The sequence below is a fragment of the Schistocerca cancellata genome, chromosome 4 (assembly GCF_023864275.1).
Source record: "Schistocerca cancellata isolate TAMUIC-IGC-003103 chromosome 4, iqSchCanc2.1, whole genome shotgun sequence".
Lineage (NCBI taxonomy): Eukaryota > Metazoa > Arthropoda > Insecta > Orthoptera > Acrididae > Schistocerca > Schistocerca cancellata.
The window spans coordinates 877,554,028-877,842,385 of NC_064629.1; the positions used below are offsets into that span (position 1 = coordinate 877,554,028).

General features: G+C 43.7%; 1 long non-coding RNA gene across 2 annotated transcripts; it reads left to right on the forward strand.

The window, feature by feature from the left end:
* Nucleotides 1-26,749: 26,749 nt before the first annotated feature.
* LOC126184741 (uncharacterized) lies at nt 26,750-205,289 on the forward strand. Of its 2 annotated transcripts, XR_007536868.1 has the most exons (6): nt 26,750-26,886; nt 27,003-27,089; nt 83,902-83,979; nt 125,787-125,960; nt 130,891-131,017; nt 205,080-205,289. It is a non-coding gene; the product is annotated as an uncharacterized LOC126184741 (long non-coding RNA). The 2 variants fall into 2 exon arrangements; XR_007536867.1 differs by lacking the exon at nt 83,902-83,979.
* Nucleotides 205,290-288,358: the final 83,069 nt, after the last annotated feature.

The following is a 288,358-nucleotide window of genomic DNA, read 5'->3' on the forward strand; positions in this document are numbered from 1 at the left end:
TAATTGCAGATAGAATCTCTATGGTGCATTGTTAGGTATAGGAGAGACCAAAATGCCCTTTCCAGGTAAAATATGTTCGTAAATAAATATAAATAAATAAACAAATAACGTCATTGAGAAATTAAGTATTTCAGTATAAATGTAGTTCTATTGGCATAATGTGCATTTGACAAGTTCAGCTATTTTTCTCATTATTTATTTTAATCCATAACCCACTTCTCTCTGGATTATAACTAAGCACGACAGCTGAAATCAGTGAAAAGATCCAAGAGGTAAACAGGGAAAGAAAACATTTGAATTTCAAAACATGAGAAAAGCCAAAGAATAGATATAATTTAGTCCACAAACTGCAGTTACAAAATTTTGATTTCACTGCAAAGTTGTTTCTGTTGCATAACAGATTGCTGTGTTCTGAACGTTTTTTATACATGTAATAGCTGTAATCTGTTAGGATAGACGCGTTGATCAAACTTCTTCAGTGTTGGATGCCGCCGATACCGTACTGTATCTCATCATCGACGGAGTGAAGTGCTTGGTTGAGTTTCGTATCGTTTTGTTTTGTTTCCTGGTAAATCCCACTCTTTATTATTTAGTTATTGTTTGTTTGACAACTTGCGCCATTTTGCAGTAGCACTATATACATGTGCTGGCCGCTGGCCGCTGCACATCATCATAAAACTGTATAGCGCCCATATATTTTGCCCGTTTTTCACTTATCTAGGTCCATGGAGGTAACTCGGTGAATATTGTCTGAGATGCAGTTTCAGTAATTCAGTTAAGTATTCTGGTTATGTCATAACATTGCTGTCTCATAACAGCATATGACATTACCATTTGTGTCAGTATGGAGGTGCAGTCTGCCAATTTTTTGGAATAGTAAGATTCACGGGACGATTGGATAATTCTGATATGTTACTCGTTCGCCTCTTTGTTCAAAGGTAAAAGACAAAGCTGTCACTTACGAGATGAATTACCTTCAGGAAGAACATCTGTACGTGCTGAATAATTTCCAATAAAGCTCAGTTTTTTGTGCTCACATTAAAGCGTTTGATTTGAGGCCATATGCACATGTGTTACACCTTGATAGATTTTAAAGCACTTTTATAAAGAATCGAGCAACGAATTTGTCGCCATAAACGTTGGAGGAAGCTTAACGTCTTTAACGGTTAGAGCTTTACCGTGTCATTTTGTTCTGACCCCCGTGCTATATCATAACAGTGTTCTGTTCTTTCGTTCCCCTTGTCACACTGGCTTTTTCTCAGTGTCTTGCTTCCTCCTATTCGTCACCGGATCAATTTTTATTTCTGTTCTAGACATTGAATGAAAGTAACTCCTACATCACGGGCGATTTTCTTACGTCGATACTAGTGAATTTTTTTTCAATTCGTGCAATTGTGCTTCATTTGACTTATTTATTATTTGCTGGACGATGTGTATTTTTTCTGTGTATCACGTTCAATTAATAGGTGGAGGCTACTAATTGTAGGATATATTTTTCTTCGTACTGTACTAACCGCTGTAAATTTCCCGGAGGGTGAGACAATAGTTATAGGACTGTAAAATATAAATAAACACAGTTTGCTGCTAGTCGTTTTCTTCTAGATACTCATCGGGTGTCCGTATTGTTCCATCATTGCATATTCTGCCAGCTAATGTACGGCGTTCTTGTTCAGACGTCTTCTGATCGCTATCATTTTGATTTTAGAGTTTTGTTTGTGCTTTGAGTTTCTTCTTTTCTTCGTCTGTCTCGCAAGTTCATATCGTTATATCATACATACTGTATATTGTGCTACTAAACAAAACCAAAAATAACTTTTATGTTCGGTTTTAAGCTGTGTACCAACTTAGTTGTCATATATTTACCTCTTATTCATTTTTTTCAGTCACTTTAATGTGTGTGCATGAGGTGCGTATAATCACATTATGTACTCAAACTGAGAAGACCAGTTTCTCTTGGAAATTATTCACTAGGAACTGACACGATTGTGAAAATTAGCACGCTAGTATAGTTCTGTGACTCACTGTGTAAGTTCCAGACACGGACTGTAAAGTTCCACAGTTCGATCCCCTGTCATTGCTCGGATATATTCCGTCACTTTCGCTACTTTACCCTCTGGCAACGATTTTTTAACGTCAAAAATACCAAATTGTGCTTTGGTTCGGAGCATGATGTAAGCTGTTACGTCCTATAACTGGCTGAATAAGTCGTAGGTAGGAGGGAGGCCAGGAACGTGCTTAATAATGCACTATGATGTTGAAACAAACCTTTGTTAGTCAAATTTGAGCCCTACTGCACAGCAAGAGGCATTTTCAGGGTTTCTTTAAGGTTTTCTTTGTGCGCATATTGCTTTCATTACCTCAGAATTAAACTCTTATTTCTTGCTTAAGAAGTTGAGTTATTTCTGCTTCCATCAGGTTCTTTTTAACTATACATATCCGTTTAATTTTTAACTTCACACTTTCTTCTTAATCTGGTGGGTTCCATACTTTAAATAAACCCATAGAACTGTAGCCCGTCTGTTTTCACACACACACACACACACACACACACACACACACACACACACACATATATATATATATATATATGAGGGGGGGAGGGGAGAGAGAGAGAGAGAGAGAGACTGAAAAAATCTTAAACACAGAATAATCAAGGAAGTTGTAGATCGAAAGTTTGCTGAAGAAGCAACATACAGACTAAGAGCAATTAAACAAATTATATGAATCGTAATTGGATCTGCTACCTCACATGGTTGCTGTCTTGATATCTGCTTCCTCATACGGGTTGTATCTTCATTCTCCAGTCTTCTGTGTCCCAGAAGTCTCACAATATATTTCGTTCGTCTTCCTCTATATCTTACTCAAGATGGTACACATAAGACTGTATTTGTGACTATCGAAATGTGTCAATTTCTGCAATTCTTGGATATACTCGCGTTCGTTTGTGTTATTTTCTCCTCCAACAAGACATTATTTATACTGTTATTTGATTGTATAGCAAAGTTCTAGTAACTGAGTGTGTGAATCAGCTGTTTTAAGACAGCTGTGCTGTTACACGTCTGTACATTTGATTGAAACCGAATAGCGAGGATTTCCATTCTCGTGAGGCAGTCTGTTACTATAAAGCTTGTAGACACGTCTCTGGAGGCGAGTCAGAGTTGTCACTTTCTTTCCACGATGTTCGACTAGTTCTCTAGTTGTCTTCGTCGGATACGGAGCGCAGATTCCGCTGCTCGCTGTTTGGACTCCAGCCAACTTGTGAACAGGACAAGATCCGTACCGCCCTAACTATTGTTCCGCTGCGCCGTCAAAGAATAAAACATCCTCAAAGGAATGTAAGACAAACGAGAAAGCTATTCCTCACGTGTGAACATGAAATGAAGTACGAAGATACCAGGATGGTGCTGTCACTGAACCTGTGGGACAGTGTAATAAAGGATGCAATCGAGAATATAGTTGTGGATAATTTAATTAATGGCAATAGAATTTTCAGCTTAAGTAAATCGTGGGATCTGGCACTGAGTTTACAGACATCACGTCGACGAATATATCGATTATCTTTCTCTACTCCTGGATAAGTGGCTACTGACGTGTTTCGTCGTGAGCATATCGTCTTATGACATTTATGAATGAGAAGGGGGTGTCAAAGAAAGGTTGGAGCCGCACAACGAAACCGCAGAAGAGCATAGTCGCTCTATGGCGCACTGACGACTGAGAAACGCCGCCGTGGCGACGTCTCCCAGAATTTCGCTACGCCACCACAGTCGATGGTCGACTGAGCAGAGGAATTCTGGGCCCAGTTCGTAATCACCGATCAAGACGACAATAACTTCTTAGATAGGCCGCCAGTGTTAGGAAGAACTGTGTTGTGAACATTACGTCAGTTATATGATGTTCAAGTGGACTGTATAAAGTTATGTGAGTCTTCATATATTGTTGTTGTTGTTGTTGTTGTTGTGGTCTTCAGTCCTGAGACTGGTTTGATGCAGCTCTCCATGCTACTCTATCCGGTGCAAGCTTCTTCATCTCCCAGTACGTACTGCATCCTACATCCTTCTGAATCTGCTTAGTGCATTCATCTCTTGGTCTCCCCCTACGATTTTTACCCTCCACGCTGGCCTCCAATGCTAAATTGGTGATCCCTTGATGCCTCAGAACATGTCCTAACAACCGATCCCTTCTTCTGGTCAAGTTGTGCCACAAGCTTCTCTTCTCCCCAATCCTATTCAATACTTCCTCATTAGTTACGTGATCTACCCATCTAATCTTCAGCATTCTTCTGTAGCACCACATTTCGAAAGCTTCTATTCTCTTCTTGTCCAAACTATTTATCGTCCATGTTTCGCTTCCATACATGGCTACACTCCATACAAATACTTTCAGAAATGACTTCCTGACACTTAAATCTATACTCGATGTTAACAAATTTCTCTTCTTCAGAAACGCTTTCCTTGCCATTGCCAGTCTACATTTTATATCCTCTCTACTTCGACCATCATCAGTTATTTTGCTCCCCAAATAGCAAAACTCCTTTACTACTTTAAGTGTCTCATTTCCTAATGTAATACCCTCAACATCACCCGACTTAATTCGACTACATTCCATTATCCTCGTTTTGCTTTTGTTGATGTTCATCTTATATCCTCCTTTCAAGACACTGTCCATTCTGTTCAACTGCTCTTCCAAGTCCTTTGCTGTCTCTGACAGAATTACAATGTCATCGGCGAACCTCAAAGTTTTTATTTCTTCTCCATGGATTTTAATACCTACTCCGAATTTTTCTTTTGTTTCCTTTACTGCTTGCTCAATATACAGATTGAATAACATCGGGGAGAGGCTACAACCCTGTCTTACTCCCTTCCCAACCACTGCTTCCCTTTCATGTCCCTCGACTCTTATAACTGCCATCTGGTTTCTGTACAAATTGTAAATAGCCTTTCGCTCCCTGTATTTTACCCCTGCCACCTTTAGAATTTGAAAGAGAGTATTCCAGTCAACATTGTCAAAAGCTTTCTCTAAGTCTACAAATGCTAGAAACGTAGGTTTGCCTTTCCTTAATCTTTCTTCTAAGATAAGTCGTAAGGTCAGCATTGCCTCACGTGTTCCAGTATTTCTACGGAATCCAAACTGATCTTCCCCGAGGTCGGCTTCTACTAGTTTTTCCATTCGTCTGTAAAGAATTCGTGTTAGTATTTTGCAGCTGTGGCTTATTAAACTGATTGTTCGGTAATTTTCACATCTGTCAACACCGGCTTTCTTTGGGATTGGAATTATTATATTCTTCTTGAAGTCTGAGGGTATTTCGCCTGTTTCATACATCTTGCTCACCAGATGGTAGAGTTTTGTCAGGACTGGCTCTCCCAAGGCCGTCAGTAGTTCCAATGGAATGTTGTCTACTCCGGGGGCCTTCGTATATAATGGTGTCCAAAATTAAAGCAGCAGACCGCTATTTCCCCGTCTTGTATCTAATTCTCCGTATAATCATACGAACTATCAACAGATGGCCACACAGTCGTGTTCTGCACGGAAAATGGCATTACTCAACGGACAACCACGTCAACGAGACATTGCGCCATCTTTCAAACTGGGTAGTGTTTGCCGGGCAGTCCCACATCCACAATCGCTGTGTATACAGTCACCGATGGCGCAGTATGGCACAAAGAAGACGCCTACCAGACTCTCTGCGGTGGAGGGCCAAAAGAGGAATAGAGGCAGGACAGTCGCAAACTGATGTGACCTGAAGGCTTAATGTGAATCGTTCTGTTATTTTCCAGATGTGGCAAGCATTTATACAGACCGAAACAGTACCCTAAAGACCAGGGCAGGGCCGATCACGTGTGATATCACAAAGAGAGGACCGTCATTTGGATGTAACGGCGCGACAGTACCGTCTTAGTACTGCACGGAACCTGGCATCTGACCTCGCAGCATCCAATGGACGTGTTGTATCGAGACAAACGGAGTACAGAAGTCTTCGGCAGAGTGGCCTTTATTTTTGGAGACCTACTGTATGTGTACCTCTGTTGCGTCTTCACAGAAGGGAATGATGGGTCAAATGGCTCTGAGCACTATGTTACTTAACATCTTAGGTCATCAGTCCCCTAGAACTTAGAACTACTTAAACCTAACTAACCTAAGGACATCACACACAGCCATGCCCGAGGCAGGATTCGAACCTGCGACCGTAGCAGTCGCGCGGCTCCGGACTGAAGGGAACGTTTAGACTTTAGAGTGGAGTCGTCAACATGCCACCTGGACGGTCGAACAGTGGGCCAACGTTCTTTTCACAGATGAGTCCCGATTTGGTCTGGAGAGTGATTCTCGACGCATTCGCATTTGGAGGGAACGTGGAACACGATTTCAGGACCCAAACATTATGCAAAGAGACGGATATCCGGAGGTTCTCTAATGTTGTGGGCAGGGATTATGTTGTCCACATGAACACTTCTTCATGGAATTGTATGATTGAATCGGCAATGTTTAACTGCTGTCAAGTATCGTGACGAGATCTTGGGACCCCATGTGCTGTTGTTGCGTGGTGGTGCGGGCCCAGACTTGGCACTGATGGACGATAATGATCTATCTCATAGAGCAAGAGCTGTTGATGTTTTCTTGGAAACGGGAGATATTGCAGCCATTGCCGCCTGCTCACAGTGGCGATCTGAATCCCGTAGAGCATGTCTTGTGTGCTTGGGAGACAGGTTGCATCATGTCGGCATCCATCAACCACTCTCCAAGACTTGGAGAGTAGTTCTCCAGGAAGAATGGGCATTACTGCGTCAACATCAGATTGATGATATCTTTCACAGCATGTCCCGCCGTTGTCAGGCCTGTATTGCTGCCAGAGGTGGCCAGTGAATTCCATACTGAGAAAATTAACCAGTTGTCGGCATGTGTGTGCAAATTCGTTTAGTTGGAAAAAACGAAGAACATCTATGTATACCGTTACACATATTGCAGTTGTTTACGTTCTGTGTTCTTTACATTGTTTCTACTTAACTATCACCTATTTATGCTGTTTTGTTGCTTTAATTTTGGACACCACTGTATATATTATAATAAAGTGAACTAATATTTTATGTGTCGTAGTTCCACTCAATCTCCTCCAAGAGCAGACCACAGACTCCACTGTTGCATCGGCGAGTGTATTCTCGTCCGGCTCAACAATGATTACAAACGTTTTAATGGTTTGCTATAACCTTTTTGTTGGCGCAAAATTTGTATGAGACTCTTTTATTCTTATTTTGGAGGTAACCGAAAAATTTTATTAAAGCCTCGAAAAAATATTAACCCTTCACTGCGACACGTTATTCCCAACCATGAATGACCTAGCGTACACCTTCGTTGTAGAAGTTTGCATTTTGGTCGTCCAGGAAACATTCTAGGTCGAAAATCACCTCGTCGTCAGTTCTCAAATGTCTACCCCACAGTTGTTTCATCATCCGAAGAAACAGATGGAAGTCACTGGGCGCTATCTCAGAAGAATTGGGGCATGAGGCCAACGATGGAACGTGTTTGACTGTGTCCTGTGATGCATTATCTCTTATCATCGCCCCGTAGCAGTCTCTAAAAGCACAAAGCGTCGCCTATCCCGATGATGGTTTTCACCCATTTTCTGCCCGTGGTAAACCAACATGTTTCACCGACTGCTTTGCTCCGTCTCGGAACCACAGTGAGACACCCAGCACTCGATCATGGTGATTAGGCGGCAAAGAAATCATCTGCTTTTCCCTGACATACAACTGCAACATTCTCGCTGGTGCCTCGGTTCAACGGGTTTTTTGAACGTGTGTCAGCACTCGCGAAACCCAGCGGGCGGCGGCGTCTCCCATGCTCGCAGTGTGGCGCAACATACTGGAAACTGATTTTTCGAGAACCAGGTCGTCCAGTTCTCCTCGGATTCCCGGTTCTTCATAAAGATATGGGCCTTCATTCCGTTCTTCGTCATTCGGGCTTACACTGGAAGCGTCTCGTGCCGCCTGACCATCGTGCATTTTAAGTTGCTGCGTTCTGTGCGTACACATGCACCGACTCAATATGGACTGTTCCAGCGTTGTTCCCAATCAAGAGCAGAAAACGAATTTACACACTACACTGCACTTTTCCAACGGGCTCCGCCATTTTATTTCGGCTCTTCTAGAGGTCTGCTACGGTGCTATAGACCGGAGATTTCAATGTTGACCAGGACAGTACACATGTACCTGCAAATAAACGAAATATATATTATTTAGGTATGTCTTTTCGATGCGATAATTGAAACTTTATGATTAATTAGACGCCGGTAAATAATCACTAGGACCACTCGCAACGTGTCCCATCCACACTTTGGCTGGAGTCGGAATCTGCGATCGCTACCTGACGAAGACAACTACGGAAGTAGTTAAAATTTGAAGAAGTTAAAAATACATAAAGTAGTTATAAAAAATACAGTCAAACACAGCAGTCTCGATCTCATAGCATAATGTATAGAGTCCGTATATGACATATACGACGCAGCGGGCTCAGCTGACTAAAACAAAACTATGAAAGTGGTCGAAACACCGTGTAAATAACTCGTCTGCGAAACAGAGAACCGTCGAAAGCCTGGAAGAGGACTTATAAGCGCTGACTGTACTAATCACGTTTTGCACATCCATAGTACATCCGCAGCTACCTTTACTGGGCGCACCTACACTGCCGAGTGACCTACCCAAACGAGAACAATAAGCAGATTCCCATTCGCGCGCGCTCGGTCTTTGATATATGGCGGGTAGCGAATGGAAATTCTCTTAATGCGGCAAGTTTTGAGATTGTTCCGCGAGATTAAGTAGCGCCGTTCTTTCCTTCTCTGCTTGCACCGGCTGCGCGGCATTTGTCTACGGCCGTGATGGAATACTTAATTGTATCATCCGGCACTCCTGGCAATGTACAGTATTTTTCAATTAGAATTATATGGTGCTTTATAACGGAATGTTTGCGAGCTCCTCGGATCTCGACAAGGCGAAATACGAAACGCCAAGTGCGGCGCTCTTGCTAGCTTTTCTGGGTTTAATTAAAATATAAGGTCCCCCCACCCAAAGCGGTGCTGCGAGGGCGCACGGCTCCCAAACACTGATGCATTTCTGTCGTTGCTCATTGTCTGCGAGTGTTTTAATTAGCGAGCGCCATCTGACATCAGCCACACTCTTTCAGCGTCGACGAGGAACTAGTGTACCGTTCTTCCAGCTGCGAACGGAACATTTTTTGCCCAGGAACCTCCTTTTGCTGTCGCAATATGAATTGCTTCAATTAAACTTCCAAAGCAACATTTGGAATACACGTGGCAGCTGTTTCTGAAAACTGGAGATGATGTTGGCCAGACGCGGCGACACTGCTGCCCATTAAAACGGCAACACCAGTAAAGATAGCAACTAACGAAATTTTACTTATTGTGCATATAGAGCACAGTAAGAGAATTGCACGATGTAAATTGTAAGTGGTTTGGGAATATACAGTGAGCGAAATATAATACACGGAGATGCCACCACTGGGACAGTAGACGAGTCTAATGCTGGTGTACATCAGGTCGAATTCTGCTTTGATGACAGACACGGATACGTCATTCCATGCTGCTTCAGCTCTACAGGGTGGTTAGGAATAGTCTGAAAAGCGTGTAAGGGTGTTGCAGGATAGCCGGCCGGTGTGGCCGTGCGGTTAAAGGCGCTTCAGTCTGGAACCGCGTGACCGCTACGGTCGCAGGTTCGAATCCTGCCTCGGGCATGGATGTGTGTGATGTCCTTAGGTTAGTTAGGTTTAAGTAGTTCTAAGTTCTAGGGGACTTATGACCACAGATGTTGAGTCCCATAGTGCTCAGAGCCATTTTTTTGTTGCAGGATAGGTTGTGCTAGGAAATAACTCTTAAGAAAAAAATCCATTACGTTGTCCCGTTTCCGAGTTAATTTGCATTGAAGTTACCAAATCAGGTCGGGAACTGTCACCATCGCAACAAGGTCGCATTAACCTGTCCGATCTCGTGCGTGCCGGCCGGCCCCACGCAGCTGTGACTCGTGCAAGGGTGTTGGAACGTGCGGACACTCTCATTCGAGTTGATTGGCTGACAGACTGACTGATCACAATCAAACACCTCACTGTCTCTGTTGGTAGTGCTGACACACTTGTCCACCAGTTGAGGTACTCGAAGGTACGTGACCGCTAGATTTGTCGCCGCCTAACAGGAGACCATAAATAGCAACGAAGGCTGATTCGTGAGGAACTGCTTGCACTTTACGAGGCTGATCGTGACAATATTTTGTCGAACATCATCACAGGTGATGAAACACTTCGAACCGGAAAAAGTTCGGCAATCCATGGAGTGGCGCCACACTACCTCTCATCCGAATAAAACGTTCCAAGTCTTACCCATAGCCGGTAAAGTCATGGCGACGGTCTACTGGGTCTCTGAAATGGTCATTATTCTGCTAGATATCCTCCATCGTGGTGCAGTGTATTGTAGTACCCTCAATAAATTGAAGATATGGTGTCTAGGAACCTTGCGTACTTGGTTCGCTAGACAAACATTCAAACAAATCGTATTAATGAGTGTTATTACAAAAAGAAAATACGCAGTATTTTACTGTGCAATTAGACAGATGTGTCGCAAGCAAAGGGTGACATACAGAATAATCGATCTTCTTCAGTATAAACAATTCCAAGTTTGTACTACATAGAAAAATGGTTCAAATGGCTCTGAGCACTATGGGACTCAACTGCTGTGGTCATCAGTCCCCTAGAACTTAGAACTACTTAAACCTAACTAACCTAAGGACATCACACACATCCATGCCCGAGGCAGGATTCGAACCTGTGCTACATAGAGTGTACAAGCGAAGTGACTAGAGTTGACACTTCTATCCAAGTGGCTAGTCTTGAAGCTGCTGTTCAACTGGGTCATTACCAGCCGGTCGCGTCGCTTATGCCCTCTTCACATAGGGGCCGCTGCTGTTGCGTTGTCGTACTGGAGAGGGTTCGGTCAGCTTGCGACTAGCTGACGTCTTCTCTCAGCCATCTCTTCTCTATGGTTCCCTTTCTGGCGTGCCGGCGCTTGACTTCACGCAGTAATAGAAGAAACGGCTTCAGTGCGTTCGCGCCACAAAAATGGCAAAAAACTTCTGCTTCTCCATGACAAGGCTAGGCCTCATACACGTCTACGCACTAAGCTTCATTGGACCGTTCTTCCTCATGCACCCTACAGCCCGGATCGCGGACCTTCCGACTTCCATACGTTTGGCCCAATGAAGGATGCACTCCGTGGGAAACAGTACGTGGATGACCCGTTATTCGTGCAGCCCGACGTTGGCTCCGACATCGACCAGTAGAATGGTACAATCTACCCTACAACACCTTTACAGGCTCTTTGTTTCTGACCAACCTGTACATCAAAGTTCATCAATCGCAGTGACTGGTGAGTGATGGGATGCCAGTCTCTCGGCAACACATCACAAATGTTTTCAGTGTGTTCAAAAATGGTTCAAATGGCTCTGAGCACTATGGGACTCAACTGCTGTGGTCATAAGTCCCCTAGAACTTAGAACTACTTAAACCTAACTAACCTAAGGACATCACACACATCCATGCCCGAGGCAGGATTCGAACCTGCGACCGTAGCGGTCGTGCGGTTCCAGACTGTAGCGCCTTTAACCGCTCGGTTTTCAGTGTGTGAGACATGTGAAGAATACGCTGACCAGGACAACGGTGATACACTCTTTATATCGAGATAGGTCAGGACAGAACTGGTAACATGCCCCCCTTGCGTTATCCTTCTGAAAAGAAACATCACTGAGGCCTTGAACATAGAACACAGCAGCCGGCCTAACAGGTCAGAAGTATAACGCCTGCTGTCCAAATTGCAGGCTATGCGAACCAGAGGTAACCGTGTTGTGTACCCACTCCACAACAGCGCGCCAAGTTCTGCGCCCTACGACGATGACGAACGCAATCAGGCAACGTTCGTTCCCGTCACACACGGATACGTCCTATTTGACCCTGCCCGTAGAAGCGGGTCATGCCTGTCTCCTGTGTCGTGTTGTCGCTGGGCGAACCACTCTGGGAGCGTCTCTGTTGTGCGTCAAGAGGTGCTGCATCAGAAGTCGCAGTGCTGAGTCCTCCTCACACTGTCCGTTTGATACTTGTCTCTTTCTGCAGACAGTCATTTACGTGACACAAGGCACGTGTCGTGGCTCTGTGATCGTACCCGTCTGAGCCGAAAATATGCCTGTCCTCAAGGGCTTTGGTCGGAGAACTCACTAGTCAAAAGAGCCCAACAACATCAACAGAACGATTGAGACTCTTTTGAGATACAATTTTTTAAACTTAAGCTTTATAGGTAGGTACATTGTTATTAACTTAATTAAGACATTTCTAAGCTGGCCTTTGCTAAAACATCCTAAATCCGACTAAGGTACTTTGGCTCTTCCGACTCTCCTATCCACACTCGTCTTGTATACTTGTTTCGTGTGTCTCTTTCTCGTCATTCCCTTTGTATGCCCACACCATCTCAACATATCTCACGCAATACTCGATATTACATCTTTTTTCAGTCCACATCGCTCCCCAAAACTAACATAATAAATTTTAAGTAAAGTTGTACGTTTTATTAAAGTGTAGCTGCGTTGAATAAAACTTGGTGTCATAGTTAATAACGGTATTATTTATCGATAAAATTGAACTGTAAGGTATCCATAGAATTAAATCGTGACAGTGACTGACGAACTCTAATGTGATAAACGGCCTTGCGCCTCCTTCGAAAGTTTGTCTACGTCAAGTATGTACGTAGCTGTTTTTAATTTTAGGCACAATCCCAGGTTTTCATCAATAAGATTACTTCCAGTTTACTGTTCATAAGGGTAACGCTTGAAAATGATTGTTCGCACGAATATATGGACCCGAATAAGGAAAGAACGGCATACGCAATTTTTTCACCTGATTGTGTAAGTCAGAAATACTATTCCAGGAGCTAAAAGTCAACATATCTTCCTCCTATAGGTCTTCATAAGCAGACCACTTACACTGTGAACCAAGAAGTAAGCTCACTTCTGTTTTTCAAAATGACTCAAATGGCTCTGAGCACTATGGGACTCAACACCTGTGGTCATCAGTCCCCTAGAACTTAGAACTACGTAAACCTAACTAACCTAAGGACATTACACACATCCATGCCCGAGGCAGGATTCGAACCTGCGACCGTAGCGACTTCTGTTTCTCTCCAGTACACATGCACTAATTCGTTTGACTTTCAACCTCCAAAATTCGTTGTTTTTTTTTAAATCCAACAATCTTCGAAAGTGAATCGAAGTTTCTCTTTCAGAATTTACAACAAAAAATGTTGAGTTTTTTCGAATTAAATAACTTGTTCTAACATCGAAAAAATTGTGTTTCATTCCCCTATAGTTTACAATTAATCTGATTAGATGAGACATAACGTCTACCATGAAATAAATTTTTTGGTTTCACCGATCTTTCGTTAGTTCTGGATACTGAAAACTCTTCCCAAGGAGAAATGCTGTAATTACTTTTAATGAGGAAGCGAAACGTTTCAAAACACTTCCTGTAAATAACCAACATACCTTTTATGTCGCAGAGGATCTGCATACTCATTCTGCATTTCAAATAATGATTCTGTAAATTGGCGATGTTGAAGGACTTTAATAACCCTGTACATGCGCACCCGCACGTGGTCTTCCTTGAAAGAACAACATTCAAGGGGCAGAAGCGCTGGCTAGCCGCGGTTTGCCGACCACTGTCCTAGGGCATTAGTTGCGTGGGGCTGCTCCGTTGAGTAGTCTCTCGATTATGACCCTCCTGAACCTGTCGATTCCATATTTACATGAAATTGTGGGATTCCGCGAGACGATAAACAGCAGTATTCATAGGCCACGTTCCTACCGTTGTAGAATTTCGACAGGTGCTGTTAGACGTTCCTCCTGCTTACACGAGTCATACAAAGCTTTCTTTGCAAAGAAACAACATTCAGTGCGATTCCTGAGTGAGAAACCCTCTGTGTAATCGCACATTATGTGCGTAATGTAGATGCTGTTACTCGTACTTACTTTGTAGCTTTGCGTTGCAATGCTACTCATTTGTTTATCCAGGCATGTAGTACATTTCACTCTAATTCGAAGTTTGTTCCAAGTTAAACGTTTAGTCTCATGGTACGTCTTGGGAGCTTTGTTTCCTGTTCTGGGCAAGGAAAGCTGGTATTATTGCCAGTACAGCTGTAGGCAAAAATTCATAGTAGACTTCTAATTAACCCTCCCTCCGATGGCTGCTTCAGTTAAATTTTTGTTTATACTAAACTGCTAACAGATGCCAGAATGAAATACAGAGGGTTGCAAACATCTTTATTCAATTACGCAAAACTATCTTCTACATGAATGTAGGTAGATACTTCGGTTATACTTTAATGTACGCATCGAAACTAAAAGTTTACCTTGGCACCAGTTGAATGTTACCAGTTCATTGGTGGCCACAACTGCAAGAACATAACGAAAATTCCATTTTTCAGCAGGAAAGAGCACACTGCACTGACACTTGCATGTAACAACATTACTTAGCAACATCTGACACCATAAGGGACATGCTGATCTTGCATTGCGCCGTCGATTTCTAAGATCTCCAGATCCCATTTATTTTATTTTATTTTATTTTTTTGCCTTCCCCTCCAACAACTTTGAGTAAACTGCTACGCCGCATAGCACAAGTATTGAATGCAGTAAGTAAGGTAGCCAGGTAGAAAAATAGAAACGCCCGACTCGGCTCTATATTTGGCAGGACAGTTTTCTCTAAATACTGAATTACCAGTATTAAATAGAAAGAGGGCCAGCTGGGTATTTTCAAGCGTCTATAAATAATCAATGACAGTTTTTTTCGCGAGGTCTGTCTTAAACGTGACTAAACTAAAAAGTAATGAGTAGACAGCCTTATGAATTGGCAATTACGATAGCAGCTAAGTGCTTAGTGTGCTTCCTAATCGTATTTCAAAATAAACTATAATTTCTTCATTAAAGAAAATAGACAATCATCTATTTTTACGTGACGGAAGACGAAAAAATATTCAGTAACTTTGATCATGTAAATTAGATATATAAAGAAATAACAATAATCGGTAGTTAAGTATTAATATATCTCATTTGAATCCACTTTATCAAGAACGATTTTTTTCCTTGGAAGTCATTTCGAGAATCTCTTTACAGTATAATTTCAAATTACACAACCATAACATTATCTTTGTGATTGTGACGGTTTGCAGTTTATTGCGGTTTTTCGTCCTCTGGGCGTTTACGAAAGAGAACACCTTTTCGACGTTGGCATCGTGGCATGGAACTGCAAAGTAATATTCTGCCAGTTTCAACAACTGCGAATAAAAGTCTTCATTACGATGTGATCTGAAATAAGCTGCCCACGATTTAAGAGCCAAAAGCTTTTTAAAGGCAAAGTCGTCTTTATTTCGTTCCACAAATTTCGTGAAATTTTACCACTGATCAAAGAATTTACTGTCATCCGACTACATGGTTTTTTTTCTAGGTTAGCACTGGTTGGTATGTTTGTATATCCTCATACTATACCTCCTTTTCCCTCCTTATTTTTATTTCTCGCGCTTACGTCATTAGTTTGGAACGGGCTTTAGTTGTAGGTTCGCCACTGCATCGCTCAAAAATTTAAGAAAAGCCGTACAAGCCGTACTCTAATATATTTGAGCGATCACGACCATAAAAATCCGAGCACTTGGTAAGCCTAGCAATAACTCAAGACATGCTCGGAAAAGTGTGACGAGTTTGATTATCGTCTGTCCTTTTTTATTTCTGCGTCCGGTGGAAGGCACGTTGAACATTTATCAGAGCTCATTGAAAACTTTCACCCGAAACGAAACTGTAAGAAGTACCCAAAATTTGCTGTACTTGCATGTGAAAGATGTAATCTTGTTACATAGGGTGGTTCTTTTGAAAATAAGAACTTTTAAGTCCTATGTGTGAGTTAAAATTCACCTCAAGTTTTTATCTTCATTCACGTACAAGATATAATATTGTACTGTCGAATGAATCTTTCTGAAACATCCTGTATTTTGTTTATTTGAAGGTGCGTACCTGCTTAGCCACGCTGTAATTATATAGTAAGAAACGCTAGTTGTGTTAAGCTATTGTAGTCATTAGTTTTCAGGAGCTGTATTTTTATGTATAGCTCTGATACTTGTAACAGTCTTCCATCTGCTAGTGTTCGTGTTCCAGGCGCAGTCAGGCTGCTGTAAACCTCACCAACGACATCATGCAATTGCAGTGGATCCCATGCACCGGTGTATCCATCTTCAGAAAATAAGTTTCCTCGGAAAACAGGTACGATGCGTTTGGATGTGTTTGTAACGTGTTTTTAAGTGCAGACTACGTATTAAAAATGTGTAGCACATGAAGAAGGTTATTACTCAAGACCTGCTATACCACTATCCCACTCACCAGAACTGGGTTAGTGAGCTGATGGACTGTCATCTAGTGAGAGGAAGGCACGATGTTCCATCTCTAATAGGGCCATCGCTCGTGAAGATCTGGCAACCTGTCAGCCTCAGTGACAACATATAAACCGACAGATTTTCTGCTAGGTAAGATTTATGAAACCTGTAATCAACATCAGTCACTGTTCGATAACAGTAATAACATTCATAAACATAATACTGAGCGTATGCGTGGCCCCCCCCCCAAAAAAAAAAAAAAATGGTTCAAATGGCTCTGAGCACTATGGGACTTAACATCAGAGGTCATCAGTCCCCTAGAACTTAGAACTACTTAAACCTAACTAACCTAAGGACATCACACACATCCATGCCCGAGGCAGGATTCGAACCTGCGACCGTAGCAGTCATGCGGTTCCGGACTGAAGTGCCTAGAACCGCACGGCCACCTCGGCCGGCTGTGGCCCAAAAGAAGTGTCTTACTCAACCATAAAAATCTTTGATCACCCACTCGGTTATGTGAAAAATCACGTCCAATACTGAACACTGCCTGCTCACAGGTGACTAGTCTCATGCACATTTGTTGTTTGCAGTTGTTAGTTCGAACTGACATCGTAGTTATGCTTACAAGTAATCACCACATATAAAAAGTAAAAAAGATAACGGTAACGCAAGACTAGGAGACAGCTATGTGAATGATCAATACATTATGATATTCTTCACTGAGGAAGTGTATTATGGTAGTTTGATGATGGATAATCCACAGCCTTTATATAGTCTAGTTGTGAAGCATAGTAATTACCGCTGATGATTGCCAAAGCATTTTATTTATTTATAAATAAAACTGTTCTACGTTTTTACAATAACTGACATTGTCCATGTCATAGTGAGAGATTACAATTACGATCCAAAGGTCGTACAAACAGATAACTAGAAGCGTAAAGCTTTCTGAGTATGAAATATAATTGCACAAAAACTTAAATTTTTACAGTACTGTTGAAAAACATTTACATGGGCCTGCCTTAACCTCGTTACATGTTTGATGCCTTTGTAACGACGACCGCTTACCTCTGTCCAGCATGACGAGATTCTGTTTCTTACCGTGAAACGCGTCACTGATGGGGTAAGCAGCTTAGCGCCGGTGACAAATGGAGTATTGTGCAGCACACTCTTGACACGCTGCCACAGAAAAAAGAATCAGGGGAACTCAGGTTACTCTCAGCTTGGGGAAAATTGGGCAGGTGAAGTAGGAGTTGGTATATCCACGACATTTCACGCCGCCTGATATTTTTCTTTCGTACCATGACAAGAGCCTGTTGTACCATATTTCAGATGTCGAGATGATTACGAGAATCAAGTTTACGTTTCACGGCAGGAAATAAAATACTACCATGCTTGATGAGATTGAACGACTATTGGTGCGAAAGTACCAAGCGATGAGGCTCAGAACAAACTGTTTCAATACCTGCAGTAAAGTTACTCGAATACGCCTCTAACAAAATATGATTAATATAAAGTTTTTGTTGTTCTTTCCCAGTACTTTACGAACGACTAATGTGTGTACGAAATTAACGACTCTGAATGAGATGGATTCCTGGATCACTCAGTAGAGACAGAAAATAATCCTTACTATGAATGTGACGACGTAACAGTAGGAGATAAATCGCATTTTTCTTTTACACGTCGGATGTATGTAATAAAGAAACTGGAATTCCCACTACAGTTAATCAGATACAGTCATTGATTACCCACTAATATGGCAAAATGATATATTTATTTTAAAACAACAATAAATGTAATTGCCCCTAATATCATCCTAGATAATCCTTAAAAAATTGACAGTTGGCAAAATACTCTACACGCCAAATACCAGTAAAACGGGAAAAGTCATGAACTATTTTTATAAGTACAAAGTCCCTTAACAAGAGATAATCAGCTGTGTCTTACTTATCGTGCCTCGAAGCTAGTCGCTAATACCTGGAAACGCACTAATGGCCTCGGAATGATGCATATTCTCTCTGTACCCTATGCCTCATTTTCTGAACGTTCTACACTATTTTACAAAGCTACGAACCGCTTCTCTACCTCATAAGCAATCGTTGAAAATACACTCCTGGAAATTGAAATAAGAACACCGTGAATTCATTGTCCCAGGAAGGGGAAACTTTATTGACACATTCCTGGGGTCAGATACATCACATGATCACACTGACAGAACCACAGGCACATAGACACAGGCAACAGAGCATGCACAATGTCGGCACTAGTACAGTGTATATCCACCTTTCGCAGCAATGCAGGCTGCTATTCTCCCATGGAGACGATTGTAGAGATGCTGGATGTAGTCCTGTGGAACGGCTTGCCATGCCATTTCCACCTGGCGCCTCAGTTGGACCAGCGTTCGTGCTGGACGTGCAGACCGCGTGAGACGACGCTTCATCCAGTCCCAAACATGCTCAATGGGGGACAGATCCGGAGATCTTGCTGGCCAGGGTAGTTGACTTACACCTTCTAGAACACGTTGGGTGGCACGGGATACATGTGGACGTGCATTGTCCTGTTGGAACAGCAAGTTCCCTTGCCGGTCTAGGAATGGTAGAACGATGGGTTCGATGACGGTTTGGATGTACCGTGCACTATTCAGTGTCCCCTCGACGATCACCAGTGGTGTACGGCCAGTGTAGGAGATCGCTCCCCACACCATGATGCCGGGTGTTGGCCCTGTGTGCCTCGGTCGTATGCAGTCCTGATTGTGGCGCTCACCTGCACGGCGCCAAACACGCATACGACCATCATTGGCACCAAGGCAGAAGCGACTCTCATCGCTGAAGACGACACGTCTCCATTCGTCCCTCCATTCACGCCTGTCGCGACACCACTGGAGGCGGGCTGCACGATATTGGGGCGTGAGCGGAAGACGGCCTAACGGTGTGCGGGACCGTAGCCCAGCTTCACGGAGACGGTTGCGAATGGTCCTCGCCGATACCCCAGGAGCAACAGTGTCCCTAATTTGCTGGGAAGTGGCGGTGCGGTCCCCTACGGCACTGCGTAGGATCCTACGGTCTCGGCGTGCATCCGTGCGTCGCTGCGGTCCGGTCCCAGGTCGACGGGCACGTGCACCTTCCGCCGACCACTGGCGACAACATCGATGTACTGTGGAGACCTCACGCCCCACGTGTTGAGCAATTCGGCGGTACGTCCACCCGGCCTCCCGCATGCCCACTATACGCCCTCGCTCAAAGTCCGTCAACTGCACATACGGTTCACGTCCACGCTGTCGCGGCATGCTACCAGTGTTAAAGACTGCGATGGAGCTCCGTATGCCACGGCAAACTGGCTGACACTGACGGCGGCGGTGCACAAATGCTGCGCAGCTAGCGCCATTCGACTGCCAACACCGCGGTTCCTGGTGTGTCCGCTGTGCCGTGCGTGCGATCATTGCTTGTACAGCCCTCTCGCAGTGTCTGGAGCAAGTATGGTGGGTCTGACACACCGGTGTCAATGTGTTCTTTTTTCCATTTCCAGGAGTGTATATAGTAACTCAGTTTCACTAAAAAGGTCAGAATCCAATTCGTAGCCGGTCGGAGTGGCCGAGCAGTTCTAGGCGCTACATTCATGGAACCGAGCGACCGCTGCGGTCGCAGGTTCGAATCCTGCCTCGGGCATGGATGTGTGCGATGTCCTTAGGTTAGTTAGGTTTAAGTAGTTCTAAGTTATAGGGGACTGATGACCTCAGAAGTTAAGTCCCATAGTGCTCAGAGCCATTTTTTTCCAATTCGTAATTCGATAGTTTACTGGTTAACATTAATAAAATGAGTATTTCATTTGCGTGTGTATGTGTAACCGTAACATTCAGGTAATGCTGTATGTGAGCTTATTTTATTTTATTTTATTTTTATACAGCTTTCAACCTCTAAGCGATTCTGATGCATCTGGGTACGATAAAGCTAAGTTTTCCAATGAAGACATCTTAGGTGCACAATTCTTAAATGTGAGATAGAACCGATGAATCGTATTAGTTACTTAATTCTTCGATTTCGTGCAGTACTGTTACCTTGTGTCGAGGGAAAACTTTTTGCGACAAAATCAGCATCTGTGACCTCGAAAGGCGGTGAACGGCAGGCGCGCAGAGCGCGGCGGATGTCGCCAAATGAGCTTTAATAAGGAAGGGAAGGACGGAGGGGGGATGCGGGTCGCTCGCATCCGCCAGCACGCCTCCATTCACGGACAGACGCGCGCCGTCCGCCAAACGAGCAAGTACCACTAGCCTCTACCTCCACTGTATTGGCCTAAACCACAGGTCGTAAACTCAGTGGCGCTCCATAAAATGTGTGCCCATATTCTAATTCCGCCTACGAAAAATTCTACAAATATTTTCTGAGAAACATCATTCCACGCTTCGCGTGTTCCTGGTATTAAAGCGTCGTATCATATCTCTTTCATCCAGGGGTTGTAGGACCTGGACGCCATGCTTTTTGCCTTAAGGAGTTGTCTACATCATCATCAATCTATTTGCAGTTTCTTGAATCACTCGAATGCGCTTTTAGAAAAATTGGTCTTCGCACACCATCCAAAGAGCGCAATTTAGAACGTGTCACGCAGATGCGCGACCAAGGTGGGGCCGGCACTTTCACGTCAGTTCATTTAGAGGTACGCGACGCAAATTGGCGGATTCCCGTTGCTGGACCAAGCACTTGTGAGTCAAAAATGGTTCAAATGGCTCTGAGCACTATGAGACTTAACATCTGAAGTCATCAGTCCCCTAGAACTTAGAACTACTTAAACCTAACCAACCGAAGGACATCACACACATCCATGCCCCAGGCAGGATTCGAACCTGCGACGTAGCGGTCCCGCGGTTCCAGACTGAAGCGCCTAGAACCGCTCGGCCACCCCGGCCGGCGATTATATCACACGGCGAGAATGCGGGAACTCCTGTGACAAATTTTAAATACGTTTTCGAGGAGGCGACCTGTTTCTAAATATCTGAGAGAAGGTGTAACACGTTCCCCTGCAAAGATTCTGTTCCTCGTGAGTGCGTCGCTCCGGCTGATTCTGATCCTGATGATGTCCAATACTATATCATATGCATTACCGTCCATTTTTAAATATTTTCCATAGTCATCTGAGTTGTTTAACCAAAGGATTATGATGATACCTGTACTTCTTCACCCACGTTCTTTTTTTGTTATGTTCATGTTGATAGTCGCAGTACCTACTGCTGCACAAACGATGATAATACGTGTTCGATTCGTTTTCACACGGAACATCGCTACAAATGGCGCTCAGTATTTTCGAAATGATTTAACTCCATACGAAACTGAGTGCTTGCGCTCGGTTTTCACCATTTACATGTAAAGTCTTGCATGTGTCGATCCTCAACACCAATCTGCACCCGGGTAGAAACGTATCCCCAAACTTCTCTCCACGTATCTAGGCACAATGATACTGACGGTTTACAGGTACGCCATGTTCAGGATCGCAGTTAGAACCGAACGTGTGAGGCGAAGGCTCCCATACAGTAGATTGTAGAGGAGGGATGTATGATAGAGTTGTAATATTTTGTGAGAGGAACGGCGAAATTGTTAATAGCCATAACAATTTTCGTATATGACCATGTTAAAAACCTGTGTAATACTAATTTTTAAATCGTTTCCTTGAAATGAAAACACTTGAATACTCTATATTTTTGTCCTTTCCCTGAGAGCTAGGCCGGGGGGAGGTCGGGGCAAGGACCGCGGTCCCTTCATGCCCATACGTGTGGGCACCGTCGGTATGAAGATCTCTAACGTGAAGAGAGCCGACAAGAAGAGCTTCTGTACTCGAAAAAGAGAACGTGCTAAAATTTTATTTATAGGTACTACACATTAACACCGAACTGATGTACTTCAATACTAACAATGAACTATTCTACATGTAGAAAGTAGGTACACCTAAAAAACAAGATATCGTAAATATACAACTCGTGAAGTGTAGTAGCTAAACAAAATTGTTATTTTGCCTATAGCAGATGAAGCATCCAGTTTTCTGTAGATGTTGTAACTATGAAGTGACTGAAGACTCAGATATGTATTACGCTAACTGAAGATAGGTGAAAGGCCAAAACGCATTATTAGCTTAAATAAAAATATAGTACCGAAAAAATAGTACATCGTTTTAGAGGATTCTAATTCAGTCAAGATTTATTGTTGAAACAGTGCGTATGGAGTGCTTGAAATGGTTATATTTACAGATCAATAGCAGAAGCGGTTGTGACGTACCAGGTATCGGTCCGTGCTGAAACGCCCATATTAGTACATGGTGTAGCCTCCACGGGCGGCAATGCAAGCGCCGACTCTGGTATCCAGTCGATCGTACAGCCTGCGAATACTGTCCTGGGATACATTACGCTAAGCCTGCTCGATCTGTTTACGTACTTCTGTAAGAGCTGTTGGTTGACGAGTCGCACGAGTCACCCAAGCATACCGCACACGTGCTTGATTGGAGACAAGTCTGGAGATGGTGGTGGCAAGGGAAGTTGTTGCACCTCTTGCAGAGCACATTTATTTTCACTGGCAATGTGTGGACGAGCGTTACCCTGTTGGATTAACGCATCACCTTCCTGTTCCAAGATCGGCAGAAGAACGGCCCTAACAACATTCTGCATGTACCGAGCGCTGGTTGCATTCCCCCTCCACCCCCTCCTCCCAGAAACGCCAAAGGTGAATGGGAGTGGTAGCTTATCGCACATCAGACCATAAGGCCTGGCGTGGAGCCAGTACGTCTTGAACGAATACACTCAGCGAGACAGTGCTCACGACGTCTACATCGTACACGCAAACGACCACCAATTGCGTCCAAGGGGGAACTGCTTTCGTCGCTGAAGGCCACGGCGAGCTACACTCCTGGAAATGGAAAAAAGAACACATTGACACCGGTGTGTCAGACCCACCATACTTGCTCCGGACACTGCGAGAGGGCTGTACAAGCAATGATCACACGCACGGCACAGCGGACACACCAGGAACCGCGGTGTTGGCCGTCGAATGGCGCTAGCTGCGCAGCATTTGTGCACCGCCGCCGTCAGTGTCAGCCAGTTTGCCGTGACATACGGAGCTTCATCGCAGTCTTTAACACTGGTAGCATGCCGCGACAGCGTGGACGTGAACCGTATGTGCAGTTGACGGACTTTGAGCGAGTGCGTATAGTGGGCATGCGGGAGGCCGGGTGGACGTACCGCCGAATTGCTCAATACGTGGGGCTTGAGGTCTCCACAGTACATCGATGTTGTCGCCAGTGGTCGGCGGAAGGTGCACGTGCCCGTCGACCTGGGACCGGACCGCAGCGACGCACGGATGCACGCCAAGACCGTAGGATCCTACGCAGTGCCGTAGGGGACCGCACCGCCACTTCCCAGCAAATTAGGGACACTGTTGCTCCTGGGGTATCGGCGAGGACCATTCGCAACCGTCTCCATGAAGCTGGGCTACGGTCCCGCACACCGTTAGGCCGTCTTCTGCTCACGCCCCAACATCGTGCAGCCCGCCTCCAGTGGTGTCGCGACAGGCGTGAATGGAGGGACGAATGGAGACGTGTCGTCTTCAGCGATGAGAGTCGCTTCTGCCTTGGTGCCAATGATGGTCGTATGCGTGTTTGGCGCCGTGCAGGTGAGCGCCACAATCAGGACTGCATACGACCGAGGCACACAGGGCCAACACCCGGCATCATGGTGTGGGGAGCGATCTCCTACACTGGCCGTACACCACTGGTGATCGTCGAGGGGACACTGAATAGTGCACGGTACATCCAAACCGTCATCGAACCCATCGTTCTAGCATTCCTAGACCGGCAAGGGAACTTGCTGTTCCAACAGGACAATGCACGTCCGCATGTATCCCGTGCCATCCAACGTGCTCTAGAAGGTGTAAGTCAACTACCCTGGCCAGCAAGATCTCCGGATCTGTCCCCCATTGAGCATGTTTGGGACTGGATGAAGCGTCGTCTCACGCGGTGTGCACGTCCAGCACGAACGCTGGTCCAACTGAGGCGCCAGGTGGAAATGGCATGGCAAGCCGTTCCACAGGACTACATCCAGCATCTCTACGATCGTCTCCATGGGAGAATAGCAGCCTGCATTGCTGCGAAAGGTGTATATACACTGTATTAGTGCCGACATTGTGCATGCTCTGTTGCCTGTGTCTATGTGCCTGTGGTTCTGTCAGCGTGATCATGTGATGTATCTGACCCCAGGAATGTGTCAATAAAGTTTCCCCTTCCTGGGACAATGAATTCACGGTGTTCTTATTTCAATTTCCAGGAGTGTATTTCATCTTCTAAGTGGTCCTCTGACGGCAACAGTCGAGCCGCGTACGTCGATGCTGTGGCGTGAGTGGCAGACGGGCTAGAGGTGTGCGTGTCCGTAGTACCACTATTAATAACCTGGTCGCAACAGTTCTTCTCCACACGCCTGGCCTCACAAACCCTCATCTCTGTGCTGTGGTAGCTGTACGATCTGCCACGCTGCCCTTACAATACAACGATGCTGGCGGGTTTATGTGCTGTGAGGATGTCCGGAACCTCGTCTACGGATGTGAGAAAGTTCACGTGACCACGGATACCAACATCGTTGCATAATTGACGCATCATGTCTAACTTGAGTGACAGTTACTAGAATGAAATTTTCAGTCTACAGCGGAGTGTGCGCCGATATGAAACTTCCTGGCAGATTAAAACTGTGTGCCGGGCCGAGACTCGAACTCGGGACCTTTGCCTTTCGCGGGCAAGTGCTCTGACAACTGAGCTACCCAAGCACGACTCACGCCCCGTCCTCACAGCTTTAATTCCGCCAGTACCTCGTCTCCTACCTTCCAAACTTCACAGAAGCTCTCCTGCGAACCTTGCAGAACTAGTACTCCTGGAAGAAAGGATATTGCGGAGACATGGCTTAGCCACAGCCTGGGGGATGTTTCTAGAATGAAATTTTCACTCTACAGCGGAGTGTGCGCTGATATGAAACTTCCTGGCAGATTAAAACTGTGTGCCGGACCGAGACTCGAACTCGGGATCTTTGCCTTCCGCGGGCAAGTGCTCTGCCAACTGAGCTATCCAAGCACGAGTTTGGAAGGTAGGAGACGAGGTACTGGCGGAATTGAAGCTGTGAGGACGGGGCGCGAGTCGTGCTTGGGTAGCTCAGTTGGAAGAGCACTATTCGCGAAAGGCAAAGGTCCCGAGTTCGAGTCTCGGCCCGGCACACAGTTTTAATTTGCCAGGAAGTTTCTTGAGTGATAGTTTACCGGAACGACCATCCCGCCACTCGGAAAGTCACAAATTGACGCCTTTAAAACTCGCTCATTTGGCTGTAGGAAGCACGAGTGCGTCTCTGTGGTACGGTTGGCTGCTTGCTTCAGACGTCTGCATCACACTGAGCCTTCTGGCTGTAAGCATTCCCTATTAAAGGGCAGACAGAGATGGCACACTGGTAGCTATACCACTACGCTATTTGTTGACGGACGACGTTGAAAGCATTATCAGCACATCTACTATCTCCCAGGTGGCATATGACATCATCGGATCAAGATGGACGTCGTCTTTCCAGGTGTACTAGCGCTTTTCCGGCACCGTACATAAGAAAGTCGTCGGTTGCTGTAACTATTGAAATACGTAATATGATCTACAGCCACGGAGCTCAGCAGCCAGTAAAGTGGATAAATTATTGTTGGAAACTTGGTTATTAGATTTAAAGAACATACAGATATTGCTAATTCCAGTTAGGCTTTGATTGATAATCAGCACGAGTTAGAATAGGTTAACAACAATTTGTTAATCTTGCATTAAAAATGGCTCTGAACAGTATCGGACTTAACTGCTGAGATCATCAGTCCCGTAGAACTTAGAACTACTTAAACCTAACTAACCTAAGGACATCACACACATCCATGGCCGAGGCAGGATTCGAACCTGCGACCGTAGCGGTCGCGCGGTTCCAGACTGTAGCGCCTAGAACCGCTCGGCCACCCCGGCCGGCCAATCTTGCATACTTCAGGTGTAAGCCGTATACAGGATGTACCTGAAAAAATAAAAATTCTAAAAAGTCTTCACTCACAAACTAACTATGGCATACCTCAGGTTAACGCTTAAGTGGTTTTAGTATTTTGTATGTTCGGAGCATTTCCTCTTTTAAAAATAATTTCGTTAATTGATCTGATTTTTCTTTTTTAAATTGCTTAATGTGGTGGCTACACACCTATCTAGATGTCCACGTTCTCTTCCTCGCTAGTGTTTATAATATTCACACTCTTATTTGGTTTTCCAGCTCGCGGTGCAGACCTCCATCTACCATAGCTGCACAGAACAAGTGTGCTGCGTTCACTCGCACCGTCTGTCCCTTCAGCTATTTGCCGTTTACCTGTCAGTACGGCCACACGAGCAAGGAGGTGCTGCTCTACCTTTCATACGTAAGTGTCAGTCACATGTTGTGTTCCGTCTCCTCTTTTTAGTATTTCTTAGGTGTTTTGTGTTTCTGCTGATGGTGATTTTTTAACAGATTTTTTTCGTTTCTCTATCTTCTTAGGTTCCCTACTTTATAAACTGCGACACGAAACTTTTGTTCCTCAGATGACATAGACTGGAAGACAACCTTATTCCGTCAACGCTTTATGTAAGTACTATCCAATCATCAGCTTCCTGTTAAATTTTCTTTTATTTTTATTTAGGGCTTCTTACGAAGTATTGTTTCCTTTATAACAGGGTATACCGGTAGATGGAATTATATTGTTCCGCAACTAGATGGAATTATATTATTCCGCAACTGATTATAAACAATGAAATGTTATTTATGCGACAACTGTTTGTTTTTTTTTTTTCATTTTGTGAAAATGGATATATACAGTTGCGGTTGCCCTATGAAAAGAACTCTTTCTGATTTCGGAAGACTATATATCTTCTACGTGTATGAAGACATAAGCTTGAGGTAAATTTTAACTTACGCACAGAACCTCAAAATCTTTATTTTCAAAAGTACCATCCGATTTCACATGGGCATATCATTTACAGGCATTTTACAATTTCGTTGAAGTTTCGCCTCTCAAAATAAAATTTTCAGCATTTTTTCGCAATTGTGGAAGGAGTCAGGTGTTGTGGGTTGGCAGGAGACCAACACCGTAATATTAGAGGAAGCCGAAAGGCACGCGTTTTAGCTCATGCAGGCTGGCGTGAGGTCTGGAACAGGACAAGGAAATTAGACTTTAGCAAAAAACGTACGTTGCTGCTGGAATACTTAACTTTAATCCATAAATGGTGAACATCGCTCTTGATGGTACATTATTCATAATCTCAATAGTAACTGGCAATTGCGCCTTGCTAGGTCGTAGCAAATGACGTAACTGAAGGCTATGCTAAACTGTCGTCTCTGAAAATGAGAGCGTATGTAGGCAGTGAACCATCGCTAGCAAAGTCGGCTGTACAACTGGGGCGAGTGCTAGGAAGTCTCTAGACCTGCCGTGTGGCGGCGCTCGGTCTGTAATCACTGATAGTGGCGACACGCGGGTCCGACGTATACTAATGGACTGCGGCCGATTTAAAGGCTACCACCTATCAAGTGTGGTGTCTGGCGGTGACACCACATCAGGTCTCCAGCATATTCTGGTAGATGATTCATGTAAGCCAGAGAGTTAGCTGCGCGAAGAACTCTCTCGACACCAACCTCAACCGGCACCATACAACTAGTACCAGGATGGACCTATCATTTCGATGGATATGCTAAAATTGAGCCCAAGTTTTAATTTCATTCTTGTAGCAGGTATAGCATTGTGAGGTCTAATGAATCTTACGGTACACTCTGTGGAATAAAAAGATATAACAGCAACAGTGACTATATTAGTTGCTGTGTACCAGCAAACAACGCGTTGTTATTTTAACAATTTAATTCTCGATTTTTAGGAGGGTGAGTAACCCATCTAGAGAGTAGTGGGCTGCATTGGGCCTCAGAAACTATCTACTTTTTTTCTGTTTTGGTACAATATATTTAATGTGGTAGTGGGGGCAGTTATTTTCTTTCAGTCTGACTCAGTTGTTAATTAACCAGAAGAAACTAATGGAGACTGTTGGGATATTTATATTATGACCGAGAGACACCAACGAAATTTTCTCTGGAAATGCTGCGACAATTTTTGCGGTGAGGAATCGGAGATGTCCCGACTATGGTGCCTAGTCCATGTACGTATCATCTGAGCTTTGTCCATACAGCAGCTGATGCAGCTTGTCGTTTTTTTCCGGTTCCACGTACCCTCCTCAGGCCACACCGCGGGAGGCCGACTCAACGAGACGTGGTGACGAAGAGGCGTTCGGCGCTGAAATGGCAGCGCCACCTCTACGTGGGTTGTACAGTAGGTAACGCGACCAAATATAGCAGTTTGTCGGGCGTGGTATTCTGATAGACGGGGGTGAGCTACGCCAGTCATATGTTCGCTGTTTCAGAATTCGGTGGCCTTACACATATTAAATGAAACCAATGTAGATAAAATGGCTAAAATGGTTGTCTCACAGTGAGGGGGAAACCTACAAAATGACACTCATGCACCCACTCCCACCTCACTCACAATACAGCTGAGAAAGGTGATAGGTGCTAGACTTGGGATTAAAACAGAAATAAAACCACAGAAGATCTAAAAGGAAGGCACAGGGAAATGTGACTGGCTGACCACTTGGAAGAAACATGGATGAGCCAGTCACCCTGTTAACATATTAAGAAATTCCCCTATAATTTCAGGAAACATCTTGGTCATATCACAAAACCTTAAAACTCTCACCACATTCACGCGAATGTTACCTAAAACAGATGGCAGATCTGTCGACACGTCTGCTGCCGCCCTCCGGTCAGAAAATAAAACACAGTTTAATGAAATATGGAACACAATGATCTGTACGCCACAGGCCACACATTGGAATGTCCTCTCGCCGCAGCAAGAAGCCATGTGTCGTAGGACTGTGGCCTATGCGAACGCGAGTGAGAGGAACCTCATACCGTCTGAGTTTCTGGAAGGAGGTACATCACTGTTGCGTTGTAGGCTGTACTAGAAGGAGCTTCTTGTCTGTCACTTCCAGCCTATTGATGAACTTCTTGTAGGCGAGGATATCCACCACATGGTCTGGCCAAATCTGAATCCTACATAGAATATTTAGCGAAAGAAACTTCAGCCTGTCAGTCGCCATATAGAATGGAAAACATACAGAAAATATATTGTGATGTTCGCTCGACGTGGTACAGAGCGGTTCATAAAAATATTACAACAAGTACTTTGAAACAAGTCTTAAACTCTTTTACCTGTGTGTCGGTCATGTAACGTATAAGACACAACAGAACACCGACTGGTAAACTGCGAAACGTGGATACGGAAATGGACGAGAGACGAATTAGCTGTTATGATGACGACACAATAACCAAAGAAGATGTCCTGCTTCTGGGCAAGACATCTTCCCAGAAAATGGAAAAGAACGCGTATTTCTGGTTATTGGACAACTGTACACGCTGCGAGATATCGAGGAGAAAAGAGGAAAACCTGGAGGATTATTGATGCTGCATTAATAAGGAGCGTAACAAAACAAAACTAGGAACTCGACAGTATGCTTTATATTATGGCGCAGTAAGTTGTCAAATATGAAAACAGATGCAGGAAAAAACAAAGACACGGCCGAAAGAAGACGATATAAAAAACACAAAAGGTGCTACAAATGAACCATATTGGTAGACTCCGATCCAAAAGAAGACAAACAACCTACGTAAAATTCGGAGGACTGTGAATGTGTTACTAGGTTAATAATTATTTATAAATTGAGTTTGTTTTCTGTTATTTTCATGTAACTTTGTGAAATTGTGTGGTTTGTGAAATGCAATTTTATAAAAAAAATCGATAAGAGCATTACACGCGAAAGGCAAGGTTCCGGGTTTGGATCCCGGTCCGCCACACAATTTTGATCTGCTAGAAGAAGTTATTTTGTGCAGTCTCTCTGTTGTCTAACTATGTATTTTGGAGACCCTTTTATGCAAAGAAGCACTGTCCATTTATCCTGTTGAGGAAGTATGATCTCAAATCATCATCAGGTTAACTGCTGCTCACTAGCGTGTATTTTTCCACTCGGCTGTCACGCTCAGTGTACCGTACACTCTTGCAGCAGTTCAGGTTGTTTGTTTGATGAAATTATAGAAAAGATACTTGTATGTATTTTTAGGGACATCCACGATCGAGTTTGCTAAATTGCAGTGACACACAGTTTTCCGTCCCGCCAAAGGAAGAATCTTCACCCCACAAAGAAGGTACCTTCCAAAACCCTCGTTCGACCGATGCTTGAGTACTGCTTGTCAGTCTGGGACGCTTACTGGATAGGATTCACAGACGAATAATGATAGGTACTAAGAAGAGCGCCGCGTTTCGTCACAGGTTTGTTTAGTATGTCACAGAGACGTTCATCAAATTTTAACTGCAGACGCTACAAGAAAGGCGTTGTTTTAAAGAGTGGCGTACTTTAAAAATTCCAAAGCGTACGTTCCTAGAAGAGACAACCAATATATTACTTCCTCCTATATATATCTCTCGGGATAATCATGAAGGTATATTTAGAGAGATTCGAGCCCGCGCGGAGACTAATCAACAAACGAGCTATCCGCGCATATTTCGCGACTGGATCAGAAAAGGGGGAAGTGTCAGCGATGTACTCGCGGCGGTTCTTCTGTTATTGTGAACCATTTGGTTCCATTGAGGGACTCCAACCATCAGTCCCAGAAGGTATTATCGTAAGTTGTTTTGTTCGGATGATTCAGCCTCTTAGCGACGTAAAAAAAAATCTCAGTTTTTTGTAAGAGTTCCAGCACAAACGTCATACTGGGACCCCTAAATATGCTATCTGACTGCCTTTTAATGGTCCAAGTTCCTACGATAAAGTTCAGCCGCTCCGGGCGTGCAAAGTTCCATGGAGTACTATTCCAAGAACTCATTACTCTCCCAACTTAATGAAGCAATCATTGAATAAAAAAATCCGTGATGCACTTTAATCAATTGAAAATAAATCATCACGCTTTCACTCAAGTCCTCTTAAAATGTAAAAGAAAAACATGAATTGTTGAACGTATATATTCTTCGTATATTCTCCCAATAACAACACACTCACTGCACCTTGTCACAATATAACTAACGTTTTCTGAATGACAAGTAATCGACGTTAACTTGAAATATTCACAATTATCCTGGTCTGCCAGTAGTAAAAGAATTACCTCAGCCAGTAACGAACACAAGACATGCACAAAGCTTTAATCGCGTCTTCTTTTGGCATGGTAACAGCGTCTGTCGACTCCACACTGTCTGGCTCTTAATTTGGCGCCTGCGTTGCTCATGCAAGTATGTAGACACTGGATGTTAGAGCGCTCGCTGCACTGTTGCCAGGTTTCCCCTCCCCTCTGTCACTAGTATAATGTCATGCACTGCTGCCAGATTTCTTCCCTCACCCTTCCAGTAAATTCAGAGTGGACAAAATGTGGTACAGGTTTCCTCTCTCCTTTCACCCCCACTCCTATGGTGTAATTGTTGGAAATAGGGCAGTGGTCCCAAGTACAAATTGGTGCAAAATCCAAGATGGTGGCGCAGTGGCTAGCACACTGGACTCGCATTCGGGAGGACGACGGTTCACTCCCGCGTCCGGCCATCCTCATTTAGCTTTTCCGTGATTTCCCTAAATCTTCCCAGGCAAATTCCAGGATGGTTCCTTTGAAAGGGCACAGCCGACTTCCTTCCCCATCCTTCCCTAATCCGATGAGACTGATGACCTCGCTGTCTGGTCTCCTCCCCCAAAACAACCCAAGCCTCCAAGATGGTGCATTGTCTTGTTAGTGAAACTGGGAGACTTGTGCTAAGTATAGAATCCAAAATCAATTACTTGGCAACCAAGGGCCAGCCTGCATTGTACGACACTGCAGTGCCTATGTTATTCTGATTATGATAAAAAGTTCCTTTTTGCATGCATGCATGTCCAAGGGAACAGGCACTGTGACGACTACAGCCGTCATGAAATACATTAAATGTGTTCGCGTTGCGTATAAGGACAACCATCAGCTGTAGAATGGAATGAGAACAACGAAAATTTGTGCTGGGTCGGGACTCGAACCCGGATTTCCCGCTATTCGCGAACGGTCGCCTTATCTTTTTTCCTCATTTTGTTCTTTCTCGTTTGTTGTATTTGGTCGTAGCCGACGTCATATGACATCTGTTGAAGTTCGTTGTTGATCTCCTCAGTCAGTTTTTTTTTTTTTTTTTTTTTTTTTTTTTTTTTTTTTTTACAGAGAACCATTTGGCTATCTGTGCACAACTCATGGCCAGCCCCAGTCTCCCATATGTCGTCAACCATACATTGTTGTCAAATTTCCTGATTTTTCCCAGCTTTCATGCCAGTCAGAGCCTACAGGGGATGCTTTTCACTGCTAGGACAAAACCTGTTTGTTCCCCTCGCAGGTCCAAGCCTGTATGTTAGATGAAAGTTATTTTTCTCCTCTTGGTCTAAGCCTTTTGGCTATATGTAAACATGTTTCCCTCCTATAACTAGTCACCAGTATGAACTTGCCTACTGTCCTACTTTCAGTGACATGAAAAATCACTTGACATGGTATTCCCAAGCTATTATTCACTGATATGTGTAGGTCACTTGTTCAAAATGTAGACTTCAAGATGACCACTGCGGTTTTCTGCCTTGATGTCATAAATACTGCTTGTCCTAAGTTAAATCACATTAGTGCTATGTTTAAACAGTTCGCCGGCCGGGGTGGTCGAGCAGTTCTAGGTGCTACAGTCTGGAACCGTGCGACCGCTACGGTCGCAGGTTCGAATCCTGCCTCGGTCATTGATGTGTATGATGTCCTTAGGTTCGTTAGGTTTAAGTAGTTCTAAGTTCTAGGGGACTGATGACCTCAGAAGTTAAGCCCCATAGTGCTCAGAGCCATTTTTAAACAGTTCCTCTCTGATGTCGTAGTTTAGGCAGTAATTACCCTAAATTTGGGGCCGACCTGTCTTAATTCCACTCACCATGCTGCTACAGCCTCACAGGCCTCACCAGACATTTTGGTCCATCCCACCACCAGCCAGATATCCATGGGTCACGCCACCCGCAGATGCTGTCAGGCGGTCACTTCCCACTCACCCTGGAATCACACTACAATCTGGCTGTGACAACTCAGTGCACAGAGGCACTGCACGCACACTGCCAATGGAAATGAGCGTTTGGCGCCATTGGCCGGGAGGCCCCTTGCGGTGCAGTTCCGGCCGTCTTGGTGCAGGTCTTACTACAGTCGACGCCACCACCTCCTGAGGCCCACACCCAGATGTAGAAGGCGTCGGCTGCTGCGGCGTGGGCGGGTCAAGCTCCATCGTTAGGACGAGAAGAGGCGGAGAAGCCGAAGGCTCCGTCTCCATGTGGTCGTCCCACAGTGTCGTGATGACACCTTCTGGCGGCTGCTGTGGCCGCACTGTCCTCTGGATCCGTGAATCTGGCGGGAGAGATCCAGAAGGATCACTGTGCACATGACAGTGGCAAATTCGATTGTGATGTCGGCGCTGCAAACCGTCTGGTTCTCAAATGAGATGGCCGCGCGGGATTAGCCGAGCGGTCTTGGGCGCTGCAGTCATGGACTGTGCGGCTGATCCCGGCGGTGGTTCGAGTCCTCCGTCGGGCATGGGTGTGTGTGTTTGTCTTTAGGATAATTTAGGTTAAGTAGTGTGTAAGCTTAGGGACTGATGACCTTCGCAGTTACGTCCCATACGATTTCACACACATTTGAACATTTTTTGAAATGGGATACATGCGTGCGCCAAGACGACGAAGGATCTCGCCTCTCGCCCACAGTCTGCTGCCGCTAAAAACCCTCAAAAACACAATATCGTGCTTCGCGAAGCGGCCTTCCTTCGGCGTCGGATGCTGAGGAGGGTGGACCAGGCGGAGCAGTGTGCGATGGCGGCGGCTGTGAAGCAATTCCGCCGGCGATGGTCCATCTCGTGGATGCGAACGATGGGAGGCGAGAAACAGTTGCAATGCATGACCCGTGGTGAGTGCGGAGCGAAGTTTGGCCACCTGCTGCTTGAATGTTCTGACATCCCTCATCCCTCATCGCCGTCTGACTGTGGACGGAACGGTGCACCAGTTAGATGCTGTATGCCATTGCGTTCACAGATTGTTTCAAATTCATTTGACGTGAACCGAGGGCCGTTGTCAGACGCTATGACTTCAGGCAAACCTTCGAGGCAAAAACTAGGGGACAACGCCTGAACTTTGCTACGTGACGTCACAGCAAAAGGAAACTTGCTATAAGAGTCTACCACAGTCAACGAGCGAGAGTTCCAAAAAGGTCCCGCAAGTCCGTGTGCGCACGTTGCCATGGTGATTGCGACTTAGGCCAAGGAGAGAATTTTTGGAGCGGAGCGGACCGATTTTCCGCACATGCGTGACACTGTCACGTCATCTGTTTTATTTGGGTGTCCATACCCTGCCAAGTACAGTGTCGACGCGCTAAGTGTTTCGTTCGAACAATCCCCCAGCGTCCTCGGTGAAGTATCTGCAACACTTCTTTTTGCAGAGCTTTGGGGATCAACACACGTGACTGTCCACTGTCATTTTGAACAAGCATCACACTTTGCTGTATAGCGAGGCTATGCCGACAAGCAAAGTATCTGCGCACTACAGAGTTCTTTACGCTATGCAATGAGTAAGGCCAAGACGTGCGAATGTATTTTAGCAAAAAGTTCAAATCTACATGAGCTTCCGTGGCCTGTGGCCTATATTTCAGAGGAAAGGATTGAAGCAATTCAGAATCCTGAGCATTCATGCGACAACATGATGCAGCCGAAGTGTCGAAGACTGTATCGGTGCCAATCGGAAGACGCGAAAGTGCGTCCGCATTACCCTGTTGGGCTGTCGGTCGATACAAAATCTCGCACTGGTATTGAGACAGCAACAAAGCCCATCTCTGCAGTGTTTGGGCATTTCGTACAGGAACCAGCTTCATCGGATGAAACAAGGACTGCAGTAGCTTGTGGTCCGTTACTAAGTAGAATTTTCTGCTATACAAATAATGGCGGAATTTGGTGACTCCATACACAATAGCCAATGCCTCTTTCTCCATTTATGAATAGTTACATTGAGCTTTGGGCAACACTTTTGATGCAAAAGCAATAAGCCTGTCTTTATCACCAATTGTATGCGAAAGCACTGCATCGATTCCGTAAGAGGAAGCGTCAACTTGCAACACAACTGTTTTGTCTGGATCAAAGTGAACCAAGCATCGATCACTGAGCGCTGAATTTTTAAATTTTTTAAAAGCTTCTTGGCACACATCTGGCCAAACAAAAGAGACGCAAGCGATGCAATGGAGCTACGATTTTTGCAGCATTCGGTATGAACCGAAAATAATAGTTCATTTTCCCTAAGACTGACCGCAATTCTGTGACATTGCGAGGAACTGGCTAACAAATGTTACCGAAGAGGGTGTACACCTTGACTGTTCATGACATAACCAAGATACTGCATCTCAGGTTTAAAAAAAATCACACTTGTCCAGTCTACACTTTAGTCCTGCATCAGATAACACACGAAACAAAGCACACAAATTTGCAATGTGCTCTTCAGGTGTACGACTTGCAATGACAGTATCGTCCAAATACACTCCTGGAAATGGAAAAAAGAACACATTGACACCGGTATGTCAGACCCACCATACTTGCTCCGGACACTGCGAGAGGGCTGTACAAGCAATGATCACACGCACGGCACAGCGGACACACCAGGAACCGCGGTGTTGGCCGTCGAATGGCGCTAGCTGCGCAGCATTTGTGCACCGCCGCCGTCAGTGTCAGCCAGTTTGCCGTGGCATACGGAGCTCCATCGCAGTCTTTAACACTGGTAGCATGCCGCGACAGCGTGGACGTGAACTGTATGTACAGTTGACGGACTTTGAGCGAGGGCGTATAGTGGGCATGCGGGAGGCCGGGTGGACGTACCGCCGAAATGCTCAACACGTGGGGCATGAGGTCTCCACAGTATATCGATGTTGTCGCCAGTGGTCGGCGGAAGGTGCACGTGCCCGTCGACCTGGGACCGGACCGCAGCGACGCACGGATGCACGCCAAGACCGTAGGATCCTACGCAGTGCCGTAGGGGACCGCACCGCCACTTTCCAGCAAATTAGGGACACTGTTGCTCCTGGGGTATCGGCGAGGACCATTCGCAGCTGTCTCCATGAAGCTGGGCTACGGTCCCGCACACAGTTAGGCCGTCTTCCGCTCACGCCCCAACATCGTGCAGCCCGCCTCCAGTGGTGTCGCGACAGGCGTGAATGGAAGGACGAATGGAGACGTGTCGTCTTCAGCGATGAGAGTCGCTTCTGCCTTGGTGCCAATGATGGTCGTATGCGTGTTTGGCGCCGTGCAGGTGAGCGCCACAATCAGGACTGCATACGACCGAGGCACACAGGGCCAACACCCGGCATCATGGTGTGGGGAGCGATCTCCTACACTGGCCGTACACCACTGGTGATCGTCGAGGGGACACTGAATAGTGCACGGTACATCCAAACCGTCATCGAACCCATCGTTCTACCATTCCTAGACCGGCAAGGGAACTTGCTGTTCCAACAGGACAATGCACGTCCGCATGTATCTCGTGCCACCCAACGTGCTCTAGAAGGTGTAAGTCAACTACCCTGGCCAGCAAGATCTCCGGATCTGTCCCCCATTGAGCATGTTTGGGACTGGATGAAGCGTCGTCTCACGCGGTCTGCACGTCCAGCACGAACGCTGGTCCAACTGAGGCGCCAGGTGGAAATGGCATGGCAAGCCGTTCCACAGGACTACATCCAGCATCTCTACGATCGTCTCCATGGGCGAATAGCAGCCTGCATTGCTGCGAAAGGTGGATATACACTGTACTAGTGCCGACATTGTGCATGCTCTGTTGCCTGTGTGTATGTGCCTGTGGTTCTGTCAGTGTGATCATGTGATGTATCTGACCCCAGGAATGTGTCAATAAAGTTTCCCCTTCCTGGGACAATGAATTCACGGTGTTCTTATTTCAATTTCCAGGAGTGTAGTTTTAACAGTTTGGTGCTTGAGCAGTCAGCTGTTCCAAATACCATTGGCAAAAGGTGGTGTGGAAGCGCTGCCAAAAGGCACACGCAAATATTTAAACAAGCCCAAAAGAGTGTTCACAACACACACTGTTTGAGGTTCTTCATCTAATGTTATTTGAAGATATGCGTCACGCTAATGAATTTTTGGAAAGTAGCGACCAGCGCCTAATCTGCCCATGAGATCCTCTGGGGGTGGCAATGGATAACTATCAATGGCAATTCGTGGGTTGACTGTAGACTTTAAGTGAACACAGAGGCGAATGCGACCTGAAGATTTGGGGAGCAAAACCAGTGGACTTGTCTACTGACATGGGTGTAATAGCTCCTCTACCTTGCAATTCTTGAAGTTCAGCAGCCACTTTGTCCCGTGATGCAATGGGAACAGTTCTGGCCGGTCAAAATTTCGGCTGGGCATTTTCTTTCATAGTAATATGTGCAACAAAATTGTTAGCCTTGCCTAAACCTTCAGCAAGCTACACTGTTATGGCATTGAATGCAGTCACTGAAAACGTATTGTCCTGAATGTGAAAACGAAACAAATCAATCGAATGAAGGCCAAATATGTTCTCACAATCGCGTGATTCTAGCACTGCGAAAGTCGCAGTTCGCGTATGCGAGCGGTACATGGCATGCAAAGGACATTTTCCGAGAACGGTAATGTCTTGTCCATTATAAGCCATCAGGTGCGCCCTAGTTATAGACAGGCGTGAGGAGCCTAACAGTTCATATATGTTACAATTCAACAATGTAACACAGGCACCTTTGTCCAACTGAAATTTCACAAATTTTCCACTAAGAAGCAAATTAACAAAAAATTTGTTGGACTGGCGTAGCACTGAAGAAACTGTTTGCTTGCTAGTTTTGCTAATGCCTGCAGCAGGCTTTGAATACACTGCATTGATGCCATGGGCCTTGTGACCAGGTCTTTGTAAGTAGGCAGAATTCATATGTTTGTTCCGTTGCAAACATACGGATTGTACGTGACCTTTCGTGCCACAAGAGTAACAGAATAGCAATGAGTGCATGTCCGAAAGAACAGACACCATTTTGATCATGCAGCCTGTATAAATCAAGACACAGAGGAATTAATCACATTAGCCGCCAGTGGCCTTTAATTTAAATTAATGGGCAAAGATGAAAATTTGTGCCAGACCGTGATTCGAACCTGGGCTTCCTGCTTATAGGCAGATGCACTGATCACTACGCCACTCGGACACAGTGACCATCGCAACTACACACACTACCCTAGCACACCTGCCGTCAGACGCAAATTTCCTACCTATCCACCCTTCTTGGAATGTGCAGTTATTGTGTATGTTGGCAATCCACGCATCTGACATACTAATCCGTGCATGTGGCTTCATAAAGGCTTCTGGAACACTTATAGCCACACTACTTGCAGACACAGAATCTGAGCATTGTGATAGAGGCAAGTGTGTAGTGAACATTGTTGGAATTCTTGAGCTAACCTACTTTGAATGGTTTATGACAATCGGTTCAAAATAGATGGGTCATAGCATATAGGATACCACGTGAGACCTCGTTTCTGAGGTCAACAGTGTTTAGGGTGTATCTACAGCATCACGAACACAAGATTTGCACACGTAAACCGCCGCGCAGGACGACAACAAGTGTTTTAAGAATGGACCTCACGCCGCCTACGCTGAGACATACGAAGTGATTGACGGTCTACTGTGAATTAGACTGTCATTGATTTGAGTGCTGAATGACAGGAAACCCCTTCTAACCATGACTGTACGAAGAACAATATACTGCACAATCTTCAGCAGCCATAAGACTGGCTCGTGACAAACAGCTTTTCCATGACATTTGGCCATTCACTGGTGTGCAAGAATGTTGTATGGAAGGTAAAGGACTAAACTTATTATGTATAAAAGCTCACTTCCATTTCTCTTCTTCTTTGCCCTATCGTTTATCCAATTTTTTTAGAATTTGTGCAATTTGCTTATTTAACTTCGTGGCCACATGCACTTCCTGAAGCCACAGTCGTGAAGGTAACTTAATGTTCTGTGTGTTATCCTATGTTAACTGTTTGTACATAGTATTCTCTGAGACAGAATTTGGGGACCAGCCCAGCATTCTCCTACACGATAGTGGAAAACCACCTAAGACCATGCTTAGGCTGGCTGGTGTACAAACCCGCCAAGCGGATTCGATCTGTTTCTGATTCACCTCCCTGCCTCGCAAGCTTGTGCGTTGCGTGTTATGCTATAAAAAATCACTATAATAGAATTTTAACGAAGTTGATAATCTTGCCAAACAAACTGTCATAGACAGTATCACCATTCACATTCCACTGCCGTACAGCGACTTCGCGACAGTACTAAGGAAAAGATCCCGTAGAAAATTATAAGACAAGTGCTCATCTACTCGACTGTTAGGCGCTACAAATAGGTACTGTGTACCACGTAGAGGTTTATCGTCGAAATTCTGAGAGCGTACCTTCCAAGAAGAGTCAGGTAACATATTACTTCCTCCCTCATACGTGTCACGAAATGAAGATGAAAGGAAAATCGTAAAAATTAGAGCTCTTACGGAGGCTTACAAACAGTCGTCTCTCCCGTGGACGATATGCCAATGTAAAAAGAAAAGGAATGCTACCATATGTGCTCTCCGCCACACACCGTAAGGTTGCTTGCAACGTATAAGGAGTGTTCAGAGGAAGCAGTGAGACATCTGAGGACGCGAATGTAGTGTCGTCACCTTCCCCTAAAAAATTCAAAGCTGTGCCTGCTGTTAAGGTGGTGCTCACCGTCTTTTTTGTCGTCCAAAGTCCAATACCCATCGAATTCGTGTAGCACGAACAACCCATTAACGGTGACGTGTACGGTGAGACAATTCGGAGCCTACGCAAGTCCGTCAAGAGCAAACGGCCTGGGCTTCTGGCGGAGGCAGTGATTCCGCTTCACGATAACGCGCGTCCACTCACACCCAAGGTCACACGAAGTCTAATGGCCAAGTTCCAGTGAGGGCTGCTCGAGCATCCGCCCTACACCGGAATATGACGCCCTGCGACTTCCATTGCTTGGTCTGCTAAAAAAACATCTCAAATGGAAGCGCTTCAACTCGGAGGACGAACTAGAGTACAGAGCGGAAGAATGGCCCCTGTTTCAGATACAGGAATTCTGGGAACAAGGAATCCTTCCACGCGTGAAACAGTGTGATAGTTGCTCTGAGGCTTCTGGAGATCACTTTTGAATAAAGACTTCATTAGTACCCACAGTGTTTTTTCGTACCTTTTCATTTGAACACCTCTCATATATACACTGTTGGCCAAAAGATTATGACAGCCTGCTTAACAGTGACGGTCCATCTTTGGAACGCAGTACAGCAGCGATCTGCGTGGCCGCTGATTCGATAAGTCCGTGTTAGGTTTCCGTAGGTATGTGACTCCAGATGTCTATGCACAGGTCACGCAAAACCCGTCAATTACGGGCCGGTTGTTTGTGAGCGCGGAACTGATGCCCGAAAGCAACGTACACGTGGTTGATCAAGTTCAAATGAGGCCAATTTGGTGGACAAGACATCCACGTGAGTTCACTGCCATGCTACCCAAAGCACTGTAGCACGATTCGGGCCTAGTGACACGGACAGTTTTCTGCTGGAAAATGCCATCATTGTCGGTTAACGTATCAAGCGTGAATGGATGCAGGTGATCCGCAACAGTGTTCACGTACTCCATAACTGTCAGGTTGCCTTCGATTACCACCATAGGTCCCGTGGAAGCCCAGGTGAATGTTCCCCATAGCGTAACTCTACCCACACCAGCCTGCGGCCCTTTCGTGGTGCATATTTTGAGCATCCGTTCGTCTGGGTGACGCCGTAATCGGAAACGTGGTTCATCTGACAAGGTGACATTACGAAGCCGCTGGTTGAGCATGGGAACATGTAGTGGTCGTCTGCTTCTGAGATTCATGTTCAACAAAGTGTCCTGAATGGTATGCCCTGAAACTTTACGTTGTCGTTAGGTTACGCTTGGTCTCACCGTCCTTCAACCACTTTCCATAGATGCTAGCGACAGTGGCACATCAACATTCGACAAACTTCCCCATTTCCGAGATGCTCATTCCCAGGTGCTGGGCCATAACAGTCTATCCCTTCTCAGAGTCACTCATATCAGTGAATTTCCCCATTCGTGGCATGTATTCAGTTCAGTAATTCCCACTGCATTTAACTTCATCTTACCCATGCCCCTTATCAAATTTTCTCACTCACCTACGCTCCGATCTGTAGAAAGCCAGTTTATATGACAACTAGCTCTGCAGAGGAAGAAGATATTAAAATAATCTATGATGAGGTAAAGGAAATTATTCAGATATTTAAGGACGAAAATTTAATTGTGATAGGTCACTATAATTCGATAGTAGGAAATAAAAGGGAAGGAAAAATAGTGGGAGAACCTGGAATTGGGGAAAGTAAAGAAAATGGTAGCTGCCAGGTAATCTTTTTCACAGAGTATAATTTAACAATCGCTAACACTTTGTTTAAGAAACATGAAAGAAAGCTGTATATGTGGTAGACGCCATGGAACACTAAGATTTCAGACTGATTATACAAGGTGTTACAAAAAGGTACGGCCAAACTTTCAGGAAACATTCCTCACACACAAAGAAAGAAAATATGTTATGTGGACATGTGTCCGGAAACGCTTACTTTCCATGTTAGAGCTCATTTTACTACTTCTCTTCAAATCACATTAATCATGGAATGGAAACACACAGCAACAGAACGTACGAGCGTGACTTCAAACACTTTGTTACAGGAAATGTTCAAAATGTCCTCCGTTAGCGAGGATACATGCATCCACCCTCCGTCGCATGGAATCCCTGATGCCAGTGTCGGTTGGTCACAGTCAGTGTGCTCCCTGCCGCCGTTGGATAAGCAGCTGCAGCAGCAAGTCGTATACTCCTAGCTCACTCATTTGTTACATAGTTTAATTCTTAATTTCTTTGCGTGTTTTTGGTACTTGCATTGTTTAATTCATAAATTTCGGGCGTATTATAGTATTTGAGAGTTGTAGCATCGCGTTTTAGTACCTGAATAGTGTAAATTCGCGTAGTCGTCTGTCAACTGTTTTTGTTTTGAACGGCCAGTGTCGGTTGGTCACAGTCAGTGTGCTCCCTGCCGCCGTTGGATAAGCAGCTGCAGCAGCAAGTCGTATACTCCTAGCTCACTCATTTGTTACATAGTTTAATTCTTAATTTCTTTGCGTGTTTTTGGTACTTGCATTGTTTAATTCATAAATTTCGGGCGTATTATAGTATTTGAGAGTTGTAGCATCACGTTTTAGTACTCAAATAGTGTTAAATCGCGTAGTCTCCTTCCGCAGCCGAGCAGTGTGTCAGCAGTGCACAAGTGGCAGCATTACTGCATTTACTAGGCAATCTTGTATTTTAATAACCGCTTCAATTTTGTGTCGTTTTGTTTGCGCTCTCTGTAGATTAGTTCAGACGTTCTTTGCACAAGTTTTTAGCATGGATAGGGACTGCAACTGCTGTGTTCGGATGCAGGCTGAGTTGGCATCCCTTCGCTCCCAGCTTCAGGCAGTGTTGGCTTCGGTCACACAGCTTGAGGCTGTTGCCAATGGGCATCACTGTGGGGGTCCGGATGGGGGTTTGTCGGGGACGGCCAGCTCGTCCCACGCATCCCCCGATCGGACTACGACTGTGGTTGCCCGGGATACTGCCCGCATTGAGGCTGATCCCTCACCTGTGGTAGAGTGGGAGGTCGTCTCAAGGTGTGGCAGGGGGCGAAAGACATTCCGGAGGGCTGAACGGAAGGCCTCTCCAGTTTGTCTGACGAACCGGTTTCAGGCTCTGTCTCAGGCTGATACTGATCTTCAGCCTGACATGGCTGCTTGTCCTGTTTCAGAGGTTGCCCCTCAGTCTGCAAGATCCGGGCAGTCGCAGAGGGTGGGCTTACTGGTAGTTGGGAGCTCCAACGTCAGGCGCGTAATGGGGCCCCTTAGGGATATGGCAGCAAGGGAGGGGAAGAAAACCAAAGTGCACTCCGTGTGCATACCGGGGGGAGTCATTCCAGATGTGGAAAGGGTCCTTCCGGATGCCATGAAGGGTACAGGGTGCACCCATCTGCAGGTGGTCGCTCATGTCGGCACCAATGATGTGTGTCGCTATGGATCGGAGGAAATCCTCTCTGGCTTCCGGCGGCTATCTGATTTGGTGAAGACTGCCAGTCTCGCTAGCGGGATGAAAGCAGAGCTCACCATCTGCAGCATCGTCGACAGGACTGACTGCGGACCTTTGGTACAGAGCCGAGTGGAGGGTCTGAATCAGAGGTTGAGACGGTTCTGCGACCGTGTGGGCTGCAGATTCCTCGACTTGCGCCATAGGGTGGTGGGGTTTCGGGTTCCGCTGGATAGGTCAGGAGTCCACTACACGCAACAAGCGGCTACACGGGTAGCAGGGGTTGTGTGGCGTGGGCTGGGCGGTTTTTTAGGTTAGATGGCCTCGGGCAAGTGCAGAAAGGGCAACAGCCTCAACGGGTGCGGGGCAAAGTCAGGACATGCGGGGACCAAGCAGCAATCGGTATTGTAATTGTAAACTGTCGAAGCTGCGTTGGTAAAGTACCGGAACTTCAAGCGCTGATAGAAAGCACCGAAGCTGAAATCGTTATAGGTACAGAAAGCTGGCTGAAGCCAGAGATAAATTCTGCCGAAATTTTTACAAAGGCACAGACGGTGTTTAGAAAGGATAGATTGCATGCAACCGGTGGCGGAGTGTTCGTCGCTGTTAGTAGTAGTTTATCCTGTAGTGAAGTAGAAGTGGATAGTTCCTGTGAATTATTATGGGTGGAGGTTACACTCAACAACCGAGCAAGGTTAATAATTGGCTCCTTTTACCGACCCCCCGACTCAGCAGCATTAGTGGCAGAACAACTGAGAGAAAATTTGGAATACATTTCACATAAATTTTCTCAGCATGTTATGGTCTTAGGTGGAGATTTCAATTTACCAGATATAGACTGGGACACTCAGATGTTTAGGACGGGTGGTAGGGACAGAGCATCGAGTGACATTATACTGAGTGCACTATCCGAAAATTACCTCGAGCAATTAAACAGAGAACCGACTCGTGGAGATAACATCTTGGACCTACTGATAACAAACAGACCCGAACTTTTCGACTCTGTAAGTGCAGAACAGGGAATCAGTGATCATAAGGCCGTTGCAGCATCCCTGAATATGGAAGTTAATAGGAATATAAAAAAAGGGAGGAAGGTTTATCTGTTTAGCAAGAGTAATAGAAGGCAGATTTCAGACTACCTAACAGATCAAAACGAAAATTTCTGTTCAGATACTGACAATGTTGAGTGTTTATGGAAAAAGTTCAAGGCAATCGTAAAATGCGTTTTAGACAGGTACGTGCCGAGCAAAACTGTGAGGGACGGGAAAAACCCACCGTGGTACAACAACAAAGTTAGGAAACTACTGCGAAAGCAAAGAGAGCTTCACTCCAAGTTTAAACGCAGCCAAAACCTCTCAGACAAACAGAAGCTAAACGATGTCAAAGTTAGCGTAAGGAGGGCTATGCGTGAAGCGTTCAGTGAATTCGAAAGTAAAATACTAGGTACCGACTTGACAGAAAATCCTAGGAAGTTCTGGTCTTACGTTAAATCAGTAAGTGGCTCGAAACATCATGTCCAGACACTCCGGGATGATGATGGCATTGAAACAGAGGATGACAAGCGTAAAGCTGAAATACTAAACACCTTTTTCCAAAGCTGTTTCACAGAGGAAGACCGCACTGCAGTTCCTTCTCTAAATCCTCGCACCAACGAAAAAATGGCTGACATTGAAATAAGTGTCCAAGGAATAGAAAAGCAACTGGAATCACTCAACAGAGGAAAGTCCACTGGACCTGACGGGATACCAATTCGATTCTACACAGAGTACGCGAAAGAACTTGCCCCCCTTCTAACAGCTGTGTACCGCAAGTCTCTAGAGGAACAGAAGGTTCCAAATGATTGGAAAAGAGCACAGGTAGTCCCAGTCTTCAAGAAGGGTCGTCGAGCAGATGCGCAAAACTATAGACCTATCTCTCTGACGTCGATCTGTTGTAGAATTTTAGAACATGTCTTTTGCTCGAGTATCATGTCGTTTTTGGAAACTCAGAATCTACTATGTAGGAATCAACATGGATTCCGGAAACAGCGATCGTGTGAAACCCAACTCGCATTATTTGTTCATGAAACCCAGAAAATATTAGATACAGGCTCCCAGGTAGATGCCATTTTCCTTGACTTCCGGAAGGCGTTCGATACAGTTCCGCACTGTCGCCTGATAAACAAAGTAAGAGCCTACGGAATATCAGACCAGCTGTGTGGCTGGATTGAAGAGTTTTTAGCAAACAGAACACAGCATGTTGTTCTCAATGGAGAGACATCTACAGACGTTAAAGTAACCTCTGGCGTGCCACAGGGGAGTGTTATGGGACCATTGCTTTTCACAATATATATAAATGACCTAGTAGATAGTGTCGGAAGTTCCATGCGGCTTTTCGCGGATGATGCTGTAGTATATAGAGAAGTTGCAGCATTAGAAAATTGTAGCGAAATGCAGGAAGATCTGCAGCGGATAGGCACTTGGTGCAGGGAGTGGCAACTGACCCTTAACATAGACAAATGTAATGTATTGCGAATACATAGAAAGAAGGATCCTTTATTGTATGATTATATGATAGCGGAACAAACACTGGTAGCAGTTACTTCTGTAAAATATCTGGGAGTATGCGTGCGGAACGATTTGAAGTGGAATGATCATATAAAATTAATTGTTGGTAAGGCGGGTACCAGGTTGAGATTCATTGGGAGAGTCCTTAGAAAATGTAGTCCATCAACAAAGGAGGTGGCTTACAAAACACTCGTTCGACCTATACTTGAGTATTGCTCATCAGTGTGGGATCCGTACCAGATCGGGTTGACGGAGGAGATAGAGAAGATCCAAAGAAGAGCGGCGCGTTTCGTCACAGGGTTATTTGGTAACCGTGATAGCGTTACGGAGATGTTTAACAAACTCAAGTGGCAGACTCTGCAAGAGAGGCGCTCTGCATCGCGGTGTAGCTTGCTCGCCAGGTTTCGAGAGGGTGCGTTTCTGGATGAGGTATCGAATATATTGCTTCCCCCTACTTATACCTCCCGAGGAGATCACGAATGTAAAATTAGAGAGATTAGAGCGCGCACAGAGGCTTTCAGACAGTCGTTCTTCCCGCGAACCATACGCGACTGGAACAGGAAAGGGAGATAATGACAGTGGCACGTAAAGTGCCCTCCGCCACACACCGTTGGGTGGCTTGCGGAGTATAAATGTAGATGTAGATGTAGATGCGCTGATGCAGCCCTGGAGAATGGCGTATTGTATCACAGCCGTCCACAATACGAGCACGAAGAGTCTCTACATTTGGTACCGGGGTTGCGTAGACAAGAGCTTTCAAATGCCCCCATAAATAAAGTCAAGAGGGTTGAGGTCAGGAGAGCGTGGACGCCATGGAATTGGTCCGCCTCTATCACTCCATCGGTCACCGAATCTGTTGTTGAGAAGCGTACGAACACTTCGACTGAAATGTGCAGGAGCTCCATCGTGCATGAACCACATGTTGTGTCGTACTTGTAAAGGCACATGTTCTAGCAGCACAGGTAGAGTATCCCGTATGAAATCATGGCGGTAAATCGAGGAAGTACAGTACGTACTGACGAAACTAAAATGAGCTCTAACATGGAAATTAAGCGTTTCCGGACACATGTCCACATAGCATCTTTTCCTTATTTGTGTGTGAGGAACGTTTCCTGAAAGTTTGGCCGTACCTTTTTGTAACACCCTGTATACTGCGTTGATGGTACTGCCGCACATGCGTTGCAGTCGCGGAGACAGAAGGACCACACCGCCCAGCCACAGCGCCCTCGCTGGTGGAACTGCAAGACTCAGCTGCCGTCGGTATTGTCCATGGAGGTAAGAATAGAGGGAGACGCCGTGACGTCACACATGTTCTAGCAGCATAGGTAGAGTATCCCGTATGAAATCACGATAACGTGCTCCATTGAGCGTAGGTGGAAGAACATGGGGCCCAATCAAGACATCACCATCAATGCCTGCCCAAACGTTCACAGAAAATCTGTGTTGATGACGTGATTGCACAATTGCGTGCGGATTCTCGTCAGCTCACACATGTTGATTGTGAAAATTTACAATTTGATCACGTTGGAGTGAAGCCTCATCCGTAAAGAGGACATTTGCACTGAAATGAGGATTGACACATTGTTGGATGAACCATTCGCAGAAGTCTACCCGTGGAGGCCAATCAGCTGCTGAGAGTGCCTGCACACGCTGTACATGGTACGGAAACAATTGGTTCTCCCGTAGCACTCTCCATACAGTGACGTGGTCAACGTTACCTTGTACAGCAGCAACTTCTCTGACGCTGACATTAGGGTTATCGTCAACTGCACGAAGAATTGCCTCGTCCATTGCAGGTGTCCTCGTCGTTCTAGGTCTTCCCCAGTCGCGCTGAAATGTTCCGTGCTCCGTAAGACGCCGATCAATTGCTTCGAACGTCTTCCTGCCGGACACCTTCGTTCTGGAAATCTGTCTGGATACAAACGTACCGCGCCACGGCTATTGCCCCGTGCTAATCCATACATCAAATGGGCATCTGCCAACACTAACCTGTTGATGCTACGTACTGATGTGCTTGATGCTAATACTGAAGAGCAATGAGTCGCATGTCAACACAATCACCGAAGTCAACATTACCTTCCTTCAATTATGCCAACTGGCGGTGAATCGAGGAAGTACAGTACATACTGACGAAACTAAAATGAGCTCTAACATGGAAATTAAGCGTTTCCGGACACATGTCCACATAACATCTTTTCTTTATTTGTGTGTGAGGAATGTTTCCTGAAAGTTTGGCCGTACCTTTTTGTAACACCCTGTATAATGATAAGAGAGAGTTTCTGAAGCAAGATTTGAAACTGTAAGACATTTCCAGGAGCAAATCTGATCATAATTTGTCGGTTATGTACTGCAGATTAAAACTGAAGAAATTGCAAAAAGATAGGAAGTTAAGGAGATGGGACCGACACAAATTGAAAGAACCAGAGGTCATTGTGAGTCTCAGAGGGAAAATTAGGCAACAGTTTATTCAAGGACGATAAAAGAGTACAATGGAAGACGAATGGGAAGATTCCAGCAGTGAAATAGTGAAGGCAGCAAAATGGTTCAAATGGCTCTGAGCACTATGCGACTTAACTTCTGAGGTCATCAGTCGCCTAGAACTTAGAACTAATTAAACCTAACTAACCTAAGGACAGCACATACATCCATGCCCGAGGCAGGATTCGAACCTGCGACCGTAGCGGTCACGCGGTTCCAGACTGAAGTGCCTTTAACCGCACGGCCACACCGGCCGGCTAGTGAAGGCAGCAGACGATCGCATTGGTAAAAAGACAAGGCCTAGTAGAAATTCTTAGCTAACACAGGAGATATAAAATTTAAATAATGAAAACAGAAAACATAAAAATGCAGCAATGAAGCAGGCAAAAGGGAGTACAGACGTCTAAAAAGTGAGACTGAGAGAAACCGCAAAACAGCTAAGCAGGAATGACTAGAGAACAAATGTAGGTCTGTAGAAGCATGCATAACTGGGGAAAAATAGATACCATCTACAGAAAAGCTGAAGAGTCCTTTTTGGTGAGAAGACAAGCAGTTGTATGAGTATTAAGCGGCCAGATAAATAACCAGTACTAAACCGATAGCTCACTGTAATGGAGTGTAACCTAGGCCATTAGTATGAAGTCTGGGGTCAAAAGTGAATAGCCGTCTGCTTGCCATCGAAACACAGTAGGTGAAATAGTTTTCACTTCGAGGTCCTAAATGAAAGTGAAACAGTAATATTTGCTAAGTGAGCAGGTTTTCGGTGTATGTAGTGCAACAAGTTTGTTTGTAGGACAACAGCTTCATCTCGCACTTTTAATCAGTTTTTTCAGGTGTGATTGCCCTTCTTTTCTCATCTGTTGTATTTGCAACTACTTTTCCATCCTGTTGGTAAAAATAGCACGTTGGCGAGCATTGTCCTATCTATTGCTGTTGTTTCGGTTGTCAAACCTGTAGTTGGTTTAATGCAGTTTTCCAGTGCTGTCGCGTGATATCCTTAGCATAACCGCTACCTCTACATATCGGTGATCTGCCTGAGATAGGCCTGGTCCTGTTGTCTTCCCTTCCACCATCACTTCAACAGTGATTCATGTCGTAAAATGTATACGAGGCGATCAAAAAATTTCCATTTGAAAGCCAAAGTAACCTCTTATCTGTGTGTCAGTGCTTAATATACCCACATCGGATCCATCTAATCTTCAACTGTCTACTGTACTACCATATTTCAGACACTTTTAATACCTCCCCCAGTATCCATACACCACACCTGTACAGAGCAGTGCTCTACTCGTAGCCTTTCATGTATCTTTTTCTGCTCTCAAGATTACATTTTTGCCGTTTCTTTCAATAAAAAACCGTCTTTCATTGTGTAAATGTTGCTACTATGTCTTCCTTGCTTCTTCTCTTGGTGTATTTTGCTTCCGAGATAGTAAAATTCGTCCACAGTCTCTTGCCCAGTTTAACATTTGGTCATGAACCTACTGAGAACGCTAATATATTAGTTTTCTTTTTCTTTATAGGAAGACAGCTATATAAATAACAGCGAGTGTGATGTCCTATTGTTACTATTAACGTGCTTAAATGACGTAATTATCTTCTAAACACCATGCAACATTTCTTGATACGTAACACAGGAGCACTGTAATGCTAATACGCCTACTTCCAAATGCTGCGACAGCACTTGCTGTTTCAGTTTTAAAAAGTGTACAGCCCTTTCGCCATCGATCGATATCTAAGTTGTACTAAAAGTAGATTTTTTATGATATTTCTGGCCAATGGTGATATATATATATATATATATATATATATATATATATATATATATATATATATATATATATGGTCCATTGATCGTGACCGGGCCAAATATCTCACGCGAAATAAGCGTCAAACGAATAAACTACAAAGACCGAAACTCGTCTAGCTTGAAGGGGGAAACCCGATGGCGCTATGGTTGGCCCGCTAGATAGCGCTGCCATCGGTCAAACGGATATCAACTGCGTTTTTTAAATAGGAACCCCCATTTTTTATTACATATTCGTGTAATACGTAAAGAAATATGGATGTTTTAGTTGAACCACTTTTTTCGCCCTGTGATATGGCTCACAGTTTTAGGCGAACAGTTGGTAACAGGTAGGTGTTTTAAATTAAAATACAGAACGTAAGTACGTTTGAATATTTTATTTCGGTTGTTCCAATGTGATACATGTACCTTTGTGAACTTATCATTTCTGACAACGAATGCTGTTACAGCGTGATTACCTGTAAATTCCACATTAATGCAATAAATGCTCAAAATGATGTCAGTCAACTTCAATGCATTTGGAAATACGTATGACGACATTCCTCTCAACAGCGAGTAGTTCGCCTTCCGTAATTTCGCACATGCATTGACAATGTGCTGACGCATGTTGTCAGGCGTTGTCGGTGGATCACGATAGCAAATATCCTTCAACTTTCCCCACAGAAAGAAATCCGGGGACATCAGATCCGGTGAACGTGCGGGTCATGGTATGGTGCTTCGACGACCAATCCACCTGTCATGAGATATGCTATTCAATACCGCTTCAACCGCACGCGAGCTATGTGCCGCACATCCATCATGTTGGAAGTACGTCGCCATTCTGTCATGCACTGAAACATCTTGTAGTAACATCGGTAGAACATTACGTAGGTAATCAGCATATATTGCACCATTTAGATTGCCGTCGATAAAATGAGGGCCAATTATCCTTCCTCCCATAATGCCGCATCATACATTAACCCGCCAAGGTCACTGATGTTCCACTAGTGGCGGCCATCGTGGATTTTCCGTTGCCCAATAGTGCATATTATGCCGGTTGACGTTACCGCTGTTGGGGAATGACGCTTCGTCGCTAAATAGAACGCGTGCAAAAAATCTGTCATCGTCCCGTTTCTCTTGTGCTCAGTGACAGAACTGTACACGACGTTCAAAGTCGTCGCCATGCAATTCCTGGTGCACAGAAGTATGGTACGGGTGCAATCGCTGTTGATGTAGCATTCCCAACACCGACGTTTTTGAGATTCCCGATTCTCGCGCAGTTTGTCTGCTACTGATGTGCGGATTAGCCGCGACCGCAGCTAAAACACCTACTTGGGCATCATCATTTGTTGCAGGTCGTGGTTGACGTTTCACATGTGGGTTAACACTTCCTGTTTCCTTAAATAACGTAACTATCAGGCGAACGGTCCGAGACATGGATGATGGCGTCCTGGATACCGAGCAGCATACATAGCACACGTCCGTTGGGCATTTTGATCATAATAGCCATACATCAACACGATATCTACCTTTTCCGCAATTGGTAAACGGTCCATTTTAACACGGGTAATGTATCACTAAGCAAATACCTTCCGCACTGGCGAAATGTTACGAGATACCACGTACTTATACGTTTGTGATATTACAGCGCCATCTATCACAAAGCGAAAAACGTGGTCCAACTAAAACATTCATATTTCTTTACGTACTACACGAATATGTAATAAAAATGGGGTTCCTATTCAAAAAAAACCGCAGTTGATATCCGTTTGACCTATGGTAGCGCCATCTAGCGGGCCAACCATAGCGCCATGTGGTTTCCCCCTTCAAGCTAGACGAATTTCGTTCTTTGTAGTTTTTTCGTTTGATGTTTATTTCGTGAGATATTTAGCCCGGTCAATATCAATGGACCATCTTATATATAGCGCGATGGGGGAGATATTGATTGATCTGTCACGCCGCCGATGTTCTATTTCAACCGAAAGTGTCCACTTCGGTACTTTGAGTAGCTCAGTCTAGCAGACAGATATAATTTCCTTTTAGCCATCCCGCAATAGCAGTTTCGTTGAAAATGGGAGCACTGTCACGCAATTATAAAAGTTCGATCCCACTTTGCTACCACAGAGTTGGATGTTTTCATAAAAACCTGTGTTCATTGAAACACGGACACTTTAGATTAGTTGTTACCTAAAGCTCTGAATACAAGCTAACAAGTGGATAGACAGTCACTTGAAGGCAGGGAACATCTCGAATTTTTGATATTTTTTTGGAATTATCTTCAGTTTGTGCCACAGTCGCATCGTTAAACGAAGCCTACAACAGTCACGATAAATTTGTATGTGAGACTTCCTGAGGCTGCGTCACCGCTGTCATGGACAAGCCCTTCTGGCCCAGTTGGTGCACGCACCCCTGGCCTAAAACGACAGCACGCAGATATTTGGTCACGGTAAGGAACATGTGGCGACGGCAGCTGGGAGCTAGGCTCCGGCCACCCGCAGGCCAGCAGTTCGCCTTGAAAGCGGGGCGGACGCTTGCGCAACTCTCAATTCTTTCTCATCCCCTTCAGTTTCTTACTTACTTCGATTTTCAAGAAGCGCCATCTTTTTGTCCCTCTCTTCTCCTTCGTCGTCCTCGCCGCCGCCGCCGCCGCCGCCGCCTGCAGCCCCTCCTTAGCTCCCCTTGGCGGGGTCCCCCCCCCTCCCCTAGCCCCTCTCCCCCCCAGAGCGAGGCCCGTGCGCCGGATCAAGCCCACGGGACGAAGATGGATATAGCCTTTCCAGCGCGAAATACAAGCCCCAGCTCCCTCTCTGCGCTCGCTCCGAGGGAAGAAGAATTTCCATAAAATCTGGCTGTCTGTGCTCAGCTCGGCGCTGGGAAGAACAACGGCTTCTTCCGTCTCTTTCTTCGGTCCTCCTCTCGCCGCCAAGCCCGCGGTCGTATTGACGACCTGGCAAACTCCTTGCGAGCGGGAGCGCACCGAAAAGATTTATGTCTAGGGAAAAGGAAACGCTTTAGCAAAGCGTTATAATTTACGTTCACTGCTAAAATATAGCGCCCTGCCGTTGGTATATAGTATAAAGGGGTTGAATATTACGTAACATGACAGGGGTGGAAAATATTATCTGCGCTCTTTCTCCTGCATCTCTAAACTTCCAAAAATAATGAGAATACTTCTTAGCGGGAACGATGTGAAAGATACACGTTCTTTGTCCAATCTTGCCTTCGTGTCGGCGGCGTTCTGTTGATAAGACACTTCATCTTCCCGTGTTTGCTCGAAAGACCGCCTTGGTTTTGATTACATTCAAAGGCCTCAGAACTGTCCTCGTGAGATAGTCTCAGTGACAAATGGGCAATACACGACATTCCAAATGCGGGGCACGTTCCAGTTCTCGAATTCGCTTCCCTGATTTCGGTTTTCAGTAGGCTCAAAATCACCCCATAGAGAAGGAATCATCATCAGCAGGCCCGGTTGTTCTGCCTTATGGGCGACGGCTTCTTTGTGCTTCCATTGGAAAGCTGATTCTCAAAATCTAAAAGGAGTGCTTTACGTGATGCGCTGTGTCTTTCGTGTAGACAGGGGAAGATACGGACCTCACTAGTACCAGAGCATAAGGTTAGACTCGAAGTCGGTCGTGTCACTGTTTTAACGTAAAATTTCAGCATTCGTCACATTCGGTTCAGGGAAGACTCCGTAAGCGTAAATGTGGGATTTCCTGAATGCCAGTGCGCGCCATCTCGCTCGGTTTAAAATATCGACTGGAGGTTATTGAGAATGTCTCTGTTAGTTTGTCTCTGAATAAGCAAAATTGTTCCGAATCTTGCAACTTACTCTTTTACGTTCCACACGTCTTCAGTTAATCGCATTTGATAGGAATTCCAAACAGACGAACAATATTCAGCACTGGGACATACGTTAGCTCAGTAAACGGCCTCTTGGTAGACTTTTCTCAGACTTTTTCTAATGACTATGACTCCCAAGACATTTTGTCTTACGCTTTGTGAGTGTGACTGTCGTCAGAGGAATTTTGATGAAAGTTTTGAGTCATCTCACTCGAGTTAGCACTATCGTGTGAGGGGGCGTATTGGATATACTTCCAATCACAAGGAGTGGGATTGAAACCCCTACCGGCCATCCAGATTTAGGTTTTCGTGCTTTCCCTAAGTCGATAATTCGAATGTTGCGGTGGTCACCTTGGAAAATACACGACCTGTTTTCTTTCCCACCCTTCTGCAATCCCAGATGGTGCTTCATTTCTGATCTAAATCTATACGCCGCAAGCCACCTTATGGAATGTAGCGGAGGGTACTTTGCGTACTACAGTTACCTCTCTCTTGCAGCCGGTCGCGGTGGCCGAGCAGTTCTAGGCGCTTCAGTCCGGAACCGCGCGACTGCTATGGTCGCAGGTTCGAATCCTGCCTCGGGCATGGATGTGTGTCATGTCCTTAGGTTATATAGGTTTAAGTAGTTCTAAGTTCTAGGGGACTGATGACCTCAGATGTTAAGTCCCATAGTGCTCAGAGCCATTTGAACCATTTTTCTCCCTTGCATGTTCCAGTCGCAAATGGTGTGTGGGAAGAACGATTGTTAGTAAGCCTCGGTATGAGCCTAAATCTCTCTATTTTACCTTTAGGGTCTTTCCACAAGCTATATGTAGGAGGGAGCAATACTAGGTGTAACTAGTATAAGTGCAGATATTTCTGTTGGTGACTGAGGACGGCGTACTGTACAACGTTATATCAGTATTTACGTTATTTGAAGACTGATAATCATATCTATTACATGGAGATGTTTTTAAGTTGGGTAGTACCTCCAATTACATGTGACAACAGCAAGCCATTTATGCTTATTTTCCCCTCGGCAGAAGGACATCTTTAGCACTGTGGATATGTGGACGCTAAAATTCCTAGTCTGTACTGACAGGTGCAGTCCACTTAGTGGTGCAATTAGGACCATGCAAAAAACATCAAATCATGAAGTTTGTTACATGTTTGTGGGAAGACTGTTCAACACAGAGAAAAAACAGCCACCACACTGATTTGTGTGCATACTCATATCAAGGTATCACATAATAAATGTCTGCATTTATATTCCTTACACTCCGTACATCTCTGACTCTTCACAGAACTTTAACAGTAAACAAGCCCTTGACGTACAACTCCTCTAAAAATGGTTCAAATGGCTCTGAGCACTATGGGACTTAACATCTATGGTCATCAGTCCCCTAGAACTTAGAACTACTTAAGCCTAACTAACCTAAGGACATCACACAACACCCAGTCATCACGAGGCAGAGAAAATCGCTGACCCCGCCGGGAATCGAACCCGTACAACTCCTCTCTTGCAGTGTCTGACACTAAAGTTGTATGAACGCTTCTGTGACGCTTCAGCTCCTATTAAACGAACCTATGACGAATGGCACTACTCTTCTTTGCATATTCTGAATTTCCTCTATGACTCCTCTGTAGTAAAGGTATCAGACTGGCGAGCAGTTCGCAAGTATCGGCGGATCAAACGTTATGTAAGCTATCTCATTCCTAGGTGGACTACCTTACCTGACAATTGTTCTACTGAATCTCAGTCTGGCATCTGCCTTTCCTATGATTGGTTTTGTGTGGTTGTTCCATTTCAGCTCGCTATTGAAGCTTACTCCCAGATATTTAACGAACGTGTTCGGCAATTGCGTAATCGTACAGTATGAAGACTTTCGCCTTTTTATGCGCAGAGCGATACATTCGCTTACGTTGTGTATCACCTGCCAATTCCTACACCAAAGTTCGACCCTCGGCGGGTCTCCCTTCATTTTGCTACAGTTTTCTAGCATTTCGACTTGACTTCTCCATTTATAACAACATTATCAGCGAACAATCTCATGGAGCTTCCAGTCTTATTCACTGCGTCATTTATATGCATCTTACGAACACTTCCTTGGGGTACACCCGAAGTTACTTTTATGTCTGAAGATTTCTCTCCGTCAAGAATGATATGCTGTGTTCTGCGAGGGGCTTTCAATAAGTAATGCATCAGGTTTTTTTCTCATCCAGTTTCGGTTGAAAAAATGCATACTGTATTGTGGGACATCTGGGAATATTTTTGCTTCAGCTCCTATAGTTTCATGAAGTTCCGATAGGTGACGAAGCAGTAGGTAGCCTTCAAAATGAAGTCTCAAAATGGTGTCTGTGACGGATGTGTGTTCCAACCGGAGAGCTGTCATTGAGTTTCTTTTCGCGGAAAAGCAGAGTATCACAAATATTCAAGGTGCTTACAGAATGTCTACGGAGACGTGACAGTAAACAAAAGCACGGTAAGTCGTTGCGCGAGGCGTCTGTCATCATCGCAATCAGGTCGAGCAAACTTGTCCGATCTCCTACGTGCCGGCCGGCGCATTACAATGGTTCAAATGGCTCTGAGCACTATGCGACTTAACTTCTGAGGTCATCAGTCGCCTAGAACTTAGAACTAATTAAACCTAACTAACCTAAGGACATCACACACATCCATGCCCGAGGCAGGATTCGAACCTCCGACCGGAGCGGTCACGCGGTTCCAGATTGAAGCGCCTTTAACCGCACGGTCACACCGGCCGGCTGGCGCATTACAGCTGACTCCTGCAATGTCAGAACGTGCGGACACACTCATTCGAAGTGACCGACGGATCACAATCAAACACCTCGCTGCACAACTGCACGTTTCTGTTGGTAGTGCTGACACACTAGTGAACAGGCTGGGGTACTCAAAAAGTGTGTGCCGGCTGTATTCCCCGCCGCCCAACAGAAGGCCATAAAAATCAACGACGGACCATCTGTGCAGAATTGTTTGTGCGTTACGAGGCTGATCGTGACAATTTTTTGGCGAACATTGTCACAGGCGATGAAACACGGTTTCATCACTTCGAACCATAGAGTGGCGCCACACCACCTCTCCTCTGGAAAAAAAGTTCAAAGCCGCAACCTCAGCCGCTAAAGTCATGACGTCGGTCGGTTTCTGGGACACGAAGGGGTTGTTGTTCTGTTTGATGTCCTCCCTCACGAGGAATGATCAACTCTGAAGTGTATTGTGCTATCCTCGGGAAATTGAACAAAGGACTTACGAGTGTTCGTCACCATAAAAATACAAAAGAACTTCTCCTTCTCCATGACAGCACAAGGCTTTGCACATGTCAGCGCACCCGAGACGAGCTGACAGAAGTTCATTGGACTGGTCTTCCTCATCCACACGAACCTTTCGACTTCCATCTGTGCGGCGCAACGAAGAATGCACTCCGCGGGAAGCAGTACGTGGATAATAGGGAGGTCACTGACGCAGCAAGCAAGCCCTCGCAGTAAGGTAGTGTGAAGCCATCGCACTGAACGGAGATTAACATGAAAAACGAAGTTTTGCAGCCAAACGAGTAGAGATAATAAGATGTATTGCACTCCCCAATAAAACGAACCTGCTTTCAGAAAAAGAAATGTATTGCATTGCTTATTGAACGCCCCTCGTATTTGCTTGGAACTCATCAATCGAGTAACAAAGCTGGCCTGATATTCGGTAAACTCGTACTTTGTTCATTAGGCTAGAGTACGGAACTGTATGAGTGCCTTCAGAAAATCGAGGAACACGGCCGTCTGGATCTCGTGGACGAACCGAGCGAGCTGGATTTTAGGTGATCGTTGGTTGCTAAATACATGTTGATTTCTACAGAGGAGATTTTCGGCCTCCAGATATGTCATAATGCGCTAGTACGAAACGTGTTCCAAAATTGTACATTTTGACGACAGAGATTGAAGCCTCTAGTTTTGTTCCCCTGTTTAAGGCCATTCTTGCAAACTGGAATGACCTGCATATTTTTTCCAGTCTCTCTTCATCACCGACTGAGGTGGCGGAGTAGTAAGACATTGGATACTCATTCGGAAGGACAGCAGTTCAAACCCCGTCCGGCTCAACCACACGTAGGTTTTACATGATTTGCCTAAATTGCTTAACACAAATTCCAGGTCAGTAACTCTGAAAAGATCACGGCTAATTTCCTTCCCAATCTTTCCCCATTTCGAACTTGTAACCTACCTCTAACGACCTCGTCGTCGACGGTACGATAAACCTTAATCTACCTTCCTTCCTTTTTCTTTCGCCGACAAGATGTTAAACCATTAGAGCGTTACAGGCTAATATTCCGAGGTCATTGTTGCGAATTAGCTTTGTCGCTAGGAACAGCTTTACAAACAATATGGTACATTTACTGCCACATAACACTGTTTCAAGAAAAATTATGTACACTAATTCTATTAAATACTGCACACATTGATAAATATAATGTACAGATTTCCAACGCGCATCATTTCTTTCCTCGCGACTGACGTGCCGAACGACGAAATTAGCCTTGTTAATGGCTACAGCTGGACCAGTATTGGATGCGGCTGCTGCGAAATTCAAGGAAGCTGTGAGCATCATTAACGGATCTAAATTTGGAGTCGTATCAAATGCGGTCGCAAGAACCGCGCTGTTACCAATGCGTCGAACGAATGAATTTGTATAAATTTAGTTTGCTGAATGAACGACCTTGTCTTCGAGTATCAGTCGACGACTGTGCGAAGAAGTGAAACTAATAAACTCATGCATCCCAAATTATTTTTTTATGTTTTTTTGCAGTAAATGAAAAACATTTGCGGAGAAGGAGTCCATTTATGGAGACTCCACGGGTCTCCTTGCAATTTTCACACAAAATAAAAATTTCGGGGCGAAAACGATGAGAATCGATGGCGGACGTTACTGCTACTATTCTGATAATTGAGAGTTGGGAGGAAGCACAGCACAGCAAAAATATTATGAATGTGAAACGCATTCATGGACGGCATAAAAAAATGAACTACTTTTGTATTCACGAGCGACTTGTTAGGGTCTGTTACACCAAATGACGGGAATATCTCGTTTACTCACATGTAACAAGCGTCTTGTGTGAGGAGCTTCTATAGAACATTCATAAGTCTCAAAGTCAGAAACACTACTGTCCCAGAGGGCGTACCGAGGTTGTTAAACTGCAACTGACAAGATCGAATCTGTGTGTCTCCGGGAAGCCTGCTGGCTCAGGTACGTAACGAGACGCAGCATGTGGGAAGCAGCGCTACACTCAGAGGAAAGCTGTGAATATCAACATCTAATTCCTTATTTTCTATAGTTTAAGTTTCTCTTTATTGCGGTGAACATTGCATCTCACTGCCACACTGACAGAACGTGATGCCGTGTGTAGTACATTCATTCATATTTGGACCATATCAGGAATACATATTCGATAAAAGTATCCCTAAACATGCATTTCAGAAAGATTTCCAATAAAAAATGAAGCTGTGCTGTTATTAGATCACATTTTCACGCTGTGCGAGATGCGGTATGGACAAAGATGTGCGCTTTAAGATCTGTTTCTCCTAACACTGAAACAGTCTGTTTATAGTTTCGTAAAAATCCAGCACAGACATAACAGTAGAATACTAGAGCCAAGCTAATACAAGCGACTTCTAAGATAACAATACTGACCAAAATATCAGCGACATTCATTCATTCTACAAAAGACTGACAATAGGCATAGTTACACATGCAATTTAAATGATGACCGGGAAACTCGAGCACACCACTAAATTAAAACAATCGTATGTATATATTGAAACTGCTATGGACGCAGATGTAAGATTAATACTAGACGCACAGAAATTAATCAGTAAGAGAAGGAAAGTTCAAGACTGGATTCCATATCAACAGAAACTTCAACAGAAAACTTCATATGCCATCGTTAGGATGGTATAAATCAGCCGCAAAATGGAGTCACGAAAGTAAGTGAGCACAATAACTAAAATAATTGACCATTAACGACATCAAGAAGATACAGATACTCCATAAAATGCAATTTTTATCAGACTACTCAAATAAGCTATACGTCTTAATGATCAATCAAGAGGCAAGCAACATATGTTGGAGTCACAAGTCTGTCATTTGCATCTTAATCACACAAAAATCGGTTATAGCGCACATGCACTTAACAGGGTATTTAGAAACTCAAATCTTACAGCTGTGTATCACGTAAACAAACGCCTCAAAGTGGGCTTGCTGGAAGCTGAAATTAATTTACTTTCATATAAGCAACCCCCCCCCCCCCCACCTGAACCTTGGACCTTGCCGATGGTGGGGAGGCTTGTGTGCCTCAACGATACAGATAGCCGTACCGTAGGTGCAACCACAACGGAGGGGTATCTGTTGAGAGGCCAGACAAACGTGTGGTTCCTGAAAAGGGGCAGCAGCCTTTTCAGTAGTTGCAGGGGCAATAGTCTGGATGATTGACTGATCTGGCCTTGTAACATTAACCAAAACGTCCTTTCTGTTGTGGTACTGCGAACGGCTGAAAGCAAGGGGAAACTACAGCCGTAATTTTTTCCGAGGGCATGCAGCTTTACTGTATGGTTAAATGATGATGGCGTCCTCTTGGGTAAAATATTCCGGAGGTAAAATAGTTCCCCATTCGGATCTCCGGGCGGGGACTACTCAGGAGGACGTCGTTATCACGAGAAAGAAAACTGGCATTCTACGGATCGGAGCGTGGAATGTCAGATCCCTTAATCGGGCAGGTAGGTTAGAAAATTTAAAAAGGCAAATGGATAGGTTAAAGTTAGATATAGTGGGAATTAGTGAAGTTCGGTGGCAGGAGGAACAAGACTTCTGGTCAGGTGAATACAGGGTTATAAATACAAAATCAAATAGGGGTTATGAAGGAGTAGGTTTAATAATGAATAAAAAATAAGAGTGCGGGTAAGCTACTACAAACAGCATAGTGAACGTATTATAGTGGCCAAGATAGACACGAAGCCCATGCCTACTACAGAAGTACAAGTCTATATGCCAACTAGCTCTGCAGATGACGAAGAAATTGAAGAAATGTATGATGAGATAAAAGAAATTATGCAGGTAGTGAAGGGAGACGAAAATTTAATAGTCATGGGCGACTGGAATTCGACAGTAGGAAAAGGGAGAGAAGGAAACATAGTAGGTGAATATGGATTGGGGCTAAGAAATGAAAGAGGAAGTCGTCTGTTATAATTTTGCACAGAGCATAACTTAATCATAGCTAACACTTGGTTCAAGAATCATAAAAGAAGGTTGTATACATGGAAGAATCCTGGAGATACTAAAAGGTATCAGATAGATTATATAATGGTAAGACAGAGATTTAGGAACCAGGTTTTAAATTGTAGGACATTTCCAGGGGCAGATGTGGACTCTGGCCACAATCTATTGGTTATGAACTGTAGATTAAAACTGAAGAAATTGCAAAAAGGTGGGAATTTAAGGAGATGAGACCTGGATAAACTGACTAAACCAGAGGTTGTACAGAGTTTCAGGGAGAGCATAAGGGAACAATTGACAGGAATGGGGGAAAGAAATACAGTAGAAGAAGAATGGGTGGCTCTGAGGGATTGAGTAGTGAAGGCAGCAGAGGATCAAGTAGGTAAAAAGACGAGGGCTAGTAGAAATCCTTGGGTAACAGAAGAAATATTGAATTTAATTGATGAAAGGAGAAAATATAAAAATGCAGTAAATGAAGCAGGCAAAAAGGAATACAAACGTCTCAAAAATGAGATCGACAGGAAGTGCGAAATGGCTAAGCAGGCATGGCTAGAGGACAAATGTAAGGATGTGGAGGCTTATCTCACTAGGAGTAAGATAGATACTGCCTACAGGAAAATTAAAGAGACCTTTGGAGGAAAGAGAGCCACTTGCATGAATATCAAGAGCTCAGATGAAAACCCAGTTCTAAGCAAAGAGGGGAAGCTGAAAGGTGGAAGGAGTATATAGAGGGTCTATACAAGGGCGATGTACTTGAGGACATTATTATGGAAATGGAAGAGGATGTAGATCAAGATGAAATGGGAGATACGATACTGCGTGAAGAGTTTGACAGAGCACTGAAAGACCTGAGTCGAAACATGGCCCCGGGAGTAGACAACATTCCATTAGAACTACTGACGGCCTTCGAAGAGCCAGTCCTGACAAAACTCTACCATCTGGTGAGCAAGATGTACGAGACAGGCGAAATACCCTCAGACTTCAAGAAGAATATAATAATTCCAATCCCAAAGAAAGCAGGAGTTGACAGATGTGAAAATTACCGAACTATCAGTTTAATAAGTCACAGCTGCAAAATACTAACACGAATTCTTTTCACACGAATGGAAAAATTGGTAGAAGCCGACCTCGGGGAAGATCAGTTTGGATTCCGTAGAAATGTTGGAACACGTGAGGCAATACTGATCTTACGACTTATCTTAGAAGAAAGACTAAGCAAAGGCAAATCTACGTTTCTAGCATTTGTAGACTTAGAGAAAGCTTTTGACAATGTTGACTGGAATACTCTCTTTCAAATTCTGGGGATGGCAGGGGTAAAACACAGGGAGCGAAAGGCTATTTACAATTTGTACGGAAACCAGATGGCAATTATAAGAGTCGAGGGGCATGAAAGGGAAGCAGTGGTTGGGAAGGGAGTGAGACAGGGTTGTACCCTCTCCCCAATGTTATTCAATCTGTATATTGAGCAAGCAGTAAAGGAAACAAAAGAAAAATTTGGAGTAGGTATTAAAATCCAGGGAGAAGAAATAAAAACTTTGAGGTTCGCCGATGACATTGTAATTCTGTCAGAGACAGCAAAGGACTTGGAAGAGCAGTTGAACGGAATGGACAGTGTCTTGAAAGGAGGATATAAGATGAACATCAACAAAAGCAAAACAAGGATAATGGAATGTAGTCGAATTAAGTCGGGTGATGCTGAGGAAATTAGATTAGGAAATGAGACACTTAAAGTAGTAAAGGAGTTTTGCTATTTGGGGAGCAAAATAACTGATGATGGTCGAAATAGAGAGGATATAAAATGAAGACTGGCAATGGCAAGGAAAGCGTTTCTGAAGAAGAGAAATTTGTTAACATCGAGTATAGATTTAAGTGTCAGGAAGTCGTTTCTGAAAGTATTTGTATGGAGTGTAGCCATGTATGGAAGTGAAACATGGACAATAAATAGTTTTGACTAGAAGAGAATAGAAGCTTTCGAAATGTGGTGCTACAGAAGAATGTTGAAGTTTAGGTGGGTAGATCACGTAATTAATGAGGAGGTATTGAATAGGATTGGGGAGAAGAGAAGTTTGTGGCACAACTTGACTAGAAGAAGGGATCGGTTGATAGGACATGTCCTGAGGCATCAAGGTGTCACAAATTTAGCATTGGAGGGCAGCGTGGAGGGTAAAAATCGTAGAGGGAGACCAAGAGATGAATACACTAAGCAGATTCAGAAGGATGTAGGTTGCAGTAGGTACTGGGAAGTGAAGGAGCTTGCACAGGATAGATTAGCATGGAGAGCTGCATCAAACCAGTCTCAGGACTGAAGACCACAACAACAACAACAACAAGCAAATGAACGCAAATTATGAAGTAGCTGAGCTTAAAGGAGAAAGCCTGTTACTGGAATCGTTGTGTAGTTATTAACGGAACAAATTCTCTTGCTCGTCTACAAACTTAAGATATCTGACAGAAATTTTGCGCAAAATATTGATATTTAACGCTCCGAACCATCGTTCGTCAACTGCTGAAGACATAAAGCGTTATGTCATCAACAGTTTTCAGAATATCCTACAAATAGCTAACTGAGAAGCTGAATGAAGCTAGGATTGTATATTCCATTGACATCACTACACAGACATCTGAAGTGATTAGAGGGAGCCAAATAAAACAGAAGTCATGGTGCTCTTTGAGATTTTGGGCTCGGTCATTGCAAATACATTGTCTGGACAACGGCACTCTTTCGCTTTCGTCAATATGACCTAGAAATGTTAATGCTTGGTTTCACGCTAGCGCACTCAGTGTAGCTGGGAAATATTTTAAGATGATGAGAATTGACTTTATGTCGCTGTCTGACATCAGATGTATGTGCTTAGATGGAAAGGTTAGGGTATGACGTCGTGTCGACAACGAGGTCATTAGGGACAGAGCACGATATCGCAGCGGAGACATAGACTACGTCCATTTAGGATGAGTAAGTTCGACATGATTAAGATAAAGCACGGAAACCTTATTCTTGATGGCCAGAGCATGCTTTGGACCCTGCTCTTTCCAAACACCAATCCAGTATCCGCGCCGGCTTGCATATGTGATTACAGCATTTCTCTCTAAACAGAAATGGTTTGCAACCACCACTTCCACTCAGCGAAGCTGTTCGCATTGGAAAATACAGTTTTTTTTTCAATTTCATGGAAAATACACTTTATCAATCCACTTCTTAACGCTCTCGAATCGTATTATTGCTTGTTTGGAGGATGAAAATCTTCTCTATGAAAACCAACATGGATTCTGCAAACATGGATAGTGCAAATCTGAGCTCTCACGATTCATTCATGAGACCGGGAGCGCCGTAGACAGCGACACCCACGTTGATACCGCGTTCCTTCACTTCCGAAAGTCATTCGATCCAGCTCTGCACTGTCGTTTAGTGAACAAATAGTAGACTACCCAGTATCTGGCCAGATTTGCTATTGCAGGTCTTCCTTGAAGACGCTTTACACAGCGTTCTTAGCGAAACAAAATTTACTAATGTAAAGGTAATTTCAGGAGCATCCGAAGGAAGAATGACAGGTGTTTTACTATTTTATGTATAAAGGGTGATTCAGTTGCAGCTACCGATCGGTTTTATGCAACCTGCGACACCTTCAAATATCACTCTCACGATTTTCATATTCTCTCACTCGCTACATACAAACTAAAGGTCCTACAAAAAAAAATGTACTGGAGCTTTATGTAGGAAATTTAATTTAGTTAAGTTTTGTACTGGCATACCGTTTTACGTAAGCCAATAGTTTTCGAATTATATTGGAAAACGTACAAAAATGATACTCAAAAGCGTTTTTATTGAATAACTCGAAAACCGTGGCCTCCAGCGATAACTTGTCACAGTACAAAATTAAATATATTAAATTTCCTACAAAAAGTCATGTTCATTTTTTCTGTATGATTAATAGTTTGCATATAGTGAGCGAGAGAATACAAAAATTTTGCTCCATCTTTTTGAAAGCATTGCACGTTGCATAAACCCTTCGGTAGTAGCAGCTGAATCCCCCTGTACATCAATAATTTAGTGTATAACGTTGCAGAAACAGTCCTGCTGTCTACGCAAAGGCTGCACTGAACACGGCTAGAGGAAAATACGGGAACACTTGCAGAAGATCGGCGGTTGTTGCAGCGACTGGCAGTTAACCTGAACTTAAATAAATATAACACATTGCGTATGAATACGCACAGAAATCCACTACTGTGCGACCACGATATTGGCGATACGTCACTGGAAACCGCAAATACCTCGGAGCAAACATCCGCAGTGAGCTAAAGTGGAATGAGTACATAAATTGTACGGAAAGCAGATGCCAGGCTGAGATTCATTCCAAGGATTGTAAAGAACTGTAATTTATAGTCGAAAGAAGTAGCTTACAGAATACGTGTAAGATCAAATAGGGACTATTGCTAATCAACCTGGGACCCTTACCATGTTGGCTTAGTAGAAGAAATACAGAAGATCTGATGGAGAATGGCGCGATTTGTCACCGATGTTTAGTCGGCGCGATATCCTTACAGCGTAGCTCAACAACTCCGATGACAGACACAAGAGAAACGTTGTGTATTATGGAGAAGTTCTCTACCTAAATTTCCAGAGAGCACGCTCTAGGAAAAGTCGGGGTGAACATGAAGTCCTGAAATATGCTAGATACAGCTGTACGGTTTGCTGCAAATTGTAGCGCCACTCGTGAATTTTCTTATGGATACCGCATAACCTTATCTAGCATAGCTCATTAGACATAATTTTTTGTAATCTGGGAAAGACTTTATTCTCAGCCTGCATTAATTCCTCCAAATACGTTTCGGGAAATCATAACTACGACAAAATTAGAGAAACTATAGCTCATATGGAGGCTTACCGTGAGGCCATTGGCTAGTTCAACAAGGAACGGGGAAAAAGATATTGGTACTAGACGTACCCTATACCACACAACGTAAGGTGGCTTGCGGAGTATAGATGTGGATCTACATGTAATGGATTCGGCAAGCTGAAGATCTGTCTATGCATTATTTCATGTCGTTGCTACCAGTCCGTTCTTCTGTTTCAACACTAGAGGAACGGATATTGTCTAATCAGTTTGTGACATTTTGCTTTCGTAAAGGTGAAAACTGATCATATTTGTAAGAATTTACCACTGCGTTAAAGGTACAATGTACGGGGGCGTGCTGAAAAGAAACGCCTCCGAACTTTTATGTTAAAACTCTTGTTGTTGTTGTGGTGTTCAGTCCAGAGACTGGTTTGATGCAGCCCTCCATGCTACTCTGCCCAGTGCAAGCCTCTACATCTCCGAGTAGCTACTGCAACTACATCCCTCTGAATCTGCTTACTGTATTCATCTCTTGGTCTCCCTCCACGATATTTACCTCCCATGCTTCCCTCCAGTACCAAATTGGAGATCCTTTGGTGACCCAGAACGTGTCGTACCAACCGATCCCTTCCTTTAGTCACTTTCTACAACAACTTTCTCTTCACCCCAGTTCTATTCAGTACCTCCTCATTAGTTACGTGATCTAACCATCTAATTTTCAGCATTCCTCTGTAGCAGCACGCCTCAAAACTTCTATTGTCTTCTTGTCTAAATCGTTTATCGTCCATATTTCACTTCCATATATGGCAATACACCATACAATCGCTTTCCGAAAGGACTACCTGACACTTAAATCTATACTCGATGTTAACAAATTTCTCTTCTTGAGAAATGCTTTTCCTGTCATTGCCTGTCTGCATTTTGTATTCTCCGTACTTCGACCATCATCAGTTATTTTGCTTCCCAAATAGCAAAACTTATTTACTTTTTTAAGTGTCTCATTTCCTTATCTAATTCCTTCAGCATTACCTGAATTAATTCAGCTTCATTCCATTATCCTCGTTTTGATTTTGTTGATGTTTACCTTATTTCCTCCCTTCAAGATACTCTCCAGTTCGTTCAACTGTTCTTCCAAGTCCTTTGCTGTAGGATACAGAATTACAATGTCATCGGCAACCTTAAAGTTTTTATTTCTTCTCCCCGGACTTTAATTCCTGCTCCAATTTTTTCTTTTGTTTCTTTTACTGCTTGTTCAGTATACAGATTGAATAACATTGGGGATAGGCTACAACCCTGTCTCATTACCTTCTCAGAGACTGCTTCCCTTTCGTGCCACCCGACTTTTGTAACTGCCATCTGGTTTCTGTACAAATTGTAAACAGCCTTTCCCTCCCTGTATTTTACCTCTCCCACCTATAGAATTTGAAAGACAGTATTCCAGCCAACATTGTCAAAAGCTTTATCTAAGTCTACAAATGCTATAAACGTAGGTTGTCTTTTCTTAACCTATCTCCTATGAGAAATCGTAGGTTCAGTATTGCCTCGCGTTTTCCTACATTGTTCCAGGATCCAAACTGATCCTCCCCGAGGTCGGCCTCTACCAGTGTCTCCATTCTTCTGTAAATGATTCGTGTTAGTGTTTTGCAGCCGTGACTTATTGAACTGATAGTTCGGTAATTTTCGGACCTCTCAGCACTTGCTTTATTTGAAATTAGGATTATTATATTCTTCTTGAAGTCTGAGGGTATTTCGCCTGTCTCATACATCTTGCTCACCAGGTGGAAGAGTTTTGTCATGGATTGCTCTTCCAAGGCTATCAGGAGATCTAACAGAATGTTGTCTACTCCGGGGGCCTTGTTTCGACGTAAATCTTTCAGTGCTTTCTCAAATTTTTCACGTAGTATCACATCTTCCTTCTCATCTTCCTCTGCGTCCTCTTCCCTTTCCATAATATTGCCCTCAAGTAGATTTCCCTTGTGCAGACCCTCTATATACTCCTTCCACCTCTCAGCTTTCCTTTGGTCTTAAAGCAATCCAAGGCTTTTTAAATGAAACAAATTTCAGTTAAAGCCTACATCTCCATTCTTCATTTCTACATATTTATGTCTCAAAGTGGTCACCTGGGCGACGAACACATTTCTCCCATCGAGAGACCAGTTTATCGATTCCGTCACTGTAATATATTTGACTTCGTTGAACTGTAACCTCAACTTTGCTTGCACAGCTTCATCACTGTCAAATTGAAGTCCTCGTAGGTGTTCTTCAAGTTTTGGAAACAGATGAAAACCAGATGGGGCCTGTCGGGACTGCTTGGAGGATGAATGATAACAGGGAACCCAATGCGTCTCATTGTTACAGATGTCGCCGCGCTCGTGTGTGGTACGGCATTGTCATGCTGAAAGAGAGCATTCTCCGTCTGTGGGCGAACTGGCGAATTCGCGCATTCAGTTTTCTGAGGGTCGTGGAGTACCTTGCAGAATTTATGTTAGTGTTTTTAGGCATGATTCCCAAATGCACCAAATCTTGAACATTTCGTGAGCATTCCGATGAGTCTCGTCGGTTGCCGTAGCGGTCGCCCATTCTGGGCTCTGTCACACACGTTGAGGTTAACACTACCTTTTCCTCCATTGCGAGCAGGAACAACCCAACATCGGACATTAATGACGTCGATACAATCATCACCGTACACAGCTTTTATAATTCTATGGATTTCAGTTGGAGGCACTTTTTTGTGGTTAGAATCTCGATTACAGCACTCTGTTTGTCACGTATCGATAGAGTTAAGCTACATACCGCCATGTTACACGCTATAATTTGGAGCCCTCTAGCGGCGGGGGGTTGCAACCTTTGTCAGCGAAACGGTAAACTCGACAGAGTAATATGCATGACGCGTAATCCCTCAACCGACATTGACAACAGAGCGAAAAAATTGGGAGGCATTACTTTGGAGCACGTCCTCGTAATTAATTGGCGCTCAATGAAGATGCGCGTCATGGAACAGTGATTAAGAAAATAAACCGTTACGTCTAAGGAACAGGATTCTGATTCATTTACGTGAATCCAAATTTAGGTTTCATGTGGTTTCCTTAAGTTACTGCAGGGGAATAACTATTGTTGCAGCACTATACCTAGTTTGTCGCCGAAACAGATTCGACATACGATTCGCTGCCCACTTTCGGATTTCTAACCTCGTTGATTTTGATGAGGAAGGAAAAAGTGTTATACTTTTACGTCTCGTCGAATTTGGGATGACTGGAGACTATTTTTGTAATGAAAACTGGCGTCGTGATGTGCTCTAGTGTTTCTTGTGCATTGGTGGTAGAGACCCAAGTTTGTGCCTGAGTAACGAATCAGGAAAGATAGTCAGCATCCTCATCTTGACTAACTGGAATAGCCGACCGAGGTGACCGAGCGGTTCTAGGCGTTACAGTCTGGAACCGCGCGACCGCTACGGTCGCAGGTTCGAATCCTGCCTCGGGCATGGATGTGTGTGCTGTCCTTAAGTTAGTTAGGTTTAAGTAGTTCTAAGTTCTAGGGGACTGATGACCTCAGAAATTAAGTCCCATACTGCTCAGAGCCATTTGAACCATTTTTTAACTATCTGGAATAGTTATTTGAAAAGTGGTAGTAGGTGACCAACACCGTATTATTCGAGCCCAGTAAAAATGTTGAGTGTCCAGAAACATGCATACGCTTCTGTTATACGTTTTCAATACCAAACTCGCCGGGAGGATTCAGAGCCAGAAACGTATTACATCGAAGTTTCATCTTTCATCTTAAGAAACTAATATGGCTAGTTTATAAGTGAGATATGGGTTTCTGCCGTAGCATACATCACAGTAGTACTTATAACAGTTATTTTATTTGGCAATTTTGTACATCAGCTTCCTCTTCTCCGTTATCGAGATCGCTAAGGCACGCTTTCGTCGTCGACATTGGAGCGGCAATGGGATCTTCAGATTATGTGCGAATATCTTGGACTAAATCTTGAACACGTCTTTAAAGTGTCATGGAGAGAGACCATGTGACAATATTCGTTTGTCAGTTGTGAACTTCAAAGCCGGTATTCCCTTTAGTGCTATTCGAAAGGAGTAAGCTATATGGCGAGACCATAATGCACGTTCTCCTTGCTATCTCATTGCCATGAACAAGACAAACACTAAACTGTACACCACACGAGCTCATCACATTCAGATGAGAGAAGCAGAAACACCTGAATTTCACAGAGAAACAGCTGAGCCAATAACACTACACGACGATCGCATCTTGGTTGGCGTTACGAAGATTTACAGCTTTTTTGGCTGTAGAGCTCGCCGTATTCCAAACGATTACCGACATTCCGGAGGCTATGAGAAAGCGCAGCACGAAATCTCGTCTGACATGGTGGCTGCTTGAGGCGCGGTACGGTTCCTGCGAGCATCGTGAATGGCATTAATGAGGACAAACGACAGACAGCGCGGCCCCAGTCATTAGCGCCTCTCGTAGTACGGGACCCCTTTTATAATTTGGCCAATTACGTCCAATGGACGGCGTGTACGTCTTGACAACACCAGGTACAACTCGACCCGAAGATAAGACGCCAACTCGTTTCTTACTTGCGCACACACTGAATTCTTCTCTTCCGGAACTCCGCTGCAGTAATTCCCTTTTCAGTGGTGATCATGATGTCCCTTCGTCAAGTTGCTTTGCTTCTTTTCTTTGCTAATGTAAGGCACTCCGGGTAGAATGTGGCAGTTGCTCTTTCTCCCGATCCTGTGCTGCTTGCCTCCACAGTGAGATCCAAGGAACAAGGAAGGAACTTCAGGGTTTAACGTCCCTTCGACATCGAGGTCATTAGAGACAGAGCACAAACTCAAATTCAAGAATGGAGAAAGAAATCGTCTGTGCTCTTTCAAAGGAACCACCTCGGCATTTGCCTGCAGTGATTTAGGGGAATCACGGAAAGTTCAACTAGGGGCGGCCGGACGTGGGTTTGAAGAGTCGTCCTCCGGAATGCAAGTCCAGTGCGCTAACCACCGCTCCACCTCGTTCGGTGACAGTGAGATCCATGAGCTGCGGGACCTACACTGAGTGCTAATGGAAGAGATATCGGTTGTCAGCTGCTCAAGCGCTACATTTATCTCAGTATACTTCTGGTACAAATGAGTTTCTAACCCTTCGTATTCAAATCGGCGGCCATCTAACTCAGAGTAGATCGTCGATCGCTCCATTTTGGTCGGAGCCGATTTGACATCCGTTCGTCAAACAACTGTGGTACTTCCGTGCGGTTGTTTAGGGGACGTCCGTTAATTAATTGAGCTAAAAATAGGGAGGGGGGAGTAGTCCGGCAAAATCTCACTAAATATCATTTAAAGAGGAGGAGGGGGGCACAATGAAAACTTTTTAATTCAGGGAATGTGCATTATTATAACGGATAACGTTTTGGTATATAAAATTAATCGCAACCATAACCATTATTAAAATGCCCACCAACCTTAATTGCCTCTCTGAACTGAACTGAGTGTATGCCTGGAATTCCCCGATTTGAAACAAGTGCTGCACAAGTGTCAGACTGCATTCTGGGTGTTCCTAGTTGCGCCTTTCGAAATCACTGTTTATCCGTCAATGAGTCAGTCGTGATATTTTTGCGACGCATATAAAGTCAATATTACTGTGTTCAACATGAATTCGTATCAAAACTTTTCAAATGTGTATTTTAAGCAGCACGCTGACATATCGAAACAAACGTGTCAGCAAGAAGTTAATCGTTTGTGGAAGAAAGCTAAGCTGAAGTTCAGCGACAGGGGTTCTCTTAGTGATCATATAAATCAAGAGACTAGGAAGCTACGTAATCATACAGTATAAAGGGAGGTACAAACAATGTTGTCACTCATCTGCAAAGTAAGTTAAAGTTCAGTGACATTTAATATATATTATATATCAATAAAAGGTCAAGTTTTTAGAAATCCGTCTAAACGGTTAATGCTGTTTTCGCGGCGCCTTTTTGTCCAGTAAACAGTTTTATGCAGACCATGTCGCAGAAAGCCAGCATTTTCTGCAGGTATTACAATCAATTAATGGTGAAATGGCTATTAAATGTGCCTCTACAAATCTCTAATTCATACTCAAATTTTAATTTGTATTTGCAGGCGGTCTAATGTAAAAATCGCAACTGCTGCAGGCCATTGAGGAGTGCACAGAATACTGTGGTTCCCAAAAGTTTCATGCCTCCACCATTTTCCGATCCTCCAAGTGACCCGAGAACCGAGTGTGCCGGAGCCTGGAGAACAGGCTGGCAAGTCGTTCACACGCTTCCTACCTCAGCAGACTCCCACGGTGTATCCCAACCGTGCGGGCTATTCCCAGATGCCGTACGATTACTACTGCCCAACTCTTTTGATGAATGATTAAACTATCCATAACAGATGCTGCAAGACTTGCGTCATCTACTTTGCTTCGTGTGTGAATCTGCAGAAACACAGGTCGGCGCTGCATGCAACCCCGCGAACACCTGTAGTCAGCGTCAACTGGAGCTACCGCACGCCGTGGGCGATAGGCTGGAATGGCTTGTGTCCAATGTTAAGGAAGGTGGTGTCGCAGCCTATTTTGTATTTGCGAAATTATTTGAAAAAACCACTACACATACGGAGCCATTTGGCAGCTACAAGACAACTCGTTACAGTGTACCTTAAACATTGTTATCATTTTCACCTATAATTTGACAGAAAAAATTCAGTTCATAAGATAGGTTTTAGGTATTTTTAGTAGTATGAAGCAGAAACATGAATATAACAGATGAACTTTATATTTAAACGTTGTCGAGTAATTAAGAGGGCACTGGGCGGTCCCACCACATATCAACAAATCCCATCAAGGGGGGAGGGAGTCCAGTTTTAGAAAAAGAGCACGTAAATAACGTACGACTCCTTACGCGTGTGGGAACATTGTCTCTGACGTATTGAAGATGCTCGCTAGACACTGCTGTCGTCGGAAACCCGAATTCTTGTGTGATCCCCGATATGCTGTGACCCATGCGTCTTGCAGCAGTTATCGTTGCACCCTAAAAGTAGGATAACTCGCGACGTGCTCCCTGACTGGTGGATATTGTTGATGGTGGTGCTGATGACACCACTGAAACACACAAGGCTATCCCAGGTTAACCACATGTGTCGGGTATGAAGTTCAACCAAGCATGTGAAAAAGGTGGCGGATAAAAATTTTTAAAGAATGCCAGGTTTACTGAATCACTGCAATTATTTCATAGCTTTGATAGAGACGTATTAGGTAATAATCATGGGGATAGTTGTTCAAGAGCTTAACACACCAGCACGGAAGACATTTCAACGTAAGCGTGCTATAATTTGGACCACTTACGACGTATGGATGCATGAATATGATGCAATATTCATGCAAGATGAAATGTTTCAAATACATTTCAATGGTCATTGTGACAATTCACTCGATTATAGATATTAAGAGCCATAACATTACCATAAAATGATTATGTAATTAAATGTATTTAAATTCTTTTTGGTAATGGGTATGATATTGTTGACATAGTTTGTCATACAAATCTCAGTAACAAGATTACCCGAGTCTGTCTTGTCTTCATCCCAAGAAGTCACGACAGAACTTGCTGACGTTTTGAACTATCACAGAGTTAATGTTATCGCGTGAGGCAGGTAATAAGAACAGCCTGTGCTCACTGCATGAATGGGTCAACTCAAAAATTAATGCGTGGACAGGTGAACCATACCTCAGATAGTATTGTGTGTTTCAGTGGTACCATCATCATCATCATCATCTTCTTCCTAATCATAATCACCTTCTTGGTCTTCTCCTGCTCCTACTGTTCATTTACGACACAACATTATAACTTTGTTCCCACAGAAAAACGACTGTCACAAATTTTGCCAATTTGGTGAGATTTATTTTGCAAATTTTCTTAAAATCCAAATAATTATAGGCTTATATTTATTTGAACAAAATAAAAATGAAAAAATAATTGACCTGAAGTGAGCAAGGTAATTAAACAAAACTGTTACACACTTATTTACGGCCGGCCGGGGTGGCCGAGCGGTTCTAGGCGCTAGAGTCTGGAACCGCGCGACCGTTATGGTCGCAGGTTCGAATCCTGCCTCGGGCAGGGATGTGTGTGATGTCCTTAGGTTAGTTAGGCTTAAGTAGTTCTAAGTTCTAGGGGACTGATGACCACAGATGTTAAGTCCCATAGCGCTCAGAGCCATTTGAACCATTTTTGAACCTGCTATTACTTTGATCTCTGCTTTACTATGTGATTCATTTGGTGTTATGCGTCTTCTTTTTATAATTCCTCATTCTGACTTCACAATCAAAATACAAGATAAGAACCGCACACTGGTAGGTTACACGTTAATACCTTGTAAAAGAAAATAACAAATTCTCCACACGCCATCCTTTGATATTCGACTGCAGATATACATAAAATGAAATTATATTAAATTTCCTGATTTTCTCACCATTGTTACAGCGAAAGTGCAACAAATTACCCCATGTTACAGTGTAAGTGTAACTACTCACTCCACTTACATGAAAGACACTGAGGTAATGAAAGTCATGGGATTGCGATATCACATATGCAAATAGTGGTAGCATCACGTACACAAGGTATAAATGGACAGAACTGTCATTTGTACTCAGATGATTCATGTGAAACGGTTATGGCTGCATGGCGGGAATTAACAGACTTTGAATGTGAAATGGTAGTTGGAGCTAACGCATGGGGCATTCTGTGGTGTCACCGCCAGACACCACACTTGCTAAGTGGTAGCCTTTAAATCGGCCGCGGTCCGCTAGTATACGTCGGACCCGCGTGTCGCCACTGTCAGTGATTGCAGACCGAGCGCCGCCACACGGCAGGTCTAGAGCGACGTCCTAGCACTCGCCCCAGTTGTACAGCCGACTTTGCTAGCCATGCTACACTGACAACTACGCTCTCATTTGCCGAGACGATAGTTAGCATAGCCTTCAGCTACGTCATTTGCTACGACCTAGCAAGGCGCCATTACCAGTTAATATTGAGATTGTAAAACCTGTACAGTCAAGAGCGATGTACACCAATTATGGATTAAAGTTAAGTATTCCAGCAGCAACGTACCTTATTGGCTATATTAATTACATTGTCATTTTCCAGACCTCACGCCAGCCTGCGTGAGCTTAAAAGCGTGCATTTCAGCCTCCTCTAGCAACACGGTGTTGGCTCTTCTGCCAACACAATACATTCCATTTCGGAAATCGTTAGGAAATTCAATACTCCGAGACCTGCAGCGTCAAGGTGTGCCGAGATTACGAAATTTAAGGCATTACCTCTTACCACAGGCAACGCAGTGGCCGACGGCCTGTACGTAACGACCGAGGGCAGTAGCATTTGCGTAGAGTTTTCAGTGCTAAAAGACAAGCAACATTGCGTGAAATAACCGTAGAAATCAGTGTGGGATGTTCGACAAATGTATTCATTAGGACAGAGTGGCTAAATCTGGCCTTAATGGGCTATGGTAGCAAACGACTGACGCGATTGCCTTTGCTAACAGCAGGACATCGTCAGCAGCTCCTCTCGTGGGCTCATGAACATTTTGGTTGGACCCTAGAAAATCGTGGCCTGAACAGAAGAGTCGTGAATTCAGTTGGTAACAACTGATGGTAGGCTTTGAGTGTGGCGCAAATCCCATGAAGTCACTTACCCAACTTGTCAATAAGGCACTGTGCAAGTAGATGGTGGTGTCCGCCGCTCGTGGTCTCGCGGTAGCGTTCTCGCTTCCCGAGCACGGGGTCCCGGGTTCGATTCCCGGCGGGGTCAGGGATTTTCACCTGCCTCGAGATGACTGGGTGTTTGTGTTGTCCTCATCATTTCATCATCATCCAGGAAAGTGGCGAAATTGGACTGAGCAAAGGTTGGGAAATTGTACGGGCGCTGATAACCACGCAGTTGAGCGCCCCACAAACCAAACATCATCATCATCATCAAGTAGATGGTGACTCCTTAATGGTGTGGGCTATGTTTACATGGAATGGCTGGGTCCGCTGTTGCAACTAACCGACTGCAAATAGTTACCTTCGGCTACTTGGAGATCATTTTAGCCATTCGTGGACTTCATGCTCCCAAACTACGATGGAATTTTTGTGGATGACGGTACCCATGTCAGCGGGCCACCATTGTTCACGAATGGTTTGAAGAACATTCTGCACAATTCGTGCAATTGATTTGGCCACTCAGATCACCCAACATGAATCTCATGAAACATTTATGGGGCATAATCGAGAAATCAATTTATGCACAAAGTCCTGCACCAGCAATACTTTCCCAATTATGTAGAGAGAGCATGGCTCGGTATTTCTGAAGGGGAATTTCAAAGACTTGTTGAGTCCATACGACGTCGAGCTGCTACACTACACCGGGCAAAATTAGGTCCAACACGATATTATGAGATATCCCGTGATTTTTGTCACCTCAGTGTATGTTCGACCTCAACATGCAGTAACATCTCATAGACTTTAGGTAGCAGCATTAGCAGCGGAGGGTATATAGAGACTGTCGGGGAATGTGGAAAACATAGCAGTCATTGTGGCAATGAAGAAACAGAGCAGGATCATTGGCTTTGAGGTTAAGGGCAGATGCGTTTCCGAAATGGCTACGTTTGTGAACTGCCCATGTGTCACCATGGTTAAAGTAAACTATGCATGGTAAAGTGGCGCTACTAAGGCCAGCACTGAGGCAAGTGTGATTCACCACAGGCCAACCATGACAGGTAGCAATGGCTGCACAGATGTGTACGGGTAAATATCACAGAGGGAGTTTGAGCACTTCCTCTGAAGATGGCAGAGATTTGCTTTAGAGCATCACATAGACAAATCTACTCATACAAGGATAATGACCGAGCGAGGTGGCCCAGTGGTTATCACTCTAGAGTCGCATTCGGGAGGACGACGGTTCAAACCCACGTCCGGCCATCCTGGTTGGGCAAGATCCTGTCGGCAGTTTGATAGCAGCTTCCTCCTCTACGGTATCTGTAATGGTAGCGGTGCACGATTCTTCGTCGATGGCAGTAATATGTCCTTCATGGCCGCTGTCTTTAAGTACGCACGTTTATCGATGAGTTGTGGCTCCTCGTGACAATTGGTGATGCAAAATTCTACTTGACCACATAACATGCTTATGATCGTCGCTAGCATGTAGATTTCTGTTGCGTACCAGAGTAACTTTCTGCAATCGACAAAAGTTTCACCGTTCATATGAGGATCTAGATTGACGACCCAAATGCATCTCTTTGATGACTAAGAGATAATAACCTATCTAACAGCAGACAGACGCCATGAGGAATCTTTCATCTGTGTGCTTGTTGGAATAGCTTCTTCAGTCTGGAACTCTTTTCTTCCACAATCTAAGACTGCTTGTGATGCTTGCAAATATGCCCCAAACCGAAAATAACATAACGACTACATTCTGTTAAAACGATAAATTCGAAGTGCTGTTTCCTGTCACTGATAGATATTCGTGCAACACATGTTCCTGTAGGCTGTACGTGTTTCCCTTTCGCAACTTTCAACACAATGCCTTTCGTACCACGGAACGTAGTCTTCTTAGGCTGACAGCAACAAGGATTTGACGTCACAGAAAACAGGCCCCTGAGTCGACTAGTGGCCGGTGAGGATGGCTGTCGATGATGACGCCGACGAGACTTCCTGACAGTAACTTTCGTCCTTGAAGTATTTTTACACGCGGCGGCCTCACCTCCATAGATGGTCGGCTTGCTTAGTTTTCCTGAATTCAGCAACTAGGCGAGCGGCTGGTACTTCTGTAAGACGGCGAGGAACGGCTACGGCATGTTGAGGGGTGATCTCCAGGATACAGCAATGAGCTTCGTCCCACAGGTCAACTATTATCGTCTGCAGTTGGTTGGCGCGAATAGGACTCTTGTGATGGTTAACATCTGGCGTCGTAGTTGGCATCGAACACCTGTCTACTTTCTGTGCAGTAGCGAACAACGTGTGCAGGGCGTCCACAGTGGAAATACACGGGCGTGTTGTTCTCTGCCCTCCAAATGTCTGTTCTATTGCAGGGCGTTATGTTTGACTTCGGATTAAGGTTTACCTGCGTTTTTCGGGTGCTGGGTTGTCTTTTGATGACTGCGGTGTACGTCCGAGTTGACCAGGTCCATTCTTTCTGGCAAATTTGTCTGGTGGTGGAGACTGGTGCTGTAGATCGACACACCTCTTCCTCAACATTCTCTATTACCTGCTTCCGACATATCGGGTTGACATTCGTGACCCCTGTCTCTTGTGTACTAAATCCGACAGTGCTGTCGGCCATAAAATGCTATACCTCTTCTCTTAATACTGGTTGTCTCCTCCAGTGCCACGCCGTAACCAGCACGAAGTCCAAATCCGAAAGCAAAGTCATCAGTGAAGTACAACTCTTTGCACCGAAAGCATGTTCATTCAGAGCGCCAATGTGCAGCAGAATAGATTTGAGCTCCTGGACGGAGAGTGTTGCTATATCTCAGGTTATACAAACATTACAGACATAAAAATTTAGAGAACTCGCCAGAAATGACAAATACTAAAGACAAATAACTGATGATGATCGAGGTTGAACTGGCGACCTGCAGCACGCCATTCAGCGACACTAACTGCTACGCCTTAATGCATGCAGCACAGTCCGAGTCAGTACTGTTATGCACGCAAGGGTGTCAGTCAAATTGGCTTCAAAGTTTTCGAAAAATTTTCCCTGTACAATGATGCAAAATCATCCACATGTATCAAACACATAATCATTCATCAATAAGAAGTGATCGTGTGACCCTGCAACACTGGCGTTAAGTCTGGACCGTGAAGGGTGAGTATGTGCCAATCGTTTGTGTGGATTCAGCGCGGTAAGATGGGTCGACGTGGAGACCTGACAGAGTGACAGAAAGTAGTGAGTGTGTTTGGAAGTGCCCACGAGAACACCGACAGGAACTACTGATTTCGGTGAATAAATGTCTATCTTAACCGGTTCACGACAGAACGTTGCGAAGGAAAGTGCCTGCAATAGACTTTTGGAGTCGGATACCTTGCAAAGGGCCGTTACTCACAGTGGCAATGACATCTACACCACATTAATGGACTAAACATCAGAGAGACCGAGCAGCAGCTGACTGTATGGGTGTAGTGTGGCCTGACAAGTCGTGGGTTTGCCTCTTTTCTAATGAACCAAGCAGTAATGTGCACCAGCGGCCCAATGAAACGTTTAACCAGCATTGTTTGGAGGGTGTATGTGCTTCAGACCGGAGAGTGTGTTTTTGATACCGCGAATTGGACCCACTCATTCAGGTTATCATGAACACGAACGATGATATTGATTTAAACGTTCTCGCTCACCAACTGTCGCTCTTCCTTTCACATCTGCATGATGAGTATGCTGTGGATACTCTCATCTCCCAAGATGACAGCAACCACATTCACACTGCTGCGTTGTTCTAAATCCAATAGAAAATGTCTGGAACTATTTGGAACCGTAGGTGAAACGAAGCAAAATTTCTGAGCTCTACAGGATCTAATTATTAGTCAGAACCTTCATTTGGAAACGGCATAAAAGAAGAAACTTGTGAACGTCCGTTCTCTCCGAATTCAGGCCATTAGTAAGGCTATAAGTGATGTTATACGGTATTTTTAGCGTGATTCCTTCTGGGGTTACTAGTATTTCATCCGGTGATCTTACCATAGCATACCGGAGAGAAGGGCAACACTTGAAAACCGATAATGTTAAAATAAACAAATTGATTCAGTCTCACGATAATCTGCATGTTTAGGCCCAAGTGGTGATGCGAAAAACACCCCAAAAACATGATAGAACCAAGCCCAGCCTGAACTGCACCCTCCGCGCACTGCATATTAACTACATCATTGGGCTGTCGGTTCACTCGATGCCTTGCATAAGTTGAAAAGAAGCGTTATTGCGATTCGTCGGATTCACTGACAGCATCATTTGCCGTCGGGTTAGAAACCGATTGTCATTTGCACGGCATGACACTCGTCTTCAGTCCGTCTCAGTTATGATCTATTTATGGCCACGGTTATTCTTACGTGATGTTACATGGCTGCGAGTGGTAGACCACTGCTGGTAGACACGCGGGACAGTCCGCGTTGGTACATTAACAAACGGAGGAACTCAGTTTATGTTATGGTTACGGGCACGACCATGCATGATAACTCCTTTCTAATATTCTGCTACGTTTACACATCGACCCGCCTTATTGCGTTAATTCCATACAAACGACTGGCACATGCACACCAGTTCACTAACATGATTTACGTCAGCGTCGGAGGGTCACATGATGTGGTAGCAATTCCGCACCATCTCCAGTGATGCAATGCGACCAGCGTGCTCTTATATTGGAGTTACTAATATTTTGTCCAACGAATTTATACGAGTGCCGTTCAGTAAGTAATGCAACACTTTTTTCTGTGAAAGCAAGCTGGCTTTTCTTTTTCAGGCTTCCAATACTTCGTATTATTCCTCATTCTTACTGCTACAAAAGCCCATTTTCACCATAGTCTCTTCAGTGCAACAGCCTAACACCACCTTACTGCGAGGGCCTGTATACCTGCATGGTACCACTCTACTGGTCGACGTTGATGCGGAGTGCATCCTTCATTGGGCCAAATAGATGGAAGTCGGAAGGTGCGAGATCCGGGCTGTGGGACTGACGAGGAAGAACATTCCAGTGAAGTTTTGTGAGCTCCTATCGGATGCGGAGACTTGTGTTAGGCCTGGCGTTCTCATGGAGAAGCTGAAGATAGTTTACACTTTTGTGGTGACGAACACGCTTGAGTCAAATGGGCTCTGAGCACTATGGGACTTAACATCTATGGTCATCAGTCCCCTAGAACTTAAAACTACTTAAACCTAACTAACCTAAGGACATCACACAACACCCAGTCATCACGAGGCAGAGAAAATCCCTGACCCCGCCGGGAATCGAACCCGGGAACCCGGGCGTGGGAAGCGAGAACGCTACCGCACGACCACGAGCTGCGGACACACGCTTGAGTCGTTCGTTCTATTTCCTGAGGGTAGCACAATACACTTCAGAGCTGAGCGTTGCACCACGAGGGAGGACATCAAATAGAATAAGCCCAGAAAACCATCCTCATGACATCAGCGGCTGAGGCTGGGCCTTTGAACTTTTTCTTCGGAGGAGAGGTGGTGTGGCGCCACTGTGTGGATTTTCGTTTTATTTCTGACTCGAAGTGATGAAACCACACACCTTAGAGCACCCCAACTGGTGGACGAGTGTGTCGGCATTACCAACCAACAAAAAAAAAAAAATGTTCAAATGTGTGTGAAATCTGATGGGACTTAACTGCTAAGGTCATCAGTCCCTAAGCTTACACACTACTTAACCTAAACTATCCTAAGGACAAACACACACACCCATGCCCGAGGGAGGACTCGAACCTTCGCCGGGACCAGCCGCACAGTCCATGACTGCAGCGCCTGAGACCGCTCGGCTAATCCCGCGAGACACTACCAACAATGACGACCAGTTGAGCACGAGTTGTTTGGTTGTGATCAGTCGATTACCTAGAGTGAGAGTGTCCGCACGTTCCAACATTGCAGGAGTCACAGTCGTGTGTGCTGCCGGCCGGAAGGCGGAAGATCGGATATGTTTGCGCGACCTTGGTAAGATGATGACAGACGCCTCGCCCAACGATTCACCGTGCTCTTGTTCACTGCCTTGTCTCCGAAGACATTCTGCAAGCGCCTATTAATATTTGCGGTGCTCTGGTTTTCCGCCAATAGAAGCTCAGTGACAGCTCTCTGGTTAGAACGCACCTCCGTTACAGATGCCATTTTGAAGGATACGTGTGGCACCGTCATCTATCGGAATTTCGTGGAACTGTTGGGGCTGAAGCGAGACACGATGCCACACGCCCCTCGTAATATCTACAAAAGGAATCGCCAGCCCGGCTGGACATCCGAAAGCGTACCGGCAGGAACACAGCTTGTATCTCCAGAAGGCTAGCGTAGCGAACGCCGGATACAACAGCAGGGGGCAAAGCGAAGGCGGAAGGCTGTTTTTGCAGGTGTGAGAAGTGGAACGAAAAGCGCGCCATACGCGGCGCGAGCCCGCATGCCGATCGGCAGATGCGTCTCAGCTGGGCAGCGCGCGCGCACGCATACACACGCGTGCACGCGCACACACTGGCTGCGCGCCACAAGCGTTCGCTTTTAAGAAGCGCCGCGAGCTTAAGGTTTTAATTAAAAGGGAGCCACCGTTGCGGAATCAATAATGACCGGCCCGTCGTTGTTATCCGGCGTACAAAGTGCACGTCTTTTGCTCATTATAAAGATGAAATTAATTGACTACAGACCCTAAACTTTACTTTGGTCTCTAGCAGCCTCAGATTGTATATAAGAGGGATGATTATATATAAGGGCGATAATTATATACCCTTCTAATCTTACTTGTTTGTGATACTTGCGTAATGAAAGAGGAAGACCCGACACCGCCAAAGTTGCCTGTCGAGTTTTAGAAGTATTTACGGAGCTGGCGCGTAAAGGCGGGCAATGCTCCTTTATCAGAAGGAAAAAAGGGGGAACATTTTGCGCTTCTTCCTTGGGGCTCAAGCTGCCTCTCTCTTTGCGCTTCAGTGATGACTACCATATTTCGTGCGCAGTGTTTCTTCGACCTGCGACATACGACCCATATCGCGCATATGACATCGACATGTGCCACATCACACTTTTAACCCCAATAACACGTTTATTTGGCAAACTTTGACCCGAATCGCGACCTCTGTAACTTTCTTTGAATGAACTCATCTTTACTGCCGACTTACAATTGATATGCTCTTTGAATCGACGTTTCTATCGATTCCCAGAGTAAGAAAAGCTTTTTTCTTATACTTCTTTGACACAGTTATACGTATGCGTGAGAGTGTGTATGGATGTGTATGTCTGAGTGTGTTTGTGAGTGTGTGTGTGTGAGTGTGTGTGTGACAGAGTGTGTTTGACAGAGAGGGAGGGGAAGCCAATAAAGACTAGGGCAGCAGCGTTTTAAGTACAAAAGAAAGGAACAAAATATCTTCCAGTATCGTAGTTTCCAAGGCTTAGAATTTTGAAGGTGAATGTTTCTACTCTTTGTAGTAAAAAAATGCATTGAAGTTTATTTACGAACGTATACCATTCAATAAATTCATAGGTTGAGTTGTTTTAACTATGACTAGTATTCTGTGTAGAATATTTGTTAGAAGGAAGCTGTTTTACATGCTAACAGTGTCTGACTCCAGATTTTCGAGCTGTTTCGGTATGACGTCTTGGACTGTTAGCCGTACAGTTAAATTGAAATTCCTGGTACTATTACTCTTCTTGTTCTTGAAAATGTGATGAGCCAGCAAAAGAAAAAATTAGGATTATTTGCTTTCAGACTAACGAAAGGCGTCATTCTTCTGGAGGAGTGCAACCGTAAGCCCAGCAAAGAACGAGAACGCACGTTTGAAACAAAGTGAGTCGGCCTACATATACGCCTTCATACAAGGGGCAATCAAAAAGTTTCCGTTCGAAGGCCAAAGTAACCACTTGCCTATATGTCGGTGTTTATACACCTGCACTGGAGTCGCACTGGGTTGCATATACGCTGCAGCAACATTCTCAAACGGAAACTTTTGTGACTGCCTCTTATAACAGATAGGCGATAAGCTTTTCAACAACATTATGAACCGTGTTCGGTAAATAATTTACTTGTTCACATTTGATTCCTGCACGCTATTGAATATTATGGAGTAACATCGCATAGAACTCGTGAAGAGAGCGATCACATACGTCCAATTGTATCAGGCGGCAGGCTTCTGCTCTCTGGTGGTATCCACATCTGGTTACAAACTGATCTTATGATGCATCGTACATGTTGCTTCCTTTAAAAGAGTTCCTCGATCCCATCTGTTACACCGTCGTGTGTTATGCCAACCTGCTGCTATTCTAGCAACTGGCTTTTGAATTCGATCGACGCCTTTTGTAATTGTCAACGACATAGCCGCCGTGGTAACATCGATTCCCCGCCATATCACCGGAGTCGAGGGTTGTGGGGCTGGGCTAGCACTTGGATGGGTGACCGTTCGGGTATGTCGAGAGCTGTCAGCAAACGGGGTGCCCTCAGCCTTTGTGAGGCCAATTGAGGAGCTACCTGACTGAGAAGTAGCGGCTCCAGTCACGAAAACGGAAAAACGGGCGGGAGAGCGATGTTCTGACCTCTCCATGTCCGTATCCAGTGATGCCTATCGCCAGAGGATGACAAGGCGTTCGATCGGTACCGTTGGGCCTTCCGAGGCTTGTTCGGACATTCTTTCGGAATCACTGTTTGATGAACACTCTTAAGCACTACCCTAAAATTGGTCGTTCTAACATCCTGTACACGGTTTCCTTTGCAAATACGGGGAACTTTCGCAGAATCCTCCATCCAGTCCAAGTCTTCCCTGCTCTTGTTGTGTAGTATATCATCACGTTTTTTAGTATTACGCCTATTCACCCGGTGGTTACAATTAAAATGATGCTCACCAAGGTCCAACATGAGCTGTAATTATCCTATGACAGTGGAACTCGGTAGACATGCTATTGCGTTAATTCGGAACTGATTTACGGCAGAAACAAATTAGTACCAATTTTGGCTACCAGGTGCAAATCTGGCGCCGAACAGCATCTCGTGGACGTCTCCGGGGCTCACATTGAACAAATTGTGTATGTGGTAGTTAATAATAAAATTAACATTGTCTTTCTCACTTGTTTGACCTATTCTGATCGCGTCCCGTTTCTAATCCATTAGATACGGAAAAATTTATATACGATTTCTTGCATTCACAGCGCCAGTTTGGCACCTGGTGGTCAAAATTGGAACTAATTTCTTTTTTTTTCAGTGTAAATTGGTTCTGCATTAACGCATTAGACTGTCAACGAAGTTTCGCTGCTATACGATATTTACATCCCACACTGGACCTCTGTAAATAGCTGCTCAATAATTATAGCCACCCGGTATTTTAATCATGTGACGGGTTGTAGAAATTTTCGCGTGCGTGTACTACCGGGATCTTCCACTTATTTTGACCTTTATCTTTAAATTATACCAGCTTGAAATTCTGTTTATAACATTCTGCATTTCCTTACGAACGTCCAACGGCAACACTATCCTCTAGAGAATAGCATCGTCAGCGAATGATCTGATAGTGTCACGGACCTATCTCATAAATCGTTTACATACATTAAGAACATAATGTATGTTACGGTTTCTTGGGATAACTCGATGATAATATCGTTTCTGGTAAAGTCCAGAGAGAGAGAGAGAGAGAGAGAGAGAGAGAGAGAGAGAGAGAGAGAGAGTACGTCTACTCATTACTCGTAGCACACGGCGACGTGCACTAGATATGTCATGGATATATCGTGCAGAAATTGGAATTCCAAACCATGCTGCAAATCTTGGAATGTCGTACTCCAAAAAGGACAATGTTACGCCAGGCTCTAGATAAAGAGCAGTCAAACGAAGTGGGAACGTGGAACTTGGTGCTTCTATGATTCGTCGCTGTCAAAAGACCAAATATCAGCATGTGAGTGAGTTCTAAAGCAGTGTCCGCAGATTTGAGAGCAGCAGGTTTCAGATTGCAGTCTGGACATTGTCATTTTGTTTTTCTGAAGTTTCTTTGAATACTTCAGGGTTACACGATGTACAGTTCGTTCAACAGAGCAATAAACTTTCCTGTTTTCAATTCTCATCCTACCGAGCGAACGTTACGTCCGTAATGCAGTCCATATCGCCCTATACCGAACTGTAACGGAAGCTGCCATTAAAACTGCAGCCCCAGCGAGGATAGTATACGGGGTGTGACGGGTATATGTGCAGGTATATCTACTGGTGACTGAGGTCAATGTACTGAACAACACTGCATCGATATTTACTTCATTTGCAGACTGATAATTATAGCAATGAGGATTTTTGTGTTTTTCGGTTGGTTAGTTAGCCACGAACGCTTATTTTCCCCTAGGTCAGATGTTGAAATGTGGATGCGTGGACAGAAAACACTTAGTTTATACTGACACGCCTAGTCCACTTAGAGGTGCAGTTACGGTCATGCAGAACACATCAGCTCGTAGAGTTTGTGACATGTTTGTGGGCAGACTGCTTAAAAACAACCAATACAATGATGTGTGCACATATCAAGGTGCCACATATGAAACTTTCTGCACTTATACTCATTACACCCTGTATAAGGAATTTTTTCTTATTGTGTATGTACAGTGCAGTAGGCAGAATACATGATTAAGTCTGTTGGTGACCGAAGAGAGGGATTATACATTCTCACACAAGGCAAAACACAATCTTCTTACAGATAAACAACATTCAGTGCTGATTTCTGAAAGGAAACTTCGCTGCTTAATGGTTCCTTACATACATTATTTAGATGGCGTTACTATCAGCTACTTTGTACGGTTGCGGTGTATAATGATTATTCGCGTAGCCAAGTACGTAGTACACTCCATACCATTTTGACTTGTTGCGCGCCGCGCTCATGCTGTTGCAGTTTTGATCGCCAGCAGGGTAATACAGCCTGGACATAAAGTCTCAATCTATTTTCAAAGAATAATTGATACATTTACATAATACATTTCTGTGATAATACAAGCTTATTGTACCTTTTTCAGGACAGTCGATAAGACTGCTTACGATAGAAGAACTTGTGGCTGTGGTTAGTGCGCGATTGTGTGGTCTATCGTATCCGGAGGTGCAACTGGAATCCACTCGGAAATTTCATAAGCGAGCACCATCTAGTGTAAAGATTCGGTTACTTGGGACTGTTCAGCGAGTCAGAGAAGCAATCGAAAGATGTCCGAATGAATCAACTCCTCGTTTAACCGACGAGTTAATCGTGACAAAATCAACGATTTTGGAAGTTTTGCGATTTACGCTAAAGAAAATACCGTGGCGCACATATAGCTTCACAAATCATACCACGACGATTACGCAGCTCGCCAAGTTGGGCGTTACGATTTGATATAAGCTGCACTCATGGGTCACATATTATTTTCAGATGAGGTCACATTCCACACCTGTGTAAAAGTTAACAAGCATAACTGTCGCGTAATGGGGTAACGAACCACCTCACGTTGCCACTGAGTGGTAAATAGGCACTCCGAAAGTGAATGTGTGGTATGTTCGCGAAGACTACCGTTTATGGATCCTTCATTTTTTACACATGAGATAAATACAGGAAACGTTTAACTTGATGTGCTGGAGAAATTCCTGGAACCACTGCTACAGTAAAAAGGCATCTCTGACACAGTTTTGTTCCAACAGAATGGAGCAACCCCTCATTTTGTTGCCATATTAAGGGAGTACCTAAAGCGAATATTCGCCAGCAGATGGCTAGGCAGAAGTTCAACAGTACTGTAGCCACAATATTCGCGTTATTTTACACACCTGAATTTCTTCGACTGGGGATAAATGAGTTCAAGGACGTAAAAAACAAAGGTAAGGGATCTGCAGTATCTATGTGTTGGGGTCCGGAATGCAATGTCGTCCATTTCACAAGATACGCTTCAGAATGTAGTTAGGTATGCCCTGCAACGACGGGAGGAATTCTTCGAAATTTACGGAGGCCATGTTGACGTGCGATGAAAACGTATACGTGGGTTGACAATAAACTTGTACGCATATTATGTCAATTCATCCATTATTTCTCAGAAATGAGACTTTATGACAGTCGTGTGTTGAGCAGTCGACAGAAGTTAGCTGTCTTTCGGCCAGTTAGCAGCAGTGAGATGAGGAGCACGGATAGACGCAGGAGACGGGTCCGGGCTGTAATGAAGCGGCGCAGGCGGCTAAGAGTGCCGGCTTGCTGATAAGCCGCTTACGCCGGCCACACGCCCTGTGGCCGCTCCTTCTTATTTAATCGGCTTGTTTTTTCCAGCCGTCTAATTATTTCTTCTGTTTCTCGTTATTTCATTAAACGAACTTGCCAACTCAATTTGGGCTGTATTAATGTTTGATCGTTAAATTTGCTTTAATTTGTTTCCCATTCGTTAAATTAAAAAAGTATTATTACTGTGACTTTCGAGACTTCCTAACTTCAAAAAATAACCTTCACTGCGAAACACAGTTTCTTTCATTAGTCACATCCTTTTGATCTTGTGAAGCAGGATTCTCGAATGTTGAAATACTTCAAGTAGGCCTATATCCATTTATTATATACAGTGTTGTGAAACAGATAAAATATGAAAAATTTCTGCACTACGGCACTAATACTTAATATAATTTAACCTGCATCACTAGTTTTGCATGTTTCTGCGAAGATTTTCGTAAACAGAAATTTGTGGAATTCAGTCTTAAGTTCCATCACATCATTCGTAAGTACATTCTACGATAAAAAAAAGCGACCTACCACGAAGAAATTACCTTAATGGAACGAAAATTGGTAGATGTGACAAACACGTCCAAACAAACAAATGATTACAATTACAGGAAAAGTAGGTGATTTATGTAAGAGTAATAGCTTCAGAAACTGAAAAACTCAATAACGCGTTGGTCCACCTCTATCCCTTATGCAAGCAGTTACCTCGCATGCCATTGATTGTCTGAGTTGTTGGATGTCCTTCAGAGGGATATCGTGCCAAATTGTCCAATTGACGCGTCAGATCGTCAAAATTGCCAACTGGTTGGAGGGCCCCGCCGTAATGCTCCAACGTTCTCAGATGGTGGGATCCGGCCACCTTGCTGGCCAAAGTAGTATTTGGCGGGCTCAAAGACAAGCAGTAGTAACACTCGGCATGTACGGGCCTGCTTTATCTTGCTGAAATGTAAGCCCAGGATGACTTGCCGTGAAGGGCAACAGAACGGTGCGTGGAATACCGTCGATGTACCGCTGCGCTGCAAGGCTCCTGCGGATGACAACCAAAGGGGTCCTGCTATGAAAAGAAATGTCGTCCCAGACCATCACTCCTGGTTGTCTGGCCGTATGGCGGGCGACAGTTAGGTTCGTATCCGACCGCTGTCTTAGGCGTCTCCAGACACGTCTTCACTGCTCATCGGAACTTGCTTAGAAGCGGGCACATCACTGAAGACAATACCGCTCCAGTCAATGAGATTCTAGGCCGAAGACGTGTCTGGTTAAGCCCCGGATGCCGGTGGGATACCAACTTGACTGTCGCCCAAATGCTTCAAATGGCTCTGAGTACTATGGTACTTAACATCTGAGATCATCAGTCTCCTAGAACTTAGAACTACTTAAACCTAACTAACCTAAGGACATCACTCACATCCATGCCCGAGGGAGGATACCAACCTGCGACCGTAGCGGTCGCGCGGTTCCAGACTGAAGTGCCTAGAACTGCTCGGCCACGGCAGCCGGTAACTGTCGCCTGCCATACCGTCTGACAACCTGGAGTGATGGTCAGGGGTGCCATTTCTTTTCATAGCAGGACCCATTTGGTTGTCATTCGCGGCATACTTATAGCACAGCGGTACGTCGACGATATTTTACGCCCTTTTTTTTCATGTCAAGCCATCCTGGGCTTACATTTCAGCAAGAAAATGCCCGCCCGCATATGACGAGAGATTCTACTGCTTGCCTTCGTGCTTGCCATGCCCTATCTTGGCCAGCAAGGATGCCTGGCTCTCCAATTGACAATGTTTGGTGCATTATGCTACTTCGGGATTTTGACGATATAAAGCTCCAGAATTCGGCACGATATCCCTCGGGAGGACTTCCAAGAACTCTGTCAATCAATACCAAGCCGAATAACTTTTTGCACAAGGGGGAGAAGTGGACCAGCGCATTATTGACTTTCTCAGTTTGTGATGCTCTTTCTCTCGAATAAATCATCCAATTACTCTGAAATTGTAGTCATTTGTTTGTCTGTACATGTAAATCACATCTACCGATTTTCGTCCAATTCAAATACTTCGTTCATGGAGCGACGTTTTTTTATGTTAGAGTATAGTTTAATATACACACATCAAAAAACGTTTTGCATCACCTCGGTTCCGAGAGTTCAGAAACCTGTACAGAAAATTGGAATAGAGATCAACATTAACATCATTTCCGCCCTTTTCATCGCTCACGAAAACCACACATTGCATTTTGTACCACCATACAGCGAGACCTTCAGGGGTGATGGTCCAGATTGCTGTACACATCGGTACCTCTAATACCCAGTCGCACGTCCTCTTGCATTGATGCATGTCTGTATTCGTCGTGGCATACTATCCACATGTTCATTAAGGCATTGTTGGTCCAGATTGTCCCACTCTTCAAGGGCGATTCGGCGTAGATCCCTCAGAGTGGTTGGCGGGTCAGGTCGTCCATAAACAGCCCTTTTCAATCTATCCCAGGCATGTCGTTAGGGTTCATGTCTGGAGAACATGCTGCCCACTCTAGTCGAGCGATGTCGTCATCCTGAAGGAAGTCATTCACAAGATGTGCACGACAGGGGCGCAAATTGTCGTCCACGAAGACGAATGCCTCGCCAATATGCTGCTGATATTGTTCCACTATCGGTCGGAGTATGGCATTCACATATCGTACGGCCGTTACGGCGCCTTCCATAACCAGCAGCGGCGTACACCGGCCCCACATAATGCCTCCCCAAAACAGCAGGGAACCTCCACCTTGCTCACTCACTGGACAGTGTGTCTAAGGCTTTCAGCCTGACCGGATTGCTTCCAACGATTGTTTGGTTGAAGGCATAAGCGGCACTCATCGGTGAAGATAACGTGATGCCGATCCTGAGCGGTCCATTTGGCGTATTGTTGGGCACACCAGTACCGCGCTGCATGGTGTCGTGGTTGCAAAGATGGACATCGCCATTGACGTCGGGAGTGAAGTTGCGCATCATGCAGCCTATTGCGTACAGTTTGAGTCGAACATGGTGGCGTTGCTGTCAGGGTTCCTTCGAGCCATAATCCGTAGGTAGCGGTCACCCACTTCCATAGTAGCCTTTGGGCGGCCTGAGTGAGGCATGAGTCCTATCGTATTGGAGATTACACAGTCATTCGAGTTTCCGAGATCAATAGTATCTAGCGTGATATCGCAGAGACAATGCGTCCACTCGCATAAACTGCCGTAGAGGACGACCACAAGCGTTTGACGCACGGACGTCGCGTTGCCTCCGCAGAGCCGCACATGGCATTCTAGGAGTCTGTTGTCGATTTGAATGTGGGACCTCGGAAAACAATTCTATCAAGACATCCAGTGCATTTCCATGAGTTTTGACCAACCGGAATATACTTTTTAGAATAGCGGAATATTGGTATCGAAAAAGGAAATTAATGAAAATATGTTTCGTGTAGCAGCTGTAGGCAAAATGCAACAGGGAATAACAATATTAATGTGCTAATAGTAAACTGCAGGAGCGTCTATAGAAAGGTCCCAGAATTGCTCTCATTAATAAACGATCACAACGCCCATATAGTACTTGGGACAGAAAGTTGGCTGAAACCAGACGTAAACAGTAACGAAATCCTAAACTCAGATTGGAATGTATACCGCAGAGACAGGCTGAACAGTGAAGGGGGAGGCGTGTTTATAGCGGTAAGAAGTGCAATAGTATCGAAGGAAATTGACGGAGATCCGAAATGTGAAATGATTTGGGTGAAGGTCGCGGTTAAAGCAGGCTCAGACATGGTAATTGGATGTCTCTATAGGCCCCCTGGCTCAGCAGCTGTTGTGGCTGAGCACCTGAAGGATAATTTGGAAAATATTTCGAGTAGATTTCCCCACCATGTTATAGTTCTGGGTGGAGATTTTAATTTGCCGGATATAGACTGGGAGACTCAGACGTTCATAACGGGTGGCAGGGACAAAGAATCCAGTGAAATTTTTTTAAGTGCTTTATCTGAAAACTACCTTGAGCAGTTAAACAGAGAACCGACTCGTGGCGATAACATATTAGACCTTCTGGTGACAAACAGACCCGAACTATTTGAAAAAGTTAACGCAGAACAGGGAATCAGTGATCATAAAGCGGTTACGGCATCGATGATTTCAGCCGTAAATAGGAATATTAAAAAGGGTAGGAAGATTTTTCTGTTTAGAAAAAGTGACAAAAAGCAGATTTCAGAGTACCTGTTGGCTCAACACAAAAGTTTTGTCTCAAGTACTGATAGTGTTGAGGATCAGTGGACAAAGTTCAAAACCATCGTACAATATGCGTTAGATGAGTATGTGCCAAGCAAGATCGTAAGAGATGGAAAAGAGCCACCGTGGTTCAACAACCGAGTTAGAAAACTGCTGCGGAAGCAAAGGGAACTTCACAGCAAACATAAACATAGCCAAAGCCTTGCAGACAAACAAAAATTACGCGAAGCGAAATGTAGTGTGAAGAGAGCTATGCGAGAGGCGTTCAATGAATTCGAAAGTAAAGTTCTATGTACTGCCTTGGCAGAAAATCCTAAGAAACTTTGGTCTTATGTCAAAGCGGTAGGTGGATCAAAACAAAATGTCCAGACACTCTTTGACCAAAATAGTACTGAAACAGAGGATGACAGACTAAAGGCCGAAATACTAAATGTCTTTTTCCAAAGTTGTTTCACAGAGGAAGATTGCACTGTAGTTCCTTCTCTAGATTGTCGCACAGATGACAAAATGGTAGATATCGAAATAGACGACAGAGGGATAGAGAAACAATTAAAATCGCTCAAAAGAGGAAAGGCCTCTGGACCTGATGGGATACCAGTTCGATTTTACACAGAGTACGCGAAGGAACTTGCCCCCCTTCTTGCAGTGGTGTACCGTAGGTCTCTAGAAGAGCGTAGCGTTCCAAAGGATTGGAAAAGGGCACAGGTCATCCCCGTTTTCAAGAAGGGACGTCGAACAGATGTGCAGAACTATAGACCTATATCTCTAACGTCGATCAGTTGTAGAATTTTGGAACACGTATTGTGTTCGAGTATAATGACTTTTCTGGAGACTAGAAATCTACTCTGTAGGAATCAGCATGGGTTTCGAAAAAGACGGTCATGTGAAACCCAGCTCGCGCTATTCGTCCACGAGACTCAGAGGGCCATAGACACGGGTTCACAGGTAGATGCCGTGTTTCTTGACTTCCGCAAGGCGTTCGATACAGTTCCCCACAGTCGTTTATTGAACAAAGTAAGAGCATATGGACTATCAGACCAATTGTGTGATTGGATTGAGGAGTTCCTAGATAACAGGACGCAGCATGTTATTCTCAATGGAGAGAAGTCTTCCGAAGTAAGAGTAATTTCAGGTGTGCCGCAGGGGAGTGTCATAGGACCGTTGCTATTCACAGTATACATAAATGACCTGGTGGATGACATCGGAAGTTCACTGAGGCTTTTTGCAGATGATGCTGTGGTGTATCGAGAGGTTGTAACAATGGAAAATTGTACTGAAATGCAGGAGGATCTGCAGCGAATTGACGCATGGTGCAGGGAATGGCAACTGACTCTCAATGTAGACAAGTGTAATGTGCTGCGAATACACAGAAAGATAGATCCTTTATCATTTATCTACAAAATAGCAGGTCAGCAACTGGAAGCAGTTAATACCATAAATTATCTGGGAGTACGCATTAGGAGTGATTTAAAATGGAATGATCATATAATATTGATTGTCGGTAAAGCAGATGCCAGACTGAGATTCATTGGACGAATCCTAAGGAAATGCAATCCGAAAACAAAGGAAGTAGGTTACAGTACGCTTGTTCGCCCACTGCTTGAATACTGCTCAGCAGTGTGGGATCCGTACCAGATAGGGTTGATACAAGACATAGAGAAGATCCAACGGAGAGCAGCGCGCTTCGTTACAGGATCATTTAGTAATCGCGAAAGCGTTACGGAGATGATAGATAAACTCCAGTGGAAGACTCTGCAGGAGAGACGCTCAGTAGCTCGGTACGGGCTTTTGTCAAAGTTTCGAGAACATACCTTCACCGAAGAGTCAAGCAGTATATTGCTCCCTCCTACGTATATCTCGCGAAGAGACCATGAGGATAAAATCAGAGAGATTAGAGCCCACACAGAGGCATACCGACAATCCTTCTTTCCACGAACAATACGAGACTGGAATAGAAGGGAGAACCGATAGAGGTACTGAAGGTACCCTCCGCCACACACCGTCAGGTGGCTTGCGGAGTATGGATGTAGATGTAGATGTAGATGTAGCTGTAAAAGTACCATTTTTAAAGGATCACTACAGTATGTTCTGTAATTAATATCAGATTATATGACGCTTCTTTAGTCTGGAAATATTCTTTCTGTAAGATGATTTACGCCAAAAATAGATTCCGTGAGTAATTAGTGAATGAAAAGATGCAGAATAAACTAATTTCTTCAATGTTGAATCACTTGTGGCAGTACAGGCGAACTGAAATGTTGTTGTTCTAAGGCGCTTAATTAATTATAGGGTGTGAGTTTTTAATAAAGGTTGTAATCTAGTTGTAGTCCAAAATTTTAACCCTGTCTACTTATTGTATTTCATGGTCTTGGCAGACTATTTTGTAGTTTTTGGAGTTCAGTGAGAAGTACTGAACTGTACACTATAAAATCAAAAGTATCCGGATACCCTCATGTAATGCGGAATCGACCAATAGGTGTCACGTGACACGGACCCGCCAATATGAAGAATATTGTGTTGTCAATAGAGAAACAGTAACAACAGAGTAGGTTGGTCAGGAGATCTCGGTAACTTCTAACATTGACTAATGATTGGATGTCACCTGAGTAATAAATCAGTGAAGGATATTTGAACCCTTCTAAAGCTGCCCAAGTCGACTGTTGGTGATGTGATTGTGATATGTAAACGCGAAGTAACTACCACAGCTAAATCAAGACCAGACAGACCTTATGTACTGACGAAATTAGAATTATAGGCCTATATTCTTACCTTCAGCTGTTGACGGGCGTTGATATGTATCAACGGGTACAGGTGAAAATGTGTGCCCCGACCGGGACTCGAACCTGGGATCTCCTGCTTACATGGCAGGCGCTCTATCCATCTGAGTCACCGAGGGCACAGACGATAGTGCGACTGCAGGGACTATCTCGTCCACGCCTCCCGCAAGACCCACATTCTCACCTGATATGTCCACACACTTCATTCTTAGTGTCCTTACCCAACACACTTATTACTCGTGGAAGACATTCTTACGAAGTCCCGTAAGAGTTCGGTTAATATGTGTTCATCCGCACAGAAGAGGAAGGTCATGGCCGGTATTGCCAGAACTATATACTTACATGGACATGGTGTCTGTTCTTTCGGCCATGTCCGAAAGAACAGACACCATATCCATATAAGCATATTATGTATTAACGGACGGGGACTGTCGAGCATTGCGGAGGGTGGTTGTAAATAACTCGCATGAAATCAGCGGAAGGAATCATTCCTGAGTTCCAAATTTCTACCAGGAGACCAGCTAGTACAGTGACTGTGCGTAGGGAGTTATGAAGGATGGAGTCGAACAGCTCCGCATTAGCTAGCGAACGTTAAGCAACGCTTGAGGTGTTTTTCGTGGTTAGTGTGCGATCCCCTTATTGCACTTAAGAAAACACTGATTCCGGAAGTAAATGAACGCATTTTACAGCATTGAGCACTGCTTGCAGTAGAGGATCAGTTCAGAGATGATGACTGAGCGTGAGAATGCACTCAGTCGTAGAGCACTATCTCTGAGCCAATGGTTCGTGGATAATAACCTTCCCGAAATGGACTAGCCGGCCCAGAGTCCCAGTCTGAAAGCAGTGGAACACCTCTGGGACACCCCAGCGGTCACCTTCACTATCTTCCCTGCTTCCGGCTCTTCAGGAAGAATCAGTTGCCATTTCTGCATAGACATTCGTACACCTGACTGAAAGTGTCTCCAGCAGAGATGAAGCCGTCATAAAGGCGATATGTAAGCATACCCCATATTAATGTCCACTAATAAGTGTCTGGATACTTCTGTTGAGATAGTGTGTTCACTGAGTCATGTTTAAATTTAATAACAATCCATTTGCCTCGAACTATCAGTGTTTTACAATATTTCATTAGCTGTCATTTCACGGAAAGGACTCGTTCTACTTTCCATTTCTGTATTTTTGTCATTTTCAGAAAGTACAATCTTTCCATCTTCTGACACTGCAATTGTAATAGCATTTGTTTTAGAAACAACTAAGGACGAAAATTAGAAGCCCTTGGTATACAATATCTTATTGCTTGAAATTCGGAGTGCCTATTGCTATGTGGTCGATATGGAGCCGATAAACATTGCTCTCTGTCAAGACAAATCACAAAATCTTTCACTTGGGAACGGTGTCTGACTTATTGATTTTAGTAAATGATCTGCATGTATAGCAGTTTTTGCAGATTTTATGCAGTTGGCGACCTGCAGCTTTTAAATGTTTAACAGACGTCCTATGGCCCTGATTATGGGGCGGAAACTGGTAGTCAGTGAAAAGCTTCTACTCAAGTGATAGCTCATCGTTGTAGTCGAGGTTTTCTTCCAGTAGCCTTTCTCACTGAATGTTCCTCTCGAAATCGACACTGTTTGCTACTAGGTACGTATTGTTGTGTAGAAAAGGTACTAACACGTCTGGAAGTTGTAACACCGAGAAGGAAGTGTATGACTGGAGCGAACTGTTTGATTGATTCGTGGGCGGGTGAAGGGGGCGACCAAATAACAAAGTTATCGGTCCCATCGGATTAGGAAAGGATATGGAAAGAAATCTGCCGTGCTCTTCAAAGGAACCATCCCGACATTTACCACAGGCGATTTAGGGAAATCACGGAAAACCTAAATCAAAATGGCCGGACGCGTTTGAACCGTCGTCCTCCCGAATGCGAGCTGGATATTAGGAACATGACGTTAGACAAATGATTAAAATAACAGAATTGTACGTGCTCTCTGAGTAAGTGAATTCAGGAGAGTGTTTAGTCCCCTCGCATTGCACTCACTCAGATTCTGGAAAAGTCATACGCAAGCCTACAATACATCAACAGCGGCTAACGACATCCTAGACAGTAATAGACGGCGTTCAGTTTAGAAAAGCAGTGGTATCCGTTGTTCTTCAGAACAGGCTTGCAGATTCCTCGCCACGCGCGGAGTTTCCTGTAGGACACTAAAACCTCTCTAGCGTAGCAGTTGCCCTCAACATCGTTCAGCCTAGATCTCGTGTTGTTTCCAGTAGCGTCACAAACGATTAAATTAGGAGTTTGTCCGCTATGCCACTCAACAGTTCCTGATTGTGGTCACCACGTACCGTGGGCAGATTGGTCCGAGAATCGCCTTAGCACCCGCAAAACTCAGCGATGTCGCGTAACTCAGCGGAACACTGTGTGACAGACAGGTCCAAACCGTTGTAGCGCTCCCGCTCCGAGCCAGAATTCCCAAGAGCCATGTATGACTTATTAAAATGAACTTATGTAATTCATTTAAGTCATCCAGCTCCTCATACAACCAGTTACGGCAATTTTTTATGACAATTGAGGTAAAATCGTAGTGTTTCAAGTTACTTTGCTCTAACATTATATTCTTTCTGGCTATTTTTTCTGTGAATTTCGTTACAAATATTATCAAACGATGCGCAGCTGTATTTTTCTCCCCACAAGTAATGATATATCATCATAAGCATAATAACCGTAAACCATTTTATGGAAACAGGCCTCATCTAGACTTTTCCAGTATTACGACTTTCGGCAACATACAAGCGCAGCAATACCTCCACATATGTAGCTCGCAAGACTTTCTTAACCCACGTTGAGCATAATGGTTCCCTTTTTTTCATGTAGAAAAGTAATCGCTAGGGCCTAAAAAACAGCAGCGAAAGCATTTTGGTAACTTAATGAGCCTTAGATACAGTGGCAACTATTTCATTTTCATCAAAGAAAATTTGTCTGCATAATAGCGGTTCTAATAGGACAAAAACTATGAAATAAGTGTTGAGTATGCCTGACGAGCTATTACGGAATAAAAATGCCTTCAAATTTGGCATATTTACTAGTTCGTGTGACGAGTTGATTCAAAAGCCGTCTTAAACCAATTTCAGCGCCACTTGACAATTTCATCATCAGGGAGGGAAATGAATAGTTTTATTAGTTGCTACAGCGTCTTTCGAATGAAAACTCGAACTATAAAAAAACTATATCTTTATGTTCGGCCCGAATCTCGTGGTCGTGCGGTAGCGTTCTCGCTTACCACGCCCGGGTTCCCGGGTTCGATTCCCGGCGGGGTCAGGGATTTTCTCTGCCTCGTGATGGCTGGGTGTTGCGTGCTGTCCTTATGTTAGTTAGGTTTAAGTAGTTCTAAGTTCTAGGGGACTGATGACCATAGCTGTTAAGTCCCATAGTGCTCAGAGCCATTTGAACCATTTTGCAGCCCGCTGCTAGCAGCGCTCGGCATGCAAGTGCTAGCGGGGTCCGACAGCGCTTAACTTCGATGATCTGACGGAAACCGGTGTTACCACTGCGGCAAGGCCGTTGGCAAAAATCCAGAAATAAACCCAATCAAATTAAATGTGAGGTCACGTTATGAGCTGCATTCGCAGTTTCTGTGTAACACTAATACACTCTTCTAGTATCATATTTATGAATGGTACTGTTGTTTTCGAGCAGAGGTTTAATATTCACAACTAACTTCATAAGGGAGTAAGCCTGCTGTGAGGCTGTTAGCAGTATGTCCACCTGCTTAAAGAGCGGCCTAATGATGTTCTAGAGTGTCATCATATAAATTGTAAGTCACATCTATGTCCCTCCGTGCTCTGGAGGCCAGCGTATGGTTCAGAGACTTCCAGCATCACTCATCCGATCTCAAATCTGTTCCACGAGCGGATAGTGCGCGGATAGAAAGACTGCCGAATCTCCTCTCTGTGATCTCACATCTCTATAATTTTACCGATATGGCCGCTACACAAGATGTATATTGTCAGAAGTAAGAGTTCTCATGACTCATCTCGGAACCACCACAAAACGTACCTTTCTTAACACTTGTGACATCTCAGCTATGGCTGATGCTCTAAACTGGTATCAGTCGGTAATCACTAACTGGCACTCATTCTCACCTAACTGGAAGCTGTTTGTCTGTGTGCGATTGATGACTCTTTCACATACGCAGAGCGAGGTGGCGCTCTAGTGTAGTCACTGGAGCCAGGAGTGACGTTCAAGTCTCCATCCGGCCATCCCGATTTTCTTTTTCAGCGTTCCCCCTACTAACTTAAGAACGTTACTTTGATTTAGCCTCTGTTGATCCACTGTGGACATGGGACGGCGGCTGGTCAAGTATTTAACAATGAAATTCGCCAGCAGCCATGCAGTTTAGATGTTATTTTATTTTATTTTTACTACCAGTTTCGGCATTCCGTTAGGCCATCTTCAGGCCCCATATGCAAGACTTGCAATCAAGTCTTCGAAGGAAATACTTGCGATACCGTTTATAATTTACGACATCCAGGAACATGTTGCACAATATGCTAATATCGTTTATTTCTGAGAGATGCAAATGGTGCCTGAAGACAGCATAATGGAATGCCGAAACTGGTAGTAAAAAAAGAATAAAACAACATCTAAATTGCACGGCTGTTGGCGAATTTCATTGTTAAATACATTACTGTGATGGCTCCTTATAGAAAGCCACTGAGCAAACGCTAAAGAAAAGCTGAACATTTTCACATATAAATTTACGTTTTGAGCCCTCGTCTATAAATCTGCAAATAACCATAGTACTGACTGTACACAGTTATTTTCCCCTTTATGACAGTGGTTTGTTTGTGTTCAATTTCACGAATTATATATTACAAATTGTTATCTTTTCATCACTAGCTCGGCCGGCCGTAGTGGCTGAGCGGTTCTAGGCGCTTAAGTCTGTAACCGCGCTACCGATACGATCGCAGGTTCGAATCCTGCCTCGGGCATGATGTGTGTGATGTCATTATGTTAGTTAGGTTTAAGTAATTCTAAGTTCTAGGGTACTGATGACCTCAGATGTTAAGTCCCATAGCGCTCAGAGCCATTTCAGCCATTTCATTACTAGCTCGCCGAAGCAAGTATCCGTTCCTGACTGGGGGCTGGCGGCAGCCTTCTACCAGCTAACCACTGACAAGCAGATAAACCGTAAGGTTTTCTGCAACGCATTATACACATGAACATAAAAAGAAAATGAAACTTTTCAACGAAATTTTTAGTAGCAACCATCAGCAAACATTGTGTACGACTATCCTGTCTATATGTCTCGACAGAACTAGGTGCCTGGAGATCTACCTCTTTATCTCTGCCTCTTTCCCCTTGTTCCCCTTCTTTGTGATGTAATATCTCTCGAGGCGCCGCTGTACATCCAGTCGTGACCAAGGGTAGCTTGGTTGCGCCGGGCCATTCTATTGCCTTCGTTGGCATTTGTCTTGTTTGACGTATCCATTTTATCCAGGATGCCCATTGACAAATGCGGATATTGAGCTCTCAGTTACTCGTTTTCTCAAATATTCTACCTGAGTACGTGCAGAGATTTTGTTAACTAGTTGAGTAAACTGCTTTATCTGTTTTACGTCTCTGCCTCTTTTCGGAGGCAACTTTTGCGTAGTATGGACACTCTAAGAAGACGTACCCAACCGTCTCCACTGTCGCGCCACAGTCACATCCAGTGCCCTGCATTATGCCTGCCTGGTGTAGACCACGCACAGTGAGGACTTGTGCTATCCCAGAGAAGGCTTTAAGTTATTGTTCCTTAGCGGTCGTTTGCACTAGGGAGAAAACTGAAGACCATTCTACCGGTATCGGAGCATTCGTATTTCTGCTGTCATGTACTGAGTTATAACTGCTCCATCCTTTTCTTTCGGTGACTTTAAAAGAAGCTATAAAATAATGACGTGTGTAAACTTACGTTCGACAAGGTTCCCCGCTGCAAGAACAGAACACCGCCTCCGCAGGGAAGTGGCAAGGTGTGCGTAATTCTTACAGCCCCTGGCGGCGCCTCCTTAACACAAACTTGTTTGTTGAGGCTGTAAGACGTGTGTCTAGTTTCACGACTCGCGGAACCACAATGAAGGCAAGTGAAGCAGAAAAGAGGATCTGTGTTGATCTATATTTAAGCCGCGGGGCGCGCTCGTCAGCGCCGTCGCCGCTGTCGCTAACTTCATTACTTCTTCCTGTCCGCGCGCCAAAAGAACACCGCTGCGTCAGCATTAAGCCACCCACCGCTCCGTGGACCAGCCCATGCCGTTTGGTCCATTGCCCTACACTGCGTCTTCTTTGGAAATAATATTCGTTTTTTGAATTATTTTGTTCGTAAATACGTGTTGAAATGGAATATGAGAAGCCCGTTTCGCTTTGTTATATAATTTATGTTTGCTTTCTTCCTTCCCTCCCACATTTCTTGTAGTGTAATAATATTCTACGGACACTTTCACCGAATGCCACCAAAGCGATGCGCCATTATTTCCATTCCTGTAGGATATTTTGATTAAATTTTCATTCTTACGTGCACTTCTTTTCAGTACAGAAAGAATTAGACAATGAGACACTAAAAGTAGTATCGGTAGACGAATTTTGTTACGTGGATGGCAAACTAAGTGATGTTGGACGAAGCACACTGGAACAGACAGAAAAGCGCTTATGAAGGAGAAATTCGTTACCATCGACTATAAATTTAAACACTGAGAAGTGTTTGTTAAGGTATTTGTACGGAGTGTCGCCCTGCACGTAAGTGAAAAATGGGCAGTAAACAGGTCAGACAAAAAGAGAAGAGAAGCTTTTGAAATGTGGTTCTAGAGAAGAATGATGAACTTTAGATTCGAATAACTAATGAAGAAATATCGAATCGACACCTCCTAGCAGATTAGAACTGTATGTCCGACCGGATACCCTACCTGGCTCAAATGTCCTACTACCGAATGAGCGGCACACAGTTGTAATCTGCCGGGCTCGAGTACCCAGGTCGGTAGAGAACTTGCCTGCGAACGGCAAAGATCCCAGGTTCAAAACTCGGTCCGGCACGCAGCTTTAATCTGCCAGGAAGCTTAAAATCAGTGCACACTCCGCTGCGGAGTGAAGATTCGTTCTGGAGGAACTGAATCTAATCGGTAAGAAAAGGAATTTGTGGCACAACTTGACTAAAAGAAGGGACTGATTGACAGGACACACACTGAGGCACCAAGGAATCATCCATTTAATGACGGGGGAAGTGTGAGGAGAGGGGGGAGGGAGGTAAGAACTGTAAAGCGAGACCAAGGCTTGGCTGTAGTAAGCAGGTTCAGAGGGATGTAGGTTGCAGTAGGTTTGCAGATGATGGCTTTTGGTTGTGCCTTTCTGGAAATTTTACGTTGGAGATCGCTACACCGTATGCCTAGACGACGCATAAGTGCAGCTTATCCGTGTCTTTTTCACTCTCAGGAAGGTCTAATCATAGGTATGAGGTGTGGTATCGATAGCTACGATGGCACGGCGTAAATACAAGTTCTGAAGTTGGCACTACGACAGATACCGACGACATCGCACTCTAGCCGGCGCGGGAGAGTTCTACGAGCTCCGCTCCAGATTCTGCCCATTTGATCAAGAGCAGACGGCCTGGAAACATCGCTTCAACCTCAGGTTGCTATTGAGACTATGTACTACTTACGACGGGAATACGGTTTTGCAGCTACGGGCTCTTCAGTTGTAAAGTTACGTATGTCATTGACTAATAATTAAATGTACTTTCACGTAAAAAGCTGTACCGAAAGTCTTACCTCACCTGCCCCTGCTCACTTCCTACATTCGGCCTAACCATTCAGTTTACAGGAGCAGTCCCACGCGCCGCCTTCCAGGCGGGATACAAAATAAGGAACGATCGTAGGATTGTTCGACTGGGTCTAACGAATAGACGGATAACAGCAGCTGAAATCTCGGCAAGGTAACGGGTAGAGTCTCACCACTAATCGTCGGAAAACGATTACTGGAAATTGAGTTGCGATCTCGAGGTGCCATCCGTCGTTTACCGCTGACACGATAACATAGACAAAAAAGGCTTGCAAAGTGTACACCCAGAGTCAAATGGGACACTGATTAGCGTTGTGTGCTGTTCAGCGATGAGCCCCTCTTCTGTGTGTCGCGGTCAGATAGACGTTAGCGTGTCCGTAGACGACCTAGCAGGAGGTCACAGAGGTGTATATACCTCTCCATCTCCTAGACTCATGAGGTGGGGAGTCAGTGGATGCGACAGTAGGATTTATTTGTTAATTATTGAACAGAGACTGAATGCTTGCCAGTGCCAAAGTCTGGGAATCCTATTGTCAAATTATTCGTGACACAGCAGCAAATGGCATATTCCAGCAGATAGTTTAAGAGCCCACATTACAATTCACACCACGAACGCCCTGAGGAATGTATGGATCCTAGAGTGGCTTGCCCAGTCTCATGACTTATCACCTGACTGGGATGCTATGGGAAGAGGTATACTTTGATAGCAGGCTCCAGACAGCTGCCTTCACGAACTGATACCGTGTGTATTTCGGGAGTGGAAAGTAATTCCTTAAGATAACATTTGGTAATTGTTTGATTCCATACTACAAGAATGTATCCGCACCTTAGGGGTAACACCTCATACTAACGTTGATGATGGCCATCGGCGTCGAATCCGATGGAAGTTTAATCATTTAATATCCATTATCGAATGAACATCTACACAGAAATTGATAAATATCAGACTTCTGGTTTAGTTTGTAACCCCTCTTATATCCATCAGTATAGACGCGAGCCGTTTTGTATTGCAGTTTTATGTTGTTGTAGTAGTATCGAATAAAATGAAGCGAAAAGTGAAATCTCAGTGATGTCACATACCTGACTGTTCTCGAATAAAGCGAAAGTAGCCGTCGAGCTTACTGTATGCGTCCTACAGACCGGTCACCATCATGTGCCCAAAACATGCCAAATTTTACGGAGACGTTTGAAATTTAACTCAGGGCACTAGCACAATACGAGCACGAACTTTACTCTGCTCTATCTCGTTCACTTGTCGGCCAGTGACTGATGCTGGAAACGTCTGGCGGAGGAAAGTGTATAAGAAGTATATTTCACCAAGTTTTGGCCGGCAGAGAGAGAGGAGATACTGATCACCTGATTGCACCTGAATTAAATTTCCTGAATCGGCGTATGGTATTTTATGGACTGGAAGTATTCCACCCATCTCATGGCGCCGCAATTCTGAACGTCAGTGACGCGTTTAGATATATTCTTGAGCAATAGGCTATGTGCTGTTACCGGTTGTCACTTAGCCACTACAGAACCAACGTAACACTACAATCTACATTTTCTCATACAACACAGATCATCATTTATTGGTCGTAGGAAGCCAATAGCGATATTATACCATTTCCTCCTAACATGATAATATAACAGGGATGTTAAGTCTCTTTAGATTCACCATCATCATCGCTAACAATATAATCATGCATGATTTCAGTCTTATTTCGAAAGCTGGCTAGCACTGGACTTCCCGATTACCATTTTCCCCAAAATTGTTTTAGAGTCGCTGAGAAAAGCAATTAACACGGTGATCAGTACTAGAAAACAGTTACCGTGCCAACGTTGGTACTTACTTTACCAACTGTTGAAATGAAGACCAGCTTCGGGGGGCGGGGGGGGGGGGGGGTGAGCAGAAGGGCGGGGGCTGTATGTAAAAAACAGAGATTTGAAAATGGAAGGATTCGTGAAATGTAAGGCTTCTTGGCTATTCTAGTGCCACTCATGTCAGTTATGTTTGTCGTGCAGATAAGAATAATTATTACCTTTCTTTCGTAACTGAATGTTTATTTTGTTTTAAACCAAACACGTTTTACCTTTTTGTATTACGCACCATTACAATTATAGGATTGTTAATTATTACTTATGTATCTATTCTTTTTATGTCCACATTGTCTCTCGTGTGGTCTCCAGGCGAACACAGTATAAATTTCCAGTTAACTTATATCACATTTCACTTAACACAGCCTTGCTTGCTGTACACTGCACTTCATCTTTCTGCAGGCTCAACTGAGGGATTATGGGAACTTGGTAGAATAAAACAGGTGTGTAAAACATGTTTGGTTGATAACACAGTGAACATTCAGATGCAAAATCAGATAATATTTGTTCTTATCCACATGATGAACATAACTGACGTAGCAACTGAGGAACAAAGGCTGCAAACATTAAAAATTCTGCTTATATCGTTTATTTGATTTCTAAAACGAAAAAAAGAAATCATTATTTGTCGTCGCTTTTCTTGGAGAATTTCGGATAAAGTATAAGATGTGTATTGCTGAAACAAGCGGCGGCTGAGCAGAGCAGCTGGCTTTGTTCTTTCGAGGGCTGGCGCTTCCTCGGCAGTTTTCTGCGAAGGAGGCGGAGAACGCGGAATGACAGGAAAGCAATGGGAGGCAGGGCGCTCCCTGCGAGAATTCCATTGGCGCACACCCCAGCTCGCTTGCTCAAGTAATTTTCCTCAGCCCCAATCTCATTTAAGTATCTGCTATAGCACCTATTTCTCACAACATTTCTTCTGCAATTTGTATCCTCCAACCCGTGCCTCCGAATGCGCTTATTCGGAACATCCATTCCGGAAAGAAGACACTCGTGCTGTGCCGCGAGCGCGGACAGACTTCTTAGGCGGGGACACGTACCTCTAACATAGCGGTAGATACGCTATTTAGATCTGCGCTCATCCTAACTACTTTCTGGTAACTAGAGCCTGTCTCCTCTGCTGTTTCCAGTACACAGGGGACATCTGTGCGCTCACACACCTTAACATTTACGAAACCCGATCCGAAATGGGCACACATGTTGGTGTTTTGAGACTGCGTTCTCCACGTTTTTTACAGTATTTCCTTTCACTTCTTGTCTTATTACACAACATTCTTAGATCCTGCAACTAGTCGTCTTTACTGTGTAATAAGGCTCCACGGAAAAATATATCGTTCATCTGGAAACTGATTGTAGGGCTGTGTGTAATATTACTGCAGATCAAAGTAAATATGTGGGAAATTAGAATTGGAAGAAGACGGAAAGCAATAAAAGATGGTTATTTTCTCACCAGACCGTTGTGAAGGCACACACACTAGCATGTTTTGCCGTTAGTGGATCATTAAACAGCAGCAAAAAAATGGTTCAAATGGCTCTGAGCACTATGGGACTTAACTGCTGTGGTCATCAGTCCCCTAGAACTTAGAACTACTTAAACCTAACTAACCTAAGGACATCACATACAGCCCTGCCCGAGGCAGGATTCGAACCTGCGACCGTAGCGGTCGCGCGGTTCCAGACTGTAGCGCCTAGAACCGCTCGGCCACTCCGGCCGGCCATACTGCAGCAACTGCGTTGTGCTAGTCTTTGATACTTCGAGGGAACAGACGACAACAGATGTCCATGCGTTGTGATACAGTTCCTATATATTTTGTAACAAGAACTCGCAAACAGCTATATTTATATCAATGTTATTAAGGCACTACAGGTTTCGTGGTTTGTAGCCACATTCAGAGGTGTATATAAACATTAAAACATGGTACACAACATGGCGAATAATGTAGAAGGCCCAACATCCTTAGTTAAAACCATTATGTCCTTAGGGCCGATTATGGTTTTAACTAAGAAGACTGGGGCTCCTACATTCTTCGCCATGATGTGTAGCATGTTTTGATGTTTATAAGCATCCTATGGTGTGGCTACAAGCCATGCTTCCGGTAGTGCCTAAATAAAATTGTTTTAAATGCATCTTTTCGCGGAGCTGTTGCTACAAAACGTGCTACCACAGTAGTGGATGTCCAGACCACAAAGTCATTTCCATACAGTTCCTGCAGATATTGAGGAGATGGTTCACGTGCTGTGAGCTGATCGCTGATGCGGTCGCGACTATTGTTACCAGAAGAATTTCGGGCCAGGACATAACGAGGATTCATGAATGCGCTCCTCAGACATCTGGAGATTACGACACGTTTGGGGAACACCATGGCCAATAGAGTGGAGGGGCCTTGGTGTAACGCTGCCACTTCCACCTCTCATGTCCCAGTGGTTAGTGCTGCTCCGGCAGAACCACTGGAGAGAGGCGTCTGTACCAGCTCGAATCTCTCACTTTTCCGTCATCTTTTCGAGAGAGTCCAGAACGTTTCGAGACTCGATTAATAAAAAAATAAAGAAAGGTTAAGATGGCGGCTTTAATGCTTGAAGTATTCTGTATAGTCTCTCTCCAATTGAGTACAACGCACAGCACGTTCAACCATGTGAACATCTCAGAAAAGCCTTTCTTTGAGATGATGTACAATTCTCGCTTCACACGAGCTTGCACATCGGTCACGTCGTCGAAGCGTTGAGCTTTCATGTGAATTTGTGCACTCTGAGGTTTTGTGGTAGGCTCGTATTGTTAACAACGAGCCTCGTCACCGGTGATTATTTTTCCCAGAAGAGAACTGCCCACGTTTTGCACTTTAATCAAGTCACGGCAAGCGCCCACGAGCCGTTGATGTTGTTCGAGACCCAAGTTGTGCAGAACAAACTTTGCACGCACTTTTCTCTCACTTGAAAACATTCCGGAGAATGTCTCTAATGCTTGATTTAGAGATGTTGCTCCATTGTGACAGAACAATATGGACACACAACAATCGCATATACACCACTGAACACCGACTCGTGAACACATCTGTTGTTTACAGTTGTTAGTTCAAGGTGCCACCGTCGTAACTGCGCTGATGTCGACTATACACCAGGAACGGAATCAGTCTCGGAACTTTTTGGACGGACAGTGTATGTAGGAGGAAGTACGAGGGGTGTAAAGCATCACATTTTTTCCCTTCTGAAAGCAGGTTAGTTTTATTCAGGATTCCAACACACCATATTGTTCCACACTCTTTTGACTACAAAACCATATTTTCTTAACATAATCTCCGTTCAGTGGGATTGCCTTACCCCACCACATCTATATGCCAGCATGGAACCACTCTTCTGGTCGAAGTTGGAACCAACGTCTTGCCGCAGCACTTACCTCCCCATCGTCCACGTACTGATTACCGCAGCGTTCGTCCTTTATCGGGCCAAAGAGATGGAAGTCGGAAGGTGCGAGATCCGAGTCGTAGAGTGGATGAGGAAGAGCAGTTCAATGAAGTTTTGGAAGTTTTGTGAGCTCCTCTCGGGTGTGCGGACTTGTGTGATGCCTTGTGTTGTCATGGAGAAGGAGAAGTTCGTTTGCACGTTTGTGGCGACCGACACGTTTCAGTCGTTTCTTGCTGAGGGTAGCACAGTGCAATACAGAGTTGATTGCTACACCACGAGGGAAAACATCAAAGTTAATAACCTCTTCAGGTCCAGAAAACCGCACCCAAGACTTTACCGGTTTTCAACTTTTTCTTCGGAGGAGAGGTGGTATGGCGCTACTCCATGAATCGCTGTTTTGTTTCCTGTTCGAAGTGATGGAGCCATGTTTCATCGCTTATGACGATGTTCGACAAATATGTGACACGATCAGCATCGTAACGTCCAAACAGTTCCGCACAGATGGTCCTTCGTTGCTCTTTATGGTCTTCTGTTAGGTGGCGGGCACACACCTTTGACAAGCCCAACTGTTGGACGAGTGTGTCAGCCCTACCAACAAAGACGTTGAGTTGTGCAGCGATATGTTTGATTGTGATCAGTCGATCACCTCGAATGTGAGTGTCCGCACGTTAGGGCATTGCAAGAGAAACAGCTGTGTGCGGCCAGCGGCATGCGGGCGACCTTGCGATGATGACAGACGCCTCGTCCAACGACTCACCATGCTTTTGTTCAGTGCTAGGTCTCCGTAGACATTCTGAAAATACCTATGAATATCTGGGATGATCTGGTTTTCCATCAAAAGTAACTCATCGACAGCTGTCTGCTGTGAAGACACCTCCGTTACAGACGACATTTTCAAGGCTACCTGTAGCGCCGCCACGTATCGGAACTTCGTGAAACTGTAGGGGCTGACGCAGGATTATTCCACGATGTCACACTAAAGATTCCGGATTTTTTCAATCGAAAATGGCGGAGAAAAAAAAGTGTTTCATTGCTTATTGAATGGCGGTCGTAATATCTTGGTAGACTTTACTAGGAATGTATTTTCTTGGAATTTTAACAGCAAAACATATCGTGATGCGTAACGTTTCCCTTGTAGCGTCTGCCACTATAGTTGGATGAGCATCTTCGTGACGCTTTCACATTCACTGAACGAAGTCCTGCTCATTTTTGGATCTTGTCAGTTTTCAGTATCAGACCCCTCTGCAATGGGCAGCAGTCAAGTATCTGTCCAACTAACGTTTTAGTGGGTGGACTATATTTCCTAGTTTCCAATCAGTTGCTACGTTACATTTACGTGGACGTTCCACTTTAAACTTTTCCACACGCATGCTCCCATACAAATATTTAATATATTTGACTGATTCCAGTGGTTGTTCAACAATCGTGTAATCAAGAAATAATGACTTTTTGCGCCTGTTATGCGCAGTAGAGAACTTTACTTTGTATAGAGGGTTGGCACCATCTACTTCAGTCCGGATGTCCTCCTCGAAGATTCATTCTGTCTGGGACATCAACTTGACGCGACAGAAAGCGAGATATATGTGATGAAGCAAATCGTTTCCAGTGCTCCTTGGCCCATTCACCAGGCAAGCCTTGATCTTGGAAGAGGCTTGGACGTCAAATGCCTCATCGTCTTCATGCCATTTAATCGCCTTCCGTCCACTTTCAGTAGATATTAGTGGGACACTACACGAATATCCAAGGAGCTTCTTCACTCTCGAGGTACTGCAGAAACATAGCAGTATTCCCTTCGTGAAAATTGCTTTTATCCACATTCTGAGCGTACATCGAATGGGACAAGTGAATATTTGCTTCATCGAGTACCTCTCGTACCACGCTATGGAACTGAATGTACCCACTCACTCTGTAAATCTTAGGTCGTAATACTTTTCGGTTTTTAGTGACTATTAAGAGTGGAACAAGCTCTATGAGCCACACGTTACTGAATGTTTCACAAAAATTATCGTTCTGGAACTAACTTTTATTCCTCTTCGGTTACAGCTGGGTTCAGAACGTAGACTTCGACCGTCAAATGTGTACCATCAAGGCACAGTCTTATGGTAATTTTCTGTGCTGCTGTTCGCCTAGTGGTGACAGCATCATCTCAATCTCGGCCTCGTAGCAGCTACAGAGGATCTCCAATATACCTGCGAAAGTCGTACAAGTTGTATACACGAAATTACACTTGGTGTCTAACAGGCATTGACCTTTGCGAAATACTATAACATGTTCTTTAGGTTGCATTAAACTAGATTGTATGCATTTGACCATACAACTTTTTTCAAATATATACCAGTTTGTACATTAGCTACCCATACCACAACAAAGAAATTAAATCCTTAAATAACGAAAGAACCATTATAAACTCTGCTTCAGACTTTTAACACCATCTCACACAAAGAATAACCAAAGAATGAACTAAAAGCACTTACTACTTGAAGTATTACTGATTTACATACGATATTAGCACTAATTTATATGTCGTTAAATTGGTGTCGTAGAGATGACTAATAACAGCCATTATAAGTTAATTACAGAGCAGAGAGAGATGACACGTTGGTAGAATGTAAGACCAATACAAGTGACGGGTTTTGATTTCATCATATTGTTATGTGTTCTCCATGTTTTCTCACGATTTATCGGCATTTCCACAGGCTTGAAGTCAATATTACCTCTCACGCATGTCAAGGCTCGTTGAGTTCTCCAATTCTCCTCGCCGTCGAGGGAATTACAAAAACTGAGACAGGAGTTTTTATCTATGTTCACGTCGATTACCAAGCAGAATGGTGTAGGGATTAAAGTACTGGACTTTTATTTGGGAAAGCCTCTTCGAATCCCACCTCCGACCCCTTCAAATGGTTCAAATGGCTCTGAGCACTATGGGACTTAACATCTGAGGTCATCAGTCGCCTAGAACTTAGAACTACTTAAACCTAACTAACCTAAGGACTTCACAAACATCCATGTCCGAGGCAGGATTCGAACCTGAGACCGTAGCGGTCGCGCGGTTCCAGACTGAAGCGCCTAGAACCGCTCGGCCACACCGGCCGGCCCCTCCGACCACTCCCAAATCTTTGCCCAGTTAGATTGGATTGGATTGGATTGGATTGTTTGGGAGAGGAGACCAGACAGCGAGGTCAACGGTCTCATTGGATTAGGGAAGGACGGGGAAGGAAGTCGGCAGTGTCCTTTCAAAGGAACCATCCCGGCATTTGCCTGGAGCGATTTAGAGAAATCAGGGACAACCTAAATAAGGATGGCCGGACGCGGGATTGAACCGTCGTCCTCCCGATGCGCAGTTAGAGTCTGAGGTCAGTCACCAATGATCTCGCCATTCACGGAGTGTTAAACATCGATCTATCTTAAATATTAAGTTTTTTTGCTGTAAGTAGAGGCCATTGTTTCTGTACTCAGTCTTAAATTGAAACAAAATTCCCAAAGTGAAGTGGATCTTGAAAACGCCGATATTTGATACGTACCAGCATTGCTTTCTGTGGTCGATCTGTGAGATGCAAATTGCGTATGGAAACTTACGCACGCTGCGAGCTTCACACTCCTACCCCGCAAACGACTCCCCCAACACACTCGCGTCTGTACGGTGTGTGGTGGAAGGAACATACTTCTACTGCGGCGCAAGAAGGGTTCGATCGAAGCAGCTGCAGCGCTTCCTCAGGTGTCAGGCAAACTTCTATGCATCTCGGAGCAGTGCGTCCATCCGGCCCGCTCGTCGACTGCAGCGACGCGACTGTACGGCAAGTTGTGGCCCTATCGCCGAAGAGCTGGCGGGCGCCTTTTAATTCATTCATCGCCACCGGTGACTACTTCAAATGTGGCGCGATTTCGGCGCGCTGATTAAGTAATGTGGCAGCGGGCGACTGAATATTTCAAGCGCACAAGAAGGCGGGCACATTCTTTACGCGCGCTCCCGCCTGAGAGCGCTATAAAATACGTTCCCGGGAAGTAGGTGCGCTAATATTTTAAAACACGACCATTAGTATATTGCGCGAGACACTTTAATATAGGTACATTAATGTTGCTTAGGTGGGCTCTCACGTTGTTATATGTTTCATTTAGGTTTTATGCGGCGCGCGCTGGCGGGGCCCGCTGCGCCTACGCCGCTCTCGGCCGTCTCCGCCCGTCTCCGCTTCGCTCTGCTCCTCTCCTCCGCCTTTCCCTAATTCTTTCCACTTCACTCGGCGCCGTTGCCTGCTGGCAAAATATTAAGAACTTTCAAAATGGCCGTCTAGAATTAAAAGAGGGGTCGGCTGCCTGAGGGGGAAGGCAGGGGCGCAAACCAACTTTGCATATCGTAAGGGAAAACTGAAAGAAGAGGAGATAAAAGCACGGCAAGAGGGTGGCTGCAAAGAATCTTACTTCTCTCCGTCTCGTCTCCCCTCCAGAAGCTCCGCAATAAAATTGCATCCGCTCCCTCGTCTCCCGCGCACACCTTCAATACGCAATTTTATTCGGCTCTTTAAAATATATCTTAGGGAGCGCGCGGCCCCTCGCAAGAACCCCTACCCCTTCCCCTCGTCCTTCCCCACCCATCCTTTGCCGCCGTCGCTCTCTCCCCTCGCCTCCCCTCCCCCTCGCAGTTAACGCATTACTTCTTGTGCTCCCCAGGCGCTGTCTGTTTTTCGCCGCCTTCTCTTTCGCTCGCATTAATTCTGCATTTCTCTCGGTCTTCTTTTCCATCATCTGGATGTTTTGTGCCGGCTCGGAGAACCACGCCTTCTTACCCCCGCCCCTCCCCCACCCCCGCCGCGCCACAGCCGCCCAGCACCCTCCTCCCCCCCCTTTTCCACTCCCTTGCCACCACCGCCGGCCTTAATGCCAGATCCGTACATCTTCGCAAAAAGCCTCGCCCCACCCGCTCTTTTCTAATGAACATCGATTTATAAGCTGGCTTAACGCAATAGGTGCGACAAAAAGAAATGCTGGGGAGACGCGTTTTAAACATTTACTCCTGCAACGGCGACGGACCCGGAGAGATTAAAATTTGTGTGAGAGATCCACTCCGTACCAGAGGCTGCAGAAAATACCGTGTGACCCTGCAGAGCGAACAGTAGCCTCTATGGCCGACATTCGCGATTTTTCCCTTGCGGTTATCGATTCTCTGCCCACCGTGTCGTGACGCTCTCTGTTATTGGTGTAGTCCAGTTATATTCGATGAAGTCTGTGCACAATGGATGCACGCGCTTAGGAGAAATAAACGGTAGGCACATTCCCAACAAACTGATACACCTCGTGTAACGGTTGAATGAAAACCACCGAATATGAACAATATAGAACCGACAAAGGTTAATACGATACTTTATACCACACCGTGATACTGCTGAATCTAAAAATGGAACTACTCGCACTAGGTAGGACTAAATCCGAGTTCTGCCATCCAGACTTATGTTTGCTGAGGTATTTTTGCATCGCTTAACGCATATCGCGGGAATTTCTATTCAAAAGGATACAGATGATTTCGTTTCCTATCCTTCCCTAATCCGAGCTTGCGCTCCGTCTCTACTGACGTCGTCACCGACGAGACGTTAAATCCTACTCCGGATTTCTTTCATAATTAATGAAGTCAATGACTAATGTAAACTTTACATCTACACTCTGTGAATTACGTAGATTGAATTACTATTTATTCTATCTTGTATATAGCTGTTGCCCAATTACATTCAAAAATGGAGAGTTGGACGGATTACTGCCTCTTATGTACACTTTCTATACACGCTACCCAGTCACATTAAAATGACCACCTGTCAAAAGCCTGACAGACAGTAACGCTCCCTCCTCCGGCCTAGGTGTTTCTTTTCAGACGTTTCACGTCCTACACCCAAACGGCGGCGGCCGCGGTGGTCTAGCGGTTCTGGCGCTGCAGTCCGGAACCGTGGGACTGCTACGGTCGCAGGTTCGAATCCTGCCTCGGGCATGGGTGTGTGTGATGTCCTTAGGTCAGTTAGGTTTAAGTAGTTCTAAGTTCTAGGGGACTTATGACCTAAGATGTTGAGTCCCATAGTGCTCAGAGCCATTTTTGAACCCAAACGGCATCGATCCTATGGGCCGTGAAACGTCACCAACTGTCACCACTCAGTATACGCGTGCAAATTCCGTCGATGGATAGCAGTGAGCATGTGTGCACGGCCCAGGGCCTGCTGCTGAGGCCCACAGCAACGTTCGCTGAACGGTCGTTGAGGAGACATTGTTGATAGCCCCTTGGTTCACCTGGCCGGTGAGTTGCGCAGAATGTGCACGTATATTCGCCCATACAACACATCTCCTCAGCCCTCGTTCACCTCTGTCATCTGTGACCCCTGGTGCACCACAGATGCCTTGGCATCGGTGTCCGATAGCGCCATGGCACGGTAAACTTTACCCACGGCCAGACGCGACCAGTTTACAAACTTAGTCGCTTCGGAAGTGCTTCCACCCTTGGCCAATGATGTTGCCCGTATGGACGCCATATAAATCGCTCCGTTTCCGCATTACAACAACGACTGCACAGTTCCCCCCCCCCCCCCCCCCCCCCCACCCGGTAAGCTTTACATACCCTCGTCTGTTAGTATTGCCACCTGCTATCTGTGAATGATTATTACACGTTGATGTCGAACATAGCGGTCACAGTTCAAATGGCTCTGAGCACTATGGGACTTAACTGCTGAGGTCATCAGTCCCCTAGAACTTAGAACTAGTTAAACCTAACTAACATCACAACATCACAAACATCCACGCCCGAGGCAGGATTCGAACCTGCGACCGTACAGGTCGCGCGGTTCCAGACTGGAGCGCCTAGAACCACTCGGCCACACCGGCCGGTACGGTCACAGTAATGTGACTCAACCGTGTACTATCGTTTGCCCTAAAAGTCGGTTTTTAGAAATAGCTAAGCAACTTATGTCGCGTCTTTTTTCCGCTTTCCGCCAGCTAAGAATTTTAAATATAGCTGTTATACTGTCTCACCAGTCAAACAAGCCCTCACGTGTTCGTACGTTCTTTGTATAGGCTCCATGTCTTCTGTGTTTCCGGTGTAAGAAAATTAAAATGTCATACCTTTCGAGATTTTAGAAGAGTGGTTCAGCGAGGTTGTACAAATTATGCAGTCTGATTGCTTTTGTAAAGAAACAAAACGGTTTACCTTCCGGATTTTCATGTATCACGTCGCTTCTGTACCAAAATCAGTAGGTCTGTATAGCATTTCTAACGTACTGAACGTTTCGAACAATGCACAGCAGCGCCACATAATTACTGATGGATTTTACTACACGAGGCAATCTGCAGAGAACGATCCGTGAGAGGATAAAGAACAAAAAAGGCCGTATGGACACACGACTGGAAGTGGTTGCAAGGGATGTGCAACCACCTGAAGATGGACCTAAAACATCTTTGATAGTGACCACACTATTAGCACCAAGCAGGTGGCCTGCCAGCATGGGGTAACAAATACGACCATGTGGAACATTCTGCACGACTACTGCCACTGTAACGCGTGTAGGTCTCACTACCTAAGGGCGTACCTCCACGGAAACGTTTTTGCCGCTGGTCCGTCCTACGGTGCTGGAATTGTTAACATCCATCCTATTCACAGCACCTGTGGGCTATCGCGAATCCCCGTAATATGGTGGCAGCGAACCATCAGCACCAGTTCAGCCTCAGAGTGTGGGCGGGGATTATTGGGGACGCCTGTGGTACGAGTCATCCTTCCACAACGCAAAGCATATCTGCACTTCGTGTGGGTGACCCTGCCTTCCCTGTTGTAAGACATGACTTTGGTGGTACGAAAGGTAGTACGGCCACTACACGACAATGTTCGATCCCACTGGCCTTTTGCGTGTGGAGCTAAAACACTAGTACAGACACAGCATTTCCACTTGCCAGCCGTGTTCTCAGCGTGTTTTTAATCACTGAAACCTATACTGTCAAAGGTCTTTTGTCTCCAGCTTCAAGTGGGTGTACCTCCCACGGAAAGCATTTCCAGTCATATGTACACTATGTGTTCAAAAGTATCCGGACACATGGCTGAAAACGGTTTACAAGTTCGTGGCGCCCTCCATGCTTAATGCTGGAGTGCAATATGGTGTTGGCCCACCCTTAGACTTGGTGACAGCTTCCACTCTCGCAGGCATACGTTCAATCAGGTGCTGGAAGGTTCCTTGGGGAATGGCAGCCCATTGTTCACGGAGTGCTGCACTGAGGAGAGGTATCGATTTCGGTCGGTGAGGCCTGGCATGAAGTCGGCATTTCAAAACATCCCAAAAGTCTTCCATAGGTTTTAGGTAAGGACTCTGCGCAGACCACTCCATTACAGGAATGTTATTATCGTGTAAGCACTCCGCCACAGGCAGTACGTTATGTACAGCTGCTCGATCGTGTTGAAAGATGCAATGGCCATCCCCGAGTTGTTCTTCAACAGTGGGAAGGAAGAAGGTGCTTAAAACATCAACGTCACCCTGTGCTCTGATAGTGCCACGCGAAACAAGTGGTGCAATCCCCCTCCATGAAAAACACGACCACACCATAACACCACCGCCTCCGAATTGTACTGTTAATACTACACACGCTGGCAGATGGCGTTTACTGAGCATTCGCCATATCCACACCCTGCCATCGGATCGCCACGTTGTGTACCATGATTTGTCACTCCACACAACGTTTTTCCACTGTTCAATCGTCCAATGTTTACGCTCCTTACACCAAGCGAGGCGTCGTTTGGCATTTACTGGCGTGATGTCTGGATGTGTGATGTGTGATGAAATCCTAGTTTTCTCATCTCCCGTCTAACTGTCATAGTACTTGCAGTCGATCCTGACGCAGTCTGGAATTCCTGTGTGATGTTCTGGATAGATGTCTGCCTATTACACGTTACGAGCCTCTTCACCTGTCGGCGGTCTCTGTCAGTCAACAGACGAGGTCGGTCTGTACGCTTTTGTGCTGCACGTGTCCGTTCACGTTTCCACTTCACTATCACATCGGAAACAGTGGACCTAGGGATGTTTAGGAGTGTGGAAATCTCGCGTGCAGACGTGTGACACAACTGACACGCAATCACCTGACTAAGTTCGAAGTCCTTGAGTTCCGAGGAGGGCCCCATTCTGCTCTCTCAAGATGCCTAATGACTACTGAGGTCGCTGATATGGAGTACCTGCCAGTCGGTGGCAGCACAATGCACCTAATATGAAAAACGTATGTTTTTGGGGGTGTCCGGATACTTTTGGTCACATAGTGTAGATCTGGTCCTCATACTCTCAGAGATGGTTCCTGCAGTTTGTCTCCATTTTGCAAAATTTCCGTCTACAGTAGGTCGTCTATGTGACAGTAAATCCAATACCTCAACAGACCGAATAATCAGTAGATTCACCGATGAGATGATTCCACCGAAACCAATGTTTTGGTGGTGTTATTATGCTCGAATAAGTAGTTCATGCCTGTCCAGTAACCCATCGAAATAAGTCCTGAATTTAGTCTAACAGACGCAAAAAATTAGAAATTTCTGCTCGTAAGAAAATGTTGAAGTACCTGCAGAAGATCACGGTCACATAATGTGGTGTAACTGGGAAAACATGGTCGTCTTTTTCGGGGTCGAATTCAAACCCCTCGGCTATACATACCGTAACGGGCGTTTCAGCAAAAGCACGGACGATCAGCAAGTGCGTGTGACCGCCTTTCTAGGTGTATCAAATGACCCCAGGAAATCAGCACTTCGCATTCAGCGCCGACTTGCTAACTGTGCGGCGTTGAATATTCCGCAAATGGATCACAATTCAACTCTTACATATCTGGTAGAGCAGTGCCCTGCATGTTCGAATGACACATCTGAGATAGGGATAGCTCTTCCGCATTTAACAAGAAACAGAATGGAGAGGGCATTTTAGTTATCTTTATTAGGTGCCAACGATTAATTTCACTAAAGTTTCGCGTAGATTGCTGTATTTGTAATTTGGGTCCATAACTATCATTCTCAAGTCAAACAAGTTAACAAAAACTGCAGAAAATTAAGCAACACAAAACACGGCAAAGAGGAGTAATTTTTGGAACTCGAGTCATTTTCAGGTAGTCGGCCGGCTGTCTTGATCTATGTTTTCCTAGACGAATTACCTCGAATAACTTTAAGAGTCGTGTGTTTTCTATGGAGTGTTTGGTTTCATAGGAGCAGTCGGTTATATTGAAAGAGTCGGTGCATGTGAGCTGTGATGTGTTTGGCTGGTTGTGGCAAAACTAAGTGAAGTAAGGCTGTCTGCTGATTGGTGAATCCATTCGGAACATACTAGGTTGTAAGACAGAAGCATCAGCCAGCACAAATCAACGTTTGAGAGCAAATACTAATGTAGCCACACGACAGTTTCACTTAGAAAAACACTAAAACACATCTGATAAACTACTTCTGTACCTTTTGGGGGAGAGCTATTATCTTAATTTATCAATTTCTAATAGACGTTCATCATTACCGTTGATACCATTACCTCCTACTGCACATTTCAAATTAAACATCTAATTTTTCAACAAGAAACATAAAACAGTTTCCCTACCAGGTACTGCACTCTGGTACGCGTGGGATGGTGTCTAGGAAACTCAAGTGGAAAGTTTGGGGGAATTACGTAGAGAGACAAACTGTAAACATTTACAATGAACTTTTATTTTCATAAAAACACGTATTAACATGCAAGCAGAATATTTTACTATTAACGGCTGCTGGTGCCTGAAACTTTATAAAGGAACACTAAATTTAAATCTCTATAGATGCCAAAAAGGCTTCTGTTTGCTAAATCATATGTTAAATTCACGGAAAGGAACGGACGGATTAATACACTCATAACTGGATCTAAATACAAAAGAATAAAGGCGGGTTGAACGTAGAACATCACCGTCCATACGCAGTTATAGCAAAGAGGTTCGCACCGACTGACCTTGGGTAACAATAAGTAAAATAAGAACAAATGCAAGATGTAATAAATTATCCGAAAAATTTGCACACGCAAACACGAAAGGAAAAGGCCACGTGGCTGGTTTTTATAACAAAGACGGCAAGCACTCGCGTTATAATAAACGATTGAAAATTGAATAAAGAGTTCGAAAGAGATTTAGAGGAACGCAGTGCTGCCAATTACATAATGAATATTAAAAACTGAGGATTCGATTCATTTGTAGTAACACGTGGAACAAAGCAAGTTTCCGAAACGCAGATATTTAAGATTAATCTCACATGGGAAAACTGTTGAAACACGGAATTCAGGGTAACGGGAGATTACAGCTGGAATTAGGAAAAGATTGAGCTGATTCACTGAATGAAACACAAACACCTGGGTCCAGTGGGACAAAGCACAGATAGAGCGTACAAAGAAATTCGAATAGTTATTTAAACTATGGCAAGAAAAAAAATTACACGCACACTAAGACACAATTTCACACCCATTCACTCTAAAGAAAGAACTGTTCTCGCACGACTAAGCCTCGCGAGAGATCTGACACTCCCACATCTCGAAGTTCCATTGGAACAAAGCAAGTTCCTGAATAAATCAGTAAATCACGGTAAAACTCTCATTCGCCATTCTAAGTAAATCATGGAAAATGATTCTGAAAACAAAGCTGTAAAAGAAAATAATCAAATACTCTTGTTAGGCCGAAGACTTGCATAACCTCATCACGATTCTAAGTTACCAAGTTAACGCTTAACGTACGACGGGCACCAGAACCCAGCAGCGGGGTCACCAAAGGACTTCCGCGGAAACGGAAGTGATAAAAGGGGCACTTCCGCCGCCAAGCTAACGATAGTTGAGTCACTTACACAGAGAGGGCCGGCCAGTGTGGCCGAGCGGTTCTAGGCGCTGCAGCCTGGAACCGCGCGACCGCTACGGTCGCAGGTTCGAATCCTGCCTCGGGCATGGTTGTGTGTGATGTCCTTAGGTTAGTTAGGTTTAAGTAGTTCTAAGTTCTAGGGGACTGATGACCTCAGATTTTAAGTCCCATAGTGCTCAGAGCCATTTGAATCATTTGAGCCAACACAGAGAGGACGAACCTCTTATCCTTGGTCAAGTCACTCAAGTTTAGTCATGCTCTTCACACAGCAGACAGAAAGTGCTGCACTACAACCACTATGGAAATGTCTCTTTCATACAAGAGTGGAGGGAAAGGAAAGAACGTAGGAATATAAGAAACAAGTAATGTAAGACAGAGGTGTGGGTTATGTAGGAAACAGTGGATAAGAATTACTCATACTCAAACATGATTTAAAATGTTGCAGAACATTTATCATTTGCTTCATAACGTTAACACTGGTTAAAATAATGTATACCACTTCTCAGTCTTCCTTCAAGTTAAATTAAGAACTTCACCGAAAATCCCAGGTGCTAATATGAGATTCAGTAACAAGCTAAACCAAGCAAAATCTCAGGGGACGGTTCTTACAGAGACACTTGACGCATCACCTTCGCCTAGCCCTTCCCTATTTGTCTCGAGCTGAAATTGGCTCCGTCTCTAGCTTCTTGGATGTCGACTCTAACTTTATTCCTGGTAACGTTAGAGTAATTTTCTTCTGCGACACGCACATAAAGGTCTTCGTTAGCTGCCCAGGAATGAAAGACAATGAGGCTGATTCTCCCATCTCCCTAACTTCTAATTTTTAATCCTCAGCCCGCATCTCGTGGTCGTGCGGTAGCGTTCTCGCTTCCCACGCCCGGGTTCGATTCCCGGCGGGGTCAGGGATTTTCTCTGCCTCGTGATGGCTGGGTGTTGTGTGCTGTCCTTAGGTTAGTTAGGTTTACGTAGTTCTAAGTTCTAGGGGACTGATGACCATAGATGTTAAGTCCCATCGTGCTCAGAGCCATTTTTTTTTTAATCCTCAGAAAATGGCCAGTCAGTACGGCTGCGAACGGAGTTGAAAGCAGCGTTGCCTTAAATGACAAAAATGTCAACACTCCGGCATGTAACGGTTAACAGACAACAACTACTCGAACAAAATGTGGAGATTCGTGAATAACGAACAACACTGTTAGTTTCCGATCGATCTTCGTAACTTCTGCATCCAGCAGCGAAACTCTGCGCTCACACCCTGAAGACCACGCGACGTCGACCGGCCACCGTGTCATCTCCTGTCATGCGGCGTTATGCGGATGCGGCGCGGAGGGCATACGGTCTGCACATTTAGAGCTTCGAGCCTCTACCTCTCAATCAGGTAGCTCCTCATTTGACATCTCGAGATTAAGTGCATCCCAGTCCAGTCCCACGCCAAGGAAACTCTTTCGCAGTACCGCGAATCGGACACAAGTCCTCCACATGGCAGCCATCCACATGTCCACTCAGCTACGCATACGAATATTTATTAAGTACTCTGTCAATTTTAAATTACGACACATATTCCACAGAAGAAACCGTTTTGTCGACAAATGAAGAATTTCTAACGATTTCCGATCTCAGCTCATTCCAGAATATATCATATGCAAACAGTGTCAGCATTCAAGAATGAGATTTTCACTCTGCAGCGGAGTGTGCGCTGATATGAAACTTCCTGGCAGATTAAAACTGTGTGCCGGGCCGAGACTCGAACTCGGGACCTTTGCCTTTCGCGGGCAAGTGCTCTACCAACTTTTTTTTTAAATTTTTTGGGTTAATGTAGCGGACCGGTGGGGGCTCGGGGGGCAAAGTGGGCAGGGGTCGAAACCCGAGGCCTGGCCACAGTGTCCTCCTCACCACCACCGAGCCTGCGGTGCTTAGGGAGATGGGAGACACAGGAATCAACAGTAGTGGAATGCGTTGTTATTTATTTATTTGCATGTGTTTTTGTAATATTCACTAATATCATGAAATTATGTGAACACATCGGCGAAAGAGAAAATAAATATAAATTCTGGTTGAAGAAAAAGAAAGGAAAATAAAAAAGAAATAAAATCCGCGCAATCTGCGACGCGCTCTCCCATCCGCGGAGGTCAGAAATAGAATAGATCGTAGGCGGTTGAAACTCAGACACCGCCGGGAGAGGAGGGGTGGGTGCCCTCTGAGCCAGGCACCCCCCAACTCAGTGGAGGTCTAACAAAGACCGCTCGAAGATAGTTAGCAAATAATGTTCGGTAACGTGGCGTGTTTTCGAGAGCTGCATGGGCTGTTCGTAAATAGGTCCAGAAGTCGAGGCGGGATTTAAGTCCCTCACGAAAGAGATAAGCGACCGCCCACACTTTGACCCACGTAACAGCATGACATTTGGCGGCGGGAAAATGTCTGTCCTCCGGGTATAGAAACATTCGAGGTTCGATTGTGTCTGGTGGCACCCGGAGATAGCAGGCAATGATTTGCTGCACGAAACGCCATACATCTTGCGATGAGGCGCATGTCAGACGGTGTTGATCAGTGTCCAGTTGCTGGCAAAGGAGACAAAGAGGGGATTCTGACAAGCCAATGTTGTGCAGGTACTACTTCGTGGCAAATTTCCTGTTGACTATGTGATACCACAGTGCCCGGACGTTCGTAGGGAGGAAGGGCTGGTGGACGGTAGTCCACACTATTGGCCACTGGATGGGGGAATGTTTGGTCTCCATCACATTCCGGGGAACACAGCGCAGCAACAGGCTGTAAAAATCCTTAGTCCTGGGTGGGCGTGTATCTGGGAGACTGGTATATATGTAACTGTAGTCGACGAAAAAGGTCGAAATATGGGACAATTGAGGCACTATATGGCCGACAGACACCGGTGGTGAGGTGGAAGCAGGTAGGAGGACCTCAAGCAAGCTGCGTGTGAGAGATGTACCCTGGCCCATCCACTGTTTTCTCATGGTACTCATGTACAGTGCTGCAGCTCGCATACGGACATTGACGAGCCCGACGCCACCATACCGTGAGGGCAGGGTAAGTGTCTCATAACGGACTTTAAACATTGATCCAGCCGTGAGATAATAGCCAAAAGCCGCTTGAAGGTTGCGCCCAATTGCAGTTGGCAGAGGGAGAACTTTTTTTAAAAAAAAAAAAAAACTTTATTTCCATATCATATTAATTATACAGTGTAGCCCACGCGCGATGTGAACCAATTTGGATGCCACATAAAGATCAAGAAACTCAACCCATTGAAGTGTGTCCTGGCGGCTCAAGAGGTTCTGGCGGACGTCGTTGCGGATGACGTGTAACAGGCGACGGAAATTCGTTGCCGCTGTGCGTGGGACCGTGGGGGTAAAGGTAATGCCCAGGTACCGGAAAGTCCGCACAAGCGGCAGGGGTGCCACTTCACCCTCCTGGAGGCCTCGTCCAATGTGCATTGCAGAAGATTTGGCGACATTCATGGCACTGCCAGCGGCAGCCCCATAACGGGTAATCAATTCGAGGACTTCTCGAATCTCAGAACCGGAGCGAGTGAGGAGGAGGAGGTCATCAGCATATGCCCGACAGCGAAAAGTGTGTTGGCGTAGGGTGAGGCCAGTGAGCTTGGTCGTCAAGCCCCCAATAAGGGGCTCAAGGGCAATGACATACAGGAGGGTAGAGAGGGGGCACCCCTGCCGTATCGAACGGCAGATAGGTACCGGCCCTGCTAAACGTCCATTGACTTGGACACGTGAACTGGCACTGTCGTAAAGACGCCGGATGACGTCGAGAACCGGCCGGGGGATGCCCATTCGGGCTGCTACCGAAAACAGGAAACGATGACGCACTTTATCGAAGGCGCTGTCCAAGTCTATAGCGACGACCGCTGCACGCAGTCTGCAGGCCGTCGCCATCGCTATTAAGTCGCGGCATTTCCCTGTTGCAGTCTTTATGTTAACCTGTCCTCCAGGCGTCGTTTTTCTCTGGCGAGAGGATATGAGGGAGTATTGTTCGGAGCCGCATTGCCAGTAAGCGCGCGAAAATCTTGTAATCGGCATTGAGTAGGGTGAGCGGTCTGTAACTCGTGACCATCGAACCACGGGCTGGTTTGTGGACTGGTATGATGATGCCCTCAGCATAGGCGGGTGGGATTGCTTGGTCAGATGTCATCAGTTCTCAATCGGTAAGCCGTCAATGCCGGGCGTTCTGTTGACAGCACCCTTGGCGATTGCGTTGTTGACTTCGTCTAGCGTGACCGCTACTGTCAAAGCATCCGCCTCCGTGTGGGGGAGGGTGCGCGTGACGTAATGCAAAATGGAGTCGTCTGCTGCAGTTTCAGCGTCTTCTTCACTGTAAGTACGAACCAAACTGAGGTACCCAAGCACGACTCACGCCCCGTCCTCACAGCTTTACTTCTGCCAGTACCTCCTCTCCTACCTTCCAAACGTAACAGAAGCTCTCCTGCGAGCCTTGCAGAACTAGCACTCCTGAAAGAAAGGAAATGGCGGAGACATGGCTTAGCCACAGCCTGGGGGATGTTTCCAGAATGAGATTTTCACTCTCCTTTCTTTCAGGAGTGCTAGTTCTGCAAGGCTCGCAGGAGAGCTTCTGTTAAGTTTGGAAGGTAGGAGACGAGGTACTGGCAGAAGTAAAGCTGTGAGGACGCGGCGTGAGTCGTGCTTGGGTAGCTCAGTTGGTAGAGCACTTGCCCGCGAAAGGCAAAGGTCCCGAGTCCGAGTCTCGGTCCGGCACACAGTTTTAATCTGCCAGAAAGTTTCAGTGTCAGCATTTACTTTTGACGTAATATGCTGAGCACCAATGGTTAAAAATAGTTCCTAATTGGTTTGCGAGAGGTTCAAACACGTTACAAAAATTCTGCCGGCCAGAGTGGCCGAGCGGTTCTAGGCGCTTCAGTCTGGGACTGCGCGACCGCTACGGTCGCTGTTTCGAATCCTGCCTCGGGATGGATGTGTCTGATGTCCGTAGGTTAGTTACGTTTAAGTAGTTCTAATTCTAGGGGACTGATGACCTCAGAAGTTAAGTCCCATAGTGTTCAGAGCCATTTGAACCATTTGAACAAAAATTCTGTAATGACTTAAAAGCTCCACAACTGCTTGAAAATAAAGGAGACGCATACAGTCCTCATCTATTAGTAATCAAAATTTCTTCATGTAGCAGGTTAGCTACGTACACTCAAACAGAACGTATAGCACCCAGAACATAGATATTACTGCGATTTTATGAGATTTTTTGTGCCTAACGTAATGAAACTGCTCTAGCAGCTAGTAACGGATTTTTTATTTCATTCACGTAGTTCTGTGTTGGTTATCTGTCCTCTGCATTCGGACGCTCTGTAGGTAAACTGACAGTTTGGCATCCACTTTTACTTACATTCCGGAAGTAACGTCCCTTGGCATTGTTCATCGGCCCGTGTAAGTACATTTCAACTACAGCACATATACGTACATTTCAACTGTTAATGTTCCACATAAGCACTTTTTCTGCGAGAATTTGAGCATTTTTTTTACTGGCGTACTTTTTCCAGGTTCGACGTCCTCGATACCAGGAACATATCGTCTACAACTACTTTGACCATCTTCAGGTTCTACCGGCATGTTGCAAGTGAATCTTTTCGGATCCACACTTGAGCCTGCGATCGATCTTCGGAACTATGCACTTTATTGCCGCTGAATCCACACGGTACCTAAGAAGAGCTTGGGTAAGTGAAATGCCAAGAAGTGCGTGTTAAACACAACACATCCATACGGCAATATTTATGGATATAGAGCTATAAATTTCTGAAAAATTTTCTCCACAACAACTCTCTTAAGAGCGGCTCTTGACACTATATTTGAGAAAATCTATGAGACGAAATAAATCATAAGATCATGTTATACAGAAATGTGTGAAGCCTAAGACAATAAAAAGTATATTGTTGTACAAGAAAAGATTTACAGTGCCGAAAAGAAACTTGTATCGACAGATAGAATTTTTAGAAATCGTATATTTCAGGTAGGCAAAATACAGATGTGCTCAATGGGACAGCGCGTAAAGGGAATTTCAGATTTGGTTCTCATAAAAATTAATAGTACGAAAGAGGAATGGACGAAAGCGTTATGAGAAAGCTCCGACGATGACAGCAGGATGACGGGACAAGGCCAGGAGTAGATAAAGCCCATTTAATACGATGAAACAAAGGGCGTATGTCGAAATTGTTGGACAGCCAACGACGGATTACACCAGATTCTCTAAGGAAAGTGTTTTGTACAGTAGCAGTATGCTTCTGAAGGGTAAGAAAAGAATTTTAATTAAAAAAAGACAACAAAGCGTGTATCTAATATGAAGATGTGGGGCAGGCTTTGGTCTGCGTGTTACAAGTCGCGGCGCATGAAAGGGAGTGGAAGTGGTGGGATGGGAGGAAAGGGTAGCGGGCGCTTGTGGCAAGGATGCGGCTTCGTGTACGACTGAGCGCCTGCTGCCTGCTGGCAGGGAAGCTGCCACAAGAAAAGGAGCTGGCTGCGCACGCGCGCTCACACACACACACACACACACACACACACACACACACACACCTAGTGCGCTGCGCCCCACGTGTGCGCACGGCCGTGCATCCTGTCTGTCTCAGACGTGTGCCAGTTCAGACTCATCGCAGCACAAGTGCAGCTGCGCTCTGTGCTCTCACAGCCTGCGTGCTGCATATCCAATAACTTTTATTCTTTTTACTCCAGTGATGGACTGTGTCACCTTTTGCTTCTACCCCAGTTCTCCACCTTCTCTGCCGTGGTTGCTATCCTTCTTGCACCTAGGCTCTGTACAATATTTTTTAGAAAATTCGCTCGAGGCAGGGATTCCAAATTGGGTTAAAGGGTATTCGGCAAAATAAGTGGAGCTTTCTAAAGACATTTAGAAATTATATCAGGGAATAATAATTCCCTCGCCCTGACTAGATACGTTGCCCATATTTTACTCATTTCTTCATCGAATTTTGTAAACCTTAATTTGGTTAACCGAACGCGAAAGAGAGAAATAGAGACTGGACGAGAAGTTTTGAGTGCAATCTACAACTTCGTTACATTTTATTCGTCCTTTCCGGAGTCACAAGCGATGGAACATCTGTGATGAGGCACATCACACATATTCGACTGCCTCAATCCACCATTGTGGCTCCCTCGTTGGTAATCGTCTTCCACATTATTTTTCATGAACTTCTATGTAATTCCCTATCCCACTGCAGATTAAAATCAGAATAAAACAGAATATTCTACCCGCTGATGTAATGTCATTAATCTCTGAGAAGCCGGCCGAAGTGGCCGTGCGGTTAAAGGCGCTGCAGTCTGGAACCGCAAGACCGCTACGGTCGCAGGTTCGAATCCTGCCCCGGGCATGGATGTTTGTGATGTCCTTAGGTTAGTTAGGTTTAAGTAGTTCTAAGTTCTAGGGGACTAATGACCTCAGCAGTTGAGTCCCATAGTGCTCAGAGCCATTTGAATCTCTGAGAAATTAGTAAAGAAAAAGACACACTGTAGCAGGATCATTTGACTTGAAAGGACACTCAAGGGACCACATGACATATCTTTAGCACTGTATTTGAGAGGCAGAAGAAGTTTACGGATAGTTTCCAGACATCACATGACAACATATGAAATCTCTTAGTTCGAAAATTAACTAAAAGCGTACATTCTGATGTTGTCAGCTTCATGCTTTTGAACGGGGCTGTTTTCGTATTGTTAAATTAGCTACGGAGCTGAAATAGGCTTTACACAACATATACATTTATCTGAGGATAATGAAACTTCAAAGTAAATGTTCTATCGTCGAGTGTTAAATACAGTTCATTACATTTTTTAATAAATATTACAGTATCTGTAAGAACTGCCTCTACGTTTGAGGTGCATGGAATTCACGTTCATAATATCTCGCTGTCTCGATGGGTGCTGAAAGCCTATTGAATATATCTGAAAAGAAGTTTTAGTATTATTCATTTGAGTGAAATTCAGTTCCTTTTTTAATGTATTTCACGCTTTATCAGAAAGCAATAAATGCTTTTCCATTCATATACAAAATGTTGCTTGCCAGGGAATGTTGACTTGGACATGCCACTTGTGTTTACTGATCAAAGACTAAAAACTGTTCGTGGTGGTATTCATCCCCTTGCAGTATGGTCAGTGTTACGAAAATTATATTCTTAATACAATACAAGGATGAAATGAGTATTTTCGGTGTCTTACTACGTATACAGTTCCTCATCGTAGCTTGCTCTCTGTTAAATATCACATGTTTTGCTGTCAAATAGTGAACTCGCAGCTGGATCCTTGTTCATTTAATAGCGGAATTCCGCCCTCGAAATACCCTGAAATTCTCCCCATCGCGCTGGTATTTGGCTCGTGTCTTGATACTGTGTCTTCTGTTTCTGTTACGGTCTTGCATGCGGTCACTAAACAGGCTCTGGCAAGACCATTCAGGACTTACCCGTTGGTGGGTTAGCAAAGAAAGACTCCATTGGAAAATAAATAAATCGTACCTGCTTGCAATTATTTTCTGTTAAGTAATCATATAAATGGTAGTACATTGCAGGCGCGCCGTCCTTCCTGAACAGTGTTCTTCTCTCTGTTATTTTTAATGGAATCTGTACACTGGACAAAACGTTTTCTGATGAAATTGAACACCAGATAAACTTTGCGTGAAATAAGACGGTACTTCATACTGAATGTGTAGAAAATACTTACACGTAACATTGTTGGTCGTCACCAAACTATTCTCAACAAGCAGGACGTGAGAAATGGTTCCATTATAGAATGATATGGAAACTATTGTGTAGGTTACGCTCAAGATAAATGTTGTTATTTCGAATGTATCATTTGTGCAACAGTTATACACATCTGGTTCAAATCTGTGTATTGCAACATCATGTGCTTCTACTGGTGTGTACTGGGCTACTTCCTTGTAGTAAGGAATGCCTGCACTAAATAGAAATGTTACTCTTTAATTAATTTCTAATTATTCTTTATACTGTCTGCTAAACATATGATCTGTTGGGTAAATTATCAGAGAGCTTTAAGGATGCGTAATTCTCCCCTCGGGTCACGTCTGAATTTGTTAATGTCTCTTGTTCACAAACTGAAGTCGGTTGTTCATAGCAAATTTCACCAAAGGAGATTGACTGAGATGCTGTAAATGAGTCAAGGAAACGAATCATACTACACTCTACGCTGTATCATAAGACATTAACATATCACTCAACAGTAATTCTATATTCACTCAGTTTTATCTCATCACACATGAACGAGACATATTAAAACATTTGCATGTGATTTAATCTGTTGCAAGAGGCTAAAAGTTACACACTGTCACACATCAGCAGTAGAATTATCTTTCATACTCTTCACAAGTCATCTGACAGATGGTTTTAATTTCTCAAAATGGTATTGCTCAGAAAGTTAGTGAAGTAGCATTGCCAAACTAAAACAAGTAACAGATTATATATTATCTGAGAAAACAAGAGCTTTTATTTAATTTCTGATGAATGAAATGTGTCATAATCGTTGAGTAACATGCCTTAGCATATTTCAAGCGATGCTCTATAATTTAATGTTCTGTAACAAATTATATTTATCATAATAAGTTATTTATAGCACTTATTTTAATACTTGTCTTTCATTTAGTATTTTTTTTATTGAACAACATATTCCAGAATATGTGCATGCACGCACACACACACACACACACACACACACACACACACACACACACACACACACAGAGAGAGAGAGAGAGAGAGAGAGAGAGAGGGAGGGAGGGGGGAGAGAATTTGACGTGTGTTAAAGTTAACATCATCGGTAAGAGACAATACCTTACATTGTCTTCAACAAATCTTTATCAGGTAGTAACAGGCATCGGTATCAAAATAGATATTTTTTCTTAATGAATAGTACTTTTGAAAGAATTTTTCCATGAATTAAAATATTTTGTTTTTTGCAACGATAAATGTTGCTTATTCAACCTATTGTATAGAAAAATCGAAAGAAAATGGGCGCTAGTGTAGCTATTGTTCCTGGAAGCTTTTTAATGGTTAATGACATCGGGCAATATGTTGTTGAAAAGAGAGGCATTCAATTTTGCTGCTTTAAACAACATGCGGCGCTCATTCCAACGCCACTATCAACTTCACGGTTCATCAGAAATTATGAAGGTCTCTCAGATGATTTTCCTAGATTCTAGCTGCCATTTTATTAAAGTTAAGCTATGTCCTACCACATATCACGTCAATGATTGATCCACACAACAGAAGTTCATGTGTTTCGCTATTTTTCTTTTTTTTTGTCGATATTAATGATTTTTAAGTAATTAATTTAACTCCAGAAACAGTGAGAGGTAAATGTAAATATCATATTTATTGAAATTCGGATTTTCAGTACACAAAAGGTAGCTAAGTGAAACAGTTGTTGAAATTAAATTCAGGCAAGCTATATTTCAAAGAACCACCTTCCCCGCTGAAAGAACTAATCGTTGGTTAAGAAATGGTTATTCCTCGTAGTTAACTATGCTTTATATGTAATTGATAACTGTAGTGTTACACTTGGGTAAGACAATATTTTACCCATTAGATCTTTAATTACACGATTATGCTTCAGAGATAATTTTCTTTCCAGTTTTGTAGGCGACGCCGTTTTGTAAGAGGTCCGCAAACAAAATGATGACGCTGTATCACATTGTCGTGTTTCATCAGGAATAGACACCCTGTAAGAATGGACAGCAATAAATTTCACATACCAGTATGTAAGTATCTGTATTACTGCGAATCGTAAAATAAACATACTTCACTAGCTGTTTGGCTGTATAGAATATACAGAGTAGGATTTTCATCTCTGTGTCGTATTCAGGCGCGGGAAATAAATTCACGTTGTCCTACCTGCAACTATACACAGCAAAGTTTGCGCGAGGGGCTTAGTATTACTTGTTACGGAGTCACGTATGGTCTCTGCGAATCAAACAAAATATTGTTTATATCTCCGTTTGACAGATTTTATTCGTCTTCGTGGAGGCGAATGAAAACATTCGTATTTTCTGACACAGAGTTTCCAACTTCTGGTCGAGTTTTCGTCTGTTGTACGCTGCCTCAAAACTATGATGCAGACAGCTTGCTGCCAAGAGTGAAACATGGCTGGGATGTGGTGTTGATTTGGGACACCATATCGTGGTAACCCATTGGCCCCGTGGTTACCCTGAAAGGTCGCAGGACTACGTGGCCATTTTGGCTGATCAGCTCCATCCCACGGCACAGTATTTCTTCCCGGAAATACTGTGCCCCGAGACATGAACTGTCACATCTCGGCTAGCCACCAGTCACCATACTCATTATTATTGAGCCTCTTTGTTCCGCTTTGGAGAGACCACCTCCATCATCGTTACCTGGAATGCCATTGTTTTGCAGGAATATCATGCATGAGCTGTATTTATCCGCCGGCCGCGGTGGTCTCGCGGTTCTAGGCGCGCAGTCAGGAACCGTGCGACTGCTACGGTCGCAGGTTCGAATCCTGCCTCGGGCATGGATGTGTGTGATGTCCTTAGGATAGTTAGGTTTAAGTAGTTCTAAGTTCTAGGGGACTGATGACCACAGCAGTTGAGTCCCATAGTGCTCAGAGCCATTTGAACCATTTGTATTTATCCGTTTCAAGATGGCTGGAAGCCGTTTTGCATGCCAGCCGATTTCCTAAACCGTATGAGGCGGGGCAATGTGTTGTGTTTTTTGTGTTTGCACATTTTTGTCCGCTCCCTGTACATCTGCGAACCGCAAGCCACCTTGCGGTGAGTGGCGGAGGGTACTTGGTGTAGCACTCTCACTTCCCCCTTTCCCTGTTCCAGGCGCAAATGGTTCGCGGAAAGAACCATTGCTGGTGAGCCCCCGTGTGGGCTCCAATCTCTCACACTTTACCGCCATGTTCTTTTCGCGAGAGATGTGCACAGGAGGAAACAATATATTGGTTGACTGCTTTAGGAACATTCGCTCTCGGAACTTTAACAGTAGACGATACGGTGATGCAGAACGGCTCCCTTACAATCCAACGGTATCGATACAATCGTCACGAGTCCTTTGATTCGTTACATTACAGTATTTCTCCAATAATTTCTACCGTGTTTTTACTTCGTGTTATTTGTTGGAAATTGTTTTAATGAAATGTGAATATAGTAATTTTTTGTATTCAGTTTTACATAACGTTCAGTAACCAACTTGAAACACCATTATATGGAGACGTTCAATAGAAACGTTATTTGCGTAGCTTTAGATGTAATATGTACTTGATGGAGGGCACTAATTAACTTTCTGCTGATTCATACACTAACATCGTGGTGCATCTACTCATCCGTACAACAAACGCATTCATTCGTGATGAAAACAATAGAAATATTTGTGCACTTGTCTGACGCTCATAAAAATGCATATTGCTCTGCGATTTATATTCTCAGTAGTTTTCTGCATGAACTGAACGCACTCGGTAAAGACAGTACATCTTAAACTCAAGTTGCTTAGTTCCACTGTCGGCATGTTTTCGTACGGTCCATTTAACAATAGCACAGGCTAATACAACCTAGAGTAGGGACTCACTATTATTATTTGGTCAAGCTATTTCAGTATGGATTTTCAGTATTAAGCCTCCATCCCCACTTTGTAGTTATTCTACCTACAAATGAACTTCTCATACAAACTCTGTTACGTTATTCTTTGAACATAGTCTTGCTAAGGACCACACTCTCTAACCGCTCACGTAGCCTTACCATTTTTTTCAGTACTCCTCCATTTGTTAACATTTGTCTTTCCTGAATTCTACTGTTCTTTTCCTTCCCTGCCTACTTGGAAATGTTTTGTCTTCCAGCATCTTAATATTTGCCTCTGCATTTTGTTCTTTCTTCTTTATTTATGCCAATATCTTCCGACATCTTCATGCGCTTTTCTAAGCCTTTTAATTTTTCAGTGCGATTTTCAATCCCAGTGTTCCCAGCCTTATTCTTGGGGCGTGTCTATATAACATTAGTCTCCTTTCCATAATGTCTTCTCTGTTTCTTTTCTACATGTTTGCATATTTCCGTGGCCTTTTTTACTTACCTCTTTGTGCCGTTCTGTTTCGCAATAACTTTCTCATAATCTTTCTTTCCTTTTTCCTGATTTCTTCATTTTTTTATTGATACGAACTTGAGCGTTTCAGGTGCATATGTGCGTTCTGCTTTACTGTCATTAATAATTTTAGTATTATTAGTCACCGTAATTTACTATTATTTATTACGAGATAATAACATGCGCTTGGCATTGAAATCTTTTGTTTTCTCCTACCGTAAAAAGGAAACTCAGCAAGTAAGTGTCGTAATCACCACACCGGCAGTGGAGCATTAAATGAAAACAAGAGTTTGGTGGTCGCTGGCTTAGGCACGGGCGACGGCGGCTGAGGTTGCCGGCGTGCGACCGGGGTCTGGCCGGTAGCGGCGCGCTGCGTCTCGCCCACACACTAATGCTTTAAATTTGGCTCCCTACAAACATTCTGGCTAAAAATCAACCTTTTTGTACTTGGCAGCAACTTTTAAACGTACACACTGAGTTGCAGCATTTTCTTAGAGCTAGGTAGCGAGCAAACAGCCGGCCGTAAAGCGTGTACGTGACACGATAGTTTCACATTTCTGGCCGGAGCTAAACTTTTAGAAAAGTTCCATTACGTTTCCTGTACAGATCTCACATTTTCTGATCACAGTCATTGCTTTCTGAAATGACACACATCTTTTCAGCGCTTGACACGTGAACTGTCCTCCGGCTCTTTTATTGTTTACTCAAAATTTTCTGCAGAGTAATGACATAGGTGTGAAAAACGTTATTTTGAAGTGGTGTACTTCTCTTTCGAAGTAAAATAAATTCTTGTATTTTGTAAGACTAATACTAAATTTTGCAACTCCGTCGCTAGCCGCTACGTTAAACTATTTGAACACAATTTGATTCAAAAATATTTGTTATGTGTGGGACTTTTCATACTGCACACCGTTCTTCGAACGTTATAGTATCAATCGCAGTGCAGTCATTGAAGAACGTCAAGTTGCGAGTGAACAGCATGGAATTGGAACTGTTCTCGCACAGAAATAATTCTCCATTTCTCTGCGTCGTTTAATTCCATAAAAAGAGAACTAATATAAGTTCCCGTACATTTCGTATAATTGCCGAAGACGCTCATTCGCTTCGGAGATTGAAACAGAAATAATCTTACTTCCTTTTTTATGGTGACACAAAACGTGAGATGAAGCTGTAGTCTAATCGTTAAGTGACATATTTTTGGACTGTAACTACAAGTAAAATGAGAAAATCAGAAAAGACTCCTACGTGAGCAATCTTTAATTATTTTTGATACTTGCGTGTCTAGCAAGCTACCTAAAAACATTTTGCTCTAAGTGACGCCCCTTAGACTGAAAACCGTTATCCGAATATGTTACATAAAAAACTGTATTTTATTAGCAATCCATTGCACTAACAAATAGCACAACATTCGGAATGTCAATCGCGTGGAAGTAATTCTACAGTTTTGCGCGGAGATTAATTCTAGAGTCGGAGAACTGATGAAAGTTTCTTTACATCTCTTATGGTTTCGGATGAAAGGCGTTCGTCTGTGAACCGTGACTCAAATTTTAGACATCTGAAACATGAATAGTTGCGTTTCATTTTGTAAGCTTGTAGAAAGAATGAGACGTGGCTACACATTAATACTGAAGGGAAAACTCTGAACTTCAGAGTCGGTGACATTGTTTATTAACTGCACACTTTTTAAAACAAGTGTAGTATTTAAATTTACACTCATACACTGAAACAGAAATTCTCCGTTCTTTTTTTAGCCATGTAACATGCTTAGCGTTTAAAAGGCAAAGTTATTCTGTAATCTTACCGTAAATTGACATTTTGACCTTCACGGCTCATTTAATGCTCTTATAAATGCTCAGCAGCCAATAACTTCTCGTATTTAGTTTTATTTCGTACTAGTTACGGGTGTCACCCACTCATTTACGACGCTCCTTTACTTAACACAGTTGTGTCTTTAGTAATGATAAGTTTGCCGAACATGACTTGAATTTACTGCAGTTGCGAAAAGTATCAAGCCACTCTATATTAAGTATGAACGATTATGCAAATGTTAATTTAAAATGAAGCGCACAAGTTGTAGCTCTGTTTCTCCCGATAAAAGTGACGTAGAAGACAAACAACTATGTGGCTGCTAATGTTTACAGTCGGACTTGTAAGACATGAGGCAGCAGAAATTCAAATGATAGGCTGATGTGTGACATGCAGCAAACATAAGTACACAAAGTTACTGATTGCTGACCAAATTTTGTAACGCGCGACCGAGTAGAAAACATCGCATCTGGAAGATAGTTTCATTACCTCATTTTTGTAACAATTTTACTAGTGACATTTAGTTGTGTAGCCCTGCTTTCCTCTGTTTAGAAGATAATAAATTGGTGACTTTTGATGAAGCTCCTTCTTAGATAGCACTTTTTTTTCTCAGGTAACGATACAGTGTACTTGACGGTTGTACAGTATGGAGCGGGCGTTTACTTTTACTTTGGAATTTATATACACAAGCATACTACGGTGATTTTTGAGACTGTTGTCGTAAAATCAGTTTTATTGTGTAATCTATTTCCGTAACATAAAATATCTTTCTTTTTAATAACAGTCATAATTTTTATTCAAGTTTTTCTTTTCGTTTATGGAAAGACCAATTAAATAAAAAGAAAAACGACTGTCCTGTAAACACAGGATAATATTTACAGAAAGTGTGTAAGTTGCAAAAGTAACCTACAAGTTCAGGAATATTATTTCCGTATGATAATCTTAATTCATCGATTTCCTTATGTGTATATCATTTACAGAGTAAGAGGAGACGTCCTTGTGAGAACGTAAACTGCAGCGTAAAATATCTGGGTGTCAAAACACTAATATCCATGACTTTACAAAAAGGCGATACTGTTACGATTGCTTATTTATTACTCCTTACTAAAATAAAGCAAAATAACATCATAACAGTTTCAAATAATGTCGTTACATCTTTCCTTTAATTTTCAACTGTCACCTGCTGTTAAAGAAAATTGTTGATAAGATAATACCAAAATTAGTCTCTCGCTGTCACTGTCAGAAACGCTGTTTATAGACGAATGTATGTGAAGTTCGTGACTGTCTGTCACATTTTTGTCTTACCGTTCTGTTTCTTTCCTTGCCAGTTAATACGTGGCGTAGAAGTTTCTAGGAACTTTTGAAGTATAAAATGAAGATATTATCGGATTTCTACAATTGAAAAGTCGGATGAATATGCACCTAACGCTGATTACTAAAGATCTGTTCAGTTACCAACATATTACAGTTAGTTTAGTAGTAGATTTTTGACTAGTACATGAACAATAGATATAAATCTGGACACAAAAGAATGAACGTGAGCTGGAGTTTGTTATTAAACTAAACAGACTTTCCTAAACTGTACCCAGAGTCTGTCTGAAATGGAAAGTCTGCAGTCAGTGTTGACTTAACGACAGTGTGACATGGACTTCTAATGCTGAAAACATTGACAAATTGGCTGTTGCCTAGCAAGTTATAGAGAAGTGGATATTGAGAACTACTAAAAAGGGCAGAAAAACAAAGAAATGTAGCAAGGAACATTATGAGTGGAATAAAAATGAAACTGAGGGAAGCCGTGACGTGTAGCTCCGCGAATCGATGGCAGACAAAGCAAGTTCTTTGCTCGATTTCAAAGGATACGAGAAGACTGCTACAGCGACATGGTGGAATGTAGGTAGAAGACTTAAGAAAAGGCCACGTCAATTTCGCAAGACTAATACTGGTGATACGTGTAATAATTCATCGATATAGGAGAGGTGTGAAAAATTACAGGATGATCTTTTATGAAAATCTTTTCTTATAGTATTTTACCATTACAACTAATAAGTTTATAGTAGTTAAAGTATTAGGTCAGTACTGGTGTACATTTCACAACGCGTGTAAAAATGTGTATTCAGCAGTCCTCTGCTCCCACCACATAACCATTATATCTGGCAACTCTGAAATTGAGTAAAAATAGAAATTGTAAAATTTACTTTCTATCCCCACATCTTTCTTTTTGGTAACAGTCATAATTTTTATACAAGTTTTGTCTTTTTTCTCAAAACGTGTCGTTATTGGAAAGTCCAATTAAATAAAAAGAAACATGATCCTAGATGGCCATTCTGTCATCAATTCCGTGTATTGTTTTTGTTTCATTGCTGCAAGTTAATGGTTTTCCATGTTTTAGATCTTCAGTCAGCGAAAAAACACACTCGTCAATGCTAGTTATATTTTTTTCTGAAACTATATTATTACTGCCTGTTTCATTTTCTGATCTCAGTCTTTCATGAAAAGTATCGTATGCTGACGAGATTACAGAACTTTTTTCCGTTGCACGAATCTCGTTGGAGGCATTGTCAATCGCAAAAAAAAAATGTATTACGCAATAATCATAAAAGCTGTAACTTTCGATACAAAAATCACTTTAGTCGGCTGCGCTGTATCAGTGCAGCTGTGAACCAAAGTATCTGCCGATATACAGGCGGAAATAGGTGTCGCAAACTACAGAACAAAAGGCAACTACAGCATTCAAAAGACAGTCGACAAAAGCGTTATTTTTATCTATATTTAACTACATAACGCAGGGTGAAGGTGGATGAAACCCGAAACCTGCCCCTGCACAACATAAAGCTGTGCAGAAAAGTGGCTTACTGCAGTATTACTTCAAGCAATAAAAGGTTTCTACACTCAATCTTTGATAGAACCCAGCATCTCCACACCACTGATATGAAGCACCGCCTGCTGTGCTATCAACGTGTTTAAAAATGGAAAAGAGATAAGGTGTCAACACGTAAAATGTGACTAATATCACATCGTTATTGCAGTTACCTGTCAGGTGAATATTACATTACTGACACGTAATTGAAAACTACCGCTTAAAAAAAAAAAGAAAATCTGTGCAATTGCACGAATCCTTCTCTCTGATTTATTTGCGGCAGGTAACTGTATTGCATAATAACCGAGTTTTGTCGTAAACTATTAGTGCATTAAGGAAAATTGTACAACTTATTTCTCTTGATGGCAATATTCCTCTCATATTGCTGCTAATGGGCTGAGTCAATCGCCTTTAAGCGTCTACGAGTCTATCAGAGTGTGCATCTGTCGAACTAGCTTTCAGAAATTTCTTTAAGACGTAAAGCTTCACCGTTCACTCATGTTTTGCTGAACAGAGCCACGCGTCCAGTTTTAACGTTCTTATTCGCTTTATCTTCAAACTACTTCATTCCGAAAACAGCAAATACACTTTCTCGCTAAAGCCATTGAGAAAATCGAGGCGAGAACGAAAGATAAATGAAATGGGTGTCGAGAAATAACCACACTGTTAGACCGATTAGCTTGCTTAAGGAATTGATCGCCACTTGTTGACTCAATAGTCGCCGGTAAAACCAGTATCAACTAAGTGAACCACTACAAATATTCAGAGAGTAATGGTATGAGATTATTAAATATGTAAATAGACACTTTTCTTCTGTTGGCGTCCTACTGTCACGCTGTAGCAGCTGACAGCCCAAATATTTCAACAACCACATCGTTTGTGTATGTGATCAATATTGATCCTTGGATGCAAGCGTTCGTAGAGGAACAGGAAGGTGTTACGAGGTCATTAGAGACGAAAAGATGGCGCAGGAGATGGTGGAGTCCTTTTCGTAGGGACCATCTCAGCATTGGCCTTAAGTGGTTTACTGAAGCACGTGAAACGTAACCTGAATCGCAGCGCGGGACTTGAACCTGTGTCCTGCCAGACGCGAGTCCAGTCGCACCAGCTCGCTCAGCGAGGTCTTTCGTAGTTAAGTCAGAAATTGGATTGCTGTTTTGCACGAGTGTAATATAAATCCCCGCCGGAGCAAACCACTCCAAGGTCTGCGGAATACTGTGTCATTTGAGGTGAATGCTGGAGTGGTTCCCCTACCAAGGCCATGATTGCTTTCACAACCTTATCTGACCTGTTCGGTGGCCAACTGGGGATGGGATGATGAACTTTTAAACTCTGCCTTTCTTCAAAAGCACCTGCTGCTGACTTGAAGATCTTTGGAGAGTAACCGCAGCTCAAACTGGACAAGAAGTGACCCGGTTTAAAAAATATTCCCACATTTCACTTCATGTGATTGAGGGAAACCACGGATATGCTAAAGCAAGGTGGCCAAGCGGAACTCAGAACCTTTTTTCTTGTCACACAACGACAGAACCAGCTGCTTTTTCTTACTTTTCTGAAAGATGTACTTTTTTAACGAGATTCGGAAGAAACCATATAAACTTGAACTGTAGTGAAATGCGGTTTATTATTGTTCAAAACAAACTTTTCACAAAAATGGTGGGAAAGGGATGTTAAGTGTCATAGGCAGTACTGTCTGTACAGTGCAGTGTCACCTGTTTCTTCGGCTAAACACCGGGTAAAGGAAGTAAACCACAATAGCTGTTCCTTCATATCTTATACGTTACTCACCTCATTAAAAAAAAAAAAATGTTATATGACGCAAAAAGTAAGACGACATATTATCCTTTTCTTTTTAAAGGCTCTCAAATGCCGTGAAACAGCACTTATCCCTATGTTAAAAACTATTTTTTTCTATATCATAGCATTTAAAGTAGAAGTTAAAGGCTTTCACCATGACCCTCTTGATTCCGCATCTTGAGTTGTACATAAAATATTTGTGGCCTTTATGTGACGGGGTATACCCAGCATGTAGGCTGATAAATTTATAAACATGTGCAAGTATGTTATCTTTTTTAAATTGCACATAAATGTATTATTAAGTGTAGTTTTTAAACTACACTTTTCGGTCAAACTACAGACTATCCGCAGGTATAAAAAAAAACACTTATTTCTGGAAATGCGTCCAATCGTGATCATTTGTATCTAGACCAACGTCACACAGCAACTGCCGTTGTACAGTAGCTTCTTCAAAATTATAGAATGCAGAAAAGTGCAATATTTATATGTTAACAGGAGTGACGCACATGCCCAGACTTGGATGCATTTAATGTACAACGTTAATCTAGAGAGAAATTATCGTGACTCCGAGCCTGTCCTGTAATTAATGTTGATTTTTTTATACTTGAGGACTGTCATTTGTTTCAACAAAACTGGTTGTTTTAAAAAAAGCGACATACATGTATTTTGCCAATTCATGATTTTAAAAAAATGGTTAAAAGGTATATACCGTCGCCTCCTCCAAATAATGAGAAATATATTAGGCAAATTTATAATAACCTCAGTTACATCGAGGCTGATAGAATAAGAAAATTAAAATATTTGCCTTGTCTGTGAATCGTGAAGCAGTAACGATTAAACCAAGATGGTGAGGTAGGTCTGGGATACTAGCCCTGAATTCGCTTCTACACTTCTGCCTTCTTGTCACTAAATTATTTTTGTGGTTCTCAGATACTTTCTGTCAGCTGCCAGTAGTGAAAACTGCCTCTAGACTTGATCACAAATTCGTGTCCTACCCGAGCGAAAAAAAAAAAAAAAATAAAGAAAGAAAGAAAAAGAAAAGAAATCGGGCGAGTCAAGGAATCATCTGCGGTCGTTGTATCATAAGTGTAAAGACAAATGGCTGGGGGCGAAAGAAGGCAGAAGCCAGCAGAGCTTAAGTGGTGCCGCGAGTTGCGATAGTTATTAGCGTCTCACGTGGCGCATAAAAAAGCGGTCTGCGGCGCAGCGCCTGCTGGCGGGGCGTGGGTGGAGGCTGCGGCTGCGGCTGCAGTGCGGCGAGCCGCAAGCGTGGGCGGAGGCGGCCGCTTAACACCTTCTCCTCCAACCACGTGTACACGCTGCACGCCGCTCCGCGATCTCGGTTCGGAGCTTGCAAACACGGTACTCAAATATTTCTGCTCCCACTGACGGTACGGAAACAAGAGCACACGACATCCCCTCACAATTATTAAGATCCTTAGGAGAACAGAGCGTGACGGTACTGTCCTGCCTGGTATGCAAGAAACACGAGACAGGCGAAATACTTTCAGACTTCGAGAGGAATGTAGTAATTCCAGATCATAAGAAGGCAGATACTGACAAGTGAGGGTGTGACAAAATCATCTGTTTAGTAAATCACGGTGGCAAAATACTGACACGAATTATACACGTAAGAGTGGAGACATTCGTAGCACTGACCTCGGAAAATATCAGTTTGGATCCACGAGAGATTTAGTGATACACAGGGCAATACTAACCTTGCGACTTACGTTAGAAGGTAGGTTGAAAAAAGGCAAACTTACGTTCGTACCAATAGTAGATTTAAAGAAATTTTTTTACAATACTGAATGAAATACAATTTTTGAAATTGTGAAAATAACGAGAATTAAATACAGGGAGAAGCAGGTACTGTTAAACTTGTACAGAAGCGGGAATGCACTTATAAGAGTCAAAGGACGGAAAACGAGGCTGTAATGAGTCAGAATTTAGCCTGTCCCCGAAGTTATTCAACCTGTACAGTGAGCAAGCAGCGCAGAAAACCAAAGATAAATGTGGTAAGGGAGAAAAAATAAATACTTTAAAGTTAGCCAATAACATTGTAATTTTGTCAGAGACGGCAAAGAATTTGGAAGATCAGTTGAACGTAACGGACAGTTTCTTCAAAAGAGATTACGAGATCAATCTCATGAAACGTAAAACGGGGGTAATGGAGTGTAGTGGAATTAAATCAGAGGATTCTCAGAGAATTAGAGTAGCAAATGCAACACTAAAAGTAGTGGATGAGTTTTGCTATATGGGCAGAAAAATAATTAATAATGGCAGAAATAGAGAAGATACGAAAATTTCGACAAGCGTTAGCACGAAAAGCATTTCTGAGAAAGAGAAATCTGTTAACGTTGAATATAAATTTGGGGGTTGTAGATTATTTTCCAGGGTCTCGAGTGCAGTCGTATACGGAAGTGAAACAGGGAAGATAAACAGCTCAGAGAAGAAGAGAATAGAAGCGTCGCCACAGAAGAATACTGAAGATTAGATGGGTAGGTCGGACAGCTAATGAGGTCGGCTGACAGAACAAATCATGAGGTATCAAGGAATTGTTATTTTGGTACTGGAGAAAAATGTGAAGGATAAAATCTGTAGAGGGACACCAATGCTTACATACAATAACGATGGTCAAATGGATGTAGGTTGTAGCAGTTATTCAGATTTTTGCGCAGAGTATCCTGGAGTAGAGGGCTGTATCAAAAACTAGACTTCGGACTCAAAACTGCAACAAGCTAGTTTAACCAAGTGTAATGAAATCTGATGCTTCCTCATTGCTGTGAACTATTTATTCACAATAAATGCCTAGATTTCGCGTACATTGTCAAGAGGAGGTCTAATGTCTTATATCTTTGTGGGTATATGCATTCTACTTGAGCTTCGTGCGCAGCGCCAAATTCTGTTTTTGTATAGTATCTGTGACAACTGGTCTTAAGTTCTGAAATCACCGAAGCACCAATAAGACGTATCATTTCTTGTACTGAAGGAGTCATAGGCTGTTCAGCGTCCTTAACATTGGATGACATAATCACACAGATATAAGAACTCACAAGCTCCGAAGTCTGAGGGGCCCTACGATGTTTCCATACACATTCAGGGATATATAAATAAGGCAAATAGATCAAATGAAATGAAGAACGCTGGAGCGTATATGACTGAGTGAAAACCTACGAAAGAAAGAACGAAGATCAGGATTTAAGATCCCGTCGATGAAGAGGTCACTAGAGACAGAGCTGCTGCTCAGTTTGAGGAAGGAAACGAGATCCCTTATCCGATTAAATTTTTGGGGTGTATGTGTTAATTTTAAGTAAGGTTTGTCTTTCTCATACCCTGTAAATTTGGATGGCAGGAAACATATTTGAAACGTCGCTCTCCCGGAAGGGATTCGAGTACCCACCACCGCGCCGTGAAAACCTACGTGAGACGTTCAACGAAAGGAGGGTAGGAAGAGCAGGTTCTCTTTCTTGGCCAGCTGGTTCCACCTGATCTCTGGCCCCGCCTGATTTCTTCTTGTGGGGTCATGTGAAAGGTTTCGTGTGCTGGGCACCTGTCGAGGCGGAAGAGGATTAAACGCTAAGAACACACCCTGCCTGTAACATTGTTGGGAACAGCACCCAGGTTGCTGGAACGGGTGCAACAAAACATTGGCCGCGATGTTATGCCGTCATGAAAATTGGGTGACGCTACTTTGAAGAGTGGTTGGGATGTGCAAATAAATAAAATTAAAACAAAAATATGTGCCAATGAATACTGCACAAGAGCTGACCATACAAGTAGAAATAACACGTGAGAATAAATCAGTAAATGAAACAGAATGTCCCAAAATCTTTGGTGTTTATACTGATATGTATTTAAGGGAAGGAGAGAGAGAGAATGGACATAGTTAAGTAAGCATGTAAAAAAAATCGCTTAAAACGTTATGTGAATGGTCAGCTTGTTGCTATATTTTTCGCTGTGAATGTATACTATAAATGTAAAATTGACCCGTTCCACGTCATAGCGAGGATTCGCAATTATGATGCACGGAACATGGTAACTAACTGTGTCTTAATGCATTTTAATCGTTGCCAGAAGATGACAGTCGAATGCGAATTGACCTAGCTTTGGGTTCAGTGGTTTCCAAACCAGAAATATCTACGTTGTTCTCCAGCACCTCTGAAAGTGTGTGTGAACGTCACGAAAAAAGCTTATATATCTTGCAAAGTACTGAAACACCTATGCTTGTTTATGACAGAATACTAATTTTTAGCGGCATCTGAGTGGTTTCAAATGAAGAGTGTAGCCGTATGATAGTTACAGTGCTTTGCAATGAAACATTTCTGAATTAAGAAGCTGAGAAGTTACTAAATACGAGGTATGTGCAGTGGAACAGCACAGATGATGCAGCTTCACCCAGTGCTTACGTTACGAAGAAGCTTAAACAGATGTAACAGACTCCTTGTCTCTTTTGCGAAGTATTTCTTTTCTCGCCACAACAAACAGCATTTCAGTAGAATACTGTAGTGGCTTCCAATTGCTATGAGAGAGGCCAATTAAGTAAACTAATGTAGTTGTTCTATTGTTGATGAACTGTTTTAATTCAACGCAGTTATAATAACTTCGCGTGGCACAGTGACCTGGTGCAAGTCTTTCAATCGGACGCCACTTAGGCGACTTGCGTATCCCTAACCTGCCACAGTTACCCAGGGGGAAAGCGGACCTGTAGCTTAACGTGGAATCCGCAACGTGTGTCATCACTGGCGATCCTTCAAATCGGTGAGAGGTAAAGGCTATGTTAAAGGGAGACTGAAAAAAATCCCTGGCCCGACCTGGCATTCGATCCCGCCACCTCTCGGCTGCGAGGCATGCGCGTTACCGATAGAGCACCAAGCCGTTGTTATAATTAGCGCAGTTGAATACAAAAACTAGGTGGACAGGATGTTTGACAAAGTAAATTTCCAAGTAATGTATATTATCATTTTCTGACATATAGCAGTGAGACATGAACTTTTAATGCGAAAATTATTGGAAAACTGAGTGTTAATAACTGATCATTGGCGAGATGCCTGGTGGAAATTACCAAGAGAAGGAGTAAAACAAACAAATGTATCATGGAAAAGAGGTGCAGGTGGGGAGGATATCGAGCCAGCTGAATGGTCGGTAGGTGGGTGAAAAAAGTTCTTTGTCGGATTCCAAAAGATTATGAAAGACAGAGAGGAGTGGTTTATAAAACTTGCAGTAGCAACAAGGAAGGCAACAGTGCATGGAGTAATCAGAGGAGGAATGTCACAACGGTATGTGTGATGATGTTGCTGATGATGGTGATGACTCGTGCAGATGAAAATCTTGCGAGCATTAACCGTGCAATAATACGTTCGCCCCAGTAAGTGCTAACACTTGTCGAAAATATTGTTGCCATATTCTCTACGCTTCAGGAAGTATTTTTCGGTAACATGTTACCTTAGGCTACCAATGACTCGCAATTTATTTGAGAGTAATTTCGTGAGGAAGTGTTAACATTTATGATGTTTCATAGTCCGCGATAGACAGAGTTAACTGCAGTAGATTCCGAAAAGGATGATCAATATTAACAAAAAACACCATTACCAAAATATACCAGAGAAACCCGTATGAGTATTCTGACAGAAAAAAATCAAATGTCTTACACCTTTTTGAATTCGTGCAATGTATGTTAGCGTCTTGCGTAGCGCGACAAACACGAAATCGATATCCCATTTAGTGACACACTTGTGAGAATAGGTCCTAAGTCGCGTACTAAATTCACAACGGCGCTAATGAGATACCTCATTTCTTGAACAGAAGTAGGTATAGGCTGATGAAGGACCTAGAAACTGACTGACACCAAGCTACGGACACAACTCACGTGATGTAACTCTGGTAGTACCTGTCAGCAGAGGCCTTGATCTCTACCATTGTCATTCAGCGCCTAACAATGGTTTGGCTTAGACCGCTAGGGATTGTAGATGGAAACGCTTCGTCGCCTAGCATTAAGGTAAATTCTCTGACTCTCGTGTCATCTGGGAAAGTGGCTTGACAAGGTAAAGGGTATGGTCTAAAAATAAAGTTACCTAGCACCATTGGCAAATCATGTTACTCTTAAAATGAGTCAGTTGATTTAGTCCTATGGATGGAAAGTCACTTCATCCGAAAAGAAATCCTAATCGACAGGAAAACTTTCATCTACCGTAGGTACTCGAACTGAAGCACAAAAGTCATACAATTTTTTATTGTCTCCCGGTGTAATTCTTTCAACAACTAAAATTTTCAACGGTTTATATGTTCCGCAGAACTCGCAATATTGTTGGCTTGATAATTCCTACTTCCTTTCGTATATGGATAGTGTTTTTGTTAAACTTTAAACAAACGTTTGTCCTTACTCCCTCGATGTTTTCTGTTCGGAAAATTATTTCTCCTGATCGCAAATTTATATCTGTCAAGAGGAATCTTAGGTGTAATAGCAACGAAATTAAGGTTTAATTTGAATGTCACAGTTACCTCTTACGAATTATAACACGGAAAATGATTTTTATAGTTACTTTTCTAGCAACGGCATTAGATATTTTGGGGATAGAAGTTAATTTTCAGTAAGGCTTGTCTTTCTAATACCCTGTATAGAAACTGTGCTAAACGAAGGACATAACAAATTTTGTTGTCTCATCTTCATTTCACTCGACGAAAAGATTATCTAAGCCATGAATTCCTTCCGTGTACCAAACTACTCTGACAGAATCCCTGAGAAACCTGTTGATGTTATTTTATGACTTTTAGACTTTATACTCATTTATTAAGCCTGTAGTTATTGTCGATGTAATTAGTGTCTCAATGAAGTCAAATTCAATAATTTTACATTGTGACAAATTATGAGCTTCCTTGAGGATCAGTTGAAATTATTGTAATTCGGTTTTCAATACGATATTATTATTCTGAAAACAGTGTGATATATTAGAATGACTGCATCTTCCCATATTTTGATATTGTAATCCTATTTTTGGTAAATACGAAGTGGTTTATGGCCTCTGTTTAACGTATGTAGGTACTGTTTTCTACTGCACGAATGATAGTGACGGTATCCTGGGTGCAGCTCTCATTTGTTTGTTGACTATTAGCTTTGCCCTTAATTTTTTAAAGTGATGGCTCACTTTTCATCACAGTGCAATAGTGCCCCAACGTGTAGGACATGTGAGAAAGATAACAAACGAGTTTCTTAAGTATGTCATGTAGTCTGTCACTCTAGGATCTTAAGTGCCCGACCACTGCAGCACCAGTTAACCGCAGACCTATGCCTATCAACCATACCAGTGTCATTTGAATATTGCGAAAGCTGTCTAACATCACTCTCTGATTATCATACGTTCATCATTCGATGGTCAAACGTATTTGTAAGATTCGTGAAGTTTTTTGATTAAATTTTCAAAAACTGAACACACAAAATTCTTAGACTCGTGTAGTTTTTAACTTTCACTTTCAACTGTTTCGACTTTTCAAATTTTAAGTCGTCCAGTGTTAAAACTGTACATATTTTCTAAAATGAATAATTTACTGATCGATGAGGGTTAATGCTCGTTTTGAAATGAAAAGTCATTTTCTCGGTACTGTAGTATCACTACTTGCTTTCGTAGGGCATGCCACAAACGTGAACCACTTTCTGTCTCCATTAAGTGGCGAAAAACGATATTGTTTAGAAGTATCATACGTAAATTACCCTTGTTAGCTCAGTCTCAATGAACATTATGTACTAATTACGGTAATTGTTTTTAAAATAAAACACCATAATCATCGATAAGAACACACTTGCTTTCTCACAGTAGCTTTGATGAGAGAATTGGGGAGAGTGTTGTACCTCGGGACACTTCTCGGGCTTTCCTAAAATTAACATTTTTGTAAATGTAAAAACACGTTCATGGTACAACATGGTTATGTACTTTCTACTGCAACTTAAAAGTGCTGTAATCAGACACTGGACTTAGTCGTCGCATTATTACTATGGTACACACCAATAATCAATAAGTGAAATTATATTAAGTGGAAGCATTATCAAAAAACATTTACTTAGACAAATTTTGAAACTGAAGGCGTTGGAAACTGACACAAACTTCCATTTTTAAGACAGGTAAAATTGTTAAGACACTAACGAAACGCAGTTAATTTGCGTATATCCCCACGCTCCAAGGTAAAAGATATTCTCATGTTTCGATATACAAGATGGTGCAGAATTTTACTTCCCATAAAATTCTATAACTGAAGAGACTTAAAGTTCCGTAACTGAAGAATTAACAACATATTACAGATAGCTGTAATATATTACCGCGTAGAACTTGATATGATTATAAAACACAACCTCATGTCCAGCAAAAACAAGAAGTGTAGAAAGTAGCGGAAACTGCTTGTGGTGGTCTCAAAGACGCGTTCTTTCGTCTGGTTCTAAAAGCAGTCATTAGAATGAAGCGCCGTCAAAAAAATCCTCTAGCTACAACAGTAAAACAGTTTCCATATACCGCATTTAGGAATTTTGATGTTAACATTCACAGCTGATTGGGATGACACTTTCGAGAACTGCTCGTGTTTAAAATCCTCTAACAGTTTCGTTTTTGTTTAGTAACATTTCATCAGTTCCAACAAGAGCGTTGCGTTATTTTTAACAGCAGTACTATTAACCACGAGAGACGGTATACAGTTTCATGTGATAATATTACGTGTGCATCGAGAAAAAAATTCTTTAGCAGGGACGCAGCGCTCAAATTACTGACGTCAAAAATATCGCCGCTTCTGCCGCGTTGATAGGAATTTGTAGATACATTCGCAGGAGTCAGTGCTCACCTGCAATCAGAACGGAATTGAAGGGCAATAAAAGTAGCTTTCACAGTGTTAATTCAGATTTCAAACTCGAAAATTTACTTTTTGTGTTTCAGTGCACGTCCCAATACGCTGTTAGGAATTGACAGCTATTTGTATCACTTGTGTCACTAACCGGATACGTTTAGCTGCTCGCTGCGAGCCGCACAGCAACACGGCCGCAGCACAACTGTCGCGCGCTTTCCACTACTTAAACATCGTCACATTCATTTTTGACAGATATTCTGTAATTTGGGTCGGCAACTGAAATAAGCCGGTGAATGGTAGATGAAATGCAAAAACTAAATTTAAAAAATTCAAAACAAAAAATTAAAAAACAACTTTATACTTAAAGAAATGTTTGTTAACGAACGATGAAGAACTTTCTGAAATGTAATGTTTGCAACACCGAATAAGTAAAGGCTTACTGAGGAAATCGTATGTATAAGATGAAAATGGGTGATACACAACAAACGGAAGGTGAATTTGGAGATAGAAAAATAGAAATTTATGAAGCCCTTGAGTCTCAGACAACTACTACACAGGAGAGGCATACCATTCCACTTACTGGGAGTAATGCAATAAATTTATCAAGACTGTCATTACTGGAAAACAGAATGTGAAAGTAACAACAAATTTAGGCTTTCGAAAAGGATGCAATTTGTCTCCGATACTTTTTAACATCTATTTTGATAACACGTTTTGTCTCCGATACATTTTTAATATCTATTTTGATGATATGTTGTAACAACGGCTAAAGGAAATAGTTTTACAGCCATAACTTTAACCAACGAAATTATCTAATGACAACTCTCTTTACTGATGACCAATTTCTTACAGCTGATCGCGAGTACAAGCGTCAAAACGCGATTTATAAATTATGTATCACTACCAAAAACTGTGGCTTTTAAAGGTCGATACCTGATCCCAAACAGAATTGATATAAACGATCAGAGAACAGAAATACTGAATGAATTCAGCTTCTTGGTAAATACCGTCTCGTTCGCATGCGAAAAAGACATATCGAAAAAAATTTAAACATTCTATTATATTAATGGGATCACTGAATAAAGGTAACGGGAACACTGAGTAAAAACGTGAGGTAAGAAACCCCAGTAAAGTTCTAAAAAACAATGACAGTACCATCTATACTTTATGGCACCGAGAAGTGGTCAATGACAACTGCAAATGGACGAAGAAAACAAATTGCGGGAATCAAGTTTTTAAGAAGAACTGTAGGCTATAGACTTTCTGATACGATAATAAGGCATTACCTAGTAGTTAACAGCATGAATAAGCAGGTGAGTATACACATAAAAATGAAGATATCCTGTCACAAGAATGAATGAAAACAGAATGTCTGAAATAATAATCAACTACCGAGTAGTCCGGAAAAGATTAATAGAAAGACCAACAAAGAGGTTGAGGGATGATAAAAAACTAACAGCGGCACTGATGTAACAGGCAAATGCCTAACACTTGAAGAAAGAAGAAGGAGAGAAGCAGGACATCACAATACAACAGGACAACAACAGGAAAAATTATATAGAAATATACGAGAGTCTCAGGACTGAGTAGTATTAGCGTATAGGATAGTAATCACTGATATGAAGAAATCGGAACACCGTATTACTGGAGGATCACACTAAACACTACGAGAGACACGTGCGGTGAAGCAAAGAAGCAAATTTCTACGACAGCATCTATTCATTTCATTGCAGATTTAAATGTTAAACGACCACCTCAGGTTTCGGACAGGTAATTAGCATTTTTGCCATCAGATTGTCATTATATTTAAGTCATTTTCAGCTAGGATTAAAACTCTCTTCACCTTAATAAAATATTTATTTGCAGTGATTACCGGTTTCGGTCAGATTGTGACCATTTTCAGACAATTTATACCGTGGTGTTAGGCGGTGGCGGTGAACGGAGCAGGTGATGTAACTCCACAAATGTCAGCTGCTGTAAAGAGGAATATTTTATTGCGGTCAAATCTGCTTTTAATCCATTTTAAAGTATTTTACCCATACCGCTGCGTTTCTCCACGAGAAAGGTTCTCAAAATTTATTGTTCATATTTTATGACTATAGCTCTTAAAATGACTATAAACGTGAGAGAAAATTATCCTTAAATTTCTTCAATACCGTACATCTTACTGGGGCATATACTACAACAAGTATTTTCGGATACTGACTGGCATAATGATATCGAAATTATGCTCACATAAGAGTTATATTTGTTTGATGAAATATTATTTTGTGATTTAGTTTTCCCTAGCTGTGTGATCCAAAAATTCTAATATTTAAAGTGGAATTTGGAAACGTACATCTAAGGTGAAGGCTGTATTTCTCCGGATCATTGATAATAACGAGCAACCTGTCAGCACGTATAAATTTAGTTTAGTGTTAATTTTTGTGCGGAAAATAGAGACAGCAATGGTTTTCTTATATTGTGCGACGATCTGTATCATTTTGTTTTACTTAAAATGTTGTAGTTAATTTAACACTTGCAGTTTCTCCGGAATAAATATGTATTTTATGAATTTACGCCGAAAAACTAATTTCAAATGATATGATTCCGGAGACGGGTTCATTTTGTGGTATAATACTTGTGAATACAAAGAAATTAGAGCGTGTGATACATACAAGCGGAAAGGCTGTCTCTATTCCTATTGTGCTTCAGTTACTAAGTTACTAGGTATTATTTTTGCTAATATTCTCCTTTATCATCCAGTACATAATAAACTTTATAAATCCAGAATTATAGATTAGAATTTTTAACGTGTGCCATATTACTGTCAGTATATTTATTTAGTAGGAATGTAAGAGCAATTTGTAATTATGAAGGACTATCTCTCGTGATTAGCAGAAGTTGAAGATATTTTTCCTTTTCACTAAAGTCAAAGCGACGTAAAAAAATCTGCTGAAGTTATGCGTTATGACAGGGACTCGTAACTGGAAAGTGGGTGGTCGGAACAATAAAGTTTTTATTAAACTTAGACTAAAGTCTAGTTTGTTCTAGAGGTGACAAGACCCTATACTAAATGTGCATTTTTATTCGATTTGGGTTATATTTTAATGTATCGCAATGTATTTCGGCCGTAAACTATTCATAATGCGTGAGATATAAATAACTAAATTTCAGTAACGCAAGAGAGCCTTCAAGTGGTTACATCTTGAACTGTGCAGCTGGAACATTTGGTAACTAGGACTAACGAATAGAGAAAAAAGTGTTATTGGGTTGTACAGTTTAGCGTGTTTCAGGTTAAAACGAATTACAAACTGACGCCGATACATCTTCTGTGAATACTGTGGGAATAAAACTGCTTCACAGTGACACATAGCAGTGTCAATATAATTTGCTAGAATTTTATTTGTACTACGTGCTATCTGTGTTATATGTAACTGCACATCACGAACTGTTTTCTTCCCTTTATCTTACTTGATTTGTCTCCTTTTCCTGTAATAAGTACTTCGAACCAATCTGTTTACCTGGCTTCCTTACTGATCTAGATACATTGTCCACATACTTAGCAGGCTTTTCCCCTGCGAAGAATGAAAATCAAAGCTTTTTCACATAGGCATGCATCTGTTCACTATATTCTTCATCAGTGCTGTCTAAGCTATATCATACACTAAGCCCGAATTTGATGCTGGCCGACTGTAACAGGAAGAACATGAAAATTCTTGAAGCATGCAGTAATTCATAGCACCTTTTTTTACACCAGCAGTCTCGATATTGATCAATATAAGTGACAATTCAAGTTAATTAAATTGATTTGAGGACTTGCATTACGGATATATGTGTCAGTCACGATGCCGTTATGGTAATATTCAAGATGCTCGTATGTGGTTCCCGACGTTATGTATACTTATACCAATCGCATTTGGTTTAAATAAGAATGGAGGTGGTTCCGATGTTGCTTACAATGCACAGAATACAAATGAAGACGAAGATTGTTAAATCTTGATATGACGAACACAGGTATGCTGATGCAAGAAATTTTCTAAAATTATTTATGCCCAGAAACCAAGGAACCGCATAACTGTACACATGTCTCTCTAAAATCTGTCTCCCTTTACAACGAAAAATAGATGAATTTTCTGTCGATGAAGAAACGAAGAAATACTGAAGCACCTTCCGACTGATTGGCGAGTAAGGAAAATAGTGCTAATTTGTACGACTGCAAAAGACCAGTAACAGAAGATTCGGTTCTATTTCCTGCGTCCATGTGCAAAATATCACTAATTCCCTGTGGGGCGAACACGTGGTATTGGATACTTAGAAAAGTGCAGGTGGGAAACGTAATCTGGTGCTTCCTATTTACGTGGGTAGCTTCAAAAGCATTACAGAATATTGAGATATAATTGTCGTTGAAACCACTTCTCAACCACTGCAGGAGATAATACGTCGTTAAATTCGCGATCCTGCTTCTCAATTTAGTGTCTGTTTAATCAAATAAATCAAATTCCGCTGTTAGCGATCATAAGCATGTGCTTTAATTCCACACTCAAGGCTTGGAAACGTAATCGAGTTGTTTGTGGTAATTACTGCAGAAAGTAAAGTCTACTCATACAGTGGAGATGAACAGCTCGTTAAGGGTAGCTCTTATAGAGCCGTGGCCAACTTCCTGAAGAGCCCCCTGCACCATCTCGTCAAACTACTAGGTTCAAATGTCGAAGAGAGCCACGCATGCGTTCCGAACCTAACACAAACGTTCAAACGATCGTAGCGTATCCGTTCGTTTGCACACACTTTGTTGGAGTTGCCACACATGCCATTTCAAGCTAATATGTGACTCGCTGTTAGCCTAAAGTTAAATTGTATTGAATCGAACTCTCTTTTCCTGAGTGTGTCGAGTTAATGACGACAGATTCATTCATTTGATTTTACAGGAAGTGGCGTGACTTCTATATACTAACTTTCCCGCTAACAAATCAAGTTTTTTTCTAAATTTACTCGTGATTTGCAGCGCATTACTGAGAAGTGTCACATCCGGTACTGCAGTACAAGAATTACCCACAATTCAATTATTTATATGGCTGTGTCTCGCTTCTCAGGAACGAAAGAAGAGATGCATATCCAGCCCTATTTTCCCATTTGTACTACTTCTTCCTTCACCGGTATCCGTTCACTATGTCGGACGGGGCTTTTAACAAAATCGAAAATCGTCTCTCAAATTCTGAGTGTTACAAAACCCTTATCAAGCCAATACGGAACTATTTTAAGCGCTACGTTTCCGTGATTAAGAGAAAATTTCTTTTAGTAGAAACGACATTCTCTTTCCCACAGTATTATGAATGATTTTATTAAGTTTTGTGGGGTGCCACTTTTGATGACGATACAAAAACTGTATCATTGATGTCTACAGCTTGTCTGCAACAAGAAACAGACGATTCGGTGGTCGAGTTCTTGTCTGACGCGCCTGAGCAGTTCTTTCAGTAAATACTAACTCGATGTCAAGGTAGCGAGTTTTCTCATTGACTTCAGATGTTCGGCAACTTTGAAAAGGAGCAGTCACAAAAGCACAACACCTCAATAGTACACGGTAGGCTTAATTAATAATTAACAGAAATATTAATTTAACGCAGCAGACCTAAGAGCATCTCAATCATATTATTCTGTTCAAACAGAATTCATAAAACAGAGAACTCGTAATTTATCAAGTATTGGCAGCATAGAGTCCAGTCTGCGTCGCAGAGATACGAGAACGAAATTTTTAAAATTTGAGTCCACAATTTTCCGTTTCACAGAATTTAAACAGAGCAAAGAAACCAAACTGTTAACTGTTTTGGAATCGGGAAATGTAAAAGAATAAGCAACAGTTTGCAAATTATCGGTTTGCCCTTGTCCCACAGCAACTGCGTAAACTACGTACTCGTAATTTTTAATTCTTCGTCACAAAGCACCAAGAACCGTAGTGCTTAATATGAATAAAATGTCAGCACCATCGTCAAGCATGCAGACAGTGAAAGTTCCAGAAAATGCGTCAAGTTGGACGCTCCAGTGCCTAGATAATAGCGCATTTTTTCGATTCTCATCGAATGACATTAGTATACGCAGTTTGCGCTTGAGGAAAGAATTTTGCTGGAAATGAGAAGTAAAGGACAGAACTTGATAACTTTTCCTGCACAGAATGTCAAGCAGAGATATAATAGAAATACTTTCCGGTGTACTGGAAGGAACTACGTGTCACATTATACACTAAAGCCAAAATAAATTTCTCTCCAGTATTTTCTGGATACTAAAGACAACGTAATTTAAACAAAAAGAGAATATTATAAAACTATCGGAAAGAACTCAGAACACCCAAAAATAATATTACTCGAGTGGGAAAGAGCCTTCAGAGAAGTTCAACAAAATCACAACTCCATCGAACCGCGCAAGTGAGGATTAAAAGGTAGTTGCGCCAGAAGATTACCAAGAATTGCTTGCACCTTTGCCGCTGCAAACTTCCTGTTGTGCACTTGCTAAATCTTCCACAGGAAGAGGATTGTGCTCATTCTGCCAGTGGTTTCTGAACGAAGTAGTATCCTCAGTTTTTAATTTTTTATTAGATGTTACTTGATTGAGCCTCCCCAGTTAGCAGAGAATATCTTCAAGAAAATATTGTCTAAAAAATTCTAGAAACTGTCAGTGATACGGAGTGATACGACCACGCTGATTCAGTTGTGGGAAAAAAATAGAGTTACATTTGTTTTATTTTTAAGATTTTCAGAAATTACAGTTTTTTCAATGAAAGAGCGGTATGTGCTGGATTTTGCTCACTCACCTATAGGATTCACTGTGGACACTTGGGGTGGACTAAGAAAGGCGCGAAAGCCACAGGCTTGTTTGACTGGTGGGAGACTGTGATGAACGTGCTGAAATCCCATAATTTCTGGTTAAATTTGCACAGTAAATACTTTAAAAAAAAAAAGGTGCAGACTTTGATTGGGAAATCATTGATGGTTACAATGTCCGTGTTTATACAGAGTCTGTATCTTCACGTTACAATGTCCTTCAGACATGCATGCATGTGTGAAGGACATTGTAATGCGGAGATACATGAGTGCATGTCTTAAGAACATTGTAATGTGAACAGATATGCAAGGATATCTAAAGAACATTGTAATGTGAAGATACAGACACTACATAAAGACAGACATTGTAACCATCAGTGATCTGTTCACGTTTCGACGGGCTGAAACGGCAATATAATATTTTAGTCTCTCCCTATGCGGGAATCACGAAATGTGCGAGCATAAGAGTTGTAGCTTCCGTGACGTGTGGAGGTCTGGGTCGGTCTTGGGGACCTGCTCGGGTACCCGAAGTGCTTAAGAGGGAAATGTGGGTTTGAGTCTCTGTCCGACACAAATTTTCGTTCGTCACATACACCTGACGTCAATCCAGATTCGCAAAATGCGAATCCATTTCGTGATGGGAAATAGCAACTTCTCTACGAAAAAATAGGATGTACTGGAACGCCGCACCGTATCCGATCGAAAACTCGCCGTTTATTGAAGAAGATAGATAGGCCCCAGGCTTGTTTGGCGGGAGACTCCTATAAAAGTGACGAAAATCTCGTAAGCGACGAAAGCCTACCTAGAAAGTTCCAAGAACTCCTACATATTGCTCCCATAGGGGTCGCGAAGTGAAAATAATACAAATAACAGTTGGCGCGAAGGCGAATGAACAGTCACTGTCCCCGTTAGCCGTCGGTGTCAACCCCGACGCACAGCAGAGTAAAATGCAGTCGGTTTGGCGTGCCGTGTCGCCGGCTGCGTCCGCAGCGCCAGTCCGAGTGCTAATCAATTTGGCAGCTCGCATCAAAGATGGAGGCGAGCGTGCGGCCGGCGCTGCCTCGCCTCGGCTGGGCTCGCCTCCGTTCAATACTTCTTACAGACGCCTGCCGCGCCGCGCCGCCACGCCAAGATGGACGCCGCCGGCGACGCCGCCACACTGGGCCGCCAGCTCGCCGGACACGCCAGCCACTCCGCTCGCTCCAGCGCCCCGGCCGCAGAGCTGCGCCAAAAACACATTTCTTTATTTCTTATTTATTTTACCCGAACGAAGCCGTACCGCTCTTCCCTTTCGATATACTCATCCTCTCCTTAGAAGCGAGATCAACGAACTTTTCTTTTTCTCAAGCTAATCTCTTCGGGGACTGTCCTATATGGAAAAACACAACTAATTAAGATACGTTGTGGCATTCAGTCGGAAGACTGATTTGATGCAGCTCTCCACGTTAGTCTCTTCAAAAATTTTTCAAACGGCTATAAGCACTATGGGACTTAACATCTGAGGTCATCAGTCCCCTAGACTTAGAACTACTTAAACCTAACTAACCTAAGGACATCGCAATCATCCATGACCGAGGCAGGATTCGAACCTGCGACCGTAGCGGTCACGCGGTTCCAGACTGAAGCGCCTAGAACCGCTCGGCCACACCGGCCCGCTAAGTCTCTTCATTTTTGTATAAGTACTGCAACCTACATCAATCTGAACTTGCTTACAGCGCTTAAGGCTTAGTCTCTCTCGACAATCTTTGCCGCCCACACACCCCTCCCTCACCAAACTGAAATTTTCTCGATTCCTCAGGTTTTGTCCTGTCAAGCAATCCTGTCTTATAGTCAAGTCGTGCCATTAGTTTCTTTTTGTCCCAGTTCGATTCAGTACCTCCTGGCTAGTTGTAGCTGGTCCTTGATATCCCGGGTGCTGGCACTCGCACGGAGTTGAATTGCTCTGAGCACTATGGGACTTAACTTCTGAGGTCATCAGTCCCCTAGAACTTAGAACTACTTAAACCTAACTAACCTAAGGACGTCACACACACCCATGCCCGAGGCAGGATTCGCGCGGTTCCAGACTGTAGCGCCTAGAACCGCCCCGGCCGGCTGACGGAGTTGAGCTGATCACACATGTTGCTGGATCGGGGACAGATCTGGCTACTGGAGTACTTCAACATCACGGAGGCTGCCCGGTGGCGGACAGTTTCCCCTTATATGCAATAACTGGAGCTCTTACACTGACTGGCCCGACCCCGTCTTACGTCTTACCAGATAGAATAATTTCACTCATTTCAAGATGGGATTTTAAAATCTCGCAATCGGTCGTGGTTTGAATAAATAATCAGTAAAATTGAAGAGGATCTGTCTAAATTAATTATCATGCCTGTCAGTTGCGGATGTCCCACGTACCTGATCTTGGCTTTCCAGAGACAGTACATAGATTCACGTGCAGTGTGTGAACGAGCAGTATACTGTTGAAAAATGGCACTACGATACTGTCTTTTGAGGACGCAGTTGTCCGTGATGTACCTCTGGGGCGCCAGAGTTCCCTCGATCACTACCAGTTCTGATCTGCCTGCAAACACCATGGTGCCAGGACTAACATCGCTGTGCCTCTACAAAACATTGTAGGTATGGGACCTCTCCCCAGATCGCCGCCATAGTCACTGACTATGGTCATCCAGGGTAGTGCAAAAGAGCGATTCATCGCCGAACTCAATGCCACGTCATTCGTCATGAGTCCATGCTTCCTGGTCACGACACCACCGTTTGTGTTTTGGATTAACAGCACCCTACGCGTGGGACGGTCATTCGCTGGTCCAGATGCTACTAGTCTTCGATCAGCGGTGCGGGATGACAAAGATTGCTGCAAGGACGGCAGGCGCAGATATGAAACGACTACACTGTGCTTGGTTCACGATACGGCGATCCTCGCTTGTCGTGGTCAGACGTGCTCTGCCTGAACCTTCACGTCTTGTATGGCTGCCCTCTCGTTCCCGTGCAACCCAACATCGGATCACTGTCAGATCCAAATACCCCACAAATCTGGATATTGCACGATTCGATCAGAAAACCAAATTTTGGCCCACAATGAGGCCCCCTTAAAACTCTATCAGGTTCTGATAACGTTGTTTCACATGAGTATGTGGCATCTCCATAAACTTCCACAGTTATCCCTCAACAGCGACGCTACTGGCGCCCTTTACATATCCTGTTAGGTCTCGGACAAAGCCTAAATATCAGCAACAATAATGCACTCTGGTGGCAGTTCTCTCTGTTGTAGAGAATTGCAACTCTAATTATTTTCATGCTCGGCGGTAGTGTGTACGTTTTCTGGTAAACCTTCCGGGATGCAAGGTCGTGGTCCATGAAACTCTTCAGCTCCTAACGTTTCGTCCGGAGCTGCGCTGGACATCTTCAGAGGGGTGTATCTCCTCCGGTGAGTCTTGCCGACCCCCCGGAGGAGATACACCGCTCTGAAGATGTCCAGCGCAGCTCCGGACGAAACGTTAGGAGCTGAAGAGTTTCATGGACCACGACCTTGCATCCCGGAAGGTTTACCAGAAGATATGTCATCCGGTCGTGAAAGCCTTCATACTAGTGTGTACGTTTACCAAGTTTCATTGACAACAGACCGTGGCTTCCGAGTGCTTCATTTTTTCTGTCAGGTAGCACATTTAAAAAAATTCACGAAAACTTATTAAATTGAAAAATTTAGATGACCAGTTAAAAAAACCGAAGGCTACTTCCTCTAAAGACAACAGTGTTCCCAAAAAATCTTAGGAAACATGCAACTTCTTCACCGTAAAAGAGCTTTCTGTGTGCGGTGGCTGCTCAGAGCTCCAATTGACGCCGTGAAATGAAAGCTGGCGTACACATTGCCTGCGGAACAGGTTTCGCCGATACTAGGCGATACTTTGGACACTCATCCTCAATCCGCAAACTCGGTGCTCTTGTGTAGCGACGTCCCTGTGGAGTACGTGGCCAGTGTTTCTACGTATTTAACTTCACATTCGCGTTCCATCCTGTTTCAATCTCGGATGCAGCATGAAGAGTTCGTACCTCTGGGCAAGCTGTTGTTAGACAAATTTTGTCTTCACGATCCCTGTTCAAAGCACTATAGAAATCACCCTACAGATCTATTATTGGCATTTTCTGACTAGTTTCTCTCAATAAATTTGTTGTCTTTACTTGAAACCTTGTAATTTAGGTTTAGCAAAATTTGTGTTGCAGTCTCCTGCAAGGCAAACAAAACTGAGTCTTTACCGCTGCCTTTCTTTGTGTCTTCTCTTGTTCGTTCAGCATGATTAAAAAATCTCCCTTGAGCACTGTTCCGGTATACACCTTAAAAGCGTTTTGTTAGCGACCTCTTTTTCCAGAGAAAGTACAGTTTTCTGGCATCCTCCTAATGAGTCAGAGCCTGCTATCTGCTTTACCTATCACTGATCTCATGTGAGAACTCCTCTTCTTTTCCCAAGCTTTCTTAGCCTTGGTATTTGTATCGCCCGACTGGCTCTTCGTTTCTGTAGCTTACATTTTTTGCATGATGAGTAAATTTTCCATCTATTGTCCATATTAAACAATGTCCAATCCAAGTAATCAACAACCAATGTCTTTTACGAAAATTTGACAGGAGATTACAATAAACTTTCTAGTTTACTTAGCTTATCATATTGAGTTGGCTCCAGTTCCTCTGGTGTAGGGGTCTGATTCTTGAAGCTAAAATGGCAGATCAGGCTTGAACTAAATAAATCTGAAGATTGTTGTTGCAACAATTTTTTACGTAAATGTATTTTCTCACATTTTAGTACATCTTCCAGTATTTATATATAACAATATTTCAATATGTTTACAATTTTTCTTAACAAATGAATTTCTACTTGTTTCTGTTACATTATTAATTTCGATTATTATTTCATAAATGAATCCAGAAATAAACTTAGTAAACGGTACAGAATTACGTAATTAATGATAGATCGTAATTTCAAATATTACTAAAAAAAATAATTTTAACTGTACATTCAGAACTAGTACTCATCGATTATAACATCGAAACTAAAATATTTTATAAAGTAATTCCTTTTCAATTTTAGCTTGAAATGTTACGCACTGTATATAAAATTCTATGAAAGTTTTCAGAAAAGCAACTGAGATAATATTGAACTGTCCAAATTTCGAAAAAAATACTGGTATAGACAACTACTGTTGAGGGAAAATAATGCTTGAGGAGGATGTCCCGGTACAAGTGGCAAAACGGAAGTGCATAGTTACAGATCTGGATGCATAGAGCAGTGTGGAGGTCTTTGTACGGCATTGGATGTCAGATGTCTCATAATGCTAATAGTGATGATGACTGGATGATGATAGTGAGATAATAGCGTTTAGTTACTTGCATATTCCATGGATCATAACTGTGTCCTCTTCTCGCTGTTACATTGAGCAAGTCAGTTTAACAATTTCAATACACTTTCTCAGCGAAAGCTATGTTAACATGTTGCCCATTTACATGGTTGTCTTTATTTTTTTTCGTATAGAGGTTTATACCTAAATATATTCAATCACTCCTTCTCAGATACACACACGCACCCACCCATCCACCAACACGCATACACACACACACACACACACACACACACACACACACACACATACACACATTCAGTTATCACAGATTCAGTGGAAGAAGATGTGAAGCAAATTTGATTTCAAACTTCCTGGCAGACAAAAACTGTGTGCTGGACCGAGACTTGATCTCGGAATATTTCCGGTAGAGCACTTGCCCGCGAAATGTAAAGGTCCCGAGTTCGAGTCCCGGACCGGCACACAGTTTTAATCTGCCAGGAACGGCGCACACTACGTTGCAGAGTGAAATTTTCATTCTGGAAATGTGATTTCAGTTTGTGTTTTAAGTTAATCAACTTAAATCGGCCTTTCAGAAAATTACTAAGTGGTTCCTTGTAAACGGACTCTCACTGAATTTTGATAAGACACAGTACATACAGTTCCGTACAGTAAATGGTATGACGCCATTAATAAATATAGACCTTAATCAGAAGCATACAGCTAAGGTGAAATATTCAAAATTTTTAGGTGTGTCCATTGATGAGAGATTAAATTGGAAGAAACCCATTGATGATCTGCTGAAACGTTTGAGTTCAGCTACTTATGCAATAAGGGTCATTGCAAATTTTGGTGATAAACATCTTAGTAAATTAGCTTACTACGCCTATTTTCACTCATTGCTTGCATATGGCATCATATTTTGGGGTAATTCATCACTGAGGAATAAAGTATTTATTGCACAAAAGCGTGTAATCAGAATAATAGCTGGAGTCCTGCAGACATTTATTTAAGGATCTAGGGATAGTCACAGCAGCTTCTCAGTATATATACTCTCTTATGAAATTTGTTATTAACAACCAAACCCAATTCAAAAGCAATAGCAGTGTGCATTACTACAATACTAGGAGAAAGGATGATCTTCACTATTCAAGATTAAATCTAACTTTGGCACAGAAAGGGGTGAATTATACTGCCACTAAAGTCTTTGGTCACTTACCAAATAGTATCAAAAGTCTGACAGATACCCAACAAGTATTTAAGAAGAAATTAAAAGAATTTCTGAATGACGATTCCTTCTACTCCATAGAGGAATTTTTAGATATAAATTAAGAAAAAAAATATAAAAAAATAAAAAAACAAAAAACAAAAAAAATAAAAAAGTTGTTATATTAACTTAATTACGTCATGTTTTGGAAAATTTGACTCGTTCCACATCATTACGAAATATCGTATTCATGATCCATGGAACTAGTATCAATCTAATCTAATCTAATCTAATCTAATCCAGTGTTACAACGTCCATCTGAAGTGAAAGGTGGAAAAGAAGTGTACCAAGTGCGGGACTCGATCCTGTACTGACTTTTTTCAGTAGTTGCGTCTGTTACTGTTCTATCAAAGAAACTGCTTACTCCGCCTACCATCTGTTAGCCTGGTAACGTGTCCTCCCAACTCCATTACATTTTCATTGCAATCGTAGTTCCATCTTCCACTCACGTGTTCCTTGCTCGTTTTTCTTCCTCTCCAAGAGATTCCCAATGCGCATCTCTCCACTTCACACTGAGCAGCACTTACTTTTGAGTGGTTTTCGCATTCGTATCCCATGACTCGTTCCCACGATTCAAGACCGTAATACCTATTGAATGTAGGCTTTCCTGTTCAGGCACATTGAAAGCTTAGTTTTGAATACTCTCTTTAGCTTACCAGAAACACTGCAGCGCATTTTTACTCGTCTGTTTATTGCTTTTTCGGTACATGCATTTATTATTTAAACTGCCGTAAATACAGCAACTCTTCAACTGGTTGTACGAATTCGTCACTAATTTTTGCAATTTTCTTTTCTATGTGGTGACTATAGCATATTACAGCTGTCACCATACCTATGGTTTGTTTGAACATCACACTCCTATACTAGACACGGCCCTGCTGGAAGTGGTGTGCAGTTGTCTTCCTGTGACCTTTGAACTGACATACCCAGCGAGTAATCCTCGTCCTACAGTTTAACGCGGGCTCCCAACTACGGTGCATCTCGACATATTCTGCATTAGGACTGGCCAGGATCGAAACGCAACGTTGGAATCGTTAGTCACTGAGCCGCATAGCAACACTGTAGTTGTAGTTAGTCGTGTTGTAATTGATTTTTCGTGCTTATTTTCAAATTTTTTCTATTAAGGTATTTCATCCATGTGTAGTCGATGCAAACAGTGCAGTCCATCAGCGAAAAAAGGATGGTTCATTTATGACCCATTAATACGTTTTACTGTTTGTTTTCACAGTTTAAGAGTTTAGAGCTGCTTAAAATACTTTTCGTGATATGGAATCTCCTCGCGTCGCTCGTATGTTTAAACGTCCCTGTTGCCCTGATGAAGTTTAACGGAACTTTTTGTATTGACGTTTAGATTCTCGACTGTATTAGCAGGTGATTAAACAGTGCCTTGTTTGTCGATGGCTGTTGATATAGATCGCTTTCTTTTTCTTTTGTTGATGAGTCGGAAGCTTTTTCACAGTCTGTGAATGGCAGTTGTAACTCACGCTCGTTCTGGGTTCTATTTCGTTGGCAACTAGCAGATAAAAGGGGTAAAGAGAGTATGTGGCGGGTGGGAGCAGGTGGCAGATTGCAAAGAAGTGGTTGAAGGACCGAGTATAGCAAAGGTGGTTGGTTCCGGGCAGAGCGCATGTGGCAGGCGCGCTCCGTGTAAATCTGGGCTTCCGCCCCGCCAGCTGCCAGCCGCCTCACTTAATGGCGGCAAGTACGTATTTAGCAGGCCAACGTGTGTGCCAGCCACCTCTTCTCGATCGACGAAGGCGCAGATTCTGTGTGCGCAGACCGGACCGGCGGTGCGCAGAATACGCCCCTCGTGCAAAACGACAATTTTGCGACCTGCAGGATCTCGTGAAGCGATGATACAGACTTCCAGAGGTGAAGTGCAACATGAGACAATCAAGCCTTAGTCGAAACTTTCCAAACCATAAGTGTGTGATAAATAGTGAATCTGCTTACTGCAGACAATGTTTGGTCTTCCTGCTCTGCCATCAGCTACTACTTCGAATAGTGATTGCTTCGATAGTTGTCAAGCAGCAAACGGCGTATTTCATTATCAGATCGTGCTAGATTTTTTTCCGAACTTATTCCTGGCAGTATTTCGTGTGACAGTCAGGCTGGTCACAGCTGCCTGTGTCAGAACACAGTGTTGTTTATCAGGTGTAGAAGTATGAAACCGGAATCGGGTTTCAATAAATACATGTCTGTTGTTTGAAACTGATAAACAACATTTTATTCAAAATAATCTCCATTGCTATTTATACATTTCTCCCACCTCTCCGGGAGGCTATGAATGCCACGCCAAAAAATCAGTTCTTCTTTTGGAGCGAACGAGTCACCGAGTCATTTTCATACGTTTTCATACGAATTGAAGCGTTGTTCAGCGACAGCGTGTCCCAGTGATGCAAATATGATAATCGGATGGAGCCAAGTCTGGAGAATAAGCCGCATGCCCTAGTATTTCTCAACTGAACGCCTCGATCGTTTCCCTAACCCGTTTTGCTGTGTGTGATGGAACGTTATCATGGAGCAATATGAATTTGTGTTGCCTTTTCCCATATTCCGGTCGTTTTTCACTTAATGCTCGATTTAAATAGAACATTTGCTGTTGGTAGCGATCAGTGTTAACGGTTTTACCGGGCTTTAGATGACACCCTGATGATAGATGACACCCTTCTGATCCCATCAAACACAAAGCATCGTCTTCTTTCCAAAGCGATTTGGTCTTGCAGTGGATGTCGATGGCTAATTTGGATTCACCCATGATTTACGACGCTTAGGATTCTCAAAATATATCCAATTTTCATCACCTGTCACTATTCGGTGGAGAAAAAAAAATTAAATGTGTGCGAATTCCTAAGGGACCAAACTGCTGAGTTCATCGGTCCATAGACTTACACACTACGTAAGCTAACTTAAACTAACTTATTCTAAGAACAACACACACACCCATGCCCGAGGGAGGACTCGAATCTCCACCGGGACCAGCCGCACAGTCTCCGGCGTGAGTGGCCGCGCAATCTGTGACATGGCGTCTCAAACCACGCGGTCGCTCCGCGCAGCATTCCATGGAGCAACGACTTTCTTTTGTATCTGGCGAACAGATTTTCACAAGAGCTCTTTCGATTTGCTTGCTGTCTTTCATTCAGTTGATGCGGAGCCCATTTTCCCACTTTCTGCAAATCTCACATAGCTTTCAACCGAAGAGAAAGCGCTTTCTGCGTCACATTGAAGTGCTCGGCGAGTTCCTGTTGAGTTTGAGTATCATCTTGAGCCAAGAAGGCCTGCAATTCGTTGTCGTCGAACTTTTTCAGTGGTTACCCGCGCTCGTCGTTTCTCACGCCAAAATCACCACTTGTGAATTTTTTGAACCACTCGAAACACTGTGTTTTCCCTAGAGCATGTTCGCCGAAAGCGTCGACAAGCATTCGATGCTGTTCTGCAGCAGTTTTCTTCAAATGATAACAGAAAATCAATGCTGTCCGCAGATCGTAGTTCGTAGGCGCAAAACTCTACAGGTTTATGGGTTTGAAACAGTATGGAACTTGGGTTACAGAAAGCAGATGGCGCTGTAGACGCGGTCGCACGAGCCCTACACTGGCAGCTAGCACTGTCTATAGGGAAATTCCGGTTTCATACTTCTTTACCTGGTACAACGCTTTGCAACGACCAGAATTCTTTGATTTGCTGCAATCTACGATTGGTTATCTAATGTTCAGAGTTCACAAGGAAATTGGAAAGAGGGCAGTCTAAACTCACCGAAAATTCTGCCTCTAGGAACAACAGGCCCATGGAATGCTGCAGGTATCGTGTCTGTGGCTCCACCAGCTCCTCTGTGGTCGTAAAAGATTTCTACACTCACATACGACGAACTTTATGTAAGAAATGAAAACAAAAGTCATTCACTGAAAGCATTTATTTATAGCGTCAGAGGCAAACAACTTACTGCATTTCAAAAATGGTTCAAATGGCTCTGAAATCTATGGGACTTAACATCTGAGGTCATGAGTCCCCTAGAACTTAGAACTACTTAAACCTAACTAACCTAAGGACATTACAACATCCATGCCCGAGGCAGAATTCGAACCTGCGACCGTTGCGGTCACGTAGTTCCGGACTGAAGCGCCTAGAACATCTCGGCCACACCGGCTAACTACTGCATTTAGTTATAAAACTTAACTAAAAGTAAAGTATAAACAACACCTGTCTTAAGCAACACTGAACTAAACCTAGTAACCTCAAGTTCAGTGATGGTAGCTTTTGCTGAGTCGTCCTCGTCCGCTATGCAGTAAAGTAGGCAGAACCGACGCTGCAAGAAGTGAGCTGAACGCTTATCAGCCCCAACTTCACAAAACACGGACTCTGCACCGAGACCCCATCTCTTAAGATAAGTTTTGCTCCTTGTAAGATGGTCTGAGTGATGTCCAGCAAGTCTCCTCATGTGTGGCCATTGGTACTCTTTCTTAAAATATCATCAAGTTTCAAAGATGTTGGCTTCTAACGTTTGTAGACTGGCGTCCGGTGGTGTTGTTATGAATTCCTCTGCTGTATGAGGGAAGCAACTCTTTCTCGACTTCAGTCCTGCACGTGCTTGCTGGTAATAAGACAGAGGATGAGCTTCTGGTGCTGTTACAATGGTTTTCTCTTTCCTGACTGCTACATCACGGCCGGCCTGGGTGGCCGAGCGGTTCTAAGCGCTACAGTCTGGAGCCGCGTGACCGCTACTGTCGCAGGTTCGAATCCTGCCTCGGGCATGTATGTGTGTGATGTCCTTAGGTTAGGTTTAAGTAGTTTCAAGTTCTAGGGGACTGATGACCTCAGAAGTTAAGTCCCATAGTGCTCAGAGCCATTTGAACCATTTTGCTACATCAGGTTGGATCTCAGGAGGAGAGAGTCCAGCTCGACAGTGCAGCTTCTGCAGAGGAGTGGGCCGTAGACAACGTGTGATGGTACGACACGTCACGTTGATAGCCACAACCACTGCTTTGTTATGGTGAGATCTGTACTATACAGGACATGCGTGCTCAGGTGTAGAGAAGCAAAAGTTAGATTAGAGATCGTCGTAGTATCTGTTTATGCTACTCAGGTTGTTCTACAACATTATTTCTGGCAGCCATTTTCTACTTGATTGGAATTTTGGAGTTGCAGAGCGTTCCAGTATTTTACTTTCCAAGGACACGTTTACTCTCCTGTTTACCTCTCTGCTTTTCAGGTGAAAAAACAACAAACTACAAGTAAAGTACGTTAACTGATTCCGGCAAATATATACATTTTTATGTTCAACCATTATATTCACTTACAACTTACACAGTGATCTTAATCATTGTTTCACATATCCTCCGACTTCGAATTCATTCGAGTCGTAGTTTTGGAGCGTTCAAGTTTTTGCAAACGTTAGTATAACATGTAGACTTTGTCACAGATACTAAAATTCTTTGTAGAGATGAGCTAAATGCACGCTCATCTATGCGCTCAGTTGGGTGTGAATTATGAGATGTGAAAGGAAGGAAGGGAGGTTAGCCTTTAATGTCCCGTAAAAGACGATATAATTAGAGGAGGGATACTAGCTAGGAAATGTAAAGACTGGAGAAGCAAAGAGGTCGTGTCCTTTTCAAAGGAGCCATTCCAGCATTCGCCTTAAGCTGTTCACGGAAAATCTAAATCTGAATGGCCGGATGGCAGTATGAAACGCGGTCCTCTCGAACACGGGTCTAGTGTCTTGCCAAAGCACAATCCCGGATTGAAATGTAGAAGGGGTTCAAAAAGGGCGTAAATTGGGTAAGAAATCCAATTACTGTTCAGATTCGGCATGAGTGATTTGTTTGTAGCCTCAGTCACACTGGTAATTATTTGTTGTTGTTGTGGTCTTCAGTCGAGAGACTGGTTTGATGCAGCTCTCCATGCTACTCTATCCTGTGCAAGCTTCTTTACCTCCCAGTACCTACTGCAACCTACATCCTTCTGAATTTGTTTAGTGTACTCATCCCTTGGTCTCCTCTACGATTTTTACCCTCCACTCTGGAATCAACACAAAAAATGTAGGGAGCATCATTGGAAGATTCGGTAGGGTATTAAATGTAGGGATCGCCTTTGGAGGGTTAAATAGGATGTGAGTAAGTCCGCAAGGACCTCTATGCAGAAGACATTTACCCATCCTGGAATGCTTGGGACTGCCAGCACATAGGACTGAAAGAAAATCGGAGGTGCCGTACCAGAGTTATAAGTCAACCGAAGTCAGTGTGAGCTTGTTAAAGAGTTTGTCATGGAGCTTAGCTTAGGAAACGCTGGAAGGAAGAAGACGCTCTTCTCACAAAAGTAATCTGAGCAATGTCAGACAAGTACAATTTAGGACAGACGGGAAAAGGATATATCAAGGACAATACGAGAGAGATTAGATCTCCTGTGGAAGCCTACGGACAGGTGTTTCCCATTCGGAGGGGGGGGGGGGGGGAACGGGGAGGGGGAGTGAATCAGTAAAGGTAGTGAATTACAAGTTATAATGGAACGAAGTATTCTCTACCATGTTTAATTTCCGTAGAAAAGACAAAGATGCAAGTATAACGTGTGTGAATTCTTTTCCATACTCATACTTAGCGGAACTGACACTATTTTGAAGTGTTGCGTGCATTGCATTTAGTTATTATCTTCTGCTTAGTTATTTAGAGCAGATTTATGTCGATGATTCCGTAACGTAACGAAACTGAACGTCATTTGCACATCTTCTAGGACTTTCCGAAGATTCATATTTCTAGATGTCTGAAACTACTTGCGGGGCATCAAGACATATCCTCACGGTTCATCTTCATTTTCCTGTCAGATGTTAGGCGCAAGGCTCGGAAATGTTATTTAACGAGTTTGGTCCTTTTCTGAGAGTAGTAATCTTTGCCGCGATGTGGGAGCGACTATACGCGAGCTAAGGCGCGCCGCTTTCCAAGCATAAGGCTTCTAATCCGTACATCTTGTTGCCAACGGATTACGAGCTAAGTTCATTTCTACAAGACACAGACAGGAGTCCTATTACTGCAGAAGTTGGTTCGTAGAACAAAGATCAGGCGAAAAACCCACGTAATCCATGCTGAGCTATGTTTACAAAACCGTTCTCCGAATAGGAAAGAAGCATTTTTTTTAACTCCTCTCTCCTCCTATCTTTTCCAATCAGTCGAAGAACATGGCTGCTGTGATAGGTTCATGTTAGAAAGATGCACGCTCTCTTTGCAGCTAGTATGCTCTTCAATTCAGGTGCGTTCAGTGAACGTGCCGTCGTAATCATAAATATCAGGGAATTGTTGACAAGTATTTCGTCTAGGGTTTCCGCAGCCTACATCAGAATATCTTTCTTTACTTCCGACAATGGCCATACCTCATTTTGCGTACATGAGCCATGTATCTCACACTGAAACATAGAGTTTGTGTTTATGTTGTTGGTGACAATATCTTTATGTGTGTGTGTGTGTGTGTGTGTGTGTGTGTGTGTGTGTGTGAGAGAGAGAGAGAGAGAGAGAGAGTGAGAGAGAGAGAGAGAGAGAGAGACAGAGAAAGAAGGCTGAAATTCAGAGCGGACGCTTAGGCTATTCTTCTAAAATAAAATAACGGAAAATGAAACTGTTGCACACTGAAGGCTCAATCTGATATTTATTAAACTGTTTGCAGATGTTTATCCCACACCGGGTATTAACAGAATAACTTTCATTTTATTCCAAACTAATGTCCACCGTCAATGTCAGTATGAGTTGTGAGAGCAGTGGGTACGAATACACTCTTTTATTCGTCCTGGCATTGAAGCAAACAGCCACTGAGTTTCATCTGGAGGAATTTCTTCTATGCGTATAATACATGCAGTGTTAGTTCATGACTATCGCAGGCTAGAGGCTGGTATGAAAGTATAGGTCTTCCTATTGCTTCCCAGACATACACTAAGGGTGACAAATCAGAGGACGAGGTCGGTCATTCAAGGATCCGTACATTTCTCAAGACGTTTGCGGTGTGAATAGCAGTACTGGGTCTTGCGTTGCCCTGCTGGAGTATGGAATTTGGTACCTTTATCATGAAGGGTATCTTTATCGTGAAGGGGGTTTACCAAGTAGTGGGAAGCATTCAGCCTCCTTCAACAGTTGCCAAGTAAGTCCTCTTGCCTTTCAATTAGCTTCTTGCACCATGATTCTAGGAGCTGGATGGGTATGGGCTTAGAGAATCGCTGCTACCTGTGACCTCTCAGCAGGTCACGTTGGCGTCGATCTGACCGACACAAACAAAAGCTGTACACATAGCTGAACACTTCAGAACGCCACTCAGCACTCTTTTGTCCATGTTGACTCTCGCTCCACACCAGGCATGTGTCTGTGGTATTGTGTCAGCAGTAAACGACGCGTAACGACCTAAGGTCTCCTCTCAGCTTCGCGGTGACACTGCCTGTAATGTTTGCCCGGATTATAGCTGTTGTCATTCGTCTTTTTGTCACAGTCAGTCACAAAATTCTACGATTTTCTCGCGGTTTAATCCCTCGGGAAGGGCCCGTTCCTACTCTTCATACCTGTCCTCTTGAGTGCATTTCGTCGCCATTCGTTCTGCGGTGATTTTCATTGGAGCCAACTGCATGTGCGATCTGTCGTACGATGTTCCCTTGTCTGTCACGCCAGTGATTCGACTTTTCTTGAAGTCCGCAAGATGGCGATAAGCTCCACGTACATGTTCTTTGGGCGTGCTGTGTGGCGATCTCCGCTTGAAACGTTTCAGTGACGTTAGACACACTTAGCGGCAATCACCGTTCACTCCATTCTTCAGTTGTACGAATTCGTTTTTAGAACTGAAAAGCCGGCCGGTGTGGCCGAGCAGTTCTCGGCGCTTCTGTCTGGAACGGCGCGACCGCTACGGTCGCAAGTTCGAATCCTGCCTCGGGCATGGATGTGTGTGATGTCCTTACGTTAGTTAGGTTTAAGTAGTTCTAAGTTCTAGGGGACTGACGACCTCAGATGTTAAGTCCCATAGTCCTCAGAGTCATTTGAACCATTTTTTATAACTGAAAATGAGCTACGATAATGAGGAAATTTTAATCACCTCATCTTAAAGGCGTCGAAGCACAAAGTGGTCTTCCGTGATTAACATCCTCGTCAGACAGACGGATGACCATCACTAATGTCACGTGCGATGACTCACTGCGGGGACGTTCGCGTGATACACAGCTTGGTGATCAGAAACGACGAGGAAATGGGTGACCAAATACCTTGTCCAAGAAATCAGACGTTGGAGGATTTCGCTACTTGAAACAATGAACAAACGGTAATCTCTTGAAGCAACTGTCAGGCATTGTAGTTCCGAGGAAGGTAACAGTTTTCGAAGTACACGCTTCATCGCACGTTGTTACACATGTAGGTCTGCTATAGACTACTTGTACTCGTCCAAACGACTTCGCTAGCTGTGATTATAACTGACATGATGGTTCAAATGGCTCTAAGCACTATGAGACTTAACATCTGAGGTCACCAGTCCCCTAGACTTAAAACTACTTAAACCCAACTAACCTAAGAGCCTGTAACTCCTAGAGGGCGCGTCCCCAGGTGGCGGATCGGGGAACGCCTCCCAGATATGGGTGGTAGGAGGGAAATCAAATACCTCCCGCGGACCAACAGGCCGGACAGAGCAAGTTCGTTAGCTGAAGTGAAAGCAACTGCTCTAGGGGTAGGCATCCCCGAAATCAAGACCCTGGTCCTCCAGGTTGGGGGTTGTGCTTAGGGCCAGCGACCCTATCACAGGATCCTGTAGGAGAAAATGGATTGCTACGAATCAGAATGACAAGAATGCTGGGCCACCAAACTTGATGACGAACTTGCAAAATTTAAAGGTTATGAATATGGGAACATGGAATGTATTAAGTCTCTATAGATCAGGATCACTGATAAATGTCATACAGGAACTTGAAAGGTATAAAATGGATTTAGTTGCAGTACAAGAAATCAGATGGACGGGTAATGGAAGTATAAACAAAAATAAGTATACAATAATGTATGGGGGAAATGATACACAAATACATGCACTAGGGACAGGATTTATAATAAACAACAAATTGTTACCTTTTATTAGGAAATTTGAGGCAGTGAATGAAAGGATATCTCACATTACGATTCAATGCAAATATAAGACTTTAAATGTTATAAATTGCCATGCTCCAACAGAGGATAAAGAGGACAATATTAAAGAAGAATTTTACAACAAATTGGAACAGGTATATGATACATTCTCGAAAAATTCAATTAAAATAATTCTAGGAGATTTCAATGCCAAGTTAGGACATGAAAATCATTATAAACCTACAATTGGACCTCATAGTCTACATCAGCAGAGTAATGAAAACGGAACAAAACTTATTAGCTTTGCCACTTCCAAAAACATGTTGATCAAAAGTACATATTTTGCACATAAAGATATACATAAACAAACATGGGCCTCAAGAGATGGCATCACAAAAAATCAAATTGATCATGTATTAATCGAAAAACAACATCATAAATGCATACATGATATCAGAAGTCAAAGGGGAGCAGACTGCGATTCGGATCACTTTCTTGTAAAAGCCAAGTTCAAGATCTCACTCTCAAGACATAAATGGTCTAAATTAAATGGTGTTCCTAGGTTTAATACAATGAAACTGAAAAACCCAAACATTCTCAACCAGTACATTAGAGAATTAGAAACACACAAACCTGAAGTGGAAAGTAAAATTAACAATGATGATACTAATCAAGCCTGGAACGCTCTGAAAGAAAATATCACACGAGCAACTACCTCAGTTTTGGGACATTTTACTACAACTAAGAACCCCTGGTTTGATGCCGAGTGCTCGAACGCTATCGAAGATAGAAAATTAGCAAGGGAAAAATTCCTACAAAAACCAATAACACAAAACAAACTTATTTTTGAAGAGAAACAGAAACATGCCAGGAAACTCATTAGGAAAAAGAAAAGGGATTTTATGAATTACAAATTAAAAAGAGCTGAGAATGACCGTACCACAGACTCCAGAGGATTTTTCAAGAGCATAAATATGTTTAAAAGTGGGAATATAAAAAATTATGGACAGTTCATAACAGACCCAGATGGCTCCTTGCTAACAGAAAGAAGTGACATTGCTAACAGATGGAAGGAATATTTTAATGAGTTACTAAATGCTCCAACTATAAGCGTCTCTCAGGAAGATGACAATGAATATCTTACTGCTGACCCATCGGACGAAGAGCCCAGCTTAGCAGAAATTAAAGAAAGCATCAAGAAGCTGAAGAGACATAAAGCTCCTGGAAGTGATGGTATAGACACAGATATATGGAAGCTCAGTAAATTTCCTTTTGTAAACTGCTTACACAAAATCATCACCAACATCTGGAAGCAGGAACAGGTCCCACATGATTGGAAAGAAGTAGTTGTGTGCCCTATATACAAGAAGGGGGACCCAACAAATTGTTCAAACTACAGAGGAATTGCGTTACTAAACACAACATATAAAATTCTGACAAATATACTGTTAGCAAGGATAAGCCCTTACGTTGAAGACTCCCTAGATGATGCCCAATGTGGATTTAGACCTAACAGATCGACTATTGACAATATATATGTCCTAAGGATGTTGGGTGAAAAGAAATATGAATTCAATCAAAATGTACATATGCTTTTCATTGATTTTAAAAAAGCTTTTGACAGTATCAACAGGGAATATTTATGGAAGTGCATGAGGCAGATTGGCATCCCTAACAAATTGATAAATTTAATAAAAGCTTGCACTTTAAACTCAAAATACAAAATAAAAGTAGCTGGCAAACTTTCCGAAGACTTTGAGGTTAAAACTGGAGTCAAACAAGGGGATTCACTCTCACCAGTTCTTTTTAACATAGTAATCAATAGAATAATCCAAAAAGTAAAGCTACTACAAATTGGAGCACAACTGGAAAGCAAAATTAACATTGTAGCATACGCCGATGACATTGCATTATTATCTGACAGTGAGAATGATTTGAAGCTTCTTACAGCACAATTAATTAAAGCCACAAATGGCACAGGCCTCCAGCTGAATACAGACAAAACAATGTACTTTATCTTATCCCGCTATCCATCAAATAATAATGTACTGCAAATTAATAACACAGCTTTCACAAAGACAAATGAATTTAATTACCTTGGTACAATAGTAACCTCTGACAACTCCATAAAAATTGAAATAGAATCACGAATTCAGAAGGCTAATAAATGCTACTATAGTCTCTTGACAGTTTTCAAAAGTAAGTTAATATCTAGGAACACCAAACTACAAGTATACAAATCATTGATTATACCAGTACTCACCTATGGATCTGAAACCTGGACTCTCACAAAAAAAGAGGAAAACAGATTAAGAGTATTTGAACGAAAAATTTTGAGAAAAATATTTGGACCCATAAGAGATAGGATCAGTGATGAATGGAGATTGCTAAATAACAATGAAATTTACAAATTATATAAAGACTCCGATATAGTGGCCAAAATTAAAGCCAAAAGACTGAAATGGATAGGGCATGTCATCAGAGCACCACCAAACAGGACCATCAAGAAAGTGACTGAAGAGATTCCCACCGGAAGACGACCTCTTGGACGCCCACGCATGAGATACTTGGACAATATTCAAGACGATCTCAGAAAACTAGGACATGACAGACAGTGGCAAATTACTTGTAAAGACAGAGCAAAGTGGTTCAACATTGTCCATTCTGCAGCAAAAAGCCTTCATGGATTGTAATGCTTAATAATAATAATAATAATAATAATAACCTAAGGACATCACACACATCCATGTCCGAGACAGAATTCGACCCTGCGACCACAGCAGCAGCGGGGTTCCGAACTGAAGCGCCTAGAACCGCTCGGCCACAGCGGCCGGCTAACTGACATGAGAACGTCATGATTGGACCATAGCTAATGAACTGCACTGTCTGTTACGTCACATCAATGGTCCATAATTTTATATAACACTGTTGGAGAACAGCGATCTCTATTGACATAAAATCATGTAAAGACAGTCTAACTTCTGACCGGTTTCGGCCTTATAATTACGGGCGATCATCAGAGCTTGTACTGTAATAACAGAAGTAAAAGTGATATGTTACATTGAGAAGCCAATGATGTAAAAGTATACTCTAAAACGATGCATCAATACCCGTCTAGATGACGACGATGGCTACTGCCATGCTGTGGAGGCCCCAGGAACTGTAGCTGATGCTGATGGCGAAACAGCCACGAGTTCATATTCTCTTACGGTTCATAATCTATGTTACAGCCAGCCTCATAAAATGCATTAAAATTTAGTGTGTTTCATTAACTGAGATCCAAGCGTCGTCTGGAGGAAATACACTCCTGGCAATTGAAATAAGAACACCGTGAATTCATTGTCCCAGGAAGGGGAAACTTTGTTGACACATTCTTGGGGTCAGATACATCACATGATCACACTGACAGAACCACAGGCACATAGACACAGGCAACAGAGCATGCACAATGTCGGCACTAGTACAGTGTATATCCACCTTTCGCAGCAATGCAGGCTGCTATTCTCCCATGGAGACGATCGTAGAGATGCTGGATGTAGTCCTGTGGAACGGCTTGCCATGCCATTTCCACCTGGCGCCTCAGTTGGACCAGCGTTCGTGCTGGACGTGCAGACCGCGTGAGACGACGCTTCATCCAGTCCCAAACATGCTCAATGGGGGACAGATCCGGAGATCTTGCTGGCCAGGGTAGTTGACTTACACCTTCTAGAGCACGTTGGGTGGCACGGGATACATGCGGACGTGCATTGTCCTGTTGGAACAGCAAGTTCCCTTGCCGGTCTAGGAATGGTAGAACGATGGGTTCGATGACGGTTTGCATGTACCGTGCACTATTGAGTGTCCCCTCGACGATCACCAGTGGTGTACGGCCAGTGTAGGAGATCGCTCCCCACACCATGATGCCGGGTGTTGGCCCTGTGTGCCTCGGTCGTATGCAGTCCTGATTGTGGCGCTCACCTGCACGGCGCCAAACACGCATACGACCATCATTGGCACCAAGGCAGAAGTGACTCTCATCGCTGAAGACGACACGTCTCCATTCGTCCCTCCATTCACGCCTGTCGCGACACCACTGGAGGCGGGCTGCACGATGTTGGGGCGTGAGCGGAAGACGGCCTAACGGTGTGCGGGACCATAGCCCAGCTTCATGGAGACGGTTGCGAATGGTCCTCGCCGATACCCGAGGAGCAACAGTGTCCCTAATTTGCTGGGAAGTGGCGGTGCGGTCCCCTACGGCACTGCGTAGAATCCTACGGTCTTGGCGTGCATCCGTGCGTCGCTGCGGTCCGGTCCCAGGTCGACGGGCACGTGCACCTTCCGCCGACCACTGGCGACAACATCGATGTACTGTGGAGACCTCACGCCCCACGTGTTGAGCGATTCGGCGGTACGTCCACCCGGCCTCCCGCATGCCCACTATACGCCCTCGCTCAAAGTCCGTCAACTGCGCATACGGTTCACGTCCACGCTGTCGCGGCATGCTACCAGTGTTAAAGACTGCGATGGAGCTCCGTATGCCATGGCAAACTGGCTGACACTGACGGCGGCGATGCACAAATGCTGCGCAGCTAGCGCCATTCGACGGCCAACACCGCGGTTCCTGGTGTGTCCGCTGTGCCGTGCGTGTGATCATTGCTTGTACAGCCCTCTCGCAGTGTCCGGAGCAAGTATGGTGGGTCTGACACACCGGTGTCAATGTGTTCTTTTTTCCATTTCCAGGAGTGTAATTACCACTATATGAGCGTCAGTTCTGTCGCTACTGCTATTTATTCGTAATAAAACCAAGTCTATGACGTATTAACTACATGTATTAACTTATGTGTATTAGTAGTTAGTTATTTAAAGTATTAAAAACACTAGAAAAAACTAAAAGCATCGTTGTATATGTGTGCCATCTCTTGTGTCTGTAATAACGTAGGACGCCGTTTCCATGGAGATATATTATTCACAAGAACATAATATGGCAAAACTGGCGCCACTTAGGTGAACAACGCCCTCTTATCTTTGTTGAGCGATATCGACCTCCAGTGTTATATAAGCGTCAAGTACATCTTCGACAACTGACAGACACATCAACCTTCATGGAAACGGAGTTCTAATACGTTACTATAGGCCCCAAGAGATTGCACACATATACAACGACACATTTAGTTTTTTCTAGTGTTTCTTAAGACTTTAAATAACTGACTACTAATACAAATAAATCAATTTGTATAATTAATACGCAATACATTTGGTTTTATTATGAATAAATAGCACTAGCGATGGAATTAACAATCTTACAGTGCTAATTATATCATCCAGACGACGCTATGAACCTCAGTTAACGAATTACATTAAATTTTAATACATTTTATGAGGCTGGCTGTAACATCGATTATGAACCGTAAGAGAATATAAACACGTTTCTTGCTTAGTTAAATTTAAAAGATAAATATTTAAAAAATGAAGACTCAAAAGGATATGTTAGTCGTTCCTCATTGGCTGATGGCGAAGCCTTAGGCTCTGGAGCGCCCTCTCTCTACCCTATATAACTGGTGGCTGCTTCGCCATCAGCATCACTTACAATGACTGAGGCCTCCACAGCGGATCAGGCGCCATCGCTTTCTTCTATATGGGTAATGATGCATCGTTTTGGAGTATACTTTTACAACATTGTCATCTCTAAGTAATATAGCACATCTACTTACGTTATTACTGTGCAATCTCTGATGGTGTGCCGTAATTAAAAGGCCGAAACCGGTCAGACGTTAACATCGGCTGTCATCAAGAGTGTTTTTAAATAATTTTACATCGATGGTCGTCTCAAGACAAGGCGTCTTCCAGTAATCAGTATCTGAAACATGTATCGCCGGCCGGAGTGGCCGAGCGGTTAAAGGCGCTACAGTCTGGAACCGCACAACCGCTACGGTCGCAGGTTCGAATTATGCCTCGGGCATGGATGTGTGTGATGTCCTTAGGTTAGTTAGGTTTAAGTAGTTCTAAGTTCTAGGGGACTTATGACCAGAGCAGTTGAGTCCCATAGTGCTCAGAGCCATTTTTTTGAATCATTGTGAATACGCAGAGTTTTTGCGGCAAGTGGTATTTACGTGAGTACACTGGGATCTGTAGTGCTAAAGAACGCATCGTTAGATCTATGAAGTTTGTGGACCACGTGCGTCTTTTCACGGGCCATATATTCGCCGCTGGACATGATGCCGTAAGACTAGACTCTGTGCACTGTGGTTTTCGGCAATCCTGTCATTACAGTTAATGTTCTGCTACCATAGGATCGGATATGCCAGATGGTGGCTCGGTCGAAATCAACGGAATTGCGAGAGATGTACATGACTCCATTTCGCACCGGTCGCGTGACATGCTCTTGTACAGTTCATTTCATGTGTTAGCCGGCAGGTTGTGATGTTCTGGATGATTGGTGTATACAGTATATTTGTAGAATGAACTGGCTGGTAATAATATCTGGCAAAAGCTACATCATCCACTCATCACCTCAGGGTCGGAGAATGAAGTACAACGTTCTTGTTGCTAAAAAGAACAAGCGAAAGGCCAGTTAAAGAGAAAACATGTAGAAAGGACTTTTCATTCAGATTTTTCTATCAGATGGTTAGGTCTCAGGAAGGGCTGAAACTTAAACCGAAACCAAATACAGGCCGTTAGTGGAAGAAACAATTTTTGAATCTTACGGATTTTGAAAGAAAATGATAATGGCTACTTTTTTCTTTTAAATGTGAACCTATGAAATTCGCAAACTAGAACATAGAGAGAATGTCCCTGAGAGAGCATAGATTAATCGAGGTACAATTTAGTGCCACTCAGATCGTCAGTGCTACTGTATAGCATTCGCAGACCAATCATCGGTAACAAAACATAATTTTAACGGTTCATTTTGATTCTCAACAAATTTAATTATTTCCAACAGTTCACGTTTTCAAATATCCCATTATCAAGTTCATAAGTGTTACAAATCTGCTTCCATCGATCTCAGTTTGCAATAATAAGATGCACTTGCTTCAGCTTTCTATCTGTGTACCAGGGCCAAACAATTCATCACATCGATGAATAATAGCGCTCTTGTCCTCACTGTATTCCGTAGAATGTATCCATCTCCATACGAAAAAACCCAATGGAGGGAGCCCACATGACTGTGATGGTTAGTGAAGTCATTCGAGGAATTCTGTACTACGCTAATGAACTTCTTGGTTGGAATTTGTAAATATGCTGACAGGCTTACACAAAATTCTTCTCACTAAATTTTAATTCCGTTTCCAGATTTCGCATTCGTTTCTTTTTCTACTTGCTCAGTAGATAGACTGAATAACATCTGAGTTAGGGTAGAAACCTGTCTCAGTTTCTCCTCCACAACTCTTTGGTGTCTTTCGATTCTTGTAACTGCAGACTGGTGTTTGTGCAAGTTGCAGAAAACCTTTCGCTGCCTGTATTTTATGCCAGCTACTCTCAGAATTTCAACTCTATCTTGAACCCTACACCTTCCTCAGGTGAGTCCAGTTCCTGAACTAACTCGTTCGGAAACACCGCGTATCGAAACTGTAAAAGCGAAGATTAGGTTTTAATGTCCCGTCGACGCCTAGATCGTTATAGACGAAGCACATGCTAGGACTGGGAAGGATGGTGAAGGAAATCAGCCGTTTTCTCTTCAAAAAAATCATCGTGGCATTAGCTTAAGCGGTTGAGGGAATTCACGGAAAACCTAAGTGTGGATGGTCGCACGGGAAATCGAACCGCCATCCTTCCGCTACGACACCTGGATAGGAGAAACTGTCCCTAGACACGTCAAAACTTGTACGGTAAGCCTCATACCTACTCAAAGTTGCTCGTATGTTGATATGAGCTGTTTTAATCATTATTATTAGCACGAGAATGTCTTCGATTATTTACTTTTCTTGCAGAGGTAGCCTAAAAGAGCGCCGCTCCTCCATTGCGGTCACAAGTTGGAAACCGAAAATGCTAGAAGCTGGGAGTTGGTGAGGAGGAGCGGCTAGGTGTGCGGGCGTGGTGTGACTTGGCCAAGTTCTCTCCGCGGAACCCTGGAGCGCATCTAAAATTCCCTGTAATCGTATCTCGCTGCCGACTGCGGGCGCTCAAGATAGAGAAGCCGGGATCGTCATTTATAACGACAATTATAATTTTCAAAGTATTATTTGGGAAGTTTTAGCTGCTTTTACGCAGTTACTGTAAAAGATACGAGTAAACTTTAATGTAAAATGTGTTATCTACAGCGTTACGCTACTTTTCAAAAGTCTCTGTGACAATATAAGTTTAGAATGGAGGACGGCGCTTGTGTTATCAGCAATCTCTGTGAAGTAAATGCTCTCCGGCCAGATATTCGCGGCGCTTAATGCTTCTCAAATCATGAGCAACTCCAACTTTATCTATGGCAGTACCGTCCTGACAGAAACACAAGGCTTCTGTGCTATTATTCTCTCGCTGCATTCGCCGTTTATAAGCTGCGAGTCTTTTACAGAAACCTTTCTAATTAAAACACGTGACACAAAAGTACTGCTCTGGACTCCTGCAAGGTAGCAACAAGCATTTGCGTTTCGAATTGCGTTTTATGTCGTGTAGACACTGCGACCATACTGCTCGCCGTTTGTGCCTTCTGACAGTTGTTAAAAATAATTTCTCGCGACATTTCTCGCTAATGAAAAGTGGAGAGTGGACTGGTGCAGTATTATGACGCTCAACTCTTGTAAGGTACGAACAACTTCAAATCCCCTCACGACAATGCTGATGTAGCAGATGACCTACATTAATCTACATCTGCATCTTCATCCACACTCAGAAGGACCCTTTACGATGTGTATCGGAGGTTGCTTCAGACATAACTAGAATTTTGTTCTTTGTTGTTTGCCAATGTTTCGTGCGAAGAGCTACTGTCGAGTTTCTTTGATTTATCTGCAATGGTCACTTTGTAATCTGTGTAGTGGAGGGAGTAATATGTTCCTTTGAACGAATGCCACGGTGGTTTCAACTCTGTACCTCTCCGTTATGCACAAAGCCTCTCTTTTTACGTCTGCCATGGTAGTTTCATGAGTATTTCCTTAACGCTCTAGTGCCTGCTGAGCGAACCAGTGACGAAACGAACCGCTCTTCCTTAAATATTTTCTGTTTTTCCTCAACTTTACCCGTCTTTTAAGGGTACGGTACCTCACTGATGAGCAATACTAAATAATCGGTAGAACGACCATACAGATTTAGCTTTAGCTGTTCCAAACAGTTCCAAACATTTTCAAAATGGTTCAAATGGCTCTGAGCACTATGGGACTAAACGTCTGAGGTCATTAGTCCTCTAGAACTTAGAACTAGTTAAACCTAACTAACCTAAGGACATCACACACATCCATGCCCGAGGCAGGATTCGAACCTGCGACCGTAGCGGTCTCGCGGTTCCAGACTTCAGCGCCTAGAGCCGCACGGCCACTTCGACCAGCCCAAACATTTTCCATGAGATAAAGACCGAGTCAGTTAGCAGGCCGGTCGTGTTGCAGTAAGGTGACTCAGTGTTTCTCAAATCAGGAGCGTACGGGTAGGGCCCAGTAAACACGGCTGTTGTCATCTTGCAAGACGGCAGTGTCCACAGCATACTCATTATGAAGATGTAGAAGAAAGAGCAACATTTAATCACCGAGAGTATACAAATAAATATCCTCTTTCATTTTCACAGTAACTCAAATGACTGACTACAAGTCATGTTACGAAAAATACTCCCAAAACTTGAGGGAACCACTTCCGACCAGAAGTACAGCCTCTACACACTGCAAATTTAACTCCTCATTGGGCCTTCGGTGCACTCTACGCCTTGCATCGTTTTAAAAGAGGCTCTGTCTCGACTCGTCAGACCACACTGCGCGCCTCCAGTCAGCTACTGTCCGTCTTCTATGTTGTTTGGCCCATTGAAGACGTGCAGCTTCATGTGCAGCTATGGGCAACGGCCTGTTTGCAATGTAGGCGACACCAAATTTCCGTTGCATATAGTTCCTTTCGCAGTTTTCACTCTGAAACTGATTGAGATTGAGCTGCATTTACAGACAGCAGCAGTTCCTGTTAAATTTGAAACTGATTTTCATTGGCAGGGCGTGACACTCGTCTCCCTGTCTATTAGGATGTTTTTACAACGAAGGAGAGGGAGGATGTTGCAGTTTTTTAAACGTGATTGTTATGACATTAAAATAATTTGTGGCAATTAATCAGTTATCATTATTGTCACACTGAAACGTACCCCTCCGTAGCTGAGTGACCAGCGCACCTGACTGCCTTGCAGAGCCGGCCGCGGTGGCCGAGCGGTTCTAGGCGCTTCAGTCAGGAACCACGCGACTGCTACGGTCGCAGGTTCGAATCCTGCCTCGGTCATGGATGTGTGTGTCGTCCTTAGGTTAGTTAGGTTTACGTAGTTCTATGGTTATGGGACTGATGACCTCAGCTGTTAAGTCCCATAGTGCTTAGAGCCATTTGAACCATTTGAACTTCCTTGCAGTGGACCCGAGTTCGGTTTTTTCCTTGGTGGAAGGACTGGTATGGAGTGAACTACCCTCGTGAGGCCAAGTGAGGAGCTGGTCGACCGATTAGTAAGGGTTCCAAGGTCAAGAAACCCGACAACGATCGGGTGACCAGTGTTCTGACCACATGCCCTTTCAAACTGCATCTAATGACGGAGTTCATGCAGGATGACATGGCGGTCAGTTGAGACCGGTGGGCGTGTCTAGGGCCAGAACTCGGAACGCGAGCCGCGCGGGATTAGCCGAGCGGTCTGAGGCGCTGCAGTCATGGACTGTGAGGCTGGTCCCGGCGGAGGTTCGAGTCCTCCCTCGGGCATGGGTGTGTGTGTATGTCCTTAGGATAATTTAGGTTAAGTAGTGTGTAAGCTTAGGGACTGATGACCTTACCAGTTAAGTCCCATAAGATTTCACACACATTTGAACATTCGGAACGCGAAATTATCGTATTGAAACATTTTTATACATTTTACCGTCATTAATATTAAAATCGCACCCGTATCTGGCATTGCAATTGTGCGAACCTAATGCAAGGGGGCTCGTTGCCACCGGCAGCCTCTTGCTGCAAAATGCTGACGCAGCACTGAGCCGCGGTACCCACCTAGGTGCCACTGTTCGCATGTCGGTCAGTGACCACCGTGTGACCGAAACCAGGGACACTTCGGCACGTGACATACGTGACTTTTTCGGCAGCTGCACCACAACAAACCTGGTTTGGCGCGGCCATGCTGGTCATCGGATCGAAGAGGCGAGTCATCGAGTGTGGCTTTCACCGTGAGGCCGGTACCGATCCAATGTCATCGTGACAGGACCGCCTATCAAGGGATGCAGCCGCAGCATTAATGGTCCGAGTGTCGACTTGAGGCCCACCTAGCCAGAAAACCACCGGGCGTCCGCCAGCGCCAGACGCCACACTGGGGCTCGCACGCTGGACGTCTGCGATCACATCAATCGCCGCAGCTGGGGCAGGCGACCTGCACGTCTTCTACTCGGGTGGCCGTGCCAGTCTGCAGCACCAGCTCCTCACGCAGCTCAGTCGCCCGGCCAGAAATGTTCGCATCGCAGGTCGTTCCGCCGTCATACGGCACTAGGCGCAACCGCTACTGACCCCGGCTGCCGAGGTCCGTGGGTTCAGACGTGAACATGAACAGTTGGAAAATAATAAAGGTGTTCTATCACCGAGCAGCTTTGACTCCCCCACCCCACCATCACCCACCAGAGAACATCCTCTCCCTTTTGAGAACATTAAAACTACGGGTGACGGCTAGATATATAGGGAAAGGGGAGGGGGCAATAGCAAACTGTGACACTCTGACCCTCCCCCAGAAAGAAGCACTGGATTCGTGCCGGCAATTCCTTGCAGACACGTTGGACAGCCCGCATTGCTACATTAACAAATCGGGCAACTTCATTCACGATGTGGGCATAGGCAAGACCAAAAACGATACCTTCTTTCCTCCATTCTGTCACGTCTGCAAGTCGACCCATTTTACTGCGCTGTTTCCGTACAATCAACTGACATATACGCACCATCTTTCTGCCATGTTGTTGCAGCGTCAAATGTCTGCCCGACACCAGTTCTACAACTCCCACGGCGCTCTTTTAAAGGGGGCCTAATATTTTGGCCAGAGCTTTTTACCGGATTCCTGATACAGGTACCGCGCAGTTCCCGCTGAATAGTATCACTTCTTTTTCCGCTAGCAGTGAATTATTCATGGCTATGGTGTTGAAGAAAATGGTTTTCCGACACGTCAGAGACAGTGGTTGCACTGACTTTTGTGAGCGCCTCCATTCGCGAGATACCAAGGCCATCAGATTCTGCTGCCACGAGCAATAACGTGTCGATGGCTTGGGTCATCGTGGACCATCGCGAAATGTACTCGCATAAGGGCCCCAGCGCTGCTGGGCAACAAGAAAAGGTGTGCAGGCTTACTCTACAGGAGCCACCGCCCACGAACCTGCTTCTGCTGCTAACACATCACGGAGCCCCAAGGTAAACGAGGACGCACCAACACCTCTATTTGATGATCCATGCATCGTCTAATGCCGCCTGGGCTCACGAGTTGCAATAAACGCCCACTTTAAGTTTAGAGCGCGTTGAAAATTCTGTGATACTAGGCATCCCGCATCCCAGTCAAGAGTGACGTTCACGCAATTGTTTTATTTCTCTTATATTACTCCCAAAGTGTCTTCTGATCCACCTAACGAGTGGTTTGTATCTCCGACTATTACCTTCTAATTGAACATTAAAGCATTTACAAGCATTATACAGTACTAACATTTAAAACCATATTGCCACTTATTTTGTTTCATCAAGCACCACCCTTAAGCATTTTCCTAGAATGGCTGTTTTTGTGTTATGAAATGTATTCGTAAACTGCGAATAAAGTACGACCACAGCCATGCAGTTTGCTTGAGACAAGAGAAAATTTGTGCCGGACCAGGACTCGAACCCGGATTTCCGCTTTACGCGAGCTTCGACTATCCGAGCACTCTTTACGGAAACACCCAAACTTCCATATATCCCAGTGTCTGCTAAACATAGTGCTCGCACAGTCATGTGATTGCCGCAAGGGAGAGACTTATTTACTTTTCTCGTCAGATTGCCTTAGCTGTCTGTATTTGACAGTTCGATGCAGTTTTCCTTCGGACACGCATGCATACAATACACAACACTGCACTAATGTATTCCATGGCAAAGCCGAGGCAGTCTGACGAGGAAACTAAATAAGTCTCTCCCTGTGCGCGAATCACCTAATTGTGGGAGCACTGTGGGTAGAAGACATTCGGACATGTGTAAAGCTGGGGCTGTCCGTGAAGCGAGCTCCGATAGTCGAAGCGATCAAGGCGACCGCTCGCGTAAAGCGGGAAATCCGGGTTCCAGTTCCGGTCCGCCATAATTTTCATTTGTCTCCAGTAAATTGTATAGCTGTGGTGGTAGCGCATTCGCAGTTTGCAAATACATTTCATGATTTAATACGGCTATAAATCGTGAGCAGTGTCTGCTTCTAACATTACAGACACTTTCAAATACAGACACTGCACTATAGTATTTTTGTGTTACATGTATTGTGATGTGATGTGTTCCATTGCAGAGTCTTCGAATTTTCGTATTAAGTTTGCTGTTCTTTACACGCTCATTTTGAGTTCGACTATTGTCTATATGTTAAACGATAAAAGCTATATACGTTACAATCCTGATTCATTCTTTATGTTGCATGTAACTATTATGTTTTTTAATCGTACTCCGATTTTTCTGCACCCCTTCAGCTCTTATTTTCCAGTGAACCCGATATTTTATTCTCAGTTTTGCAATTATTTCAATTATTTATCGGCAAACTGTTCCTCTACGTTGCATATCTAGTTTCGACTGTGAGGGACTATCTTAAGCTAATTACAAGGATGACTTAAAGAAAATCTTAAATATCTACGCTGTCGCTCTCGAAAAAACGTAAAAATGTGAACGAACCATCCTGGGCGCAATGCCTTAGCCTTCATAAGCTGCAGCGCCTGGCTCGCGTGCTTTTAAACAGCCACGCTCTCCGGCAAAGCTGAAATTTTGATTGATGGTGTTAATTTCCTTCAGCTATAGAAAATACCGGGTAATGAGTAAAGTTAGCGCTGCCAATGGTTACTTTAACAATGACGAAGCCTTCGCTTTCGCAAACTTTTCGTCCATAACTTACGCGCCGAGAATAAAAATCTCGTCTTGCTCACTTTGTAATCAGTTTGTCTCCCATAAATCTGGGATAAACACAACAAATGTTTTTCCAATACTTCTCGCTTGAGTAAAATTACAGCCGTAATAAATGGCATCTGTGCCTCCTCTAAGGAAAGAAACGCCTTAAAGTTCGCGAGGTTATGTCTTTAGAGATACTTAAGAGATGCTTCATATTCCTTTCCTAACTATATGATAATAACGACAGTCTGGCTAATACAATTTCCTTTTTATTTTTCTCTCTTGCTTAGTTAGTATTGTTCCCCCGTTTTTAATTGCGCTGTGGTCGGGGGGCAGGGGTGTTGGAGCAGTATGGTGTTAAATACTCCCTAGCAGCAAATTTTCATTTCGAGCATCAGGTACACTTTCGAACAGACAGCCTTTATTTTAGTTATTTTTTGTTAATCTTCATTTCGCAATAAAGTTATTTTTTAGTTGAATAAGGCTTATTCTTTCATTCCTTGCTCCCCTTAAATCTAAGGCCACACACATCCGCAGATATGCAGGTGGTGTAAAATATATTCAGGGCAGTTCATAGTAAGACCTGCAGTTTGGAGATCCAAGACCAGTATGGACACGGGACTTTCCTTGTGAGATGTCTCCTAGCAGGTGTGGATAGAAAAAAGCTATGACTTTCATTTTCAGTTCCAACGCTCTTACGTCTTCTACAGTGTACTAGTTAAGGCAAAACTAAGTGGTTGTGGTCTTTATAACCACCAATTTATGTTGTTTATGAACGTATTTCCTCTTGGAGCTGCACTATCAGCTTTCAAACTGTCTGTTTAGTACATATTTAATACATTGTTCTTGTTTTTCTACCTATAAATATGTCGCAAAAAATGAAAATCTGTGCCAGATCTGGACTCGAACCCATATCGTCCACTTGACATGAGGAGTCCCATAACCATTAAGCTCCAGTACCGATCCAACTTTCCAGAGTCACTGTTTTCTCCCTATTATGCCACACCACTACCAGAAGGGTTTGGTCCAAGGAGGTGTGTGAGGGTATTTTATTTATTTATTTAGCGTATGGTGCTACACACATGGTTTACACTTATTACATTATGAAATTATATGATAAAATGCACTATGAAATACATAAGTGAAGGATACATATTCAGATAAAATACAATACATAAACACAATAAAAAGTAGCATCACAGCAGATATTTTGCGTTAGACAAAGTCTTCAAGTTCTGACGTCCAAATTGGCGATCCATTCGAGGCAGGGCCGTGTGGCGTTGAAGAAAACAACCCGACTACCCTGATAGGCTCTTAATTCACAGTCCTGGGCGATGTGCTGTATTGTTTCATTAGGTGCCCCACAGTCACAGCTAGGGCTGGGAAGCTTTCCTCACTTGTGTAGATTGTGTGCACATAGCCCATGTCCTGTTCGGATTCTGTTTAGGCTTTTCCATAGCTGTCGTGTAAGTTCAAAGCCCTTAGGTTTCTCTGATGGACAGATAAGTTCCCGGTTGTCAGGGGAGGCACTATCACTCCAGCTCTCGTGCCATTTAGTATCCATGTGAGAGTAATAGCACTGGGCAACGTATCTGATGGAGGTCCTTGGCTTGCCTGGCAATAGGTGGATAAAAATTCATTGAAATTAAATGAAAGATGAATGAAACGCAATAACATAAAAATGTCACCTGGATCTCGTACTTACCGTGGGAAAAAAAACAACTTAGGCAGTCTGAACACGTATTCGGGTCCCACTCAAATGTTAAAAATCATGTTTCACCTCGTAACACTACAGCCAGATAGTCTCCGACGGAGTACGTGGATACAGAACACGATCTAGCATAAATCTTTCTCGACATATTCATTACATTCCAAGTTTAGCAATTCTGAACATACTTCATTCACTTTATTCGATGTCGACGCATGTATTTGTTTTATTCCCGTTCATTTCATTTCATCGGCTATCTTCTATCTATGTGTTTTCATGATTTATAAGTAAACTATGTTATTTTGCATGCATACTGTGGTCTTTCTTAAGTTGTTCTTGTTGTGGTCTTCACTCCGAACATAGATCTCCATACGAGTCTCTGTTGTGCAGGCCTCTTTACCTCATCAAAACTAGTGCAATGTACATCCATTTGAACCTCCCTCTAAAATCCTTATCGCCCACACATCCCTCCCTTACCAAACTTATAATTTCTTGATGCCTCATCATTGGTTTTATTAACCCTTCTTTTGTTCAGGTTGCACCAAAAATTTATTTTCTCCGCAGTTCCATTCAGTACATTTTCAAAATACTTCCTAACAGATAAAAATTTGATGCAACAATTTTTTTCTTTTTCAGAAGTGCTTTTATTGCTATTGTCAGTGTGCATTTTACATCCTCTCTCTCTCGACTATCATCAGTTATTTTGGAGCCCAGATAGTAAAACTCAACTACTACTTTTAGTGTCTCGTTTCCCAGTCTAATTCCTTCAGCCTCACTGGATTCGATTCTTCTGCCTTCCGTCAGCGTGGTGCAACTTTTGTTGATAGTAATGATTATAACCTCGTTTCAAGCCAGTAACCATTCTGTTTAACTGATCTTTCACTCCTTTTGTCTGCTCTGACAAAATGTCATCAGTATTTATTATTTCTGAACTCTTAATTCCCTTTCCAAATTTCTCTTGGTTTCCTTCACTGTCTGCTATGGGTGCAAGCTTATGTGTAAGCTGCACCTAACCTTCCACTTCCTGTACTTTGAGACTGCTACCTTCATAAAATCAAAGAAGATATCCCAGTGAATATTGTCAATGGTTTACTCTAAATCTTCAAATACTATACTACAGTAAGTTATCTATCATCAGTACATACTCTAAGAGAAGTCATAGGGTCAGTATTGCCTCTCGTGTTCCTGTATTTCTCTGGAACCTAAACGGAACTTCCGCGAGATCGGCATCCTTCAGTCTCTCCATTCTTCCGTAAATAATTAATCCATATCAGTATTTTGCAGCCATGATTTATTAAACAGATAGTTGTGTAATATTCACTTCTGTCAGCACCTGTCTCCTTTGGAACAGAAGTTAATTACAATCTTCTTGGTGTCCGAGGATATTTTATGTCTCGTACATCTTGCATATCAGGTGAAGTACTACTGTTGTGGTATGTTCTCCCAAGGATCTCAGTAGCTCTGAGGAATTTTCGTGTACTCCAGCTACCTTATTTGGAGTTAGGTCTTTCAGTGACACGTCAAATTCTTCTCACAATATAGTACCTACGATCTTATCTTCATCTACTCCTCTTCCCTTTTCATAATATTGTCTTCAATTTCGATTCCTATGCATTGTCCTTCCATATATTCCTTCCGCATTTCAACCTCCCCATCTTTGTTTTGTACTGGGTTGCCATCTAAGATCCTGATATTCGTGCATCTGCTTCAATGTTCTCCAAAGATTTCTTTAATGGTTATATATGTACATGAGTATATATAAAAAAAGTACAGGATACTGAGTGTGACGGGTAGTCTGACTAGCCGTAGTAGGCTGACAGCGTCACTCCACGTAGAGGGAACGAGACTTGGGAGCCGCGTGCACTGTGTTTTATACACTCTTGCTCCTGAATTTGGTATGTTATTAAGCAGCGGAAAGCCAGATTCGCCGTTTGCATTCTTAAGAGCGGCGCTCGGAGCTGCTGAGGTGTTCGCCGGCTCGTGCAAGTTTTACATTCTAACAACAGTTTAGCCCCTACTTGGCAGACTCCCTAAGGTAATTACGTGTGCCGCAATTTTCTAGCTTTTCACGGAAGTTGCGGCGTCCCGGAAATAAGTATTCTAATCGCTCTTTTTAATACGCGCGCTAAGACTCTGCGGAGCCGGATGTTAACTTGGTAGCGCGTAACTTTGATTTGTTGGCTTCCTTCCAGCGCGGCTAGAGCCTAGGTTGCATCCAAACACAGATTCGGCGCTTTTGTGAGCGTTTCCTTACAACCGTGCAAATCTATGTGAACCGCATTCTGTGCTCAAACACTGCGACGATTCTGGAGGAAATAGAAGCACCTTTCAAAGATTCGGCACGGACTTAGAAAAGAACAATTCATGTGATATACAGCTTGCATTATTCGTACAGGATTTTAGCAAACAGCAGGTTTTATAGATTTACAAAATGTATTCGGCACTGTAACTTACTGCCGACAAATAACTAAAATACGATCACATGATTTCTCTTCACTGATATGAGTTTGGAAAGATGAATGTTTCACTAAGAGAACCTAGTACGCTATACTGGAAACCGAATGTACAGCAGAAACGGAAGTGAGTTGGAGCGTTCGCCAGACAAGCATAACACAGCATCTTCTTCTTTTTCTCTTCTTTTTTTCTGACTTTATCCCGTATTTGCAGCGGGTCGGTATGATTTCGCAATTTTGGTGATACAGGAGGAGTGGGGTCGTGTCGCTTCACCTTAGGCCTGCAAGTTACAGTAATGAATGTGTGAAGAGTGTAATGCGAGTGTCTGTATTGCTGATGGCGATGACACAGAGAAGGGAGAGGGTAAAACATGGCGCAGATGTCTAGCCTACTCCTGTCGAAGAAAGTCAAGCAAGCCTCCGAGCTCAACATGACGATCCAGCGAGCTGACCACTGTCAGCTGTCGTTGATCACCAACAAGGGGCTGATCACCATCAGCTGACGTCATTGTTTATGGTAATGAGGTAGAGGAAGGAAAGGTAGAAAAAATGGTTCAAATGGCTCGGAGCACTATGGGACTTAACTGCTGAGGTCATCAGTCCCCTAGAACTTAGAACTACTTAAACCTAACTAACCTAAGGACATCACACACATCCATGCCCGAGGCAGGATTCGAACCTGCAACCGTACTGGTTGCGCGGTTTCAGACTGTAGTGCCTAGAACCGCTCGGCCACACCGGCCGGCAAGGAAGGGTAGAACATGGTGCCAGTTTATAGCCTACTCCTGTCGGAGAGCATCAAGGAAACCTCCGAGGTCAACGCCAACATCTACTGGGCTGATAAACACGAACACTTTATTGTGTGTTATATAAAATATAATACATAACAACCAATTGAAACTTGTTTATTTCAGGCAAAGATGTACAGTGCAAAGATAATACAATACAGATATTAATAACGACTGAAGGTTTTCTTCACAATACTCAACATATACCTGAGCATGGCCAACCTCGAGAGGGCCACGCGGTATTAGCCGAGCGGTCTAGCGCTGCAGTCATGGACTGTGCGGTTGGTCCCGGCGAAGGTTCGAGTCTTCCCTCGGGCATGGGGCATGGGTGTGTGTGTTTGTCCTTAGGATAATTTAGGTTAACTAGTGCGTAAGCTTAGGGACTGATGACCTTAGCAGTTAAGTCCCTTAAGATTTCAAATAAAAAAGAAAAAAAAGTCGAGAGGAATGCCTAGTGGTGTACGCCGACTATGATTTCCGTCAGATGACTGGAGGAGCCGGCCGGGGTGGACGAGCGGGTCTAGGCTGCTACAGTCTGGAACCGCGCGACCGCTACGGTCGCAGGTTCCAATCCTGCCTCGGCCATGGATGTGTGTGATGTCCTTAGGTTAGTTGGGTTTAAGTAGTTCTAAGTTCTAGGGGAATGATGACCTGAGAAGTTAAGTCCCGTAGTGCTCGGAGCCATTTGAACCATTTTTTTTTTTTTTACTGTCTCAGCAATGCGAGGTCTCTTCCACATGTGCCTCGGCTGTGTACCAACCTACAAGAGTATGAAGCCATTAGATAATTCTTTATATTCGTGTCTGATACAGTCTGTAGCTTAATAGCCCAGTCAACGAAGACCAAAAAAGGTGGAACAGGGAAAAAATTCGTGTAGTCGGAAATGTTTGGACAATAGTAGGATGAAATGTCATGAACAACATACTAAAATTCCTGATCAGTGGGATATGATCGTGGGGGGTGGGTCGTTTATAGGTAACTTTTTTATGTTTTTGTTACACATAGGATGACTAAGAATCGTTTGCCGTCTACACAGTAGAAAAATGTGTAGTGGTTTACGTCGTTTCTTTTCATACATGTTTTTTCCGTATAATTAGTAACTAATTTCTCTATCCCATGCAGTGTCAACGCATTTTGTGGAAAATAATCAAAATGGCTCTGAGCACTATGGGACTTAACTGCTGTGGTCATCAGTCCCTTAGAACTTAAAACTACTTAAACCTAACTAACCTAAGGACATCACACACGTCCATGTCCGAGGCAAGACCGTAGCGGTCGCGCAGTTCCTGACTGAAGCGCCTAGAACCCCTCGGTCACACAGGCCGGCTGAAAAATAATCACCCCCGGCCATGTCTGATCACTGCAAAGCCAGTGATTCATAAGGCGCAATGCGGAAAGGTCAGTGCAGCTTTGTTAGACACCCTGTAGTTGCTTCTCGTGACGTGGAGGGATAAAGAGTGTGGAGAGTCGCCTGTTCGGTGTGCAGTTTGCAAACGTAAGGAGGGAAGGGTGTGACCGCAGTCGAGCGACCTACCCTCCGCCACGTCTCTACCCTGCAACCCCCAACCCCGCTCACCCACCCCGCTTGCAGCAGCCCATCACACTCCCGAAACAAATTTTATCCCTTAACATGCTTCTACTGCACTTAGATGTGGTGCATAATTTAATATACGTTTCTAACCCACATCATTTGACAACAAACATTAAAACTATATCAACAGAATATTATTTTTAACACTTTACGATTTTCCATCTGCGATAATGTGAAAGCTACTAAATCTAGAAAAAAAATGAATACCACGTTTGTTGTAGGAAATATGCAGTTCAATCTTGTACTAAGAAATATTTCGCTAGGAGTCACGGTTGCCGAATTACTCGAGGAAAACATAAATAAGTGACCTTTAAACACCCTCCCCAATCCCCAACCCCCCCCCCCTCCCCCCCCGACCCCTCCCCTACCACCATGCTCAAACCCCAGCGATCGAGATTTTTAGTATATTTCCCTTGTTTCCCTCCTACCACTGCAAAAACAAAAAACAAAGTTGCGGCTAAACACATTTTTCCCCTAATTTTACTTCACTGACTGGACTGTTAGGGCTCTCGTTGTAGCAGACGTGAAAATTTCTTCTGTTAAACTTTACAAACATCTGTTGCAGCAAACGACTTGGAGGACTGAACACGATCAGATGATAGAGGAACTTTCGCTACACTCTACGAACATTCCTGGCGATGTTGAAAGAGAGACATGCGTGTATGACCTTCTTAGCCGACTGTCATCCCACGGCGCCATTGTGTGTCTTAGATGTTGTGAATTAATTCATAAGACACAATGTACATTGTGACTTAATGCTATAGACAACGATGTGACAATTCACCTATCGTTCACGTACTGGGTGCTTATTTACAATCCTCAACGCCCTAGACAGTGAGACACTACCGAAAGGTTTAGATTTTTACAGCATGACACTGGCGAAAGGATGAGAAATACCACGCCAGCATTTCTCTGGCCTGTCAGGGAGTAGTGAAGAAACTTTCTTACATCCGACAACTCGTGCCTGAGCGCCCCAACAATACCGTGCTTTAGCACCTCTGGAAACCTGATCTCAACAGTTGCCCTCATACTAATCCTGGCGTTTGTCGGAACTAGAGGTATGATTAACTTGAATTGACAGATCAACTTGCTAAACTCGAAACTCTAACTAAGATTTAAAAGACTGTAAAAGGAATGACGTGTCTCTACTAAAAGCACTTATCAGCAATTGTTGCTCTTTTTGTTATTTTCATCATCGGTCCGAAGACTGATTTGACGCATGACTTCATTTCAGTCTGTTCAGCAAAAGTCTCTTCTTATCTTTATAAGTGTTTACTGTAGTCGTATCTTGCGCTCCACCTAAATACAATTTTTGCTCTTCCTCCAAATCCATCGCGCTGTATTCACACGTACACTTCCTTCCATTCGCAAATTAACGATTCCTTGATGCCTCATGATATGTTATACAATCGATACCTTCCTTAGGCAAGATGAGATATAAATTTCTCTTTCTCTTTTTCAGAACTCGATTGGGTTGTTGTTGTTGTGGTCTTCTGTCCTGAGACTGGTTTGATGCAGCTCTCCATGCTACTCTATCCTGTGCAAGCTTCTTCATCTCCCAGTACCTACTGCAACCTACATCCTTCTGAATCTGCTTAGTGTATTCATCTCTTGGTCTCCCCCTACGATTTTTACCCTCCACGCTGCCCTCCAATATTAAATTGGTGATCCCTTGATGCCTCAGAACATGTCCTACCAACCGATCCCTTCTTCTGGTCAAGTTGTGCCACAAACTTCTCTTCTCCCCAATCCTATTCAATACTTCCTCATTAGTCTCGATTGGGTAGGTTCTTCATTAATTAGCCGAGCTACTCATCTAATCTTCAGCATTCTTCTGCAAAATCGCATTTCAGAAGCTTTTATTCTCTTCGTGTTTGCACATCTGCACATTTCGCTTTCATAGAAGGCTACCCTCTAGATAAATATTTTCAGAAAAGACTTCGTAAGACTGGCATCTAAGTCAGAAGTTTACAAATTTCTCTTTTTCAGGAAAGATTTTTTTGCCGCCTAGATAGCAAAACCCATCAAATATTTTCTAAACTAATTTCCTCACCATCACTCCAGTACTCTCATTTTTCCTGTATTGACTTTCCTCTTGTAACCTCTCTTCAAGAAACATTCATTTCAATTATCTTCAGAATTCCAAAGACTTTTTTTCACTGAACATTGTCAAAAGATTTTTCTAAATACTTTACGTTCAGACTCTCCATTTCCAAACCGCAGTGCACTTACATCCATTCACCGCAAGCCATCTTACAGTGAGTTGCGCCATCTACTTGCAGTGCCATTACCTTTCCTCCTGTTCCTTGTTCCATTCGTGAATAGTACGTGGGAAGAATGACCTTGGGTAAACTTTCGTATCAGCTCATTTTTTTTAATCAGTATAATTTCGTGACACGTGTGTGGGAGAAAGAAATATGCTTCCCGACTCTTCTTGCAGCATCTCCGTAATGCACAACTCTTCTCGTGCAGCGTGTGCCACTGGAGTTAGTTGAGCATCTTCATAGTGCCCTCGCACGGACTAAACGATCCGATGACGAAACGCGCTGTTCTTCGTTGGATCGTCTCTACCTCTTTTATTAATCGAACTGGGTAACGGTCCCAGAGTTGTGAGCAGCGCTCGAGAATCGGTTCAGCATACGTTCTAAGGTAAGTCGTAGGCTCAGTGTTGTTCCATGTGTTTCTGTATCACTCAAAAATCCAAACTGATCGGACTTCGGGTCGTCTTCTGTCTGTCATTTCATCGTTCCGGAGGTAACTCGCGTTCCTATCTTGCCACTATGACCTGTCAAACTGACAGTTCGCTAATACACCTGTCAGCACCTGCCTTCTTTAGTTTTGGGATTACGACGCTCTTCTCGAGTTCTGATGGGAAGAGGTACATCGTAAAATTTCTGAGAAGCAGACGGCGGCTCGCAGCTGGCGTTGCAGTGATTGGCAACAGGAAGCACGCCCGAAGCGGGCCACCTGGGTTCCAAATGGCGCTCACGCCCTAACTGAGTTACGCGCCGACACAAAAACAGCCGGCCGAGAATTATGATTAACGACCACCTGTCGAGAAAACTTTTAAATTAGCGTCCACTCGGTTATTCTAATACGCATTTCTCGGCGCGATACCGACCCAGCGTTTTTCTCGCATTCGCCACGGCGAGGCGCTGCAGGTCGTCACGCCGGAAAACAGCTGTGGCCGTCCCCTGTCTGCGTCAGCGGCCTCACTGCCCGCACTTTTTCGTCTTTGTGTCCGCAGCGAACTACGACAATTTCAGGTTCGACACTGTGCGGTACACCTGCTGCCACGTGGTCAGTTCTAGCGAGCTGCCTTAGTCTGCTTTAAATTAGTTGTCGTTTGACAGGTAGCGAGTTGGACTGCTCCCGCCACCAACATTCCGATGAGAGCCTCTAATTCTCGGCTCCGGCTGTGTTGCCACTTCCGCTACGCCAAGTATTGTACCTACCAGTCCTCAAGTTGGAAACGTTCCTAAAAACAAAAATTTCGCGTACCGGTATGTCAAGAAAAAAAACGCAACTCTGACCCTAATTAAAGTGAAGAACAGATTTTTGACGTGCTTAGAGGCACTGCAGAGATACACACAATGTGCGAGTTTCAGAACTTCTACGCAATTTCTCCGAACATTATATATAAGAAACACAGTGTGATACGCGACTTTGAGATCAGTTGGCGAGCGAGGTAATTCGCTAATCGACGGAAAACATAAATTATTTCAGTGTGTTCAACACTTGACGAGATATGACGTGATAAGTCAGAGGCTGTTTCCTGGACGGGAAAATTTCACCTGTTTCAAAAATATTAAAATAATTCGGTTCTTAATTAAAATGAAGTATAGATATTTAACATTCTTGGAGACAGAGGTCGATACCACAGTTCATTTCGACTTTAAAAGCATTTTTATATCGCCGCGGTGAGCCGAGCGCTGTGGTGGCAGCGTGCAGATAGTACCAGTATCAGTGCTGGACCTGTAACGTTACACTACACCAGGAGTCCCCAACAAAATTTTCTTGGGGACCCTCCCTCATCGTGCATGATTGGTACCTTGTCATATCACAGCATCAAGTACCTAAAAAAGCCAAATTAAGAGTCTTTTTATACGTGTCAGTTGGCTCTAGGAAGACGCTAGGCGCAGAAGTTAGCGTTCGCTAAAGCTTTGCTCACGCAGGAAGAGGCCAAAACAAAAAAATCTGTTATCATACGAAATATATTTAACATATTTTTTATTCTAGTAGCATCTTGCAAACCCCTCTGGCATAGCTGGCGGACCCCTGGGGGTCCGCGGACCACCTGTTGGGAACCACTGCATACACAGTTGCTTCTGGAGGAGCCACTATGGCTGTAGCTCGGGTCCGAACACAACAGACTGCATCGGCGCAGTGCAATAGCAAAAGCTACCATCCTTTCTCCTGAGAAGCTAATGATTCACCCTGTTATACGGACACCTGCTGTCCAAATTGTCCCTGGATACAGGATGAGGAACGTAACTGTTCACCTTAAATAATTTTTCACTCGTTAAATATAAGCACATCGGACAAAAATTTATCGCGCCAGCAGACAGTAGGCCAATTCGCCGTAAGACTGCGTCCACAATTTTATACATCGTATTTGCTTTATAATAAAACTCCACGGAGCAGGAGACGAGTATGTATTTTATTTATATTTATTGCCACAAAGGAGGTTGTTACAGTGTCCAGTACACGCACACTGAATAAAACAATTGTCGCTCACTGGAGACATCGCGCTAATACCGTCCTGCATCCTTGACAATGGGCGACTCGGAAGAGAGTTCAGCAGCTTCATCAGATATGCCATATCCAGCTGAAAACATTTATTGATGATCAGATCCCTCAGAGTTACTCAGCTACTGCGATTCGGAGTGGTACGCATCACCCTCTGCCCCGCGCATTCTCCGTGGGATTAAGACCGGCTGATTGAGCAAGGTACTCGAGGTATATACAGTGTCATAACTACTGAACTATATGAAATAAAATCGTCCTAACTTCAGAATGGTTTGCATTAGGGCGTTCAAACGGCACGGTTGGCCGCGGGGCACGATGAGAAATAGTATGGTTTATTCACTTTCATTTAGCGACAAAGCCCACTTTTATTTGTATGGGTTCGTCAATAAGCAAAATTGGCGCATTTAGGGGACTGAGAATCCGCATTTCGCGATCGAGAAGTCTCTTCACCCTCAACGGATGACTATGTGATGTGCAGTGTCCAGTCAGGGAATGATGGTTGCAATATCCCTTGATGGCACGCCGGCCACCGAGTGGTATGTGAAGGTTTTGGAAGATGATTTCATCCCCATTATCCAAACTGACCCTGATTTTGAAAACGTGTGGTTCATGCAAGACGGGGCTCGACCCCATCGGAGCAGGAGAGTGTTTCATGTCCTAGAGCAGCATTTTGGGGAACGCGTTCTGGATCTGGGGTACCCAGAGGCCACTGGCATGGGCCTCGATTGGCCGCCATAGTCTCCGGATCTGAGCACATGGCAGTCCATTTTCTGGGGCTATGTTAAAGACAAGGTATACAGCAACAACTCTAAAACCATTCCTGAACTGAAAACAGCTCTTCAGGAGGTCATCGACAGCATCGATGTTCCGATACTTCAGCGGGTCGTGCAAAATTTCGGCATTCGTCTGCGCCACATTATCACCAATGATGGCAGACATACCGAACATGTCATAACCTAAATCCGAATATCTGTAGTGACGTTTACATGTTGAATAAAGGGTGTGCACGCCGTATCTCGTAACTAATTTACGTTTTTTTTCTCTTATAGTTCTACAATTGTCACCCTGTATGTCAGCTTCCTCTGAACACGGTAGAGAGGGGAAGAGGGAAATTTCCGCACCATACTCATCATGAAGATGTAGAAGGACAGTTAAAAATTGTCTCCGAAAATATTGAAATACACATCCTGGCTGGGGTAGTCTCCTCGAGTTTGCTACCGGATCACCGGCCGGCGTGGCCGAGCGGTTCTAGGCGCTACAGTCTGGAACCGCGCGACCGCTACGGTCGCAGGTTCGAATCCTGCCTCGGGCATGGATGTGTGTGATGTCCTTAGGTTAGTTAGGTTTAATTAGTTCTAAGTTCTAGGGGACTGATGACCATAGCTGTTAAGTCCCATAGTGCTCAGAGCCATTTGAATGATTTTGCTACCGTATCCTAAAATCAACACGACTGCATATTTCGACGATCGATCTGTGTGCCATCTTCAGGGGAACGCTGCTGCTTCTACTGCTGAGTCCCGCTGAAAACCGATCCCAAGGCTGCAGGTCGACGTCCAGGCCTCCGTACCGTACAAGACGCATGCGCCGCTCACCACAGTTGCTGCCCTCAAGACTGGCTTGTAGCGTCGCCCCTAGTAGAACACCGGCCCCAACGGCGAAGGTTGAAACTTTAATATTGACAACTATTTATTCATAACATATACAAAAATAGGTACACTATGTGATCAAAAGTACCTGGACACCTGGCTGAAACTGACTTACAAGTTCGTGGCGCCCTCCATCGGTAAAGCTGGAATTGATGACAGCTTCCACTCTAGCAAGCACACGTTCAGTCAGGTTCTGAAAGGTTTCTTGAGGAATGAGAGCCCATTCTTCACGGAGTGCTTCACCGAGGAGAGGTATCTATGTCGGTAGGTGAGGCCTGGCACGAAGTCGGCGTTCCAAAACATCCCAAAGGTGTTCTAAGCGATTCAGTGCAGGTCAGTGCAGGTCAGTCCATTACATGAATGTTATTGTCGTGTAACCACTCCGCCACAGACCGTGCATTATGAACAGCTGTTCGATCGTGTTAAAAGATGCAATCACCACCCCGAATTGCTCTTCAACAGTGGGAAGCAAGAAGGTGCTTAAAACATCAATGTAGGCCTGTGCTGCGATAGTGCCACGCAAAATGACAAGGGGTGCAAGCCCCCTCCATGATAAACACGACCACAGCAGACGTATGACACAAGTAACACCCAATCACCTGACCACGTTCGAAGTCCGTGAGTTCCACGGAACGCCCCATTCTGCTCTCTCACGATGTCTAATGACCACTGTGGTCGCTGTTATGGAGTACCTGGCAGTAGGTGGCATCACAATGCAACTAATACGAAAAACGTATGTTTTTGGGGGTGTCCGGATACATTTGATCATATAGTGAATATATTTCAAAGCTTTTCTGTCCTTCAAACCAGTAACCAGTGTTGCATATAACCAGCTGCTAGCGATGTGGCAGTCGTAGGACATCTTTAACAGCGCTAGTTGTGTTTGTAGTTCGAGTGGAGCAGTCTGAAGCGAATGCCGCGAAATGATTCCTTCATCTTGGGAATCAAGTTGAAGTCACATAAGCGTAAGTCCGGGGAGTGTGGTGGGTGGTACAGCACTTCAGACCCCCATCGATGGAACAAATCGGCCACAACTTGCACCATATACGCCCGAGCATTATCCTGCAAAAAGGGTCCCCGCATGTTTCTCTAGGCTGTTCGTTTTTGGAACACAGCCTGCAGTTAACTTATAGAAAGCAGAGGGGACATTTTCTGCAGGACTCGCCCGTTATTTTGCAGGGCAAATACGCAAATTGTGACCGATTTGTTCCGTCGATCGGGCTGGGACGAGCGGTACCATCCAATTTACTTCTCGGACTAAATTGACAATACTAAACTTTGAATTTACAACGGTATCGCAAGCGATGGGCGACATGCAAGCAGTCAAAGTCCTTTGCTATATATAAAGTCTATGTAAGCAGTTGATATGGATCACTGATATCTGCTGTCGTAGTGTCGGTTTACAACTGCGAGTCCCGGTCTGGTACTGTCCTAATACCGTGAGGCCGAGGCTGCAGGAGGGCGCTTATATTCCCTTCTGCTAGAGGCCGCTCCTGTCGTGGTGCGGTCCTTGTCGGCGGCCTGGTGGCTGACGTCTCTCAGCCTTCTTTGCTCTCGGGCCTTCATCTTAGTGCTGGCGCTTGTCGATACGCCGGAACAAAGCTTATGTGACTTCAGCTTGATTCCCAATATGAAGGAAGCATTTCATGGCAATCTCTTTAGAACTGTTTCACAGATTCGACTGGAAATATACTTTTCCACTGGCACAATGAATAGAAATCGCACAGCTAAGGGTATCCTATGACTTCCGCATCGCTGGCAACTGATTAAACACAGTGCTGATGACTACTCTGAAGGACAATAAAACTTTGAAACCTGTATCTATTTTATACAATTTGTAAATAAATAGGTGTCGTTATTAAAGTTCCAACCATGATATATAAAGCACTCAAAGACCATCATCTAACACAGCCTGGCCGCGACAGAGGACGTTGTGTTTTGATACGAGATAGTACGGGATTTCAAGTCCTGCTAAGAGGAAAATACTTGTCTTTATTAATAAAATCATCTGACAACCTAATTTCATTTCTTCATACTGTTCCAAAACCCTGGAGTACTGCTAACCATCAGAGTCTCGTCAAATTTCATCCTGTGTCCCTCGTTTAAGCGATGTTCCACTGCCGCCCACTCTGCAGGCTCTGTAGCCTCGTGTGACGGAGATGTTCTTCGCACCTTTTCTGAACTGTACGAATCGAGCGACCAGTGCAAGCCTTCCCACATGTACATGGAATTTCGTATAAGCCAGGCTTCCCAAGTCCCAAATCATCTTTGACAGAACCGAGTAGCGCCCTAATTTTGGAAGATGGTCGAAACACATTTTAATGTTAAAAATCCTTAAAAGTCTTCCAGTATTAAACGATAGGTCCCCGCACAAGGAAAAAAGGACACAGATCTATGATCCTCTGCATGTACCTCCGGGGGTGGTCCGAACTGTACAGCCCGAAGAATCTGCTTCTCAGAGTATCCATCTTCCTTAAACACAGCCGTCAAATGTGGGTTAAACTGTCCGCACAAGAACTAGCATAAGCTCTGTGTATCAGCGTCTTAAAGAAGCCATTGCGTTGGTGCGTTGGATGGCAACTCTTAGTATGCACAAACCGATCGCTATTTGTCACGTAAGCCTCCTCCACCCCCACCCCCCCGCAGTATTAATTGGTTAGTGGTTCATCGTCGATTACTACTTGCTATAGACTGGCTGGTTGAAAAATTAGGCATCGGACATTTGTAGTAGCCAGTTTCAGCTCTCTAACTTACTCCCAAGGTATATGCGCCAATAACTAAAGTTCTGTCTGTGAACCTACGACACATATCCTATTTATTCTCCTGCACTGTTCACTAATTCACACTCCTCCAAAATATTCAAATAATAATGATGATGTTGAAATACGTGAACACTTTCGTACTACAACACTTTAAATTCAAGTATCACATCCCTTGTTCTTCTGATCGCACTCACACTACAATTATAGTCACTCCTCTGTCATGAGCTTATATTAGTTTACCACTGTCGATTCCTTGATGTTAGATCACGTTTTCATTACATATCAATTCCCCCCGAAACGAAATTAATCCTGAGTTTCAAAATTATTGTTTTAAATACGATCGTTTTTCTCACACACATACGAGTCGTACTTGAATGATGGTTCTGATGCAATTCTCGATAATCTTTGTACAAAACACCTCACTTTTATGCGCGGTCTCAAGAAGCGCGGGAGCTAGGGACTTGCCCTGCAGGCGTGAGCCGTCTCGGTGGAGTCACTCCTTCGCGCCAACGACCTCCAGACCCAGTTCAAATGGTTCAAATGGCTCTGAGCACTATGGGACTTAACTTCTGAGGTCATCAGTCCCCTAGAACTTAGAACTACTTAAACCTAACTAACCTAAGGACATCACACACATCCATTGCCGAGGCAGGATTTGAACCTGCGACCGTAGCGGTCGCGCGGTTCCAGACCCAGTCTCTCACTTCGAGAACTATGGGGCATCCCTGTCAGTGATGCCACTGCGATGTAGCAAAGAAGCGTAAAGGTTAATTCGATCCTTCAAGTATAGGATCGATACCTGCACCCTTACAGTCGGCTATGCAATATCCCAGAGTTCCATCATACTTTTTGTAAACCATGACGTCCAAACATGGAAGCCTCCTGCCACATTTACAATGGTGGATTGGTTATGGGTAGCCCTTTATCGCCTGTAGTCGCTAATTTATTCATGGAGGACTTCGAGGATACGGCACTGAGGACATCACCTTGGCAACCACGGTGATTCTGGAGATACGTTGACGATAAATTTTTTGTCTGGCATCGTGGACGTGATGCTCTTAACCAATTTTTGGACCATTTCAGTTGTCTTCATCCTAATTAAATTTACTATGGAGTCCGAAAGTGACAGGAGGCTTCCATTTCTTAGACGTTACAAGTTAAATACATTTTGAGATTGAAGCTGGTGGAAACTAACACAAATTTCCATTTTCAAGGCAGGTGAAATTGTTAAGACATTAACGGAACTTAGTTAATATGCAGATATCACACCTTCCATGGTAAAAGGCCTTCTTCTGTTTCCAAGTACAAGACGATGCACGACCGACTTAGTGTAGCTTAACCGTCAATACCTCGTATAAATAGTTTTAAAATATATAGAATATTACACACCATATGACGTTGGAACTGAAGAATCGACAATATATTCCAAATAGCTCTAATATATCATACAGTTAGTACTCTAAATATTTACAAATCCTGCAGAAAACGTAGCCTCATGTCTAGAACAATAAAAACTGTGGAAAATGTCAGAAACTGCTTATGGGGGTCTCAAGTGCGAGTTCCTTCATGCAGTTTTAAAATCAGTCCCTAGACTGAACTACCGACCAAAAAACACTGTACTTTCGTAGGAATACTGTTCTTAAGATACATCGCACTCTACTTCCCTAAATTTTGAAAATATTTCTCCACGTAATATGTGACACCTTAACTTTAGATTTCCCCACTGTGGCTCATAGATTATCTAAGTAAGGTTTTCGGTCTGCTAAACGAACCCAGCTTAAGGCAACGACCGTGTTTCCGCTGCAGTCAGACGTCAAATGCCTCCAAAGGGTTTACGAATGTGTTGGAAAATATGCCTTATGGAAGAATTGTAAAAATTGAAAAGTTCGAGTGTGTTGGTCACGTCCAAACAGGATGGGCACACGTTTACGTAAGCGAATAAGAGATACGAAGGGGAAAAAGTACAGTGATGGCAAACCAGTTGGTGGTCGGGGTCGTCTTACTAAGGAAGAGGTGGACAAACTGCAGCTCTATTATGGTTTAGCCATAAGAAGGAATCGAGACAATATTGAGGCCATGAAGAAAGCTGTATGGGCTACCTTTTTGCATAAAGCTTCTACGGATGACCATCCACAGCATGCTTTATGCGACAGTGGTGTAGACACATGGTGTGTATACAAAAAAGCAATAGCAAAAGGTGGGACTTACGCACACCATCACTCCCTGCCATTTGAGGTATTGGAAGCAATTAAGCCCATATAAATGGATCTAAGTGACACTAAACTATTGTCACGGGGCTTATATGGAAATACACAAAATGTTAATGAATATTTCAACCATATGATATGGGAACGCCAGCCTAAGACTGTGATTGTTGGCTTCAGTACGACGAGATTAGGTGTATTAGATGCAGTTATTTGCTTTAATGATGGGGCAGTTAGCAGATGTGATGTTTTAGAGTTGTTGGGACTAACTCCTGGTTTCAATATGAGACAAGCACTGACGGCAATTGATTACTTGAGAGTGGCCAAAGGCGAAAACTGGGTTCTTGAGGCAACTAAAGAGGCCACAATAGCAAAGGGAGCAAGAAAGGCGAAAACTGGGTTCTTGAGGCAACTAAAGGGGCCACAATAGCAAAGGGAGCAAGAAAAGGAAGAGAGAAGATGAGGAACACACAAACCAAGAATATTGTGCAACTGGAGGGTTTTAAGAACAACAGAGGTGAGTAACAGATAAAATGTACCTTTAAACTGAATTTCCCAATAATCAAATTTTCTGACATGTTTCTTCATCTTTCGTTTCACCCACTTTGGGGTACGCTGGATCAATCATTTCTTTGTGCGTTGTTCTTTTCTTAGGGCCCAGTATTTCTTCATTTTTTCTGATCTTCTTTTCCTCTCTTCTTCCGAGATGAAGGGTCTGGACTTTTATGTAGATTTGTCTTGGAACCTTATGTTTCCATCTTTAGTAATTAATTTAGCTGTTCGATCGATAAGTAAATTTTCTGAAATATTTAATTCTGAATTCTGGAATCTTTAATTCTGACATGTTTATTTTATGGAAAAAAAAATATTTGAGCTAGAGGTCTGAAATTTATTGTGTCATTTCAGGTTACCATTTGGAGAAAAGTAGACTACAGACACAGCCTACTACCACCAGGAGGAAAAATATACCCTTATAAATTATAAAAAATTACCTTAATTTTGATTGTCTAATTTATGTATTTGTAGTATAGAAACTATTGATTGAAATCATTTGATTGTAGCCTACTGTTTAGATAACAGTGTCATAAATGTGTGCACAAAGTTTTAAGCATCTAAGAAAAGTAGTTAATAAGTCTATAGACTTCAAACATAGAGTGGCAGGAAAATTTTTAATGTACTGACCGACATAAATGATTATATAATAAAGTTTATATCAAAGCTATTCTGGTTATTCTTATACCAAAATCTTCATCCTTAAAACACTTCCAGTGTCCTAAAATTTCTTTATATTCAGAGTTCACATTATGTAGTTAGACCCTCATAAACTTTATGAAAATTCTTACAGTTTTTCCAGCCGTTCACTGCCAAGTTACCCTACATCGCGCAAATTTTCATTGAATCACTCATACGCTTTCAGTCTACCCTATTTATTAAAAATTGTAGATAGACCAGAAATAATTGTGGAAGAAATGCAGGAATATCTAAGCCGCTGAATTTAGCGGAGCAGATACACATTCAGAAATTCCTTCCAGGGTATCACAGTCTTTCATTCAACATTCTCACTATAAAATTGACCTCCCATGAAGTTTTAAAGTTGTAGCTGGTTTTACACCTGCATCTACGCCTGTACTCCACAAGCCAATCTACTTTTTGTACCACTGTCACTTCCTCCCACTTCCACCCCCCCCCCCCCCTTTCCAGTCGCGAATGCAGCGTAGGAAGAAAAATTGTTGGTAAGCCTTCGTGTGAGCTCGAATTCCTCTAATTTTACCTTCAAGGTCTTTGTACGAGAAAGGAAATAACATTGGTTGTTTCTTACATTTATGTACGCTCTTGGAATATCAACAGTAAACCATTCCGTGCTACACAATGCCCCTATTATAGCAAGACACCGGAGTTGGATGAGCATTTCCGTGACGCTAGACGAACCTGTGATGTTATGCACTGCTGTTCTTTGCAGCTTGTATATTTCGTCTGTTAATCCTGCTCGGTAAGGAACGACACTGACGAGCATCTACTCTGGTATCTGTCGAACAAGGATCAAGGATTTTTAAACTTAGTTCTTGCAGTCAGTCGCAGTATGCCAGTCTGCCTTTTCTGCTATTACTTGTATCTTGTCTTTCCGAAAAATCGCCCAGTACGCATATTCCCGTATATTTAATGGATGTCAATGTTTCAGAACTGCGAACCGATTATTAGCTGTGGGACTACGGGCACGCACATCTCTAGCCCTTCTTCCACTCACGCCACAACATCGACGTGCACGGCTGAACTAGTGCCATCAGTTGATCACTTCGAAGACAGAATGGCGCGTCGTGATCTTAGCGATGGAAGCAGATCCTGCCCGCTCGCGAGTGATAGTCGTTTCCGCGCACGATGTAGACTTCTTGAGCGCTGTCTCGCGGAGTGCATTCGTCCAAGACAGGCCTTACGGTCTGGGTTGCGATAAGCTACCACTCCCATTCACCTTTGGTGTTTCTGTAGGAGACGGTAGCCAGCGCTCGGTATGTGCAGAATTTTGTTAGACACGTTTTTTACTTTTCTTGCAACAGGAAGGTGATGTGTTGTTCCAACAGGATAACGCTCGCCCACAACCACCCATGAAACTCGACGTGATGTGCACGACGCGAAGCAACGTCCCTGGCCAACACGATCTCTGGACTTGTCTCCAACCGAGCACGTGTGGGATACGATGGGACGAGAAGTGACTTGTGACGAACAACTCTTACAGAACTACGTGAACAGGTTGGGCATGCGTGGAATAACGTATCCCAGCTCAATATTCGCCAGCTGTACGATCGAACGAATGCCAGAGTCAGCGCGTGCATTGCCGCCCGTGAAGGCTACACCACGTACTAATATGGGTGTTTCAGCACGGGTCGATACCTGGTACCTCAAAACCGCTTGTTCTATTCATCTGTAAATGTAATCATTTCGTGTACTCCATATGCACTGTTGCAACGATAAATCATGAGTGAGTTGGAAACCTCTAGACGGAATCAAATGTTCAAATGTGTGTCAAATCTTATGGGACTTAACTGCTAAGGTCATCAGTCCCTAAGCTTACACACTACTTAACCTAAACTATCCTAAGGACAAACACAAACACCCATGCCCGAGGGAGGACTCGAACCTCCGCCAGGACCAGCCGTCTAGACGGATGTACTAATTTTATATACAGGGTGTTACAAAAAGGTACGGCCAAACTTTCAGGAAACATTCCTCACACACAAAGAAAGAAAATATGTTATGTGGACATGTGTCCGGAAACGCTTACTTTCCATGTTAGAGCTCATTTTATTACTTCTCTTCAAATCACATTAATCATGGAATGGAAACACACAGCAACAGAACGTACCAGCGTGACATCAAACACTTTGTTACAGGAAATGTACAAAATGTCCTCCGTTAGCGAGGATACATGCATCCACCCTCCGTCGCATGGATTCCCTAATGCGCTGATGCAGCCCTGGAGAATGGCGTATTGTATCACAGCCGTCCACAATACGAGCACGAAGAGTCTCTACGTTTGGTACCGGGGTTGCGTAGACAAGAGCTTTCAAATGCCCCCATAAATGAAAGTCAAGAGGGTTGAGGTCAGGAGAGCGTGGAGGCGATGGAATTGGTCCCCCTCTACCAATCCATCGGTCACCGAATCTGTTGTTGAGAAGCGTACGCACACTTCGACTGAAATGTGCAGGAGCTCCATCGTGCATGAACCACATGTTGTGTCGTACTTGTAAAGGCACATGTTCTAGCAGCACAGGTAGAGTATCCCGTATGAAATCATGATAACGTGCTCCATTGAGCGTAGGTGGAAGAACACGGGGCCCAATCGAGACATCACCAACAATGCCTGCCAAACGTTCACAGAAAATCTGTGTTGATGACGTGATTGCACAATTGCGTGCGGATTTTCGTCTGCCCACACATGTTGATCGTGAAAATTTACAATTTGATCACGTTGGAATGAAGCCTCATCCGTAAAGAGAACATTTGCACTGAAATGAGGATTGACACATTGTTGGATGAACCATTCGCAGAAGTGTACCCGTGGAGGCCAATCAGCTGCTGATAGTGCCTGCACACGCTGTACATGATACGGAAACAACTCGTTCTCCCGTAGCACTCTCCATACAGTGACGTGGTCAACGTTACCTTGTACAGCAACACCTTCTCTGACGCTGACATCAGGGTTATCGTCAACTGCACGAAGAATTGCCTCGTCCATTGCAGGAGTCCTCGTCGTTCTAGGTCTTCCCCAGTCGCGGGTCATAGGCTGGAATGTTCCGTGCTCCCTAAGACGCCGATCAATTGCTTCGAACGTCTTCCTGTCGGGACACCTTCGTTCTGGAAATCTGTCTCGATACAAACGTACCGCGCCACGGCTATTGCCCCGTGCTAATCCATACATCAAATGGGCATCTGCCAACTCCGCATTTGTAAACATTGCACTGACTGCAAAACCACGTTCGTGATGAACACTAACCTGTTGATGCTACGTACTGATATGCTTGATACTAGTACTGCAGAGCAATGAGTGGCATGTCAAAATAAGCAACTTAGTCAACATTACCTTCCTTCAATTGGGCCAACTGGCAGTGAATCGAGGAAGTACAGCACATACTGACGAAACCAAAATGAGCTCTAACATGGAAATTAAGCGTTTCCGGACACATGTCCACATAACATCTTTTCTTTATTTGTGTGTGAGGAATGTTTCCTGAGAGTTTGGCCGTACCTTTTTGTAACACCCTGTATATAGACATACAACGGAAAGTCCGGTTCAAATGGTTCAAATGGCTCTGAGCACTATGGGACGTAACATCTATGGTCATCAGTCCCCTAGAACTTAGAACTACTTAAACCTAACTAACCTAAGGACATCACACAACACCCAGTCATCACGAGGCAGAAAAAATCCCTGACCCCGCCGGGAATCGAACCCGGGAACCCGGGGAAAGTCCGGGCTGGAATGTAACAATATTATGAAAAGAATAGTTGCTACTCACCATATATCGGGGATCTAAGTCGCAGATAGCCACAACAAAAAGAATTTCACAAAATGAGCTTTCGGCCAATAAGGCCTTCGTCGGAGATATAACACACACACACACACACACACATACACACACACACACACACACACGCGCGCGCGCGCGCGCGCATACACAAACGCAGCTGAGACACACATGACTGCAGTCTTTGGCTGCTGAGGCCACGGCAGCCAGAAACTGCGGTCATGCGTGTCAGTTGCGTTTGCGTAAGTGTGTGTGTGTATGCTATCTCCGACGAAGGCCTTGTTGGACGAAAGCTCATTTTCTGAGAATCTTTTCGTTGTACCTATCTGCGACTCAGCATCTCCGCTATATGGTGATTTAGTGATTCTAGTGATTTATTGCGGAAGCTATACTCAAACAACAAAACACATAGGCCTATTTGTGTTCGAGTGTGAGTGATTTACGTTTGTTGATATGTATGTCGCGGCACCAAGCGCTAATTTTCTGTTGATCATTCTAACCGTCCCAGCAGCTCTCGTGGAAGGTTACCTCCCTATAAGAGAGAGTATCGTGTGCCAGCGACGCTAGAGGGATGCCCACTTTGCCTACAAATTGCTTATGTGCAGTATGAGTTGCATCACCTCAGTTATCTGCTGATGCACTCTAAATATTCGGGAACTGTCTTTATCCGCAAGGATAATCACAAGAGGCTCGTAAAATAGTGACCAGCACATTTCCGTAGCCTTACCAACCACAAGGATAACGTCAACATTTTTTTGTTTCAAATAGAACTAAATTGGTAGTGGGCTCTGTGATAGACGCCCCAAATCTGAGACATCAGCGATATGACTATTTCTTAGATTAAGGAGCTGAAATTCATTAAAAATTTGGCCTCTTCTGTTGCTCTTGTAGTGACTGGCACCACAAAAAGGTTTTGCCAGTCACAGAGAAATATACACCGCTGACATATTGAATACTATGTAAGTTTGATGTATTACTTCGGAGGGTAGGAATAAAGTGCAACCCCTGTCGTTTACTCATTACCTTTAGAGTAGTTTGATGTATCTAATGGAAGAACGTGATAGAGCAAGTTTGAAAGTAGGAAATAGTGAGTAATCAACACATTGGACAATGAAGTCGTGTAGTTTTTGTATTTTAGACGGTTGAAAACAACGATTTAATGACCAGGAAAAGAAATACACCGAATAATAAAAATGATCCCACGTGCTTTTCGCAGAGCAGATTTTTCAAAGCTAATAGACCGTAAAAGGATCTTTAGAATCAGTGTGTTATCATTTTTTACTTAAGGAGGTGAAGCATGGCTTTTTATGAGAAAAATGATTAAAACTCTGAGAGTTAGTCACCGCTCGATAAGGAGATCCATGTTGCGAATAACAAGGGGAGGCAGGAAAACGAAAAAATGGTTCAGAGAACATGCTGGAGTCGACAATGTATTTATAAATGCAGCCGAGGTGGACGGGAAATGTTGCGAGGCGAATGGATGTTAAACCCACCAAGGCGGTTCTTGGCTGGATTAAACGAAAAGTCCGAGACGGTGACCTGATCGAAGTTAGGAGGTGTTACGAGAAAAGATGCAGGAGCGTGAGGCATACATAGACCGTCACACATGGAGAAGCCTGGAGGACTTCTTCATTCAGCAACGGACTTCTAATCGGCAATTATGATACATACCACCTCTCTTTCTTTCGCGCTTCTTTCGGTTTCTTTGCTACTAGGACACAGAACCTCGAATATGGGGCGCTACTTTTGTCAGCCGCTCTTTGCAGCTAATAGGCTCTCTCAGCCGTTAAAGACTGCTTCTGACGTCTGCAATTACGCCGACGAGGCGTGTGGAGCCCGTCTCTCGCCTGAGGGCTGTTATTTATGTGCGGACTGAATCACAACCCCTTCTGATGGATTCCTTCTTCCTCTCTCTTTCGTATTAGGCGCTAAAAATTAACCGTATTCGTCAGCTCTGAAAACCGTTCCCGACGACGGTGCGCTGTTCCATTTTGAGTATGGACGATCCTGGAAGGGGTTTGCAGCTTTGAGAAATTCCTCACTGAGAGCTCGGAATAACGGTAATCGTGCGCTGGCCGCTAACAAAAGAGAGGTGATATCGACCCGATAAACAGCGGAGATGTGCATTACGAGGCACAATAGAATACGGCGCTTTTCCCCGGAATTCGTTCGATAGTCGGTGGCGTGACAGCGCCACATCTGTCTTGCCATTGTTTCCGGACTGATGAAACCACTTAGCGGGCTACTTTCCGTATTCCGCCGACATCTCTGGCATCATTACCCGCCAGAATCTCTATCTTATCGCGATGTTTAAACCTGACGCTCGCATTAGTCTTCTCATGTTTGTGATCGCACTAGAAAATAACGTTCCACTTCCGCAGAACACCGCCTGCCCGTTCGTAATATAATTAATTAATGACAGGATTTCTCGAAACGGCTCTTATAATTTTGCCGCAGATGTCGTGCGATAAATTATTCCCGAACAAAGAACTAGGGATAGTAGAAATTTGTTGATTTTATGTCAGTGTAATTTTCCTGCTCCGTGTACCCTTCGAGTTTGCATGTGCGACAACTAAACAGCACACATCCGTGAAATAGAAGGATGTATAATTCGTTCTCTGAAACACGATTATTTTCGTTACTTCTCGCCAAACAGACATTTATTCCGTGTCGATTCTTCTCCAATAGAATGAAGTGCAACAACAGTGTCGTACCAATAATGAAATTAGGAGAAGTGAAATTAATTAATAAGTCGAAATTTAAATCATTTTTAGAGCGAATAGAAGTGTTTCATAGAGGAGGATAAATGGCAGATCGAAATATATCTAGACTGCAGATACTCAGAAAAATTATGAAAACATCTCTTTTTAAGCAAGTAATAATCAGGAAGTAAATTGAAACACAGTGTTCAGCTGGATTGCCCACACTGTTTAATCAACAGTACTGGAAATCAAAAAGTGAAACAGAAAATAAGGGAACTGGTTGAATATGTGCTTTGGGGTACTATGTACACTACCTGATCAGAAGTATTCGGACAACTGTAATGGGACATTAATATGGGGTGTGTTCACCCTCCGCTATATAACGATGTGAACTCTTTTGAGAACACTTTCGGTGAGATGTCTGAATGTCTGTGGCAGCCCATTCTTCCTCAAGAGCCAAAGCCAGAGAACGTAGTGATGTAGGACTCGCGTCTGGAGCGAAATCCACTTTCTAACTCACCCCAAATATGTTCCATTGGGTCCGAATCTGGATTCTTGGCAAAGCAGCCCATTTCAGTAATGTTGTTGTCCACAAACCATTGCCTCACAGACTCTGCTTTATGACAGGGTGCATTATCGTGCTAATACAAACATTAATTTGTACAATCGGTGGGGTAGGGTACCTTTAAACTGTTTATCGTTTCTTGACCGTGCGCCCTGTCCTACTTATATTTTGGGGTTGTGTGGGTGGTGTAGTTTTAAGTGAGTAAGGAGGCAGTGCTGCTGATAACGTATTTTGTGTATCCTCTCGTTGCGTGTCGTACCGTACAGTATCAATCATCCGCGCCGTGTTCGGTCTCTCAGAATGAACTAATGTGAATCAGCAAAAATTAGTTACCATAAAAGAGTGCAACCAAGTGCCAGTGTCTTGTAGCGAGCATGAGAACGTGAGTTCGGTCATCGCGTTTCCGCATCATCAACAATCAGCCGCGCCGCGACGGTTACGCGCACGCCCGTACAACTGAGAACTGTGAACTGTAAATTTAACTTTGAGAACAGTGTTCCAATTTATTACTAGTGTCAAGGAGGACTGGTACCAAAAATCTGTGTATGCGTGGCGAGCGTAAGAACTTTCGTTCGATTACTTGGCTTTCGCATCATCAACGATCGTCCGCGCCGCTTCGGTTACGCGTACGTTCGTCCAAGTGATTTGGTGGACAGACAATCACCTAGAAGCTGATATCGAAACTTATGACTTAGACTGTAAGCTGTGCAACCTGTGATTTCTTATCGTCTCAGAATACAGACGTAGGACAGTGTTGTGCTTGACGTTGAGTGGCTCTCCTAAACCCGCTTGTATGATTCGATAGATAATTTCAGGCAAGCCAGCAGCAGTGTGGAGCAGAACAGTACGACCGCCGCGGGATTATCAGGTACGTGGTGTGGACAGGGCGCACCGTCCCGAAAAACAGAAGCGACAACCAGTTTAAGGGTTCCCCACCCCCGGGCGTGTTACAAATTGTCTCCAAACTGTTCTTCTACTGATACAGTTCACAACGCTGTAAAGTGTGTAGACAGATTTCTGCGTTTAGAGTTTTCTTAAGCGAAATAAGAGGACCTCACTCTAACCGCAAGAGATATCCTCTAACCCTAACGTGACTTACTCCATACCTAACTGTTGGCAGTAGAAAGGTAACGTGCTCTAGGCATTTTCCAAATACAAATCCTTCCAATGGATTGCCGAAAGTACGTTTCCTATTATTCACTGTGCAGTGGCGTCGGTCTTTACACAAGTGCAAGAGTCGCTGAGCACTGACTACAAAAATGTGTTGCTTACGAGGAGCTGCTCCACCTTTGTATCCCATTCTTTCTAATCCCTATGCACAGCCTCATGCCAACTGCACTGCTAGTAGCACTTCGAAGCCCGATGATTACTTCCGCTGGTTTCATTCGCTTTTTTACAACCACCATCCGCAATGCTCGACAGTCCCTCAGAGTGTGTAAATGAAGTCTGCCTATTTTGGTTTAGCTGTGTGCTCAACCTCACAACACGCCACCAATCCCTGATGGATTTGTTATCAGGCAACATCCAGTGAGTATTCCACGTTCGATGTCACTGAGCTCTCAAGACCGATCCGTTGTGCTGTCACTGCTTCTCTATTGACAACACAGCAGTCACCACTTCGTTTTATACTGAAATCTAGTGGTCAGTTCCCAATTACGTGGAGCTGTCGGGATACTTTTGATCAGATAGTGTGGTAGTGACGGCGAAGTGTTGGAGGTACACGTTTCGTATTTTTCTAGGAACTGATTGGGATGGAAGGCGTAATTATGACTGCGATGAAAATGAAATGGATGTGAGCAGAATGAGATGGGTGTAGGTGAACCGAGGAAATTATTTGCTGAATTTGAGGATATAAGAAAGGATCGACAAGTGGCCTCATTGAAGACACGTAGAAGACACTAGAAATGGATATGTACAAAATGGTTCAAATGGCTCTGAGCACTATGGGACTTAACTTCTGAGGTCATCAGTCCCCTGGAACTTAGAACTACTTAAACCTAACTAACCTAATGACATCACACACATCCATACCCTAGGCAGGATTCGAACCTGCGACCTTAGCGGTCGCGCGGTTTCAGAAATGGCTCTGAGCACTATGGGACTCAACATCTTAGGTCATAAGTCCCCTAGAACTTAGAACTACTTAAACCTAACTAACCTAAGGACATCACACACACCCATGCCCGAGGCAGGATTCGAACCTGCGACCGTAGCAGTCCCGCGGTTCCGGACTGCAGCGCCAGAACCGCTAGACCACCGCGGCCGGCGCGGTTTCAGACTGTAGCGCCTAGAACCGCTCGGCCACTACGGCCGGCGGATTTGTACAGATGAAGAGTGTAATAAACGCGGACCTCTGGAGAAGGCCATTATCCAGCAGTGGATAGGTGTGCGTCACGATGACGATGTTTATGACGATGCATCTCACTTTCAGAACCGTTATAAGCTTCAAAACTCCTTTATCTCATTTTAATTTTCCGTGTTTATTTATTCGATCTTTCTAAAGCAGTCATGCTGCGTTTTACAGAATACAGAGAAATTTTTATTTTTAAGCCTGAAACATATATTCCTTTAAATAAGAAGTAATGCCATTTCGTGACTGATCGATTTGAATAATGAACATGATCAACTTGAATGATGCTAGTTTTAATCGAAACAAAATTTACGTATAAAAAGAGAAAAAGAAGGAAATGGACATGGAGATGAACACAAGAGTAAAAGAACTGTCTAAGAATTTGGCCAATAAGTTTTGATCCATTGTATTTAGCAGTGACCAGAAACTCGGTGAGTGTTAAAAGCTGAGTGACCATTATTACGTATGTCACTTCGTAATAAACTAACTGGTATTGTTTTGAAAGGCGATAAAATAAAAATGTCATAGATGTAAATTTGTAATATACCGGTACATGTGCATAATGTTTGCCGTCTGAAATACGGGCAGTATGTCATAGGTTTAAAAAGTAAGTTACAGATTGTTACGGCAGATCAAGTAACTTAATATGCTGCACTATACATCAAAGTGAGACATAATTTTCCGCCGGGCGCTGTGGCCGTGCGGTTCTAGGCGCTTCAGTCTGGAACCGTGTGACCGCTACGGTCGCAGGTTCGAATCCTGCCTCGGGCATGGATGTGTGTGATGTCCTTAGGTTAGTTACGTTTAAGTAGTTCTAAGTTCTAGGGGACTGATGACCACAGATGTTAAGTCCCATAGTGCTCAGAGCCATTTGAGCCACAATTTTCCAACAAAGTCACCAACTCACTATAAACAACACTCGGAAAGCTCTACCAGTCATTCATTTCCTCGACGATAGACATCCGCTCCTTGGTAACGGAACCATTCAGGAACCGATCTCTGAAAGTTCTCATCTTTAGAAAATCCCTTTCCACAGAGATGTTGTTCAGCTCGCCCAAAAGCTGGAAATGGTGCAAGATCTGGAATTCCTGATCAGGATCACCCAAGAGCGAGCGGCTTTGCTCAAATTCTTGGCAACGTTTCACTGTCGCTGGATGTGACATTTTATTTGGTTTATATACCGCCACAATTTCACATAAAATCTGTGTGCAATTCAGACGTTTTTCCTGCAGGAATCGCACTGTCCCATGTACTTCAGTTCTCAAGTACCTTTCCGGTTGCCGCTTCATTTTACTCGCAGACTGGGATGAGCCTGTTCTCCGCTATCAGGAGAACTGTGTCAGCAGGAAACCGGGAACATGTACTCTCTTCTGACAATGGCCCACTCTTGTTGTGCAATTGCCTTGGCGTGAGAAGACATGTTTAACGTACTTTCTGAAGTCCCTACATAGGTTTCTGTTGACCCGTGGCATATAATCACTCGATATGATATGAGCAAAGTAGCTGCAGTAACGTAAGTGGCCCACAGCTCTTGCTCTCTTACACTGACTTTGTGAGTTATTTGGGGTTCTGATGTCTGTGCCCTATATCAAGCACTCTGTAGCGTACTGTTTCTCTCTTGAAAAGTCGTAGGTTTCAGTGTTCAGGGAAACCTTATCATTGCATACAAGTGTTGGATGATACCGAGGCGTGAAACTCTGAAAACATTCTGTATTTCATAAGGCAAAAGGCATTCTTTGGGGTAAAATGGTGCAAAACAGCAGATACCGCTTTCTCACAAGCTCATATCAGAAAGAGTGTTTTCTGTGGCACGCTTATGTTTATACATCTAACTCCGATTTTGGTCGTAGTGCTACCTATACAGAAATTAGACCCCTGTATTTGTAAGGAAGCACTCCGCACTTCAGAGGAATAGATCGCTACAAATGAATGCTGTTACTCGTAGAAGATTTTAAAGTCATTCCATAGGGCAGGGCTATATTCGTGAAGGACGAAAACATAAGAAGATGGAGACTGCAAGGCAACAGCTTGCAACTTTGAAGACGAATTCTTCACGAAGTAGTGCTTTACTCATTTTATTAAGAGCGACAACTGAGAGAGTTAAATATCAATGTAAATAACGAAGTTTCTAATTTTTATGTTGAAATGCCATTCTTAGTTGACTACATTCTTGGATCAATTAACATAATAGTAGCAGAGTAGAGAGAATGCTAGGGAAAAATGCAGGAGTCAATTAAGTGAAACTTCAAATTTTCATATGTTATAAAAACATTGAGACTGAAAACTTACCTTTACGCATACTCTGTTATTTCATATTCTTAAAAGTCGATAATTTTTCTTTACTTATGGTCTTATCTGTTAACCGCCTAGAAGGATATTCAAACGGACAGTGAGGAATTCTGATGTCGGAAAATAAATAATATCAGTCAAAAAAATCCATTCGCGGCACTTCACAATAAACTCTACTCCCGCATGCATCATCTGCAGTCCTTTTTTAGGAGGACAGAAGAACTATTCTCTTTAGCCTCTATAAAAATGTTCTACAGTTGTCGTTAGAGACGCTATACGACGCAAGGTGTTAATAACCGAAGTATAACAGAGAAACTGTTTCTCGATCCCATATCGTTCTTACTAGCTAAATAAACGCAATCGTATGTCTGGTTAATGACTTGTGCTGTAGTACACCCAGCTGCTGACGAAAGTAAACGACTGAAACATAAGGGCTGAAGAGACACTTCTGTCTGCTGCCTCCGTATTAGTTAGGTATATGTACTAAACAGTATAAATATTGTAAACCATCGCTAGATTATATTCACTCATTCATCCGTAGGTAAACAATTATACAGTCTAACAAGTAGTTTATTTGAAAGCTCGCTATTTGGTCTTTATTTACTTTCAAGTAAACGGAACTGCTGCTGCTACAATATCCTCTCTCCATTTGCTTTATTATTACCGCAGTAGCGTATTCTCTGGCGACGAAACCCAGTGGATTCACTTCTCCTCTTATTCCTTCGCACATCTCATATGAAATTTACCTTTGCGAAACAGTATTAAATGAAAATGGTTTAATTAAACAGGCAATTCTTAATGCTCGTTTCTTTAATTATTGTTTCACATCTCTTTCATACTATTTCCCCGGCAAGTGAGCGTTGTGCATTTCCGTGTCCTACATTTCTATGTACCTCGCACTAGTCTCACGGTCTCTTTCCGCATGTGTTAAATTGAAATACGGTAGTTTCATTTACTGGGACTCTTACTAAACGTAATAACTACGTACACCAAAATAAAATAATTAAAGCCACTGAATAAGGGAAAGTGAAACTTTAAATGTGTTCTATTTTTTTTTGTTTTTTTTTTCAAGTTCTGATATTTATTTGCGTTTCGTTGAGTGCCGTTGCTAATACGCTTACTGAAATAAAATCTTTCTGAGCTTATCCCGGCGTGGTTGACATAATATGTTTTCACATTTCCACCCTGGTTGATTGTTCCTTTGTAAGCGAAACGTTTCGACGATTAACCCAATCGTCTTCTACTCATATCGTCTAACAAAGAAAATACTCCGTGACAATGTTGCACTCGGATAAGCAATGACTGCATGGTTGATGTTTAGATAAAATGACGGTCTGCTTTTAAAGGAATTGTAAGTGTAAATAAATAACAGGACTAATGTATGCTGATGCTGTGAAACGCTCAATTGTCTAAAGGCTTTACCTACATTGTATTACCTCCGGTCAAGCAGATGACAGTTTCTAAGTGTACAGATTTCCAATGATGTTCAAGTTAAAATTCCTGTTATCTGCTTGCACACATTTATCATCTCCTATTGCCAACAAAAGAACATTGGACGAAATATTTCTCATAAATGTTTATGACTCTTTCAAAAACAGATGAAAATGTCAGCGTGCAAATTACTACAGCCAGAATCTTTCTCACTAACATCATTCTTGTGGATAGTTCATTTTTACAATGCTAAATAATAATGCAAATTAAATGTTTTCTGCCTCGGAAACCATTCGGAATAGGACGTAAGTCCATACGAAGTTTGTTCAGAATCACTAATACTATCACCCCTCAAAGCATGTACCTTTCTCCCTGACTCGACCTGTATTTCTAAGTTGTTGGATTAATTTTAAAAAGTTTTGTAGCGGTCATACCATTCGTATTTTTACTAAGAGAGAAGACTTTCTGTCTCGGATGAGCCCTCCTCCGCACATTCTTTTCACAAAGTTCCACATTTTTTCTACCATTAGGTGACTAATACTCGTCTTTAAGGAAAAGAACAACGTTGGTTACTGGACTGTTAACCCAAATCTGCCGGCCGCGGTGGTCTAGCGTTTCTAGGCGCTCAGTCCGGAGCCGCGCGACTCCTACGGTCGCAGGTTCGAATCCTGCCTCGGGCATGGATGTGTGTGATGTCCTTAGGTTAGTTAGGTTTGAGTAGTTCTACGTTCTAGGGGACTGATGACCATAGATGTTAAGTCCCATAGTGCTCAGGGCCATTTGAACCATTTTTTGAACCCAAATCTCCTATCGTTTTCTTGTCACCCTGGAAATGCCTCCTACACAGTTGGTTTTTTTATACGATGAAAGAGGAAGGAGTTACGGGTCGAAAGGTCCGGTGAACATCGAGACTGGAACAGAACTTAGTATCTAAAACAGCGCTTTTCCCGCTATCTTGTTGGCAGCTGTTGGTGTTTTCCGGTAACTCTCTAACCATTATAGACTAGCACACCCTGGCATCCGGAAAAATCTCAACGTCATCTTCCTCTGTGTTATCTCTGAAGCCTCTTCTTTTTGTGAAGACAATGGTAAGCCTTTGCTCTACTTGCTTTGCAACTTCATATCGGGATCGTAACGATGGAGCCAACTTACAGGTGTTGTACAGGAATATGGAAACACCACGAGATATGCACGCTTGAACATAAATGCAGATGGCAGCCAAGCCTGCAGGCTGCGCTGTGGTACTGGAAGTTGCAGTTGTCAGTCGTGGTCGGAACAGGGTTCTGTGTGGTGATCTGTGAATTATGTCGGGGCTCAGTGTATTCGGAAAGAGGCAAATTTTCGGAGCTCGTATGATTGGTGTTTTGGTAATCAAGGTAGCCCAAGTGTTTGGTGTTTCAGAAGGTACCGATCTAAGATTTATACCGTATACAGTAAAAATAGAAAAATTCACCGGCTAAGTTAAAACGTGGACAAAAGAGTATGCTGAGTAATATCGACGAATGGTCATTAAAGAGGATTTTGACGAAAAATAAGAGGACGACAACTGCAAAAGTCACTGCAGAACTGAATGTCACACACGCCAACCTTGTCAGCACCAAAACAACGCGGAGGGAGCTACGTAATAAGAGAATTGCAGGGCGAGCTGGATTTCCAAAACTACTCATCAGTGATGAAACAGGAAAACCATGTGCCGAAACCATAAAACCGGTATTATGGAGCAATGGAAGAATGTCATATGATCGAATGCTTCTTGTTTCACACTGTTTCCACCTCTGACCGAGTTTAAGTCCCAATAGTGATACAGGGCGGGCATTCCGTGATGATTTGGGCAAAAAATATAATGGTATTCCATGGGGTCCACGGTTACTGTGTCATGGGGTAAGTGAACTTTTTGGCCGATTGGGTCCATCCTTTGGTACAATGTGTGTGCGCCAATGTTGATGCTGTGATCCATGACGACAGGGTCCCCGTTCACACATCTCGCATCGTCCAGGATTCGTTTTGTGAGAATGAGGATGCAGTATCGTATCTCACCTGGCTACCACTCTCTAGATCTCGATATTATTGAGACTTTGTGATCTGCTTTGGAGGTGCGTGATCGCTGTCTACGTCCACAATCGTTAGCTGAACTTGCCACTATTTTGCTGGAAGAATAGCATAAGATTGTCTTCAAAACCATAAACGGCCAGTATTTATCTGTTGCGAGATGACTGGAAGATGTCTTGAATACCAACGGTTTTTCTACACCGTACTGGGCATAGTATTGCGTTGTGTTTTTGGTGTTTCCTTATTTTTGTCCACTCCGTGTACGTCCGTGGTGACGGTACGCAGAATCAGGCTTACAAATCTGCGGATTCTGCGGTACCGCTCCCTTTTGGTGTCGTTTTGTTCCGGAGTGGACACTTTCACTGTCCTGGCGGCGAAGAAATGAAATAACGCTGACTCAGAAAGAAACACTCATGTGAAAATGAGCTTATTTTATTGACATGCAATTTCTTGTAAATTGCAGATGCGAGCGAACAGGCTTCTTAGATTTTCGAAAGGCGTTCCATACCACAATGTCAATTAACAACCAACATATAATCATACAGACTCTTCCTCGATATGCGACTGGCAGGATGAATGACTGATGAATAAAACACGATATACTATACTGGCCAACGAATGCTCAACAGAAACGCAAGGAACGCCTGGCGTGCCCCAAGGAAGCGTGATAGGACCTCTAATATACCCAGTATACATTAAAGATTGATTAAATAGTATCAGCAGCGATAACAGATTGACGATGCCCATGTATCCAAAAAAAAAAAAAAAAAAATTGTGTGTGAAATCTTATGGGACTGAACTGCTAAGGTTATCAGTCCCTAAGCTTACACACTACTTAACCTAAATTATCCTAAGGACAAACACACACACCCATGCCCGAGGGAGGACTCGAACCTCCGCCGGGACCATCCGCACAGTCCATGACTGCAGCGCCTCAGACGGCTCGGCTAATCCCGCGCGGCCCATGTATACAGAAAAGTACGATTTTAAGGAAATGCAGAAATATTTGATCAAAAATTACGCTTCGTGTCGTGAGTACCTTCTCTCGCTAAATATGGAAAAAGGGAACGTAATGCCCGTAACTAAGAGAAAGACCCTATATAGTATGCGATTACGAGATTAGTGGTAAATTTCTGGAGCCTGGGACGTCGTTTATAGCGATAATACTAAGAAGCAATATGGAATGGGACTAACTATTGAAATAAGTGTTAGAGAAAGCGAATGGAAGAATTCGATTTGTTTGGAGGTTTCATGGAAAGTGCAGTGGAATTGTGAAGGAAGCACGAGAGAACAACTTACAACGTCTGGCGTTATTTAAACATAGATGACAATAAATATTGAACGAATTTGAAGATGTGCTGTAAGGATCGTAGCAGCTCGATATACATTATACGGAAGTATAACAGAGGAGCTTCGGAAGGGAACAAATGTACATCTCGCGAAACCGTGCTAGGTTAACTTAGAGATCCGGTAGTCGAGGAAGACTATAATACTGTCCCACTCGCATATCTAACTTAGGTATCGTGAGGGGAAGAGATAAGGGCGGGTACCAACATGAGTTTTCCTCATGTTTCCTCATGGCTGACAAAGGAAGTAAAGCACCATGAAAGTGGTGGAGGAAATGAAATGATACTTCACAAATTGGGAGTGGTACGTGATGTTATTTTAGTGACTACAAAAGCGAGTCATACTTACAAAGCCGGCCGGGGTGGCCGAGCGGTTCTAGGCGCTACAGTCTGGAACCGCGTGACCGCTACGGTCGCAGGTTCGAATTCTGCCTCGGCATGATTGTGTGATGTCCTTAGGTTAGATAGGTTTAAGTAGTTCTAAGTTCTAGGGGACTGATGACCTCAGAAGTTAAGTCCCATAGTGGTCAGAGCCATTTGAACCATACTTACAAAGAAGTTGTTAGTATGAGCCCACTTATCAGAATGACGTTGCACCCACTGTGGCCTGGATGCACGCTCTGATTCGGTGTCATAAGACCGTTGTATCCTCTCCCGAGGCAAGTTGGACCACTATTGTTGTAACTGGCGCTGATACAGCCGAGCCTATCCCTAACGTGTTCTATTGTGGATCTTGCTGGCGACAGGACTACCTCAACATAACATAGAGACGTGGACGAGCGCTGTCCTGTTGAAAAATGGTGCCACGATGCTTCGCATGAAAAAATAACACATCAAAACGTAGGATGGTCGAAACGTACTGTTGTGGCGTCAGAGTTCCCTCAGTCATTACCAGCCGTGACCTGAATTCATACCAGACACCAGGAGTAACACCAGCTGCCTCTCAAAAACATTGGAAGAATGGTACCTCTCCGCAGCTCGTCATCACTTTCGCCGAAGATGGTCATCCGCCATAATACAGAACCGCGCTATACATCGCCGAACATAATACGACGTGCATTCAAGTTCTAAGGCCTCCGATTTTTTTTCTAATCAACTACTCACCCGAAATCGATGAAACTGGCGTTACTTCTCGACGTAATCGCCCTGCAGACGTACACATTTTTCACAACGCTGACGCCATGATTCCATGGCAGCGGCGAAGGATTCTTTGGGAGTCTGTTTTGACTACTGGAAAATCGCTGAGGCAATAGCAGCACGGCTGGTGAATGTGCGGCCACGGAGAGTGTCTTTCATTGTTGGAAAAAGCCAAAAGTCACTAGGAGCCAGGTCAGGTGAGTACGGAGCATGAGGAATCACTTCAAAGTTGTTATCACGAAGAAACTGTTGCGTAACGTTAGCTCGATGTGCGGGTGCGTTGTCTTGGTGAAACAGCACACGCGCAGCCCTTCCCGGACGTTTTTGTTGCAGTGCAGGAAGGAATTTGTTCTTCAAAACATTTTCGTAGGATGCACCTGTTACCATAGTGCCCTTTGGAACGCAATGGGTAAGGATTACGCCCTCGCTGTCCCAGAACATGGACACCATCATTTTTTCAGCACTGGCGGTTACCCGAAATTTTTTTGGTGGCGGTGAACATGTGTCCTTCCATTGAGCTGACTGGCGCTTTGTTTCTGGATTGAAAAATGGCATCCACGTCTCATCCAGTGTCACAACCAACGAAAAGCAAGTCCCATTCATGCTGTCGTTGCGCGTCAACATTGCTCGGCAACATGCCACACGGGCAGTCGTGTGGTCGTCCGTCAGCATTCGTGGCACCCACCTGGATGACACTTTCCGCATTTTCAGATCGTCATGCAGGATTGTGTGCACAGAACCCATAGAAATGCCAACTCTGGAGGCGATCTGTTCAACAGTCATTCGGCGATCCCCCAAAACAATTCTCTCCACTTTCTCGATCATGTCGTCAGACCGGCTTGTGCGAGCCCGAGGTTGTTTCGGTTTGTTGTCACACGATGTTCTGCCTTCATTAAACTGTCGCACCCACGAACGCACTTTCGACGCATCCATAACTCCATCACCACATGTCTCCTTCAACTGTCGATGAATTTCAATTGGTTTCACACCACGCAAATTCAGAAAACGAATGATTGCACGCTGTTCAAGTAAGGAAAACGTCGCCATTTTAAGTATTTAAAACAGTTCTCATTCTCGCCGCTGGCGGTAAAATTCCATCTGCCGTAGGTGCTGCCATCTCTGGGACGTATTGACAATGAACGCGGCCTCATTTTAAAACAATGCGCATGTTCCTATCTCTTTCCAGTCCGGAGAAAAAAAATCGGAGGCCTTAGAACTTGAATGCACCTCGTACAATGCCACTCATCATGAGTCTTCCTTTCCATTCCTGCTACTCTCTGACCAATGGTACGGGATGACACAGAAAGTTATAGAGAGCCCACCATTTGTTTCCGGATGACAGGCGCGTTTGTGAAGTGGTTAAGATGTGCTTCGTGCACAATACAGCGATTTTCCCTTGTGGTGGTCATAGTCAGCCTTTACGACAAGTGTACATACCTACACGTTCCTATATATTTCAGATCGGTCCACTGTCCCATCCGAACGACCCGCAAATTCGAATATCACACGATTCAGCCATCCGGATAAATGGAGACCGACAGTGAATCCCCCATTGCAAACTCTGCAAGATGTTGCTGATGCTGTCTCACCAGAAGCAGCGTCATCTCCGTGTCCTTCACAGTGGTCAGTCAGCATTTGATGCTGTCCACGCCCCTACCAGACCTGATAACAAAACAAAACATTAACAACATTAATGCGCTCTGGTGGCCTTTCTACCTCTCGTAGAGAACTGCAAGTCTAAGACTTACATACCAACCGATGGTGTCTATAAGTACGATGTTACATTGACATCCGACCATGTCTTCTGTACGCTACCGTATTTTTCGTCAGGCAGTGTATATATAGGGTATCTCATGATTAATGGTGAAAATGTTGACCCTGATGGAATTATATGATAACAGAAGAAAAAACGTGTAAGTAAATATGGGTCTGCAAACGAGATGATTTAGAAATAGTTGAGAATGTGTGATAACGACGCGCCACTGACTTCAGTAGACATGTATTTGAAACAGAAACTTTTCGACGAAGTACCGATCTAATTGGGCTCCAGGTTCATCCACGGCCCATGGGCGGTGAATATAGTACGTACAGGATGGGGCACGAGCACATTTCGTTGCTGTTCTCATGCGAGATCTAACTCGCCGATGTGGTCCAAGGAGGATAGGTCGAGCAGTGCCTCTACCTTTCCCTCCAGGATCGCCTAGCTCAGTCCCACTACATTCTTCTGTCTGGCGCCATCGCAAAACTGAAGTGTACACCACTCCTGTGAAGAACTGGGGCAGTGAATTATACAGTCTTGGCTAGACTTATGAAATGATCGGAGAGTGCTTGAAAGCATCCGAAACGGAGACGAGTGCAACATCGCATCTAAATGCGAGGATGACACGTGGAAGAACTCCTCTAACAGGTATGAGTGTACAATAATTTTTAACATGTAAATTTCTGAGGTGGGATTGTATTTCTTGATAAGACAAGTCATGCGTGAAATTTGAAACCAATTAGATAGGCACATAATCGAAAAATTTTCGTTTCAAATGCAATTCTATTAACTAACATAACACTTCTTACTGAAGACAGTGGCGGCTCGGTAACCAGACTCGCTGTGCCCTGTATACTGGAACAGTTTTTCTCCTGTTGTATATTTTCAACCGTGTCAATTTCAGGAGGTAATTATGGCATATCCTGTATATGTAGAAACGTACGATCGGTATCAAAATTTTTTGGACTATGTTGACCACTACCACATGACTAATCCGTATTTTCTCTTCCTGTGACTCGACATAAATGCGATAGCCTTCTCCATCAGAGCCCCTATTATCGTAGAAACTGTTAGTTCTTCATTGTAAGCAGAGCGACCACTTCGATATTGCCATAGGGGTAACGCTGACGTCACATAACAACAGTGATTTACTTTGGTCGATTGTCTCCACATTTTGCAACCAGCTAATGTTTAACTAACCACCTCTCCATACTGCATATCCTTCCGCTTTTTCATCCTACAGTCGATCTGCGAAGAAACAGCGCGGTAAAATTTTAGCAGTGAAATCAACTGGGACGGCCGACTCCTATACAATCAATTATTCTCCATTATTGCTCCCGATACTCCATACGACCAGTCATATCAATAGTTTTTACATGTAAGCCGTGTGACTGAGGTGTTCAGTCTCTGCGTTATCGAGCTGTTCGGAGCGTCTGAACATAGGTGCATTCGGGAGATCTTGGTACAGCGAGTCAGCTTAGCACGCAGCTGAGTTGTAGCGGCTCGTATGTCACGGATATAGCCCACGCGTCAATCACGCGTACTCAAACAGCGTTCCTATGGTGACAGCAGTTTCGCTACTCCATCCGCAAAAACTTTCTGAACACAAATCATTTCACTACAAATCACCGCCCTCGTGTTTGTGTCTACTACGCCACGCCTTTCGTCTAGCGCGAGCAATCTGAGGTGATGGTTGTTTCCCCTCGACTCTCCAAAACTTTGGACTTGTTGTGTGATTATATTTGTGAAGAACAGTATGGCAAGTTGCCTAAATACTAAATAATGTGGATCATTTATGTATTTATAAATGGAAAACTTGTACCTCTGTAATGCACCGTGACGTTGTTTCCGGATGATAGTGTTTATGCAGGCAACACTCAATGCCAGAAAACTGTAGCGAAATTCTGGAAGATTGCAGAGAATCGACACTTCTTGCAGGCACTGGCAGATCCTAAAAACAAAAAAATGTAACTTCTTGCTCATAAATAGGTAGGAAGATCCATTTATTGATGATCAAAGGCGGAAACAGTAAAAAGCGTAAATTTTGTGGGAATATGCGTCAGGAGCAACCTGCAGCGGAATGGTCACTTAAAACTAGTCGCAGGAAAAGTAGATAACAAACTGAGATTCACTGGAAGCAGTTGGCAGATGAAAGTGCTAATCCACAGGAGGCTATTGTGAGACACTGCAAGTTATGTGTTTGGTTAAATTAAGAAACAAGGTCTTAAATTCAATAAGACAGAAGGAATTGTGTAGTAGACGTACCTTTCTACCAGTACATAACGCACTGTTTGTTAGAGTATGTGGTGCATTCGAAAACACAACTGTAGCGACCCGGCGCTGAAATCACGTAGTGATCAGAAGGTCGAACAAAGAGTGGTCCGCTGGCCGGAGTGGCCGAGCGGTTCTAGGCGCTTCAGTCTGATGTCCTTAGGTTAGTTAGGTTTAAGCAGTTCTAAGTTCTAGGGGACTAATGACCTCAGCGCTCGCCCGCGATAGAGCGATATTTGCTGTAACATTTGTTGGTCGATCGGAGTTTACCAAGGTAAGCAACGGCCGGATGAAGAGACACGCGCCGCTAAGGAACGTTGGCGCCTCATCATCGAGTGGTGACGTCGACGCCGCAAATCAGTGCTGCGGCCGATTACTGTGCTGGAGACGTGGAGACGGTAGCGCAGAGAGGTAGGCGTGACCCTCCCACACGTACTGCAATGACCCAGTGAGAATACCACGTCAGACTGCCCGTTGTGCGCCCGGATGGAGAGTGCTGACTGTGTTCCAGGTCGCTGCTCGTCGTGAAGACTAGGTCCCGGTTACCCACCTGGGGTCGACCGATACCGCAGCAGACGCTAACGAGTCTGCCAGAGGGCGGCGCCTCGCCTGGTCGGTGCGAAGATAATCTGCAGTGAGCCAGTAGTGGAAGAGGGCTCGCCGCTCACCAGCCTTTTCATCCGCGATGTCCGAGTAGGAGGCAGCTGTGGGATGCATCAGGCTGCCTGCCTCTCGCTGTTGGAGTCAGCAAGCAAGTAGCGGCTGACCATCATTGATAAGCGTGTCGTGGTTTCACTGAAACTCAACAGACTGACGTTCTAGCGTTACAGACAGAACGGCAGCTCTGAAAGCCGCCCTATTTAAAGCGTCAGGCCTGTGTCCGTGACGTTATGGTTCTAGTTGTAAGAGCATGTTTCTCCTTGCCTCAGTGCGGGGATTTTAATAATGACCCTGGGTTGCTGAGCTCGGTTCTTTCTGTTCAAAAAATGGCTCTGAGCACTATGGGACTTAACATCTTAGGTCATCAGTCCCCTAGAACTTAGAACTACTTAAACCTAACTAACCTAAGGACATCACACACATCCATGCCCGAGGCAGGATTCGAACCTGCGACCGTAGCAGTCGCGCGGTTCCGGACTGCAGTGCCTAGAACCGCGAGGCCACCACGGCCGGCGGTTCTTTCTGTCTACGATTGACTTTGTAGTGGCGGTCGGTCGATGAAATTACATAGTGTTACCTCACCGTACCCTGATAAGCAGCACAAGGCACGTTTTCTGTCTGCCATGTTCCGAGGTCTGTTGCATCGGTGATATGGCATGTTGACATAGCTATTGGCACACTTACTCTGTTCCGAGCCCACCTTAGAACGTTAAGAAAATTTTTAGCCTACCCAATAAAATGATTCTGCTGTTGTTGTTGTTGTTGTGGTCTTCAGTCCTGAGACTGGTTTGATGCAGCTCTCCATACTACTCTATCCTGTGCAAGCTTCTTCATCTCCCAGTACCTACTGCAGCCTACATCCTTCTGAATCTGCTTAGTGTATTCATCTCTTGGTCTCCCTTTACGATTTTTACCCTCCACGCTGCCCCTCCAGTACTAAACTGGTGATCCCTTGATGCCTCAGAACATGTCCTACCAACCGATCCCTTCTTCTAGTCAAGTTGTGCCACAAGCTCCTCTTCTCCCCAATTCTATTTAATACCTCCTCATTAGTTATGTGATCTACCCATCTAATGTTCAGCATTCTTCTGTAGCACCACATTTCGAAAGCTTCTATTCTCTTCTTGTCAAAACTATTTATCGTCCACGTTTCACTTCCATACATGGCTACACTCAATACAAATACTTCCAGAAACGACTTCCTAACACTTAAATCAATACTCGATGTTAACAAATTTCTCTTCTTCAGAAACGCTTTCCTTGTCATTGCCAGTCTACATTTTACATCCTCTCTACTTCGACCATCATCAGTTATTTTCCTCCCCAAATAGCAAAACTCCTTTACCACTTTAAGTGTCTCATTTCCTAATCTAATACCCTCAGCATCACCCGACTTAATTCGACTACATTCCATTATCCTCGTTTTGCTTTTGTTGATGTTCACCTTATATCGTCTTTTCAAGACGCTATCCATTCCATTCAACTGCTCTTCCAAGTCCTTTGCTGTCTCTGACAGAATTACAATGTCATCGGCGAACCTCAAAGTTTTTATTTCTTCTCCATGGATTTTAATACCTACTCCGAATTTTTCTTTTGTTTCCTTTACTGCTTGCTCAATATACAGATTGAATAACATCGGGGAGAGGCTACAACCCTGTCTTACTCCCTTCCCAACAACTGCTTCCCTTTCATGTCCCTCGACTCTTATAACTGCCATCTGGTTTCTGTACAAATTGTAAATAGCCTTTCGCTCCCTGTATTTTAACCCTGCCACCTTCAGAATTTGAAAGAGAGTGCTCCAGTCAACGTTGTCGAAAGCTTTCTCTAAGTCCACAAATGCTAGAAACGTAGGTTTGCCTTTCCTTAATCTTTCTTCTAAGATAAGTCGTAGGATCAACATTGCCTCACGTGTTCCAACATTTCTACGGAATCCAAACTGATCTTCCCCGAGGTCGGCTTCTACCAGTTTTTCCATTCGTCTGTAAAGAATTCGCGTTATTATTTTGCAGCTGTGACTTATTAAACTGATAGTTCGGTAATTTTCACATCTGTCAACACCTGCTTTCTTTGGGATTGGAATTATTATATTCTGCTATGGAATACAAAAGATGCTGTGATCACACTAACCCTTTCTGAATTGAGGGCTGCCACTGTCTTCCACCAGCCCTTCAATTTATCCAAGAAGTTGATGACTTACAAACCCTCGCTCAGCCAATTGTTGAGCATACTCGTTAGCCTGGTATCCTTGTCAGATAGGATTAATTGAAGAGACAGAGAAAATCCAAAGAGTAGATTCTGTTTGTGTTTCAGAACGTCACAGTGACGCTCATCAAGTTCCAGAGGCAGACCCTGTGAGATACTTCTACAGTTGAACTCTGCGGTTGTACCTTCCGAGTAGACAGACAGCATATTAATTTCTACCGCATATGAGCTTACATCCTGGGAGATGTGCATGGCGGGAAATTCAGGGACATTAGAGCTCGCACGGAGGCTTACCGACCGTCGAACCATCCACGAAAGGAACAGAGAGGTGCCGCCCGAGTGACCGTGCGGTTCTAGGCGCTCCAGTCTGGAGCCATTTAAACCATTTGAACAGAGAAGTGGGAAATAATAAGTGGTGGTCTTAGTATCTTCCACTGCACTAGAGCAGCATGCGGCAACTTGTACGTGTCACATCTGTGAGAAACATTGGCGTATTGCACCAGCTACGTATCTGGTACTTAGAAGAAGTGGTTGACATGGGAGGATAGCGTCCATAAAGTGTCCATTAACGGACTACAAGGAACAATGCTCTGTTATTAGCCAGACGGAGGAAGAAAAGTGGTGTGCCAAGTAGAAGATGGATACAACTGATGCAAGGTGAACTAACCGTAAGATCTACTGCTTAGTGGAAGAAGACGAACAGTGATATGAAATTAGGCACGTATTTTCCGCACAGTAGTACATTACATTTCTGAAGCGGTAATGTTAGTATTCTGCGAATATCATGACCAGTTCTTCAGTTAGCTGTGTATTTGTTATACTACATGCTGATTGTATCGAAATGTTATCATTTCAATCATTTTTACTGTCAGCTAAATTGTACCCACATTCTTCTAGATCAACTGTCAAAATATATCTATTCCTGCATGTTCCACCGCCTCGTTATTGCAACTACGTCTTGCTCTAGCATTTAAGAAGGCAGGATACAAAGAGAGAAGGTTAGACTTCACCAGAATCCCCCCCTATTTTAGTTGAACAAGGAAGCCGCTCTGTTTGTATTGAATGAACTATAGCAGAGTTCGTTTGGAGTTCTTCACAGCACCGGACTGCCTTAATGTCACTCCACCGGAAGATGCTCCTCTTCCTTATCTGCGCGGCCAGCGTGTCTGGATAACTGATGAGCTACCTACATGACGAGTAGCGACTGTAGTGTGGAAACAGTCACCTTACCCTTCTCTACTTGCGTACAATGACGCTGCAGGCAAGGCTGGAAGTGATCCTGGACGCAGAGTTTAGTTTAGTTTCTCCAGAATATGAGATTAGTAGCTTCACCACAAGGAAAATAAACCCATACTTACAGCATTTCTAGATTTAGAAAAATCTCTGAACAATGTTGAGTGGAATTTATCCCTTAAAATTCTGAATCAATCAGGGATAAAATGCATTGAGCGAAAGATATCTTCAACTTGTGCAGGTACCATATAAGAGTCGAAGGACATAAAAGACGGGAAGCAGTTGAAAATGTAATGTGAGACAGGGTTACACTCTAGTCCGCATGTTAATAAATCTGAGCGTAGATAGAAAAGTTAAGAAAAAATTAGGAAATTCGTAATCTGTATAGTCTTAAGGCCATTTCAACGGCCGCCTTCTCGAATGCGACGGCAGAAGAGGATATAAAATGTAGTGAGTCAAAAAGTTAAACGTGCGTAAGTATGACGAAGTCTCTTTAGAAAGCATTTTCCTAGCGTGGAAGTGAAACGTGGAAGACAAATTGTGAGAATATAAGAGTTTGGAATGTAGTATTAAAAATACATTCTGCAGATTAGATGGGCACATCCCGTAAATAATGAAGAGGTACTGCAACGAATGGAGTAGAAAAGGGCTTTACGGTACAACTTAACCAAAAAAGGCTCGGCTGATAGGAAACATTCTGAGCCATCAAAAAATAGTCAGTTTAATTGTGGAAGGATATGTGGATCATAAAAGTTGTAGAGGCCAACGTTTGAGTCAGGAAACTGGTTGAGCCGGCCGAAGTGGCCGTGCGGTTAAAGGCGCTGCAGTCTGGAACCGCAAGACCGCTACGGTCACAGGTTCGAATCCTGCCTCGGGCATGGATGTTTGTGAGGTCCTTAGGTTAGTTAGGTTTAACTAGTTCTAAGTTCTAGGGGACTAATGACCTCAGCAGTTGAGTCCCATAGTGCTCAGAGTCATTTGAACCATTTTTTTGAAACTGGTTCAGATGGTTGTAGGTCGCAGTAAGCAGTCACTAGATCAAATCTGACGAAACTTCTGTTGTGGCCTGCTTTAACGGATTCTGGAATTTAGCAGTCGAACATTTTCTGTATCCAGAAAGGCCCGTACAGGACGTGCAACATGCGGTCGTGCATTATCCTGCTGAAATTTAGGGTTTCGCAGGTATCGAATGAAGGGTAGAACCACGGGTCGTAAACATGTGAAATATAACGTCCACTGTTCAAAGTGCCGTCAATGCGAACAAGAGGTGACCGAGACGTCTAACCAATGGCACCCTATATCATCACGCCGGGTGACTCGCCAGTATGGCGATGACGAATATACGCTTCCAATGTGCGTTCACCGCGATGTCTCCAAACACGGATGCGACCATCATGATTCTGTAAACAGAACCTGGATTCATCCGAAAAAATGACGTTTTGCCATTCGTGCACTCAGGTTCGTCGTTGAGTACACCATCGCAGACGCTCCTGTCTGTGATGCAGCGTCAAGGGAAACCACAGCCATGGTATCCGAGCTGATAGTTCATGCTGCTGCAAACGTCGTCGAACTGTTCGTGAGGATGGTTGTTGTCTTGCAAACGTCCCCATCTGTTGACTCAGGGATCGAGACGTGGCTGTAGGATCCATTGCAGCCATGCGGATAAGATGCCTGTCATCTCGACTGCTAGTGATACGAGGCCTTTGGGATACAGCATGGCGTTCCGTATTGCCCTCCTGAACCCACCGATTCCATATTCTGCTAACAGTCATTGGATCTCGACCAACGCGAGCAGCAATGTCGCGATACGATAAACCGCAATCGCGATAGGCTACAATCCGACCTTTATCAAAGTCGGAAACGTGATGGTTCGCGTTTCTCCTCTTTACACGAGGCATCACAACAACGTTTCACCAGGCAAGTGCTGTTTGTGTATGACAAATTGGTTGGAAACTTTCCTCATGTGAGCACGTTGTAGGTGTCCAACCTAGTGTGAATGCTCTGAAAAAAAATGGTTCAAATGGCTCTGAGCACTATGGGACTTAACTACTGAGGTCATCAGTCCCCTAGAACTTAGAACTACTTAAACCTAACTAACCTAAGGACATCACACACATCCATGCCCGAGGCAGGATTCGAACCTGCGACCGTAGCGGTCACGCGGTTCCAAACTGACGCGCTTAGAACCGCACGGCCACACTGGCCGGCAATGCTCTGAAAAGCTAATCATTTGCATATCAGAGCATCTTCTTCCTGTCGGTTAAATTTCGCGTCTGTAGCACGTCATCTTCGTGGTGTAGCAATTTTAATGGCCAGTAGTGCAATTACCACACACCGAAACCAATATACAGTTATTTTCTTGTAACATTTTATTTGTTTTTCAACAGAAAGATAATGAGAACCTACAGATGACAATGAAACATCACTGAAATCTATGGGCTCTAAAATGCTTATCTCAAGAGGAATGAGCACTTTTTCATCCTCGTTACTGTGAAACACATCTCTTCTATTGCAAGTTAATTGCTTTCCATATTTTGGGAGGACGTAGTATGGACGAAAACAAGGAAGAAAGGCCAGTAAAAATTGACTCTAAAGTGCAAAGCTTAAGAACTACGAGCACTTGTTCATCTTCGTCACTGCAAAACACATCTCTTCAAATGAACAGGGCGTCATTGCTCTTAAAGTATACACCCTAGAGCCCACGTTACTGAACTTTTTTTCTATTTTTGATCGACACTATCTCCTCCCAGAATATGGAAAACAAGAAGAAGAGATGTGTTTCACAGTATCGAGGATGAATAAGAGCTCATACTTCTTGAGATTTTCATTTTAGAGCCCAAAAAAACGTCATTCAAATGGCTCTGAGCACTATGGGACTTAACATCTGAGGTCATCAGTCCCCTAGAACTTAGAACTACTTATTCCTAATTAACCTAAGGACGTCACATACAACCATGCCCGAGGAAGGATTCGAACCTGCGACCGTAGCGGTCTAGCGGTTCCAGACTGAAGCGCCTAGAACCGCTCGGCCACACCGGCCGGCTAAAACGTCATTATGAAACACCTTGACTAAGCGGTTGTTGACGTAATAAATAATTATACAAACGTTACAAAGGTTACATACTTCCAGTTGGCAATATGTCAGTTTTTAAATAAAGCTTTGTTTGCTCAAGGTAGAATCCTTTCAAGACATATGTGTTAGTTTATCTGTGCTCTATCCTCACTACTAAGAAATTAACCTCTCGATACTTGCTTTTGCTTGAATCCTAGTTTACACACGATGAAGTTTACTAAGAATAGCCTAATACATATTACTGTTGCTTTCTGTCTAACGTTTTCAAATTTTATGGCTGGTCTTTACTCCAAAAATGATACCGCCAGGATTGAAGCCTGTGAAATCCGGAAGACCTTGGCCAGGTTAAAGTGTCAAAAACTCGAAAGCTCTACATTTTCTTAAAAAATTAACGATGAACTATAATCTCACTTTGTGTCCCCATCGGGCACTGAATTTACCTCCATGACTCCAAAAAGCGTACAGCCTACTTATTACGTCGTCGATCTATGTGCTATGTACGACGCGGAGGACGGTCCCAAGGTCAACAGGATTATAGCTCCTGGCATCAGCACCACATGCAGCTCAGTATATGTCTACCACATAAACTTCGCTCATATTTATTTACGTCATGGATTCTTTATGATACCTGTTCCCTCTCTCCATTGTAGATCTAAACTGCGTCACAGAGATTCAGTGAAAACAGTTACAGTTATGGAGATCTTTCATATACGGTGCCGTGTCTGAAATACGTAAATACAGTGCCGAACGACATGACCCGGTGAAGTAGGAACTCCACAGTTACAACTAGCGTTAAGTCGACAGCCTGTTCTTTCCAGAAACGTGGGGTGCTACAAGTTATTAAAGAAAAAAAAAACTGTTAAGAGGAAATCACGGATATTGTCCTCACTCCATGAAAACATAAACATAACAGGGAAATTTGGGGACTGGAAAAGCAATCATGTTTCAGTTCCCCATCTCTTCGCATGTTTTTCATGTAGCTAAGAAACCACGTAGACATACTTGATGGAGACAACTGTCCAAACTTCGTGTTTTGAGCAAATTCAGAGCTTTATTTAAAAAAAAAAAGTTTACTGATCTCTTTCAGTCTTATGCCTCTACACCTAAGAAAGGAGCGGTTGATAGCGTTTGCGTTCTACGTTTACTTGTCTACGCTTGAAATCTTTAACAGATCATTCTTTAATAGATCAAATGGCTCTGAGCACTATGGGACTTACCTTCTGAGGTCATCAGTCCCCTAGAACTTAGAACTACTTAAAACTAACTAACCTAAGGGCATCACACACATCCATGCCCGAGGCAGGATTCTCAAGCTGCGACCGTAGCGGTCGCGCGGTTCCAGACTGTAGCGCCTAGAACCGCTCGGCCACCCCGGCCGGCAGATCATTCTTTAGCACAGAGTAATTACTTACACTTTATGATAAATGTAAATTGAAAAAATATACATTTTTTATGGAGACATTTCAACATTTTTAAAAGTAATATGCATCTTTTTTCTTTCGCATCAATGGAAAAAAGGAAGGAAGAATAGACTCTTACGTCCTGACGATGACGAGGTGATCAGCAACTAGGATGAACAAGAAGATCGGTAGTGACTTCATCAAATGAACCATCCCGGTTTTAGTCTTGAGAGAGACCTTCTGAAATTCATACTGAAAGGCGTGTTAACTAGTGTTTTTCAGCATGTCATACATTTTACCATTTTTCGTGTTGTAATAGCACAAATTGTCTCATATTGCAAACATGTATCATTTTAGCAAAAATTGTTGTACAAATTAAACAAATAAATGTAGCAATAATGAATTACATCGAAAATTCGGTAAATTATAAATTGCAAATTAGTTATAGAAGGTGGGAGTCACTAACTATAAATGTTTCAGAAAAGGGAAAAAGTGGGATAGAATAGTACAGGAGAAGTTGGATAACCTCTCCACGAATGACAACCGGAGATGGAGATGATCTCTAGCATATTCGGTTGGCAGTCTGTGACTCTTATTTAGCGGTCCTTCACATGCTGGAAAACCTTGACCTGGATATCCGGACGAGGATTTGAACGCTGTTCGTCCCGTATGCGATCCCAGTGTTCAGTCGCTGTGTCACCTCGCTACGAACAAATCACGTCGCAATATTTCTCATTCTCCACTTTTATGTCTGATTTCAATGATTCCAATAAACTTGTGACACTACTTTTGATTCGAAACTGTTTTCATATGTCACACACTTCACTTCTTGAATGTCTCACGATCTTGCGGGAGTTGTTACATTATCGCGCCGGCCGCTGTGGCCGAGCGGTTCTAGGCGCTTCAGTTTGGAAGCACGCGACCGCTACGGTCGCAGGTTCGAATCCTGCCTCGGGCATGGATGTGTGTGATGTCAGTAGGCTAGTTAGGTTGAAGTAGTTCTAAGTTCTAGGGGACTGATGATCTCAGATGTAAAGTCCCATAGTGCTCAGAGCCATTTCAACCAATTTTACATTATGGGCTAGCTACTCAGCAGCTTGAGTTTGCATCAAAGCAAAGAAAACTGCAACGTTCTTTTTTCTCTTCTTCGCGTTTTTGGAAGTGTTCACCCATGTCGACTAACCAGACGCACTGAATGTTTTTATTTGAACCGGATCTGAGCCAGCTCTACTTTTAACAGGCAACTCAGTTGGTAGTGCGTTCTATGTCTTTATTTGTACCGTTTTAGTGTCGACTCTGCCAATAAATTTACGCAATTCAACTCTAAAGTTGCGTCTGACTAGCCGTATTTAGGTTTTCCATTAATCACTTATGATGAAGCTTCAGTGTTTCCTTGAGAAAACCACGCCCAGCTTCCTGTCACATTCTTTTCAAAGCGAAGCTTGTGTTCCGTCTCGTGTATGCTCCGTTCATTTAGGTGGTAAGGTCTCTCACCACTTGCTGCCCATATCCAACTTTTATTAAACGTCAGATTCGTTTTTAAGAATTTATTTTCTCAGAGTTTCTTATCTCAATTGAAATATTGAAGATTGCGACTAAGCACTATACCACTTAGAACTCTGCATAACTTAATTGTTGTGTGGGAAAACAGATGTATACATTTACAATGCAATATTCTACAAGTATACCGTCAGACCATAAGCTGTTCGTAAGCTCAGAATTTATTGTCTTTGAAATAATCACATTTTCAGCGATTTGAAATCAGTGAAAATGTAAACCGAAGCTAAGTAACGTTACAGTTTCGTAAAAATCAGCGATAACGTCTTGTTTCGGAAAATAGAAAGTAATCTCTTTTTGAGCTGTCAAGGTTTACTACACGTGGACAGCAGGGGATCCAGCAATAAAAAGAGTGCAGACTATTACAGAATGATCTCTTGGACTGATAGAGGGACATATGAGCAGCAAAACTAGCCGATATTTATGAATTCCATTGAAATCGCATTTTCATAAAACGTACCAAATATTTCCGCAGTGTACAACGCTCAGTAACAAAAATTTTGTAAATAACAACGCATCCGCTGTAATTTTGGTGTCGTATCATCACTAACGTCCTTCAAACATTTATCGGAACATATTTCGAAAACACACTAAAAAATAGTATTTTGCATCAAGGTAGACCTCATGCAGCGTAAATATTGTACTGGAAGTACGGAGAAATCAAGTAAGACGTACGAGAAGCGGTGGGACTCTTTTACTTTTGCTAGCAACTTTTGGTGTGTTTTTAACACTTCTTCTATGTCATGGAAGTTCTCAAAATCTTCAGTTTACTCACTATCTCGAACTCTTCAGTTTGTCTGGTTAACGGAAAGTTCACGAGCCCAATTCCTTCTAGGTATTCTGTAAGACAAGTTTTAATATTAGCAATGTTGTGATAAGCGAAAGTGTTAATTTTAAATGTACGGGTTACGACCGGTTATTTGCGGTTTATATGTAATCCCAATGGATCAATAACATTGTCATAAAGTATAACGGCAAAAACTTATTATTTTCTTCTACATTCACTATGTTGCTGGAGGCTTATTTTTTCGCGATGGTCTGCAACAGTTTTTCTGCAAAATCGTTATACTTCGCTCAGCTGGTTGAATCATTACAAACACTTATCACATTATTAGTACGAGCGGAATGACACCCAAATCTCAGCTGTCATGTTGTGATACCTAACAGGAATTATTTGTATATTTTATTTAAAATGGCTTCAGGTAATGACACATGCAATCAAGTAAAAAATTCAGGGACATGAGGCGAAATTAAATTGTTGTGACATTAGTGAAAATTTTAAAATCAGTGTTTAGCGTATAATTTTGTTTCTAAAAACTGTTTTGACATTTGAAATTTCGAACATGTTTTCATTCCACATCTACTGATTACTTACCAGATATTAATATTCTAAATTCTTTGTGTTTACATCATATATTTATTTCATATCTAATTGTTATTGTTTCCTGGCAGTGTAATAAAATATTTAAGTGTGCACAGACATTATTTTGTTATGCGTGTTATTACATTTTAGTGGCATACCACAGTTTCTCTGCTACTGTTGCTTGTTATTTAGCGACATTATATTATTAGTTCACATCTTATCATAAACTGTGTCGCTAGTCTCAGATTGCAACAGACGATATGCTGTGTCCATTTGTGTAGCTACGGCAGAAGCGGTTGAATTTTGCGGCCGCAAACGATGCTCTACCGTCACTGCGACACGTCCCCCATCTGGCGACCACAGGCCACAAACCTCCGCTTCTAGTTCCGCGGTTTGCCAGCAGATAGCAGGCAGTGACGCGGCGCGTGCCTCGCATTCTTCACACGGCGCGTGTGCCGGCGCGACGTCAAACTCAACGACATTTTTGTAATTGTTCACGCGCAGAAGAGCGCTAAAAATTTGTCTTCCACCTACAAGGTGCGAATACATTTTCCAGCTTCTGTCAAGGTTTAAAGGGCAAAAACAAAGTACAATGCTTGGACGGAACGCCAAAGGAACTGACACAAATGGTAAAGAGCTTTATATGTCAATCAGAAGGCAGATGTCACATTATATGAACTTGTACGGGCATACGAAAGGAAAAGCCTTATAATCGAAAACATCATCACCCATGACAGTGAATTAACTTAGAAAAATTTTACGTTGGTACGAAACAATTGACCTAAATTGCATCCAATGAAACACGCATCTGTTTTTCATGCAGTGCTTTCTGTGCACTGGAATATGTATTTCACACCATCAAACGCAGTAACATTTAATGATAATTACAAGGATTGCTTTACTGCAGAAGAAATATGCCCATACAAATTCAGTGAAGGTGCAAAGCGTGATACCAGATATACGATCATTATCGTCATACTGATAGCTGCAATTTTCCGTCACACGAGTGTGGCAGACTAAGCAGGTAATGCAGCATCGACAGCCACGATCCATTTCTGAGAAGAGCAACTTTGCGCAGCGAACTTTCGTTATTATTCATTAACTATGCCGGTCTCGAAAATTACGTTAAATGTTAGAAAGTCGTTTCTCTCACAGGAAACCTATCATTTTTGAAGGATTATTACAAAGAATATATAAAGGAGTTAAGGAAACTTTAAAAGGAAGTTCTTCTCATCAGCATACAGAAAAGAAAATCCAGTTCTAAATTTAATCCCTTCTTGATCCTTCTTGGAGAAAATGTCCTTATAAAAGTAAGCTTAAACTACTGCGAGAAAGATTGAAGGGAGCGTGAGAAGGCCATAAGTCTCGTATTTAATATGCAAAGGACCGGACGTTAAGCAGACGACGTTCCAATTTGTGCGCTGAATTAACTTGCAATTCTTGTAAATATCCGAAGTTTGAAATATTTCAGCTTCTTTTATTTTTGTGTGAGCATGAAACTTTCATATATCTTGATTTGGCGAGAGCATTTATGTACGCATAGCTAAGCAGCATTTTACGGTGCGTTTTTTTTTTTTTTTTTTTTTTTTTTTTTTTTTTTTTTTTTTTTTTTTTGCCGATACGTCTCCATTTGTCATAGTTCGAAGTGATGAAAAATATTTTGCCGTTTAGTCAAGGGATATGAACGAAATATCGAAATGGTTCGGATGCTCTTTGATAAGTCATACTGAATATTTTTATAACTAACTTCTCATTCAAAGCCTTGTTTAAGATTTTCTTATGTGGATGTGTGTCAAGTAGGCAAGAAAATTAGGCGCGATTAGCAAACTCATCTCCATTCAGCTCAGTTTCTTTTACATCGATCCGAAACGACACTTGTGTAATACTTAATTGAGCATAGCACTTTTATGTAATATCTCACACCTTCCGCGGCTGTTGGTTTTCTGGCTGTAATGTAGTGTACGGTTTATTATTTTTTCTTTTTGGTTTTTCTTTTGCTATCGATTGTACGCTCACTGGAGGAAAAACCCGTTCCAGTCACACAAGTGTGACCACCGCCAGTGTTCGAAGTCAACGTGCAGTAACCACTCACAAACTGCAGGTGGCAGCACGAGCAGTCGAAGGTATGTAAATCGTGTCGGAGGTGGAGGACGCGGAAAACAGAGCAGACGTTGTGGTATTGCGGAAACGGACCGATTCATCTGACGTCCACGAGAGTATAATCGTTGGCCTACGGGCAAAGGGTGGAAACATTTCCGAAAAGGCCAAGTTTATGAACTGGTTGCATGCCGCCGTAGTTAAAAGTATAGTGTGCACGGCAAAATAGCGCTGTCCGAACCGGCGCCGAGGTACCTGTGGTGCATGACGGGCCTTAGACGACGGAGTGTACGACAATGTGGAGATGTATACTGGAGGATAGACGTGCGGCTGTTGAGCAACTGACTGCCCAGATGAACCAAGGGGCCACTGAACGACCGTTCAGCGAACGTTGCGTTGCAGGCGTCTGGTTCGTGCACCCATGCTTACTGCCGTTCATCGGAGACGAAGGTTTGAAATTTCCACGCCAGTACCGCAGATGGACGTCCATTGAGCAGCGACAGGTGGCCTTTTCAGATGAATCACGTTTAATGGTCCATCGGATTGAAAGTGAAGACTGTGCAACAATCGTCGGAAGGGTGCAGGGCGGAGGAGGGAGCGTTATGGTCTGGGGGATGTTTCTTGGCATTCCCTGGATGATCTTGTCATTGTGGATGGCATAGTGAATCAACACATGCATGCATCTATCCTTGGGGAACATTTCCACCCCTACATGCAATTTGCTTCCTCTCGGTACGATGACATCTACCAACTGGACAATGCAACGTGATTCCCGGTACGGCCAAGATTTTTCCGTGGTGGGAGGACTGGTACGGGGTGCAGTCAGCCTCTTGATGCAAATTGAGGAGCTACCTAACCTGCTACGAACGGCTCAACGGTCTGGAAAGTCTGCAAAATGGCTGGGAGAGCGATGTGCTAAACCACATGCCCCTCCATACCGCCACCGCATGACGCCGCAAGCCGAAGGGTGACACGGCAACCGGTAGGCATCCCTTGGGCATTCACGGCCTAGTGAGGATCTCGTTAGTCGCCGAAGGTAATATCCCCCCCCCCCCCCCCCCATACGAAGAAAGCATCGCCATCAAACATCTCACATACCCGTATTTCGTGATACACAACGCAGAATTTTATATTTCACTACAAGACATTAGTGCACCATCTGGCGATCAGGAGTCGCATACCACCAAATTCGCTCTCCTTTCCCCTCTTTGTTAAGGAAATCATCGCTGAATTTGTCTCGAGCAATACCTGGTCACGGACCTTCTCACTGCGAAAGGGTCAGTTCGAGCGCCACCTCATAAGAGAAGTTAGTGACATGACGGAAACAGCTGCGCTTACGTTGGCTGGCCACGAAACACGTTAAATAGCGCAGCGATATCATCGCGTATGTGTAATGCCTGACAAAATAGCGAAGCGCCCAGAAGATATGGTCAGATGTCAGTGTAACTACGTACACGTAGACGCTGTCGGCGGGTATGTAACGATTATAGTTGAAATTCCCTGCGGCAGATAGAAGAGCCGTCAGGGTGCATTTGTATTATCCATATTTAGTGTTGTTAGCAGGTCTGGTAGGGTACAAAAGAAGCATAAACAACATCAGATGCTGAATGTTGACCGTGAAGGGCAAGGAGATGCCGTGTTCTGATGTCAGACAGCATTGTCGGTGCTTGATAAAGTTTGAAATGGTCTTTATTGTGGGTCTCCATTTGGCTCGCTTGTCGAATAGTGCAGTACCCTTATTTGTGAGGCATTAGGGCGTAATCGTGGCCCGATGTTAGACTGTTTGGGAACGTGAGGCCAGGCATACTCTCCGAGGTTCCGGCTGACCACGTACGACCACCACAAGGAAGGATCGCAGTACTGTGCAAGTAGCACAAAGGAAGCCGACACATGTGCGTTTGTCACGCCAGAACAAGTAATTGACTCCCTGAAACATTCTGTGTCATCCCGTATAATTGGTCTAAAACCAGCAGCACACGGTGTTTTGCCGTTAATGGCGATTTTGCACTATCTCGGATGACCGTCGTTGGCGAGAATGGCGGCGACTTGGGGAGAGGTTCCATACTTCCAATGTTCTCGAGATTCCAAACGGTGTTACTCCTGGAGTTATTATTTGGGGAACCATCGTGCATGATTACGGGACGGTACGTAATGACAGAGAACTCTAACAACGCGGTACTTCGCCGATATCCTGCGTCCTCATGTGTTACCTCTGATGCGGCGGTATCACGGCGTCATTTTTTAAGAGGATAGTGCTTGCCCACACATGGCACGTGTGTCTCATACTGCCAGTATGATGTTGAGGTACTCCCGTGCCCAGCAAGATCACCAGGTCTCTCCCCGATAGAACATGTATGGAACCAGCTCGGACGTCAGCTGTATCCCAGCGACAGTATCCAGTATATCAAGAATCTGTTAAAACAATTGTGGGCCAGCTTGCCTCAGCAACGTCATTATGACAGTCTTCTCTACCGAATTAGTGCACGTATACAGGCCAACTGGTGTTCAAAGTGGGCACATAGTGCCAATTTCTTTACAAGTTGGACTCAATAATGCAGTCACTGAAATAACATCGTATACCCTCATCAACCGTAAAGTTTCATTTCGTTTGTTCCCACGCCCCCCTTCTGGATCCTTCACTTATTTTGTCGAGCAATGTACTCAGTTCAATCCCCATGTCCATAAATCGTGTGACCTGTGAGCCGAGGTAGTTTCGTACGCAACAGGCCACTTACTTGTTTTGTCCTGTCCCAGTGAAACTGTTAAAAAAATGGCTCTGAGCACTATGGGACTTAACAGCTGAGGTCATCAGTCCCCTAGAACTTAGAACTACTTAAACCTAACTAACCTAAGGACATCACACATACCCATGCCCGAGGCAGGATTCGAACCTGCGACCGTAGCGGTCGCGCTGTTCCAGGCTGAAGCGCCTAAAACCGCTCGGCCACTCCGGCCGGCCCAGTGAAACTGTTGTCTTACTGTCCAGCTAATAACTCGGGAAAAGATTACTTCAATAAAACGGGCAACCGCTCGACTGACAGCTCCCTAAGGATCGGTTCTACGTTGTACTTGATTATGGAGAAAAATCTGAGGAGCAGATTTTGCAACTGAAACAATTCCACATCTATCCCGCAAGTCAAGGTACGGTTTGGGGCAGAGGAGTGGAGGCAGTGGTGGCAGAGGGAAGAGGGTTGGGGGTGGGGGAGGGTGCATAGTGCACCATAGTTGTCGTCGTCATCGTCGTCCCCCCTCAATATTCTACTCGCGCGGATGGTAAGCGGGAAGAAAGTATATCGCCATCGTACTATATGAACCCGAATTTCTTCCATCTGAGCGTCGTGATGAATACGCCAGACGTATCTTGGCCGAAGTTACATGTTTCTTGACTTATTTTTGAAAGTGTGCTCATGGAATTTTGGTAGTACAACTTCTTTCTGGAACGGATCCCACTGAGTTTCGGAAAGCATTTCCATTACACTGTCACGCTTACTACACATCTCTGTAACTAAAAATGCAGCATTTCTTTGAATATAATCTATCTTTTTACTTTTCTTTTCCTTTTTCTGACGGTGGGGAATAATGCCAGTGACTGATCCTCGATCGCATACTCAAACGATATAGGAGCATTTCACCTGCTTACGCAGATTATTATACCGTTACACTTGTTTATTGTGAAGCTCAGTTGACAATTTTTGTATCATGCAATGATCTTCTGCAGATCTGTGTGCATTTCATAACGAGTTTGTGGAAGTATCACCTCCCTGTACACAAATACGTGGGCTCCGAATGGTCTGATAGTGCTGGAGACTTGACTCGGCAGGTCAGATGCACTCGAAGCACCACGAAGAAATTATCCGGATAGGGCGGAAGTCGGTAGATGTGATGCACAATTACAGACAAACAAATGTTTACGGTTCCCGAAAAAATGGATAGCTTATTCAAGAGAAACTGTTTCACAAATTGAGCAAGTCAATAACACGTTGGTCCACATCTGACCCTTATGCAAGCAGTTGTTCGGCTTTGCAATGATTGACAGAGTTGTCGGATGCTCTCCTAAGGGATATCGTGCCAGATTCTGTCAAACTGGCGCGTTAGATCTTCAGAATAAAAAAATTTTAAAAAAAGGTTCAAATGGCTCTGAGCACTATGGGACTTAACATCTGAGGTTATCAGTGCCCTAGAACTTAGAACTACTAAAACCTAATTAACCTAAGGACATCACACACATCCATGCCCGAGGCAGGATTCGAACCTGCGAATGTAGCGGTCGCGCGGTTCCAGACTGAAGCGCCTAGAACCGCTCGGCCACATCGGCCGGCACTTCAGAATACCGAGATAGTTGAAGGGCCCAGCTAGAATGCTCCAGCCTGGAATCTAGTTGGCTGGAGCAGAAGTGTCTTCGGTGATGTGTCCCACTTCGAACTGAGACCCTATGGCCAACGAAGACGTGTGTGGAGATGTCCCGGAGATCAAACTCGCTGTCGCCTGCCATACGACCCGACAGCCAGGAGTGATGCTGTGGGGTACCATTTCTTTTCATAGGAGGACTCCTTTGGTTCTCCTCTCCGGCAACTTTACAGCACAGCGGTACGTCGGCGATATTCTACGCCCCGTGTTGTTGCCCTTCATGGCTTATCTTCATGCTTGTCAAACCCTGCCTTGGCCAGCAAGGTCACCGGATCTCTCCCCAGCTGAAAACGTTTGGAACAGTACGGGCATAGCCTTCCAACCATCTTGGGATTTTGACGATCTAACGCGCCAGTTGGACGGAATTTGGCGCGATACCCCTCAGCATGACATCCAGAAACCCTCTCAATCAATGCTCAGTCTAATAACTACTTGTATAAGGGGCAGAGGTGGACCAGTGCGTTACAGACTTGCTCGATTTGTGAAGCTCTTTCTCTTGGATAGACCATCCAATTTTTCTAAGATTGTAATTATTTGTTTGCCTGTACATGAACATCACGTCTATCGATTTCCGACCCTTGCAGATAATTACTTCGTGTTGGTGCTTTTTTCCTTAGAGTGTTGCATACAAACTATCTGACCAAAATAATTCAGACGTGCCTACGGAATGTGAAATCGACTACTGGATGTGACGAGACACGGACCCGTCAATGTAAATGAGGAGGGGAGTGTTGTGTAGTCAGGAGCGAAGCAGCAACATCAGGAGAGCCCAGTGACGTCTAACTTTGGCTAGTGATTGGATGTCACCTGAGTAACAAACCCGTCAAGGATCTGTCAACCCTTCTTAAGCTGCCCACTTCGAATGTTGGTGATATGACTGTGATGTAGAAACGCGAAGGTACAACTTCAGCTAAACTGCGACCAAACAGACCTCATGTACTGACGATTGTGGGTGGTGGTTGTAAAAGTCGCATGGAGGCAGCGGAAAGAATCAATCGCGAGTTCAAAAGCACTACCAACAGTCCATCTAGGGCAATGGCTGTGTATAGGGAGCTAAAAAGAAGGGAGTAAAAAACTTCCCATAAGCCACATCACTAAGCCGTTTGAGGTGGAGTAAACAGCGGCCGCACTTGACAGTGGATGACTGGAAACGAGTGTTTTGATGAGTAACACTATAATCCTGTGGCGAACCGATTGAGGGCTTTGGGTTTGGCGAATGCCTCGAGAATGTTACCTGCCATCATGTGTAGTGCCAACAGAGAAGTACGGAGGAAGTTACGTTATGATATGGGGGTGCTTTCATGGTTAGGGTGCAGTTCTCTTATTGCACTGAAGGAACTCTAAACGCGGAAAGATATGAACACATTTTACAGCACTGTGTTCTGCGTACAGCAGAGGATCAGTTCGGTGACGGTGGCTACCTGTATCAGTTCAAATGGCTCTGAGCACTATGCGACTCAACTGCTGAGGTCATCAGTCACCTAGAACTTAGAACTAATTAAACCTAACTAACCTAAGGACAGCACACAACACCCAGCCATCACGAGGCAGAGAAAATCCCTGACCCCGCCGGGAATCGAACCCGGGAACCCGGGCGTGGGAAGCGAGAACGCTACCGCACGACCACGAGATGCGGGCAAGCCTGTATCAGTATGACACTGCACCCTGTCGTAAAGTAGTATCTATGAGGCAAAGGTTTATGGACAACATCATTCCTGAAATGGGCTGGTCTGTCCAGAGTCCCGACCTGAGCCTAATGGGATGAGTTACAACATCGACTTCGCTCCAGAACGCAGCATCCAACATCACTACCTCTCCTGGTTTCTGCTCTTGAGGAAGAATGGGCTAATATTCCTCCACAGACATTCAGACACCTCACTGAAAGTGTCCCCAGCAAAGTTGAGACTGTCGTAAAGATGAAGGGTGGACGCATCCCGTATTAATATCCACTATAGGTTTCCAGACGTTATTGATCAGATAGTGTAAGGATCGCGGCCCTGTCTCAGCACCTTGAAGTATGCCGGACACTGTCTTCGCTCCTTGAGATGTCTGCCTATTAAAAGTTACGTACTGACGTCTCTTCGCAAGGAAATCTTCAGTTCAACTGTTTGGTTAAAATCTGCTTATACACTGGCCGGATCTCTTTGAATCTTGGGAACCGCGCCGTTTCTCAGCATTAGCCCTCGGTCACGAGTCAAATCGCACACTCGTAAGATATTTCACAGTCGCGAGATTTAAATTTGGAAATATTTTGAAAGGAATCTGCGGACTATTGGTATCGACATAGTGGAACATTTTCATACAACTGAAGTGCGCGTATTTTTGTGATCAGTTCGTTTTGTATGGCAGACCGGCAAAGAGAAGGCCGCGCATTAAAGAAAATGCCCCATCCCGCGTCGAATTTTAAATTTCCCCCTAGCCTGGAGCAAGAATAAAAGCATCCGGTGAGGGGGTGAAATGAAGGAAGGGTGAGGGAAGGACAGAATAATTACAGTAGGGGGAAAAGGGAAAGGAGGCGAGAAAGATTCCGAGGGGAAAGCTTGCAGTGTATCGCTTCCGTCGCTGTCTCAGGTAGTAACGGCAAGCACTGGCGACGGTCGCCCGTTTTAATACCCAAGTGCTCTGCGCCATCCGTGGCGCGTAACAACGGTTTGGCCAAGAGAAGTAAGGCGATCACCAATGCGGACATCGGTTTGAAAATCACAGTCTTGGTCCTATGCCTTTGTCTTCCGTCGACTCTTGAGCTGATTTCTCCGTACACATATAAGGCGAATTACACATTAACTGGCCATCCGAATCACAGCTGAGCGCCACATTTGTCTTATCCACAAAATATTTTCAGAGGGAAATTAGCGCTACGTTAAAAAAAAAAGTAAAGAAATACTTGGGCACATAAGTGATCAAACTGTTAAACTTTGGATTTGTATCCTGACCCTAAAATGCGCCCTACATGTATAATTTTTTTATTTGTGCGTTTTATATCCACTTATTGCCGTCTTCGTTCACCAAAATCTCCATCGTCGCATTACCTCTTCCGCCATGGAAACAGAACAATTACTGATGAAGCGCCGCCTCTGTCTGTGTATTTGTTACGTTAATTCGAATTACCGGTTTCGATCTTTGTTACAGTACATCTTCAGATCCATATCTAATTACTGAAACTCGCAGTTCGTCAACATGGCGAGGAATCTGTTAGACGGATTCCTCGCCATGCTCGCGAACTGCGATTCGACATGATTAGGTATAGATCTGAAGACTGTTAACCGGTCGAACCTGTAATTCGAATTAACGTAACGGGTGACCCTGACGGAGGCTGTCTTTATTCATTACACGTATGGACTTCAGAAAGCAAGTTACAAGGATCGTACCACGCTAAGACCATTGCGCAACAGGAGTGGCACATTGTCGGAAGAGAGAGCACGTTTCGGGTTTCAGTGCAGCTGCGGCACGTGTAACGTATGAATGACCGTGTGTGGCTGAAAATGTGCAGCAACTGGAAACATACTCCAAAGCATGCGGTACAGTAGGATTCTTTTGGGGGAAAATTTTAAATTGCAGACAAATTCGCCGTGAATTATTAGCTGTGTATGGACTAAATGCAATGTCGGGTCCAGCCGTAGCAAAATGGTGCTAACAATTTGAGCAAGGCAGAACAAACGTGGGCGATAATGATCGACACGTCCAGAACTTTCACCATGAGATTTCCATCTTTTCAGCAAGCTGAAAGGACACAGGACACTTGGGGGGGGGGGGGGGAAATTACCAGTGATAAGGATGTTCACACATCACACAGTGGTTCCCGGATGCCTCCGTGACCAAGAAGCGGATTTTTGTCGTCGAGCACCTGAGCGATTGATAGAATATTCCGAAAATTGTTTCCAGAGACTTGGTGACTACGTTGACACTTTGAAGTGTAGTGTAGCTTCCAGTAACAGCTACTTGACCTGCCACGATAGTGTATAACTTACATTCTGAATTTCCCTCGTATTAAAAGCGATCAGGGTGCCCTAAGACGTCATGTGTACAATTATGAAAGATATTAACATCTCTTACTTCTGCCCCCGAGCTAGTATTCGTTACACGCCGCCCGTGCCGCGTCATCGAATAAGAATGCCGACATTACACATCTGTATAATGCAAAATAGTACAGACATGTGCATATAATTTTTACTGCAGTTTTTTACCCATTTCAATACGTTTCGATATTGAATCTTTCACTCTGAAGCAAAGCTGTACACTGTTGTGAAATTTCCAAGTCAGATTAAAACTGCGTGCCGCAGTGATTAGAGTCCGGAACGTCGCCTTTCGCGCGTACACTCATACCGGCTGAGCTATCCAGGCACCACTCGCGACAGCTTTACTTCCGCCAGTATCTCTCTCTCCTACGTTCCAAACTTCCCAGGAGCTCTCCTGCGTAACTGGCTGGCCTAACACTGCTAGAAGAAAGGATATTACGAAGAAATGGCTTAGCCACAACGTAAGGGAATGTTTCAGAATGCATATTTCACCACATAGCGGAATGTGGCTGTTTGGAAACTTCCTAGCGGATAAAAACTATGCACCGGATCGGAGCTTGAATGCGGAACCTGTATTTCGCAGACAGTGCCCTCAACGGCTGAGCTATCCAGATGCGTCTCATGAACCTTCACTTCCGCCATTATTTCTTTCCGACTTTCCAAATTTTACAGAAGTTCTGCTGAACTTGTCAATCGTGCGAGATAACGTTACGGAGGAGCAGCTTGCCAAGAACGAATATTTTCCCCCTCGTAAGTCGTGCCTGGCCAACGTGAAACGGATGAAGGAAAGGGCATACGGGGTGATTTTGCTAAATGCGGACAAACTGTGGGAGGCGATCAATGAGAGAGTAAGTCGCAAAAAAAGTTCATACTAAGACATGGTCGGAAATGCATTGCAAGGGAGGTACATCCGCTTCAAAAAATGGTTCAAGTGGCTCTGAGCTCTATGCGACTTAACTTCTGAGGTCATCAGTCGCCTAGAACTTAGAACTAATTAAACCTAACTAACCTAAGGACATCACACACATCCATGCCCGAGGCAGGATTCGAACCTGCGACCGTAGCGGTCACGCGGTTCCAGACTGAAGCGCCTTTAACAGCACGGCCACACCGGCCGGCCATCCGCTTCAAGATGGAGATAAACGATCTTTGGCAGTGATCCCGGCATCAGCTGCACGCTGGCGGCCCGCCATATGGGGCAGGCCGTACGACCATACAGGTTATTTTCCACAACCGTGGTAACTATCTGTATCACTGACAACGCATGCAGCTCATATTATCTACCGACTTGCCTCCACAGCGGCAGTTTTGTGGCTGGTTCGCCGCACAGGTCATGACGGTGCTCGGATTTCTGTCGTCCATCCTATTCACCTTAACGAGGGACGGTATCTTCAACCTTCACATCACCCACCTGTGGGCTACGGAGAATCCCCATGGTTTGGTGGCAATGAGCCATCAGAACAGGTTCAGCTTCAGTCTGCGAGAGAGGATTATTGCCTCCACAGCGGCAGTTTTGTGGCTGGTTCGTCGCACAGGTCATGACGGTGCTCGGATTTCTCCCGTCCATCCTGTTCACCTTAACGAGGGTCGGCATCTTCAACCTTCATATCACCCACCTGTGGGCTACGAAGAATCCCCATGGTTTGGTGACAATGAACCATCAGAACAGGTTCAGCTTCAGTCTGCGAGAGAGGATTATTGGCGACCGTCTCGTCGTTTCCCTAAACTGACATACGGTAGGGAGAGCGGGGTGCTGACCACATGCCCCTCCATATCGGCATCCAGGACGCCTATGAGCTGAGGACGGCACGGCGGCGGGTCGGTACCGTCGGGACTCCACGGCCTGTTTTGGCGGGGTTTAGTTTAGTCTCGTCGTCTCGTGGGACTAGGTATCTTTCCACAATGCTTGATATCTGCATATCTGCACTTCATGCGGATGACCGTACCTCCTCTGTTGGGATACGTGCTTTTAGTGGTACGTAGGGTAGTGAGGCTTCAGCTCACTGCCGTCCTGAGTGTGGATCTATAACGTTAGTACCCTGCCAGTGGTTCACAGGGGGGGCTGCTATTCTTTGATGGTGTCCCGCTGCTTAGCTGAGTGCTAATGTGCTTGCCTGTCATGCCCAGGGTCCTAGTGCGATTCCCAGCCGGGTTGGAGATTTCCTCCGCCCGTGCACTAGGTGTTGTGTTGTTCGCGTCATCATCATCTCATCATCACCGACGCGCAAGTCGCCCAGTGTGGCGTCACCTGAAATAAGACTTGCACCCGGCGATGAACTTTCCTGGACGGGGCCTCCCGATCAACAAAGCCACACGATCATTTCCTTGATGGTATTGCTAAACATTCGGTCACTTGTATTCAATGCTATTTACACCTGGGCTCAGGTTCAAAAGATGTTAGAATTAGAAGACAGGTGGTATGCAACAGTAATTGATACAAATACAAATACCCAAATGGTGTACTAGTCAAAGACATATCGATCGGCTAACACGTCCGCAGCTTGGACCTTAAATGCGAAAAACCACTTAAAAACCAAGTGTTTTTCAGCGATCAAAGGAGAAATGCACATTGCGATTTGATAGGAGGTATAGCAAAACAAAAAGTAACGGATCTGAACACTGATTGGAGCGGAATTCGAAATTATGACTATAACGAAAATAAAATGGGGAGGAATGGGAGTTCTTGCTAGGAGAATGGATGGACCGAGAAAATTGTTTGCTGAATTCTAGGAGATAATAAGACGACCTAATAGAAGGTGGCCGGATGCCATTACAAAACTTGGATACCGATTACCTGACGACCATAGCTTTTAAGATCTAGGTGTCAGAGGGCTGCTGCTTCCGCTGCCATCTTCAGTATTTCAACATTTCAACATTTCTTTTACTGCATGCTCTTTAACTTCCATATTTTTGTTGAGGGTAGTATGAAACAAAATAAGAAATCAAATCCATTAAATATGAGCTCTAAAATGCGTTATTTTAAGAGCTATGGGCACCTGCTAAGTAGAAGAGATGAAATAAGGGAAAACTTAATTGAAACTTTGGTTGGCTGAGTTGTCTTTTATAACTCTACGTTAATAATACTGAAGAGCTTACAAATTTTGTTTCACCTCCTAGTGAGGGTCTATCATTGCGCCGTCGTACAACGGGACTCGTAGCCAGGAAAAGCTCGCGTCGGCTCATCAGTACGACGTATCTCTGCGTTTAAGGGTTGACAGTCGTGTGATGTATCCACAAACAAATATGTTTTGTAGCTGCTCTTTCTGTATTTTGACGTTATAGGTTCTCACGTTTCTCTACAACGCAAATCTCTCATAACAGCTGGAACGCATTACGAGAATTACTGCTGTGACGTCGCGAGCTCTGGCGGAGTCGACAGCCACTGCGAGTGTCGTCGACCACCTGTTTCGCTTATTTACAGACGCCGTGGCCGGCTAAACATTTGCCTTTGCAAACTGCGCTGACCCTCCGAGTATTATTATTAAGCGAATGTGTGGCTAATTGAAAAGAAACGCGCCTCTTTTTTGTGGCGGCGCGCCTCTCGGTGGCTCTGCGTGCAGGGTGCCGGCCTCACACATTTTTTCTCCTTTTTTGCCAGGGATGGCACGCGCCGTTTATAGAGGGTAATCCCTTGTTAAAACCCCGAGGTGTGAGCTCAGCCCACGGGAAAGAAATAAAAAAAAGGAGGACGAGCGAGAGCGAGCGGAAAAAAAAGGTCAGCCGGGGGAAAAAAAAAGAGACAGAGCGGCCGCTAAATGCCGCCGAAAGAGACATTTAACGGGGCTATTTACACGGGGAGGGAGAAAAAAGGGGCCCGACGAAAAAACGGCAAAAAGGAGTGCGCTCCCTCGCCGCTCTGCTGTGGTTGCGGCGGCGGCCTGTCGCCGTGTACAAACTCTTTTAATGCCGCCTTAAAAAAGGGCGGAAAAAGCTTCCGGGCTAGTAGAGTCGGCTGCATCAACAAGTGTCTGCGCACGTGCTGCGTGCTGCAAGCACCCACACGTGTCTCGCGCCACACCTGCGCGTCTCGCAGCGACGCCCTGCTTGTTTCTCACTCATTTCACACTAAAGTTTGCTTTCAGTACCGAAGCACTGCAACAGTTACGTTTTTTCATGCGTAGACGGACACATTTTAAGTATTTATTTGCCTTCTGAAATGCGTGGGAGTTTATAGTAGTATCTGATTAGCTGCCTGCGTATACGTTGCTCTGCCTCTGTTTCCCTGCAGTCGTCTTTTTACGTTGCCACATCTATCGGAAATCCGTGTAATATATAATCTGGGAAATTTAGATGCTGATGTTATAGGAGAGTTATATTTGTACATCTGCTTACAGATATTGTCTCTCTCGCATCACTCAGAAATTTACTCACATACACGACACATCATTCACAGTGTTTGTGTATCATAACATACGGCGAAGATATTGCGACATTATTGTTTACCAACGCGTTTGGCTGCAGTCAAAGGCATTCCATTTTAGATGATTACACTTGTATTTACATAAAATAAGACTTATGTTTTACATTTCATTTTTATGATTTTTTTTCAGTATCTACTCTATAGCTATCATAGATATGTGAAAAATTGAACATGTTTATGGATTTACTACAGTTATTCTATACCACAGAAAAATTTGAAAAATAGCTAATTGATTCATTCTCTGGCTTGTGATTAAGAATTTTTTCTCCTGACTCTTTGTGGTCAACAAAAAATTCTAATTTTTCCATTAAATTCATTAACACATGATATGTGGAAGTGATGGAGTATCTTAAGGGAACCTTCTACATTTGTTTATGATTGTCCAGTGTTTTTATTGTGTTTGTTGCTGTGGCTGAGTTTGTTAAATGGCTATGAGTGTAACAGCTACTGTGTTGAATGTGCCCAATATGAAAGTATTTGCCCGTTTGCCCTATGTATGTATTTGCCGGGATAGAAATTAGCTAATGTTGGTGCCAAGTGTCATCTGCCATGCTCTCTACAGTACCCTGTGGAAACGTATGTAGAAGGTAAGCGTACCTTGCTTCCCTTGCACGTACATCACGGAGGATCTTCCGCACAGCTTACGCCTGTCTCTGAAGAAGCTCAACGTCATTGTTATCAAGTACTGATTACAGAACAGCAGTGTTAAATCGCTGCTCCTATATGGAACTGAATAGTTCTACATGACGAACGACTTTTTTGGGTAGGTAAGTGAGGACACTGGTTCCTGCAAGTAATAACAATTATTAAGCTCTTGGAAACTTCCACCCCTGGATCAACAGGACTATTCGTTGACTTCGAGGTCATTAGAAATGGAGTGACCAATCGGAGGAACAGATGAAGAAAGAGTAGTGCTAATGGATTGGAAGGTCAGGAATATGTTCTGAAACTGGCTTTTGGCGAGACTGTTTAAAAAGTGACCTTATCGGATCGCGAGTAGGAAATTTGTAGACCGGGATCAGATATTCGTGAACAATATGTTACCATTTGTGAAAGATACAGCCAAGAAACAGCGCGTCGCCGGCACTCTTCATGGACAGCTTATGCTCCAGTGGGAATTAAATCTAAATAAGATATCATACGATGACAGTTTGTCTATACCAGATGGTTCATACGCGAAGTAAGATATTTCTGTAAAGTGCGCACAACTTCTCTGGTTTCAGTGTCCGTGTGTACCTATTCTGCTGTCCATTACTTTAACAAAATTTTCTTCCACTTGAGTTGTCTTTCGAACTCGTTACCTCTTCGAGAGATCAGGTAGCGCTGGCAGAAACAAAAAAAGGAGGGAGAGCCAAAGCGTGCAGCATGTCTACGTGAATGAGTCGCTGTTGTGCAAGTTAAAGCCTAACGCAGTGAACGTGAAGAGAACAACAATCACCGCTCTTCGTTTGATCGTATGGTGCATTTTCAAAAACACACACTTTGCTGGATATTCACTGCTTATGCATCCTACATTTCTGCTGAACCTCTTTGCAGTAATTTGGTGCACTGAGCTCTCAGGTTATACGTAACACTCAACCACGTTACAGTAATACATGTTACAGCGCCGGACTTAACTTTCGAAATGGAGGTCATTACAGGTGGACCATTACATCAGTTGCAACAAGAATGGAGTAAGAAATCAGTCGTGACCATGTTGTAGGGACCATCCCGAAGAGATCCAAGGACAGCACGGAAGTCTAAATAAAGATCCCATCTCGAGCAGCGCTGGAAACTCTCAGAGGACAAGAGGTCGGCCGCCAAAATAATCATTATTTCGAAGATAATTTCCATAAATGCCAAGACACTTACTCCTGGCTCAATTTTCGTCTCGAAGCTGTAATTGACGGCTGATGGAAGCACAATCGCACCCATTAGCACAGGCACTCTCTAGTCGCAAAATAATGTAGATGTACAGGATGTAGAGTAATTCATAGCGAAAACTGACAAAGGGGAAAGTGCACGGTTATAGAAGCACGAACGTCCCAGCAAATATGGGTCAGCAAGCGAGTTGTTTCCGAGGTGACAGCGAATGTGTGATTACGAGCTGAGAGCCGCCTCTCACTCCAGTATGAAATATGGTCCTAGTTAGTACGAATGTATTGTAAGTATAAGCTTTCCGATTAAGCCCTTATCTTATTGGGCGATCGCGATTGATAGTGATCCTACTGCGTAAAAAGAAAAAAACGAGAAGATGAAGGGGAGAACAGCTGGTAGCCATCAAATGGCCTCACAGTCATGCACACATTACAGTGACAATGGGTTACACCAGTATAATCAAAAGATGTGAGGATGGTGGTGATATTAAAGAAAGAAAAAGTCATATGGCATTGCTGGCAGGGGACTCAGTGGGGCTGTTCAGCCGTCTAGCTGGAAACGAAATTCTTCCTCCGCTCACAGTGGTCCCTTTCCACGCAGCGTATGAGTGTTGTTTCTTACGTCATTCTGGGTCACTGTGATAGGTGTGTTCAAACGGTTCAAATGGCTCTAAGTACTGTGAGACTTAACATCTGAGGTCATCATCTCCTAGACTTAGAACTACTTAAACCTAAACATCCATGCCCGAGGTAGGATTCGAACCTGCGACCGTAGCAGCCGCGTGGTTCCGGACTGAAGCGCCTAGAACCGCTCGGCCACCGCGGCCGGCTGATAGGTGTGTGTATAGCGTAGTGTCACGTTTGTATTACTTGTTGATGACACAGTGGATAGGGTAAAACCTGAATCTTCAGGAAATACAGTGTGTCAACATAGCAGGTAGCTTATAAAATCTCGTTTGACCGATACATGAATATTGCTTGTCGGTGTGGGGCCCGTACGAGATAGGATTGATAGAGGAAATAGAGAAGATGCAAAGAAGAGCAGCGGCTTTTCTTACAGGTTCATTTAGTAAGCTCGACGTGTCACGGAGATGATCAACCAAGTCCAGTGTGAGACGCTGCAAGTAAGGTGTTTTGCATCATGGTGTGGTTTACTGGTGCAGTGCGGAGCTCGTACGTTCCTATAAGAGTCAATGAATATGTTTCGTCCTCACGATTAGACTACGAAGATAAAAGTAGAGAGATCCGAGCCCGCACTGAGGCTTTACCGGCAGTCGTTCTTCCCGTCAACAACTCGCGAATGGAACAGGAAAGAGAGGAAGTGACAGTGGCACACAAACTACTCTTCGCCACACACCGCAAGGTTGCTTCAGGATATAAATGTAGGATTAGCTATAGATGATGCTGGCAGGTACCCTACTCTTCTGCAGTAGCACCAAGGGGGCAACGCTCCATCCGAGGGGAGGATTACCATCAATAGTGTTACACGAGATGAGTGGAATTTAATCTAGGAGACTGGTGCGAAGTCCAGTCATCACACCGCCACCTGTCCATTCTTTTCCAGTGAAATGTCGCTGATGAAAATTTCTTCTTCCGCGAGCATTCGAATCAGCTAGCTCCACGTCGAGCATAACACAGGCATTCGTAGCAACCACGATGACGATTGTAAGACTTTTTGTTAACCCATTGCCAAGAGCGTAGTTTGTTGCTTCGCCCATTTGTGAGTGTTGGACCATTGTTTTCAGCAGCACTAACATCGCCTACTGCCTCAGCTTGCCAAAATTCTATAACCTCCTAAACTCGTGACCTACGGTACTTAAAGTGTTTTTTATGTGTATTATAAACCATATATATTTTTGTGTGTTCCAGGACAGGCCAGAGCGCCAGCCCGGCTGAAGCTGAAGCCACCCGTTGCTCGTCCGATGGCAATAAGAAAAGGTGCCTGATTCGCCGCATTCGTGTGCGTGGATGTAGATTCTATGGATTCCATGCTATGACACTGTCTGTCTGGTGTCAAGTAATTTTTGACGCAGAACATACGCAAGCATTCAAACCATAGGATTCGATTAGAAACCCAATCTCGTACCATAACTTTAAGTAGGTTCAAATGGACGTCGATTTCGATAGTCATGCAGAGATGAAGATACTTGCACAGGATAGATTAGCATGGAGGGATTAATCCAACTAGTCTTCGGGATGAATACAACAACAACCACCAAAGTTACTTTAATCTTCCAGAAGTTGTGAATGTTACACAACATGAAGTAGTCTTGAAACTGAAGATTTGTTTACTCGTAACGATGATCCTTCGGCGAACATTATTGAAGACACATCTTGCGCTCTCCCGTCTTCGTACAGTTGGTCAGCTACTCCTACACACTAGCTGTAAACTATGCTTTCAGACCAGGGAGACTAAGAACGCTGTCTTTATAGATTTGTGCCGTATTTTGGTGAAGTGCTCGCTGCCGTGTTATGTCGACTGTGAGGTGACTTCGAGCTTGTGTCTCCTATTTCATTTGCCGTGGAGGCCTACATAACTTCTCACACTCAAACGCCATTTTGCTCAATGTTATGGAAAACGGCAATTCCATTTCTGTCGTGAAGAGAGATCATTTCGAAATACATCTTTGAGCAACGGAAACAGTAAGAAGGCAGTGACAAGAGTTTATATCGTAAGTTTCTAGCTTGATGGTTTTCACAATGGCACGCGTTCACAACCACACAACACGTTAAAAAAGGTTAAAACTTATGGTTGCTTCCGTCTCGGAATTAAACACCTAATCGTGAATAATTTCACGAGATCGAAAGTTTGCTGCTGTTTTGCATAGCTCTTCGCTAGAATATTGTGCAAGCAACAGAATCAGCATTCGTGGAATGGAAAATTTGTACACAACGTGGAGTACATCGCACTTAGTGTCGACGTGTGCTCCTCTATAACATCAGAATCACTGCCATCACGCAATGAGAATAGATCTTGTAGTGGACTGACAAGACAGCCAGTCCACAGTGACGGGTAACCGAAGGCACGCGTACACACACGCCGACTGGCGTGAAGTCTGGAACAAGATACGTAATGAATGCTAATAAGAAAAGTACGTAGCTTCTATAATACTTAACTTTACTTCATCCTTGTGGTACATCGCTATTGACGATACAAGTGAGACTCTCTCCAGATATGGTTAATGGCGCCTTGCTAGGTCGTAGCCATGGACTTAGCTGAAGGCTATTCTAACTGTCTCTCGGCAAATGAGAGAAAGGCTTCGTCAGTATAGTCGCTAGCAAAGTCGTCGTACAACTGGGGCGAGTGCTAGTACGCCTTTCTAGACCTGCCATGTGGTGGCGCTAGGTCTGCAATTACTGACAGTGGCGACACGCGGGTCCGACTTGTACTAATGGACCGCGGCCGATTTAAAGCTACCACCTAGCAAGTGTGGTGTCTGGCGGTGACACCACAGATGTCATTGTACATGATGTCAGACGCAACTGATGAAACTATCCAGGCTCTTCACACCTGGCGGGCGACTCTATTGTTGTAAGTATTTTTACGTGCTCACTGTGCGCTAAGATCTGAAAAGTTCACCGTATTGCGATCGTCGGCCATACGAGCGTGACTGAGCAACACGTCTGCGGCACCTGTCCTAGTGTCAGCGTTAGTCCCACGAGGAATACGGAAGAGTTTCTGTGTACGAGAGACTGTTGGCCGAAGTAAAGCTGTGAGGGGGGGAACTGTGTATCCGACCTGGATAACGCAATCGGTGGGTTCGAGTCCCTGTCAACCACACACTTTTAATTCACCAGGAAGTTTCAAAACAGCTCAAGCTCCAGTACGGAGTGAAAAATTCTTTCTGGGAGAATTATGACAGTTTAAACCACAAGGGAAATATTCTTTTTTTTTTTAACGTAGCATTGTGGGATGTCAACAGCGAGCAATGTATTTTTTGCAAAGCTAGGATTTGATAAATCTCGACGACAAAAGCACATCCGTCTGCAGACTGTGCCGTTGTCGTGTAATGTTGAATCCAACGTGTAAACGTTACCCGCGAGTAAAACCGTTATTCTTGAGATGGCAAGCAGAGAAATGAAGCCAAGACCCGCTTTCTCCATTTCCTACTCTGGTTTTTTAAATCAAAATAGTATTTAATGTCTTTTCCGATGGAGTTTACAGAATACTGGCCTGTGACGAGCTTTTGCTGACATTTACTTTGCCTCGTGTATATGACGACCACTATCCCACCGAGCGAGGTGGCACAGTGGTTAGCACACTGGACTCGCATTCGGGAGGACGACGGTTCAATCCCGTCTCCAGCCATCCTGGTTCAGGTTTTCCGTGATTTCCCTAAATCGTTTCAGGCAAATGCCGGGACGGTTCCTTTGAAAGGGCACGGCCGATTTCCTTCCCCATCCTTCCCTAACCCGAGCTTGCGCTCCGTCTCTAATGACCTCGTTGTCGACGGGACGTTAAACACCACTAACCTAACCTAACCTAAACTAACATAACACTATCCCATTGTAGCAGAGTTTGCACCTTGAACCATTTGTGTCCCAATAACCAACCGAATGAGACCATTCTCATATAGGAGGAGGCATGACCCTAACAGCTTCTACGAGGGATATTTTTTATTTTTTCAAGCTCCGATCGGCCAAGAAATTAAAACCACAGTGAAATTCCAATGAATTTTTGCGCAGATTTGTTGCTCAGTGACCCTCGTATGGCCGTCGATCGCATCACGTCGCGCACAGTGAGCACGTAAAGATACTTAGAACAATAGCCTCCCGCCGAGTGTGAAGTGCCTGCCGCCGGGCTTCAGCTGATTTCATGCAGCCCACATAGCGTAAATGTCATGCGTGTCCTCCTTCGTGACAATGCTTGGCTGCACGCTGCAGGTGCAACGACGACTCTCATGCAGCGTTTTAGATGGGAAGTCTTTCACCTCCCACTTACAGCCCTGACTTGCCTTCCTCCGATTTTCGCCTCTTCGCCCACATGAACAATTCTGAGGACAGAATTTTGGCACAGGCAACGAGCTGCAGACTAGTGTACTGAATCGGCAAAAAGGACAAGCAGCTGCCTTCTATGACGAGCGTAATGTAAAGTTGGTTCCACGCTACGACAAATGTCTAAGTCGGAGTGGCGACTGCGTAGAGAATATAGCTGCAAGGTGTAGCTAAAAAAAAAAATGCCGTCGTACATCTACATACATATTCTGGAAGTCACAAAACAGAGCTTGGAGAAGACTACAGCTGACTCTTGACGGTTTACTGTCCCATTCCTTTCACAAGACAAGGGTGATAAGAGTTGGGATGATCCCATATACGCACCTGTACCGGCATAATCTGTAGGGGCAATTCGTGCGTCTCTAAAGGATAACATGTAATTCAGTTTTCCAACAGCGACTCTGTCATGCGTCTATTCATAAAAATGTCTCCATCTGCTCGTAGATATGGAATCCGGAAGGCAGAGTACAGTGCGTTTGGGAGTACTCGGTACCAGTATCCGCCACTTACAGTCCTGCCCCCTTCGCGTGCCGAGCGAGGGAACGCTGACCGTCGGTTCGCCACTGCAGGCCTAATTTCTTTCGTCTTATTCTCATTTTCCGTATGCGACATACATTACGCTCTTAGTAGAATAGTCGTACAGTTATCCTCTAATATGCGTTCTCTAAATTTAGCCCATAGCGTTTTTGCGAGGTTATGCGCCTGTTAAAGAACTGCCAAAGTAGATTCAGGGTGATTGCTGCATCGGAATATTGTTGAGATTCTAGGCTCATTTACAAGACAAAGCTACATGTGAAACATGTCCTCCAACAGCAAGGGCCTTGAGCCTACATACGGCCAGAAAATCCATTGTTGGATTTTACAATTTTGTACTTAGTCATCTAGTTTTTTTTGTAAAGCACAAACCACCGAATAACTGCAGTACGCTCTAATGTTGGTTCACACTTCTAAATCGACATTTTCTCAAAGACTGTGTTGCAGACATGTCAGTTTAAGATGCTGTTCAAGGTAACATCAATGTTTAGTCGAAATGAGATATAACAGTTGGGGAGACCTGTTACTGAAAACATAGAAGAATATAGAAGAAAATGGAAGAATCATATCGCTCAGACGAATAATGTCAGAGTTATGAAATGCTAAACAAATATAAACCAACAGAACAAAGAAACCCAAAAAGACCCAGAACCCCATGATGGGAGGATTTAGACTAATTTATGGAAGTAGGTGTAACTGGCAAAGCCTGGCACAAGCTGAAAAAGAATTCTTGCAATATGTAATGTCCACGAGTTAGTATTAAAGCATGGCCATTCTGCTGTATTAAACTAATCTTTCATCGAAGTCAATCTCTGTTTGCAGCTGCAAGCACAGCTTTTTTCCTCTTTTCCTTTGTTGGCATGGCTCTGAAAAATTATGAATCGATTTTGATTATTATGTACTGGGCTCGTATGTACTACAACTTTCAAGGCAGCTTTAATACTTTTTTTCTTTCGTTTACTGGTTTTATAAATGGTTTCACCTACTACTTCTATTATTACATCTATTATTATGTAAAATTCCTTCAAAATTAAATATCAAGTTCCAGACACTTATTGTGTTCAGTACTACAATTTTCACCTATTTACACTTCTTACCTTTTTTGAGGCACCTTAACAGTTAACTGCACCGCTTATTGTAGTTATGTATTACCTGATCTTTTAATTTTTCATCGATTTTTGTCTCTCACCCAGCTTGCCAATAATTCTGCTGCTTGTGAACAGGCCTATTTTGATTGCTTTCTATGTAGGATAACATACTGAATCTTCTCCACAGTTCACCAGGAATAGATAATGAACTTACAAGGACTGATGTGGTATAAAATCACACTGTCTTCGAAAATTGAGAAACACATAATGCACGAAGTTACTGTGGACAGTTTCCAGCACACAATATTCCAAAATGTTGGTTTATACCATCGTATGGAATCAATTCTGGTCACCGTGGAGAAAACTGTCTTTCACACTGTATGGGTGATTGAATATGTTGTAAGACACTGCAGCGGAGAAATGTGGGAGTTTTGGTACTTCGATGTCATTCATTTTAATGACATTAAAGATGACATTCAGCTTCAGGGACCTGTTGTTAGTAGTGTAGCTAAGTCAGCTGCAAATTTATTAGGCTCTCCAATAAGGACTATACTCTCCCAGAACATCTGTCCGCTTCAACTGGTTTTATGGGTTCACGTCACACTAGTACTCGCGTTCGTTAGTCGAAATTCGATTCGTCATCGGGTCGTGAACCATCAGCAATGTGAGCTGTTAGTATATTCAGTTTCATTTTTGCCACCACGACGTCTGTAAAATGTGACAAAAAGCGTATTCTAAACTTCTAAACCCAACACATGAAACTCATGGTATCGCCAGTAGTTTATCAAAAGCAATGCACAAGACATCTTTTGTTGCCATCACTATAATTTCGTATGTCGCTACTATTGCCATCACTGATCTTTTCCTACATTGTTTACAAATATTGAAGACTGCGAAATCTGTCAACATATTTTGATTACTTTTAGTGAAATGATAATCACATCATAAAAACGTATGTGTCAGCCTCACACGCAAGAACGTAATAAAAATTTATTATATTGCTGTGAAAGATTCATACGAGTAGTTCCAGGTTCGATGTTGGACGGGGCTGGACGCCCTAAGGTGATCATATATATATATATATAGTGAACATGCTGTTAGTTCTTTTCCCTGTTCGATTGCAGTGTACGTCTGGTAGGCACAGCATAATCTTTGACGCAGAAAGACTTCCAGTGAATTGTAGTGCAGTGAATCGCAATTATAACGTCAACGCATGCGGTTTTGGTGGAAATGTATTGTTGCAATGATTAATACTGGGCATTAGATTCAGAGCATTTTGTTTAGCATATAGCGATGAATTATTAGGGAACTGATGTATGTTCTACTTTTATTAATTAAGTTATTTGGAACGTGGCGTGTAAATGTGTTAAGAAGGCTATATATGTTGTGACCATTAGGGTACAGCAAATAACTAGATATGCAGTGTTGCAAGAAGTTTTCTTTTTTACCACTGTGTTCAAAGAAATTCCTTAGAGTGTGATTTAAGGTGAAATGTGCCATAACTTTTAAGTAAGGCAGAGAAGCTACGGAAGCTATTTGCTCAACAGTTTCATTATGTGCTCCTTCGAGACTGCGATCCAGGGTCGTAAGAGGATATTTTCGTTTACGTTCGAGAGTGTAACGAAAGTAAGGCGACAGACTTGGCCTTAGCATAAGTGCCTAACTGGTGCCACCGGGAGAGGGCTGGTACAAGAGGTGCGCCCATTTATCCCCACAAGTTGCTGGTGCCAGCCGAATGGTGCATGCACTTTACTGACGAATGTTTCAGAGTACGCACATGCTTTTACCGAGGGTGTGTGAACTCGGGTCTACTCCTCCTCGATACACACCGTCATGATTAACAGTCAAAACTGATGCCGATGAAAGTACCGGTAACAAAAGCAAGGAAGTCCCCAATGAACATTTGTCCATAATCGAGCTGCCACGAACTTCAGTATCAGATATTGTCCTAATTGGGACAAATGCATGATGGGGTACCGGCATATTTTGCTGCTGCTTTAAGATGGCGTTTAAGCCCCCCCCCCCCCCCTCCCCCCAACTATGGTCCAAGGTTGGACAGGTCGAGCAGGACCTCCAAGGTCATCTGACCTCAATTCTCTGCATTTGTCTGTCTAGGGTCTTCCGTAATATGAAGTGTACAGCATTGCCGTTGGCTCAATTATAGAACTGCGACAGAAAATTGCACACCCGTGTCAAGCTTTACGAGGTAATCCCGGGATGTCTGAAAGAATTTGAAACTTACTGTCGAGGCGAGTGCATCTGAATCGAAATCCGGGGACGACAAGTGGAACACCTCTTTAGGAGGTAGGAGAATACACTAAGTAGCAACATGAAACGTGCAGAAGTAGTATTGTACTTTTCGTGAAGGTAGGCCGTAGGTGAAATTTGCGCCCAATTAGACGTAGTTTAATCCAGATGGTTACATTTATAGTAAATAGAACAATATGTTGGAGTCAGTAGCGGCTCGTCACCATACATTCGCAATTATCAATTTATTGGAACGCTTTTTCTTGTAGTATCGAGTATTTTCATCCGTCTCATTTTTCGCTGGTAATTATGATACACCCTGTATATATATTGGCAGCATCGCCAATCAAAGCCAGCTGTATGCCCCCTGAGTTTTCTTCATCAGTCGTTATTACCTTCCTGCGCTCCTTATTCCGGGTGGGGGTGGGACAGGGGTACAGCTATGCTCTACGGGGCTGACAGCTGCGAACGCCGATTTGGAGTTCACGGCGTCAAGGGAGCGTTAACACTAAGGGATGAGGCAGGGAGACAGTGTCGGGAGCAAGCTACTCATACAGTCTTCTTTAAGCCGTAGCGTCCATTTATTTTGTTTTCTTACCCGTGTTTATGGAAAACGTATGATCTGACGGCATCTCAGAAATTACGCCAGCGTTCGGAAGTCACTATACCTTAGTTCTGAACAGAATCTGTTTCGTTGTCCGTGACCGGTACGCTGCTCGGTGTTTAAAAATTCAACTCGACTCGGGGGCTCCCAGAAACAACGAGGATCGGAGAAGAAACAAATACTAGTATAATAAACCAGAAGAGATTTATTTTTATTTCATATGCTTCTAAAAGTAACTCAATGTTCCCAGGTACTAATGTTACTAATTTTAATCGAAAGACACATGTGTTTCATCTGTAAATGTATTCTTCTTTATGTCACAATAAAAATAATATGCATCATGAAAGTGCAAAACGTGCTTTTTCCTGATTGGTTTTCATTAAATGCCTACCAAACTACCGCTAAAACCTGTTTGCTTTGTAGCAGTATGATCAATATCAATAAAATTTTGTTGTAAAACTGTGAAGTAAAAATACTGGATGCTCTTCACATTCTTATGTTTTAATCGCATCCAAAAATTGCAATACCTTTTGGGTGCTGCGTGTTGTAAGTAATCGCAGCGGAAGAAATAAATGTAATTTGTATATAGGCATGGCGTTCTTCTCTAATTGCAGTATGACAACCCAGGCGTCCTGATATGTTGCCCATACATCTCAATCAGAACGTTAGCGGAATACAGAGATAATTGAAAGCAGTAAATTGGGGAGGAAAGGAACTTGTGGCACAAGCTGACCAGAAGGAGGGATCAGTTGGTATGACACATTCCGAGACATCAAGGGATCACCACCTTAGTACTGCTGGGAAGTGTAGGAGGTAAAATCGTAGATGGTGATCAAGAGATGAGTACAGTAAGCAAATTATAAAGGATATAGGTTGCAGTAGTTACTCGGAGATGAAGATGCTTCCACAGGATAGAGTAACATGGAGAGCTGCATCAAACCACAACAACACCAAAGTGAATTGCTAGATATTTTGTCTTTAAATTGAGTAAGTAGTGTTTGCGATTACAGAGGCAGCTGTGTATTGCTGGGGATCATGTCCATTTTCTAACGGAGAAATGCGTCTAAAAAAGAGTACCTAGAAGGTATGTATAATAAATGTATACAGTGTAAAGGGACAGGTAAACGGCTATTAAACAGAGAAGCTAGGAAAGTGGCAACTTTGGTCTGTGTTGAGAAAGGTAGTAAACTAAAAATCTTGTAGTGCGAATGAAGCAAATAATCTTGTTGAATGCCTCTGGATCACACCAATGCGTACGATACTTGGGTCCAGACTGAAACCGAGCTGGTCCCTCAAGGAGAATCACGGTTAGACTTCGTCCCCCTCCCCCCGTCTCTAATAACCAAGACATCGATGGGTCATTGAACTCTAATGCTTCTTGTTTTTTAGAATGCTTCATGTAAGTTGGTAGTTAGTGTATTAAAAACAAACCCATTTTCTCTGTGCTACTGTACTTCTTATCCAACTTGACAACCTTAAATTTTCACTTCCGTTCTGAGGATCAAGGAATGTGAGTGAATGAATTTAGTGCAGTCAACTGTACAGGAATGTGGAGCAGACGGGGTACTAAAAAAGAGTGTGACGCTGTGTTAGTAATCTAACATAAATCTGTTCAAGTAATTTAATCGTCTAATTACTAAATATACGTAAGAACTTGTACAACTTTAAGATGCAGTTTCAGTTGTTAATAGGTTCGTATACTGCTGAGAGACTGAACAGAAAACTCAGCTCTGCGTTTTTTGACCTGGCACTGTCTTAATTTGCAGACGTAGAGATTAGCTTATTTTACGAAATTTCGCTCTCTGTAGTCCTGTGGAGTACCATCTGGAGTCCTGTAACAAAAAGCAATACAGTCTTTGTTAAAAGACATCTTGCTGTACATTATGAGCTGCGTCTAAAAGTATTTAATTGCCAGGCTGGTATTCGGACAGTTAGCCCATCATCAGTGGCAAGTATTGAGTACGTCTGTGTCAAATGACGTGTGTGTCAAGTATGAAATCTTTATGACATCAACAGTGATGTGGATCTCTGTGGGACACAGGTTGTCGTGTGTACATGTTACAGCTGTCAAACACTTAACAGTCACACTTCTTGGTCGTTCTGCACACGACAATCACGGGACGGAAACATCATAAAGATTTCATACTTGACAATCACGTCATATGCCACCGATCAGGGATTAACTGCTCATATACCGATCTCGCAATTAAATATTTTTAAATGCAGAAAGAACTATTTTAACAAATACCCGGCATACAAGGAGAGTATTTATTCTGCAAAAGACAACGAGATAAATATAGTGAAAAGTTGTCAATAAAACATTTTAGCTGGGCTAATTCAAAAACACTGGAATTCTTATTCGCATTGAGAGCATTTATTTTCTAAAGGGATTTATAACTGGTAACAAAATGAGCTACAAACGAATTATGAGTTACACAATAATAATGTAGCAAACGAAAAGAGATTTGTTGTAAACTTTCACTCCTAATCAACAGTTTATTATTTTTAATTTTACAGAAGAGCTATTAATTAAGATTGTTCAAGCTCTACGAGCACCCACCAGCCTTCGATCTCTCTGCCAGAAGTTCGAGGACATAAGCGCAATAGAAGGAATCGAAATGAGATGGAATCATATTAAAATTAATGAAATATACTCTTGTCCTTTATGTCATGATTAGTTTTTTTAAAAAAAGCCCGCCAGTGGAAACAAAATTAATAAAGAAAATATTTACCGCTTTCTGGTAAGAGGAGCCGGTTAGACTGAATCAGGAAATACAATATAATAAGTATCTATGTAAAGTACACACGCTTTCTAGCAGAGAGTAAAAGGTAAGTTTCTCGTTCAATGCCAACAGTATCCTCGTGTTCGACGATATTAAACTCCACAAAAAGCTTGTGAACGGGTTTCTGATAATTATTTACACGCAAATTTCTTTGTACTTATGTTATACTGCTGTTTTACACGTCATGGTAGAAGACGTGTCCATCTTCTTCAGTTTCAAAATGCTATCTCTTTCATTTCCATTGTTAAAACATTTTATCATAAATAAACCGTCAACGTAGTACACACAGGACGTTTCATGTAGAGTAGTCGTCATTAATATTTTATAACCGATGAAAGATATCTCATATATTACCCTACTGATAATAATGCCTTTAGTTTTTCCTTTTACCAGAAAAGACCCTCAATCAAATACAGTTATTAAATGGATTACTGTAACTTTTATGGCAATCGAAAGCTCTTAACAAGGATAAGTACAATGATAGAATCTGTGTAGTATGAGCACGTGCAAGTAAAATCTTTTACAAAATATCCCAGAAGAGAATGGAATACGCAACCAATGATGCCGGTACGACACAGTTTGAAGCCTGTTGTGCGATGTTTACCTGTGCTGGCAGGCTTCACTTCTCCTTTAGCGCATTTCTAATTCCTTTCGGCTGCAGTCTCACTGAAGCCCTGCTTGTCTACAGTTCGTTCATTCTCTCGGCAGCAGACGAATATATTCCATTTTACACAGGATATTTGTTTCGGTATTGTTAACAGAGCATCAACTACTTTAGTTTTCTATGTTATATGGAACAGTCTGTATACTGCATGCCTAGAATGCGGGGAGGCATAATCAGTTGTAGTCGTACATGACACTTTGCGGGTTGTTCTGTGAGCTGTATATGAAATACATATGGTGGTTCTTGTGTTAACTTGTATCAGCTGATATTCCAGAGCAAATTGTCACTTTGACAGCAGCATCAGACGCTACTCAGGCACTGGACACCGATCGTCAATAAGACATGTTGTCTCTTGTGCTTTAAATTAAATAATAAAATTTAAGGTTTCAAATTAGTTAAGCTTTTTTCTGTCGACTTCATAGCCGATCTTTAAATACATCGGAGCTATGCACCACGGCCTAAAGGGAATTTTTTTACGTATTTGATTTCGCTGTTCCCTCGGTTACATGTTCCGTAGCAGTGGTTCTGTGCGTCCGTCGTGGAATATTCGCGTTGTCATTTTCCCAGCAGTCGACTGTTTCCTTTTCGGCAACTAAGAGATACATGATGCGCTACAAGCGCACGTCGCTACAGCTCCCCCCCCCCCCCCCTCCCCTCCACGTCCCCTACGTTTCCAATTGAAATGACGTCATATTTGTTGTTGCTTGCCGCGGAATAAACAAGAGGAGGTAAAAGCTGAACATAATACTTGTCACAAAGTGAGATTGAAGCGAGTTGAGCTGCGGGATGCGTGCGGCGATGCGGCCCAACAGATGCCGGCCGCCGCGGCCGCGCCTCCCGGCAACGCGGGCCGCCGACGCCCGCACTCGTGCCGCGCCTTCTGCCCGCGGAGTAAAATTAACTTCTGACCTTCACCGTACCTTAACCTAAAACTATTCTCAGTTTGTTTGCGTTCAAAAACGCGATGTATTTGAAAAATGGCAACTTTTCCGCCTGGACTGCTATTACATGTTCTTATTTATTACGATCTCGATTTCGGCTGTAGTATCATTCACAAGTAAAAGCTGTCACAACATAAATGTTTCCCTAAAACTGAAGCTTTTTTTTAGCAATGATGACATTTAATAATCGTCCAGGCGGCAAACGTTGTTATTTCTAAAATTAACGTAAGAAACTCGTTTCATTTAAACTGATCTTTTCTCAAGTACTTACATAGTTTCGTTAGCAGAATAGCTGGTTATGCAAAGTGTGCATTTTATTTACACTGAAAATATCTGCATTGTTGAGGCACCGAATACCAATAAAAATAGCCGAGTAATAAAACACTGCATCTAACACACGTGCGATGTACCATATAAAGTGCTCCTACCAGATGTTCCACTGAAAGGTCAAAATATCGAAACACTGTTTACAAAAATAGTTTCATTGTTAGAAGAGTCTACTTTGCATCAAGTACCACCTGTACATTATTTTAATTCTTCGAAGAGAATTCTCGTTCAGCTCGTATAGATAGGCAGTCTTTGGAGAAGCTGGGGTCACACATTAGTGAAGAAGAATGAAAAAAGAAGAAAACAGTGTCATCATAACAAGTTACAAAACGTTTTTACGCTGTTTAGTTAGAATTTGGCTCCAATCGTCCATTGCATTCTCCAAATCTAACTTCAATAAAAAAAGGCGCCTTCTGACGCTTTGATACCTACACGTCATATTTTACTAAACATTATCAATTGAAAAACGTACAGACACAAACAAAATACCAGCTTGATATGATGAATTTTCCACTGTTGGCAGGATTATTCGTTTTTATGTTCTATGCACTTGTTACCTCCAAATACACCGTCATTGCTTAGGTCAGCGTGTGCGACGTATATGTGCTGCAAATACGACTGGTAAAAGGCGGCTGTCAATACCAGAAGGTATTTGCATTTAGCACCTAACTTTGGGCTTTGTACTAAGATAGTTTGTGCCACCTGAACGTGACAGTTGCACAGGTTACGCAAAAGTGGTACGTATAATACATTCCTGCCTTATTAACTGACGTAAATCCAGCTGGTGGTATAGATATATTCCTCATAAACTTGCAGCCGAAACTGTAATATAATAAATGTGACTGACTACAGTAGTTCGTATTTTGATTTGATATTCATACGTCGTGGCGAAGCTTACCCTAACGTGTTCTCTTTTGAAGTTAAGTTTTATCATTCCTGTTCTCTTCCAGTTTACCAGAGACACTTCCGATAAGATTTCAAATATTACGGGAATAATTCCCGTTTTCTCAATTACAGAAGTACACGTCGCTAGCAGAAACAAGACAACTTTTTAAGAGCATTGGACACCGTGTTTGTGTTTAATGTATGGCGTGTTCGTTGATAATAGCCCTGCAAATTTCACTTCGCGCTGATTTCATCCCCTCTTCCTTCACTTTTTTGCTGCCATACTCGTAGCAGATATTCCTTGCATTATCTTAAAACGTGTTTCTTTGGTTAGTGCAGGACATTTCATTATGCGGACTTCGTCACATTAGCGTGTAGCAGGCGAAAGAAAGCGGATGTGATGAATGCAAGATATCACTTACCTTGAATATTCATGAGGCGTGCGCAGGTATCTGGCCACTTTTAGAGCATCACTTTAAAAAGTTTTGAAAAATCACCGAGGGAAATGTGTGCCGCTGCTGCTTCGGCGAACACGGATTTAATGACCAGCACACAAACTGCTCTGGCTAAGGCACGTGTGTCAGATATTCTTAGTTTAAATTGCTTTAATAAAGAGACATGCAAGAGGTTCATTAAAGAATCACCAGTGACGACTGTCAACTGGCTCATTCAATTATATGTCGTAACTGTCGAAAGGGAATTCCTTTTTACATGTGAGGAGCTTTTGCGACAATGCATAAGAACGTATGTACCTGAAATATTTTGGTTATTTTTGTTTTTGCTGATGGGACAACTTTGTTATTAACGTCGTTCATCAACAATAGTAACCACAATATTCCAAAGCACAGTTTTATCAACAGCGCTTCAGCTGTTACTGAAGGGCATTCACTGCGATATCAACACATTGCAAACACTTATCTGGGAATTTTGCTGATTTTTTTTTAAATAATTTCTAATGGTTCTGATGGCTCTGAGCACTATGGGACTTAACATCTGAGGTCATCAGTCCCCTAGAACTTAGAACTACTTAAACCTAACTAACCTAAGGACATCACACACATCCATGCCCGAGGCAGGATTCGAACCTGCGACCGTAGCGGTCGCGTGGTTCCAGGCTGAAGCGCCTAGAACCGTTCGGCCACACTGGCCGGCTGCAACCCCGAAATCACGGTGATGTCACTGACTGGCAACAGACATACGAACAGTAACACAACCACCTAAAAATTAATCCTGTCCTATTCAGAATAGCCGCTGGGTGTTCCCATTAAATCGTACTGCCCATTACGCAACATATTGTCGGATGCACCTATTATATGTGAGATACAGATATCTGGCGCAGTCACAGTTCCTGTAGGCCTATAGCCCAGCCAGTACCGCACATACAGCACCGTCTCTCGTACCACCTCTGCCCAGCTGACCTGCCTGCCGAGCTGCTAACCCGATAAGAGCCAAGGGCAATTAACAGCAGGTCACTCCCCGCGAGTACGCAACGTGGAAGGAAAATTTTCTGCGTGCTCGGGGAAATAAATATAGTTCTCCCAATAACAAACGTGAACGGAAGATAAACAGCAATAAAAGAAATCTGTTGTGGGGAGCTCGACTGAATGAGCGGAGCAGATTTTCTGTTCGGAAAAAACTGTATCTGAATTGAAATGAGGACAGTATTCCCGCTGTGTGTATCTTCGAGGGCAAAATTAATCTTAGTAGTAGTGAGTCTACGAGTAAACACGGCGAAGAAGGGTTTTCACATCTGTTAAATTACCCGGAGATATTACCCAGCGTTAGAATGAATTTCTTGGAGAAACCCAGCGTTTTTGCCCATACTGCGGATGACACTTTTGAGGGAGGTCGTAGCTTCTATGAATGTTCAAACTCTGGCTTGACTCTGACTGTAGTGTTAATTAGTTCGTTTCCAGCCGGCCGGGGTGGCCGAGCGGTTCTAGGCGCTACAGTCTGGAACCGCGCGACCGCTACGGTCGCAGGTTCGAATCCTGCCTCGGGCATGGGTGTGTGTGATGTCCTTAGGTTAGTTAGGTTTAAGTAGTTCTAAGTTCTAGGGGACTGACGACCTCAGAAGTTAAGTCCCATAGTGCTCAGAGCCATTTTTTGAGTTCGTTTCCACGTGCTCTCGTGCAGAGCTGTGACATCATATGTCCACATGTTTTCAAAACTGGAGCGAATTGGCCGTTGTCTGTTGTCCGCCCCACGGTGTTCGACTGGTAGGTATCTTTTTCAGCACAGGACTCTAGATACCATAGTCTGACACCCTTCTTCAGCCGATATAAATGATTGTCGTGGTTAGTAATTTATATCGGTTTTCTGCATAGCCTGTCGCCGTATCCACTCATGGCAGCCAGGACACGAGCGTTGTCAAATCGAATGCTACGATTTCCTGGCTGCGAAGCGTTTCCCGCAACAGACAATCGATCCGCTTTCCAACTTCCACACTTAACTTAAGTTCTTTTGGTCGTCCTTCTATCGTTCTGTAAGTAGGCTATTTAGGTTTTTATATTGGTAACGCCACGTAGCGCACTGTATGAAAATCACCGGCTGTGCTGTGTGCAGTCTGTGGCTGGGTGGCATTGTTGTAATATTCGCTATTGTAGTGTTGGGCAGTTGGCTGTTAACAGCACGTAGCGTTGCGCAGTTGGAGGTGATGCGGCAGCAATGGTGGATGTGGGACGGTATTTTATAAATTCCATTTTTTTTCCAGCTGCTTGCGAGCATTCTTGTCCGGCGTAAGTTGCCCCTAGATGTTTCGACTGAGTTTGCAAACCGACGATACATCGCTTCTTCATTATCTTCCCTACGCGGTCAGTGACATCTTTAATGAATGGAAGACAACTTTGGATCACCACGACATTTACGTGACGGTCTTAATACACTTTTTATTTCAGCGAAGAAGGATTTTGTTACGTGTTCTATACGGCATTCGCTAGAGTATGTGAGTTAAAGCTGGCCAGTGGCGAAAAGACATATGTCGGAAATTTATATGTGGAAGCGAATCAACAAAATAAGCCGAAACCACAGAGAAACAAAGCACCATCTCTTGAAAGAAGTCAAGAAATGTAATTACTCGTCGAAACAGACAGAAGGGACGGAAACCTTCTGGACATATGCTGTACGTCGTAAATAACACTGAAAGACGAGTAAGGATAAAATCTTGTAGAAACGGAACTAAAAGAAGGTGGAACACTAAGGTGTCAGTCTACCAAGAGGTGAAGAGTCAAGAGAAAGTCAGAAGGTACTGCAGCGACAGTGCTTTGCCTTTAGCGATTCAATCACAGATTAACAAATCTGCCTTTCTCGATACTCTAGATGAGACATGTGTGCGCGGATCTCTATAGATTTGAGTCTTGACGCACGGAGGTGGTACGCACCTTGGAAGTCTCCCAAATGGACGGGTGGCCTCCGCGGTGAACGCTACCTGAAGTCTGGCGCAAAAAGCTGCCCCGCAGTCAGTGCGGCCCCTTCCACTGTGGATGCGCCTAGCCACGTTTCTCCCAGCCAAGGCTGCCGAAAATCTACTTCTGACGGGTCACTGACACCATTTCCCGAGGTAAATACCAAGCCATCACAGGAAGAAAAACGAGGTCGTACTTATACTTCTAAAGAGAAATGTTGAAATACGCTATGTAGCGGAGATATCTTGTACAAATGAATAACTATTACTTGAAGCATAAAATTAAAATTGTGGGGTAAGCTGTCAGAGCAGCTAAAGCACGCACACACACACACACACACACACACACACACACACACACACACACACACACCACACACACACATCGGCACATCATAATACATAAGGGAAAGGTAATTTTGTTGTCTGCTTAAGACTCTCACCTCTTCAGCCATTCAAGATAATGAATCAAGTATTTTTTAACGGAGTGATATGAATTATTAACGACATTCGAAAACTCGTGGGAAGAAGAGCATAATGATATAACGCTTGTTAACTTTGACACAAAAACTTTTTGCGGAAGTATTGGAGAAACGAGCTATAACTGAAAATGAAGGTGGCCGGTATTGGCTTTTTGGATGTAAACACCGCCACGTTGGGCCTTCATGCTTGGCCCTTACTTACATTCAGCAAGAATACATGACTATGCCACGAAGATAAAACGTGGAAATTGGAAACCAGTGGTAAGACCTTATGGGACCAAACTGCGGAGGTCATCGGCCCCTAAGCTTACACACTACTTAATCTAACTTAAACTAACTTACGCTAAGGACAACACACATACCCATGCCCGAAGAGACGCGAACCTCCGACTGGGGGAGCTGCGCGGACCGTGGCAGGACTCCTCAAACCGCGCTGCTGCCCCGCGCGGCGATAAAACGTGTTTCCTCTTAACTCTACTTTATACGACATAGACACACAGTCAAACACCATTATTGTACGATGGCGTGCTGAAAATTAATGCCTCAGAATTTTTATTTGAAAATATTTAAAGCTTTTTTAAATAAAACAAACATTATTAACATTCTACATCCGTATTCTTCGTGTCTACATATTTATTTCTCAAGAAAGTCACCCTGGCGATGAGCACATTTCTCTGAGAGAGCCACAACCTAATCTCTGCTTGCGCCGCTACATCACTATCAAACAGAAGTCCTCGAAAGTTTTCTTTAAATTTTGGTAACAGATGAGGATGGTAGATGACAGTGTACCCGAGGCGTCCGATTGTTGCACGTGCCGTAACGCTAGAGTATGGTCTAGCATTGTCATGCTGAATGAGTGGGGGGTTCCATTTTTGGACGAGCTCTTGAAATTCGCCGGCCGGTGTGGCCGAGCGGTTCTAGGCGCTTCAGTCTGGAACCGCGCGACCGCTACGGTCGCAGGTTCGCATCCTGCCTCGGGCATGAATGTGTGTCATGTTCTTAGTTTAGTTAGGTTTTAGTGGTTCTAAGTTCTAGGGTACTGATGACCTCAGATGTTAAGTTCCATAGTGCTCAGAGCCATTTGAACCATCTTTAAACTCTTCAAATTCGTGCTTTCAGTTTCCTGAGGGTGTCTCAAGCACCGTCATAGTTACGTTACGCACCGCCATGTTACACACTACAAATCGGAGCCCTCTAGCGGCAGAGGGCTGCAGATATGTAGGTACGAAGAATAAAGATCTAGAATGTTAATAACTCTTGTTTTAGTTAAAAGAGTCTTCACATAAAAAATACGAGGGTACTATTTTTCAGCACACCCTCGTACGTGCCAACTTGTATCCTATCACAAGAGCCTTAATGAAACCACTTCAGATGTTTACGGCCTCATCGTTCAGTGAACAGCTTTGGTGGAACCAAGCGAACAGACGAAAGACCTGATACAACAGCAGGGCCTGGCATGACGGCCACACTTTGCGGTGTTTACGTAGCAGTAGCCAATGCCGCCTTCCATTTTCTGCGTATTTGTCAGATTTTTTTGTGGAAAGTTTCAACGCTATCGTAAGCAAACGTTATATCTTTGTACCAGAGCATTCTCATGCCTTTAAAAAGTGTATCGCTCCTTTAAAAGAAAAGCGACCGAAACTTTAATACTCGACGTAAAAGCTGGTCCGGAAAGCATCTTGAGGGAAAGACGAAGGACTGTGAACAAAATTGTTGGGCCAATTAAAGAATGAGGATGGGTACAGACCGAAGTCTCATGAAATAACAGAAAGATTGCTTAACCTGGAACTGAACATTAGCTAACAAGAGTGAACTTTTATGAACACGCTAAAAGAATCCCAACAACGAGGAATGCACGCAAGATTATGACATACAAATGTAAAACTAAAGACTGTACCGTTGTTACATTGAGTTAAAATTACTGGGAGAAAGCCAAGATAGAAATAATAGAGGCACGCATCCTGCCAATTGATAAACTGCTGGATTGTTAGTCAGAGAATGAGGTTCCGAAGAGACCAAGAGAGAAATGGACGAAGACTAATAGCCAACGGAGCCAAGGTGAAAGCCATATGAAAATCAGAAAGATGAATCGTAAAAGCTCTTTGTGGTTCAACAGGTTCCATGAGCAAATAGTAATAACATACATGGCAAATAATCACACAAAAGCATAATTATGCGTAAGAACGTAAACGAAAGTATAAAATGGTGCGAATATTTTGCTGCAAGATCAGTCTTCTTAACTTTTCATCTATCGACGTTATTAAGAGACTATAGTTTCTTTGTCTTAAATGGTTCAGTGAACTTTATTTAACGACATTAGATAGCTCTCGGAAATAGGAGTGTAGTGGTAAAGCGCTTAGTATTGTTCCGAAATAAATATTTGCAAAACAAGTTACGACGTATGCTAAGTCTGAGGCTGACGCACTTCCAAACATCTGCTGTTTCGGCGAAATTGTCTCTCATGTTTCCCATCTCTGTTGGGAAGAGTCCTTTAATATACCACAACACATTCCCCTGTAGGTACCTAGAACGCCTCTAAAACAGTTACATACATAAAAATCATAACTGCTTTAGTGTACCGATAGTTGATGATGATGATGATGATGATGATCTTTGAATTGTGGGCACTCAACTGCGCGGTCGTTAGTCCCAGTGTTTACACAGTCCAATTTTTACACAAATCTATCTGGCTATTGTCACGAACGACGATGATGATCATGATGATGAAATGATAGGACAACACAAACACCCAGTCCCCGGTTATCGGTAGTTAAAGAAAGTTACGTGAACATACAGAAAATTTCTCCTTCAAATGTCACTTTTCGTAAACCTTGTTGCACCATCTACAACGGTTCTTCCCAGTATTGGATGTTATGAGCTAAGCCCTAAGGTACGAAGCAGAGAAGACGGGCGCTGGCGGACGCGTGCGCTAGCAACAGTGTCGTTCGTCGTTTGTCAGGAGGCGCCTTCGAATCTCGGCCGCGCGCCGCCTAGTGCGAGAGGCGGCCGCGCCGCTGAGTGTTAAGTTGGCAGCACCAGCGCCTTACACACGTTCGCACTCCCGCGCCCGCGTTTTGCAAATGCGTTTTTACGCGCGAAACGTGAGTTCCGCTGTACACGCGCCGCGCTACGGCGCCCCTAACCGCCAGCTAGTGGGCTCTTGCTGAAAGCCCGTAACTTTACACGTATCGCTTTCCAAATCGTTAAAGTCCTCGTATATCTTTGAAACGTTATTTCCGCTAACGCGTTATGACTAGTTGTACAACTCTTTTGAGAAAAAAGCGAGACTTTACTTTTCTAGATTATGTCAGATTATAATCTCACATCTTACGAAACTAGGTGAGATGTAGGAGCTACTATAGCGGCAGTATACAGATATGGAGCCAAAGAAAGCATTAACATCAGAGTAAGTCGTGGTTTGTACTTTCCAGTTCTTTAATTATTTCACCTCTTTTATTTTGCCAGCCTACTATGTTCCATATGCCAATTAAAAGATATCCTTTTCTGTGGAATATATAAGAGGCACGAACGACGTCAGAGGCTGATATATCACTGTGAAGGAGACGGGGGTGCCACATACTCGTTTGAAACAGAGTTACCATGACCTTACAGGGTTTAAAAGTGTGTGTCTTAATGTTGTCGCTTAGTAGAATGACGCAGTAAGTAGAATTTTGGGGTGTGCGGATGTGACAGTGGGACGATGCTGGACAGCACTGAAATGTGAGGGTAGTCATACCCGTCGACAAGATTCAGGTAGAGCACGTTTGACCACGCGAAGGGGGGGGGATCGCCGCATTGTGTACCAATCACCTGCGCCTGTCATCTGAGAACGAATAATGAACTCCCTGGGGTTACGTGAGAAACGGTAAGTGGTCAGGAGGAATCGAACCCAAACCTCTGCGTGAGTGGCTACAGAACGTAAGTTCACATCACGGTGGCAGACTAGCCACCCAGCGGCTCCGATTCGGGAAGAACCGGGCTCAAAATTTGCTGTATCTGTCGGGGTTTAGTTCTCTGGCCTTTTCCTTAAAACACTTCATGCGAACTCTTGGATGATTGCATAATAAAAAAAAAAAAAAACGTACCATTTCCTGTGCCCCCTTTCTTCCCCCCCCCCTGCCCCCCCCTGCCCTCCCCCACCCCGCACCAGCAAACCCTTCACACACACACACACACACACACACACACACACACACACACACACACACATACACACTTCTCCACGATATTTGTCCAACAGAGAATGTATCTCACATGAAGTCGTTGTCAACGGGACGCAAAACTCCTATCTCGATTCTTCGATTTCCTACTTCCTTCACCAAAGGCATGTTGGATCGCCACGGATCAAACTGAAAGGTTGGTTGGTTTGTGACATTGAAGGGACCAGACGGCGATGGTCATCGGTCAAACTGAAAGGGACTATAAAACGGAGAACAGGGTGAGTCACGAGAAATGGAAGCAGTGAGTGATGTCTCTTGGAAAATTTTTGGTGCATGGTGGGACTAGTTCGTCAGAGCTGGTTCACACTAGGCCGGTACGTTGGTCCAGTGGCGAATGATTTGGCAACTGTACGTGTGGACACGTAGGACTGGGGAGAAGAGAAGTTTGTGGCACAACTTGACCAGAAGAAGGGATCGGTTCGTAGGACATGTTCTGAGGCATCAAGGGATCACCAATTTAGTATTGGAGGGCAGCGTGGAGGGTAAAAATCGGAGGGGGAGACCAAGAGAAGAATACACTAAGCAGATTCAGAAGGATGTAGGTTGCAGTAGGTACTGGGAGATGAAGAAGCTTGCACAGGATAGAGTAGCATGGAGAGCTGCATCAAACCAGTCTCAGGACTGAAGACAACAACAACAACAACGTGTGGACAAAATTGTTCAATCGAGTATTTTAGTAAAATGAAGTGGACAGAAGAGTCGCTTCCAGCAGCCAACTTTATGGTGTGGAATAGCGTTCACTATTTCCACTTTCACTTGTGTCTGTTGTGGGACGATTACATGTCTCGTTGTAGTGATGGTGCTTTACGGCTTACGTGGGAAGGGATTCCTTATGGAATACGAAAGTCCTCCTATACAGATAACTTGAGAGCTGTCTCACTGTCATTAAACTGTGCCCAGTAGCAAGAAGGCATAACAATGCCTCCGGCTTTCCGTAGATGACTTTGATTCCAGCCGACACTTCTGATACAAAACTGAAGCAACTCCGCAACCGACATTCTCCGAGTGAAATAGCGTCATTTTGACTCTTTAGCTGCGAATTCTACATTGAGGCACCACACGCATTTTATTCTGTGACAATCCGTCCTCGCCGGCCGCGGTGGTCTAGCGGTTCTAGGCGCTCAGTCCGGAACCGCGCGACTGCTACGGTCGCAGGTTCGAATCCTGCCTCGGGCCTGGATGTGTGTGATGTCCTTAGGTTAGTTAGGTTTAAGTAGTTCTAAGTTCTAGGGGACTGATGACCACAGATGTTAAGTCCCATAGTGCTCAGAGCCATTTTTTGAACAATCCGTCCTCACATCCGTTATCCATTGTCTTCGTTTCAATCTCTTCGGCTACCTCTGCCTGCACAAGTGTAAGTGCTTGGCTCGTTGTTGCTTTTGACTACCAACTAATCAAACCCCCTCCGCAACTTCCAGATCCGTCGTTTAGTGGAAATACTGATCGTTCGCCACTAGACTAAGTTACTGGACGATGTTATTCATCACGTCGGTCTAAGTCGTACAGCCAAGCTTTGCGGCACAGAAGGGACTGAGCAGCTGTAAGTCACAACTTTCCCTCTACCTACATCTGCCCGTACATCTACGTGGCCGCGCGGGATTAGCCGAGCGGTCTGAGGCGCTGCAGTCATGGACTGTGCGGCTGGTCCCGGCGGAGGTTCGAGTCCTCCCTCGGGCATGGGTGTGTGTGTTTCTCCTTAGGATAATTTAGGTTAAGTAGTGTGTACGCTTAGGGACTGATGACCTTAGCAGTTAAGTCCCATAAGCTTTCACACACATTTGAACATATTTGAACATCTACGTGTGTACTATGCGAATGAGTGGAAAGTGTATGATAGAGGCTGCCTTTCATGCCCTGTTTTGGCGTTTTTCGCATTTCGTTACAAGGTAGAATGTGCGAAGAACGATTGTTTTTACATCTCTGTAGTGTACTTGTTAGTCTAACTTCATTTTCACCATCTCTACAGGAACGACTCTTCGACCGTCCACGGGTTGAGACTTTTCACTATGAACAATACGTGGAGCTGCGAAGTGGAATGGCTCAGTCGTACGCAAAGCAAATGACACATTCTCATTTATTCCCAACGTATAAGGAAATTATCGTGAGAGATAGCTTGCTAAACGCCTTAGTACAGTCCATCTTGGAATGCTACTCAAGTGCGTAGTATCCATGTAAGACTGAACTAAAATAGGGAATCGTTAGTGTACATAGAAGGGTACCGAAAATGATCACCAATTTGTCTTGCGGGGACAATCTCAACTCGTAACTCGCAGACACTCGAAGAAAGATGTCAGAATTCCAGTGACCGGATTTCATAATGTCAGAGATGGTAAAATTTCAATATTAACAGCGCTCTTATCGCACCCTGCCAGGAAAAGTGACACAAATCGAAAAACGGCTTCTTTAGTTTATGTCACTGAGTTGTGCCCCAACGTGCACGAGAAATATAATGGAATTTACTGCCAACAATACCTACTTGAAATTTAAAGGAAGCTTATTCTTTTGCAATGTAAATTTTATAGAACTAATTCTTCAAGTCGAGTTTTCTGAAGTACTGCATTTCTGAGTTGTGGTGTGCGATATAAGAAATCGCTCCCGCTATGCTCCATCCGCTAACGGAGTGGGAAGAAACAGTGCTAAAATATACAAGAAGTGCACGCTAGTAAAGAGATCATTTAATTGCACAAGTATCGTGGATGAACGCAGTGGCAATATGCATGTCAGAAACCAGTGATATCATTCAGCAGGAAATTTTTTCACGTTATGTTCGAAGCTTGACTTAGCGTGCGAGCTAGTTTGGGATCTCCACGGCTGTGAAAAAAAAAAAAAAATGAGAAAGACAGAGAAATGAACGTGGCACTACTGTGTGTCCAAAAGTTAGCCTTTCTTTCCATGCTTAGCCATTTCGCTAAACGTGACTACCATACTGTTCTACGTGAAGATACGTTATAAAGACCTCGGAAGTCAACCATGAATAAAACAACACAATATAGGAGCTGGCACGACCGAACGAGGAAAATTAAGTGAGCACATTCAGACACTACGGATCGCTTACACTTATAGCAACGGTCATCAATGCAAAAAAGCAGGGAAATTGTAAGTGCTATTTTGAAGCTGTTCCTCTATTCAGCTGCCTCCACCCTTATTTCTCTGCTGACTTTTTCGTGAGCCTTAATTGCGAATCTGCAGAAATGTGGCGCTACTTTTCACCTTTCTCCGCCGGGGAAGAAGAATGCGACCTTTAGCTGGCTCCGCCGAACTCCTCCCATTTTCTGACAATTTTCAAAGTTGTCGCTAAACAATTTCTCTTTCCCTGCTGTTGTCCCGGCTGCTCCCTCCGGCCCATCAGAATACACAGCCAATTAAACGGGCTGCCGGAGATAATGGCAGAGTCGCATGTTGCTGTCATTTGAAATATGCGACCAGATCGCCGCCTACCGGGGATATTCGCTGCTCCTTCAACGCTCCTAAGCTCACCTTCGGAAGATAAAAGTCCAGAAAGAGGTACTGTCTTGTTCATGTCTCGGCCCCGTCACCATAAACGAATTTCTAGTGCAATAAACACAGTCGCACGATACTACGCGACCAAGGAACGCAGCCCGTTAAGCCGAACCGTCAACGGAAACAATGTTCTGGTGGTCAGTTGCTCACGGCGACACACGTGTGTGCTCCGAAGTACATGTGAGAACGTACTCGCACACTGCCGGCCACCTTTCGAGGAAGTAATCTGTGGACATAAGCAACGCACTCCGAACATTTAAGAGTCTGTGTGTAGGTGTACAGAAATGGGCTACGGCGGTCATTTTGTTTTTCGCGGACATTTTTATTGGCGATGGGCGCGCGCATGGGCGGTGCTCACGCTGATCAATAATCACTCACCCCCCCTCGAGGTTGCGTCGCCGACCCACAGATGGCACCGGGGCAGCGCATCTCCATTCCTAGGCCTGGCGCAGTTCTCCGGCATCGCAATTACGTCGAAGCAGAATTGCCGTTTGGTTTGCATCCAGAAAACGAGTTATCGCTACGAGTCCACGCTTCGGTTCCGGTGTGTATTCGTCCCTTTACTTTGCGCATGAATCGTTATGAAAGACAGACTATGTTGTGGTTTCTAATCGATTATATGTCACATTTCGACCGGCGAAATTTCTAATTCGACAATATTTCTTGCGTCGCGTAGTAAGTTTACCGCTTATTGTAACAAAACTTCATATTCTGGTGCACTGTAAAGAACGCTGTATAACGTCTTAAGAATTTGCCCGTTCGTGTTTTTGTTACAGAAGTTAAGTATGTCAATGACTCGGAAAATGTTGTGTTTAGGCTCTGCAGTAATAGCTACCGTATTTATTTGCTTGCTCTGTAGTATTTTGCGTGCATACCTGCTGCTTGTCCGAGCAGGTGAGGTTAGGGGCGGCTGTCACGTGGCATCCCCCCCCCCCTTCCTCTTCTCATCCCTCCTTCCACATTTGACTTCCGCAGACGGGTTTCTTGGATGCTTAGTCACAAGTGGACCGTTCCTATTCAATTGCTGTAAAATGCCCACAGTTTATATCTTCACAAGTTGCTGTGTTAACTATGAAACAATTTGCTACGATATTTTGATTGTTAATTTTGAAGGTCATCTGTGAACTTATGTTAATATGCAAATAGCGAGAGCAACTGGAGAGACAAGCCATGTCCTCATCTGTACATATTAGTTCATTCGTGGTCGCTCATTGTGTGTGTGATACACGTATGAGTAACCATGCAAATATTCTTTTTCCTACATAATAAACAGCAACTATTACGAGACAGCCCTATCGTAAATAATAACTGTGTGCTCCACATTAAATCGCCTGAAGGGCAAACAAATAATAAAATCCCACGTTTTCTTAAATGACTAATAAGCGCATTTTGTAATTTAGTGAAAGTAAGGCTCCTGATTTTCTTCAATGCCTCGAAAACAGTACTTTTCAACTATAATTAAAATCAGGTGTGTTCAATGCTCCTAGACGATGTAGTAACTCAAAAGCGAATAATATTACGTAGTTTACTGACAGTGTCATTCCATTACACAAGTAACAGTATAAGAAAGAACCCTTTTCTCGGATCAGATAGTATGCGATTGACATATCCGTGCTGTCCCTTTGGTAATAATTCGTTTTCGTTGTGCAAAACTGGCAGCATCGCAAAAATGTGAGAAAGCACCTAAACCGCTACTTCTACAGAAAAAGTTGTTAGCCATGCAGTTAGTAGGAATGCTCAGAGCAGAACATTCGACGTCGCTTGCTTATGCCGACAGTGCTTTCTTCATACCGAAGCTTAAAAAATGTCCCAAGAAAAAGGTCGAATTCTGGAGACATTTGTCAGGTCTTTTATCACTCATTATTCCAGTGTTAACGACATGACAGGTTTGCTAGCTTGTATTATGATGGTTGCTTCTCTTAGAGTTTTTTGCACCTCTCATTTAGCCCACAGAAAAAAAAACGGGTGAAATCAGTCAACGAGCACTAATGCTTCTTTTCGCCCGTCCGATAATGACTTCCGAAAACCCAAAAACAGAGTAGGGAATAAAAAACATAATAATTAAATCCGCCTACTATCTTTTCAACAACAGTATTTGATTTGCTAACGTACATTTCGAAGCACAATTTCATCATCGGGGCCTCTCTTCCCTATTGCCATGTCAACAAGACAGAAACACGTATCCGTGAATTTTACTGATTGTTGTTGTATACAGGTACGATTAAACAGTGAAATAATTTCCTTGTTATTCACATTCTTACGTAACGGTTGTATTTAGAAAATTAAACTGGCAAAACAGAAACGCTGCTAAAAAGACAATAATTTATTATTATGTTTTCCGTTCATTTTACTGGCTTGGTTTTGCGAAGAAAATCAGCTCTAGGTACCATGAAATACAGTGTGGAACGTTTGTAAATGGGAAAGGGGAGGAACAGAGGACTACTTTACACAACTTTCAGCCCCGTCTCATTATGTTGACAAATGAAATATCTACTGGATACCTAAAAAGTTAATTTTTATCAAATACAATAATGGTACGATTTAAAATGGCTAATGTATACTTACATGTGTCAAAGATGGAGCGATTTGATTCTGCTGGTATCTTGCGTGGCATTATTTCAGGTCAGAGATGTAGTTTTCTGCGGCCTTTCTGAATCCCCCCTGCCGAGTCGGAATGCTTGCTAATAGAAGTCCCCTGCTGTTTGATCGACCGTTCAATTTCCGTTTGCGCTGCTCCTGCTACTGGAGGCGCATGAAATATCGAGAAAAGTCTCTGCAGCTTAGGACACAGCTGTCTTTCGAATAGATCATTCATCTTTAGTAACCAAATCGTGAGTTCCGAAAGCAACCTTCAAAGAATTTTGCAGTACTTGGAGAAATACGGCACAGGGTCTCTTGCCCTAATGTCATGAGTTCAGAAACAAGCACATAACAGATACACGGTAAGGTGAGAAAAAATAAAGTAGTTTTGAAAATTGGTCTAAACATCAATTATAACGAGGTTAAAACAACGCGTAGTCTACACATTTTCAAGAAAATTGTACAGATTAACGCTGAAGCAATAGAATCTGTTGATGAGTTTTGTTTACAGATCTGGAATGATTTTGGCTGACTGAATATAATTTTCAGAACAGTTATTCAACTGTATGTGAAGTTATAGTTATTCTGTACCACCATTTTTTACTCATGGCAGTGAGACATGTATTTGTAATGTAAAAACCATAATAATTGAGGGTTACTCAGCCAGAAATGGACAGATGCTTGTTGACAATCGCTAAGAAGTAAACAAATATATCGGGGACAAACTGTTCTGGAAGATATAAGTATGATTTAATGAAAATTCATGGGAGCAAAAAGGTAGAACATTGAAACTGAACATAATCAAAGAAATCGTCACATATTTGTTTGTCTGTTCGAAATAGGTCGCAAAAACAAAATTAGATTAGTGTCATTTCACACAACAGTATATAAGCATTCATTATTCCCATGAATTATTGTAAGTCGAATGCAAAGGAACCGTAACGCTCGTTACAATAAGTGTCAACATGGAACAAGCATAGTTACAGCATATTCGTCTCTGCCCGCACTTTCACAGAAGCTGCAATTTTATTAGCAGCGCCACACATCGAGATTAAATTCCCTTGTGTACGTATGGTGCATGAAGCTCACTCAGGGATGAAATCTCTATCATTTGATCTTTGTATTGGGTGTCAAAAAAGCCATCAAAACTGGGATAAAATTCCTCTGTACTCATCGCTCTCGGTGCAACTGAACTCGAGCAACGGTATGGCTTCTGAACTAGCCCAGCGAGTTCAGAGGTCAAAGAATAAGTCTGGAGATTTTCCAGAATTGACACGAATTCTCTCACGGAGCACAGTATTTTTTCTATTATATGTAGCGATACACGAGGAACAGTAAATACTTGATCTACTCAAATATATGGCGTTGCAGTCAGATTCAACCTAAACTGGTCATGGACTGATTTTCTATGGATATATAGTTAGTGTTGGCCTGATTCTTATCGTAAATGAAACCCTATAAAATCAGCAAACAAGGGCACGAGAGTTGACGCCCTCAAAGATATGAAAACTGTCGAATAATCTCTAATACCTATGTCGAAAGTTCCATCAGTTTAATGCAGTCAGAGCTAGGTATTAGTGTTTTTTTTCTCTCTTTTGAAAATGTTGCTCTTCATCTATACGCACATGCCATTACATGAAGGACTAAATTCTTACGACAATACCACCCTGGGTGGACCGATTTTTGTAGAATGCTTGAGACTGTTGAAGTGTCATGCCACAGCTAGAAAGAGCAAGACTGTGCCATACCGAAAAGGAAGGCACATTCCTCTTGCCCTATAAAACTGGAAAGTCATGTCACTCGCGAAGGACTCGATATCGGTCGTTCACCCCATCGCCGACTGAGCGACAGCACTCTTCACAATCAAAATTTGAACGGACATCCATACACTGCGATTTAAGGTAGAAAGAACACACACAGCTTGTTATGGGAGGGAAAATATCCTAGACTGAAACTCACTGTAAGAATACCAGTGATTCATACACAAAGGAGGGCGTTCAATAAATTCGAGTGACAAATTATTAAGTACTGGGACTAACTCCAAGTTCGATAACAGTGACAATAAGAGAGTCAGAGAATTTTTGTTTAGTCAGAACTAGAGCCTCAACAAGCTACTGTGAGAGAGACGTTACTCCGGTTCAAATCCGAGTCGGGCCATCTAGACGTGGGTTTCTTATGGTTTCTGTGCATCACATAAGGCAGATGCCAGGATGGTTTGAAAAGTACACGATTGACTTTCTTCCTCACGCTTAACAATCCGCGCGCGTCCTTCATCTCCAATGATTTTGTCGTCGACGGGACGTTAAATTCCATTCTTCCTTATTTCTTAAAATTCCCAGCTGACTCAGGAAACAGACCAATCCCTCCGGCACACATCAAGAGTACTGGCAACTGGTGTAAAATTAGAGCCGGCCGGTGTGACCGATCGGTTCTAGGCGCTTCAGTCTGGAACCGCGCGACCACTACGGTCGCAGGTTCGATCCTGCCTCGGGTATTGATGTGTGTGATGTCCTTAGGTTAGTTAGGTTTAAGTAGTTCTAAGTTCTAGGGGATTGATGACCTCAGATGATGTTAAGTCCCATAGTGCTCAGAGCCATTTTAACCTTTTTTTTTTTTAATTAGAGAAGATGGTACAGTAGTAAAGACATAGGATTCATACGAGGGTGGAGCTGAGATAAAATCCCTTCTCGCCAAACTTATGTATGTTGTGTGCAGGGCCCCTAAATCGCTTCCGCACATTCCATCAGCCCCCTTACGGTGTTTGGCGGAGGATACTTAGTTGCACTATAATGTCCCTTTCCGCTTCCTTACGCGAATGGTGATTGCGACTGTCGATAAACCTGGCAAGTGTTCTAATTTCTCAGATTTTCTTATCGTCACTATTACGATAGAAGAATGTGGGGGGAAGTAACACGTTGCCCGGCTCCTCTTGGTACTCACGCTCTCGCAATTTCTACAGTCAAACTATCCGTGTTACACAACACCCCTCTTCTAGCGTCTGCCAAGGGAGTAGCGTAATCTAACAATAACGGATATCTTCGCCTATTTAAGTTACATGAATTCACGTGCACGGCCAATTGCCAGTCCCTGTACTATCGATATAGCGCAGGTCTTGCAGAATTTTCCTATTCTCGCGTTGAAACCTTCTAATAGACAACTGTATCGCCAGCGAACAGCTCCGCGCATCTCCCGGCATTATCCACTATATCACTGACGTGTATTATAGACAATAATGGCCCTATCCCCACGCTAACCATGGACCTCGCGACGGCAGTTGGCTTGCGTGCCTCAACGATACATATACCGTACGCAGACGCAACTACATCGGAAAGGTATCTGAGGAGAAGCCATGCTAACGAATGGTACGTGAAGAAGGGCAGCAGCCTTTTCAGTAATTGCGCAGACAACAGTCTGGATGACTAACTGATGTGGTTTTGTACACTAGCCATCATGGCATTGCTATGTTGGAGCTACGATTGGCTGAAAGCAGGGGGAAGCTACAGCAGTTATATAAGGGGCGATAAAACAGTTTCTGTTTGAGGGCGTTACTGCAGAGTATATCCAACGAAGCGCGACTCCGATGCGGGTATACGGGGTGAACATTAATAAAACTGTCGAACTGCAGGGACGAACTCCTGACTGGAAATGGAGTAAACATGGTCCTATGAACATGTGTCCGGAAATGCATCGTGGCCATGGTAGATGGTGCTGACGGATGACTGTTTCT